Source organism: Anomaloglossus baeobatrachus, chromosome 3 (assembly GCF_048569485.1).
Source record: "Anomaloglossus baeobatrachus isolate aAnoBae1 chromosome 3, aAnoBae1.hap1, whole genome shotgun sequence".
Lineage (NCBI taxonomy): Eukaryota > Metazoa > Chordata > Amphibia > Anura > Aromobatidae > Anomaloglossus > Anomaloglossus baeobatrachus.
Window position 1 is genome coordinate 441879988 of NC_134355.1, and position 252011 is coordinate 442131998.

At 48.1% G+C, this 252011-nt stretch overlaps 2 protein-coding genes across 2 annotated transcripts; one reads left to right on the plus strand and one right to left on the minus strand.

The window, feature by feature from the left end:
* Positions 1 to 46736: 46736 nt before the first annotated feature.
* LOC142295407 (receptor-transporting protein 3-like) lies at positions 46737 to 86577 on the plus strand. The gene is made up of 3 exons (XM_075338512.1): positions 46737 to 46805; positions 71011 to 71196; positions 86209 to 86577. The coding sequence occupies exons 2-3, from the start codon at positions 71015 to 71017 to the stop codon at positions 86558 to 86560; spliced, it is 534 nt and encodes a 177-aa protein (XP_075194627.1). The 5' UTR covers positions 46737 to 46805; positions 71011 to 71014; the 3' UTR covers positions 86561 to 86577.
* Positions 86578 to 97069: 10492 nt separating this feature from the next.
* On the minus strand, positions 97070 to 191247 carry LOC142297266 (mannan-binding lectin serine protease 1-like). The gene is made up of 7 exons (XM_075341521.1): positions 191169 to 191247; positions 148694 to 148807; positions 136065 to 136250; positions 135859 to 135926; positions 119832 to 119931; positions 106698 to 106871; positions 97070 to 97137 (listed from the first exon to the last, which is right to left on the minus strand). The coding sequence occupies exons 1-7, from the start codon at positions 191245 to 191247 to the stop codon at positions 97070 to 97072; spliced, it is 789 nt and encodes a 262-aa protein (XP_075197636.1).
* Positions 191248 to 252011: the final 60764 nt, after the last annotated feature.

Here is a 252011-nt window from a genome sequence, read left to right on the forward strand (position 1 = left end):
GCACCACTGAGTACTGCACCCATGCTGGGGACAGTACAATACAGGTAATCCAGAAGGCTGACCGGGGTGTGGAACACAGGCGCATAGTGATCAGGTCTCACACATGTACCCATGAGAGGACCCCTGGGGATCCCAGGAGGGGGAAAAGCCTTGACCTTCACTGGAATAGTGGAGGGGGCCAAAAGCCTCCATCTCCTCTCAAGGGGTGTGGTGGAGAGTCTGGTTGCTAGGTGGCGTAGGCAAGAACAGGAGAGGAGGAGCAGTGAGTCAGTTAGAGCAGAGAACTCGATAGGGCTCAGTGAGGAGCAGACCTGTGGGGTTGATGCTGTCTAACAGCGCCCGCGCAGTGGCTACTGACGGGGGAGAACGGTCAACTAGGAGTGCTGCCTGAAAGCCAGCTTCAGCTAGAGAGAAAGCACGGAGTGGGAAGTAAGGAGACTGCTAGAGAGCACCAGGCCCAACCGGGCGGCAGATCCCGGAGCGAAGATAGATCCAGCTTTCTTCTGCTAAACCTGCCGGTGTGGGGCTCTCAAAGCCCACACCACAACACCACAAAAGCCGCAGCCACGTAACCGCAGTGAGGGCCCATAGGTCACAGGAGGCAAGCAGCTGGAGTGGCCTGGTCCGGGGAACAAGCAAACGGCAAACAAAAGGGGGAGAGAGGCTGCAGCATCTTCCCTGGGCGACCCCCATAGGGACTCAAAGTCGGGGTCACCCCAAACCACCAAGGGATAAGGAAGGCGAGTCAGTAGTCACCCTCATAAAGTCAGCCTGAAGGATACCCGGTTCCCATCTGGTTCATCCCAGCTACGCCCGGGCTACTCACCCTGCCATCAAATGTGAGTAAAGCCCTTGAAAGACAGTTCTGCCTGTGTGAGTCATTCTGCGACTTGTGGTACTACAAACCTACACAGGGCCCTGGGGCTTGCCTCACTCTCAGGAGGCTACTACATCCGACTGCACCCACCATCAGCCCCAGGCGTCCCCTAACCTGCAGTGGCGGTCCCCACTGACCGCAATACTGAGAGTGGCGTCACGATCAAAACCGAAGATTCCCTACCTGTGACCAGAACCAGCTACGTGGAGTCCCTGAAGGTATGCACCGATACAACACCTGTGGGGCTTCACATCTGGCGTCACGAACAGGATAAGGACTAGACCTGTCCAGACAGGTGACCATGTGCCTGGGCGGTCCGCTTGAAAAATTGGAAGCGCCGCCATATTGCCACCATGAAAAGCGCGCTGAAAAACAACAGCAGCCCGCGCTGGAAGAAGTTACCGCCCACGAAGAGGTGTGGCTACCCAGAGATCCCCTGCAGGGTTCTGACCTTGCCAGCTATGAGAGTGGAAGCGTCCAGAGACGGCGGGAAGGAAAGAGAGCCATAAGCCTGCTGCTGGGAGAGGAGCTGCTGAAAGAGGCAGAGCAGAAACTGAACAGCTTGCTATCAGAGGCAACGGCGAGTCCACAGCTGGAGAGTCGTGCAGAAGAGGGCGCAGAAGAAATGGCGTCTGATCGCAGAAATCCAGAACCGGGCTCCGCTGCCTGGTGGTATCGGGAGCTGGCCCAGTTCTGCGACCGACTGGATAACCGGGTCGTGGAGCAGATTAGAGAAGAACGAATGGAACTGCTGGAGATGGCTGCCGCGGTTCGGGCCTATGAAAGGAGAGCCGCGCGCCGAGTGCCAGACAGGACGGCGATGACGCAGACCCCGATGCTGCCACCGGTGGGTGAGTCGAGTGATGCCCCGGCCAGCGCAAGTGCCCCGACCCCTGCTGCCACGCCCGCGGTCCCCGAAGAGGCGTCCGGTGCGGCGACGCTGAAGCAGGCCGCAGCCACACCAGGTGCGGCCTTCCAAGCCCCAGCGGCCGCAGCGATGCCCTGCTCGGCCCACCAAGACCCGGTCCCTGCAGCAACGCCCAGTCCGGCCCGCAAAGAACCGGCTGCCACCGCGACCCTCATCCGCGTCGCAGGCGTAACGCTGACCCAGGCCGCCGCCCTGCTAGGCCCGGCCCGCCGAGACCCCACCGCCGCAGCAACGCTCGTCCGCGCCGCAAGTGAGGTGCTGAACCAGGCCGCAGCCACGCCAGGCGCGGCCCGCCAAGCCCCGGCCGCCGCAGCGATGCCCTGCTCGGCTCACCAAGACCCGGTCCCTGCAGCGACGCCCAGCCCAGCCTGCACCGATTCCATCGCGACAGCGACGCCGATCCAGGCCGCCGCCAAACAGGGCGCGGCCCGCCAAGACCAGGCCGCTGCCATGCCAGGCGCGGCCCGCCAAGACCAGGCCGCCGCCATCCAGGGCGCGGCCCGCCAAGACCAGGCCGCCGCCATGCCAGGCGCGGCCCGCCAAGAAGAGACTACCTCATTATTTACCCCGGCCTGCAAGGCCAGAGCAGACACCGCTCCCCAGTCCAAAGAGGTCCCTGCTAGGAAGACCCTGATAGGAGAGGACCCCGAATACTGGAAGCTGAAGGCTGACCTAGAGGCCCAGTTCCCACAAGAGATGGTGGATCGGTATCTGCTCCCTCCGCATACCCCCAAGGAGATTCAGGCAACCCCTGCAGCCGCGCCAGAGAGTCCACCGCCCAGACCAGCTGAAGAAAGCCCATCCCCAGCACTGCCACAACCAGAGTGCAGCGAAGAATTAAGGGGGAGAGGAGGCCAGGAAGCTGAGGAGCTGACTCCGGAGCCACCAGCAGTGGAGCTATACTCAGAGCCGGAGATGTTGCCCTATTCCCGTTGGGATGAGGAAGACCTGACACCGTCCGCTGACGAAGATCTGCCTAAAAGTCTCACCTGGGAGTTTGCAAGCTGTACCACGCAGAGTTCAGGCCGCAAGACAAGGCGTCGCAATAGAACAACGCTGTCCCCTGCACCACAGTCTCCAGAGCAGAGAGAAGTCACAGCCAGGGACCTACAGGAGAAAAGGTTACTGAGAAGGTCCAAAGCCCAGGTTAGAGGACCCCTTTGCAGAGGAGTAGTAGAGGACTTTAACTTGAAAAGCGGATATGGCTTTATTGTAGCCCCTGGTATCAAAGAAGGGATATTTGTCAACAGAAGAGATGTGAGCGCTCATCTGCCTAGAGGACACCCTGGCAGAAACCTAAAGATGGGGGATTCAGTACAGTTCACTATGCATGAAGGCGAAAGAGGACTGTACGCGCTTGACGTAGCACTATGTACCAGCAAACCTTACAGCCACCCCATGCTACAGGAAAGAAAAGACAGAGATACAGAAACAGATGCAGCAAAGGAAACAGATGAAGATCAAGAAAGAAAAGACAAGGAACCTACAGATGAGACTACCTCAGACGACGACAAAGAGCAAGAAAGCAACAGGTGCCGCAGCCCAACAGGCCCAAGCCCTGGTATGGAGGAGTAGAGAAAAGTAAAGTAAAGAAAGAAGTTACTGTTTTGACCAGTTTGAAAGTTTGTTTTGCAACGTTCTCAAGTTCAAGTATGTGCCCACAAAAACTATTGTGAGAAATAAACCTTAAGGCTATGAACTGGCTATAGCCACAAACTCTCGCAGTGTAAATAGTTACACCAGAGGGCACCACCGCCACCAGAGTCAGCCTGTTTAGGGGCTTGGCTCGTCTGCAACCAGGAGGAGCCCGTCCGTATATAGGGCCTTGGCTCACCTGCAACCAGAGAGCACGCCTGTTTATGGGGCCTTGGCTCACCACCACAAAGCGGGTACCTGGTCAGCACCAACTGTGGAGGCCGCCTCTGCATCCTGCCAGAAGAGGCTGAAGGCGCGGATCCACCAGGCCAGGTATACCCTGAAGACCACCAGCCCATGAAAGCCGCCTCTACATCCTGCCAGAAGTGGCTGAAGTCGCGGCCAACGTGAAAGGGTTTTGGGTGGGTTAACGGACTTGTGGGTGGAGGGTGGTGATGTATGGTACCTGGTGCTTTTAAAAATGTTTTACATGTTTTAATGTTTTATGCATTTTAAAATGTTGTCTTGCAGCCCGAGGACGTGCTGGTGATAACTAAGGGGGAATGTGGCGCCCCTGACCTGGTCAGGCACCACTGAGTACTGCACCCATGCTGGGGACAGTACAATACAGGTAATCCAGAAGGCTGACCGGGGTGTGGAACACAGGCGCATAGTGATCAGGTCTCACACATGTACCCATGAGAGGACCCCTGGGGATCCCAGGAGGGGGAAAAGCCTTGACCTTCACTGGAATAGTGGAGGGGGCCAAAAGCCTCCATCTCCTCTCAAGGGGTGTGGTGGAGAGTCTGGTTGCTAGGTGGCGTAGGCAAGAACAGGAGAGGAGGAGCAGTGAGTCAGTTAGAGCAGAGAACTCGATAGGGCTCAGTGAGGAGCAGACCTGTGGGGTTGATGCTGTCTAACAGCGCCCGCGCAGTGGCTACTGACGGGGGAGAACGGTCAACTAGGAGTGCTGCCTGAAAGCCAGCTTCAGCTAGAGAGAAAGCACGGAGTGGGAAGTAAGGAGACTGCTAGAGAGCACCAGGCCCAACCGGGCGGCAGATCCCGGAGCGAAGATAGATCCAGCTTTCTTCTGCTAAACCTGCCGGTGTGGGGCTCTCAAAGCCCACACCACAACACCACAAAAGCCGCAGCCACGTAACCGCAGTGAGGGCCCATAGGTCACAGGAGGCAAGCAGCTGGAGTGGCCTGGTCCGGGGAACAAGCAAACGGCAAACAAAAGGGGGAGAGAGGCTGCAGCATCTTCCCTGGGCGACCCCCATAGGGACTCAAAGTCGGGGTCACCCCAAACCACCAAGGGCTAAGGAAGGCGAGTCAGTAGTCACCCTCATAAAGTCAGCCTGAAGGATACCCGGTTCCCATCTGGTTCATCCCAGCTACGCCCGGGCTACTCACCCTGCCATCAAATGTGAGTAAAGCCCTTGAAAGACAGTTCTGCCTGTGTGAGTCATTCTGCGACTTGTGGTACTACAAACCTACACAGGGCCCTGGGGCTTGCCTCACTCTCAGGAGGCTACTACATCCGACTGCACCCACCATCAGCCCCAGGCGTCCCCTAACCTGCAGTGGCGGTCCCCACTGACCGCAATACTGAGAGTGGCGTCACGATCAAAACCGAAGATTCCCTACCTGTGACCAGAACCAGCTACGTGGAGTCCCTGAAGGTATGCACCGATACAACACCTGTGGGGCTTCACACCTGCACTAATGAATATGATTGTTTTGTATATATCTAATAAATAAAATATAAATAAATCTTATTCAGTGTTTGGGACTTTATGATCGCTTTTTTCTCCTTTGTTTTTCACACTCACACACACACACACACACACACACACACACACACACACACACACACACACACACACACACTATATATTTTGTGAGACAGGGAATATAGCTCAGCTGGGATCTTTGCTTTGGTCTAAGCGAGTGGCTATGGATTCACAGATGACAGCGGCAGACTGGCATTTTCCACACAGATACAGCCACTGCCGTGTTTATTGTGTACACTTATCCTTCAGTGTTACACATGCAAAAACAGGAAAATAAATGTCTAAGGCCGTCTGTCCACTAACTAACAACAGAATGCTAACTACAAAATAAACCTATGTAACAAACAAAAAACAGTATTCTCTTAAGCTGGGTTCACACTAAGCGACAGCGACAACGACGTCGCTGTTACGTCACCATTTTCGGTGACGTAACAGCGACCTTGTAAGTCACTGTTATGATCGCTGCTTAGCTGTCAAACACAGCAGAAGCAGCAGCGATCATAACGTCGCTGTGCTACATGTGCAGAGAGCAGGGAGCCACGCTTAGCGCTGGCTCCTTGCTCTCCTAGGTACAGTACACATCGGGTTAATTAACCCGATGTGTGCTGCAGCTACATGTCACAGTGCAGAGTGCAGGGAGCCGCGCGCACTGCTTAGCGCTGGCTCCTTGCTCTCCTTGCTACAGTACACATCGGGTTAATTACCTGATGTGTACTGCAGCCACATGTGCACAGGGCAGGAGCCGGCGCTGGCAGCAAGAGCAGAGGCTGGTAACGAAGGTAAATATCGGGTAACCAGGGAAAGGTCTTCCCTTGGTTACCCGATGTTTACGCTGGTTACAGCTTACCGCAGCTGCCAGACGTCGGCTCCTGCTCGCTTCATTTCGTCGCTCTCTCGCTGTCACACACAGCGATGTGTGTGTCACAGCGGGAGAGTGACGACCAAAAAATGAAGCTGGACATTCAGCAACGACCGGCGACCTCACAGCAGGGGCCAGGTCGTTGCTGGATGTCACACACAGCGACAGCGACGGGACGTCGCTGCAACGTCACAGAAAATGGTGACGTAGCAGCGACGTCGTTGTCGTTGTCGCTGTGTGTGACACCAGCTTTACTGTGTGGGTTCCTCAGCACAACAGGTGAAGGTATTGAGTCGCAGCCATGAGCCTGTCCTGCTATCCTCAGCAGTCTCCTTTCACTCAATGCCTCTTGATTATTTCAGCTGATCCAGTGAGGGATCAAAACCTGGAGTGAATGTGGAGAAGCGAGCAACCAGTCCCACTGCCATTCCTACTGATTGCTCCAGGAAAAACCGAGCCCAAAATTACACTGAAATAAACAGGCTTCAGTAACTACCTTATTGCTCAGCCAGATATAATGTTCCCAGCTTTTCCCAGTCCATTTGCATGGGCTGACTGCTCCACAGTCAGTACATGGAGACATATGAAATGAACCGAGGGGAAATATACCTGCTCTCTAGTACTTCTCCCCTCGGCATCCATCTCACATACCCCCTCCCTCTGTTCGAGCCCGTGGGGTCGGATACAATGACTTACCAAGCAGTGCGTTCTAGACAACGCGTCTGTGTTCCCATGCACCTTGCCTGCTCTGTGCTCCACTGAAAATTTAAAATTTTGTAACGCCAAGAACCAGCGTGTCACCCGCACATTGCCCTCTTTTGCCTGGGACATCTATGTCAGGGGTGAATGGTCCGTCACTAGCCTAAATTGGCATCCTAGTAAATAATAGCGCAGGGTTTCCAGGGCCCACTTTACAGCTAAGGCTTCTCGCTCAACCACACTGTATTTCTTTTCTGCCTCCGTAAGTTTTCTGCTTAGATAGCCCACTGGGTGTTCCTCGCCGTTCACTTCTTCTGAAAACACCGCGCCGAGGCCAACAACAGAGGCATCTGTTTGAACAATAAACTCCCGTTTAAAGTTTGGGGTAACCAACACTGGTTGGTCACAACTTTCAACCGTTGAAAGGCATCCTCTGCTTCTGCGTTCCACTTAATTGAGACAGAGGTTGACCCCTTGGTAAGATCTGTGAGTGGCGCTGCGATGGTAGTGTCGTGGGCGGAGGAGGGGACGCTGCGCTCACCCACTGCTCGGGTCCGGCTGCTGCTGCTTGGTGGTGGCTTGAGCGATGGACCGGATCCCGGGGACTCGAGCGGCGCTCCTCGCCCGTGAGTGAAAGGGGGTTGTTTGGTTTAGGGATATTGTCCGTGACGCCACCCATGGTTGTGGTGAGGTTGGTGACACCACCGCTGCTCTGGACGGGGATCCCGGGAGCGATGACAGGGAGCAGCTTGGATGTTGGTTCTCCCCTCTGAGGTTAGGGGGTTGGTTGTTCCGGGGCCCGGTGATGGAGTAGGGATGGTTGGCAGGCGGATTACGGGGCCTGGCGAGGTTCAGGGTCGCGGGGGCAGCGCTGTGCCGCACGGCACGGTGGTACTCACTCAGCCTGTAACACACACGGAGTCTCTGATGAAACAAACGGCTGGATGGACGGGCACCACAGACAGCTGCAGTTGTTCTCCCGGCAGGTTGATGGTGACTGCCTTTCCCTGCACCTGTGTTTTGTGTACGGTTCCAATGGCTTCCCACCGGTAACCCGCTCCCCAGCTTGGATGGGTGCTGAAGGAGCCCCTTTTGCCCGCAGGCTCTGGCCCTGGGAACTGTAGCCTTGGCGGCGACTGTTTCCCTTTACGGTTTGAGCTGTTGCCTTCAATCGGGTCTTGGCTGCTGGGAAACCCCGGAGGTTCCCTTCGCTAACGGATTTGACCAATTTGCGGCGACTCCAAGCCTGGTCGGGGTCCGTAGGCCCTGCCGAATGGTGCTGGCTTCTCTTTGCTCTCCGATCCGGTACCACCGGGCCACCGCCCGTCCACGGTCCTTACGGTTCGCTCCAATCGGCCTCTCCTGCAGACGGTCACCACCATCTGCCAACCTTGCTGTTTGACCGTGTCCGGGTGTGTGGCCCGGGCACAGTCTCCTCTACTGCGACCTCACATCTCCAACTCCCTAACTGATCTGACTATCTTTTCCCGCCTCCAGGACTGTGAACTCCTCGGTGGGTGGGACCAACCGCCTGGCCCACCCCCTGGTGTGGACATCAGCCCCTGGAGGAAGGCAACAAGGATTTTGTGTTTGGCTTCGGTGTGCCTAACCGGGGTGTGGGGTGTGTTGGTGTAGTACCTGTGACGACCTGGCTTGTCCAGGGCGCCACAGTAGCAAAATTTTTGATGAACCGCCGGTAATAACCAACAATCCCCAAAAGGGCTCTGACCTGTCTTTTGGTGACCGGTTGTGGCCAATTCTGAATGGCGTCCACTTTTTTAGCCTGAGGTTTTAGAACTCCCCTACCAATGATGTAGCCCAGATAGCGAGCTTCTTCCAACCCCAATGTACACTTCTTGGGATTGGCAATCAACCCGGCAGCCCTTAGAGAGTCCAAGACAGTTTGTACCTTTGGCAAATGAGTTTCCCAATTATCACTAAAGATAATGATATCGTCCAAATATGCGGATGCATACTGACCATGGGGCTTTAGGACGATATCCATTAGTCATTGGAAGGTGGCTGGGGCTCCATGCAACCCAAATGGCATATCCCGGTACTGGAATAGTCCCTGTGGCGTAACAAAGGCAGTTTTCTCTTTGGCCGAGTCAGTGAGGGGAATCTGCCAATAACCTTTTGTTAAGTCAATAGTGGATATGTATCTGGCTGAACCTAGTCTCTCTATAAGTTCATCAACTCTTGGCATGGGGTAGGCATCAAATTTCAATACCTCATTTAACTTGCGAAAATCATTACAAAACCGGATAGTCCCATCGGGCTTGGGCACCAGCTCGATAGGACTAGCCCACTCACTCTGGGACTCCTCAATAACCCCGAGCACCAGCATGTTCTTTACTTCCTGGGCAATGGCTTGTCTCCGAGCCTCAGGAATTCGATACGGTTTTAACCGTACTCGTGTTTGAAGGTCGGTGACAATGTCATGTTTAATTAGGTGAGTACGGCCAGGTAGTTCTGAAAAAATATCTGCATTTCTCTGTACGAACTCCTTGGTTTCTTGTATTTGGGACTTGGATAGTGTGTCTGCAATACCCACCTCTGGTGGTACTATCTGGGGGCCACTTACCTCAGATATTGGTGTCACTCGAGGCCCACCATCAAGGGTAGTCTCAGATACCAGACTCTCTGTCCCGCCAGGCCTTAAGCAAGTTTATGTGGTAGATTTGTTGGGGTTTTCTCTTGTCTGGTTGGTGTACCTTATAATTCACTTCACCTACTCTTTCTAGCACCTCATATGGCCCCTGCCATTTTGCAAGAAATTTATTTTCTACAGTAGGTACCAACACTAACACCCGATCCCCAGGTTGAAAAACTCGTGTTTTAGCCGCCCGGTTGTACACCCTGCTTTGGGCGCTTTGTGCGCGCTCCAAACATTCTTTGACTATGGTCATAACTGCAGCAATTCTGTCCTGCATGAGTTTTATATGTTCAACTACACTGCGGTAAGGAGTCACCTCTTGCTCCCAAGTCTCCTTGGCAATATTCAACAGGCCTCTGGGACACCGCCCATACACCAATTCAAAAGGTGAAAAGCCCGTGGAGGATTGGGGTACCTCTCGTATGGCGAACAAGAGATATGGCAGGAGAGCATCCCAATCCCTCCCGTCCTTATCCACCACCCTTTTCAACATCCCCTTTAGGGTTTTATTAAAGCGCTCGACCAGACCGTCAGTCTGAGGGTGATACACTGAGGTACGCAGGTGGGAGATTTTTAGTAATTTACATAGTTCTTTGAGTATATGAGACATAAAGGGGGTCCCCTGATCCGTAAGTATCTCTTTCGGAATGCCTGTGCGAGAAAACATGTTAAAAAGCTCCTTTGAAATTGCTTTTGCATTGGCATTCCGTAAGGGTACAGCCTCCGGATAACGGGTGGCGTAATCCAGTACCACCAAAATGTATTGATGACGCCTGGCAGATTTAACCAATGGACCGACTATATCCATTGCTATCCTCTCAAAGGGCACCTCTATTATTGGCAAAGGTACCAGGGGGCTTCTAAAATGTGTCTTAGGCGCAGCCAACTGGCATGTAGGACAGGACTGATAGTACAGAGTTACATCTCCCACCAGACCCGGCCAAAAAAAAACGTTGGAGAATACGGTCTTTTGTCTTTTCTCCAGCCAGGTGGCCCCCCAAGGGATGTTTATGTGCCAGGTCTAAAACCACCTGACGAAAGGATTTGGGTACCACTAGCTGTTCAACCACCACTCCTCGCATCTTGTCCATGTGGTACAGCATGCCCTGTTGCACTGCCACATGTGGAAACTCATTTTGAGCCCCTGGGTACACTGGGTTTCCCTCAGAGACCTTCACATTTTCCCATGCCCTTGTTAAAGTAGGATCGAGGTGTTGAGCGGTCCCGAAATTATCACGGGCCACCTCAAGACCTGGCATCTCTATAATATCCTCTAGTGTGTCCGCCTCGCCTGCAAACACAGCCAGAGGAGAATCTACAGATTCTGGAGCTACCCCTGTGGTGGGTCCCACATCATCTTGCTCCAAGGGCTCAGGGGCAAGCCCCAGGGTATCGTTCACCAGTTTTTCTTCAACTGGGGTGTTCACGCCATTTTTAATGTTGCACAAGTCCCAGAATAAGGGAAAGTCTCTCCCCAGGATTACACTATGCAACATAGTCTTTAGGATCACCGCCTGATGTCTTTTGGCCCCCAAGGGCGTGGCAAGAGTTACCCAGGCTGTGGGGTAGTTTTTAGTATCGCCATGTATGCAACTAATGCCCACAGTTGAATCTGTTATTGCTCCAGGGTCCACCAAGCTAGCATGTACCAAGGTTACTTGACTGCCAGAGTCTAAGATGGCATTCACACTATAGCCGTTGACCTCAATGCAACACACATGTTGTTCATTTCCCGTGAGGATCTCCGCAGCACAGACTGACTGTACATATAGTGACAGACACCTTGTAGTGTTACATTACCTTGCCTTACCTTACCTTGTAGTCCATCGGCTCTGTAGTTAATGGGCAGTTAGCAGCTACGTGGCCAAGCCCATGACATCGCCAACACTGAATAGGCCCTTGCTTCCCAGTTGGGGACCTCAGTCTGGGCCTGTTGACTTGCTGAGAAATCACACCGCTAACATAGTCCTTTGTGGACCTGCTACCCCTAGTTGCAACATTCTCTTCTTTTGGAAAAGGAGTAGTTTTAGCAGGACTTTCAGGCGATTTCCTAGAACCCCAGCAAGGCGAAAGCATCCCCTGGAGTAGGCTTTCAGAAGCGCTGTAACGCTCGACCATATTCACCAATTGGTCAGCGCTAGTTGGGTCACCCTGTCCGACCCACCTCTGGATCTTAGCCGGTAAGGATCGCAGGTACTTGTCTAGGACAACACGTTCCACCATCTGTGCGGGCGTCAAAGTTTCTGGTTGCAGCCATTTTTTTACCAGATGGATGAGGTCATGCATTTGTGAACGAGCTGGCTGATGTGCCACAAAAGTCCATAGATGTACCCTCTGTGCCTGTACATATGTGTTTACTCCCAGCCTTGCCAGGATTTCGCCTTTTAGTTTAATATAGTCCATAGCATCAGCTCCACTTAAATCATTATATGCCTTTTGCGGATCTCCGATCAGGAATGGAGCGACCACTTCAGCCCATTTGTCCACCGGTAGGCGCTCACGTTCTGCAATACGTTCAAACACTGCCAGATATGCTTCCACATCATCATCAGCAGTCATTTTAAGTAAAGTCTTTTGTACGGCTTTCTGCGCACTGGCAGAGCTTTGTGCACGGTCCTCCGCGTCTTTCAACTGCCGAACCAAGGACTCCTTTATTGCGTTTAACTGCTCTTGTTGTGTGACGCCCTGGGCAAGCCAGGGGTCACAGGTCACAACACACACACACACCCCACATCCCTGCAGGAACACCGAAGTCAGAACACAAACCCTTGTTGCCCTCCTCCAGGGGCTGATGATCACACCAGGGGATGGAGCCAGGCGGTTGGTCTCCACCCACCAAGGAGTTCACAGTCCTGGAGGCAGGGAAACCAGGCAGATAAGAGTTTGGAGGAGGAAGTAGAAGGAGGGAAAGTAGTGAAAGGAGAAAAGTGACAGTTTGAAAGCCTGAAGTTGGTCCGGGTGTGTGCCCCGGACTGAGACAGCAAGGTTGACAGACAGCGGTGACCGTCTGCAGTGGAGGCTGATCGGAGTTGCCGGAAGGACCGTGGACGGGTGGTGGCCCGGCGGTACCGGAGCGGTACACAAAGTGAGGCCAGCACCATTGGCAGGGGCCTTTCGGATCCCGGCAAGGCTTGGAGTTGCCGTAATTTGCCAAATCCGTCAGTGAAGGGGACCTCCGGGTCTCTAAACAGCAAAGTCTCGATTGAAGGCAAAGGTCCAACCGTGAGAGAGAGGGACACCGCCACCGCCAAGGCACCAGTACCTAAGGGCCAGCGCCTGCGGACAAAGTGGGGCTCCTCCGGCCCATATCCAAGCCGGGGAGCGGGTTACCGGTGGTGACCCATCGATACCAACAACCGTATTTAGGTGCAGGGAAGAGACCGTCACCACTAACTGCAGGGAACATCAGCACCGCAGCCGTCCGAGGGACCCGTCCAACCAGCCGCTTGTTTACCGAGAACTGTGTCATCATCCTTGGGCTGAGTGAGTACCTCCGTGCCGTGCGGCACAGCGCTGCCCCTGCACCTCAACAGGCCCCATAACCCGCCTGTCAACTATCCCAACTCCATCACCGGGCCCCGGGACAGCCAGCCCCCTGCCCACGGAGGGGAGAATCACCAACTCAGCTGCTCCCTGTCACCGCTCCCGGGATCCCCGTACAGAGCAGCGGTGGTGTCACCAAAATCACCACAACCGTGGGTGGCGTCACGGACATTAACCAAATTTCCCACCAACAATTAACCCCTTTCACTCACGGGCGAGGAGCGCCGCTCGAGTCCCCGGGATCCGGCCCATCGCTCGAGCCACCGAGCAACAGCAGCAGCAGCCGCAGAGCAGCGGCGGCCGGACCCGAGCAGTGGGAGAGCGCAGCGTTGACACCCTCCTCCCCGCCCGCGACAACTTGGCGTCACGAACAGGATCCTACCGCTCTGCCGTCTGGTAGAGGTGCGCCTTGTTACCGCCGGAGGTGTCCGGCCGGAAAATTTGGAAAGCCGCCATCTTGGGCGCGAAAAAGTCCCGCTCGAGCGTCTTCTCGAGTAGTGGAGGCGCGAAGGCCAAAGCCCCGCCCCGATAGAGGAGGAGCCGGAAAGAGGCTAAGGGGGACGAAATGGCGACTGGCCGCATGTAGCCACGGCTATAAAAGCAGGGACGCCAGGACTCTGCAGCCATCTTGTTCCTGGGAGAGACCGCCAGCAACATGTGGATGCCGTCCAGAAGCACCGTAGCCCCCGCGCCAGGGACCGCGGCGTGGGTGGAGATCCGGGCCGCGCAGCTCTACCAGAGGCTGCAGGTCAAAATGCAGCTCCTCATGGAGGAGTGGGAGACCGACATGGCGGAGGTTATAGCGGCCGTGCGGAGACGCGAGGAGGAAGTTGTGGAAGGGAGGGTGAGTGACCCACGCCCCGATGCCCTTGAAGGGCCAGTCATCGCGGCTGCGGGACCCGATCTAAACCCTCTTACCCTGCTGCCTCCTTCGCCACCCATCCCGGAAGCCGTGACCCCGCCACTAGGCCCGCTGCCACCACAACCGGTAGCGATACCCAGCATGCCCGCCCCGGCGGGCCGACCTGTAGCCGGAGCCCGTCGCCAACCGGAGGTGCTGCCGTGGAAGGCCTCGAAGCCTGAACCGGAGGCATTCCCCGAGATGGAGCCGATAGCCCGCTCCGTGTCGAAGGCCCAGCAGAGGAAAGCCCCTGTGCCCATCCCCCACACCTCAGCCGAGGTTGCGCCGGGTTGTCGCTGCAAGGCGGCGTCCAAGGCCATGTCACCGCGGGACCCTCTGCCCAGACCACTATCAGTAGGCAGTGTTCAACAGGTCTCGCGGGGCCCGACCCGTGCGCCGGAGCTCGCAGCAGCCCCATACTGGGATAGGGAGCCGGTACCGCTGGGCCCGGAAATTGAGGAAAGCGAGAGAAAGAAAGCGGAGTTGGTGGCCCGTGCAATCCGGGAGAAGGAGAGTTTGAGGCAAGCAACTTTCCGTGTCCGGGGCCCCCTGTATGAAAGGCAGGTGAGGTGGTTTGATGTCCGCCGGGGCTATGGATTTATTTACGAACCGGGCCTGGAGGCCGAAGTGTTTATAGCCCGGCGGGATGTTAATGCTCACCTGCCAGAGGAACACCCCTGTCGAAACCTGATGCCGGGCGACTTGGTCCAGTACACCCGGCACTGTGGGGAGAGGGGGTGGTTTGCGCTGGATGCAAAGCTGAGGGGCAGCCAGGAGGCCCGTGTGAGCGCTGCACCCCTTCCCCAAAGTGATGCCGAGGACTCTGAGTAGGGCAGCGGAGCACCGTTGTCACAGTCCCCGTTGGGACCACCTCTGTGTTGAAAAGTTTTAAAAGTTTGAAAATGAATGATAAGTGAAATGGAACCGTGAAAGTAACCTGATTTGCACCTGTGATTTGGAAAACCGGCCGTTGCCGGCACCGTTGTCCCCGTGGGGACCGTTTAAAAGTTGGTTTTGCATAGGAACTCCTATGGACAAGCCCGTGAACTTGCAGGGCAACCACAGACGTTAGTGGCTTGTAAATAAGTTGTGTTACCGTTACCGTTTCCGCAATTGCCGCCTCCGGAGAGGCAGATTGGAGGGAGGGCCCGCAGCAGAGCCGGCTGGGGCCCAGCCACCACGGGAACCGGTGGCTACCCTCTGGGGGTTCCAGGGGCTCCCCATGGACGTGGGTCCCCTGGAAAGGACAGATCCCGCTCGGGTAACTTGGTGCAGGACTGGGGTCAAGGGGTGCTGCCTGTTTCTTAGGGGCAGCATCAGGGCCAGGTTGCTTGGGTGGGTGAGAGCGGAAACCGTAACCGTTAACCGTTTTAAAACAGCAACGTTTAAGCAAAGTGCCTCCCGATGTGGGATGATGTTTTTCTATTTGTATGTGTTACAGTTTTTTATCTTTTTCAGAAAATAAAACCGGTGTTGGACGGGCAGCCCGAGAACGGTCTGCGTTTTGCTAAGGGGGAATGTGACGCCCTGGGCAAGCCAGGGGTCACAGGTCACAACACACACCCCACATCCCTGCAGGAACACCGAAGTCAGAACACAAACCCTTGTTGCCCTCCTCCAGGGGCTGATGATCACACCAGGGGATGGAGCCAGGCGGTTGGTCTCCACCCACCGAGGAGTTCACAGTCCTGGAGGCAGGGAAACCAGGCAGATAGAGTTTGGAGGAGGAAGTAGAAGGAAGGAAAGTAGTGAAAGGAGAAAAGTGACAGTTTGAAAGCCTGAAGTTGGTCCGGGTGTGTGCCCCGGACTGAGACAGCAAGGTTGACAGACAGCGGTGACCGTCTGCAGTGGAGGCTGATCGGAGTTGCCGGAAGGACCGTGGACGGGTGGTGGCCCGGCGGTACCAGAGCGGTACACAAAGTGAGGCCAGCACCATTGGCAGGGGCCTTTCGGATCCCGGCAAGGCTTGGAGTCGCCGTAATTTGCCAAATCCGTCAGTGAAGGGGACCTCCGGGTCTCTAAACAGCAAAGTCCCGATTGAAGGCAAAGGTCCAACCGTGAGAGAGGGACACCGCCACGGCACCAGTACCTCAGGGCCAGCGCCTGCGGACAGAGTGGGGCTCCTCCGGCCCATATCCAAGCCGGGGAGCGGGTTACCGGTGGGGACCCATCGATACCAACAACCGTATTTAGGTGCAGGGAAGAGACCGTCACCGCTAACTGCAGGGAACATCAGCACCGCAGCCGTCCGAGGGACCCGTCCAACCAGCCGCTTGTTTACCGAGAACTGTGTCATCATCCTTGGGCTGAGTGAGTACCTCCGTGCCGTGCGGCACAGCGCTGCCCCTGCACCTCAACAGGCCCCATAACCCGCCTGTCAACCATCCCCATAACCCGCCTGTCAACCATCCCAACCCCATCACCGGGCCCCGGGACAGCCAGCCCCCTGCCCACGGAGGGGAGAATCACCAACTCAGCTGCTCCCTGTCACCGCTCCCGGGATCCCCGTACAGAGCAGCGGTGGTGTCACCAAAATCACCACAACCGTGGGTGGCGTCACGGAAATTAACCAAATTCCCCACCAACAATTAACCCCTTTCACTCACGAGCGAGGAGCGCCGCTCGAGTCCCCGGGATCCGGCCCATCGCTCGAGCCACCGAGCAGCAGCAGCAGCCGCAGAGCAGCAGCTGCCGGACCCGAGCAGTGGGAGAGCGCAGCGTTGACACCCTCCTCCCCGCCCGCGACAGTTGCATTTGGTGCTGCTGCTCCAGCGCCTTCTGGAGGTAAGTATTGGTCTGTTTTTGCTGGACATTGGCCTGTTGTTGGTTAATGTTAGCCTGCACCAACTGTTTCAGCAGCTCCTCCATATTGCTCGTCTCTTGGCTCTTAAGCAGTACAGGAGCTTTCAGCCAGGACATCAAGAAGAGACAATATCCATAGAGCGGTTTATCTGCAGTCACAGTCCAATAGCCGCTAATGCCCGCATTCGAGACACCATTTGTGAGACAGGGAATATAGCTCAGCTGGGATCTTTGCTTTGGTCCAAGCAAGTGGCTATGGATTCACAGATCACAGCGGCAGACTGGCATTTTCCACACAGATATGGCCACTGCCGTGTTTATTGTGTACACTTATCCCTTACACATGCAAAAACAGGAAAATAAATGTCTAAGGCCATCTGGCCACTAACTAACAACAGAATGCTAACTACAAAATAAACCTATGTAACAAACAAAACAGTATTCTCTTAGGGTATGTGCGCACTAGGCGTTTTTTTCACGCTGCGTTTTTATGTGCGTTTTTGTCTAAAAAACGCACCCGCGGCTAAAAAAACGCGGCAAAAACGCATGCGTTTTGCCGCGATTTGGTGCGTTTTTTGCTGCATTTTTGCTCACTGCGTTTTTAATCAGTGCACAATGCCATTAAAGATTGTTGATGAAAAAAAAAAAAAAAAAAGGTCTGATGTCATTTCCTTCTTCAAAATGTTCATTGTATGCAGGAGAGCAGACAGCTGCAGAACTAGTGTATGCAGGAAAGCAGACAGCAGCTGCAGAACTACAAGTCTCAGCATCCTCCATTCACTAGTGTAAGCAGGAGAGCAGACAGCAGCTGCAGAACTACAAGTCTCAGCATCCTCCATTCACTAGTGTAAGCAGGAGAGCAGACAGCAGCTGCAGAACTACAAGTCTCAGCATCCTCCATTCACTAGTGTATGCAGGAGAGCAGACAGCAGCTGCAGAACTACAAGTCTCAGCATCCTCCATTCACTAGTGTATGGAGGAGAGCAGACAGCAGCTGCAGAACTACAAGTCTCAGCATCCTCCATTCACTAGTGTATGCAGGAGAGCAGACAGCAGCTGCAGAACTACAAGGCTCAGCATCCTCCATCCAGGACTGTATGCAGTTTTTTGCCCAAAAAGAAAAAAAAAATGACATGGGCTTCGCCATATTTTTGTATGCTAGCCGGGTACAGCAGGCAGGTACGGGCTGCCCCCAACCCCCAGCTGCCTATTTGTACCCGGCTGGGAACCAAAAATATAGAGAAGCCCTTTTTTTTTAATTATTTCATGAAATAATTAAAAAAAAAAAAATATGACGTGGGCTTCGCCTAATTTTTGAGTCCAGCCGGGTACAACTAGGCAGCTGGGGATTGGAATCCACAGTGCAGGGTGCCCATGCTTTCTGGGCACCCCCACTGCGAATTGCAGTCCGCAGCCACCCCAGAAAATGGCGCTTTCATAGAAGCGCCATCTTCTGGCGCTATATCCAACTCTTCTAGCTGCCCTGGTGACGGGTGGCTAGCTAGGTAATAATGGAGTTAGGGCTAGCTGTATATTATCAGCTAGCCCTAAGCCCGAAATTCATGGTGTCACGCCAATATTAGACATGGCCACCATGAATTTCTAGTAATGATAAAAAAAAAACACAACACAGAGAAAAATATTTTTATTAGAAATAAAACACAACACAATTAGTGACTCCATCTTTATTGAAATAAACCCCCCTCCGCAGTAATCCTGGGTCAGGGTCCCGCGCCGTCCAATCAGGATCCAATATCATCTGATCGGTTTGCTGGAAAGCAAAGCGATCAGATGATGTGTCAGGATCAAGTGCCTGAATCCCATCACACATCAGCTGATTGTATAAAAGCCGATTATACAATCAGCTGATGCATCAGTAGAAAAAAAAAAAAAAAAAAAAATACTCACTTATGTGCTGTGCTGATTACCGGCAGCTCCTGGAGCGATCGATTGGACAGGAGTCTGATCCTATACGATCGCTGCCGGAAATCAGCTGATGAAGTCCCCTGACAGCAGGATCAGCTGACAGCCGGCCGGGCGCGAAAAAGCCGGCGAGACTACGATCAGCTGATGCGTCAGGTGACTGCATCAGGTGATCCACCGCCAGGTCCTGCAAGCAAGGTCCTGCCCCGGGGAGACTGCACACAGCCAGAGCGGCGGGACCGGGAGGAGATGGGAGCGGGCATGGCACCGGGACCCTGCGGACAGGTGAGTATATGACATTTTTTTTTTTTCTACTGTTCACTTTGTTTTTCGCCGCTGCCTCCACCTCCCGCCCAGACATGGCGCCGCACGGAGCTGACATGCACAGGACGGGAGGTGGACGCAGCGGTGACGGTACCGGGAGGATTCCTGCTTCTGTGTTTAACAACAGAAGGAATCCTCTTCCTGTACACGTCACTGTAGTACTCACCCCTTGCGTTTATAGCTGCGTTTTTAGTCATAGAAACGCGGCTATATGCGTTATTCATTGCGTTTTTAACATCTCATTGAATTCAATGAGTGAAAAACGCAGTGGAAAACGCAGAAATAATTGACATGCTGCGTTTTTGTGGTCACCACAAAAACGCAGCTAAAAAAAAACGCTGTGTGAGGACAGCACTTCTGAAAACCCATTGACATTGCTGGGGAAGCAATGTCACTGCGTTTTCAGCACAAAAACGCGGTAAAAAACGCCGCTAAAAACGCGGCAAAAACGCCTAGTGCGCACAAGGCCTTACTGTGTCGGTTCCTCAGCACAGCAGGCGAAGGTATTTAGTCTCAGTCCCAGAAGCCATGAGCCTGTCCTGCTATCCCCACAGGCTCCTTTCACTCAATGCCTCCTGATTATTTCAGCTGATCCAGTGAGGGATCAAAACCTGGATTGAATGTGGAGAAGGGAGCAACCAGTCCTACTGCCATTCCTACTGATTACTCCAGGAAAAACCGAGCCCAAAATTACACTGAAATAAACAGGCTTCAGTGACTACCTTATTGCTGAGCCAGATATAATGTTCCCAGCTTTTCCCAGTCCATTTGCATGGGCTGACTGCTCCACAGTCAGTACATGGAGACATATGAAATGAACCGAGGGGAAACATACCTGTTCTCTAGTACTTCTCCCCTCGCCATCTCACTATATATATATATATATATATATATATATTTATATATATATATACACTAACACACATACACACACATATACACACACACATATACACACACACAAACACAAGGAGTTCTTACTTTCCCCTGGCTTGTCTCCGGTCCGGCCTGCAGGCTCCATTGATCCTCTCCGGCAGGATGCAGGAGTCCAGGGCGCACAGCGTGACATCACAGTCAGCAGACACGGCAGCGTCTGTTAACTGTGACACTCCCAGGGCTGCACAAGAACATCTGAAAGTGCAGTGTACAACCGGGAGACATAGAAAAAACAGGCGGCCCGGAACAGTCGCTTGTGGCGCCGCATGGGGTCCCCTGCCTTAGCCCAGCCAGCCGATAGCAGAGGGCGGTTAACCAGCCCTATATGATGCACGGGGGGCCCCACTGAGACACAGGGCCCTCCGGTGGACACCCCGCTGTCCTGCATACTCACCCCACCTCGGTCCCCCACCGCTGCTCCTAGTACGCCAGATGTCTGTGCTCTGCCTAGTACTTTAACACAGTGGCGGCTGGCACTTACTAGTGACGTCACCGCTGTGTTGAAGAACTGTCAGAGCACAGCTGGGCAATGATGAGAGGGCGCGCTGCGCTGTGTGTTATATTTGAAAGTGCGATCCTGAGTGCGGGGTGGTGCTGGAGCTGATACCGCGGGCAGCCGCCCCGTCGCGTGGCCTGCCTCTATTGACGGTACGCCACTGCAAGCAGTAAAGGGCTATGCCAGGGTGGCTATAATAGTATCTGTATCCATTATATTAATGAGAGCTATTTAGGGCTGGGTCCCTTTAGTTTATGATATTTAATGAGCAGCGAGAAAGAACATACTGTACGAGTCTATGAATAGATATAGGTAGAAATTAGTTCAGCTGTATGACACTGCGTAATTTCGGTCACTAGGTGATATTGGGCAGTGTATTTACTATAGTGTCTAGTGTGTAGTACAACTTAATATTATACTGTAATTGTGCCTTGAGTAGCTATCTCTGAATAAATTGGGACACTATTTTATTTAATTCTATAGCAGAGTAAGGCGGGCTTTACACATTTCATAGTTTTTAAGGTTGAAGGGAGACTCTAAGGCGGGCTTTGCACGTTGCGACATCGCAAGCCGATGCTGCGATGTCGCACGCGATTGTCCCCGCCCCCGTCGCAGGTACGATATCGTGTGATAGCTGGCGTAGCGAAAATTATCGCTACGCCAGCTTCACACGCACTCACCTGCCCTGCGACCATCGCTCTGGCCGGCGACCCGCCTTCTTCCTAAGGGGGCGGGTCATGCGGCGTCATAGCGACGTCACACGGCAGGCAGCCAATAGCGGCGGAGGGGCGGAGATGAGCAGGATGTAAACATCCCGCCCATCTCCTTCCTTCCGCATATCCTACGGAAGCCGCAGTGACGCTGGTAGGAGATGTTCCTCGCTCCTGCGGCTTCACATACAGAGATGTGTGCTGCCGCAGGAACGAGGAACAACATCGGACCGTCGCGTCAGCGTAATTATGGATTACACCGACGCTGCACCGATGATACGATTACGACGATTTTGCGCTCGTTAATCGTATCATCTAGGCAGGCTTTACACAGTACGATGTCGCATGCGATGCCGGATGTGCGTCACTTTCAATTTGACCCCACCGACACCGCACCTGCGATGTCGTAGTGTGCAAAGCCGCCCTAAGTCCATCTAGTTCAACCCGTAGCTTAACATGTTGATCCAGAGGAAGGCAAAAAAACCCCAATGTGTCAAATAAGCTCCAATGGGGAAAAAAATTCCTTCCTGACTCCACATACGGCAATCAGACTAGTTCCCTGGATCAACACCCTGTCATAAAATCTAATATACATGACTGGTAATATTATATTTTTCAAGAAAGGCATCCAGGCTCTGCTTAAATGTTAGTAGTGAATCACTCATTACAACATTCACGTTGCGACATCGCTACCGATATATTGTCGGGGTCACGTCGTTAGTGACGCACATCCGGCGCCGGTAGCGACATCGCAATGTGTAAATCCTAGGTGCGACAATGAACGAGCGCAAAAGCGTAAAAAATCGCTGAGCTGTGTCATGTCGTTCATTTCCATAATGTCGTTACTGCTGCAGATACTCGTACAATGTTGTTTGTCGTTCCTGAAGCACCACACATCGCTGTGTGTGAAACCGCAGGAACGACAAACATCTCCTTACCTGCATCCACTGGCAATGCGGAAGGAAGGAGGTGGGTGGGATGTTATGTCCCGCTCATCTCCGCCCCTCCACTTCTATTGGCCGGCCGCTTAGTGACGTCGCGGTGACGTCGCTGTGACGCTGAACACACCTTCCCCTTGAAGGAGATATTGTTCGGCGGTCACAGCGACGTCGTCGACCAGGTATGTGCGTGTGAAGCTGCCGTAGTGATAATGTTCACTACGGCAGCAAGCACCAGGTATCGCATGTACGACGGGGGCAGGTGCTATCGCGCTCGGCATCGCTAGCAATTACTAGCGATGTCGCAGCGTGTAAAGCCCGCCTAAGACTGAAATATTGGTGAGTCCATCTGCGTATTTTTGTATCTGAACCTGGTTATTTCTTAACCGTGAGTTTCAGATAGGCTTCCATAAAGTGTGAAATAGTAATATATGTTTTTATAGTGGATCAATAAAAGTAAAATTTTAACATTTTGTTCACATAGCCAGTGAATTGGATACAAATGTAAGTGCTTTAGGCCTCTGACACACATCAGTTAAAACCACACACGTGTAATACGGGCCGTTTTTCAGGTCCGTGATCCGTTTTTTTGTCCGTTTTTATGGTCCGTGTGGCCTCTGTATGACCGGCGTATGCTAGCCGTGTGTGCGTGTGTAATGCCCGTGTGTGGGTGTGATTTGTAACTGACGTGTGAATGTTTTTTCCATGTGAAATGTTCTGTGTTTAATGTAAAATGTCGTGTTTGATTACCCGTAGACAGCAGACAGAGTTGCGCGCTGAGAATGAACTCGGGTGAACTTCAGCCGACTTCATTGTCATCCCACGGCTCTGTCTGTGTCGCGTCCTGATTAGCGGTCACCCGTGAAGGACTCACCGGTGACTGCTAATCCCCTGAGTGATTGAAGTGAGCAGCGCAATTAGCGCTGCTGTCACACAGGTTACCCGCGGCCAGCTGGATCCTCCACCCGTGACCGCAACTAACCTGTGACTTCATAGCTGTCACTTGGGCGACTTGCTGTCACTGTTGGAGGATCCAGCGGTGGCCTGAGTAACCTGAGTGACAGCACAGCTGATCGCGCTACTCACCTCAGTTGCTGCATGGAGCTGCCAGGAGTAGCGGTGTTCTTTTGCAGCTCCTGTCACCTTCATGTAGCAGAGCCGGAAGCGACGCTGGGCCTTCGTGGATTACGCCGGACATGGATGGGTATTTGGGGCATAATAAATTAGTGAACGAGGGTATTTGTTATTGTTTTTTATTGAAAATAAAGGATGTTTCGTTGTGTGTGTTTATTTACTGTAATTTACAGATTAATCATGGAAGGTATCTCGGGGAGACGCCTGCAATGATTAATCTAGGACTTATTGGCAGCTATGGGCTGCCATTAACTCCTTATTACCCTGATTGCCAACGCACCAGGGCAATTCGGGAAGAGCCGGGTAGAGTCCCAGAACTGTCGCATCTAATGGATGCAGCATTTCTGGGCGGCTGCTGGCTGATATTGTTAGGCTGGGGGGCTCCCCATAACGTGGAGCTCCCCATCCTGAGAATAACAGCATTCAGCCGTGTGACTATACCCTGGCTGGTATCAAAATGGGGGGGACCGCACGTCGTATTTTTTTATTAATTATTTATTTTTTTTACAGCACATTATAGACACGCCCACCGGCGGCTGTGATTGGTTGCAGGGAGACAGCTGTCACTCAGCGTGTGGGCGTGTCTAACTGCAACCAATCATAGGCGCCGGTGGGCGTGGAAAGCAGGGAACACTAGATTGATTAATGAGCGGCCACCTTTTTCAAAATAGTAAAAGCCGCCAGAGCAGTGTGAACGCCGTGCAGTGCCGCGCCGGTGATCGGGGATCAGTAAGTATGAGAGATGGGGGAGACTGACCGACAGACAGAGAGAGGGACAGACAAGACAGAGAGAGAGAGACAGACAAACAGAGAGAGACCGACCGACGGACTGAGGGAGATTGACCGACATACACAGGAAAAGAAAGAATGACCGGCATCGCTAGAAAAAAAGCACAAAAAGTACACGGAGCATACAGAGATGCATCCGTGTCACATACTTGTGTGCACCAAACCATTGACTTTCATGATGTCCGTGTGTGCGTGTTCCGTGCAGAAAACGGACATGCTGCCGTGAAAAATGGAAACACATATGGATCACGGACACATGGACATAATGAAAAACGCAAGTTTGACCACAAACATAGATTAACATTGGTGCACGTTTGTCCGTGCCTCCGGTATATACGGAAACGGACAAAACACGAACGTTTTTAATGGATGTGTGGCGAAGGCCTTAGTAGTAGGACAAATCTCCCCTATATAGAACCCCATGTGGGATATTACATTTGATTTTGAGATATTGGCTACATATACAGTTAGGTCCAGAAATATTTGGACAGTGACAGAATTTTCGCGAGTTGGGCTCTGCATGCCACCACATTGGATTTGAAATGAAATCTCTACAACAGAATTCAAGTGCAGATTGTAACGTTTAATTTGAAGGTTTGAACAAAAATATCTGATAGAAATTGTAGGAATTGTACACATTTCTTTACAAACACTCCACATTTTACGAGGTCAAAAGTAATTGGACAAATAAACCAAACCCAAACAAAATATTTTTATTTTCAATATTTTGTTGCGAATCCTTTGGAGGCAATCACTGCCTTAAGTCTGGAACCCATGGACATCACCAAACGCTGGGTTTCCTCCTTCTTAATGCTTTGTCAGGCCTTTACAGCCGCAGCCTTCAGGTCTTGCTTGTTTGTGGGTCTTTCCGTCTTAAGTCTGGATTTGAGCAAGTGAAATGCATGCTCAATTGGGTTAAGATCTGGTGATTGACTTGGCCATTGCAGAAGGTTCCACTTTTTTGCACTCATGAACTCCTGGGTAGCTTTGGCTGTATGCTTGGGGTCATTGTCCATCTGTACTATGAAGCGCCGTCCGATCAACTTTGCGGCATTTGGCTGAATCTGGGCTGAAAGTATATCCCGGTACACTTCAGAATTCATCCGGCTACTCTTGTCTGCTGTTATGTCATCAATAAACAAAGTGACCCAGTGCCATTGAAAGCCATGCATGCCCATGCCATCACGTTGCCTCCACCATGTTTTACAGAGGATGTGCTGTGCCTTGGATCATGTGCCGTTCCCTTTCTTCTCCAAACTTTTTTCTTCCCATCATTCTGGTACAGGTTGATCTTTGTCTCATCTGTCCATAGAATACTTTTCCAGAACTGAGCTGGCTTCATGAGGTGTTTTTCAGCAAATTTAACTCTGGCCTGTCTATTTTTGGAATTGATGAATGGTTTGCATCTAGATGTGAACCCTTTGTATTTACTTTCATGGAGTCTTCTCTTTACTGTTGACTTAGAGACAGATACACCAACTTCACTGAGAGTGTTCTGGACTTCAGTTGATGTTGTGAACGGGTTCTTCTTCACCAAAGAAAGTATGCGGCGATCATCCACCACTGTTGTCATTCGTGGACGCCCAGGCCTTTTTGAGTTCCCAAGCTCACCAGTCAATTCCTTTTTTCTCAGAATGTACCCGACTGTTGATTTTGCTACTCCAAGCATGTCTGCTATCTCTCTGATGGATTTTTTCTATTTTTTCAGCCTCAGGATGTTCTGCTTCACCTCAATTGAGAGTTCCTTAGACCGCATGTTGTCTGGTCACAGCAACAGCTTCCAAATGCAAAACCACACACCTGTAATCAACCCCAGACCTTTTAACTACTTCATTGATTACAGGTTAACGAGGGAGACGCCTTCAGAGTTAATTGCAGCCCTTAGAGTCCCTTGTCCAATTACTTTTGGTCCCTTGATAAAGAGGAGGCTATGCATTACAGAGCTATGATTCCTAAACCCTTTCTCCGATTTGGATGTGAAAACTCTCATATTGCAGCTGGGAGTGTGCACTTTCAGCCCATATTATATATATAATTGTATTTCTGAACATGTTTTTGTAAACAGCTAAAATAACAAAACTTGTGTCACTGTCCAAATATTTCTGGACCTAACTGTATTTAATTGTTATCCTTTGTACTAGTTTTGATACATTAATAATATTTAATCCCTCTGGCACATACTCACTTTATAATATTATATACGATATATATATATATATATATATATATATATATATATATATATATATACCGTATATATAGTTCCGTATTTGCATTTGCACTTTATATTAATTGAACAGCTAATATTTATTGGTGCCAATTCGGATTATTAAATTATTAAGATGTACCGTATATACTGTGTCTGTTATTTGCACTTTTGCACTTTGTATAATTATTTCTATTTAGTATTGGATTTTTTTCTAGCAGCATTTGGATACAATTCTTGTGACTGATTAATATTTATGTTTTGAGAGATTCTTATGGCCTCTGTCATTGTCAGGAGACCTCATTAATTGATTGGATATATATATATGTCAGAAAAAGGGAGCCAGCACAAACTCTAAACTGTACTTATTAACAAATGGAGATTTTTGGCAAAATATTGCAATATTTTGAGCTACCCCGCCACTCCACGGCAAATCTCAAGGGGCAGTCCTATACTAATATTTTATTTATCTGAAGGGTGCCATGCGGCCTCACACATTAAAAGCAGGACTATTTAAAACAGCACCTACCTGATGCTTTGCAATCCCGTACCTGTGACTGAGATCACTTATTAATAAGTACAGCTTAGAATTTGTGCTGGCTCCCTTTTTCTGATTTTTTTTCATTGGCAGGTGGTTAGCCTCCACCAAGCCGTGCACCCTTTTTGGTCATTCTAGCTGTCTGATTTTTGGCAAGTGGTGACTGTTCACACACAGCCATGAGCCCTGTCCACAGGCTATTTAATTCAAGCAGCACTTGCCTGGGCCTGTCCCGCCCTCAGCTGTGATCTCAGTCACAGGTACGGGATTGCAAAGCATCAGGTAGGTGCTGTTTTAAATAGTCCTGCTTTTAATGTGTGAGGCCGCATGGCACCCTTCAGATAAATAAAATATTAGTGTAGGACTGCCCCTTGAGATTTGCCGTGGAGTGGCGGGGTAGCTCAAAATATTGCAATATTTTGCCAAAAATCTCCATTTATTAATAAGTACAGTTTAGAATTTGCGCTGGCTCCCTTTTTCTGATATATATATATGTGTGTGTGTGTGTGTGTGTATGTATGTATGTGTGTATGTATGTATGTATGTATATATATATATATATATATATATATATATATATATATATATATATATACAAACTGTACTGAGCACATCACCCTTCATTTTTATTATATGTTGTTTGTGTGACTGGCTTTCTTTGAATCTTGGTTTTATTTTTTCATTAATAAATTTCATTATATTTTGTCGTTTTTTTCTGTGAATAGTGAATAGTGAAAAGTTCAATTTTGTTCTCATCTGACCACAGCAGCTTCCTCCATACAATTGGAGAGTCTCCTAAATTTTTGTTTTGGCAAAGTCAAGTAGTAATGTAACAAAATAGATTAAGAGCCAGTTTACTGTATATACCAGGATGGGGGACATATTTACCAAGTGGGGGACATATTTACCAAGGGGGGGGACATATTTACCAGGGAGGGGGCCAGGATGGGGGACATTACTACATAATGAAGGGGGAGGGAGGGCAACTTAAAGTTGGTTTCTGATACGTCCAGTTTCTTATTCAGGGCTGAAATTGTTTTTTTTTATTCTGGAGTTTCTTATTCAGGAGTTTCTTATTCGACAATTATATATTTTCTGTTGTTTACAGGTTTAATAACAAAAATAAAAATCACAACAATAAAATGCAGTGCAGTGAGGAGCCTTGTTGTGAATACGTTTAAAAGTAGCTACAAAAATTATAAAAGTGGCACAAAAATAGGCATTAAAGTGGGCACCAAAGGATGCTATTAAAAGGGTTAAATGACCTTAAGCCACTGATCTCACACCACCAATACACAGATAGTGATGCCCCACTTCAAATTCAGGTCACTCCAGCCTGGCCCCAATGGCATCAGGCATCAGAACTGGCATCAAAGTGGTAATTGTCTATTTGCCCACTTCGATGCCAGTTCTGATGCCAGAAACTGATTGGGCAAGGCTGTAGTGCCATAAATTAGATGTAGGGCATCATCACTAACTGTGTATGGGTGGTGTGAGATCACTGGCCCAAGGGCATTTAACCCTTTAAAACACTAGTTACAGTACTTATTTAAATCTGTGAAAACTGGCTATTTGTCCAATTTGATGCCAGTTCTAATGCCCCGAGCCCATTTGGCTAGGCTGGAGTGATCTGATTTTGATGCAGTTATCACTATGTATGTAATGATGGTGTGAAATCAGTGGCCCAAGGTTATTTAACCCCTTAAAAACACCATTTACTTATTTAAATCTGTGAAAACTAGCTAATGTGTTTTACCACTTTGATGCCAGCTCTGATGCCCAGAACCCATTTGGGACAGGCTGGAGTCACCTGAATTTGATGTGTGGGATCTATGTATTGTATATAATAGATTATCTCAGGTCCACAAATGAATTAATTGTAGAATTGAAAATTTATGCAAAGGTTCTTTATTGTATTAATAATAACAGAGCAACCAAACTTGAATAAGACCAACGTTTCGGTCTTGCGGCCTTTCTGAAGGTCTCTATATACAAAGAAAAATAGAAATCAACAAATTCATATAATAGCTGAATTCATAAGAAACAGTAAAAACAGTAATATTATTGTATGCAACTAGTAATCATAATAAAGCCAAAACTTGTACAATGTGCATTATACATCTCAGAATTACAACCATAACTGAGACAACAAGTATAACAAAAATAATATCAAACAGCAATTGGAGAAAAAGAAAATCAAATGTCGGCACTTTGTCAACAATATACATAAGTAGAGGTTGCTTGGGGTAAAGTGAGGCCATGTGCACACGTTGCGTTTTTTCTTGTGTTTTGGTTGCGTTTTAAACTGGACTGTGTCACTGACAAAATTCATGTGTTTTGCTTCCCCAGCAAAGTCTATGAGAAATCAGAAATTCCATCTGCACGTTGCTTTTTTTTCGGCAGCGTTTTGTAAGACAAATATTTGTCAAAATTGTTGCCTTAAAAAAGCAGCATGTCACTTCTTCATTGCATTTTGTGAACATTTTCCACCCATTGAAATGAATGAAGTGTTTTAAAATGCAACTAAAATGTTTAGCTGTGCGTTTGCACTGAGTTTTGGTTGCATTTTGGATCGCAGGTCACCAACTTTCCTCTATTCTCTCTTTTTATCTCTCTGTCTCTCTGCTTCATACTAACCGATCATCGATGCGGCATGGCTATCACACTGCTCACGCGGCCTCTCCTAATTCTGAAAGTGCCGACCGCTCATTAGACTCATTTGATATTGACTGTTTCCCCCACCCATCGGCGCCTAGAATTGGTTGCAGTCAGACGCACTCCCCATGCTGAGTGACAGCTGTCTGACTACAACCAGTCATAGACGCCAGTGGGTGGGTCTATGTCATACAATACAATAAATAAGTAAATAATTTAAAGAGAACAGCATGTGGTCCCCCTCAATTTTGATACCTAGCCAAGATAAAGCCCACAGCTGGGGGCTGGTATTCCCAGGCTTGGGAGACCCACATTATTGGGAGCCCCCCAGCTTAAAAATATCAGCCAGCAGCCACCCGGAATTGCTGCATCCATTAGATGTGACAGTCCCAGGACTTTACTCGGCTCACCTTGGTTGCCCTGGTGCGGTGGCAATCGGGGTAATAAGGAGTTAATTGTGCTGTTTCTATTTGTCTTAGTTAAAACTGTTATTTAATGTTTTTCATGCTTGTTTCTGCTGCCATCTACTGGTCAGACCTTTTGGCTCCTCTGTTTCTTTTGTCCAGCCTATGGGGGTGTCTGATGACCCTGTTGTATCACACCCTGGTATGTTCATTCCAAACCAGAGTTTGTGAGAACAACATCCCTTATTGGAGCTGCTAGAAGCAAAGTCTTCTGACCGTAGTAGCTTCAGAGACAAGCATCACAGGAGAACTACAATGCCAAGTACTTGGACCGCTGTACTTCTGCATGTCCTTAACCTTTGGAGAAAATAAACCACCATTGTTTCATCTCAGCATGTGCATGTTTAACTCTGGAGTGCTCTGGTCCTGTCTGCCTCACCTATAGGAAAAACGAAGGTAAGATTCTCACAACCTCTCACAACTACGCGACTTCAATCGCCTTTAAGTGGGGACAGAACAATCAGAAGACTGCTTAACAGCCCAAAGTCAAAACTTCCTTGAGAGCCCAAATCAGTCAGAAGACTGCTTAACAGCCCAAGTCAAAACTTCCTTGCCAGCCCAATCAGTCAGAAGACTGCTTAACAGACCAAGTTAAAACTTCCTTGAGAGCCCAATCAGTCAGAAGACTGCTTAACAGCTCAATACCCCGGCTACAGATCCCTAAGAACCCTGTAACTTCGCTTGTAATCTGCCTAGCAACAAGCCTTGTGCACTAGTCTGCCTGCAACAGTGCATGACTGGACAAGCCTAGGGAGAAGCTCTCCCATCTGCCACCTCCTGTATCACCTCTGCTTGCATTGTAAAGGGAGAGTTTATGCACCCGCTGTTTCCCTCTAGCCTTACCCCTTCTATAGACTTGCAGTACATTATACCTCATTACTGCACATTGCTGGACTGCGAACCCCAAGTTTTGCTAAAGCCATCTTGGGAATCTCATCAGGGAGTCCTTGCAGAGCTGCACAACGATTTTCGGACCCCTATTCAAAAGTCAAGTTTCTTAAAGAGACAGTACACCTTAAATCAAAATGGCCGAAAAAGACCTCGGACAGTTCCCCACTGCTGAAACGGAGCAAATACAATCCGATACTGTCCACTATGAAGCCCAGGAGGCAGATCCCGCGCTTCCAGCAGACCAAGTTGTCCAACCGAAGCGCTCTTCAAATCCACGATAAAGGCCACTGAAAACTATCACACTATGAAAGATGAGCTATGTGAACACCTGGAAGAACAGTGGGAATGAGTCACCTAATACATGTATAGACTTGAATCCTCATCAGGTGATGCCGCATGCTTACAAGCCGCTCTGGAACGGCTGAACACAGCTCATGAAAGATACAAGAGACTGTCAACAAGGTATATTACCTTTCTAAAAGACTCTAAAATTGATGAAGCTCTTTCAGACCTGAGCAAGGCAAAAGAGGTGGACAAGGAAAGAGATGCCAAGGTGCAAGATGCCATAGACAAGGCAGAACATTGTATCTCTCACCAGCAAAAAACTAGATCACACCGATCAACCTCATCTAGACGTTCCTCTCGGTCATCCGGGTCATCATCCTCAAGAAGCTCAGCCATGAGCGACAGGATACTTGAGGCCCGCATAAGAGCAGAGGAATCCAAGGTGAGACTTCCTTCACAGAAAGAGAAGTAGAGGAAGAAGCCAAAAGGGCAGAAGCAGAAGCCCTTGCAAAAGCAGAAGCCGCTAAAGCAGAAGCCCTTGCAAAAGCAGAAGCTGCTAAAGCAGAAGCCCATGCAAAAGCAGAAGCCGCTAAAGCAGAAGCCAAAAGGGCAGAAGCAGAAGCCCTTGCAAAAGCAGAAGCCGCTAAAGCAGAAGCCAAAAGGGCATAAGCGGAGGCTCGGATAAAGATTCTTCGGTCACAGATGGAAGAGGAAGTTGCACTAGCTAAAGTGAGACTACTTGAGCAAGCATTGATCCAAGGTCCTGATCCAGCTCACTCGCCACCACTGGAAGCAGACAATCCAGTTGATCGCACAAGAGACTATGTACTGAATCAGTTACCTGTAGCAACCCCGGTTTGCAGTACCGTCCAAGCCGACAACACCGAAACCTCCAACTTACCTCTATCAGTGCCAGTACCACCTAAAGCACCCGAGCAAATTAATATCAGTCACCAAGAGGTGCCCTCTCAAACACAATCACCATGGCAAGATGGCAACCAAGTGTTTCCTGACCCACTTCCACAGCTCAAGCAGCGGTCATCAGAATCTACAGAGGCTAAACCACAGCTCAACCCTGCAGCAACGTCATTCTACCCGGGAACATCTCATCCATTCACGCCAGGCAGCCCATTCGCCCCAGGAGCATCACGAGTCGTCGTGGCAACAAGTGGTGAGAAATCAGATATGTCGGAGTTTGCCAGGTTCATGGTGAGCAGAGAGCTAATCAACACTAGTCTCACGAAATTCGATGATCGTGCAGAGAGCTACAGGGCCTGGAAAGCAACTTTCAAGGCGGCCATCACCAATCTCAACTTAACTGCAGAACAGGAGCTTGACCTCCTGATCAAGTGGTTGGGCCCAGGCTCTACAAACCGTATCAAGAGCCTCAGAACCGTCTATGTGGGACAAGCAGAAGCAGGTCTCGCTGCTGCATGGCAAAGACTGGAACGCACCTTTTGCAGCGCAGAAGCAATAGAGAAAGCCCTATTCAAGAGACTGCAGGACATCCCAAAGATCAACCTTAAAGAAGTCCACAAGCTTCAAGACCTAAGTGATCTGCTCATGGAGCTGGAGCTCGCCAAAAGAGATCCTCGTCTGTCTGGGCTGTGCTCCCTGGATACAGCCCATGGAGTGAACCCAATCGTGGTGAAGCTGCCATACAGTCTGCAGGAGAAATGGGCAACGTCAGTCTCAAGGTACAAAAGAGTGCAAGACGTCACCTTTCCCCCATTTATTCTCTTCTGCAAGTTCATCGATGAGCAGGCCCAGATGAGGACCGACCCCAGCCTTGACTTCCTAGAGTTCAACTCTTCGGCAGCTGCAACATCATCATCATCAAGGTATGAAGGTGCCATACACAAACGCAGAGACATTAAGAACACTGTGAGCGTCAGGAAGACTGAGCTACCATCACCTGCAGCACCCACAGATAAACAGTACACCATCTCATCATGAGAAGTCTTTCAATCAAGAATGCCCCATCCATAAAAAACTGCACTCACTGAACAAGTGCAGAGGGTTTAGATCCAAAACCCTACAGGAGCGCAAGAAAGTCCTCACAGAGCTTGGAATCTGTTTCAAATGCTGCGCATCACTTGAGCACATGGCCAAGGACTGTAAATCCATCGTCAAGTGTGAGGAGTGTCATAGCGAAAAACACGTTTCAGCCATGCACCCAAACCAGCTTGCTAGAGACACACCGGCTGCAGTCAACACCGCTCCCACTCAAAGTCATGGCGGGGAGTCCAAGAATCAGACTGACACCACCACAGCCGTCTCCTGCTCAGAGGTATGTGGAGAGGGCCAAACGCCGAAATGTTGTGCCCGAATATGCCTCATCAAGGTTTATCCCGAGGGACATGCAGAAAAGGCAATGAAGGTGTATGCCATCATAGACGACCAAAGCAACCGGTCCCTGGCAGGAACCAAATTCTTTGAAGCCTTCGGAATTAATGGACCATCAGAACCCTACACCTTGAACACCTGCTCGGGTCACATAGAGACTAGCGGCAGAAGAGCCCAGAGATTCATTGCTTCTCCTATCAATGGGAAGACTGAAATACCTCTACCAACGCTCGTTGAATGTGACCAAATACCCAGCCACAGTAATGAAATTCCTACCCCAGAAGCTGCATTTCTTCAACCACACCTAAGACACCTCGCTAGTGTTATCCCACCTTTGGACAACAACGAAGAGATTTTACTCCTGCTCGGCAGAGACAATCTAAGGGTACACAAGGTGCGACAACAGTGCAATGGGCCTGACTATGCACCATACGCCCAGAGACTGGACTTGGGATGGGTAGTCATAGGAAATGTGTGCGTTGATGGATCAGGAATTGATTCCTTCAAGACTAAAGGCCCCGTCACACTAAGCAACATCGCTAGCAACATCGCTGCTAACGAACAACTTTTGTGACGTTGCTAGCGATGTTGCTGTGTGTGACATCCAGCAACAACCTGGCCCCTGCTGTGAGGTCGTTGGTTGTTGCTGAATGTCCTGGGCCATTTTTTAGTTGTTGCTGTCCTGCTGTGAAGCACAGATCGCTGTGTGTGACAGCGAGACAGCAACAACTAAATGTGCAGGCAGCAGGAGCCGGCTTCTGCAGAGGCTGGTAACCAATGTAAACATCGGGTAACCAAGAAGCCCTGTCCTTGGTTACCCGATATTTACCTTCGATACCAACCTCCCCCGCTCTCACTGCCTGTGCTGCCGGCTCCTGCTCTGTGCACATGTAGCTAGCTGCAGGACACATCGGGTTAATTAACCTGATGTGTGCTGTAAGTAGGAGAGCAGGGAGCCAGCGCTAAGCACTGTGCGCTGCTCCCTGCTCTGTGCACATTTAGCTGCAGCATACATCGGGTAATTAACCCGATGTGTGCTGTAACTAGGAGAGCAAGGAGCCAGCGCTAAGCATTGTGCGCTGCTCCCTGCTCTGTGCACATGTAGCTGCAGCATACATCGGGTAATTAACCTGATGTGTGCTGTACTAGGAGAGCAGGGAGCCAGCGCTCAGTGTGCGCTGCTCCCTGCTCTCTGCACGTGTAGCTCCGTGCGGTGGTAACCAAGGTAAATATCGGGTTGGTTACCGATATTTACCTTAGTTACCAAGCGCAGCATCTTCCACGCGGCGCTGGGGGCTGGGACACTGGTTGCTGGTGAGCTCACCAGCAACTCGTGTAGCCACGCTCCAGCGATCCCTGCCAGGTCAGGTTGCTGGTGGGATCGCTGGAGCGTCGCAGTGTGACATCTCACCAGCAACCTCCTAGCAACTTACCAGCGATCCCTATCGTTGTTGGGATCGCTGGTAAGTTGCTTAGTGTGACGGTACCTTTACGTGCATGGAGATGGGTGCACAACCTGCTTAAAGCCATGTCCTCATCACTATGGAGTGAAAGAGAAGTCTCCAGACACAATACAGCTACCTGACATCGCTTCTTCTCTGCATATCGACAACTTGGGAAGATCAGTCTTTCTCACAACTAAGGACGATGATAAAGTAGCCTTGTCAGTAGAGGACAGAGAATTCATCGGAATAATGGACTGTGAATTTTCAAAAGACAAAACAAACTACTGGGTCTCTCCATTACCCTTCCGATCTACCAGGGTAAAACTCCCAAACAACCGAGATCAAGCTCAGACTAGGTGTAACTCTCTTCAGCGTTCCATGAACAGCAAGCCTGAAATGAGAGAACACAGCGTCGCCTTTATGGACAAGGAAGTCTGCAACAGCCTAGCAGAACCTGTACCAACTGAACTGAATCCAGCAGATCACGCAACTAGACCTATGTCTATAAGTTCTTTTGCTAACTCTTCTTGGCTTACAGGTCCAGAATTCCTGCTGAGACAGTCAGAAGAAGGTATCCAGGAAGCCTTCAGCATCCTAGATCCAGACAACGATCCAGATGTCCGAACTGAAGTCAATACCCTGGCCACCAGTGCAGAAAAAACTTCCAACCTCGGTTGCCAATGTTTTGAACGTTTCTCCAGCTGGATGAGGCTCATCAGGACTGTCGCTAGGTTGATGCACATCGCCAGATGCTATCATACGGACCTTAAAAACAAAGACTGTCATCGCTGGCATGTCTGCCACAAACCCCTTTCTGCTGTGGACATCTCCCATAGCGAGTCCCTCATAATACGCCACCTCCAACAGAGTGAATTCGCCATAGCATGGAAGTGTTTATACAACAAACAGCAGATTCCATTAAGAAGTCCTCTCGTCAATTTAAACCCAGTCATCGACAGTTTCGGCTTACTGAGAGTTGGCGGTCGTTTAAATAAGGCTCAGCTTGGAGTTGCAGAACAAAATCCTCTCATCATTCCCAACAAACACCATGTTAGTGTTTTGCTGAACATCGACACCAACCCTATCCTAGATCAGCTGGCAGAGAAAAGTTGCACCTGGATCTTCAATCCCCCTCACAGTTCTCACATGCAAGGCTCCTGGGAGAGGATGATCGGGATTTCACGCAACATCTTGAACTCCATGCTAATGGACGTCAATTCCTCAAGACTCACACATGAGACTCTAGTCACTCTTTTTTAGCTGAAGTCTCAGCCATTATCAATTCAAGACCCCTTGTGCCGGTAACCATGGATCCAGAAACACCAACCATATTGACTCCTACTATTCTTATTACTCAAAAAACTGACAACGCGGTAATGCCCAGCGGAGAGTTCACCCCCGCGAACGCTTATCAAGAACACTGGAAACGGGTTCAATACTTGGCTGACTACTTCTGGAACCGATGGAGGAAGGAATACCTCACCATTCTTCAAGGAAGAAAGAAGTGGCGACATCCCAAGCCGAACCTCAAAGAAGGAGACCTAATCCTCATGAAAGACCAGACCACAGAAAGGACTGACTGGCCTATGGGACTGATTACTAGGATACTGCCTAGCCAGGACGGAAATGTTTGGAAGGTACAGCTAAAGGTCATCAGGAAAGGTGAGACGAAGACCTTTGCAAGGCCAATCCACGAACTTGTTCTGCTGTTGCCCATAGAGAGCGTCCCTACAGGATGAACGCTACCGGACCTGAACTTTGAGCCATCCTCCTTGTTTGGACTCAATTGATCTTGTTTTTGCATTTAACATGCCTTTCCTTTCAGGTTGTATTATGGACTCAATAGTGAAATCCCTAAAGTGAATTTCAGACGGGGAGTGTGCTGTTTCTATTTGTCTTAGTTAAAACTGTTATTTAATGTTTTTCATGCTTGTCTCTGCTGCCATCTACTGGTCAGACCTTTCGGCTCCTCTGTTTCTTTTGTCCAGCCCATGGGAGTGTCTGATGACCCTCTTGCATCACATCCTGGTATGTTCATTCCAAACCAGAGTTTGTGAGAACAACATCCCTTATTGGAGCTGCTAGAAGCAAAGTCTTCTGACCGTAGTAGCTTCAGAGACAAGCATTACAGGAGAACTACAATGGCAAGTACTTGGACCGCTGTACTTCTGCATGTCCTTAACCTTTGGAGAAAATAAACCACCATTGTTTCATCTCAGCATGTGCATGTTTAACTCTGGAGCACTCTTGTCCTGTCTGCCTCACCTATAGGAAAAACGAAGGTAAGATTCTCACAACCTCTCACAACTACGCGCCTTCAATCGCCTTTAAGTGGGGACAGAACATTAATAGCAGTCCATAGCTGCCAGTAATTCCTAGATTAGTCATGGCAGGCATCTATGAGACACCCTCCATCATTAATCTGTAGGTGAAAGTAAATAAACACGAGCACCCAAAAATCCTTTATTTGAAATAAAAGACAAAAACATTCTCTTTCACCACTTTATTAACCCCCAAACACCCCTCCAGGTCCAACATAATCCACATGACGTCCCATGACGCTTCCAGCATTGCTACATCTGACACTCCCAGTAAGTGGTCATAGAGCATGACTGCTCGCTGTGAGCTCGACGCAGCAACTGAAGTGAGTCGCGCTATCAGCGGTGACATCACTCAGGTTAGCCGCTGACACAGTTGGAGTCGTCCTCCACCTGTGACAGCAAAACACCCGAGTGACTGAAGTGAGCCGTGTGATCTGCGGTGCCGTCACTCAGGTGATTTCCCGTAACAGCTGGAGTCCTTCACCCGTGACCACAAATCAGGCCGCGACACAGACAGAGCCGCGTAATGAGAATGAACTCGGGTGAACCTCTGACGTCACAACTGCGGGCCCCGCACTACTACTTGTGTTGCGGCACTGACATCAGAGGTTCACCCGAGTTCATTCTCATCGCGCGGCTCTGTCTTTGTCTGCTGTCAGCGAGCGGTCATGCTCTATGGTGCTGCTGTGACAGGACAGGGATGTAGCAGAGCTGAATCGCTGTGTGACCGCACTGTCAAAGACGCATCCAAAACACGTGCGTTTTTTGTCAAACTCAGTGTTTACAGTTGTCAAAGTCTGCCAGAGGGTGCATTTTTTGTCAAATCAAGAACGCAAATTTTTACCCCCAGAGATAACATAAAGATAACAAATATCAAATGTCAGCACTCTTGCTCTCATTTTAATATCTTTTTCTACTTTTTTCTATTTTCCCTTGGTGTCCTTCTCTCTCATTTTCCTCTTTAGTTTATTCTATTTTAGTGCTGACATTTGATTTTCTTTTTCTCCAATTACTGTTTGTTATTATTTTTGTTATACTTGTCTCAGTTTAGGGTTGTAATTCTTTGTAACAGAGCTCCTTATCATAGTTGTGACCTTATGATGTGAATGAGATGTAAAATTGCACATTGTACAAGTTTTAGCTTTATTATGATTACTAGTTGCATACAATAATAGTATTGTTTTTTTCTGTTTCTTATGTATTCAGCTATTATATGAATTCGTTGATTTCTATTTTTCTTTGTACATAGAGACCTTGAGAAAGGATGTAAGACCGAAACGTTGGTCTTATTCAAGTTTGGGTGCTCTGTTATTATTAATACAATAAAGAACATGAATACTAGCATGAATATTCAATCCTACAATTAAAGGGAACATGTCACCAGTTTTTTCAGTATTGATCCAAAAGTACTGTATCACCTTCTGCAGCTCCTGGGCTGCATTCTATGAAGGTGCGCTTGCGCGAGCCCGTGAGCTCTCTGTGCAGATGCGAGATTGTGAGAGAGCTCACGGGCTTGCGCAAGCACACCTATATTATTGGGTCTGCCCGCAATGGGGCAGAGAGAAATTATTTGCATACATGGTGCTCAGATTTTATGAAGTTATTTCTGGGGCCTGCAAGGGGAGTCAGGAACGAGGTGCATCTTCATAGAATGTAGCCCCGGAGCTGCAGAAGGTGATACTTTTGGACAGTGGCATAGCTAAGGGTTCAGCTCACCGCAACAGACCGACCTGCTGAAAAATCCCCACTAATCAACGTCAGAACCCCCAACACTCGACCAGTGTAACCAGGCTCCATGAAGTCCCCACTTTCCAACTCCTCCCATTCCTTCCAAACCGACTAATATCGGCACCAAGTAGCCTCGGCCACCGATCTCCTAATTCCCTCAAACGCTACACCGATGCCAAGTCCCACAGCCATCCCGAGCAGAGTTCTCCATCCGCGTCCGCTCCCGGCACCAGCCTCCTGAACCTGTAAAACTGAAACCGAGAGAGCGCGTCAGCCACCTCGTTTTGCACCCCGGGCACGTGCCGAGCCACCACGCAAATGTTGAACTCCAAGCAACGCAAAACCAGATGCCGTAAATATCCCACTACCAGCGGAGACTTTGCCGATAGAATGCACCACCGCCATGTTGTCACAATGCATGCAAACCCTTTTTCCTGCAAATACGGGACCCCACAACTCCACCGTCACAATAATGGGAAACAATTCAAGCAGCGCCAAGTTCTTTACCAAACCTTTTTCCACCCAAAGCCATGGCCACTTTCCCATGCACCAACGTGTCTGAAAAATTGCTCCAAAACCCGTCGCACCAGCCGCGTCCGTAAACAATTCCAGCTGGCTATTGGACAATGCCTCGCTCATCCAAAGACTCCGCCCGTTATACCGTTCCAAAAACCCCTCCCAGACCCACAAATCCCCTTTCATCACTTTGGTCACTCTGACAAAGTGATTCGGAGCTTTCACCCCCGCTGTTGCGCTCGCCAGTCTCCTGTTAAATATCTACCCCATCGGCATAATGCGACAAGCGAAATTCAATTTCCCGAGCACTGACTGCAAATCCCGCAACCGCACCTTCTTAGCCTGGGACAAAACCCGCACCGACGCCTTCATATCCAAAAGCTTCCCCTCCGGCAACCGGCATTCCATTGCCATCGTATCAATTTTAATGCCTAAAAAACACAGCGCCGTCACCGGCCCTTCCGTTTTTTCTTTTGCCAACGGAATCCCCAGGCTCCGCGCAACCTGCTCTAACGTGAACAACAACAAGGAGCAAACCGCAGAACCCGCCGGACCCACGCAAAAGAAATCATCCAGATAGTGAATCACTGAATGGACTCCTGCCACATCCCTGACTACCCATTCCACAAAAGAACTGAATGCCTCAAAATAAGCACACGAAATGGAACAGCCCATCGGAAGGCAGCGATCCACATAGTAATCGCCATCCCACGTACACCCTAAGAGATGGAGGCTCTCAGGATGCACCGGGAGTAGACGAAAAGCTGCTTCCACATCCGCCTTTGCCATCAGGGCCCCCCGCCCTGCCACCCGGACCAGCTCCAATGCCTTTTCGAATGATACGTAACAGACCGCCGACAATTCGGGTGATATCCCATCATTCACTGACAACCCTGCTGGATAGGATAAATGATGAAGGAGCCGAAATTTGTTCGGCTCCTTCTTAGGTACCACCCCCAGGGGGGAAATCCTTAAGTTGGAGAATGGCGGGTCCTCGAATGGGCCCGCCATCCTCCCCAACTCCACCTCCTTTTGCAGCTTTTCCTTCACCACCTCCGGATGTTCTTTGCGGACCTCAAGTTCCCAGGGCGAAATACCGGCGCCTCAGATTCAAACGGAATCCGAAAACCCTCAGTAAAACCACTCGCCAATAGCTCTGCCGCCTGAACCTCCGGATATCTATTTAAATAGGGAAGCATCGCCTCGACCCTCACTGGCATCCTCCCTTTTTCCAGACCCCTCCCCTGCCTTTCCTTTTCCTTTTTTGAAGCACCTGGCCAAGGAATGGGAACCTCCACATCCGGAACACTCGTGTTTGAACCGACACGAGGCCCCGAACTTACACTGTCCCTCATTATATTGCCAACAAGCCCCTTTTTTTTCGGGCCAGCCGGGGACCCGCCGCTTGCACCCGGGCTCCCGACACCCCCTCGAAAGGGCTGAGCCGGAGCCGTCATTAGCCGCATCCACAAGGAAATATCCTTGTGATCCCACCGGACACCAGGCCGCAGAGCCTTCTGTTGCCAGAACTGCTCGTCATATCTTAACCACCCTAAACCTCCGTACACTCTATACGCCTCCCCTATCGCGTCCATATATCCAAATAGGGCAGAACCATGCTCCGGCTCCTTTTCCCCAATCACGCTGGCTAAGATCGCAAAGGCCCGTAGCCAGTTAGTAAAAGTCCTTGGGATCAACCTATACCTTCGTTTCTCTTCGTCGTCCTTCTCCTTTTTTGAATCACTGGGCTTCACTTTCTCCAAATTAAACTTCTCCAAGGGAAGCAGGGAAAAAATTTCCACATACTCCCCTTTCCATATCTTTTCCCTCACCTCCTTTTTTAAATGCACCCCTAACGGACTTTCAAAACACACATAAATCTCACTCCGCGCCCTATCGTCCAACCGCACAACCTCATCCTCCTTTTCCTTCTCTTTTTCTGCATCCTTACTCGCACCTACTTCAGCCGCCCTGCCGGCTGCCTGTTCCGCACCAACCGCCGAGGTAGTTTCCTGCGCCACAACCTCAAGCACCGGGGCCCCTGTCGGCATCGCCCCCAAGGGGCCCACCCACGCCCCCACCGGTGACCCAGGCCCACTCCGACTTACCCGCTCCAAAGACAACCCCTGCAACACCCCCAAAAGCTGCCCCCAAAACTCCGGACCCGGTAAACCCGACTGACCGACCGTACTCGCCCCCTGCGTAACGCTCCCCGCGGAGTAACCCCCGCCCCCGCCCGCACGACCAACAGCATGAAATCTATCTGTCGTCCTCTCACCAGGCTGCTGTTGCACTGAATACAGGACAGCCATAGCACAATCTTCCTGCTGTCGCTCCGTCCGACCCGCTGCCGCCATCGATCCTCCTTCCTCACCGGAGACCTGAAGTGCTGCCGCAGTCCACAAGGGGGACCAGCGAGGGGACAGCCCGCACCTGGCGGCCATCAACCCCCACGGTCACCGCACCCTGCTCCTCCGGGCGTCTCCTGCTGGACCTCATTCTTTTGGCGCGAAGTGGCGCCTTGCCGCCGTCCATCCCCGCCGTTCTCATATGTGACTGCTGCGCCGCCGCTGCATCCTCTCTTCTCAGTGGGCTCCCTCCCTGCCGACTGCAGGAAGGCCGTCCTGTTCCTGACGCGCGCTGGAAACACCCCCCAGCCCGATCCTCGCTGGGGGGTGACCGTAATCCTGGACCGCATCCGGCCCTGCGAGCCACCGTACCCCTCCCCCGCTCGTCTCTGGCTGCCGCTTGGATCCTCGCTTGCTGCCCGTCCCGTGCTCCTCCCCTGCTGCCTGCAGGGAGTCTCCTCCGCTGTTCCGGAACGCTGGGCTCCACCCCCGGCCCGCACATCACCGGGGGCTGCCGCTGCTCTGGTCCGGGGCCTTGCAGGCCGCGGACCGGAAGTAGGCCTCGCCGAGGCTCCGCCCACCTCCGACCCGCGGGATCTCCGGCGAGGATTCCTCCCGGCGGCCGGCAGCTCCACAGAGTCAGATGCGGGGCTCCCTTGTCCCGGAGGGTCCCCGAAGGTGCTCCTGGATCTTCGACTCCCCCTCCCGCTGGGGGAGTAGCGCTCCGGCGGCCGCGCCTGCCAAGCACATAGTATAGGCCCGGGCGCAGGAGCAGCAGGCATCACTGCTCCAGCACCACAGACTGCCGCCAGCTGCTCCCGCAGCGCGCCACACCAATGACCTCCGATGCCCCGCACACCATCTCCATTAAAGCGGCCAGGTCAGCCATCGCAGTGGAGGCAGCACAGGCGTCCTGGAGGCACAAAATTAACAGCGACAAAAGGGAGGTAACTTTTGCACACCCCCTTTTATACCTCCTCCTACACCCCCACCCCTTCCCTGCTCTCCTCCAATCCCCCCTGCAGTACTTTCTACCAATCCTATGCCCCATATACCTCCCCCATCCTAACCCAACACTTAACCCCTTACTACCCTGCACCCTCCCGATCGTCATGGGCCTGTTCACCCCTATGGGGCTCACTGCCCCTCTTACTCAGGCATACCTTTCAGGGTGAGCTTTTCCTTGTTATTTTTTGTATCTAGAAAGTAATAATGCCCCCTGTGTGCCTGTGACGGTTACAATACCCTGATTGCCCCTATAACAATAATGGTTCTCAAGTGTCCACTTAACAGTTAATAATGTCCCCCCATGTACAGCTCATCTAGAGTATACACAGTATGAAGCCCCTATACATAGTATGATCCTATAGCTCCTCCTATACACAGTATGGTACCTCTACACCTTCCCTATACAAAGTATGATGCCACTACACCTTCCCTATACATAGTATTATGTACCCATAGCTCCCTATAGACTGTATAATGGGCGTACAGCTCTCAAAAAACAATGGTCCACACACTGTATAATGGCCACCATAGTAGCCGACACACTGATTAATTGTCCCCACAGCAGCCCCACATTGTGTAATGGCTTCAATAGTAGCTCCCACACTGTATGAAGTCCCCCAAAGTAGTCCCAACAGTATATGACAGCCCTTACATGAGGTCCCATACTGTAGAAAGGCCCCCTATTAGCTCCCACACTGCATAATGACCCCTACATTAGCTCCCACACTGTATGAAGGCTCTTCACACTGTATAAGTTCACCCCACACCAGTGGCATAACTAGAGTCTGATGGACCCTGATACAACGTTGACAGGTTTATGTCACATGTACGGGCCCTTGCAGCTTTCTAAATCCTATAAAGACATGGGTTGCTGTGACGCCCCTGGACTATCAGGTCATCACAGGGTACTGCACGCTCTTTTCCCTTAGTGTAGTATTCAAATCCCTCATGGTTCTGGGTCCCCATGTGGCACCCTGGACTAGCCAGGTCGTCACAGGTACTGCAACACACACACCCCCACTCCGAGACAGGCACACCAGCCAAGCACAAAACCCTTGTTGCCTCCCTCCAGGGGCTGATGTCCACACCATGTGGGGTGGAGCCAGGTGGTTGGCCCCACCCACTGAGGAGTTCAGAGTCCTGGAGGCAGGGACAGTAGACAGATCAGTTCAGGGAAGTGAAGGAGAGAGGAGTGGAGGAGCAAAACTGACCGTGTCCGGGTGCGTGGCCCGGACACACATACAGCAAGGTTAGCAGACGGTGGTGGCCGTCTGCAGGAGAGGCCGATCAACGTGGAACCGTAGGACCGGGGACGGGCGGTGGCCCGCCGGTACCGAACTGGGGAGCGAAGTGAAGCCAGCACACACAGGCAGGGCCTGCGGACCCCGACCAGGCTTGGAGCCGCCGTTAAAGGTCAAATCCGTCAGTGACCGGAACCCCAGGGGTTTCCTAGCAGCCAAGACCCGATAGAAGGCAACCGTCCGACCAGAGAAAGGAAATGCAGCTACCGCCACAGCTAGAGTTCCGAGGGCCAGAGCCTGCGGGCAAAAGGGGCTCCTCCGGCATCTATACGCTGGGGAGCGGGTTACCGGTGGGAAGCCATCGGAGCCGAACACATAAACAGGTGCAGGGAAAGACAGCCGCCATCAACCGTCCGGGAGAAGCCACAGCAGCCGGCTGCGGGACCCGTCCATCCAGCCGTTTGGTTTACCAGAGACTTTGCGTGTATCTGTTGCTGAGTGAGTACACCAGTGTCATCCGGCACCGCGCCGCGCTGTCCCCGCGACCCTGCACCTCGCCAGCCCTGCTTCCCCGTCACCTCACCGGGCCCCGGGACCACCAACCCCTACCCACGGAGGGGGAAAACATCTCAGCTGCTCCCTAACAACGTTCCCGGGATCCCCGTCACCAGCAGCGGTGGTGCCCACCTTCACCACAAACCGTGGGTGGCGTCACGGACCAAATCCCCAACCCAAACCACCCATTTCACTCACGAGCGAGGAGCGCCGCTCGAGTCCCCGGATCCGGCCCACCGCTCGAGCCACCGAGCAGCCGTCGCAGCAGCGCCGGACCCAAGCGTGCAGTGCGAGCAGCGGCGCACCACCCGCCCGCGACACCCATCTTACAGTGCTGCCTCCAACAGCAAATCAAATCCTAGGAACACCCTGCACCACACCCACCAGACACACCAGTGGGTGGCTTAAGCGGAATAGGGTCGCCCACCTAGGGGTCAGGAAGGGAGGGTCCGGAAAGTGTCAGTGAAGTGAAGGGAAGGAGAGTGAAGGGAAGGAGAGCGGTGGCTCCCCAGAGTAGCTGTCTAGGTTGCAGGTGGTGGTCTGGACCTAGAGGAGTCGGACCCCTGTGGCAGGGGATTGAGGCAAGGTGCCTGGACCTGTTGAGTGAACGGTTGGCAGCCTGGTCCTATCACCGGTCCGGGACCGAAGGAACGGCGGGGTACAGGGACCCTATGTCTGGGAGAAGCTTAAGGCAACCCGGCAATTAACCTGCGGAGAGCGGAGCCTTTATGGACTGTTCACACTAGCTCCAGAATCGGGGCACTAACGCAATGAGGGGGATAGGGCCTTCCACAGCCCAATAAAATCCCAAGCGTGAGCCCTGAGAGCAGGCTCCCACACTTAGCCACAGTGGGGAGCGGGGCCCGGCAAGTTCTAGACTACCGGGCCACTACAGTGAATCTAAACTTTGTGTCAGGAGGCAAGTCACGGATCACCAGGCAGCCCTGCAGGGGACGGGACCCAGACGAGCTCCCCTTGAGAGGCAGTGGTATCTAGAGACTTGATTTACCCGGTTGTCAGCGTCTGCTTACTGGCTGAGTGAGTACATGAGTGATCTCCCCGTCACGGCACCCAGTATTATCATCCATAGCCCCAGGGTATACCCCTACCCGTGGAGGCTAACGACACCTTGCTGCTCCCATTCCATCACCCCGGGTACTCCCAACAACGGCAGCGGTGGTACTCCCAATTACTGCACACCACGTCACGAACTATCATCTCCCTGTAAATATTCCCCTTTTGCTTTAGAGTGTGGCCCCAAGCCCCCGGGTCCGGAGGCCCTCGAGCCACGAACGGACATTTTCATTTTTCTGAGCGGTTCGATCCGTTGCTGGGGCGGCACATTGCACCCCCTTCATCATTATTATTATTATTATTATTTATTATTATAGCGCCATTTATTCCATGGCACTTTACAAGTGAAAGAAGGTATACGTACAACAATCATTTGCGATGACATCACCACGCTGGGACTCTGATCTCCTGTATGTGCGCTGTCATCAGCGGCAGTGCAGGGAGATCGTGTCTCCTCAGCATTGCCGCAGAGGTTAACTATGTCATTGTGCTGTGCATGCCGATATAGTTAAAAGTAGTGCTGCTCTGGGTGGGCCCGGCGGGTCCCCCATATGGGCCCCCATTGGAGCACAGGGCCCAGGGCGGCTGCACCCCCTGCCTCCCGGTAGCTACGCTATTGCTTTTGGGTCAATATTGAAAAAAACTGATGACAAGTTCCCTTTAATTCATTTGTGGACCTGAGATAATCTATTACATACAAGATTTTTTTCACAAGGACACTACATTCCTCTGGCGATATATTCAGGGATGATCTTTAATATTACTATCTGTGTAGTGGTCATGTGAGATCAGTGACCCAAGGTCATTTAAGCCTTTCAATAACATACTACGGTGTCCACATTGATACCCATTTTTGTGCCTGTTTTATAATTTTTGTAGCTGCGTTTAAGTGTATTCGCATCAGGGCACCGCACTGCATTGTATTTTATTGTTGGGATTTTTTATTTTTGTTGATATGTTATTAAACCTGTAAAAAAACAGAAAATAAATAATTGTCCAATAAGAAACTGCATATTGGATTTGTTCACAAGCACTGTACATGGTAGTGAGTCCATAAGCAGGGTTTGCTGATTCACTTTATTGTTCTATTGATTGTGTTGTACAGTGAGTGCATGGATGTCATTATGCATGATCTCTGTTGCAGTTTCGATTCTCTTCTAGAGCTGCTGGATATAAAAGGCAGGCTACACCCAGCAGATCAGCAGTAGGAGCCTTTCCATGATCCAGCTACAATCATAATGGTATGTATAATATAACTTTTCATTATTATATAACTTTATACTGTCATACCTCCCAACCGTCCCGGATTCTGCGGGACTTGCACGATTTATCAGGGCTGTCCCGCACTCCCGCGGCTCACAGCTGATGTCCCGGCTCCTCCCCTCAGTGGAGTGAATAAATTAAATTAAATTATCATCGGCTCTGGATTTTCGGGGCGGCCGGGACTCGAACTCGTGGAGCTGTGAGTTCATTGTTTCAAAGGCAGCAGCTCTAACCACTGAGCTACTGCCTCTATTGAAAGCAATAGGAAGATTTTGTTATCTTGACCTCTATACTGCAGGGGAGACACCAGAAGCAGGTTATTCAGCTGTAAAGATGGAGGGCTGAATGGAGGGATAGAGGGATGAAAGGAGGGATAGAGGGAGGGATGGATGGATGAATGGAGGGATAGAGGGATGAAAGGAGGGATAGAGGGAGGGATGGATGCATGGATGATAGAGGGATGAATGGAGGGATAGAGGGATGGATAGATGGATGATAGAGGGATGAATGGAGGAATAGAGGGAGGGATGGATGATAGAGGGATGAATGGAGGGATAGAGGGATGGATGGATGATAGAGGGATGAATGGAGGGATAGAAGGAGGGATGAATGGAGGGATAGAGGGATGAAAGGAGGGATAGAGGGATGGATGGATGATAGAGGGATGAATGGAGGAATGAATATAGGGATAGAGGGAGGGATGGATGCATGGATGATAGAGGGATGAATGGAGGGATAGAGGGATGGATGGATGGATGGATGATAGAGGGATGAATGGAGGGATAGAGGGAGGGATGAATGGAGGGATAGAGGCAGGGATGGATGGATGATAGAGGGATGAATGGAGGGATGAATGGAGGGATAGAGGGAGGGATGGATGGATGATAGAGGGATGAATGGAGGGATAGAGGGATGAAAGTAGGGATAGAGAGAGGGATGGATGGATGATAGAGGGATGAATGGAGGGATAGAGGGAGGGATGGATGGATGATAGAGGGATGAATGGAGGGATGAATGGAGGGATAGAGGGAGGGATGGATGATAGAGGGATGAATGGAGGGATAGAGGCAGGGATGGATGGATGATAGAGGGATGAATGGAGGGATAGAGGAAGGGATGGATGGATGATAGAGGGATGAATGGAGGGATGAATGGAGGGATAGAGGGAGGGATGGATGCATGGATGATAGAGGGATGTATGGAGGGATAGAGGGATGGATGGATGCTAGAGGGATGAATGGAGGGATAGAGGGATGGATGGATGATAGAGGGATGAAAGGAGGGATAGAGGGATGGATGGATGATAGAGGGATGAATGGAGGGATAGAGGGAGGGATGGATGCATGGATGATAGAGGGATGAATGGAGGGATAGAGGGATGGATGGATGATAGAGGGATGAATGGAGGGATAGAGGGAGGGATGGATGATAGAGGGATCAATGGAGGGATAGAGGGAGGGTTGAATGGAGGGATGATGGGAGGGATAGAAGGAGGGATTAATGGAGGGATAGAGGGATGAAAGGAGGGATAGAGGGATGGATGGATGATGGAGGGATGAATGGAGGGATAGAGGGAGGGATGGATGCATGGATGATAGAGGGATGAATGGAGGGATAGAGGGATGGATGGATGGATGCTAGAGGGATGAATGGAGGGATAGAGGGATGGATGGATGATAGAGGGATGAAAGGAGGGATAGAGGGATGGATGGATGATAGAGGGATGAATGGAGGGATAGAGGGAGCGATGGATGGATGATAGAGGGATGAATGGAGGGATGAATAGAGGGATAGAAGGAGGGATGAATGGAGGGATAGATGGATGAAAGGAGGGATAGAGGGAGGGATGGATGCATGGATGATAGAAGGATGAATGGAGGGATGAATGGAGGGATAGAGGGAGGGATGGATGAGGGATGAATGGAGGGATAGAGGGATGAATGGAGGGATAGAGGGAGGGATGGATGGATGATAGAGGGATGAATGGAGGGATAGAGGGAGGGATGAATGGAGGGATAGAGGGAGGGATGGATGGATGATAGAGGGATGAATGGAGGGATGAATGGAGGGATAGAGGGAGGGATGGGTGGATGAATGGAGGGATGAATGGAGGGATAGAGGGAGGGTTAGAGGGATGAATGGAGGGATGAATGGAGAGATGAATGGAGAGATAGAGGGAGGGATGGATGATAGTGGGATGGATGATAGAGGGATATATAGATACACGACAGATAATAGATAGAGATAGAATCATAGATAGATAGAGAGATAGAATCATAGATAGATAGATAGATAGATAGATAGAGGGATAGAGATAGATAGATAGATAGATAAATACTGTATCTCAATGTTGGTGAAAGAGTCAGATTCATTTGTTCCCATAAAACTACTATATAGAAATGAGGAAAAAATACAAATACAATTTTTTTTTTTTTTTATCTTCACCACCTTGGATTCAAACCAGCAACGTTCAAAACTTGTGTCCAGCAACCTCCTGGCATTCCTAGCTGCTCTAGCTGTTGAGCCACTAGGATTGATGATGTCAGAGGGAGGATTTCACATAAATGAACCTACAATGCAGCCATCTCTATGTCCTGTATTCTAGAGGGAGAGGAAAAGAGGATTTTTTTTCTTCTAATAAAGTTACTAAAAATAATAAAAAAAAATAGAATAATGTAATTTTATTGCTCTTTTTTATAAAATAATAAACATCACAAATCAGCAAATAAAAGGGACATATTTGGTGTCCCTGTAATCGTAATAACCTGAACAACACAGCGATCAGGATTATTTATGGGGATCGGTAAATGGCGGGAAAAAAAAGGCGCAATTTATTATTTTTCTTTATTAAAACCCATAAAAAATGTAATAAAAATGGATCACTGAGGCCGTGTTCACACATAGCGTAAATGCTGCATTTTTTTCTGCAGGTGTCCGCGCCACGAGTGCAATAACAATGTTCTCTGATTATTGCGTGTTTGCGGTATTTTTTATACATTGTCCCCCTTATTTGATACATATTTGTTGCTGATGTGAATCCTGAAGCTTATAAAGAAAGAAACACCAAATCCGCACCGTTCAGCGGCGTCTTTCCACGCACCAGGGGCGGAGATTTCAGGACGTCTCATTCACTTTGCTTGGACAATTAGTCCATATTCACATGTAGTGTAAATGCTGCATATTTTTCTGCTGTTTTTTTGCACATTTATTCTGCTGTGTTTAATTGTCCAAGTAAAGTGTATGTGGTTCCATGAAAAGACGCCGCTGAATTCTGCGGTTTTCGGGGGGGGGGGGGTTTCTCTGGAGGTTTCTATGTGGAGCTTAAAAAATGCAGGAAAAAGCTTCTCTGTACAATAAAAACACTTAAAAACGCAGATTCACATCTGAACCAAAAACGCATTAAATAATGGAGAAAAGGCAGAAAAAATGCAGCAAAAATGGAAAAAACAGAGAAGATTGTTATTGTGTAGTTTGGTGCAGACAGAAACAAAAAGAAACAGAATTTATGCAACGTGTGAACACGGATTGATAGGCACAAATAAGCAACATGTCATATAGTGACACAGAAATATAAAAAAATTCTGACTGACGCATACTTTGTCCCTCTTTCCTTTCTTGAAAAGTTGGGAGGTATGATACTGTTATTTTTTTAGTTCAGTTTTATACTGGTAATATGTTAATTGTTTCCATAGTTCCATGTAAAAAAAATGTTTTCTGATTGAAATATGCACTGTGGATACTTAAAAATTCAGCACAATACCCTGTAGTGCAATCATTATAGGAGTATATTCCTAACTCCAAGATCCTACCCTAATATGTAGTAGATGTAATAATAATATTAGCCAATACCTCTAATTAGAAATGTAGTATAGTTCTCCTGATATAGCTATGTCTTTTACCTCATGTGCAGGGCATTGCAGCTTAGGTATCCATGGTTACATCCACTCATATAGTAACAGCTGCTCCTGGTGTTTGGATATGCTTGTCAAACTGTTGTCAACATTCAATACTTTTTTTCAATTGCAGAGGGCAGTAAATAGGTGTATCATAAATCAAAATTACCCTTAAAATCAATTTTTTTTAGATTAATAATAAAATCCCAACCAAGTGTATAACTCAGTGAACATTTCTAAATTTTTACTCAAAGTGCACAGTAAAGGGGGAAGATGATACTGACCCTGTTCGAGTCACTCCCTCCTGTGCCCTACCTGTCAGCGGAGGTCGGCAACCTATATTACGTAATGGCGCCCCCGCTCAACGTAGGCTTACCCTACCTATTCCTGTATAACCCTGCCGAAAAAAGTGCAGTGCCTAATAAAGTGCCATAGTGATACAATAAAGTGCACAGTGCTCATGTCAATAGATAACAAATTCAGCAGATGCAGGGTAGGTGAAATTAGAGGGTACTTATCACTTTTCAAATGGATGATGTAGATGAAATCTGGATCCATTGCTGGTCACCATGTTGGTAGCTGGCTCCTCTAATTTTGACCATTGAGAATTTCTTGGCGATTATATAATAGGGCATTTTCATTGACCTCCTGATGAACTAAAAAGAAGGGAAAATGCGTTGAGGTGTTTTTGTCCATGAGAGGCTCCAAACTTGAATTTCATCTATATCATCCATTTGGAAAGTGATAAGTACCCTTTATTTTTGTTTTTACTCAAAACCTGAAGTTTTAGTAGGTTTTTGTGATTGTTTTTGCTCATGTTTTTTTTATTTTATTTTACTTTTTTTGTACTTTTTTACTTTGTCACACTGTGGGACATGAATATTTTTAAGTTTGATTGTTTGTCTCATGCACTGTCTTTCACTGACACAGCCTGTTAGACCAGGGGTCGGGAACCTATGGCTCCCAAGCCTGATGTGGCTGTTTTGATGGCTGCATCAGGCTCACAGACAAATCTTTAAGAAAAAAATACCATATTTCCGGTTTGTAAGACGCACTTTTTTATTTTTTTTTCTCCTATACTGGGGGAAAAATGGGGGTGCGTCTTAGAAACCGCATATGGCTTATCGAGGCGGCAATGGTGCTTCAGGGTCGACGATACTGCGGGCTCGTGGGGTGTCGCGGCGGTGGCCGCCATTGATCTGCAGGCTACTTTGAATCTCCTGAAATTGATGAGATCCACTTCAGGAAAATGGCTGCGGAGGTGGTGCATGCACAAATAGGACTCCGTGGCCATTTTCTTGAAGTTCATCACGTCAATCTGCACAGGCGCCGCTGCCATTTTCTTGAAGTCGATCTCATCAACTGTGGGAAATTCAAAGCAGCCCGCCAGTAGATCAATGGAGCGCACCGCCGTGACACACAACGAGCCGGCAGTATCGCTGACCCTCCACACACTGACCCTCTTGAGCCGCGACACCCCATCCTCCGTGCCCACAGCATCACCTACCCTGCCTCCTGGGACCTTCTGAGCTCCACCACCGTCGCTCCTCCCTGTGAGTATGGCTCTCGTGGAATTACATTTTTAAATATGTGGTGTTAATGGCTCTCTCAGGCAAAAAGGTTCCCGACCCCTGTGTTAGACACTACATGCATGGCATGGTTGAATAGGCCACCTTACAAGAAATTACAAGACCTCATGTTGTGATAGCAAGTATCAGCACTGACGATTGTGGGGAGCCAATAGGGTTAAAGAGTGGCACTCTCTCTCTTTCAACCATCTAGATGCCGCTGCCCTGATTAACAATGGCATTTAAGGGTTTAATTGTCTCTGGTTGTTTCCCAAAACAATTGAGACCATTGCCACAGCTGCCATATACAGTCACAGAATGTTCACTTGTCAGGCTGTTTTTAATGCTCAGTGCCATAAATAAGCGATGCTGAGGATTAAGGCCCCTTAATTACAGCTGTTACGAGGTGCATCGGTGGTCGTTAAGGGATCTCCATAACCAAAGTATGTGCGTTGGTTAAAATTATTTTTTCGCCCACTTCATTGTTTTAATATTATAGTATATTAGATGTATACATACACTACCTGAATACTATTACCACTTGCAAGTGCTTGACTTTGGAATGTGACTTTGTTTAGATTTATGGTCCTAACCTACTTAGTAAAGGCACTTTTTTTTCATTTTCACCTTAAAAAGTCTTTTTATTTTTTAAATACCGTTTTAAGTCTACTTTAGATACTGTACTCCCCATGAACATGCTGTTACTGCATTTTAATTTCCATTTGTGAACCTACCTGTAGCAACATTGTAAGGCCTCTGCCACACTCACGTGGAAATCACGCATGTGCCGCGAGACACGTATTTACCTTGCGTGTTGCGTGAGGTAAGTACGTGTCTCTGGTACGTGCGGGCCACGTGTGTTCTCTATGTGCTGTCCGTGACAACACACGAAGAACTGGTAATTTGCATACTCACGTGGTCCATGCTGCTGTCCAGGGTATTGATCTTCGGCTACAGCCACGCCCACTGCCCGCTGATGCTGCTTCCGGCCGAGCGGAGGGGCGGAGATCAGCACCCGTGACATCACGGCCACCTCCTTTACACGCTCGTAATGAGCGCCGGCCGGCAGCAACAGTTTACTGCGGAAGATTCTGCAGGGAAGAAGGAGGTATTTGTTTTTTTTAATTTTATAATAAAGACACATGTTTCTCCGATGCGTGTCACATGCGACCGCATCCACACTACATCCGTGGGGTATGGGTGCGGGCCGTGTGACACCCGTGATGCCGGAGGATACGTGGACATGTCGGCCGTTTTTAAACACGCACAAACGTACAATCCACACGGACACACGTTCCGTGTGGATTTACGTTAATGTGCCATAGGGTAACAATGGTCCACGTGTGTACGTGTGTCCGCTACGGGAAAAAACTGTCAAACACGTACTGGAGGCACGAACGTGTTACAGAGGCCTAACCTAGCATTTTAGGTTTCCTTAAATTACATTTCAGTTTGTCTGAAGAGGGGGAATCGTCAATATTTTTTAAAAAATGAATGAATAAAAAAATTTAAATGATAAAAGCGGAAAAAAAATTACTGAAAAGTAATCAATTAAGGGGTAAGGTTTTGCAACTGTTTGAAAAGTCAGATTTAACAATTGTAGGTGTCCTGACCAAATTTCTTTCTGTGCATGTGCTTACATAATGACATGAGGTTAGGGTTAAACACCTTTCACCAACCTTTTCATGTTGAACTGGAAATACAACATAATACGGTAGTAGCTGAGAGCAGAATCTTTTTTTTTTTGCCTCTGTGTTGTGGAGATACTAGGAATCAAAGTATTTGGTGCCTGATGATTTAAAGTGAACCTGTCACCAGGTTTATCCCTTATGACCTGCAGCCACCACCAGTGAGCTCTTATATACAGCATTCTAGAATACGACATATAAGAGCCCAGGCCACTCTGTAGAAAGTAAAAAACACCTTTATAATACTCACCCAGGGGGCAGTCTGGTCAGATGAGTATCTTTGTTCTCGGTCTGGCACTCCCTCCATCTTGTGCAGTCGCTGTTCTCCTGCCAAGCCCCGTGTGAATGACGCGTCCTACGTTATCCAGACAGAGGCTACTATTGCGCTTCTGACCATGCGCACTTTAACTGCCCGGCTGAGGGCAAAGCGAAGTACTGTAATGCGCAGGCGCAAGGAAAGGTCAAAGACCACTCACGCATGTGCACTACAGTACTTTGATCTGCTCTCATCCGGGCAGATCAAAAAGCGCGCAATGGAGGCCTCTGTGTTGACGCAGGACGTACTATGCACTTGGGGCTGGGAAGGAGGATGGTGATTGCCCAAGATGGAGGAGGCACTGCACCGAGAGCAGCAATGTCCACCGGATTCGATTGGCCCCCTAGGTGAGTATAATAAATATGTTTTTACGTTCTACGTAGTGGCCTAGGCACTTAAAAAGCGTATTCTTGAATACTGTATATAAGAGTTCCCTGGTGGTGGCTGCAGCTTGTAGGGTAAAACCTGGTGACAGGTTCTGTGACGCCCTGGACTAGCCAGGTAGTCACAGACAACATCACACACACACCCTCCCCTGGATAGTCAACATAAGTCAAACAAAATCCTTGTTGCCTCCCTCCAGGATTTGATGTCCACACCAGGTGGGGCGGAGCCAGGCAGTTGGCCCCACCCACCGAGGAGTTCACAGGCCTGGAGGCGGGAAAAGCAGTTAGTTCAGAAGTGGAGTAGTGAGTGGAGGAGTTCAGTTTGGAGTTGAGAGGTGACAGCAGAGAAACTGTGAGTGTCTGGGTCGGAGCCCAGGAACTGTCAGCAAGGTCGGCAGACGGTGGTGGCCGTCTGCAGGAGGTGGTGCAAGTCAGCAAAACCATAGGACCGGGGACGGGCGGTGGCTCGCCTGTACCGAGCCGGGGAGCAGATTTGTACCAAGCACAAAGGCAGGGCCATCAGACCCCGACCAGGCTAGGAGCCGCCGACAACGGTCAAATCCGAGAGTGACCGGAACCCCAGAGGTTCCCTAACACCCAAGACCCGACAAAAGGCAACAGTCCACACAGTGAGGATAAAGAGCCACTGCCATAGGCTAGAGATCCAAGGGCCAGCGCCTGCGGCCAAAACGGGCTCCTTCGGTACATACACGCCGGGGAGCGGACTACCAGTGGGAAACCATCGGAGTCAATACATTCTACAACGTAGAGGGAAAGACAGCCACCATCAACCTGTCCGGGGAGAGCAAAGACATTGCAGCCGGCTGCGGGACCCGTCCATCCAGCCGTTTGGTTTACCAGAGACTCTGTGAATCTGTGCCTGAGTGAGTACAACAGTGCCATCCAGCACCACGCCGCGCTGCCCCTGCAACCCTGCACCCCAGCCTTCCTGCCTCCCCATACCACGAGCGGGCCCCGGGATCACCAACCCCTACCCATGGAGGGGGAACCAACATCCTAGCTGCTCTCTGCCATCACTCCCGGGATCCCCGTCACCAGCAGCGGTGGTGCCCATTATCACCACGACCCGTGGGTGGCGTCACGAACTATCTCCCCAAACAAACCACCCCCTTTTCACTCGTGGGCGAGGAGCGCTGCTCGGGCCCCTGGGTCCGGCCCAACGCTCGAGCCGCCGAGCAGCAGCAGCCCCGGTCCCGAGCGTAGCGAGCGCGGCCCCTCCGCCCGCGACAGTTCCTTTTAAACTTTTTTTTTAAGTCCAAGGGGGTGTTGTAAATGTCATTACTTCTTCAGTCTGAAGTTGAACAATCATAAGCAAGCAGCAACAGTATGCGAGAGAACAATCTCTTAAAGCACGGGGGGAACAGATATTCCTCTCTCCCTGCTCTCCTTATAAAAAATGGAATCTGTCAGGAGGTTTTTGCTCCCTCATCTGAGAGCAACATAATGTTGAGACAGAGACCCTGATTCCAGTGATGTGTCACTTACTGAGATGTTTGATGTCATGTTGATAAAATCAATATTTTCTCTGCTACTGATCTAACAATTATACAGAGCTCATGAATATGCTGGACTACCTGACAGCACACCAAGTAGTCCTCTAATGATAATTTACTGCTGATTAAACTGTGTTTTTGGTTTTTTTTTAAAACTAGGCTAAGCAGCCCAGTAAGTGACACATTGCTGGAATCAGGATCTCTGCCCCTATGTTATGCTGCTCTCAAATTAGGTGGCAAAAACCTGGTGACAGATTCCCTTTAAGGATGCGCTTATGTGGCGCCCTGGACAAGCCAGGTTGTCTCAGGTACTACACCAACACACCCCACACCCCGGTTAGGCACACCAAAGCCAACCACAAAAATCCTTGTTGCCTTCCTCCAGGGGCTGATGTCCACACCAGGGGGTGGGCCAGGCGGTTGGTCCCGCCCACCGAGGAGTTCACAGTCCTGGAGGCGGGAAAAGGAAGGAGTTCAGAGTTTGAAGTGGAAGTGAGAGGAAGTAAAGTGGTAGAGGAGCAGACAGAAAGCGAACGATACAGCAAGGGTGGCAGACGGTGGTGACCGTCTGCAGGAGAGGCCGATTGGAGGGAACTGAAAGGACCGTGGATGGGCGGTGGCCCGGCGGTACTGGACCGGCGAGCAAAGAGAAGCCAGCACCAACCGGCAGGGCTTACGGACCCCGACAAGGCTAGGAGTCGCCGTCCAATTTGTCAAACACGTTAGCGAAGGGAACCTCCGGGGTTTCCCAGCAGCCAAGTCCCGATAGAAGGCGACAGCTCAAACCGTGAACGGAAATACAGTCACCGCCAAGGCTAAAGTTCCAGGGGCCAGAGCCTGCGGGCAAAAGGGGCTCCTTCAGCACCCATTCAAGCTTGGGAGCGGGTTACCGGTGGGAACCCATTGGAACCGTACACACTACACAGGTGCAGGGAAAGGCAGTCACCATCAACCAGCCAGGAGGAGAAACACCGCAGCCGTCTGTGGGACCCGTCCATCCAGCCGTTTGTTTTACTGGAGACTGTGTATTCGTTACTGGCTGAGTGAGTACCACCGTGCCGTGCGGCACCGCGCTGCCCCCCCCCGTGACCCTGCACCTCACCAGGCCCCGTAACCCGCCCGCCATCTACCTCTCACCTACCTCACCGGGCCCCGGGACAACCAACCCCCTACCCACGGAGGGAAGAACCAACATCCAAGCTGCTCCCTGTCATCGCTCCCGGGATCCCCGTCCAGAGCAGCGGTGGTGTCCCCAATCTCACCACAACCGTGGGTGGCGTCACGGACGGACAATAAATCCACAAAACCAAACCCCTTTTCACTCACGGGTGAGGAACGCCACTCGAGTCCCCGGGATCCGGCCCACCGCTCGAGCCACCACCGAGCAGCAGCAGCCGGACCCGAGCAGTGGGTGAGCGCAGCGTCCCCTCCTCCGCCCGCGACAACTTACACTAGTGTATAGCATCTGATGTCATCTGTATCGGCGTATATCAGACTGCACTTGGATATCATCTGTCTTGATGTATATGCAGTCCAATGTTCACACCCATACACTTGTATTGGTGTGCATGTTCAAAGATATTCTGCAAATTGCAGCATGCAGCAATCTTTTTCCATGCTGAATCAGTATGAGAAAAAAATTGGACTGACATTGCCCCATAGAATAACACTAGAGACAATGCTATCCAATAAAACAATGGATTGCACTCTTCCATGTTATACAGTGTTGTGAGCAAGCTCTTAAGGGCATGTTACACGCTATGATATATCAAACAATATGTCGTCGGGGGTCACGTCGTAAGTGACGTACATCCGGCGCCGTTCGATATATCGTAGCGTGTGACAGCTACGAGCGTCTGTTAACGAGCAAAAATACTCACCTTATCGTTGCTCGTTGATATGTCGCTCATTTTCTAAAAATCGCACGTCCTTCTGCGTGCCGGTTGTTCATCGTTCCCGGGGCAGCACACATCGCTCCGTGTAACACCGCGGGAACGCTGAACTGCAGCTTACCTGCGTCCCGCCGGCAATGTGGACGGAAGGAGGTGGGCAGGATGTTTACGTCCCGCTCATATCCGCCCCTCCGCTACTATTGGCCGGCCGCTGTGTGACGTCGCTATGATGCCAAACGTCCCTCCCCCTTCAGGATGAGGATGTTCGCCGCCCACAGAGAGGTCGTTTGGTAGGTAAGTACGTGTGACGGGGGTTTACGACTTTGTGCGACACGGGCAACAAATTGCCCATATTGCACAAACGATGGGGGCGGGTACGATCGCAAATGCGATCGCACGAGAAATCGATACGTGTAAAGCAGGCTTAAATCTTCTCTCGGCTACTTAGTCTACATCAGAGAGAAGGTCGGAGTAGGGGTAGAGGTAAGGGGGCCACCTGAGTGCATAAAGTACAGACTGCACTGATGATATTAAAACTGTATTATCTGTACCTCCTCCATGTGCCCCCCTTTGGTGTAAAATGTGTGATTTATTTCTACCACTCGTAGACAGATGGATTTTTTCAATTGCCAGTCACATCTCCTTTGTGAATATGCAAAAACTGTTGTGAAATTCCAGAGAGGCTAAGTGTAGTTTTATTTTTAGCATCATAAAAATAATATAATTATATGTATATGATATAATTATATCATAAATATATATTTATGATGCTAAAAATAAAACTACACTTAGCGTCTCTGGAGTTTCCCAATAGTTTTTGCATGTTCACAAAGGAGATGTGACTGGCAATAGGAAAAATCCATCTGTCTGAGGCCAAAAACAAACTTCCGCATAAAAAACGTACGTGTGACACGGTCCGTTTTTTGGGTCCGTGTTCCGTTTTTTATGGGCGTTTCTCCGGTACGTATGACATCCGTGTTATGGCGTATGCTATCCGAGTGTGCGTGTGGAATGTCCATGTGTACGTGTGGCATGTCGGTGTATGTGTACGTGAAATGTCCGTGTGAAATGTCCGTGTGTGTGGTAAAATGTCGTTTGATACATGTCGGCTGACAGCAGACAGAGTTGCATGATTATAATGAATTCGGGTGAACTTCACCCGACTTCATCCTCATACCGCGGCTCTGTCTGTGTCGCGTACTGATTAGCGGTCACCCGTGAAGGACTCACCGGTGACTGCTAATCCCCTGAGTGACTGAAGTGAGCAGCGCGCTTAGCACTGCCGTCACACAGGTTACCCGCGGCTAGCTGGATCCTCCACCTGAGACCGCAACTCACCTGTGACTTCATTGCTGTCACTCGGGCGACTTGCTGTCACAGTTGGAGGATCCAGCGGTGGCCGCGAGTAACCTGAGTGACAGCTCAGCTGATCGCGCTACTCACCTCAGTTTCTGCGTGGAGGTGACAGGAGCGGCGGTGTTCTTCTGCAGCTCCTGTCACCTTCATGTAGCAGAGCTGGAAGCGACGCTGGACCTCCATGGATTACACTGGACATGGATGGGTATTTGGGGCATAATAAATTGGTGAACAAGGGAATTTGTTATTGTTTTTTATTTCAAATAAAGGATTTTTCGTTGTGTGTGTTTATTTACTTTAACTTGCAATTTAATCATTGGGGGTGTCTCATAGATGCCTGCAATGATTAATCTTGGACTTATTGGCAGCTGTGGGCTGCCAATAACTCCTTATTACCCCGATTGCCAACGCACCAGGGCAAATCGGGAAGAGCCGGGTAGAGTCCCAGAACTGTCGCATGTATTGTATGCGGCAATTCCGGGTGGCTGCTGACTGATATTGTTAGGCTGGGGGGCTCCCCATAACGTGGGGCTCCCCATCCTGAGAATACCAGCCTTCAGCCGTATGGCTTTATTTTGGCTGGTATCAAAATTGGGGGGGACCGCACGCCATTTTTTAAAATTAATTATTTATTTATTTCACTGCACAGTATAGACCTGCCCACCGGCTACTGTGATTGTGTGCAGTGAGACAGCTGTCACTCAGCGTGGGGGCGTGTTTGACTGCAACCAATCATAGGCGCCTGTGGGCGGGGGAAGCAGGGAACACGAGATTGATTAATGAGCTGCCGGCATTTTCAAATGAATTGAAGCCGCGTATTCTCTGCACAGCTGTTCCTCGCCGCGCTGGTGATCGGGGATTGGTAAGCAAGAGTAGGGGGAAGTAAAAGACCAAGCGCCAATGTAAGTATGACTGAGAACAGCAGTAAAAAAGGTAAGTAGACCGACTTTATTAAAAAAAAAAAAAAAAAAAATAGATCGTTCGTTTAAAAACGCACACGGACGAAACGTGCTGAACACGGACATGCTCCGTGTGCCGTCCATGCAGGCACGGACCCATTGACTTTAGCGGGTCCGTGCCTGCGTGCTGACCGCCAAAAACGGACATGTTGTCCATGCGGGAAAACGCACACACGTACTTATGACACGGACACACGTTCCGTGTGATTTTACGCGTGTGTGCCATCTTCCATAGAATAACATGGGTCTCCGTGTCTCCGGTACGTGCAAAAACGTACCAAACACGTACCGGAGGCACGGATGTGTGTTGCGGGCCTAAGAATGGTGGAAATAAATCACACATTTTACACCAAAGGGAGGCATTCTGGACTGTAAATCTAAATACACACAAACCGCAGGGTCTGAACTTAAAAACAGATTTGTCGCTAATTTTTTAAAAACAATAGGGAGAAAAACATTTTTTTTTGTTGCACATCTTATTGAACTATACATGAACTAACTACATGAACTGTCCACAGGTAAATTTATGATGTTTGTGCGTGTATTAATCCAGACGTTAGTGTGTTTTCTCTTGTGTACTGTTCTCTGTTGGAGCTATGGCTTAATACACCTGTTTGCTTCGCCGACATTTTGTTGTTTAATTGCTGTTCTATTTAACCTGTACACCTGTCTAACTCTGCCATACTATGACTAAGGATGTTCATTTGTGTGAAACGCGTAATGGCTGACCTGAGGAATCTTCCTCTGTACATGGTTTGGATTTTGTTTTAATATGATCTGAAATAATTGGATTTTTAAATTTACTTTGCTTGTCCGAGGATGTTGTTGCTGGAGTTTTATGTATGTTCCATTGTTACATGTGCCTACATTTTTTCCTTGCACCGCACTGGACAAAGCTTCCTATAATATATGTACGGTGAGCTGATATTTTTTTTCTGTTTGCGACTGTGTCACGTTCACCGGGTGTAGCAAGCTTGGCGAAATTCATTCAGACCTCCGTGCGTCTGACGCACGACAGACAATACACTAAAAGGGATGCATCGAGGACACAAAAACAATGAGAGACTTTGGAGTTAGTGAGGTGGGTAGGTGGTCACCTTTTAACCTCACCTGCAGATGTTCCTTTTTTCCTCACCAGTCCCTATACAGTCTCCGCAACTGTCGTGGATCACCTCTACTAGAGCCACACTGAGGCCTACTTTTCCCCTGAGGCGGGATTAGCGTACCTTTACTATTATTTGACACTTTAGATGTCACTACTGGTGGGTAGGGTGGTGGGTGTGTTATAAGTACTGCGGCAATGGCACTTAATCTCACAAACCCAGGCACTTAATCTCACAAAAACTACGCCAACTGACTGACAGTCTATCACAGGGTTATGCCTTTTCAACAGCCCCTGCATGATATGAGTGGGCAAACCCTCCAGGACATAACAGGATAAAGGTTCCTTATGAACCGAACCTACCCGCAGGCTGATATTAGGCACAGTATATGTGAACCCTCTCCGGCTGAGCAGACATGAGTCAATAGCCTGAATGGGAATGGATCTTGACAGTGCACTAAGCGTCAGACTCCGGGTCTGCGTAAAGGCTGAACGGAGCCCACAGCGGAGCCATGGGCAAAGTGACTCATGACTGACTTTGAAGGGCAACGAGGGGTTAACTCTGGTTGCAGGGAAAGAAAGCGCGGGCTGTGGGGGGTCAGAAGTTTAGGGGGCTGGGTTTAAGTGCTAGGGGTGGTCAGTTGGGAATATAGAATCAGTAGAAGGGGTGGGTACTATCAGAACAGCATGTGAAGCCAGCAGAAAAGGTCCCGCCCTCCCGCCCTGTGTTATGCTGGGTGTGTGGGTTTTCATCAGGAGAAAGTTTTGTATATTTTAGTAATGTGTCGGCGTCATTTCGGCCAGGTATTTTATTTATTTTCTGTCATGTTGCGGTAGTGAGGTGGGGTTCTTGGAGTTGGTGGTAAAATGGTGGTGGGGGGTTGTACATCAGGTGGATGGTAACCCCCCTTCTTTTATTTGGAATGGTAATTACCTGGCAGACTTTGGGGCTCTCCAGGGTGGGGTCCCCTGGGAGTCGGTGTTAGGGAAATGGTTTTCCGGTCATGGTGTCCCCGAGCTTGTGGTCGTTTGCGGCTGGGGACAACTCCGGATGGTTTATCAATTTTATGGGAACGTCCGCCAGGTTTTGGAGCTCCAAGAACCCTCCTCGCTTTAGAGAAAGATATTTATTTAATGTCATGTTTGTATAATAAAGGCCGATTTGGCCAAATTATCCAAGCGGGTGTCATGTCATCATTAAAAGGGGAATCTGTGGGATGAAGGGATTAGTGCATAGCGAGAAGGAAGCATCTACAATAGTACAGTCAAGCAAGAATCCACCAAATTGGCACCGACTTTGCTGTCGTCCAGCACAGAGATCGTCTCAGTTTTTCCACCTATAACCACCTCTGCTGTAATGGTGAACTAAGATGTCTAGATGGAGGAGATGTACACAGCCTGGTTGTTTCCATCTACCCGACCAGGAGGACACAGTTTATTGTCTGATGGACTTGGCTTATTGCCTTATGGACTGGGTTTTGGTCTTATAGGACAGGCCCCGATGTAATGATATTTGTCCCCACAGTAAAAGCAAGGCCCATACCCACAACGAACTGCAAGCGACCCCGACTGAGGGCAGGCACCTCCCAACTGCATGAGTTCGTTGGCTTGCACCAGTGGCAAATGTTCTCTGGGAAGGATGACAGTGGACATGGTCTTAGAGAGTCTCTCTCTGAGATAACAATCCACTCATATAGTGAGGGCTATGGCAGCCTCCAACGACTCCGTGGCAAAGTATTGCACCAGAGAGTGCCTCAGCCTACCGGACAACCCCTCAGAGAAATGACTCCTTAACGTTGGGTCATTCCACTGGGTGTAAGTGGCCCATCTCCGGAACGCCGAGCAATAATCCTCTGCTGGCCATGCCCCCTGCTGGAGTTTTCAGAGTTTAGACTGCGCAAGCATGATGCCGTCAGGTTCTCCATGCACCAAGGCCAGAGCCGCAAAAAATTTGTCTACCGACCTCAATGCCTGTGAGTTGGTCGGTAGAGAAAAGGCAAAGGACTGGGGATCTCCCCACAATAGAGAGACTACTATCCCCACCCGCTGCTCCTCACTCCCGAAAGTTTGAGGGTGGAGCCTGAAGTACAATTTACAGGTGAAGGTGAAGGTAAACTCCCACCATTAAACTTATCCGGTAGGGCTATCTTAGGTTTTGGTTGTGCCTTGGCATGCATTAAGACCAGAAACCCAGCAATTTGCTGCAGTTGTTGCACAACCTGGGTGCGTAGATCCATGACCTCCTGAGAGAGGGTCTGGATCAGTTGTGCGAATGCAGCTGCCTGATCCATAGTGTCACAAGAAAAAATGTAAATGGCTGAAGATAATTTCACACTCGCCAGGTGTAGGAATTTTGGCAAAGTGTTTTCAGACCTCTGTGCGTTTGATGCACAACTAAAAAATATATTAAAAGGGGGCACCAGGGACACAAAAACAATGGAAGGCCTGGAACCAGTGATAGGGGTAGGTGGTTACCTCCTAACCCTTACCTGCAACTGTCCCTTCTCTCCTTACCAGTCCCTATACAGTCTCTGCAACTGTTGCCGAACAAGAACCTGGGACCGGCAAAAGATCCTATAGTAACCCTGACTAGTGAGGGGCAGGTGGGGTTCACTAGACCTCCCCGATGCACTAAGAACACACTAGGGAAGTAAAGACAAACCGGGGAAAATAAACAACAAAAGGATATATACCATGAGCACAGGAACTTGACTGTCATATCCTTCATCAACGGCAGCCAGTACACAGATGGCATTGAATTTTCAGCAGGGAACGCTGGGATACACCACTACTTAAAGCTGAAGGGAGAGATTACTTAGTAAGTGCAGTTGATCACTCAGCAAGGAACTACTTTGGAAAAGCTGCAATAGCAAAACTGGCACTTAACCACTTACAGCACAGACCAAAAGTTTGGACACACCTTCTCATTCAAAGAGTTTTCTTTATTTTCATGACTCTGAAAATTGTAGATTCACATTGAAGGCATCAAAACTATGAATTAACACATGTGTAATTAAATACTTAACAAAAAAGTGTGAAACAACTAAAAATATGTCTTATATTCTACGTTATTCAAAGTAGCCACCTTTTGCTTTGATTACTGCTTTGCACACTCTTGGCATTGGATGAGCTTCAAGAGGTAGTCACCGGAAATGGTCTTCCAACAGTCTTGAAGGAGTTCCCAGAGATGCTTAGCACTTGCTGGCCCTTTTGCCTTCACTCTGCAGTCCAGCTCACCCCAAACCATCTCGATTGGGTTCAGGTCTGCTGATTGTGGAGGCCAGGTCATCTGGCGTAACACCCCATCACTCTCCTTCTTAGCCAAATAGCCCTTACACAGCCTGGAGGTTTGTTTGGGGTCATTGTCCTGTTAAAAAAAAAATGATAGTCCAACTAAGTGCAAACCGGATGGAATAGCATGCCGCTGCAAGATGCTGCCATGCTGGTTTAGTATGCCTTCAATTTTGAATAAATCCCCAACAGTGTCACCAGCAAAGCACCCCCACACCATCACACCTCCTCCTCCATGCTTCACGGTGGTAACCAGGCATGTAGAGTCTATCTGTTCACCTTTTCTGCGTTGCACAAAGACACGATGGTTAGATCCAAAGATCTCAAATTTGGACTCATCAGACCAAAGCACAGATTTCCACTGGTCTAATGTCCATTCCTTGTGTTCTTTAGCCCAAACACGTCTCTTCTGCTTGCTGCCTGTCCTTAGCAGTGGTTTCCTAGTAGCTATTTTACCATGAATGCCTGCTGCACAAAGTCTCCTTTTAACAGTTGTTGTAGAGTTGTGCCTGCTGCTTGACCTGGTCTCTAATCTGAGCTGCTGTTAACCTGCGATTTCTGAGGCTGGTGACTCGGATAAACTTATCCTCTGCAGCAGAGGTGACTCTTGGTCTTCCTTTCCTGGGGCGATCCTCATGTGAGCCAGTTTCTTTGTAGCGTTTGATGGTTTTTGCCACTGCACTTGGGGACACTTTTAAAGTTTTCCCAAATTTTCAGACTGCCTGACCTTCATTTCTTAAAGTAATGATGGCCACTCGTTTTTCCTTACTTAGCTGCTTTTTTCTTGCCATAATACAAATTCTAACAGTCTATTCAGTAGGACTATCAGCTGTGTATCCACCAGACTTCTGCACAACACAACTGATGGTCCCAACCCCATATACAAGGCAACAAATTCCACTTATTAAACCTGACAGGGCACACCTGTGAAGTGAAAACCATTTCTGGTGACTACCTCTTCAAGAGAATGCCAAAAGTGTGCAAAGCAGTAATCAAAGCAAAAGGTGGCTACTTTGAAGAACCTAGAATATAAGACATATTTTTAGTTGTTTCACACTTTTTTAAGTACTTCATTCCACATGTTATAATTCAGAGTTTTGATGCCTTCAATGTGAATCTACAATTTTCAGAGTCCTGAAAATAAACAAAACTTTTTGAATGAGGTGTGTCCAAACTTTTGGTCTGTACTGTGTATATATACAGTACAGACCAATCTATATATATAATTGCCTTATTCTGTCTGTCTGTCTGTCTGTCTTGCTCCAAAATTGTGTCGTGGTGACTGTGTCGTTACAGTGACAACTGTCGGATTGGCTGCTAGGCTCGGCCTGGCCCCGCCCCCCCATGGATTGGACGCTCACCTCGGCCCCGCCCCCCGCATGGATTGGCCGCTCGCCACGGCCCTCCGCACGCATCGCCCGCTCCCGCTCGCCTCGGCCTGGCTCCGCCCCCCGCATGGATTGGCCGCTCGCCACGGCCCTCCGCACGCATCGCCCACTCCCGCTCGCCTCGGCCTGGCCCCGCTTCCCGCATGGATTGGCCGCTCGTCACGGCCCACCGCACGCATTGCCCGCTCCAGCGTATACTGGCTCCCGGTACACATGTGCAGGGAGCCGGTATACGTTGACACCTCGCCCGCTCGGCCCCGCCCCCGACGTACATAACTTTGCGATGCTGGGATCATGGATTGGCCGCTCGCCACGGCCCTCCGCACGCATCGCCCACTTCTGCTCGTCTCAGCCTGGCCCCGCCCCCTGCATGGATTGGCCGCTCGCCATGGCCCTCCACACGCATCACCCACTCCAGCGTACACCGGCTCCCGGTACACATGTGCAGGGAGCCGGCATACGCTGACGCCTCGCCCTCTCGGCCCCGCCCCCGGCGTACATAACTTTGCGATGCTGGGATCGTGACTGAGCCGGTGTACGCTGGTAACCATGACACACATCAGGTACCTAGAGGAAGCGCTTCCATTAGTTACCCGATGTGTATCATGGCTACCAGCGTACACCGACTCCCGGTACACATGTGCAGGGAGCCGGCATACGCTGACGCCTCGCCCGCTCGGCCCCAACCCCGGCACACGTTGGCATGCTCGGCCCCGCCCTCGGCGGCCTCAGCATGGAGCACGATGGGGGGTGTGCAGCATGGAGGATGGAGCACGATGGGGGATGTGCAGCATCGGGGATGGAGCACGATGGGGGGTGTGCAGCATGGAGGATGGAGCACGATGGAGAGTGTGCAGCATGGAGCATGATGGGGCGTGTGCAGCATGGAGCACGATGGGGGGTGTGCAGCATGGGCGATGGCGCAGGATGGGGGGTGCGCAGCATGGGGGATGGAGCACGATGGGGGGTGCGCAGCATGGGGGATGGAGCACGATGGGGGATGTGCAGCATCGGGGATGGAGCACGATGGGGGGTGCGCAGCATGGAGGATGGAGCACGATGGGGGGTGTGCAGCATGGAGCATGATGGGCGGTGTGCAGCATGGAGCACGATGGGGGGTGTGCAGCATGGACGATGGCGCAGGATGGGGGGTGCGCTGACGCCTTGCCCGCTCGGCCCCGACCCCGGCACACGTTGGCACGCTCGGCCCCACCCTCGGCGGCCCCAGCATGGAGAATGGAGCATGATGGGGGGTGTGCAGCATGGAGGATGGAGCACGATGGGGGATGTGCAGCATCGGGAATGGAGAACGATGGGGGGTGCGCAGCATGGAGGATGGAGCACGATGGGGGGTGTGCAGCATGGAGCATGATGGGGGTGTGCAGCATGGAGCATGATGGGGGGTGTGCAGCATGGACGATGGCGCAGGATGGGGGGTGCGCAGCATGAGGGATGGAGCACGATGGGGGGTGTGCAGCATGGAGGATGGAGTACGATGGGGGGTGTGCAGCATGGAGGATGGAGCACGATGGGGGATGTGCAGCATCGGGGATGGAGCACGATGGGGGGTGTGCAGCATGGAGGATGGAGCACGATGGAGAGTGTGCAGCATGGAGCATGATGGGGCGTGTGCAGCATGGAGCACGATGGGGGGTGTGCAGCATGGGCGATGGCGCAGGATGGGGGGTGCGCAGCATGGGGGATGGAGCACGATGGGGGGTGCGCAGCATGGGGGATGGAGCACGATGGGGGATGTGCAGCATCGGGGATGGAGCACGATGGGGGGTGCGCAGCATGGAGGATGGAGCACGATGGGGGGTGTGCAGCATGGAGCATGATGGGCGGTGTGCAGCATGGAGCACGATGGGGGGTGTGCAGCATGGACGATGGCGCAGGATGGGGGGTGCGCTGACGCCTTGCCCGCTCGGCCCCGACCCCGGCACACGTTGGCACGCTCGGCCCCACCCTCGGCGGCCCCAGCATGGAGAATGGAGCATGATGGGGGGTGTGCAGCATGGAGGATGGAGCACGATGGGGGATGTGCAGCATCGGGAATGGAGAACGATGGGGGGTGCGCAGCATGGAGGATGGAGCACGATGGGGGGTGTGCAGCATGGAGCATGATGGGGGTGTGCAGCATGGAGCATGATGGGGGGTGTGCAGCATGGACGATGGCGCAGGATGGGGGGTGCGCAGCATGAGGGATGGAGCACGATGGGGCGTGTGCAGCATGGAGGATGGAGTACGATGGGGGGTGTGCAGCATGGAAGTTGGAGCACGATGGGGAGTGTGCAGCATGGAGCACAATGGTGGTGTGCAGCATGTGGGATGGAGCACGATGGGGGGTGCGCAGCATGTGGGATGGAGCACGATGGGGGTTGCGCAGCATCGGGGATGGAGCACGATGGGGGGTGTGCAGCATGGGGGATGGAGCATGATGGGGGTGCGCAGCATGGAGTATGGACCATGATGGGGGGTGTGCAGCATGGAGTATGGAGCATGATGGGGGGTGTGCAGCATGGAGGATGGAGCACGATAGGGGGTGCGCAGCATGGGGAATGGAGCACGATGGGGGATATGCAGTATGGATGATGGCGTACAATGGGGGGTGTGCAGCATGGAGGATGGAGCACGATGTGCAGCATGAAGCACGATGGGGGGGTGCAACATGGAGGATGGAGCATGATGAGGGTTGCGCAGCATGGGGGATGGAGCTCGATGGGGGGTGCGCAACATGGGGGATGGAGCACAATGGGGGGTGTGCAGCATGGAGGATGGAGCACGATGGGGGGTGTGCAGCATGGAAGATGGAGCACGATAGGGGGTGTGCAGCATGAGGGATGGAGCACGATGGGGGGTGTGCAGCATAGAGGATGGATTACGATGGGGGGTGCGCAGCATGTGGGATGGAGCACGATGGGGGTTGCGCAGCATGGGGGATGGAGCATGATGGGGGTGCACAGCATGGAGGATGGAGCACGATGTGGGGTGTGCAGCATGGAGTATGGAGCACGATAGGGGGTGTGCAGCATGGAGGATGGAGTACGATGGGGGGTGCGCAGCATGGGGGATGGAGCATGATGGGGGTGCACAGCATGGAGGATGGAGCACGATGTGGGGTGCGCAGCATGGGGGATGGAGCATGATGGGGGTGCACAGCATGGAGGATGGAGCACGATGTGGGGTGTGCAGCATGGAGTATGGAGCACGATAGGGGGTGTGCAGCATGGAGTATGGAGCACGATAGGGGGTGTGCAGCATGGAGGATGGAGCACGATGGGGGGTGCGCAGCATGGGGGATGGAGCACGATGGGGGGTTTGCAGTATGGATGATGTTGCACGATGGGGGGTGCGCAGCATGAGGGATGGAGCACGATGGGGGGTGTGCAGCATGGAGGATGGAGCACGATGGGGGGGTGTGCAGCATGGAAGATGGAGCACGATGGGGGGTGTGCAGCATGGAGCACGATGGGGGGTGTGCAGCATGGAGGATGGAGTACGATGGGGGGTGCGCAGCATGAGGGATGGAGCACGATGGGGGTTGCGCAGCATGGGGGATGGAGCACGATGGGGGTGCGCAGCATGAGGGATGGAGCACGATGGGGGGTGCGCAGCATGGAAGATGGAGCACGATGGGGGGTGTGCAGCATGGAGTATGGAGCACGATGGGGGGTGTGCAGCATGGAGGATGGAGCACGATGGGGGGTGTGCAGCATGGAGGATGGAGCACGATAGGTGGTGCACAGCATAGAGGATGGAGCACGATGGGCGGTGCACAGCATGGGGGATGGAGCACGATGGGGGTGCGCAGCATGGGGGATGGAGCACGATAGGGGGTGCGCAGCATGGAGGATGGAGCACGATGGGGGGTGCGCAGCATGGGGGATAGAGCACAATGGGGGTGTGCAGCATGGAGGATGGAGCACGATGGGGGGTGTGCAGCATGGAGGATGGAGCACGATGGGGGGTGTGCAGCACGGAGTATGGAGCACGATGGGGGGTGTGCAGCATGGAGGATGGAGCATGATGGGGGGGTGCAGCATGGGGGATGGAGCATGATGGGGGTGCGCAGCATGGGTGATTGAGCACAATGGGGATGCGCAGCATGGGGGAAAGAGCACGATGGGGGGTGTGCAGCATGGGGGATGGAGCACGATGGGGGTGCACACCTCCCCCAAAAACACACACACACCGCCACACGCTCACCGCACAACACACCACACACACACACACACTGGGAACCATAAACACCGCCCTACACAGACACCCACACAGACAACGCAGCACACACACAAACACCGTGGAATACACAAATGTATGCACATACCGCGCAACACACACACATTGCACAAAACATACCTCCCCCCAAAACACACACGCAACCCCCACACACACACACACACACAAACTGCGCAACACACAGCACAACACACACACACAACACTGCAGACACACAGCGCTCCACAAACAACACCGCTCTCACCCCCCCCCACACCCAGACAACACCCAGAACATTTACAGCGCCCTACACAAACACTTGGCAACTACACACAACATCTATTTATATAACAAAAATCATACATTACCTACACAATACGTAAATTCTAGAATTCCCGATGCGTTAGAATCGGGCCACCTTCTAGTTATTATATAATGGCCATAGTCAGCATGGGCCCTCAGTTTGCAAATAACAATGTCACTACATTTATGTACATAGTTTTTTATCTATCAAATGGTGAATGAATTAAGCCGCTATTGATCATTCTTAGTAATAGAGGTACAATATCACACTCCTGGCATTTTCTTCAGCTCTTCAGTTATTTATTTTAGAGCCATGGCTGGAAAATCATCTGGAAATATCTGGATTGATACATTTGATCGACTACAAAAAAAAGACTTACAAGAAAAATATGGAAGAAAGTGGATTCTGCAGTTCAACTACCATTTGGAGAACAGTTTGACTGAAGAGCAGAGACAGAAAAAGTGGAAAATATCACAAACCACAAAGCCTGCCAGGTAAGATTATACTGAGCAATGGCGCCCTCTAGTGGACATAACACAAATTCACGTCACATACAGATGAGAAATTAAGAAACCCCTCAGGTTCACAAGTCTTAATTTGATACTCTTAGTCCAAGTTTACATTGCTGGCATATCACCAAATTCCAGAACTGGTAACAATATAATAGCACTAAGGGTTTACTCCCACTTGCGTATTAATATGCCCAATTCAATGCATTAAATACCAGATTGCATTCGCACCAATGTTATTCTATAACATACAGTATGAAAAAAAAGCTGCCATTGATCAAAAATCAAGTGGCTTTTTAATAAAGAGTTCTGTACCAGGATCCATGCAAACATTGGCTGAGATCACATGTCCTATAATTATTTGTTAGAGTACGATTCCACTTGCGTCTAGCACGGTCGAGTGCAATCTGATAAAACATCGTACTGTATTCACACTGGTGCAAAACTATGGGGCAGTGTCCATCTGCGATTGATTTCTCATTCCATATCGGCCTGAGAAATGAATCGCAGCATGCTGTGTTTATGAAACATTACACTGCACTCGCATGTCATCCGACCGCAGTGCGATATCCGCAGAGACAGGCCCCAGAGGAGATGGGGAGAAATTGCTCCCTCTCTCTTCTCCGCACCTGTGATACGATCTCAAAATTGCATCACAGTCACATGACCCTCGGCTGACACCCGCAGCTCAGTGCTCAATGCTCTTGCATTGGAAGCTATGCGCAAGCGGAACCGTGTCCTTAGAACAGATCCTGCAGTGATCCGTTGGGGAAACAGTTCTGCAAACACAACTTTTTTGTCTATTGTTACTGATGTATGTACTGTATATTTTTTTTATTAACGTTGGAGTCTACGGAGGACAGATCTGTTAATAGATTGCTATTTATCTTCCATTTGAAATGGATGCTGTAATATAAAAAATGGATCCGTTACAAAGTAAAGAAAAACAAATGGCTAAATAGCAATCAGCATCCGTTCTCCATAGACCCCAATGCTAAAAAAATGGATCCGGCAGAAATCAGTTATTTAACAACGGACAAAAATGTTATGTTTGCACAACTTTTTACGATCGGATCTCTGCAGGATCTAATGGATGATTACAGGACATGCGACCTCAGCCTAAAGGCCACGTCTCACTAAGTGACATCGCTGCTGAGTCACGGTTTTTGTGACGCAACAGCGATCTTGCTAGCGATGTCGCTGTGTGTGATATCCAGCAACGACCTGGCCCCTGCTGTGAGGTCGCCGGTCGTTGCTGAATGTCCTGGACCATTTTTTGGTCGTTGCTCTCCCACTGTGAAGCACACATCACTGTGTTTGACAGCGAGAGAGCAACAATCTGAATGTGCAGGGAGCAGGGAGCCGGCTTCTGCGGACGCTGGTAACCAAGGAACACATCAGGTAACCAAGCAAAGGCTTTGCTTGGTTACCCGATATTTACCTTGGTTACCAGCATCTGCAGCTTCTAGAAGCTGGCTCCCTGCTCCCTGCACATGTAGCCAAGGTACACATCGGTTATCTATAAGCAAAGCGCTTTGCTTAGTAACCCAATGTGTACTATGGTTACCAAGCACAGGGTCGTTACAGGGGTCGCTGGTGGCTGATCTCTGATCGCTGTGGAGATCTGCCTGATTGACAGCTCACCAGCAACCATGTAGCGACGCTCCAGCAATCCCTGCCAGGTCAGATCGCTGGTGGGATCGCTGGAGCGTCGTTTAGTGTGACGGTACCTTAAGATTGCTGTGAGGCGCTATCTGAGCCTACCACCTACTGTTAACAGAATCCCTTTAGTCTCGAACCCTTAATCCCCTTACCCACTCCTCCCTCTCCTTTTTTTCCACTGCACTGGCATAAGATATAGAGCAGACTCTTACCATATCTTATAAATGTTATTAGACTTTGAGTTCCAGCTCACTCCCATGTAAACGCAATTACACGTGTCGCTTTGAACGCAGGTACGGAGGGCCCTCTACTTTGTATATGAGACTTTCACGTATTCTAATTTCACAGAGAAATTCTTGCAGCACCTTTTTAATATAGGACTCCAGACTATGAGAACCACTTAAAGCACGAACATACCCAGTGCACAGTAGTGTGATATACAGTTTCTCTACTTTCATTTACAATCACAGGAATTCATCTTCACCCAAACAATTTCATCCAGAGAAACAACTGTTAACCCTAGAATGTGCAACCATAGAAATCTACCATAGAAAACAAGTAACCTAGCAGGCCTGCGAGGCCCCAGGTATGCGTTCTAGGGTTAAAAAAAGACCTGGTTCATTCTTTTGAATCACAAAATACCTTTTGAAACCACAATTCATGTTGACATCCTCACATTGATTTCTTTTTAAACAATGAATTTAATGATGTTATAGACAACCTGTCAGCTGATTCATGATCCCCTATCTGACAGGTGTCTGTGTGTGAATACCAGGGACTTGCCTTGGACTAGTCATCCGAGAAAAAATTATACCCAGCCAATTTTTTCATAAAATGTTTTCTCTGAAATACTGAAGTGTTTCAGAGTAAGGCCGGGGTATAGCATATAGCAATGGATGCGAGAGAATAAATCCGATATGCTGAGCTCAAACTCTGCTGCGAGCATGAGCCAAGAGTCATTCTATTGCTATCTGATTCTCACACATGCGAAAATCAGAGCACAGGTGAGGAGAAGAAAGACATTCATTTCTTCATTGACTGTCTCGGAAAACATCAGACTACAGACTTGGGCATCAAAATGCTGTGTGCTGATTCGTAGGCAGACTAGCAATAGTTAATCTCTGCTAGCCTGCTTGATCCTTTAATAACATGTTGTAGGGAGACCTATCACACCTGCTCCCCTCCTAGTTATGGTGGAATCCTTCTAGCCATGCCATCTATAGTTTGTTCTATGTTGGTCTGTGAGGTGTGGTGTCCCAGACTCTTTGGTGAAAGTTTTGCTTTAGTTGTGCCCATTGCTTGGAGTGGAGTTTTGTACTTCCTTCCTGCTCTTGATTTCTTCCCAAATCTGTTATTGTCTATACCTTTTGTGTGTGTGTGTACTGTGTGAGAAAGTTTTGTTTTTTGCCTTGTCTGTTTTTATCTATGGTTTCAATACGCTCCTGTCCTTTCCCTCCCTAGGAGGAGGGGGAATCAGATCAGGACTTGTCAGGAGCTGGGCCAGGAAGGAAACTCAGGCCTCTCCACCATCAGGAATATCCCTGAGATTAGGGATAACGTAGAGTCCCCTGCTTGAGGGACAGCTTAGGGACCCCGCTATCCCAAAGTCATTGTGACACTTATTTTTTGTAGGATGAGCTGTACTTAACCATCCATTTTTGTATGTGATATACTGAAAAGCTGTGAAAAAATTACAAGTGTACTGAAATGGCTAAAAACTGCAATTCTGCAATAGCTTTTTTTCTTTTAATTTATCTACAGCATTCATTTTATGTGAAAATTGCCCTGGCAGTATGATTCTCTAGGTCAGTACAGTACCTATACTAAACATGCATCATTTTTGTTTTATTTATGAGGTGAAAAATTGAGACTTTTTTGAGAGTCAAAACTTTTCTATTTTTGGAATATGGAGCTGTGTGAGGGCTTTTTTTTGCTCCCAGAGACTGTTTTTATTGATATCACTTTGCGGTAATGTTATGGTTAATATTTTATATTAAGTTTTGATTATCATTTAAGCAATTTATATATGTTTAATAATTTTGTATTTTTGTATTAGCTTTATAAGTGTTATTCATAAAAGCAATAGCACTGGGTGTAGTCTCTTTAAAGAGGCCTTTGTCTAAAGTTTCTTTGTTACTGAAGGTCCAGAAAACTGGACAGAACTAGATTTTTAGGAATGCAGCAGGATCCATAATTTACGATTTTGTTATTTCCAACTTTCATTCCATTTTTGGTCATGTACTAAGCCGTCCCCTTTTCTTTTGTGGTTGTAATAAACTACTGTTTGGGCATCTGAGATTCAGACAAAGCCTGGTACACGGACATTGACTGTGTGTTATTGTGTTTGTCTCCGATGCATCGCTATTAATTGGACCAACATTGGCAGATCTGGAGATCCCTTGCATCTCACCCTAAATTAGCTCTCCCAAGAAAGGGGTTTCCACGACAGAACATACAATGTACTACCTTTTTTTGTACTGTTGCGCTGGACAAAATAAGCAAAATTCTGGAATTTTGATTGATTTTACTTGTTATGCTGTTTATTTTATATTTTGATAGACTGGACTTTTACAAGTGCAGTGATACCAAATATGTGTATTTTCTAGAATGTTTTATGTTTCTTAATTGTTAATGGGAAAAAGGAGAGGTAATTTGAATATTTTTTCTTTTTTTGTATTTTTTTAAAACATTTATTTTTTGCTTTTCACTATATTTTTGAGTCCCCTTATGGGACTTGAATCTGCCATCATCCGATCGCTTATGCTACAGTAATGGCCAAAAGTGTTGGCACCCTTGAAATTGTTTCAGAAAATGGAGTATTCCTCCCAGAACGTTATTACAGTTACACATTTTGTTATACACATATGTATTTCCTTTGTGTATATTTAAACAACACAAAAATACAAAGGAAAAAAAGGCCAATTGGACATAATGTCACAAATGATGGGCGAGTGTGCTTGGCACTGCTCATTACTCGATCAAGCATCGGAGGGCTCGGGTATTCGCGGAGCTCAGCCAAGTATCGCAGGTGCGCAGATATTTCATTCATGAAACGACTACAATGCACAGGCTTAGGCTTGCTTCATTGTATGATGTGTGTAGGCACTCCAGGTGAGAGCCATATGCAGTCTCCTGGGGGTAAAACATCGTTCTCAGACATAGTGTAACCAAAAACAAACAGAAAGAAAACCCTCCCTCCAGAAATGTTCTGTTTATGGCTGGCTGTATGTAGGCGGAGACCCGAATAGGCCAATTGTTGACTTTCATTAATGTTCATTACATTGTTTGTTCAAGCGGTCACTGAGGTTACTCGCGGCCACCGCTGGATCCAGTGACAGCGGGTAACCTCAGTGACAGCTCAGCTGATCACGCGGCTCTCTTCATTTGCTGCGTGGAGGTGACAGGAGCGGCGGTGTCTTTTGCTGCTCCGGTCACCTTCATGCAGCAGAGCTGGAAGCGATGCTGGACCATCCTGGATTACGCCGGACATGGAGGGCTTTGTCGGGCTGATTAAATTGGTGAACCAGGGAATGTGTTTGTGTTTTTTATTTTTAATAAAGGATTTTTCAGGTGTGTGTGTTTATTTACTGTAATTTACAGATCAATCATGGAAGGTATCTCCGGGAGACGCCAGACATGATTAATCTAGGATTTAGTGGCAGCTATGGGCTGCCATTAACTCCTTATTACCCCAATTTGCCCTGGAAGAGCCGGGTACTGTCCCAGAATTGTCGCATCTAATGTATGCGGCAATTCTGGGCGTCTGCTGGCTGATATTGTTAGGCTGGGGGGCTCCCCATAACGTGGAGCTCCCCATCCTGAGAGTACCAGCCTGCAGCCGTATGGCTTTATCTGGCTGGTATTAAAATAGGGGGGGACCGTACGCCATTTTTTTAATTATTTATTTATTTATTTCTATACTCCATGGTGACACGCCCATCGTCTGCTGTGATTGGGTGCAGTGCAACACCTGTCACTCAGCGTGGGGGCGTGTCTCACTGCAACCAATCATAGGCGCCGGTGGGCGGGGAAAGCAGGGAATACGAGATTGTTTAATGAGCGGCCGGCTTTTTCAAATTAGAAAAAGCCGCCGGAGCAGTGTGAACGCCGTGCAGCGCCGCGCCGGTGATCGGAGATCGGTGAGTATGAGAGAGGGGGGGAAACTTCAGTCACTTGGGGGATTAACGGTCACTGGTGAATCCTTCACAGGTGACCGCTAATCAGTACACGGCACACAGACAGAGCCGCGGCATGACAATGAAGTCGGGTGAAGTTCACCCGAGTTCATTCTCATCCCGTTACTCTGTCTTCCGACATGTAGTAACGACATTTTGCATCACACACGTACATTTCACACGGACAACATAACCACACATCCGTGCAAGGAACGTTTTATTTGGACTCCCATAGGCTAACATTATGTCTGTGTGTGCGTGCTCCGTCCCAAAAACGAACATGCTTCCGTGCCAAACGGAGCAAAACACGTGGGATGCACACGAACACACGGAAGATCAAATAACACGCACGTGTGCCTTTAAAAATAAAAAAAATATGTGCAAGTTTGGTTGTATCTCCGGTATGTACGGAAACGGACCAAACACGCACGTTTTAAACGGATGTGTGTTGCAGGCCTCAGAAGGATTTTGACTTATTCATGTACGTTTTGGCAAACTGCAATCTAGCTTTTTATGTCCCTTGTCCGCTGTTGAGTCATCCTGGGTTTCCTGCCAAAGCATTTCAATTCATTCACATGTCTATGGATAGTTTATGCAGACCCTGATGCACCCTGAGCTTGCAAGAGAGGTTGAATCTCTATAGGACTTGATTGGGGTTTATCCACCATCTGGACTATCCTGCATTGCAACCCTTTATCAATTTTTCTCTGCTGTCCGCGTCCAGGTAGATTAGCTAAAGTGCCATGAGTTGTCAACTTTTTGATTATGTTCTGCACCATGGACAAAGGAACATCAAGATCTTTGGATATGGACTTGCAATCTTGAAATTGTTAATATTTTTCAATAATTTTGGTTCCTAAGTCCATAGACCATTCTCTTCTCTTTCTGTTCTCCATGGTTAGTGTGGCATACACAGACACACAATGCAAAGATCAAGTTAACTTTCCCTTTTTTATCTGGTTTCAGGTGTGATTTTCATATTGCCGACACTTGGTAGGCCCGTTTCACACATCCGGCATTTCGCCGGATGATGGATCCGGCACGCATGCAGTACAGTATATTCATTTACAGTGGAAGTGCGACACCATGCGGACAAATGCAGTTGTGCATGAAGCACACAACCGCATGGTGTCGCGCTTCCACTGTAAATGAATGTACTGTACTGCATGCGTGCCGTATCCGGCATCCGGTGAAATGCCGGATGTGTGAAAAGGGCCTTACTTGCCACAGGTGAGTTTGAATGAGCGTCACAAGGTTGACACAAAGTTGTTTGCCTACAATTCTGCAAAGGTGCCAACAATTTTGTTTGGCCATATTTGAGGTTTTGTGTGATATTATGTCCAATTTGCCTTTTTTTTGTCAGTTTTATTTTGTGTTGTTCGAATACACACAAAAGAAATAATCATATGTATAACAAAACGTGGAACTGCAAGAATTTTGTGGGAGAAAAACTTAATTCTCTAGAACAATTTCAAGATTGCCAACAATTTTGGCTATGACAGGATATACGACAATGAGACAATACACCAGCCACAGGCTTGTATGTGGCTGTGCAGGGCCTGCCGCTTGATGGCCATCACTTTAAAAGATATGTCAGTGCACTGTGTGGCCATATCTGCTGTGCCAGCCTGTCAGCATTACTTCTAGCAGACAAGTACAGTGCACACTAAAACTGCTGTATATATATCACATGAGACATGGAGGCTAAAGATATACATCACATGAGGGCCTGAGGGTAAAGACATTACCGGGGAGGCTGGGTACATAGACCTCACTGGGGGCATAAATATCACTGGATGCATAGATGACACTGGGGGTATATATATCACTTAGGATACTGAGACATAGATATCACTGGGGACAAACACATTACGGAGGATACTGGGGGCATAGACATCACTGAGGAGACTGGGGGACACAGATGTCACTGGGGCATAGACATCATTGGGGGCATAGATACCACTGAGGAGAATGGGGAGCATAGACATCACAGAGGCATAGTCATCACTAGGGGCATAAATATAATTGAGGGGCATAGAAATAACTGGCGGGCATACACATTACTGGTGGGCATACACAATACTGGTGGGCATACACATTACTGGTGGGCATACACGTTAATAAGGGGCATTCACATTACTGGAGGATACACATTACTGAGGGTACACATTACTAGGGGGAATACACGTTACTGCAGATGTGAAGCCCCGCGAACGCTGTGTCGGTGCATTACCTTCAGGGACTCCACTCGGCTGGATCTCCGTCACTGGTAGGAAATCTTCTGTTTGATCGTGACGCCACTCTCAGTATTGCGGTCAGTGGGGACCGCCACTGCAGGTTAGGGGTGCCTGGGGCTGATGATATGTGCAGTCAGATGTAGTAGCCTCCTGAGAGTGAGGCATGCCCCAGGGTCCAGTGTAGATGCGTAGTACTACAAGTCGCAGAATGACTCACACAGGCAGAACTGTCTTTCAAGGGCTTTACTCACATTTGATGGCAGGGTGAGTAGCCCGGGCGTAGCTGAGATGAACCAGGTTGGAACCAGGTATCCTTCAGGCTGACTTTATGAGGGTGACTACCAACTCGCCTTCCTTAGCCCTTGGTGGTTTGGGGTGACCCCGACTTTTAGTCCCTATGGGGGTCACCCAGGGAAGATGCTGAAGCCTCTCTCCCCTTCGTTTGCCGTGTGCTTGTCGCCTGGGCCAGGCCACTCCAGCTGCTTGCCTCCTGTGACCTATGGGCCCTAACTGTGGCTACGTGGCTGCGGCTTTTGTGGTGTTGTGGCGTGGGCTTTGAGAGCCCCACACCGGCAGGTTTAGCAAAAGAAAGCTGGATCTATCTCCGCTTCGGGATCTGCCGCCCGTTTGGGCCTGGTACTCTCTAGCAGTCTCCTTACTTCCCACTCCGTTGCTCTCTCTCTAGCTGAAGATGGATTTCGGGTAGCCCTCCTAGTTGACCGTTCTCCCCCGTCAGTAGCCACTGCGCGGGCGCTGTTAGACAGCAACAGCCCCACAGGTCTGCTCCTCACTGAGCCCTATGGAGTTCTGCTCTAACTGACTCACTGCCCCTCCTCTCCTGTTCTTGCCTACGCCACCTAGCAACCAGACTCTCTTACCACACCCCTTGAGAGGAGATGGAGGCTTTTGGCCCCCTCCACTATTCCAGTGAAGGTCAAGGCTTTTCCCCCTCCTGGGATCCCCAGGGGACCTCTCATGGGTACATGTGTGAGAGCTGATTACTATGCGCCTGTGTTCCACACCCCGGTCAGCCTTCTGGATTACCTGTATTGTACTGTCCCCAGCATGGGTGCAGTACTCAGTGGTGCCTGACCAGGTCAGGGGCGCCACATTCCCCCTTAGTTATCACCAGCACGTCCTCGGGCTGCAAGACAACATTTTAAAATGCATAAAACATTAAAACATTATAAAACTTTTAAAAGCACCAGGTACCATACATCACCACCCTCCACCCACAAGTCCGTTAACCCACCCAAAACCCTTTCACGTTGGCCGCGACTTCAGCCACTTCTGGCAGGATGTAGAGGCGGCTTTCATGGGCTGGTGGTCTTCAGGGTATACCTGGCCTGGTGGATCCGCGCCTTCAGCCTCTTCTGGCAGGATGCAGAGGCGGCCTCCACAGTTGGTGCTGACCAGGTACCCTCTTTGTGGTGGAGAGCCAGGCCCCATAAACAGGCATGCTCTCTGGTCGCAGGTGAGCCAAGGCCCTATATACGGACGGGCTCCTCCTGGTTGCAGACGAGCCAAGCCCCTAAACAGGCTGACTCTGGTGGTGGTGGTGCCCTCTGGTGTAACTATTTACACTGCGAGAGTTTGTGGCTATAGCCAGTTCATAGCCTTAAGGTTTATGGTTTTCTCACAATAGTTTTTGTGGGCACATTACTTGAACTTGAGAACGTTGCAAAACAAACTTTTCAAAACTTTAACTGATAACTTCTTTCTTTACTTTACTCCTCCATACCAGGGCTTGGGCCTGTAGGGCTGCGGCACCTGCTGCTTTCTTGCTCTTTGTCGTCGTCTGAGGTAGTTTCATCTGTAGGTTCCTTGTCTTTTCTTTCTTGATCTTCATCTGTTTCCTTTGCTGCATCTGTTTCTTTATCTCTTCTGTTGACAAATATCCCTTCTTTGATACCAGGGGCTACAATGAATCCATATCCACTTCTCAAATTGAAATCCTCTACTACTCCTCTGCAAAGGGGTCCTCTGACCTGGGCTTTGGCTCTTCTCAGGAACCTTTTCTCCTGTAGGTCTCTGGCTGTGACTTCTCTCTGCTCTGGGGATTGTGGTGCAGGGGACAGCGTTGTTCTGTTGCGACGCCTTGTCTTGCAGGCTGGGTTCTGCTGGGCTGTTACCTCAATGCCTGCAGGGCCCCAAGTGAGGTTTCTGGGCTGATCTTCATCTGCAGACGGTGTCAAGTCCTCCTCATCCCAACGGGAATAGGGTAACATCTCCGGCTCTGAGTATTGCTCCACTGCCGGTGGCTCCGGAGTCAGCTCCTCAGCTTTCTGGCCTCCTCTCCCCCTTAGTTCTTCGCTGCACTCTGGTTGTGGTAGCGCTGGAGATGAGTGGTCCTCAGCTGGTCTGGGCGGTGGACTCTCTGGCGCGGCTGCAGGGGTTGCCTGAATCTCCTTGGGGGTATGCGGAGGGAGCAGATACCGATCCACCATCTCTTGTGGGAACTGGGCCTCTAGGTCAGCCTTCAGCTTCCAGTATTCGGGGTCCTCTCCTATCAGGGTCTTCCTAGCAGGGACCTCTTTGGACTGGGGAGCGGTGTCTGCTCTGGCCTTGCAGGCCGGGGTAAATGATGAGGTAATCTCTTCTTGGCGGGCCGCGCCTGGCATGGCGGCGGCCTGGTCTTGGCGGGCCGCGCCCGGCATGGCGGCGGCCTGGTCTTGGCGGGCCGCGCCCTGTTTGGCGGCGGCCTGGTCTTGGCGGGCCGCGCCCGGCATGGCGGCGGCCTGGTCTTGGCGGGCCGCGCCCGGCATGGCGGCGGCCTGGTCTTGGCGGGCCGCGCCCGGCATGGCGGCGGCCTGGATCGGCGTCGCAGCTGTGATGGAATCTGTGCAGGCTGGGCTGGACGTCGCTGCAGCAGTCTGGGCTTGGCGGGCCGCGCCTGGCGTGGCTGCGGCCTGGTTCAGCACCTCACTTGCGGCGCGGACGAGCGTTGCTGCGGCGGTGGGGTCTCGGCGGGCCGGGCCTAGCAGGGCGGCGGCCTGGGTCAGCGTTACGCCTGCGACGCGGATGAGGGTCGCGGTGGCAGCCGGTTCTTTGCGGGCCGGACTGGGCGTTGCTGCAGGGACCGGGTCTTGGTGGGCCGAGCAGGGCATCGCTGCGGCCGCTGGGGCTTGGAAGGCCGCACCTGGCGTGGCTGCGGCCTGCTTCAGCGTCGCCGCACCGGACGCCTCTTCGGGGACCGCGGGCGTGGCAGCAGGGGTCGGGGCACTTGCGCTGGCCGGGGCATCACTCGACTCACCCACCGGTGGCAGCATCGGGGTCTGCGTCATCGCCGTCCTGTCTGGCACTCGGCGCGCGGCTCTCCTTTCATAGGCCCGAACCGCCGCGGTCATCTCCAGCATTTCCATTCGTTCTTCCCGGATCTGCTCCACAACCCGGGTCTCCAGTCGGTCGCAGAACTGGGCCAGCTCCCGATACCACCAGGCAGCGGAGCCCGGTTCTGGATTTCTGCGGTCAGACGCCATTTCTTCTGCGCCCTCTTCTGCACGACTCTCCAGCTGTGGACTCGCCGTTGCCTCTGATAGCAAGCTGTTCAGTTTCTGCTCTGCCTCTTTCAGCAGCTCCTCTCCCAGCAGCAGGCTTGTGGCTTCCTTTCTGTCCCGACGTCTCTGGACGCCTCCGCTCTCTTCACAAGCGAGGTCAGAACTCTGCAGGGGATCTCTGGGTAGCCACACCTCTTCGTGGGCGGTAACTTCTTCCAGCGCGGGCTGCTGTTGTTTTTCAGCGCGCTTTTCATGGTGGCAATATGGCGGCGCTTCCAATTTTCCAAGCGGACCGCCCAGGCACATGGTCACCTGTCTGAACAGGTCTAGTCCTTATCCTGTTCGTGACGCCAGATGTGAAGCCCCGCGAACGCTGTGTCGGTGCATTACCTTCAGGGACTCCACTCGGCTGGATCTCCGTCACTGGTAGGAAATCTTCTGTTTGATCGTGACGCCACTCTCAGTATTGCGGTCAGTGGGGACCGCCACTGCAGGTTAGGGGTGCCTGGGGCTGATGATATGTGCAGTCAGATGTAGTAGCCTCCTGAGAGTGAGGCATGCCCCAGGGTCCAGTGTAGATGCGTAGTACTACAAGTCGCAGAATGACTCACACAGGCAGAACTGTCTTTCAAGGGCTTTACTCACATTTGATGGCAGGGTGAGTAGCCCGGGCGTAGCTGAGATGAACCAGGTTGGAACCAGGTATCCTTCAGGCTGACTTTATGAGGGTGACTACCAACTCGCCTTCCTTAGCCCTTGGTGGTTTGGGGTGACCCCGACTTTTAGTCCCTATGGGGGTCACCCAGGGAAGATGCTGAAGCCTCTCTCCCCTTCGTTTGCCGTGTGCTTGTCGCCTGGGCCAGGCCACTCCAGCTGCTTGCCTCCTGTGACCTATGGGCCCTAACTGTGGCTACGTGGCTGCGGCTTTTGTGGTGTTGTGGCGTGGGCTTTGAGAGCCCCACACCGGCAGGTTTAGCAAAAGAAAGCTGGATCTATCTCCGCTTCGGGATCTGCCGCCCGTTTGGGCCTGGTACTCTCTAGCAGTCTCCTTACTTCCCACTCCGTTGCTCTCTCTCTAGCTGAAGATGGATTTCGGGTAGCCCTCCTAGTTGACCGTTCTCCCCCGTCAGTAGCCACTGCGCGGGCGCTGTTAGACAGCAACAGCCCCACAGGTCTGCTCCTCACTGAGCCCTATGGAGTTCTGCTCTAACTGACTCACTGCCCCTCCTCTCCTGTTCTTGCCTACGCCACCTAGCAACCAGACTCTCTTACCACACCCCTTGAGAGGAGATGGAGGCTTTTGGCCCCCTCCACTATTCCAGTGAAGGTCAAGGCTTTTCCCCCTCCTGGGATCCCCAGGGGACCTCTCATGGGTACATGTGTGAGAGCTGATTACTATGCGCCTGTGTTCCACACCCCGGTCAGCCTTCTGGATTACCTGTATTGTACTGTCCCCAGCATGGGTGCAGTACTCAGTGGTGCCTGACCAGGTCAGGGGCGCCACACAGACAGTGGGGGAATACATGTTAATGGGATCAGTGGGAAGCATACACGTTACTGGAGCCAGTGGGGAGGATACACATACTGGGGATGCTGGTGCAGCCACTCCTGATTATATGTGGAATGGGAGAGCATCACCCGCTAACTGCTCACAGATGAACCCAGTGCTGAATGCATATGCACGCAGAGTTAAGCAGTGAATGCTGCATGCACATGTTTGGCGGGTTAAAAGGCCGCCAGCCAGAAAAGTGTGACTGCTAGCCTGAGCACTGCGGTCCCTGAGAATCTGCCCGAGGACTACAAAAAAGATAGTGACCTCCTGCCGACAGTGAGTGTGCCCCTCATTTGTCCAGGACCCCAGCACTTGCCCATATGTGCCTGGTGGTGATGCCAGCCCTGTTCATATTCAACACCAATGAGGAATTTATTCCTATCCATACAGTATCCCAGTAGTTTATGTGGCACATATATTCAATTTACAGTAGTTTCTTAAGGCCCCGTCACACAAAGAGATAAATCTTTGTCAGATCTGTGGTTGCAGTGAAATCATGGACATATTGTTCCATTTGTACACATCCACAAACCTGGCACTGATTGTCCACAATTTCACTGCAACCACAGATCTGCCACAGATTTATCTCTGTGTGTACTAAATGGGATTTTTAATAAGAGTGAGACAAGAACAATAACTTACCAGAATAGAAATTTGTAATTAACTCCTAGAAATACATGGAATAAATTTATGATTTTAAATATACTGTCGTTGCAAGTGATTGGCTTCAAATAGGCTGGTCTTCTCTTTGATCTGTTGGGTTTAGAGACTGACCCCATGCAGATTTATTTGCCCTATTCATTATAATCATGGCTAGACCATACACAACATGTTTTTGCCTCCCCCAAGTACAATAATGAAACAACGCAGTAAAAGCAACTCAATGGGGACTCACAACAGAAATTTATTTCACACAAATAATGACGTATTGCTGTTAATGTACAATAAGGGAACAGTACGAGTAATTACAAAAATACAGATTAAAACATAAGAGCTACACAAAATCTTAATGCAATATTGGTATATATGATTTCTTATTACACCGGATAACAGAAAATAGTACGGTTAACTCAGTCACAGTCTCTGTCGGGGAAGCGTCATTGTCACTCTGGCTTTAGTCACAATCCCACTTTTCCAACTAATTTAAGTTATTAGCGCAATGCCTCTAAGAGGACTATAGTGTAACTCACTAAGCCGTAAGTCCAATGCTGGCGGATAACTTTCCCCCCACTGAGTACTGAACGAGAAGAAGCTACTCTGTTCACATGGATCATCTTCTGGCAGTGCTGGGTTCCTTCTGAACACAGTATTAGTTCTTCGGGTTCCTTCTGGAGTCAGTATTCGGTGTTCGGGTTTCTTCTGGAGTCAGTATTCGGTGTTCGGGTTTCTTCTGGAGTCAGTATTTGGTCTTTGGGTTCCTTCTGGAGACAGTATCCGGTCTTCAGGTTCTTTCTGAAGTCAGTATTTGGTCTTCCGGTTACTTCTGGATATCTGACCCAGCATCTCTTCAAATCTCTTCCCTCGAGGAAACACCTATGGTATTACTGAGGTCCTAGTTATTCCTTTGACCAGCAGGTGGCATTGTTCATCCACATACTCTGTAAGATATTAGTTATGTGTGTCTTCTGTTGTTCTTACTCCCTTACATCCTCATAGATTGTCAGCTTATATGAGTTGAGCCATCTTCTCTTGGGTATTGTAGAATAATGTGTTAGTCTGTAACAATGTTTGTACATGTCCTACCGATTTATAAATTGCTGAAGAATATGTTGGAGCTATAGAAATAAAATTACATTATCCTTACCAACTCTAATATTGTACTGTAAAGCTTTATTAATATAATCACTGTTATAATTATTATTCATTTTTTACAGTTTCACCTGCTTGAATTGCTCTCATTTTTGGAACTCTGGTCGAGTCACACTGATCTTTCACTATTGTCTCAGAAAAAACAAGACTGGCACTGTTCTCCTACGTCCTTTTAGCCAGATGTGTCGGGAATGTGACAATAACAACTTCATTAATCCCACATTTAACGTGAAAAGTGTAAAAGCAATACTGGAAACTTTAATTTTAAAAATCAGAAAAAATTGTTATCAGGAGAAGACTGACAGTGATAGCCAAGACAAGATGCACCATAAAATAGTAAGAACCAAACCTCATGAGAGCGATCTGTGTGAAGCTTGTATGAATGGTATATGTAATAAAGACCAAGATGAGTTGTAAAGTTACAGAGGACCAACCAGCAGGATTTTGCTATATGAGGTAATGGCAGCGCCATACAGGCAATAAGATGCTGAATGCAGGCATACCTGTTATAGAAAGATCCGATGCTTGGTTGATGAAATATCTTTACTCAAAATTGCAGAAAAGCACTGCACTTTGATTGACTGGTGCAAAATGGGCGAGTCTTTGTGGGTCGAGTCCTCGCATTTATTTCTCCTCCTCCAGCATCCTCTGGCTTTGCCCCTTTTCTTTATTTGGATATCCTGCTGCCATTGCAGTTGTAGGCGGCGCGTGCACTTTGACACAGTACTCAGGTCTTCATTAAAATGGCACCGGAGTCAGCGCATGCGCGTACCATGATTTCCAATGCCATTTTATTGAACACCCTTCAATGAAGACTGAGAAGCATTGATGCGTGCGTAGATGTAAAAAAAAATGGCATATACGCTGATGCTTCTCAAATGCGGGCTTTACATGAGATGATATATTGTTCGATATGTCGCTGGGGTCACGGTTTTCGTGACGCACATCCGGCATAGCGCACAACGTCATCTCATATGACACCTTTTAGCGATGCAGTATCGCTCACAAATCGTGAGTCATGTACTCGTCGTTAACTTTCATAATATCGTTTATTTTCATGGGTGCAGGTTGTTCATCGTTTCCGTGGCATCACACGTTGCTCCGTGTGACACCACGAGAACGATGAACACAGCGTACCTGCGTCCCACGGCACCCGCCGGCTTAATGGAAGGAAGGAGGTGGGCGGGATGTTTACATCCCGCTCATCTCCGCCCCTCCGCTTCTATTGGCCGCCTGCCGTGTGACATCGCTGTGACGCCGAACGTCCCTCCCACTTCAGTAAGTGGACGTTCGTCGTCCACAGCGAGGTCATCCGGTAGATAAGTGCATGTGACGGGGGTTAAACGAGTTTGTGCGCCACGGGCAAATCGCTGCAAAACGTCGGGGGCGGGTATGATTGCTCGTGCTATCGCACGATAGATCGACTCGTGTAAAGCAGGCTATAGTCTTCAGTACAGTGTGTTCAATAAAATGGTGCCGGAGATTGCAGTACGCTCATCTGCAGTCTCCAGGGCCATTTTAATGAAAGCCTGAGTACTGTGGTAATGCACAAAACCGGTGACGTTACAGCGATGTCGTTTGCGATGTTGCAGTGTGTAAAGCCACATTAACTTCATATCGCTAAATCCTGTTGTTTGGTCTTCTTTAAATATATCAAGTGATATCATCTTCAAATCACTGACATTGTTTTAAAGCTGTAAATGATTGAAAGAAAACTTATACTGATTTTACTATTCAAACTAAAGGTATATCTGTGTAGGTGATAGAATAATAATAACAATGATATCTATCCTTTAGTAATCTAATCTGTCATCACTGAAAAAGCAAGTCTCTGAAATCAACTGCTAATTAGTCCGAGTGCTTGGACAACCCCAATACACTTCCAGGTTAATTTGCAAGCTTTATTTGTCTGTGCTGGTATATCGATTATGCCGGGGCCCCACAGGGATCTACTCCGATCCTCGCATGACACTCTGCTCACGCTGGCAGCACAGCAGAAGCCGAGTGTCATGCGAGTGTCACTGCGACTGAGGTCCGATCATGCGATTGGACCTCAGGTGCGGGGGGCGGGGCGGCACTCAGGAGGGGCAGGCCAGCGCTGAGGAGGGGAGGGATTTATCTCCCTCTCTCCTCCATAGCCGGCTATTGCCATTCTTGCCCTGCACTCGCAGACACCGGTGTACTACGACTGCAGTGCGATTTTTCTCTCACCCCATAGACTTGAATGGGTGCGAGAGATTGAGTCTCGCAATACAGTGGCAGCATGCTGCAATTGTTTTCTCGGTCCGATTAGGGCTGAGAAAATAATCGCTCATGGGTGCTGACACATAGGCTAATATTGGTCCGAGTGGAATGCGATGTTTTATCGCATCCCAATCGCTCCGATTTTCACGCCGTGTGTCTTAGGCCTCACTAAAAAAAATATAAACATATCTATTGATTTCCTATGCCCTACACAGCCATACCATTGGTTTGATTGGTAGTATAATCGGCCTGACAGGTTCCCTTTAAAGTAGCTTCCTAATGCAAAAAATATAGGACTAGAATTTTTCTCAATTCTACTCTTGTAAATTGAATATGATGGAAAGATTATGGTACAATAGAAAGTTTATGGTACAAATAAGCAGTGGCCGTACTCTAAAACCGTTTTGATGGTCCTAAATGACTAGATATCCAGGAAAAGATTCAGATACAGATCTAACAACAGGAGTGTGAAGCCCATGGCACTCAAGCATTTATGAAGTTATACTCTCTGCATGCCCTAACAACTGGGTTGCCAATTAGACTTTTTATTTTTTTCTGGACAGCTTGTCAAAAAAATCATACATTTTAGGGACACATTGAAAATCGTAATAAATCATTACATATAAGTGATACACGTCTACCGCTCATAATTCTGATATGAAGACATCAGGTGTATTCACTGTAAACTATAAAATGGTGAAAATTACACTGACAATTATCTGTATAATTTTCTTCAGATTCAAAAAGATCATGGACAGCTTAAATTCTATTTTATAGACAGGGCAAACAAGTGCCCTATTTTTACGAACTGTTCTGGAATTCCTGGACAGTTGACAACCATGCCTGACAGCCACAGGCGGAGATTCAGATTATTATTAGGAAAAAAAAATAGTCAAGTTGCCCAATCAAGCTCCCCTTCTATGAATTATCTTCTCATGTTCAATAAGATTGTGGTTAGCCCAAAATGTGCAATGCTTTCAGCCAATAATTAGAATAACAAATAGAGTGAATGGCCCCATCTATTACACCCAAGAAATTTAATAACGACCTACTTAAAAGGGATTCTCCAGTGAAAACAAGTTATCATCAATGCACAGCATAGATGATAACTTATTGATCAATGGTTGTCCGACTGCTGGAACCTGCAGGTTTATCTCCATTAAAATTGAGTGTCAATGCGGATGCCTGACCACCACTCCATTCTTTCTCTATGGATCTGCCAGATAAAGCTGAGAGCAGTACTCTGCAGGCACATAGAGAATGAATGGAGCATTTGTTGGGTATACACACTGATATTCCATTTTACCAGAGATAACATTTCAGATCATAGCGGTCAGACCCCCTTGTTTTCCCCAGCCAACCACTTAAACTAATAGTGACCTTAAGCCATATCGCCTAAATAAATACTAGTACCCTAAAATAATACTGAACACAGATTAGACAAATAATGTGGCATATGGACATAAGTTGTCATTACAAGAAAATCCCTTTAACAATGAGACTAATTATAGTTTTCTCTTCTTGTAATCTTCTTTTTATTTTATGCTGCTGCTTGAGATCTTAGTTGTACCCATCATTTTCATGTTTATTCCAGTTAGTATTTCATTTATATTTTTTGTAATCATAGAGTGCTTTACAAAGAATCTAGTGTATCACCAGCGTAGCATAAAGCAGGGGCAGAAACTTTGGGTCACTTACTGGGCATCTTGCTATAGTTTTCATAAAACACTTTCATCTGCCTGAGATCTTCTAGTCCTCTCATTGATAAGGTACTATTTTGTCATCCTTGATATTCATGAGTTCTGGCTATGCTTACCAATCCTACTGATTTTAGCTTTCATCAATAATGCTACCAATGGTGTACATGGGTTTAGACATAGCCTATCATTGAGAGAACAAGCGGAGCTGCATCAAATATAAGAGCGATTTTTATCAAAACTACATTAAGCTACATCCTATCATTAACTACATCCTGGAATCAAGGTCTTTGTCTGTACAGGTAAGATGCTTCTGGCATTGTCTATTGGTCATGAGTGGCTTGACACAAGGAATGCAACAGTTGTAGCCCATGACCTGGATACGTCTATGTGTGGTGTCTCTTGACGCACTGACTTCAGCAGCAGTCCACTCCTTGTGAATCTCCCCCAAATTTTTGAATGGCGTTTTCATAACAATCCTATCAAGACTGCGGTTATCCCGGTTGCTTGTGCACCTTTTTCTACCACACTTTTTCCTTCCACTCAACTTTCCATTAATATGCTTGGATACAGCGCTCTGTGAACAGCCAGCTTCTTCAGCAATGACCTTTTGTGACTTATCCTCCTTATGGACTGGACATCTGTCAAGTCAACCGTCTTCCCCATGATTGTTTAGTCTCCTAAACCAGACTAACAAACCATTTTAAATGCTTAGGAAGCCTTTGCAAGTGTTCTAATTTTCTGAGATAATGACTTTTGGGTTTTCATTGGCTGTTAGCCATAATCATCAAGATTAACAGAAAGAATCACTTGAAATAGATCACTCTCTTTATAATGACTCTATATAATATATGCGTTTCCCTTTTAGTATTAAATTACTGAAATAAATTAACTTTTTGATGATATTCTAATTTATTGAGAAGCACTTCTACATTTCTTTTTGTTAAATGGTTAATTCTATTTTTACATGCATAAGCTAATTGTTATCTAGGAGCTGATTTTTTTTGTGTACATATTACTGATATTCATGTTTGTAATCATCTCTAAATAAAAATTAATTTTATGGAGCATCATCTTCTCCCGTCTGGATTTTGACTGCCAGAAACTCGTTTCATAGGTTTTATTTTGAGGTGTAAATGCAGCATCCTCCATTGCAAGTCCCTCCACTGGCTCCCAATCTTCCTCCGTATCCAATTCAGACTACTAATACTGACCTACAAAGCTGTGCATAATCTGTCTCCTCCGTATATCTCTGAACTAATCTCCCATTACACTCTAACACGTCACCTCCGGTCCTCCCAAGATCTCCTTCTCTCCTCCTCTCTCATTCGCTCCTCCCGCAACCGACTCCAAGACTTCTCCCGAGCATCCTCAGTCTTCTGGAACTCGCTGCCTCAACACGTCAGACTATCTGCTACCCTTGCAAGCTTCAAACGGAACCTGAAAACCCATCTGTTCAGAAATGCCTATAATCTACAATGACCTCACTGCTTCACTACCGTGCGGAGCTGCCGCCCGACCACCGTGCGGAGCTACCGCCAAATCTACACCCCACCTACTGTCTCCTCCCCAAAATCCTATAGAATGTAAGCCCGCAAGGGTAGGGCCCTCTTCCCTCTGTACCAGTCTGTCTACTGTAACTTGTGTATGTATTCTGTATGTAACCCTTTCTCATGTACCGCACTATGGAATCAATGGTGCTCTATAAATAAATAATATTAATGAATAAAATAGAAATCCCATGAACAATTGTTAATTTACACTGCGCAAACTGACCTGCAGCGTATTTGAAATCCGCAACATGACAATTTCTCTTCTGGTTACAATGAGCTTTATACGTGGATTTTCCTCATAGGATTACATTAGATATAGAAAACCACACATACCGTAAGTTTTTAGAATATGTGCACACATCAAGTATTTGCAGACTAATTTTTCGGCACAGCTTCTGCATCACTTGGTTGAAAAACCCTGAGTAAAATACGTGCGTTTTTGTTGCTTTTTTACATGAATTTTTGTTGCAGCTTTTACCCCACTCATTAGTATGGGTGAATTCTGCAGCATAAATGCCGAAAGAACTGGCATGTGGCACATTTAAATCTGCTGCAAATCTGTAAGGAAACAAAAGCATCATGTGCATGAGACTTCAGGAGTCTTATTAACTTCACTGGTATTAGGATATGCTTCAAGTTTTGTGACAAAACTAAGCAAACAAAACACCCCAAAAACATAACATAAATGTGGCGTGTGCATATACCCTTGGTGTGTTTCCGCTGTGGAAAAATACTAAAACCTTACTAAAATCACATGTGATTGGCTCATGACACTATTAATAAAGTTGTCAAAGCTACATACTAGGAAGTATAAAAAACAAAGTAGTTTTATTAAAGAATGACATACCAAAAAGAGACAAAAATCACAGCAGCAACAATGAGATAGAAACATATGTAAAAAAACACTCTCGAAAATGCAATGAAATAGTCAAGTTACTTAATTTACAGTTGCAAAAATGCTGTAGAAATATCTGCCAAAAAAAGACAGTTGCCCTCTGAAATGCTAAAGCATGCAAACCATGAATGTAAGGGTATATACATGCATTACTGCTTAAGGAAATATAAGGGAAAATTGAGATATTTAGCATACAAAAATGGCCATTTCTATATCTGCTCAGTAGCCACATCAAGGAAATCTCATATTACTAGGAAACTAAATTGAACTGAAGCCTCTCTCTGGGTTTAAAAACCTTCATGTGTATAGACAAGTAGTAACCTGCTATTAAGAATAACATCACCTGTGGCTAATGGGGAGGGGTGCACAGTCAGAAGGCATGACTGCATAAGCTAGACAAAAAATACTGATGGCACTCTCATATATGCAGTGTGAACAGGTGTGTTACTGAACATGACATATAATGACAAAAAAAGACACCTGCACTCTGAAATGCTAAAGTATGTAAACCATGCATGCATATATATTCTTACATTCATTGTTTGCATGCTTTAGCATTTCAGAGTACAGCTGTCTTTTATTGTCAGTATATGTCATGTTCAGTTATGCACCTGTTCACACTGCATATTTAAGAGTGCCGTCAGTTTTTTTTGGGCAGAAAAATCTGCAACATCAAAAACTCACCAAATACCCATATACCCTATTTATTCCTATCAAATGATCGTGGGCATGTAAATCTGCAGCTCATCGATGTGTGCATAAATATCTTCATCTCAAATGTTATTCAAAATGTGATGAATTGACAATCAATAGAATAAGTATAAACGCAACTTCCATAAATTTACCAGTTTTACAGAAAGGGAGAAAACATGTTGAGAAACTAGGTATAATACAATCTATTCTTTTATAGGGACCAGTTTGGGAGGTGAAAATCTATGATTATTTACAGTGCCTTGAAAAATATTCATTCCACATCAACCTTTCCATATTTTTTCACGTTATACCCATAAAGCTAAAATATTTAGGAAATTTTTTCCTTTACACTTCACAAACTTTGCTACTTTTTGTTGATATAGCACATACAATCCCAATAAAATAGATTTAAGTTTGTGGGTGTAAGGTGAAAAAATGTGTGTATGTTTACGGGGTATGAATACTTTTTCAAGGCACTGTAGATAATCAAATATTTGCTGGTCACAAGCTGGTCATTATAAAAATAGAATTGACTATTTCATTTGCACCACATTTTTTTGTATGTGTAAAACTGTAACGGGTTCATCAGCGGATCTTAAGGGCCAGAAAATTGGTAGCAGTTACTGACGAGAAAACATAATACAAGGCTGCAGTATACCACTGGATGCAGTGGTGTGTGTGGCGCCCCTGAGGCGTCAGGTGCCAAAGGGTACTGCATTCAGTAACAGGTGCGGTGCTAACCCCGGGATTACTGGAAGACCAGTGCCGGTAAATACCATTCAAACACACACATCTATGGCCTTTTCCCCAGACTGGGTAACAGGCTAGAGACGGATCTGAGGGATGGCCATCTATTGGTCGGGTCTTATCCAATCCGCTAGTCAGAAACCTGGGAGAAGGAGGGGCTAGTCACTGCAGTGGACAAGATATGGACATCTTGACAGACAGGCAATGAGTCAGACAGTCTGTGAACGGTCAGTCAGAAGTTGACGCTCAGACAGAGCATGTAAAGTGACTTATTGGGCTAAAGGAGTACGGTCGCCCGGGAGATTACAGTGTGAGTACTCACAGGACCAAGCACCGGCAGGGTGCAGAGCCCTAGTTCAGCCCTGATAAATCTGCCTGGTGAGGGAATCATCAGGGTTCCTTACCAATGTTAGTGTCCGGGGCACAGCAGCAGAGGGAACCCGGGAACAGGGACAGAGGTCCGACCCAAGAGCGTTTCAAGCTGCCTGCCAGATGGACCAGGATTGTGACAATAGGAGGGGACCCGAGAACGATTCAGGCCACAGGGACAAACCAATTGCAGAAGGGTGCGTGGAAGTAAAGCTCAACAGGTCACCACACCAGCACTGGGATCAAGGGAATACTGGATTACCTGAGGCCTAGATTGGTAGAGACCAGCACCAGCCAGGTTGCAGCTTTACAGAACCAGTGAGTAAAGAACAAGCTAAACTGCAGCCCCTGTGTTGTCTGAATTCTTCCTACACCTCTGCGTCACCAACTTTCACCATACTACAACCACCATCATTCTTCACTGGGACTTAGCTCTACTTGAGGAGAGCCATAACTTCCAAGCTGCTTAATACCACAAGTCCCAGCAGCGAGAGACTTTGCAGCGGCGGCTTTCCCCTCATAGCCACATACCGCAAGTGGCGTCACGAAAAACATTTTATTTATTCTTATTTCCCTTTTTATATTTCCCCCCTTTTTTAACCAACCCCGAGGGTCACGGAACCAGGCACCGGACACCCCCAAGACATATCTCTTTGACTCAAGGCCCGGGACCAAGTACCCCAAGGCCCTGGGGAGCGTCATGTGTATTCCACACTATTTGTGTATCTCAATAGGGGGGAGGAGGTAACATTATCTCACAACCCCTCTCTCCTTTTTTATGTCCCTATGTCAAGTGATAGCATGGCAGATGGAGTAACCCTTAAGCTGGGTTCACACATAGCGACAGCGACAACGACATCGCTGTTACGTCACCATTTTCTGTGACATAACAGCGACTTTGTAAGTCGCTGTTATGATCGCTGCTTAGCTGTCAAACACAGCGACGCAGCAGCGATCATAACGTCACTACATGTGCAGAGAGCAGGGAACCGCGCACACTGCTTAACGCTGGCTCCTTGCTCTCCTAGCTACAGTACACATCGGGTTAATTAACCCGATGTGTACTGCAGCTACATGTCACAGTACAGAGAGCAGGGAGCCGCACATACTGCTTAGTGCTGGCTCCTTGCTCTCCTAGCTACAGTACACATAGGTTTAATTACCCGATGCGTACTGCAGCTACATGTGCACAGAGCAGGAGCCGGCACTAGCAGCAAGAGCGGCGGAGGCTGGTAACGAAGGTAAATATCGGGTAACCAGGGAAAGGTCTTCCCTTGGTTACCCGATGTTTACAGTGGTTACAGCTTTCAGCAGCTGCCAGACGCCGGCTCCTGCTCCCTGCTCGCTTCATTTCGTCGCTCTCTCGCTGTCACAGACAGCGATGTGTGCTTCACAGCGGGAGAGTGACGACGAAAAAATGAAGCAGGACATTCAGCAACGAGCAACGACCTCACAGCAGGGGCCAGCTCGTTGCTGGATGTCACACACAGCGACAGCGACGGGACGTCGCTGCAACGTCACAGAAAATGGTGACGTAGCAGCGACGTCGTTGTCGTCGTCGCTGTGTGTGACACCACCCTTATACATCACTGCACGTATAGTTGTCAAAGTAGACGTAGATCTGATCAGGTGACAGATATCCCATGCAGCACTGAAGTGCCTATCTGTATTAAGATTAGAAAGTAAAAGGGGATAAGGGTACCTTCACACTTTAGCGATGCAGCAGCGATCCGACCAGCGATCTGACCTGGTCAGGATCGCTGCTGCATCGCTACATGGTCGTTGGTGAGCTGTCAAACAGGCAGATCTCACCAGTGACCAGTGACCAGCTCCCAGCCAGCAGCGACGTGCAAGCGACGCTGCGCTTGCACGGAGCCGGCGTCTGGAAGCTGCGGACACTGGTAACTAAGGTAAACATCGGGTATGGTTACCCGATGTTTACATTAGTTACCAGCGCACACCGCTTATCCTTGCTCTCCTAGCTACAGTACACATCGGGTTAATTAACCCGATGTGTAATGCAGCTACATGTGCAGAGAGCAGGGAGCCGCGAACACTGCTTAGCGCTGGCTCCTTGCTCTCCTAGCTACAGTACACATCGGGTTAATTAACCCGATGTGTACAGCAGCTACATGTGCAGAGAGCCGGAGCCGGCAGCACAGGCAGCGTGAGAGCTGCGGAGGCTGGTAACTAAGGTAAATATCGGGTAACCACCTTGGTTACCCGATGTTTACCCTGGTTACAGCTTACCGCAGCTGCCAGACGCCGGCTCCTGCTCCCTGCTCGCTTCATTTGTCGCTCTCTCGCTGTCACACACAGTGATCTGTGTGTCACAGTGGGAGAGCGCCTTTGAAGAAAACGAACCAGGGCTGTGTGTAACGAGCAGCGATCTCGCAGCAGGGGCCAGATTGCTGCTCAGTGTCACACACAGCGAGATCGCTAATGAGGTCACTGCTGCGTCACAAAAAGCGTGACTCAGCAGCGATCTCGGCAGCGAGCTCGCTGTGTGTGAAACACCCATAACAGTTCCAAGCTCCCTAAGTTTACCTAAGTGGTAACCTGAGTGCAGTTAAGAGTTGATATTCGATGTTGTGCCCAGGACACATTCGGACACATAGCTTTAAATAACTGGTTCATACTTTGCCCTAATCTCACATGGCAAATATAATTAAAGAGTTCCAGTCTTAGGGCCTCATACAAAATATTAATATAAAAAATGTTCTCCTCTTTATCCAATTAAGTCTGCATCTCCTAATCGAGAGTCATTTTCTGATTCTGATGCCAAGATATTATATTCTAATAGCGGAATTGAAAAAGGAAACAACGGACCTTTTAGGCCCCCGAACTCTGAATTCCTAAAATCACAATTTTATTCAATATTCTTCATAACCATTAAGGGACAAAAACACACAAACATTCCCCTTAGGCTGTGTGCACACGTTGCGTTTTTTACCGTGGAAACGCTGCGTTTAGAACCGCAGCGTTTCAGTGGCAAATTGCATGCATTCAGCTTTCCCAGCAAAGTGTATGAGAAAGCCGAAAAATCAGTGCACACGCTGCGTTTCTAAACGCAGCGTTTTGGATGCCAAAAATCGGTGTGGAAAGAAAAGCAGCATGTCACTTCTTTTGTGCGGTGTAGCTGCGTTCTCTCCCCCATTGAAATCAATGATGCAGGTCAGAACGCAGCTACACCGCAGTGAGCTGCTTTTTTGTTGCGGTCCGCGGGCTTTGTCGGCATGCCAGAATGCAGGCATTTACCTGGAAGTGAGGTCAAGAGGTTTCCTGTTGACCTCACTTCCTGGCAAAGTCCTGGAAAGCCCACGGTGTCGCCAAAGTGCCCGCCCCGACCCCCGACCCCCCTCCCGAAAATCCAACATGGCCGTGCGCACAGTAGCGCACCGGCCGCAACCTACTCCTATGATTTCTGTCGCATGTGCCTTGAGACATGCGACAGAAAAATGCCCCCCCCCTGGCCCTGCCAGGTCACCCCCTATTCCCCCCGGTATTCCCCCTTACCTGTCCGGTCGCAGCGCTGATCCCCCGCGGCCCCCTCCTCCTTCACAGCAGACGCCGGTCAGTGCGGTCACATGTGCCGAGCAGCTGAAAGCCAGCACTGTGTTCAGAGATCTGTGCTGGCTGCTCGCACTCTGCAGCTGTGACCCGGGGAGAGTGGGTGCAGATTTTTGGCACCCACTCTCCTCAAATGGAGGGTCTGGCCTCCTAGAAAATGGGGGATACGTTCCCTGAACGTGCCCCCATATTCTAGAAGGTCCAGAGCCGACATGGGACGTCCAAATAGATTTCTGCGGACCCATTTCTTTCAAATTTTTTGATTAAATTGGTGAACGAGGGAATGATTTGGGGAGTGTTTTTTCTAATAAAAATTTTTTTGTCATTTTTTTTGCTTTTGTTTACTGTCAATTAGTTATGTCTGGTATCTGATAGACGCCGTGACATCACTAATTGCTGGGCTTGATGCCAGGTGACATTACACATCTGGTATCAACCCCATTTATTACCCCGTTTGCCAATGCACCAGGGCGCGGGATGAGTTGGGGCGAAGCGCCAGGATTGGCGCATCTAATGGATGCGCCACTTCTGGGGCGGCTGCGGCCTGCTATTTTTAGGTTTGGAAGAGTCCAATAACCATGGCTCTTCCCACCCTGAGAATACCAGACCCCAGCTGTCAGCTTCACCTTGGCTGGTGATCTAATTTGTGGGGACCCCACGTTATTTTTTTTTTAATTCTTTATTTATAAATAAAAAAAAAAGCCTGGGGAGCCCTCCAAATTGATCACCAGACAAGATGAAGCTGCCAGTTGTGGTTTGCAGGCTACAGCTGTCTGCTTTACCCTGATTGGCTATCAAATATAGGGGGGACCCCACGCCATTTTTTTCATTGTTTTTTTTTTTTTTTTTTTTTGATAAATACTAAGCTAGGCACCCTTTAGTGCCACATGAAAGGTACTAAAGGTGCCAGCTTCGAATATGCAGGCGGGGGTGGGACGTTATATATATTTGACATCCATTCATCCATTGACGCTTTTTTGGCTGTGTGCCCACAATCAGTTTTTGCAGTGGTTTGGGCGCTGAGTGTTTTCCCTGCATCCATAACGCTGCGTTGTGCAGTAGAAGCACAGTGGAAGGATTTTTGGAGATCCCGTGCCCACTGTGCTTCTCCTCTCCGCAGCATAAACTGACTGGTGGTGTGGCTTCCCGAGCCTCAGCATGTCAATTTATGCTGTGGAGACGAGAGTGCTCTCTGCAGGTAGAATAGAGCTAAAGTCCACAGCAGCCTGAACCCAAATCGTGGGCATGGCCAGCTGTGTTCTCCCGTGGACAATATTCACATCTCTGCAGGAAGGCTGACACTGTGTACTAGACGCCGTGTCGCTGGATCACGGCCACATAGCCTAAAAGTGAGAATATTGTTGCTACAGCAACATTTTGGGTGAAGTAGCTGTGGATTCAAAATGCTTAATATACTCCTGAATAAAATCCTTGAGGGGTGCAGATTCCAAAATGGGGTCACTTGTGGGGGTTTTCTGACGTATAGGTGCCCAAGGGGTGACATGGTGCGCGAAGTTTATTTCAACTTTTCCAAAATTCAAATGGTGCTCCTTCCATTCCAAGCCCTCCCATTTATCCAAACAGAATGTGGAGAAGGAAATGACATCACAGGTTTTTTTTTCCAAAGTTCTGTGTTCAACCAACTTTATTAACACTGACAAGTCTTAAAAAACACACCTAAAAAACGCATGAAAAACGCATGCGTTTTCGATGCGTTTTTCTCAAAAAGCATTGTTTACAATTCTCCCCTCTGCCAGAGGGTGCGTTTTTTTCCGCGCTGAAAAAAAAGCAACGTGTGCACATAGCCTTAAAATGGTACTCCGCAGTGGGAGCGGGTCTAATGGGGGTGAATGACAGTACTGCAGGTCCGGATAAATAATAGGCCTCAAATGCCCTGCCACTATCCCTAATAAACCACCCTATCTGGCTGTGGAGGTCGGCACCCTTCTATAAAGTAAATGGTGCCTGTGCTCACTGTCGACTCTCCCTTGGAGTCCCTGAAACTGTTCCTATCTCACCGTATGGGTAATAAACTACCACCATTCCAATAAATAAATACAAAAACCATCATGAACATCTCAATATGGTGCCAAAATATTAGAAACTAGACCCTTCAAGGAATTTATCTAGATGTTTAGTGAGTACCATGAACCTCCAAGTGCTTCACATAATTTGATAACATTGACCCGTGAAAATAAAAAAAAAATACATTTTTACCACAAAATTGTTACTTCAACCAGATAGCTTTATTTCACAAGGGTATCAAGAAAAAATGCACCATAAAATTTATTGTGGAATTTCACCCGAGTACACTGATACCACATACAGTATGTGGTGGAAATCAACTGTTTGTGTGCGCATGGCAGGGTTCAAAAAGGAAGGAGCGCCATTTGACGGTAAAATTGGCTGGAATGATTAGCAGATGCCATGTCGCAATTGAAGAGCCCCTAGGGTACCTATACAGCAGAAACCCCCAACTAGTGACCCCATTTTGGAAACTAGACCACTCATGGATTATATTCGGGGGTATAGTGAACATTTTGAATCCACTGATACTTCACAAAAATGTTGCTGTAGTAACAAATTTCTCAGTTTTAGGCTATATGCCCATGATCCGACAACACTGCGTCTAGTACACAGTGTAAGCCCTCCTGCGGAGATGTGAGTGTTGTCCATGGAAGAACACAGCTGCCCGTGCTCACGATCCAGGTTCAGGCTGCTGTGGACTTTAGCTCTATTCTCCCCATGGAGAACAATTTCATCTCCACAGCATAAATTGACATGCTGAGTCTCAGGAAGCCAGGCCACAGGTCAGTTTATGCTGCGGAGAAAAGAAGCACAGTGGGTATGGGATTTCTAAAAATCCTCTGCACTTGTGTAACGGGGTGCCAGGGGTGCCTCCGGGCTTGTAGTCGTGGCCCCTTCTGTCAGGCTTACCCCTGGCTCCGCCGTCACTATCGGGATGGGAGATGTCTTGGTGGGGCAGAGTGTGGTGGTGCAGGTGTTGTCCGGCGCACAAATACTCTTCAGGCATGGTTCAATGCAAATAACAAACATGTTTTATTCTTCGCAAGTCTCCACACGTGGCAGTAACAAAACACAGTGCTGTGGCACTTCCTTTAGCTGAGGGAAAGCCTGCCCTAGCATCCCCTCAAGTGGGTGACTTGCCTGACTACTCCTCTTCGCCAGGCTCCCACTTCTGGCTACCCACAGCCCGGACCCACACCGGGACTGCTTCGCACTATGAGGTTCCGCCCGCTCCTTTTCTCTCTGGCTTCCCTGTTCTTCCAGCTCCCTTCTTTCTTTCTTTCTTTCTGCCCACTCAGCTCCACACTCTGCCCCTGGCTGCTTCTTCTCTCCCGTCCCGGACACAACTGCCTTCAGCACACACTTCCTTTCCCCCTAAGCTGCCGGCTCCTCCTCCCTCCTCTACAGTTTCTATGGGGACAGCATTAACCACTTCAGAGAAAACCTGTGCTTCCTTGTAAGGGGTCTGCCCACCCCTTACATTCCTCCCCTCTTTAAGCCTAAGCCTCCCGGCAAGGCACAAATCTAAAATCACATTTTAAAACTAAGCAAAGTCATTTTAATGAAACTGCGAACATGTTCACCTGAGGGCACCCGCAAGGGCACACCAGTCCAGCGCCCGGAGTTCTTCCTGGAAGCTCCCGGTCTTAGTCGTGCCCGGAGGCCGTCGGCAGGCACTCCCGGTCTTAGTGGAGTTTCTGCCCGGAGGCTTTTGCAGCACTCTCGGTCTTAGACGTTAGCTGGCAGGAACACAACTCGGCAAAAATCTTCTTAACGACGTGGAGGGAGCCCCTGGCTCAGTCCAGCATCAGGCTCTCTTCCGGGCTCAGCAACTTGAACGGTTACAAACAGCACACCTTCTTCCGGCTCAAAACAATGCCGGTGTTGAACAAAAACAGGCCCGCCATCTTCCGGTCTTGAAAAGTCACTCCGGATGATATGCACGTTGCCATTCGGCTCGTTGGGCCTGCACGTACTCCGACAGGGACTGTCCGGGCAACCGGCGCAGCCTCCGGAAGGGCTCGTAGTTGGCGGGTTGCTCCAATGTCTCGGGTGGGAGAGTTCAGCTAGCACCGGTCTTTGCTGCGACCGCCGCTGGTATTGGCATTCCTCCCACTCGATTTCCTGTTGCCACTGTGCGGCCTCTTGTGTAGTGGGCTGCTCCGGTCCTCCTGGCACAGCCTGTAGGTTAAGGGTGGGTCCTTCCGCAGCCGCAGTCTGCTTCGGGCATCCTCTGCCCAGGCTAGTCGCTACTAGTGCGGCTACCACAGCTTGCTGTCTTCCTGGAGTCTCCATCTTGCTCGGAGTCAGCGTTTCTGGTAATGGCGTCGGGGTCAGTGGAGATGCTGGAGGAAGTGGAGGCGGGCTTACTTTTCCCGCTCTTGGGTATACTCCACCCCCAGTCTCACACATCAGGTCGACCCCTACGCGGCGGTTCTTCTTTTTCTCTGGAACACCGCCCACTTCACATATCTTCCTTCGTGCCCTTGGACCGGCACCTCCCCTCTTTGGGCGGAGTACTCCGAACTTCTTTTTTGGCACCGGCCAGCCCCAGGCTCTTCTTTTGGCGCCAATTCTGTGCGTGCTTTCTGTGTCTTCACAGACAACGGCCATCTTGCCGCCATCTTGTGCCCGGTCCAACGCCTTAGGCACTTCTTCCTCTTCCCACCATGGGATCGTAAATCTTCGCTGAAAGTCCGGATCAGGGGCCCTGGGCACCACTTTGTCTCCATCTTCTTGGAGCGGGTCCCCTTGCATACGATCCGGATCCTGCCGACTACGCCACATGTAACGGGGTGCCAGGGGTGCCTCCGGGCTTGTAGTCGTGGCCCCTTCTGTCAGGCTTACCCCTGGCTCCGCCGTCACTATCGGGACGGGAGATGTCTTGGTGGGGCAGAGTGTGGTGGTGCAGGTGTTGTCCGGCGCACAAATACTCTTCAGGCATGGTTCAATGCAAATAACAAACATGTTTTATTCTTCGCAAGTCTCCACACGTGGCAGTAACAAAACACAGTGCTGTGGCGCTTCCTTTAGCTGAGGGAAAGCCTGCCCTAGCGTCCCCTCAAGTGGGTGACTTGCCTGACTACTCCTCTTCGACCGGCTCCCACTTCTGGCTACCCACAGCCCGGACCCACACCGGGACTGCTTCGCACTATGAGGTTCCGCCCGCTCCTTTTCTCTCTGGCTTCCCTGTTCTTCCAGCTCCCTTCTTTCTTTCTTTCTTTCTGCCCACTCAGCTCCACATTCTGCCCCTGGCTGCTTCTTCTCTCCCGTCCCCGGACACAACTGCCTTCAGCACACACTTCCTTTCCCCCTAAGCTGCCGGCTCCTCCTCCCTCCTCTACAGTTTCTATGGGGACAGCATTAACCACTTCAGAGAAAACCTGTGCTTCCTTGTAAGGGGTCTGCCCACCCCTTACACTTGTACTGCACAATGCAGAGTTTGGGACGCAGTGAAAACACTCTGCATCCAAAATGCTACAAACCCTAATCGTGGTCACACAGCCTAAAAAGCTAGGATGGCTGGATGCATGGATGGATGGATGGATAGATAAATGTCAAACACATTTATAATGTCCAACCCCCTGCATATTCTAAGCTGGCACTCTTTAGTGACTTTTATATGGCACTGAAGGGTGTTTAGCCTTTTATTTAGCCAAAGAAATAAATATTTTAAAAAAATGATGTGGTGTCCCCCCATTTTTGACAGCCAGCTAGGGTAAAGCAGACGGCTGCAGCCTGCAGACCGCAATTGGTTGCTTTACCTTGGTTGGTAATCCAAAACAGAGGGCACGCCACGTTTTTTTTTTTTTTTAAATTATTTCTAAATAAATAAAGCGGACAGCTGTGGTCTGGTATTCTCAGGTGGGAAGAGCCATGGTTATTAGGCCCTTCCTAGCCTAAAAATAGCAGGCAACAGCTGCCACAAAAGTGGTGCATCTATTAGATACGCCAATCCTGGTGTTTTTCCCCGGCTCATCCCGTTGCCCTGATGCGGGGGTAAATTGGGTAATATATGGGGTTGTGTCACAGTGTACTAGTGGGGGCACTGCGATACACTAGAGAAGCTGTTTCTAGATGCAGTTAGCAAACCACCCACTAGGGGGCACAAAAACAATAGAATAATCAGCAGGCCGAGTCAGTACCGGGATGTCAAGTCAAAACCAGGGGAGAAGCAAATCGTGGTCAGGTGCTAGACAGAGGTCGGGAACCAGGAAGTAACGCGAATGACAGAGGGGAAAAGCGGAGCCGAAGTGAAGTAAAACAAGCAAGATCAGAGGCTGGTAGATCAGAGCTATAAACAGGGACGGGACCGGGAAGTCAGGAGGAGCTGAGCAGACAGATGGTATGGGGAGGGCTCAGGTCTGGACAGTAGCTGAGAGGTAGGATGGATCAGGGAACACTCATGGGAGCCAGACTCACGTGCTGCAGAGCGGGAACTATTACTGGTGGTGTTTCAGCAACAGCAGCACAAAGATTTAGCTACCTGACCATCGAGTGAGGCAGTTTGGAATAAGCCCCTCCCATGACCTGTAACCTTTGGGAGAGATGCATGCAACGGCTCAGTGATGCCTGAGCCTGGCATAGAACATGACAGGTTGTTACCAGCTGTAATTAGTTAGTAATGTTGCAGCATCTATCAGATACCCAACATTACTGTCCATAAAATTTTTATTTGAAAAAGCACTCCCCAACACATTCCCTCTTTCATCAATTTATTGAAAGGAAAAAAAAATCCGGTCCTCAGCAATGCATTTTAGAGACCCAAGATGACTCTGGATCTTCCAGAAAATGGGGGCATGCTTAGGGAACGTATCCCCCATTTTCTGGAAGTGCATACACTCCATGTGAAGAATGTGGGTGTAGTGGCTTCAGTGAGAATACTGCAACCACACTCCCCATGTACACATCATGGCAGTGTGAAATGCAGTAACCTCACTGCGTGCAGGGAGCCAGCTGAGAGCCGTGCTCTGTGCATGTGGCCGCCATCTTTTTTCGAGAAGGAGTCAGTGGGATCATGGGGGATCGCCGCTGTAGAGGTTTCGTGGGAACCGGGGGGGTGCCAGTGCAAGACCTGGCTGGACCTAAGGAGGACTTTTTTGTCTCATCTGACATGTCAGATGAAACAGAAATCAGAGGAAGAGAATCAATGTGGCAGGTGCGCCACTCGTGCGGCCACCATTTTAGATGATCAGAAGGGGGAGGTGAACCAGGGAGGCACTTTGGCCACAGCAGGGGACCGGAGAGGAGTGTGTGAGGACATTTATCTCCCATCTGACATGTTTGATCATGACAGGTGCGAGATAAATCACTTTTTACTGGCGCTGCCATTTATTGTAACGTCATCATGGTTATACGGTGTATAATGACAATCACATGACCAGGGACCAGAAAAAAAAACGCTGAAATTGTGATCTCCAGGGTGTCAGCTATCCCAGTAGCTGAAACCTCAGACATTTTCCGACGCTGGGGGACGCTATTCACTCTTTTCTTGCCGCCATTTTAAAACAGCGGATCAGAATAAATACCCTTTCTTGCTGCCGTTTTAATCTGGAAGGCAGCTGTAAAGATGTTAAAATGGTCAAAATCTGTGACAGACCCTTAGCATAGTATATTGTACGTAACTCTGCATTGCTTGCAATTGACAAATATTACTTCAGTCATTAGTAAACCCAGAAGAGGGCCCCTGTGCACGAAAAATATATGGACCCTTTGCAACCCAATAGCTCATCATAATGCCCAATTTCTACAGCTTTTGAGGTGAAGATGTGCCCCCTTATCACTTAGGCCCCTGTGCAGCTGCACAGATTGCACCAATGATATGTCTGCCCCTGAATGCACCAGTGTGCCATCTATCATAGTGGCTCAGTGGTTAGCCCTGCAGTCTTTCTGTGCTGGGATCCTGGATTCAAATCCCACTAAAGACAATATGTCCAAGAGTTTGAATGTTTTTTTCCCATGTTTATGTTCATTTCCTCCTGGTTCAACGGTTTCCTCCCACACTCCAAAGACATACTGATATAGAATTTAGATTATGAGCCCCAATGGGGACAGTGTTGCTGATGTATGTTAAGCTCCAAGTAATTAACAGCACTATAAATATTATCATCTATCGTCTAAGGATGTTCACAGCTTTGAGAGATACATTGATAACCTTATTTTAAAGGTTCTTCAATATAAAATTGATTATAAAATTGATAAAACTTGGTCCAATAGAATGTGTAGCTTAACAAACCTTTGCTCTGAATTTTGATATAATGTATTTTGGTTAGTTAGAAGTCTGTGACTGTTCCAAGTGTTGATGCTACATCCTGTTACTCCTGAATGGTGGCTACAGCTGATTGCACTGGCGGACACAGAGAAAAAAAGGGTCCCTGTGCAAGAACAATATATGGGTTCTTTTTTCGTCCAATAATTCATCAAAATGCGCAATCCCACCTGCTTGGGAGGTATGATTGTGCCCCATTGGGTCAGTTGCACCAATGATATGTCAACCTCTCGCTGATTTATATCCCACTTAACAGTGAGCCATTTTCTTGCGGCTTCCCGATGCTGCAATTGTCCTCAGTGTTTCCCTTGGGAGTTATTGCATGAGATAACATGTTTTTTGAGATATTGCTCTAAGACAATGTGTTTTTTGAGTTATTGCACAAGTCTTATTGTTTTGTTTTGTTTTTCATTTTCCAGCACAGTATACTAAGCAAATTTATGATCAGACAAGAATTCAACATTGCAACTGTGTTATTGCTGCAACCCACTTTTATTTTTAATCCAATCAACATTTTTGTAAACATTTGAATATACTCCGTACTTATCAGTTTCCCCACAGCCCACTCCCCATGAAACTACTCCTGCTAGATACCAGTTCTTTGTTTGATGGTTGAATGTGACCATTGGACCTCCAGAGTCACCAGAGCAGGCGTCTTTCCCTCCTAAAAGGCAAATGAAATGTAAATAGTTTAGCACGAAACCTAAGTACTTTTTGCACACTATAACCTGCACCACAAGGCTAGGGCAATGGCCGGTGAACATTGAAATTGCAATGTTACATTACTACATCTTATCTAATAAATTACCAGTGAGAAGAAAAGGGCAATAGTAGTCAAGGCCATGGTAAATACAATAATAATAATAATAAAAATAATAATAAATACCAATAGAAACCTCATTGTAGAAATTAGAAAATATTTTATTACTACAAATCTTACAGCAAGAGGAAAGAAAGATTTCAGCAAATTTTCATAGACATGTTTGTGACGGGGTATGCGACAGAGCAGTAAGGGACGCCAGGCCAAGGAACAATCCAAGAAGATGTAATGAGGCAGGGAGCATAAAACATGCAATATTAAAATGGTTCTTTATAGTCCACACAAAGGAAATAGGTCCGGGGGCGCCAAGGATAATGCAAAAGTCCTCAAAGTCCAATCGTCCATGTACGGGCGATAAGGAGCTGGCCTTAGCACAGGTCCTCACCCTTCACTCAACAAAGCACAATCCCACGTGGCCGCGGATCTCCAGTCTGTAACAGTCCACACACACAGACCCCAGGATCCAGCCTCAGCTATAGATCCTAGTACGTCTTCAGCCGAGATCCAACTAACTGAACTAACACGTTCTTCTCTCCTGGGATCAGCCCCTTAGGTGGGCACACCTCCCCCTGGCCATTTGATGCATGAATGGACTTTAGACTGCTGGCTCTGTTCTGTTTACCAAGTTGTAGATTGGAGCAGTCCCATGCTGAGAAGAACAATATATATATGCAACCCCCACCAAATCAATGACAATAGCTACTGCTGAAGCCTGATTGCAATATGATACAGGCTGGGGGGAAGGTATGGTCACTTACATCCCAAGACATTTCAAAGTGTTCAGTAAGTACAACCAAAGGAAAGTGACATCACATCCTGACATAGTATTACAGCAAATGCAGTGAGAAGGTAAAATACATCACATGGCATCTTGTACAAAAATATGGGATGGAGAAAACTACATACATCATGACAATTCCTTCCCCTCCCAACTTGTGTACGTACTAGGGACCTCTACAGGTCGCTGGTTAAGTACACGCAGGCATGGCTGACAGGACTCAAGGCTCCAGGTTCTTTAGTGTATGATGAAGATGTAGGGTTGAATGTTCGGGTCCAGTTTATATCCTCCTTCACTTAAACTCTGCTTCCTGCACCCACAAATTGGCATTGTATATCTCCCACATCATTGCCTAGGAGTATGTCTGCAGGAAGGCCGCTCATCACACCGATTATGCATTGTTTTGCCCCAAAGCCATAATCTAGGGTCACACTCGCTCTTGGAATGTATCTTTGATTACCTCCAGCCAATTCAATGGCAATTCCTGGTCCCTTTTGAATTGCTTCTGGTTGAATTACTTGGGGATCTGCGATGGTGAGAAAAGCCCCAGTGTCACGAAAGCCAACAACTTTTTGGCCATCCAGCACGACCTCCTGTAGATGTTTATGCTGAAGATCATAAGAACGCGTGGCTGTGGCTCGCACTCCATAGACTCCTGGTAGGGAAGTCAACATATCAGGGTCACTTGGCAAATCATCAGGGCCTGAATCTAGCTCTTCTCCTGCTGAAGATGTCTGTAGATAATGGACAGGCAAAGGTGGTCTGCAGCTGTTCTGCCTCTGAACACCTGGACAGTGAGCTTGCAGATGACCAGGCTGCCCACATTGATAACATCTGCGCTGCATCTCACTCCTTCCAGTTTGCCTTCTGGAGAAGTAGGTAGGAGACCTTGGTGACTGATAGGGAGGTGCAGGTGCTGGAGGTGGTTGTCGATTTGGAGGATGACTCCACTGGATAGATGGGCATGTGGCCCGCAGATGTCCGGGATGCCCACAGCTATAACATCTCCGCTCTTCTACTTTCTCTCCTCATCGTATTCCAAAAAATGTGGTAGAAACAACTGGAGGCACGTACACACGGGTATCCACATGAGGTGGTGATCTAGGTCCAGGAACATTGGACACTGAAGGACAAGGAACCTCTGGTGTTGGGAAGCTGGTCATTTTTGCTCCCTCTGCTAGCAGCTTCTTCCATTGAGGCTTGATAGTGAGCACCTCATCAGCTAGAGCAGCAGCTTGTTCCATTGTCTCTGGTCTCCTCTCACGCACCCATTCCCGAATCTCAGTAGGGCACTTGGCATAAAACTGTTCTTTTAGGATGACCTGGATGAACGTCTCCCAAGTTAAGGCCCCCTCTCCCTCCAGCCAGTGATGGCATACTTGTTTCAGTCTGTGGGCAAACATCTTGAAAGACACTTCTCCATCACAGGCTAATGTACGGAACTTAGTCCTATAAGTATCTGGGGTCACAGCATAATGTTCCAGAATGGTCTGTTTTATCTCCCCATACTCACAATTCCACTGAGGGTCCATAGCTCTATAGGCGTCGGCAGCTCCACCCTCCAAGAGGCCCACCAGGTGTCTGACTCACTCTCTTTCTGGGACTTCCATTAATCGGCACTGATGCTCAAAGTCCTGAAAGAAGCCCTCAATGTCACCTGCAGCTTCATTAAATGGCTTAAAGTCCTTGCGGGACACTCTGGAGAATTCCCTCATAGTTGGTGCTGTGGTTAAAGTTTGTCTGGAGCCTCTAGCTGCTTCCACAGCAAATCTCCTCTCCAGCAATGCTGCCCTCTCTTGAGCTCTGCGAATGGCCTCCCTCTTATCTTCTATGGTGGCCTCATCTCCAAGCAGTGCCATCTCCTCCTCATACCACACAATCCATTGACTTTTTTGGGTATTTACCTCCAGCTCCCGTCTTTCCTCCCTTTGCTGTGGAAATTGTTCCTCGGTGCCATCTTGCAGGCAAGCGTTTTCCAATGCCTCAATTAGTTGCTCCTTAGAGAGTCCTTTGTAACCGACTCCTAATTCACGGGCCATTGTTTGTAGGCTCACCACAGTCCAGTTCCTGTATCCTGAGGTTCTCAATCCAGATGTTAATGGGCCGTTGTCCTCCATTCTTTCTGCTCTGATCCCGCCGCTGCCACCAGTTTGTGACGGGGTATGCGACAGAGCAGTAAGGGACGCCAGGCCAAGGAACAATCCAAGAAGATGTAATGAGGCAGGGAGCATAAAACATGCAATATTAAAATGGTTCTTTAGAGTCCACACAAAGGAAATAGGTCCGGGGGCGCCAAGGAGAATGCAAAAGTCCTCAAAGTCCAATCATCCATGTACGGGCGATAAGGAGCTGGCCTTAGCACAGGTCCTCACCCTTCACTCAACAAAGCACAATCCCACGTGGCCGCGGATCTCCAGTCTGTAACAGTCCACACACACAGACCCCAGGATCCAGCCTCAGCTATAGATCCTAGTACGTCTTCAGCTGAGATCCAACTAACTGAACTAACATGTTCTTCTCTCCTGGGATCAGCCCCTTAGGTGGGCACACCTCCCCCTGGCCATTTGATGCATGAATGGACTTTAGACTGCTGGCTCTGTTCTGTTTACCAAGTTGTAGATTGGAGCAGTCCCATGCTGAGAAGAACAATATATATATGCAACCACCACCAAATCAATGACAATAGCTACTGCTGAAGCCTGATTGCAATATGATACAGGCTGGGGGGAAGGTATGGTCACTTACATCCCAAGACATTTCAAAGTGTTCAGTAAGTACAACCAAAGGAAAGTGACATCACATCCTGACATAGTATTACAGCAAATGCAGTGAGAAGGTAAAATACATCACATGGCATCTTGTACAAAAATATGGGATGGAGAAAACTACATACATCATGACAATGATGATCAAGTAAACAGGAGAGTCCTTAAGAACAACCCCATACAGAGGACCCCATAAGATGAGCAGCAGCCCTATACCACCATATACCAAACATACACAGGTATTTCATTGAATCAAATGAGGTCTTCAGTACCAATCAGTACCACTGGATGGCAGTGAATGCCCCAAATAGTGTAATGCTCAATGAATAATGATAAAACAATGAAACACTGAGCATAAGTATTAACCAAATACAAAGGATAAATGTATGGAGGGCTGATCACACTCACCCACCCATGACGGGTACACCGTGAAGTATAAGGTGCCCCAATGCGCACATTTCGTTGTCTTTCTCAGGGGGCCATGAACTTGCAATGTGACATTACTACATCTTATCTAATAATTAGCAATGTGGTTGTGATGTAACACAAATGTAACAAAGATTGCAAAACTGGAATTTTTGTTCACAAGTCACAAGTGAAACAAACTTGCAACTCACAAGCAAACTGTAGCCGTAATTGGCTCCGCATGCAGCTCTGTGTGGCCACCAGTGCGGATGGGTGCAGGAATTGCTTGCTATTACATCTTCTGTGTGGAAAATTGTTGTAGTTATTCACACGGACATCAAACAGACCAAAAATGTGGCCACCTGAACAAGACCGTGCTGCATGAGAAGCTTTATAGAAAGCTAAAGCCTCTTTGGAACCACTCAGAAAACGTATATTCACATGGCATTGTTTTAGTCAGTATTTTACATCAGTATTTATGCATTTTGCTACCACATAATGTAAAATTATGATAGAAAGTGTATGGAGCGGGAACTGAACCAGCAGAATAGCCTGCATATGCTGACTGTGCTACACAGCCGGCTTGTGCCGTTAACAGCAGCAGTGACAGCTGGCTCTGCTACTGGCTTGTTAACCATTTAATCATTTAATCACTGCGATCATGCTATGCAAATTGGTTGCCATGGCAGCTGTGGGCATGCTAAATTCCCTCTTGGCTGCTATGTTGATCCTTCTATTAAGCTCAGTCTGCGGCTGGCCTTCATAAGAGAATGGCAATATACAGACGCAGACACAATTGCTGGTAACCTTCTGAAAAAGAAAGAAAAATGCACAATCGTGACTGAAATATCTTGAAATTGACAAAGAAATTTTAATTTTAATGAATATCAACCAACGAGAATCAGATGTTGCTTGTAAATTGTGGTTCAACAGAAAAATGTGAAAAACAAACAAATGAAAATGGCCTGGACAAAATGACGAGACCCTTAAATTAATATTTTGTTGGCAATCACTGCAAACAAATGATTTCTTAACATTCATTGAGATTTCGACTCCTGTCTACATCTATTTTGGCCACAATTTGGGAGCAAACATCTCCAGCTGTCTCAGGTGTAAAGGTGCCTTCTCCAGACTGCATGTTTCTGCTACTTCCATAGATACTCAATAGAATTTAGATTTGGACACTGGGTAGCAAATTTCGCTCCATAATGCCTTGATAGTCTTGAGATTTAACTGTAACTTGCACAAAATCAAGACACCCTACACAGATACAGAAAACAGCTCCAAACCATTACAGAACCTCATCTAGGTTTCACAGTAAGTACAATGTTGATGTGACTTGCCAGAAAGCTCCAGTTTTATTTAATCTGTCCTAAGAACATTTTCCCAAAAGATTTTTGGCTTGTCAATATGCATGTTAGCAAATTCTAGTATTGCTTTTTCATGATCTGCTTTGAACATTGGCTACCTCCTCGGTTGTATTTCATGAAGTCCACTTTGGCCAAGACAGCGATGAATGATGCAAATTAACACTGATGTACCTTGTCCTTGGAATTCACCTCTAATCTCTTTGGAAGTTGTTCTGGGCTCTTTGGTTATTATTCGTATTATTTGTTTCTTCATTTTGTCATCAATTTTCCTCTTGCGGCCATGCCCAGGGACAGGTACTTTCAAAGAGATCTTATAGGGGATATCCAATATTTATTTTTACAATGTGCCTAAGAACTAACAAGCAGGTAGTTGACAACTACCTCCCTAATGTGCCTTCCGTCATTCTCCACCAGCAGAGAGCAGTCATAGGCTGCTCCTGCCAGCAATTCAGAGGCTTCTGCTGACATCAGATCGACAGAGCGGCATCTTCTATTCCGCTCTGCTCTGTTGATGGTACTTGAATGCTGACGTCATGCTGATTAACAATCGGCTCCCCGCTGCCTATGTGGCACCCCAGTGGTCATGGGAGCCACAGTAGCATTGTTCTCCTCACCGGGATCAATGCTATACTTAGAGGCAGCGTGGGGACCTCTCCTTGTCAGGAACATCACACACAACCTCTCCTACTCCAGGCCAGCAGGGGGAGCTCATAACCTGTGGTGAAGGGAGTCTCTCTGTACATGCTGACCTGAGGGAAGGGTTAATGGTTGCACCACTACAACCCCTGCCATCCTCCTGGGGCCCGCTCCACCTGTGGGGAGTGATGACACCCGAGCTGCACTACCACCAGCCCCAGCAAGGAACCCTGCAGCGGCGGCTAATCCCTGGCCACATACCACAGGTGGCGTTACAACAAACTCTCCCAAATCACCCCTCTTCCCTTCATTTACTCCATGCCTTGGGGCAACGGAACCGAGCAAGGCCACCCATGACATCGCCTGACCCAACCCGCAACAGCCAGCAACGAATAGATTAACCACCTGCCCCGTTGGGCACTGCACCTAACTGTAGGAAGCCAGTGGATACTGGTAATCACGCCTCATCGATAGAACTGCCTGGAAGAAGACTCTGTTGACATGGAGCTGCTAAATTGATGGCAGAAGCAGTCAATAGCTGCTCTGTGCCGTCACCCGGTAAATCAGGCAGGAAGTTGGCTCTGTTAACAACAACCTGCCTATTAGTTCTTCGAAACATAGTAAAAAAAATTAGTCCCATGCAACCCCTTTAAAATTCTAAATAATTTGTGCTACTGTAGTAACAGGAATGTCAAGCTGTTAGGAGATGGTCTTACAGTCTCTACCTCTAATACATTTGTCTATAATTTTTTTTGGATCTCCTAAGACAACTCTCTTAACTTTATTTCAGCCATGTTCAATGTGGTAGATGCCATGATGCGAAGCAACCAAGCAGCAGAGTGACTACTTTTCACCATATGAATAGGCAGACTGACTGGAGGACCTCTGTGATGTGAATTACAGGATGCACCACAATTTTGCATATCCCTTTGGTAAAATGTATTAAAATCTTGTTTAGGGGTACCATCATTTATGTCCAAGCAATTTTCATTACTTTGTTTTTCAAAAATTTGCTGTTCAACCACAATTCCGAACCAATGTCTGATTTTCATTATTTGCGATAGAGTAAATTTAATTGAAAATTACTTTTGTCAGACTAGCAGAATTTGTAGTGCAGCAAAGGAGTTATTTTTTTGGTGAAAGGAGGGGCAAGGTTAGGGAAGATGTTGCCATTTACTAAAAGAAGGAGAATCATGAAAAAATACATGTGGTTCGGTGATTAGTAAGAGCGTTTATTTTGCTGTATGGTGGTAGTGAGTAGTTTGGAGTGTTTCAGAAATGTGAGTATAGTATAAGAGCTGTACACAGGAGAAGGAGAATGTGTAAAAAGGCAGTAGATGTGAAAGAAAGCAGCAGCTATCACACAAATGAAGCAAAGATATATGGAAAATAAATTATGCAGGACAATTGAACAAGAAGTTGTCATGGTGACAGGTTGTGCTCAGAGTCTCACTTTATCTTGTGGGATTCTGCTGATTAAAGAAGTTGTCCAGTTACCAAAATTTATTTTTTTTTCTCATACATTTTGCTATTATGTGCCTCTCCACACATCTATTATGTTATTTCAGCAATATTACCTTTTATCGTAATCTAGCAGCACATCCTCATTTCTGACTCCAGCTCTGATGGGGGTTATTCTCTCTCCTGACTTCCTGGGTTCAGTTCCTACAACTTCCATTATTCTGTGTGTGGGCTGTGGGACTGTATCTAACACACCCACTCAGCACTCCACCCAACTCCTCCCTGCCCTCTTCCTTGTGTCTGCATGTTATGGAACCACTGAAAGAAATCACAACAGTGACACAGCAGCAGCACCAAGGTCTGCCCAACCAGTTGAAGAAAGCTCCAAGCTTTCTGGGCCCCCCTAGCTGCGAATTGCAGTCCACAGCCGCCCCAGAAAATGGTGCTTTCATCGAAGCGCCATCTTCTGGCGCTGTATTATTATTATAGCGCCATTTATTCCATGGCACTTTACATGCAAAAGGGGTATACAAAATAGAGACAAGTACAATAATCATAAACAATACAAGACGCAGACAGATACAGGAGGATGGAGGTCCCTGCCCGTGAGGGCTCACAGTCTACGAGGGATGGGTGAGGATACAGTAGGTGAGGGTAGAGCTGGTCGTGCAGCGCTGTAGCAGACTGAGGGTTACGGCAAGTTGTAGGCTTGTCGGAAGAGGTGGGTCTTCTGGTTCCTTTTGAAGCTTGTCAAGGTAGGTGAGAGTCTGATATGTTGTGGCAGAGCATTCCAGAGTATGGGGGAGGCACGCGAAAAATCTTGGATGCTATTGAAACGCCCACGCCAGGGCTTGCAGGGCTCGCACGGTCACCGGGCCGGTGGTATTCGGGGTCAGGCTGTGAGTGGCCCGACCCGGCTTCCATGACCCCCGGCGGGTTTCAATAAAAGGAAAGTCCGACCATCAGTCCGGTGTTACAAGGGGGATGGAAGGAGGGTAACGGGGTTCCTGGAGAGCTTGCCATCACTCTCCCCCCAGGAAACGGTATGGGACGGGGACGGGGGATGCTTGCAGAGCCACCCGTGGTTTGCGGCCAGGTGTTCAGCCGCCGCTGTGCAGTCTCTCTCCGGGGCAGGTGTTACGCGCAGCCGGATGGAATCGCTCCCCACGGGTGGAGCGGGGTGGCCCCGGGAGGTTTATGAGACCCAGGGCAACAGTCCTCAGGGACACCGGGGGCACAGGGCGGCGGCATTACTACACCAGTCACAGAGTGCGGTTCTAGTTATTCTTTATTTAAAGTCCGTTCCACATCGCACCTGGGTGCTGGTCTTCGCCGCCTGTAGACTTTGGTCGGTCCCAGGCAGGTAGGAGGAAGGGGCCGGTGGAGTGATCTGGGGGTCCCTCTCTCTTTCGGTGCGATAATGCTATCCCCGTGGCATGGAGCATCTTGGGAACCCGCCGCCATTCTGTCTGTCTCTCTTCTAGTAGCGGACACACACCAACCGCTACCGGGTACAACTTTCTCCAGGAATCCCCAGTCCTCAGCTCCATTCCCTTCCTCTAGGTGTTATCAGCCCTGGTCTCGTGGCATCTCCTCAGCAGGGAGCTGTCCTGTGTAAGTCTGCACTCTGCTGCAGCCTCTGAAGTTCTGACAAACTTTCTGTGTGTTCTGCACTAAACTCACTCCTATTCAGGCCCCCCTCCCCTTGGTTGTCATGGGGACCTGCCTGTGTCCAGCCACCTGCTCATTAACGAGACAGGATGAGTCATGGACTCAAAACTTCATGCTGTAAAAGCTATTAACTCCTTCCTGCCAGTGTGATGTGAGTGTGTGTTGCGGGGACTCTTCTTCCTCCTGCCCGGGAAAAATGGGGTAACATTTAATACTCTGTAATGACCCATTTACAGGGGCGTTACACTATGGTGGGAAGAGGAGATGAGAGGGGAGTAGAGAAGGAGATCTTGTGAGAATCGAAGATTACGTGCAGATAAGTACCGGGAGACTGGGTCACAGATGTAGGGAGGAGACAGGTTGTGGATGGCTTTGTATGTCATGGTTAGGGTTTTGAACTAGAGTCGTTTAGCAATGGGAAGCCAGTGAAGGGATTGGCAAAGAGGAGACGTCAGGGAAGGGACAGGTGGATTAGCCAGGCAGCATAGTTTAGAATAGATTGTAGGGGTGCAAGACTGTTAGAAGGGAGGCTGCAGAGCAGGAGGTTGCAATAAACCAGGCGGGAGATAATAAGGGCATGCACTAGGGTTTTTGCAGCTTCTTGGGAAAGGAATGTACAGATTCGGGAAATGTTTTTGAGGTGGAGGTGTGCAGGAGGTGGAGAGGGCTTGGATGTGTGGCTTGAAAGAGAGAGCAGAGTCTCGAATTACTCCCAAGCAGTGAGCACGTCGGACTGGTGTAAGTGAGCAGCCATTGACATTGATGAATGTGTCAGGTGGGGGGGGTTAAGTGAGGAGGAGGATAGATAATGAATTCCGTTTTGTCCATGTTCAGTTTTCGGAATTGAGCAGAAAAAAAGGATGAAATAGCAGACAGACATTGTGGGATTCTGGTTAGTAGGGAGGTGATGTCAGGTCCAGAGAAGAAAATTTGCGTATCATCAGCGTAGAGGTGGTATTGAAAGCAATGGGACTCTAAGAGTGTAGATGGAGAACAGCAGGGGTCCTAGAACTGAACCTTGGGGGGCCCCGACAGATAGGGGGTGAGATGAGTAAGTGGTGTGAGAGTGGGAGATGCTGAAAGTTCGGTCGGTTATGTATGAGAAGATCCAGGATAGAGCAAAGTTTGCAATGCCCAGAGATGAGAGAATTTGTAGTAGAAGGGAATAGTCTACTATGTCAAAGGCAGAGGACAGGTCCAGGAGGAGGACAGAGTAGTGTCGCTTGGCTTTGGCGGTTAGTAGGTCATTAGTGACTTTAGTTAGGGCAGTTTCAGTGGAATGATGCGGTCGGAAGCCAGATTTCAGACAGTCAAAGAGGGAGCAGGAAGAGAGGTATGAGGACAATTCAAGATGGACATGCTGTTCCAGTAGTTTTGAGGCATAGGGGAGAAGTGATATGGGGCGATGGTTTGACACAGAGGAAAGATCAAGGAAGGACTTTTTGAGGATGGGTGTAATGGAGGCATGTTTGAAGCATGAAGGGAATACACCAGTTGTTAGTGATAGGTTGAAGAGTTGCATCCAACTCTTCAGCGGCCCTGGTAGGCTGGGTAATAAGGGGTTAATACCAGCTTTGTTTTACCAGCTGGTATAAAGCTGAGATTCTTAATGTCAGGCCAAGTTTGACCTGGCCATTAAGAATCTCCAATAAAGGGTTAAAAAAAAGACATCACACAGAGAAAATATATTTTATTAGAAATAAATACACAGAAACATTAGGGACTCCATCTTTATTACTTCCTCTCACCCCTCCACAATAGATAGAGAGAGAAATGTCTGTACTGACCATGCCAGGAGAGAGAGAGGGGAGAGAGGGAGAGAAGAGAGGAGGCAGAGGGAGAGAAGAGAGAGAGGGAAGAGAGAGAGGGAAAAGAGAGAGAGGGAAGAGAGGTGCTCTGTCACATGTTGTGCTGCATGTTACCAACCTGCTCCACTGTGTCACTTGTTTTTCCCATGCAGCACAACAAGTCACAGTGTGGAGTAAGTTGGTGACATGCAGCATGACAGGTGACAGAGCAAAGCAAGTTGGTGACATGTTCTGTTCTGACACATGGTGTGCTACATGTCACCAACTTGTCAGTCTCTAGCTGCATCTGGTCACCTGTACTGCTCGTGGGAGTCCAGGATCATACTGCCTTGCACCGCATGACAGCTGAGCAGAGCAGGCGGCTGTGCTGGATAGTGTGATCAGATACTTGCGCGACAGGGGGGTTTCAGCTCAAGAAACCCTCCCTGTACTCCACACTGGCGCCCCATACCTCACAAATCTGCCAGATGCTAAGCCCTCTTCACCGCTCCACATTGGCACCCCATACCATCCTCTTGATCCTCCCCTCGATGCTGGGCTGTAACGTGCGGTAATCACTGCCCACAACCTAGTCAATCAGTATGAGTGGCACTGGCATCTTCTGATGTAACGTCAACTCTGAGAGCCCAGAACTTGACGTGACATCAGCGGATACCAGAGGCCGCAGCATCAGGGGGTCATGTGACCGGCACTGAGCGAGGAGGATAGTTCAGTGTCAGAACTGGAAATAGAAGCCAATTAAGAAGACAACTAAAATAGTAAGTTACACTCATAGAGAAAATTAAAAAAATGGATTACCACCCCTTTAAATGAATTCCCTTTCCTTTGGTAAGGAAAGGATTAATGTCAGTTTACCTTCCAGTAGCTCCTGACTCCTGGTCAGGTGTTTCTGGTTGGGACCATGCCCAGATTCATATAAATACCTTCTATTTCCACCAGAGGGTGCCGGGTATTTTCATTCATTTGGAATCTTGGCCAGGAGGAGAAATGAGCTGGATTAACTGTCTCTCTGAGACTCCCTTTGTGGGCTGCAGCATTGGTGCTTGCCGCAGCACTTCTAGGTGTGCTGGTTGTATGGTATGGCTGTTACCCAGTAGTCTATTTTCTTCCTCCTTTTGTGTTGTTTTTCCTTGTGCACGTTCAGTGTCTCCTTTGTGTGTGGTTGTGGGGTGTTGTATTCATTGTTACCCCTGTTTTGTCTTTATTTGTCGGTGGGGTTGTAGACTTCTGTTCTTGTCCCTTCCCTCCAGGTGGTGGGTTGTGTAGGGGGTCTTACTATCAGGGACAAGGAAAGGAGATAGGGCCTAGGTTGGGGGCCCGGACATCCCTACTTTCAAGGGTACCTCAAGGTATTAGGATGGGCGCAGGGGCCCCAGCTTTAGAGCCAGTATAGGTTTCCCTGTGTTTCCTTGTCACCCGTGACAGAAGCCTGTTTATTTGAATATCTTGCGTAAGTTACCTGTCTCCAATCCTTTTTGATTACTATGTTATCTATGCATAAAATTCAAGAATATTGCACATGTGCACCCAGCCACGTCTAAATGTATAGGTAAGTATTTGCTAAGATCTAGGTCCAAATTAACTCACTAAACAATCAATCAACCAACCAGATATGAGAGGAGCCAATACTACTAACTAGAACATTTTAAAATCTTTTCATTGACTGAAATGATATAAATTGGTAAGTTCACACATGGCAGATTTTTTGCAGAGATTTCATTAACTGTTCTATTACTCTGAACTTCATGTCCATGGTACAGAAACTACCTAGATAAAATGTGTGGAATATATTTTTTTTGCCAAAAATTCTGAACCGATTCTGCTATGTGTAAATATATCTCTAGAAGATGAGAATTTTAGATAACTACACATTTGCGAGTGTGATATTTTAGTAACTACACATTTATTACCTTCTTTAAAACCTGCACATAGCATATCTTCAGTTAGTACTCTGCCAAGACTTAGATAGCCAGCATTGCATACATCAAATTCCACCACTGGAATTTCAATCTATAAGAAGAGGACAATATTTTTCATTAATCCAGCTCTCAACTTTCCGGACTCATTCTCTGAGCATTCAGTATGTTTATTAGCATTGCATTCATAGACATTTTGCTACATATATGATATCTGTATTAATATTTGCCAAGATTTCAGTTGGTAAAATACTGTATGGATGCTTAAATGGGACCTCGTGTAGAGGTAAAGGTGAATGGCATGCCTATTTTCCGAATGCACAAATGGTTGTAGCAGAAACTGCATGACTATGATGTGTGAAATCCAGAGCTGTCTCACAAATGTTTTTCGAAAGCATAAGATAGAGATGGGCAAACCCTCAGATGTTCGGGTTCGGCGGGTCCAGGCGGACTTTAGCAAAAATCCAGTTCAGGACTGGAGTTGACCCGTACTTGACTCCTGATGCCAAACCTCATATGTTTAATGGACTCAAACAAGTGTTATAAAATGGTGTTAATAAGAGCTAGGGGGCCACAAAACGAAGTAAAATGGGGATTAAGGCAGGAAAATTATACTTGCCGAGTTTCCGCACTGCTTTCACACTGCTTCCAGGTCCGCTCATTAAATCTCAAGCATATTCACTGCTTCCCCTGCCCACCCTCTGGTACAGCATCTGTGATTAGTTGCCTGCACACTAGCTGTCTGGATCCCCGAAGTTGAGTATAGCTTATTGAACTAATTGAACATAATTTCAGATTACTTGTTGAGGCTATATGCACACTTTGAGTAGTTGGTTTCAGAAATTTCTGCACAAGAATCTGAATCTCCAGGCAGAAAAGCATTTAAAAAATGCATCAAAACCACATAGCGTTTTTGGTGCTTTTTCTGCAACATATTTTAGGATATGTAGATTTGTGTAGATTTCTGCAACATATTTCTGCACTAAATCTGCATCTCCAGGCAGAAAAATGTGGCAAAAACCTCATCACATTTTTCATGCAATTTTCGGCTAGGAGATGCAGATTCTCTGCAACCAAATATTCAATGTGCACACATAGCTCAAGCCGGTAATCTGGCATTGAGTTCACCTAAGGTCAGAGTTCATAGAGTTCACTTGAAGTGAATTCACTGAGTTCATTGAGTTCACTTGAGGTGACAGCTGGGGTATCTTGGGAACCACCAGCTGTGACTTCAGGTGAAGTCCCTGATATCACCACTATCACAGCTGCTGCTCCGTCAATATGTCCCTGATGCTGCTTGCTCGGTCATGTTTTCTAATATGACCACACGATGTGACCTTAGGATGGAGCAGAGTTGGGATCGTTGTTGGATATCATGGTGTGCATTACACTGGACCTGCAGAAAAATAGAGAAATAGGGTCTTTTATTGTTTTTAAATAAAGGATTTTTCTCTGTGTTTTGTGTTATTTCTTTTTACTTAAAGAAGTTGTCCAGTTACCAAAACTGATTTTTTTTTCTGATAAATCTTGCTAATATGTGCCCCTCAACACATCTATTATGTTTTTCAGCAAAATTACCTTTTATTGTGCACTAGCAGCACATGCTCATTGCTGGCTCCAGCTCTGATGGGGTTAATCTCTCCTCTGACTTCCTGTGTTCAGTTCCTACAAGTCCCAGAATTCTTTGTGGCTCTAGGGCGGTGTCTAGCTTATCTAACACACCCACTGTGTGTAACACCCCCCTCAGCTCTCCACCCAAAGCCTCCTCCCTGCCTCTTCCCTGTGTGGATGCACTGAGAGGAATCACAGAGACAGCAGCAGCTCTGCATAGCCAAGGGAAGAAAGTGTGTGCGTGTGTGTGTGCGTGTGTGTGTGCGTGTGTGCGTGTGTGTGTGTGTGTGTAAATTAAGATTATTAGCTGGCGCAACATGTGAAAAAAATAATTGGGGGAAAAAAGTTATTTTACCGGATCCTTCTGCAGCGGGACACAGAATTTATCGGCCGGCACTGGAGTCAGCTGACTCCTGATCTCACAGCCCGCACACGCTGCAATGGCTGCAGGTGGGCTCATTCACATGACCGTTCCGTTTGTCCTGGTCAGTTCCTGTTTTTTTGCGGCCCCACAGACAGGACCATCTTTTCAATGTCTTTTGTGTAGGATCGGATGGTACACGGTAGCACTTCCATGTGCATCCGATCCTACAAAAAAAAACCACATCGGATGCCGTATGTCCGCTCCGTTATTATGGAACATGTCCTATTCTGTTCCGTAATAACGAACCGTGACTCAATACAAGTCAATGGGTCTGCAAAATTCCCAGAAGCAACAAGGAAGCACTTCCATGTGACTTCCGTTGGGTGCCCGTGCAGTCAATGTCCCGCTCCAGCCCCAGCCCCGTGGCTGCCCGCTCAGCAGTGTCAGCAGCGGCCCACACTGCAGTGTCAGCACCCGCGGGGATGACAAGCGCTACCGTCAGGAGGTTAGTAAGTTCATTACCTACGGTGATGAAGTCCTGCCCTCCTGACGTCAGCGGTTGTCACTGCCTTCTATGCCTGCCGCTTGTCACATCACCTCTCGCTGTCGACCCGAGACTGTGACTAATGGTGACGTCACGGGCCGCTCGCGATACTTTGTTTGTGAAGGCAGCGGTCATTGAACTCGGTGACAGCGCTGCTGTCAGGAGTTCAGCGATCATCGCAGGTAATATACCTCGCTAACCTCCTGATAGCAGCACTCGTCATGCCCTGCAGTGACCTGGGCTGACCTATTGATGTTAGCTCAGGTCATTGCACGGCTCTCCCAGCAAATAGGGAACATTCTGTTCTTCATTGACTGGGACATTGACTATGGTATGGATCATCGTGGGACCCCCTTGTATTACACTGGACCTGGATTTGTTTTTCTTTCTAATAAATTGGTGAAAGAGGGAATGTGTTGGGGAGTGTTTTTTCAAATAAAAATGTGTTTGTTGTCTATTTTTTTTTTTTTATTAGTGCCTGGGTTGGTGATGTCGGGTATCTGATACACGCCTGACATCACTAACTCCAGGGCTTGATGCCAGGTTTTCTCTCCCTCTCTCCTCCATAGTCCACCAATGTACCGCAAGTGCAGTGCGATTTTTCTCTCACCACATACACTTGAATGGGTAAAAGAGAGAGTCTTGCATTACAGTTGTAGCATGCTGCGATTGTTTTCTCGGTCCAATTAGGGCTGAGAAAATAATCGCTCATGTGTGCTGACACACAGGCTAATATTGGTCCGAGTGGAATGCGATGTTTTATCGCACTCCACTCGCACTGTTTTTTTCGCCGTGTGGCTTAGACCAGAGGTTCCCAACTCCAGTCCTCAAGGCACACCAACAGTGCAGGTTTTCAGGATTGCCTTAGTATTGCACAGGGGTTGGAATCATCACCATTGCAGGTGATTAAATTACCATCTGTGCAAAACTAAGGAGATCCTGAAAACCTGCACTGTTGGTGTGCCTTGAGGACTGGAGTTGGGAACCTCTGGCTTAGACCTTACTTGTTCTATGTCCCCCTCCATCCATCGCAGCGTGTGCAGGCTGGAGTTCAGCTGAGTTCAGATCAGCTGACTCCAGTGCTGGACTGAACTCCGCTGACCTCACAGCCCGTACACGCTGCAATGGATGCAGGGGGACACAGAACAAGTAATCGGCCGACACTGGAGTCATCTGATTACTTGGGATGAATTGAGCAGTAAAATGCTCTGGTGCTCGATGGGCGAAGCCCATGTAGATTTTTTTTTTAAAAATTCATTAAAAATAAAAAAAACAAAAAATCACTTGTTTGTGGGCTCCCGCTGCATTTTCTATTGCTAAGGGTAACCCAAGCAGCTACTGGCTGCTAACCCCCGCTGCTTGGTGTTACTTTCACTGGCAATAGAAATCCAGGGAAGCATTTTTTTTTTTTTATAAAGGTTTTGGCCTGAACACTTTTTTTTTAAAAAATGACATGGGCTTCACCATATTTTTGTATGCTAACCAGGTACAGCAGGCAGCTACGGGTTGCCCCCAACCCCCAGCTGCCTAATTGTACCCGGCTGGGAACCAAAAATATAGAGAAGCCCTTTTTTTTTATTTCATGAATTTCATGAAATTAAAAAAAAAAAAAAATGACGTGGGCTTCGCCGAATTTTGGAGTCCAGCCAGGTACAACTAGGCAGCTGGGGATTGGAATCCGCAGTGCAGGGTGCACAAACTTTCTGGGCCCCCCACTGCGAATTGAAGAGGGGAGTGGGAGAAGAGTGGGGGGAGAGAAGAGAGTGGGGAAAGAAGAGGGGGGGCAGAGGTGCTCTGTCATTAACTGTCTCCACTCTGTGACTTGTGGTGCAGGTGACAGAGTGCAGACAGTTGGTCCCATGCAGCAGGACAGATGGCAGAGCACAGCTGTGACATGCCTGTCAGTGTCTTGCTGCATCCTGCAGTGCTGCTGGGAGGAGCACATGATCACACTGCCCGACACTGGCCGCTCTCCTGACAACACAGCAGAGCGGGCGGGTGGAGAGTGTGATCAGATACTTACGTGCAGGGGGGGATTTCAGCTGAAGAACCCCCCATGTACTGCACACTGGCGCCCCGTTCCTCACCATCTGCAGGACACTTAGCTGGCTCCACACTGACGTCCTCCTGCTCCTCCCCTCGATACTGGGCTGTGCCGTACGGTAGTCACCGCCCACAGCCCTGTCACTCAATCTGAGTGGTGCCAGCCTCCTCTGATGTACCCGACAAGTTTGAGAGCCCGGAATTGCCGGGACGTCAGAGGATACTGGCGGCCACAGCTCCAGGGGGTCATGTGACAGGCACTGAGCGTGCAGGATAGCGCCGCTCAGTGCCAGAAATGGAAACAGAAGCCAATGGAGAAAACGCCTAGAATGGTAAGTAGAACTCATACAGAAAATTAAAAAAATGGGTGAACCACCCCTTTAAATGGTTAGTAATGGGGGTTCTCATAGACCTAACCTCAGACTTGATGACAGCTGTGAATATTTGTCGAACCACAGCTGTCGTCATTAACCCTTTATATTACCCCGATTGCCACCGCTCTAGGGCAATCGGGATGAGCTGGTTAAAGCACCAGAATTGTTGCATCTAATAGATGCAACAATTCTGGGTTGGCTGCGAGGTGTTATTTTTAGGTTGCGGAGAGCAGACAGGCACACAGATGTCTGCTTTATCTTGGCTGGGTATCAAATTTGGGAAGGACCCTACACCATTTTTTAAAATTACTTATTTACATAAAAAAATCACATGGGTTCGCTTGTATTTTGATACACAACCAAGATAATACACACAGCTGGGGGACCATATGTCATTTTTTCCAGTTATTTATTAGTTTTACACTCAACTTCGTGGACCCAGAAAGCTAGTGTGAGGGCAACCAATCACAGATGTCGGCACACCAGCATTCTGACTGCAACAGTGGCACGCCTGAGGCTTCAGTTGCCACAGGGTATTGCATCTGACTTAAGATTCAATGCTCATCCTGGGTAAGAAGAGGTTAACCACTGGTGTTCATAGCTTACACAACACAGCCAGCCAGCAGTTACACAACACAGGTGGGCACCATAGCAACAAGTTTTCCCCACTACTGGTGAGTCATCAGAAAGGTGGGGGCTGTCTGGGGAAGTGAGCGAGCACACACAGTTTCACTTCAGATCAAGTTTTACCTCAGAACAGTTTGCACGCAGGAGAGAGAACAGCTTGGGGCAGAGAAGAGCAAGGCCTCTGTGGGGATGCTGAATGGCTCCACCAGAGGGGCCGACCGGGTATTGGGCAGACTGAGAGAGAGAGAAGCAGGTGACGACCGGGTGGAGCTGTGAGACAGAAGAGCAACTCAGTAGCTGGAGGATGAGCCCCAACAGCACCTTCGGGACCGGCGCAGTCAGGGTGCAGAATCCTAGGGTGGCATACACTTCTCGTTGCACCACCAGAATCTGCCAGGGAAGGGGGATTTCACGTCCCATTGCACACCACAGAGATCCCGGGGCACAGGAGCATATAGAGACAGGAGCCATGGCCACGGTTGGGTCCATAACAAGTTTCGCGCTGCCTGCGTACTGGAAGGCACTAAAGCCAAGGACACTGGGGTTCCCAAGTAGCTTCACACTACAGGAATCCACACTAAAGAGCGCAATGGAGGAAAGTCTCACATGCTTCACAGCACCGGTGGTGACCTCTGATTCATCCGGAATCTGCTGGGGCCCATCACTTTGATGACCGGTACTCTGTGGGTGCAGCACACGAACTGTGAATAAAACTGCAGCCCATGGAGGCGACCGGGTGGAGCTGTGAGACAGAGGAGCAACTTGGTATCCAGAGGGTGAGCCCCAACAGCCCCTTCGGGACCGGCGCAGTCAGGGTGCAGAATCCTAGGGTGGCATACACTCCATGTTGCGCCAACAGAATCTGCCAGGGAAAGGGGATTTCACATCCCATTGCAAACCACAGAGATCCCAGGGCACAGCAGCATATAGAGACAGGAGCCATGGCCACGGTCGGATCCATAACAAGTTTCGCACTGCCTGCATACGGGATGGCAACTAAAGCCAAGGACACTGGGGTCCCCAAGTAGTTTCACGCCATGGGGATCCACATTACATAGCGCAATGGAGGAAGGTCTCACACGCTTCACAACATCGGAGGTGACCTCTGATTCATCCGGAATCGGCTGGGGCCCATCACTGTGATGACCGGTACTCTACGGGTGCAGCACACGAACTGTAAACAAAACACCAGGAACTGCAGCCCCTGTGCAAGACTCTGATTTGCCGGTGCAGCCACCCCGTGCTTCGGTGCCAATGGTCCTTCCCCTTGTTGCCACCGTCCTCTCTGGGACTCGCTCCACCTGTGAGGAGCTGGACTATCGGAGCTGCGGTAACATCAGCCTCGTAGGAGAGCAACATCTCACAGCGGCAACTAAACTACAGATTGCACTGCAAAGCAAACCCTCATCCCCCCTTGGACTCTCTTTGCATGTAGCCGACGGGGCCACGGAGCCGGGTCAGGCCATTCACAGCAACTCCACAAAACTACTGGTCTGGTGACGAGTAAACTCTGCAGGTCCTGTGGGGTGCTACACAACCAATCACAGATGTTGTCACATATAGTGGGCTGGGGAAGCAGTGAATATTCATGAGATTGAATGAGCGGACCTGGAAGCAGTGTGACAGCTGCGCGCAAACTCAGTAAGTATAATTGTCCTGCTTTAATCCCCATTTTGCTTTCTTCTTCCTTTTCTTTTAATTATTATCCGGCTGGCCAAACAGCAACACCGCCTTCCCTGAGAAGTCCATGTTCAGGATCCGTGCATGGACCCTGAACTTTATAGTTCAGGTTCGTCCATCACTACATAAGATACACAGGATTAAAAAGAGTAAGCAATTTTTTTATGTGCAGGATTTTTGACATATAAACTTTGATATATACTACTCAGAAAATGTCTTCCTACAGACTACACGGTTCTTACCATCTGGGAAGAGAGAATGTGGATAGTGTAAATCTGTGACATAACAGTTGGCTAAAAAGAGAGTAATATAATAATCAGCAATAAAACAAACTTCTTACATGATTGCAGATCAGGAAATAGAGTGAAGAAATGAAGTCTCTGATTTTAGTGCTTGTAATAATGCGAAAAATCACTTATAGTATGGCGCTCATATGCAGTGTTGTGCACAGCTATAGAGCGGTAAGGGGCAATAGAGTTGATGTCACAGTTTGCGTCATGCTTCAGACAAATGACGTGTTCCGGCCAAGGGCGGAAGTGATGTCACATTGCAGTGTATTGGCTGCAAGGCTGACTTGTATGAGACCGTAAGCGTTGCCATTCAAGAGCAATAGGTAGGTAGGAATAGAAATATTCTGGTCTAGAACGGAAATGGCGTACTTTTGTATGAACTGCAGAATTCATTACCAAAGGCTTTGTTCAGCATATATTAAGTGGTTCTGTCATTGCTTACGTCGCAGTACCGCAAAATGGGATTTGGATGTTTACACTTGTCATGCTCCCCGGGTCCCGGCGCCATCAGTCACTCATCGCTCCGGTTCCCGATCCTTCTGCCCGCGGCTGCCCTACTCACTCTCCCTCCTCTGCATCCTCCGTGCCTCCTGCCCGCCGGTCCCGGCATCCCCCTGCGACCCAGGACACCTTGTCTGGTCTCCCTGTATCTCCTGCACCGCTTCCTGCTCTGGTCTCCGGCACACGAGCCTCGTGCATGCGCATTAGGGCGCGCGCTCACTTACCTCTTCTTAAAGGGCCAGCGTCCCGGAAACAGGATATGGTCATTTAGAGGTACAGGGTATATTAGGACTTCCTTTCCATGTGGGCGGTGACTGATCAACGTGTTCCCTGAGCTAGGTTTTCAGGTCCCTTTGTGCCTTGCCTTCATTTAACCCTGTCTCTTCCGCAGAACCCGCCGGCCACCCTAATCCAGTCCTGACGTCTGATTCCCCAGGAAGTTCCCCGGTGACTGTCTGCTGAGGATCCCGCCATCTACCATCAGCCTGAACCCGTCACCGATTCCCGACTTCACCTGGGAAACGTCAGCCTGCACGTCTCGTTGGACCCGGACCCCATCTGCTGTTCCTTCCCGGTACCTGTATCCGGTCCCTGTCATCTGTCCTGCCTACAGTGCCCGTTGGACTCAGAGACATTCCTGTTCGGATCCTTGAAGGACTCTTCTCCCGTAACCCTAGTATTCCGGCTACCGTGCATCTAGGCCCTCTGGTGGGGTGATCGGACAGTCCCTGTATAGGGGTTAGCTCCAGGTTGCCTCACTGGGGGAGTCCGCTGCACGGTCCCGTGAATCCACCCCCAGGACGTTACAACACTGACTGGGCTATTGACTATAATGGTGCAGATGGGGTCACAATGTGCTCTGTCGGACATCAATTTCGGACATATATGCCTAGTTGCGGCTGGAAATAAGACATTTTTGCTGTTGCTGAGATATATCTAATATATAAAGCTGAGTGTATGTGTGTATGTATGTCCGCATTGTCGTATTTACAATCACGAAATTTTGCACAGCTGCCTTATTTGACTCAGAGGACGACATAGACTATGTTTGAGGGGAAAATTTAACCCTGCACTTTATAGTTATTCAACATTAAACCTGCTTACATTAAAGTCAATGAAGCTGGGAACTACATGTCATTAATAGGAGCTGTGATTAGTTGCTATAGGAATGAAGGATATTCTTAGTATAAGAAGCTTATGTGTGAGGTAATATGATATGGGTAGAAACAGAGTCACAGAGACACACAGAGACACACACAGAAACAGAGACACAGACACACAGTCACATGCAGAGACAGACACACACAGAGACACAGAGACACACACAGAGACAGAAACAGAGACACACAGTGACAGAGACACACAGAGACAGACACAGACAGACACACACAGACAGAGACATACAGAGACACAGAGAGACAGAGACAGGGACACACACACAGAGACACAAAGAGACAGAGGCACACAAAGACAAAGAGACACAGAGACACAGAGACAGAGACACATGGAGATAGAAACACACACAGAGACACAGACACAGAGACACACACAGAGAGACAGAGAAACATAGAGATAGAGACACAGATACACACACACACACACACACACACACAGAACTAGACACAGACACACAGAGACAGACATAGAGAGACACACAAAGAGACACAGACACAAAGACACAGAGACAGAGACACACAGAGACAGACATAGATACAGAGACACACACAGAAAGAGAAAGGCAGAGAGAGATAGAGAGGGAGAAAGGCAGAGTGAGAGACAGACAGTCAGAGAGGGAGACAGACACAGAGGGAGATAGACAAAGAGGGGGACAGACAGAAATGGAGGGAGACAGGAGGGAGACAGAGAGAGAGACACCCAGACAGAGAGGGAGACAGACAGAGAGGGAGACAGACAGAAAGAGAGATAGAGAGGAAGACAGACAGTCAGAGAGGTGGAGTGGGAGAGAGGAAGCATGAGAGAGACAGTTACTATTCTGGGCAATGCCGGGTACTACAGCTAGTATACAATATTACTGAAAATAATTTGTGAGACAGCGGTGGGGTTCACACGATAGTCATGCATTTTATGGTAAAATCCTGTACCAATCAGGCATCATATGATTTTTACATGTTTTATATACATTCATATTTCTGTATTATTAGATTTTTAGTTCAATTTTTGTTTTTCTTTACATGCCCTAGTATATGATGAAGGTCCGCCTTTATAGCCCAAAATGTCATATGATTTTCAAAATGTATTGCTTTTGCTAAAGAAATCAAATTTTATATACTTAACCCCTTCAGCCCCCTATGATTTTTAGGTTTGTTTTTTCCTCCCCTTTTTCCAAGAGCCATAACTTTTTTATTTTTCTGTCAATATTGCCATATGAGGACTTGTTTTTTGGTGGAAGAGTTGTACCTTTGAATGACAGCATTCATTCTGTGCCATATTGAACCGGAAAAGGCGAAAAAAATCCAAGTGTGTTGAAATTGTAAAAAAGTGCAGTTTCAGGATTGTTTTGGACTTTTTTTTATTCACATTGTTCACTATTTTGAAAAACTGACCTGGTAATATGATTCCCCAGGACAGTATGCATTTGTAGATAACAAAAATGTATAGTTTTACTATTATCTAAGCGGTAAAAAAAATGCAGAAGTTTGTAAAAAAAAATAATTGCGGCTTTGTCAGTGACTTTATTTCTTTATTCTTTTGCATCTTGAGCTGGTCTTTTTAATTACGGTATATAATTTTTGCACACATGCAGTGTTTTGATTGTCTGTTATTGCATTACATGCAATGTTGCGACGTCCAAAAAACCATAAAATTAGCGTTTGGAAATATTTTCATGTACGCCGTGTCCTGTTCAGATCAATTGTTTTTATATTTTGATAGAGCGGGCATTTCTTAATGTGGTGATGCCAAATATGTGTATTTTTATTATTATTGTTTAATTTTCAATAATGTAAAAAGGGGGTGATTCAAGCTTTTAGGTTTTTTTATTCTTAATATTTTTTAAAACTTGTTTTACTTTTTTTTTTTTTACTGATTTTATTAGTCCCCCTACGGGACTTTATCCCTACACAGTCTGATCGCTTGTGCTGACCAGAGCGATGCTTTAGCATGGCTCTAATCAGCAGAAATGCTGTGTTCCTGTGAGTGCTGGCGCTCTGCTGGGATTCACAGGAAGAGTCATGATAGCGACAGGGTTCATCATCTGAACCCGTTCTGCCACACCAACCCATTGGTGCCCCATGATCTTTCCGATCCCCCACGTCAGTTAACTGCATATATCTGCTGATCAGATCAATAGACATGTGCGGGGATTACCCACCATGTGAGCCCGCTGTAACTGTGGGGACGCGACCTAGGACGTACATATATACATCCTAGGTCGTGAAGGGGCTAAAGGGGTGCTCTGAAGGCTGAAGACATTTCATCTAAATCCTTACCTTTTATTCCCTTTATCTATACTAATTTTTTATATGGCTGCATTAAAAATTCCCTACCATTCCCGAACTACAGTATCTAACTGCTATTGATTTGTTTTCCACCCTCTTCTGGTTTGATAAGGCTTAGCTTCAGAATCCCAGTGCGTGCTGGGATAGTCAAAAGAAGTGTCATTGGAGTCTCTTGTTTCAGGGGTTGCTCTGGTCGCTGGGCGCTATGCACTGTGTGGTTTGTTTCCAGCTCAGATCACTAGTAACGAGCTGGCAACACAAAGCAGAGTGCACTGTCAGTGCGAATTGGCAGATTTCCCAGCTTGGAGAAACCAGCACTGCCCATGCAACTGATGTAACTTACAGGGGCATTGCTGGTTTCTGCACACCAGGGATTCTTCCAATGCAGTAATACTAAATAATAGTGGTTCAAGTCCTAAGATTTCCCAAAATGTGGAGCATAGGCACTCAGCAGCAGATTGCATTCTGTGAAGACTTTGACATTACTAGGAAGGGAGGAGCTAGAGGCAGAAGAAGGAGCTAGAGGCAGAGGGAGGAGCTAAAGGCCGAGCTCCTCCCTCCTCTAGCTACATAGAATCTCATCATTAATAACTGCAATTTCCTATCTCAGTTGCTTATTTTCATGTGTACTATTAATTTATGACATAAAAATTAAAATGGTGGTTACGATTTAAGCATGTAAAGATTAACAACGGATTATACAGCCATTTTGTCAAAGATTTTCAAAGTAACACAAGCTTCACTAAGTCTGTGATAGATCCATTTAATAATATTCAATACTGTGCAGGTTTTAGGCAGGTGGGGAAACATTGTTTCAATGTAAGAATGTTTTCATAAATAGAAGTGTTAATAGTTTAATCTGATCAATTAACAAAATGCTAAGTGAAAAAGCAAAAGAGAAATCTAAATTAATTCAATATTTGTTGTGACCATCCTTGATCTTCAAAGCACCATCAAAGCATCAACTCTCCTTAGTACACTTCCACACAGTTTTTGAAGGAATGCAGCAAGAAGGTTTTTCCAAACATATTTTAGACCTTAACTTAACTTAACCATATCTTTTGTGGATAAAGGCTTGTACAAATCCTTCTGTCCCTTTATGTAATCCCAAAACATATACAGCTGCACACTGAAATGCTAACAATGAATAAGGGAACTCTGGCATTGCTTTACTGCTATAGGAATATTTGAAATAAAGAGATATTTAGCTTATGTATTGGCCAATGTATGTGAGCCCAGTACCATCGACAAGGTAGTCTCTGTGTTCACTCCCCTTTATAGCTGGAATCTAGTTGCCCAGACATGGAGGTTTGAACCCAGATAGTGGCATTTCAAGTTAGATTTTTAGTCTAGCTGCCCAGACATGGAGTTTTTTTTACCCAGAGAGTGGAATTGCATGGTAGGTTCCCAGTATACACAAAATACCTTGCCGCTGGTAACCGGGCTCACATACATTGGCCAAAACATCTGCTAAATATCTCTTTTTTCAAATATTCCTATAGCAGTAATGCAATACCAGAGTTCCCTTATTCATTATTAGCATTTCAGTGTTCAGCTGATTATGTTTTGCAGTTATACTGTGTTTTCAGCTAGCACCAGCACCTTTCATACCTGTTGGATGTGCGGGTCAGTCTTTTTGTACTTTTATGTCATCCCAGACACCATGAGTAATGTTGAGATCAGAGATTTTTGAGGGCCATATCATCACTTCTAAGCTGATGGATTTGCTAGACATCATTCAATTTCAAAGAGAAGTAAGCAGAATGTGTCTTACATCATCTGCATTAAGTATCCTTTGCCAACCACTGATATTATGGTCCTCAACTATATCTTGGTGCTTCTTCAAAAGAGTTTAACCACATTCTACTTTGGAATCTTTGCCTGGGATAGAGCTTACCGATGCAGTATAGCTACTTTGCGTTTTGTTGTTGTCCTCAGTCTTCCCATGGTCCATGACCTGTGGCATGAAACTGTCTTCCACACCCTCACCTCTGTAGTACAGCTTGGCTGTTTCTCTCCCAGTTTTAATCATCTTATACAGCTATTTCAGTTAATGACTGTGTTTCAAACTACATGAGGAAATGATGATCATTATCACCTGTTTGGTATAATTGATTTCTCTTTCATTTATTCATTTTGCATTTTTGTTAACCCCTTCACCACCAAGGATGTACATCCTAAATCATAAAGAGGTGGTCACCGCTTCCTCCTGCGGTGTGCTAGCGGTGATCTCCGCACATGTCTGTTGATTTGAACAGTGGACATGTGTGCCTTGCAGGTGCATGGATGCACGATCTATTCGCACCTGTTCACTCCTTAACCCAGAACGCATACCTGGGGCCTCGCAGGCCTGCTAGGTTATTTGTTTTCTATGGTAGATTTCTATGGTTGCGCATTCTAGGGTTAAATATCGTTGTCAAAATGTGACAGAGCGATTTAAATCAGTGCAGCGAGGAACACGCCTTTCCCCTGCCATCGGAGGCCCTGTGACGCGACAGAGCAGCAGTTGTAACAGGAGAGCAGCATTTCTTCTGATCAGAGCTCTACAGCTCTGATCAATAGAAATGAATCAGCGATCAGATTGCTGTTGCTTATAACTCTCTAGGGGGACTAGAGAGACTAAAAAAATGTAAAAAAAATAAAAAAACCTAAGTGTTCAAATCACCCCTCATTTGCCCCATTGAAAATGAAAGGATTAAAAAATAAAAAATATACACACATTTTTTATCACTGGGTTCAGAAATCCCCAATCTATCAAAATATAAAATCAATTAATCTGATCAGTAAATGACATAGTGGCAAAAAAAATTTAAAGGCCAAAATTACAATTTTTGCTCATTGCAAATTTTGTGCAAAATGCAATAACAGGTGCATCTGCTCAAAAATGGTACCATTAAAAATGTTAGCTTAAGACACAAAAAAATAAGCCATCAATGAGCCCCATATCTCAAAAAATGAGAACACTACAGGTGCACCACTTTTTTGGGACATGTAACGAGACCAGGGTCAGGAGAACAGGGATGACAGATCGGGCAGGAGAGATGGAGGTTAAGGAGGACAAGTACGCATAGAGGAGGGAGTTAAGTTGAAGATATGGAACAGAACTGGAATCAGAAGGGCAGAGAGGTCAGGCCGGGCAGGACTGGAGTCAGGAAGGACAGAAGTCAGGGTGAACGGTACTGGGTAGCAGGACTTGATCAGAGTACACTCACAGGAACCAGTTGCACGCTGCAGAACAGGAAATATTACTGGTGGCATCCCAGAGGTAACAATACCAAGGTATGGTGACGTGACCTCCGGAATGAGTCATGACCAAAACAGACCCCTCCACTTAAACCTAACCTCGGAGACAACATACATGCACTGGTTCTGCAGAGTCAAAGCCATGCTAAAATCATGACACCTGCGGTTTGCTAACTCCTAATGGTGTGTAATATCAAACAATACCGTAAATTGGGAGTCACTATCACTGCTCTCTGCTAGCCGTAATGGCACGTCTAAATACTTGACAAGAACATTTAGAACAAATAGGACTTTGTGTGCCATATATTAGGTAATGCATAATCAATCTAGCCCAACCCATATTTAATGCGTATAAAACATTTTTTATTGCTTACAAAAATATACCTGGGTCATCATAATAAATACAGCTCAAAAATAGAAAAGATTTCATCAAGATAAAATGAGGACATGGAAACAATGGCAAAGAAATTCCCTAAATGGTAGAATGTGAAAGGCGGACCAATATAAATAGAATTCTTACCAAACAAGGAGTAAAATTAAATCCACTAGATGGAATAAAAAAAAAAAATGAGAGGGGGGGGTGTGGAACCACCATATGGACATAAATCGTAAAGGCTGCCTAATAACCAGTCTAAAGCCTGTGGGGCTGGACTACAAAAAACAATTAAGGTGCATTTGGTGCTACACTATTAGGTTTTCCATAAACTCACAGGTACTAAGATAAATCCTAATGGAAAACAGTGGAACTCACCCATGTAAATAGGGTTCGGTCACACCAAGTCTATGTGGAAGAATGCCTCTACACGTCTCGCAAAGCTTCATGAGGGAGAGAAGTATGTAGTTTGGAAACGGTGCCTACAGACTGCATACTTCTCCCCCTCATGAAGCTTTGGCGAGACGCGTAGGGGCATTTTTAGATTGATTATGCATTACCTAATATATGGCACACAAAGTCCTATTTGTTCTAAATGTTCTTCCTAATGGTGTGGTGTAGTGTACAGAAGGTTAGGACCGTCTGCAATTTGCATAGTTGAGTCAGGTGCCGACTAGAGTCTCAGCAGCTTCTCAAAAGAATTAAAGAATTTGTTGATAGAATCGGAGGAGACTTTTGTGAGCAAGTGAATTCTAGTATGCAAATCATGTGTTTCTTTAACAATGGCTGAAACTAGCAATGAGAATTCTAGTGGAGTGTACAATACACAGTTAGGTAATGGCAAGCTCCAAAGTTAACTGAAAATATCCTCAGTGGTGGATATTTCCCACAATTAGAAAGAAAGATGGATTACCTCCATAAGAGCCGCAGGCCGTTTTTTCAAGAACTGCTTGCCCCATCCACTCACCATTACAAAGTTATCTGAAAGTAAAGAAATCTAAATTTGTTACACTGATTAATATAATTTCAATTTGTGGTATTAAATAAATTAAAATGTATCACATAGCATCAAATGATTACATTATCCAATCTTTATACTCTAAGTAGAACCTGCAGTACCTGGCTGAACCTCTACTTCCGGTAAGCAAACAGGTATGACATAATCATGGAGGTAAGCTTTACGGGATAGCTCCACCAAGGCAATATCATTCTGAAATGTACTGGTCTTGTATTTGGGATGCAGAATAAGGTGTTTGGCTTGGAGCACTTGTTCGGTATCATCGGTTATGAAAGTCCTGTGTTTTCCTGGCAAGAGTAAAATTAGATAAACATGAATCATTGTATTGAAATTCTCTTAACCTCTTAGTGATGGACCCATTTTTGGCCTTCCTGACCAGAACAAATTTTAGAAATCTGACCAGTGTCAATTTATGAGGTAATAAATCTAACATATCATGCTTCAACGGATCCCAGTGATTCTAAGGGCGGCTTTGCACGTTGCAACATCGCACGTGCGATGTCGGTGGGGTTAAATCGAAAGTGACGCACATCCGGCGTCACTTTCGACATCGTAGTGTGTAAATCCTAGATGATACGATGAACGAGCGCAAAAGTGTCGTTATCGTATTATCGGTGTATTCTCCGACATTTCCATAATGCCGATGCCGCGACAGGTACGATGTTGTTCCTCGTTCCTGCGGCAGCACACATCGCTGTGTGTGAAGCCGCAGGAGTGAGGAACATCTCCTTACCTGCCGCCGGCGGCTATACGGAAGGAAGGAGGTGGGCGGGATGTTTACATCCTGCTCATCTCCGCCCCTCCGCCGCTATTGGCCACCTGCCGTGTAACGTCGCTATGACTCCGCACGACCCGCCCCCTTAGGAAGGAGGTGGGTCGCCGGCCAGAGCGACGGTCGCAGGGCAGGTGAGTGCATGTGAAGCTGGCGTAGCGATAATTTTCGCTACGCCAGCTATCACAAGAAATCATACCTGCGACGGGGGCGGGGACTATCGCACTCGACATCGCAGCATCGGCTTGCGATGTCGTAATAAGCAAAGCCCGCCTAAGACTGTTTTTTCGTGACACATTGTACTTCATGTTAGTGGCAAATTTAGGATGATATCTTTTGTGTTTATTTGTGAAAAAATTGCAAATTAGTCAAATATTTCAAAGTGATTTAGAGAGGCCTTTGTGACAGAAAATAATCAAAAGTGACACTATGCTAAAAACTGCACCCCTTACATTTTACCTAAAATTGTTGCTTTAGCCCCCATTTATTCACGTTTACAAGAGACAGCACAGCAAAATAGACACTAAAGCACTATTTGAATTTTGGAACACAAATTTGGCTGAAATAGATTGCGGGCACCATGTTGCATTTGCAGGACCCCTAAGGTACTTAAACGACAGAGACTCACCACAAGTTACCCTATTTTTCAAATCAGAGCACTCAAGTATTTCCTCCATATCCAGTGGTATAGTGAGCATTTTGAACCCACAGATACTTCACAGAATTCAATAACATCAGGCCGTCATATTGAAAATTTTCATTTTTTTCCACAAAAATGTTGCTTTAGCTCAAACGTCCTCATTTTATCAAGAAGTAACACCAAAAGTGGACCCCACAGTTTGTTATCCACTTTTTTAGAGAGTGGAAATACCTCACATGTAGTCAAAACATTCTGTTTGGACAAACAGCAGGGCTCGGTACGCAAACAGCAATATTTGCATTTTGGAACACAAATTTGGCTGAAAAAGATTGCGTGCACCACGTCTCATTTGCAGGGCCCCATGTTAGGAATATCTGTTGTGATCGCAATCATCCTCCTCCACTTCCCCACCGGTCTGTTCGATTTGAGGACAGGGCTTTCATGCAGTCTGGTTGCACAACTATACAAGATGGTGCTGGGTGTGTAAAAGTGGCGTGTGATGCAGGGACACAGGGTACCGTGCTTCCCACTTATTTTGTGGCCCCGAGTGCATGTGATGCTGTGTCTCCCAGTTGCTAGGCAAAGCAGGACGCTGCCTTGTCTGTTGTGAGCTAATGTGGGAATGTATACATCCTGCTGTATAGCTGAGCAGGGAGTGGCTCCTTGGTCATAACTGGGAGGCATGCATCATTTCAGTTTAATCTGTAGCATTGGTTAGCTATTGTAACTCTGGTCCTAACCCAGTCCAATGCTGTTTATTAAGTTCCCTTGCACTGTGTGTGTGTGTGTGTGTGTGTGTGTGGTTTCTGGTAAGCTTCTGTTTACTTCTCAGCATTAACTTATGGTTATTTCTGGTTCCTAATCCCTGGCTATGTGATGCCCTGGACTAGCCAGGTAGTCACAGACAGGCCTTTGCACAAACACCCGTCCCCTAACAACGTAACAGCAGACAACCTAAAAACCCTGAGTCAACCCTCTCAGGTTTTGACGTTCACACCAGGGGGCGGAGCCAGGTAGTTGGCCACGCCCACCGAGGAGTTCGGATAGCCTGTGGGGGGGAAAACACAACAGATCTGTTAGGAGGGAGAGGAGAGTGGAGTAGTTGGAAAGGAGAGGCGTTAGGAGGAGTAAACGTCTGTCAGGGATCTGGGTCGTAGCCTAGATACCCTGTGGCCAGGAGGCAGATGGTGGTGTCCGCCTGCAGGAGCCGGGAAGACGGCTGGTGGAACCGTAAGGGACCGGGACAGGGTAGTGGCCCGCTGGTACCGAACCGGGGAACCGACTGGAAACCGGAGCACCAGGAGGGATACTCAGACCCAGAACGAGGCCCATAAGCCACTGGACCGAGTCGAATTGGGGTCTGGACCTTAGTTCCTTTCCCACCCAAGTCCCAACTGAAGACAACAGCCCAACGAGGGGGATAGAAAGCCACCACTCAGGCAGAGAGATCCCAGGGGCCAGCGTCTGCGGGCAAACGGGCTCTCCAGACACACACAAAGCCGGGGAGCGGACTACCGTCACTGAGGCATAGGCAGTCAAAACCTACAAAATGAGGTGCAGGAAAAAGGCGGGAACCACCGAATCGGGTGGGGGACCAGACGCAGCCAGCTGCGGGCACCTACCACCATCTTTTTGGTTTACCAGAGACTCCGGTGTATCTGTCATAGTGAGTACAACAGTGCCCTCGGGCCACGCACCGCACCGCACTAACACGCCCGCACCTCGCAACCACCGGGCTCCAGGACCATCACCCCCTGCCCACGGAGGGGTCAACACCAGGCTGCACAACACCGTCCCTGGGAGCCTAGTTAACTGCAGCGGTGGTGTCCACACTCACCACAACTCGTGGGTGGTGTCACGAACTTAAATCCCTAAACACCACGGCCCCGGTCGTGAACCTCCCCACCAAAGACCATCCCCCCTCACGTAGCGCCAGCTTCCCTTCAGAGCGACGTGACCCCCGGGTCTGGAGGTGCTCGAACCACCCACCGACGAGCCCGGATCCGAGCGGCTCGGCTGCCAGCCGAGCCCCGGGGTGGTACACATCGACTCTTCTGGCATCACAAACAGGATTGAACCCATCCACTTACCGGTGGAAGTGCGCCTTGAAGTAGAAGTCAGCGGTGACCCGTTGAAAAATTGCTGAATCCGCCATCTTTTGGCGCGAAGTTTCCCGCCAAAGTCGTCTTCCCCTCGAAAAGAGTGGGAGAGTGAAGCCCCACCCCCTGGAAACAGAGTGGTGCAGGAAAGCATGCAGCTGAAAAGTAAAACTGAACACAAAGAGCGCCGAGTGCCGCGTAAAGACCAAGGGGGGCGGATGAAGATCCCGTGCCATGTGACCGAGTGGATAAAGGGCAGGGACTCCAGGAGTCTGCTACCGGTTTGGTCCCTGGACCCCGACAGTGCACCATGTCCGCCCCGTCTGGCAAGCCTGAGATCCTGGAGCTCGCGCCTGGAACAGAGGCGTGGGTGGAAGCCCAGACCATGCAGATGTGCTGCCGTCTCCAAGCCCAGGTGCGTTTCCTAGTGGAGCATGGGTGGCCGAGATGGAGGGGATAGCTGCCGCCGTGTGGGCACGTGAAGTGGCGGCAGTTTTGGAGGAAAGGGTATATGACCCACGCCCCTATGTCCCGGAGGGACAGGCCACTGCGGCTGAGGGACCCGGTCTGCTCCTGCCCTCCATGCTGTCTCCCTCACCGCCCGTGACGGTTGCCGCTGCCTCTCCACCCGGTCCACCATCCCCGACATCGGTGGCGGAACCCGTCCCAGACACCAGCGTGGATCCACCGGTGGAGGCAGCACGCAGATGGCTGTACGTTCGGCCTGCACCGATCCCACTCCCGTGAAAGAACAGACCCCGGAAGATGCCCGCTTCCGGTGTCAGCCCGTCAGGCCCTGAAGTGACCGTGCCCGAAGAGACCCCGGCAGTTCGCCCGGCCAAGAAGGAGGTGGGCGCTGCCCGGAAGAAGGCCCAGCAGGTGAGGCTGGTTGTTCCCGGATCTCAGGCCTCGGCTGAGGTCCCGCGGGGTTGCCGCTGCCAAGCAGCAGAGGCGGCCGCGACACAGCAGGGTTCTCCACAGAGGGTGTCGGTCGTTGCCGACACTGGGGAGCTCCGGATGGGCCAGACCCCCGCACAGAGAGAACCCGGGCAAGCAGATGCCGCGTATTGGGAGCAGCGACCGAACCAGCTGGGCCGAGAAATAGAGGCCCGGGAGAAACGGAGAGCAGAGGTCCTAGCTCGTACCATCCAGGAATAGGAGTACTTGAGGAGCGCCACTTATCGGTTACGGGGCCCGACCTACGAGGGCTAGGTCCGTCGGTTTGACCCCCAGCGTGGATGGAGGTTCATCTTTGAACCGGACCTGGAGGCGGAAATCTTTGTTTTCCCGTTGGGATGTCAACTCCCATCTCCCGATGGGCCATCCGGATCGGGATCTGGTTCCCGACTGCCCCATTTGTTGTTGGCCCTCGTTGTGACCCTGTTGAATCTCGTTTGTTCCGTTTCAAAATGAACATGGCCGAGAACTTGCAGGCCACCCAATAACTTTTGGGTTTGTAAATAATCCCAGACTACCCTTTCGGTCCCACAGCCTCCGTAGAGGCAGACTGGAGGAAGGACCTATGGTAGAGGAGGCCGGGGTCCCGTCACCAAAGTAACCGGTGACAACCCTCCGGGTCCAGGGGTCCCCTGGACATGGGGCCTCTGAGAGACTGGCGGGTAAGGAACTTTTTACCCGGCCCGTATGGGCAATACCCGGACCTTCACCCGTTCCTGGACTGGGGAAAAGGGGTGCTGACCTAGTTTTAGAGGCAGCATCAAGGTTTAGGTTTACTTTGGTGGACAAGTGGAAGTACCCGGTCCCGTTTACCATTAATAAAAATGTTTTATATATGTGCAATGTTTAAGAATGTGCCTCCCATAAGGGATGATTTCAAAGCCTCCTTAAACTGTAAAAAGTTTAGTATACTTGTACCTGTTTCTCCTGTTTATCTTTAACAGCAAACAAAAATAAACCGGTGGTGGTCAGGCAGCCCGCGGACGGTCTGCATTAAACCAAGGGGGAATGTGATGCCCTGGACTAGCCAGGTAGTCACAGACAGGCCCTTGCACAAACACCCGTCCCCAAACAAGGTAACAGCAGCCAACCTTAAAACTCGAGTCACCCCTCTCAGGTCTTGACGTTCACACCAGTGGGCGGAGCCAGGCAGTTGGCTACACCCACCGAGGAGTTCGGATAGCCTGAGGCGGGAAAACACAACAGATCTGTTAGGAGGGAGAGGAGAGTGGAGTAGTTGTAAAGGAGAGGAGTTAGGAGGAGTAAACGTCTGTCAGGGATCTGGGTCATAGCCCGGATACCCTGTGGCCAGGAGGCAGACGGTGGTTGCCGCCTGCAGGAGCCGGGAAGACGGCTGGTGGAACCGTAAGGGACCGGGACAGGGTAGTGGCCCGCCAGTACCAAACCGGGGAACCGACTGGAAACACCAGGAGGGGTACACAGACCCAGAACGAAACCCAGAAGCCACTGGACCGAGTCGAATTGGGGTCTGGACCTTAGTTCCTTTCCCACCCAAGTCCCGACTGAAGACAACAGCCCAACGAGGGGGATAGAAAGCCACCGCTCAGGCAGAGAGATCCCAGGGGCCAGCATCTGCGGGCAAACGGGCTCTCCAGACACACACAAAGCCGGGGAGCGGACTACCGTCACTGAGGCATAGGCAGTCAAAACCTACAAAACGAGGTGCAGGAATAAGGCAGGAACCACCGAACCGGGTGGGGGACCAGACGCAGCCGGCTGTGGGCACCTACTGTTATGGATGGGATTAAATACATATTGAATCCATATTGAATATAATCAAGAAAATGCTGGACTAACAAAATAGCCCTTGATTTAGCTTCTTCTATCTAAACACACCCATGTCTGGTAAATTCAGACATGGGACTTTCCACTTTATCATAAGACATACTTTTATTTTAATACATGCTGAGTTAGCTTAATATAAGATTATGAAATGCATACATATATATTATTCAATGTAAGCTGTTTTTGCAAGTTAACCAATAGGATTATGGTAGGCACCCCTGGCCCTTAGCCAGGGGTCTTTGTATATTATACCCTTTACTTCCCCAAATAAAGCAGAATTCTACATCCATCATGACTGGCTGTCTTTGATTTGTGTAAATATAGATATCGCATGCGATAAAGGTCTTTAATATTAGATTTGGAATACAGGTGTCAAAGGGACAGATGCGTATCATATGAATGGCATCAACCTAAATTAAGGCTTTATCATTTGGCGTCCCAGCGCGGGGCTAGGGCGGACAATACGCAATAAGTGTATAATACGGACAATAAGGCTTTATCACTACCACCATCTTTTTGGTTTACCAGAGACTCCGGTGTATCTGTCATAGTGAGTACAACAGTGCCTTTGGGCCGCACACCGCACCGCACTAACACGCCCGCACCTCGCAACCACCGGGCCCTGGGACCATCACCCCCTGCCCACGGAGGGGTCAACACCAGGCTGCACAACACCGGTCCCAGGAGCCTAGTTAACAGCAGCGGTGGTGTCCACACTCACCACAACCCGTGGGTGGTGTCACAAACTTATATCCCTAAACACCACGGCCCCGGCCGTGAACCTCCCCACTGAAGACCACCCCCCCTCATGTAGCGCCAGCTTCCCTTCAGAGTGACGTGACCCCTGGGTCTGGAGGTGCTCGAACCTCCCACCGATGCGCCCGGATCCGAGCGGCTCAGCTGCCAGCCGAGCCCCGGGGCGGTACAGCTATAGTCCCTAGTTTTCCCTTTATTATTCTTATTCAGTACTTCACTGCTAGTTTTAGATTTACTTCTGTTATCTGACTCTGACATCGTCTGTGACACCAGACCCCAGCTGTTCTGCGACAGCAGTCTGGGAAGCGCTCTATCAAAGTTCCTCTTTCTTTTCGGAGAAGGTGAAGAATATACTGGGCCTAAAGGACTTGACTAGCAGTGGTAGCTTGCGTCACATACTTCTGTAACTGCGCTATTGCTGGTCCGGTGCGATTCTCAACATGATTGGGCGTCTTGCAGATAACACCATTGAGGTACCAAAACATCAGAAAACCCCACAAATGATCCCATTCTGAAAACTAGAGCCATCAAGGAATTTATCCAGGGGAATAATGAGCTATTTGGCACCCATAAAGTGCTTTAAAGAACTTTTTAAAATCTGGATGTGAAAATGATAGTTACTTTTTTTAGTTGAACCCCAAATTTCTAATTTTGACAATTGATAATAGGAGAAAATGAACTCCATAGTTTGTTACGCAATTTCTCTCGAACACAGTGATACCCCATAGATGGTCAAATACTAATTTTGGGCACATGGCAAGACTCGAAAAGTGAACAGCGCTATTCAATTTTTAGAATGGAAAATTGGACAACATGTTGCATTTGCAGAGCCCCTGAGGTGCCAAAAATGCAGAAATACCCACATGTAACCCCAGTTGGTAAACTAAACCTTATAATGAATTCATCTGTTGCTGTGGTAAGAATTTTAAACACAAACTACACAGAATTTTATTAGATCGGGCTGTGAAAATGGAAAAACTTAGGGTTTTTTAGCTAAAATTTTACTTTAGCCTGAAAATTTTATTTACACAAAGGGTAACAGGACAAAATGGATAGGACAATTTGTTATGCAGTTTTTACTGAACTTAGCAGTGTATATGTGATTGTACACTACTATTTGAACACTGCAGGGATCAGATGGGAAGGAGCGTGACTTGGTATTTGGAACTCAGATTCTGCCACTGCTTAAGCAAATCACTTAGGGGTGTAGTGAGTATTTTGAACGTCCAGGAGTAGAAAGAAAGCGGCAGCTCACTCGGAGTATTTTGAACCCACAGGTGTCTCACAGAATATTATAACATTGGGATATGGAAATTTAACATTTTAGTGGTAAAAATGTTATTTTTTTTATTAGCTACAAATGGACCCCACAATTTATTGAGCAATTTCTCCAGCACTTGGTGATGCCCTATATATTATCACAAACTACTGTTTGGCCATATGGAAGGGCTGAGAAGGAGGGAGCGCTATTTGGATTTTAGAGAACAGATTTTTCTGGAATAGTTTGCGGCCGACATTTGCAGAGCCTCCTAAGGTGCAAGAACAGTAGTAAAACCCTCAAAAGTGACCCCACTGTAGAATTTGCACCTCTTAATTAATTTATCTATGGCTGTAGTAACTATTTTGTAGCATTCACACCATGCTTTTTTTCTGGAGAATTGCAAATATGCCTGTGATGTCACCACTAGGAGGAGTCAGGACACTGTGTGTAATAAGATCCACCCCACTGTAGAATAAGAGCTGTCTATAACAAGAACAACCACTAGAGGGAGCCCAGGCACACGGTGTCCTAGGCAACTGAATGGTTGTTAAGAGGAGTCGTTCTAACCGGGTGGTTCCAACGTTAGCTTTGTCTGAAATACGGTTTTCGGAATTTACCTGGAAACCCCGATGTAAGTGCTCAGTAGAGAGTGCAAAATAAATGTGAACCGATTCTTATTCTGACTTTTGGGAGGTAGAATGAGGAAATTGACAGCAGTACATGAATAGTTCTTTTTTTTTATTTTTGAGCTGTTCACTCTGTGGTATTTGCGATAAGATGGCTTTCTTCTGCTGGTTGGTATGATTACAGATTTATATAGTTTTTTAATCTTTTCCTTCTATCAGTAAAAATGCATTTTTAGAATAAATAATTTTTCTGTCTGAATATTCTGAGAGCTGTAATATTTTTATTTTTTGGCAAAAAGGAATGTATAAGGGCTTCATTTTTTAGCGATGAGTTGGAGATTTTTTTGGTACCATTTTGATGCACATAACATTTTTTGATCACATTTCATTCAGATTTTTCAGATGAAGAATGAACAAAAACCAGCAATTCACTTATTGTTTTTTATATTTTTTTCTGTGCTGTTCACTGTGCGGTAAAAGTGACAAAACCCATTTATTCTTCGGGTTAGTACAATTTCAGTGATACCAGATTTATATAGTTTTTTTATAATTTGCTACTTTTACACATTAAAAACTATATTTTACAAAAATTAATTAGTTTTTGCATCAGCATATTTTGAGAGTTGTACTTGCCAAAGGTAATCTTACCCTATATAGCAGGTTCCTACTTGCCCATACACAGGAGGTTTTTAACCCATAGAGAGGCTTCAGCATAGTGTAGGTACCGAGTTACGAGATATGCCGTGAAGGGGCAACTGGGCAGATATACAAATGGCCATTTATATATGCTAAATATCTCATTTTTCTTAGATTTTCCTTAGCAGTAATGCTAAGTAATTCACACATTCATGGTTTCCATACTTTAGCATTATCAGAGTGCAAACTGTCTTTTTTTTTGTATTTTATGTCATGTTCAGTTATGCACCTGTTCACACGTCAGTTTGGTGAGTGCAGTCAGTCTTTTTGTCTATATTTTGAGAGTTGTAACTTTTTATTATTTTTTTTCACAGTGAAGGCTTGTATTTGCCGGGTGGTTAAACGTTTTCATTTCTACCATTTTTTTTTTACATATGACTTGTTGATTGCTCTTTATTCACTTTTTTCTGTGCAGTATGATGAAAAAATTGCCATTTGGAAAAATTAACATTACAGATTATACATCGAGTCCTTCCAGATGCGTTGATACCAATTATGTGTTTGTTTCTTTTAGTTTTAAGGATGAGGAACTGAATAAAGGTGGAATTATTTCTGTGCTGCTGTAGGAATGACACAAATCCAAAAATACTGAAGTATAGGTGGTTTTATTCTACGTGTTTTGAAGTGTGTCCTCACTTCTTCATCAGTTTGGTATAGATCAGTTCCTGGACTCTGTAGCAGCTGATTACATGCTTTGATACTTGGTTGTGTGTCGCACAACCACACAACGTGAGCACTATTCCTTATTACCTTTCCCATATTAAGTATGACCCTATTGCACTTTCTATCCATAGCCTTCATCTTTTAGCTTTAACACATAAGCTGCATTTTTAGTAGCAAAACGGGTTTTCGTGATTTTTTTTTGCGCTTTTTTGGTTTGTTTTTGTTTTTTACACATTTTATTTAATGTTTTTTACTTAGACCCACTGTGGGATATGAACATTTTTTAGTTTGATCCCTGGTCTCAGGCATTGCTGTACTCGTGTACAGCAGTGCAGTAGACCTGCCAGTGATATACTGACTGTGCCTGTAAGACCCTGCTTATGGAAGGATCTTATAGGCCACTGTACTTTGGCGTCATCAGATGACGTTATGATACCAAGGCAATGATTGACACCTTTGATTACTATCGAGGGGGGCTTATCCTGGCAAAGGGGGTATTTTAAGCCCTTTTAACTGCTTAGATATTGCAAATAACAGCAGCATTTATGGGGTCACTCAGCCTCAATCTGTTCCAAATGCAGTTGGGACTGCACACTGCAGCAGCTTCTGTAGATGCACAAAGGGTGGAAATTACATGACGTCTCATCCACTGTGCATGGACATTTAGTCGGTGTTCACATGAAGCGTAAATGCCGGGTTTTTCTGCTGCTTTTTTGCACATAAATTCTGCTGTGTTTAAATGTCCAAGAAAAACGGATGTGATTTCATGAAAAGACGCCGTTGGTTTTTTTTTGTTGCTTTTTTTTGTCCCCTGGAGGTTTCTATGTAGAGCTTAAAAAACATATGGAAAAAACTGCAGTTATTCTTTTAAGTGCAGTATCAAATCAAAACACTTAAAAACACAGATTCACATCTGCACCAAAAACGCAAGAAATAATAAAAGTAAAAGGCATAAAAAAATGTAGCACAAATGCAATAACCAGCGAAGGTTGTTATTATGTAATTTAGTGCAGACCCTGCAGAACAAAAAACACTGGACTTCTGCAATGTGTGAACACGGTCCTACATGCACAAAAAAGCAGCATGTCATATAGTGAAGCTACATAAAGATGGGAGAGTTCTGGTTGATACGAATATGAATGAATGAATGAACAGTCCGGGGCGTCTGCTGCATGTCTGCAAAATGGGTGTGGCTTGGGTGTGGCTAGAGGCATGGTCAAAATTTGCCGCTGCACACTACATGCTCCTCATACTTTGTCCCTCTTTATGCTCTTTAAGGCCCGTTTCACACGTCAGTGAAAAACACAGACTTTTTCACTGGCATGTAAAACACGCACATGTCCCTGCGTGTGGCGTGAATCAAGGCACACGTGGGTTGTCTAAGTGCAATCCGGGCTCCGTTCTCCGTGGTCTGTGATTGCACTTAGAAATCAACTCACCTGCGCCCGCTCCCGCTCTCCATGGTGCTGAATCCTCCCGCGGTGCAGCATCCGGCTGGCGGTGACCCCTGCAGCAGCTGCTTCCGGGTCGGCTGTGTCGTGCATCATTAAGATGCGCGACAGTAATGAGCCGGCTTAGAAGCAGCCGGCAGAACGGGCTGCAGAGGACATCGCTGGATGCCGGGTGAGTTAAAATGTTTATTATTTTAAATGCACGTTTTTTTCTGGCACGTGTTTCACGGACCACACCACGGCGTGGTCCGTGGAACATCAGTGATGCCAGAAAAAAACGGACATGTCTCCGTGCGGCAATCACGCACACGCGGGTACGCTGCACGGAGACACGTGCAGTGAAAAATCACTGACGTGTGAGCAGACCCATTCATTATAATGGGTCTGCGTATGTCAGTGATTCTGGTACGCTAAAAAAAAAGCACAAACGTACCAGAATCACTGACGTGTGAAAGGGGCCTTAGGCTGGTTTTACATTTGCGTCGTTTTGACGGAAACGGAATCCAGCGCATATGCAGTACAGTTCATTTATTTACAGTGGACACTGCGATGTCGTGCCCCTTAAATCAGTTAGACAATTGCTTTGGCAAATATGCAAAAAATTAAACTTATAACCAAAGAAAACAAAAAACACAAATGCCCTGATTCATCAAAGCTTTTACAGCAGAAAACTGTTGTAAAAAACTGTGAAAGATCACAAAAGTTTTTGTGCAAACGTTTTGCAATTTTTGGCATTTTCATGCCATTTTCAGCTTAACAAAGGGAGTGGAGCTGGCGAGGGACAGGGAACAATAGACCCGGATAATCAAATTTTTCAGTCTTACTCCAATCACTGAACTGGAGTAGGATTTGTGGCAAGATACATGGAAGTGCACACCACTTCACGCCTCACTTGATTCATAAAGAGGTATCCGCTTCATAATGAATCATGTGTCTACCCTGCCCCTATGCTGGTTTTAATGAAGATAGCAAGGTGTTCCCATTGCTTCTAATATCCACTTACCTAGTATAATGTTGAAAGAAGATGGAGTAAAAAGGTCTTCTTCCGTAAGCACTGCATTTTCTTCCTCCAGTTGGTGGTGTAGGCAGTGAGCAGCTGTTACAATCCATTTATCACCTAGATTTTGTACATGTTGTAAATAATTCACAAGATTAAAATGTACAATATTTTAAAGTCAGTGCAGTGTACAGTCTAAAAGGGTTATCCAGAGGTCAAAAGCTTAGTTCGAAATACTATAATTTAAAATGAATGAAACTTACTCTTATAATTTAAAGGGGTTTTCCCACAAACAAAGTTCATTTTAGTCAATAGATCTTGGAATAATATTCAGTTCCACAATTGGATGTATTTATAAAAATAAAAATGTTCCTGTAGTGAGATTATCTTATATATGTGCTCCTGCTATGTACTGTGTAATGGCTGTGTCTGACCGTACAGGACATGGTCTGATGATGTCACAGCTCCTGGGCAGGGGAGGAAGTAAAAGATTACACAGACATTACAGCATGGGAGTATGGGATCATAGATGATTCGTCTTGTGAGGTAAAACATTTCCCTGCCTGTTTTTTTTTTTAAATGTTTTACCTGAAAGAAAGAATTATTTGTCATGCCATATTGTAATGTTTGTATACTTTTTTACTTCCTCCCTAGCTCATGAGATGTGGTATAATCAGACCATATCCCTGTGCGGTCAGAAACAGCAATTACACAGTACATAGCAGGGACACATATGTAAGATTCTCAACACAGCAACATTTTTTTAAACACATCCAATTGTGGAACTTGTTATTATTCCAAGATCTATGGATTAAATTAAACTTTGTGGAACCACCCCTTTAATTGTAAACACCATTCTGTTGTCAAAGCTGTTCAGTCATCCAGGAAGCTACTTCCGCATTTGATCTGAGAGAGACCACCATCTTTGTATTCGCATGTGATTAGGGAGATTGGCTAGCTTAGTTAAAATTAATATGTCACCAGCTTTTTGAAATATAATCTGAGAGCAGTATGATGTAGGGGCAGAGACTATGATTCCAGTGATGTAACAATTACTGGGCTTCTTAACGTATTTTTTATTGTTTTATCATAAGAAGATTATCCCTGGAGGACTAGTATACCAATTGCCATGTAGTCCAGCCAAAATCCCATCACTGATTGTCCGCTTTCTGCCTATGTACAGAAAACTGCCAATCAGTGGTGTGGATGGGGTTACACAAAGCTCAGCATTCAGAGAACTGGTAGACTGGTCACATATAAAACAGTTTTTCATCAAAACTACAATGAAATATTCATTATTAATATATGTTTGTAAATTATGCAAAAGTGGTTGTTCATGACTTAGGCGGGCTTTGCACGTTGCGACATCGCAAGCCAATTCTGCGATGTCGCACGCGATAGTTCCCGCCCCTGTCACAGGTGCGATATCTTGTGATAGCTGGCGTAGCGATAATTATCGCTACGCCAGCTTCACATGCACTCACCTGCCCTGCGACCGTCACTCTGGCCGGCGACCCGCCTCCTTATTAAGGGGGGCGGGTCGTGCGGCGTCACTGCGACGTCACACGGCAGGCGGCCAACAGGAGTGGAGGGGCGGAGATGAGCAGGATGTAAACATCCCACCCACCTCCTTCCTTCCGCATATCCTACGGAAGCCGCGGTGACGCCGGTAGGAGATGTTCCTCGCTCCTGCGACTTCACACACAGTGATGTGTGCTGCTGCAGGAGCGAGGAACAACATCGGACCGTCGCGTCAGCGTAATTATGGATTACGCCGACGCTGCACCAATGATACGATTACGACGCTTTTGCGCTCGTTAATCATATCATCGAACCTTTACACACTACGATGTCGCATGTGATGCCGGAAGTACGTCATTTTCAATTTGACCCCACCGACATCGCACCTGCGATGTCGTAGTGTGCAAAGCCCGCCTTAGTGTATATATACTGTATATGTAGCACCAGTGGGGCCTTAGGGGTTACTTGTCACCAGGCCAGTGGTTTTGTGGGGTTGCTGTGACTGGCCTGACCCAGCTCCATGGCCCCGTCGGCTACCTGTAAAAGACAAACAAGCCAGTGTAGGTGTTGTCCGATGTAGAGGGGATTGGAATGAGGGTGAAGGGTCCCTGGGGAGCGTGTCACCGGTTGCAGCAGTAAAATATAGAAGCACGGTCTGATAGAGCGCTAAGGAGGCCACAGTATTAGATTAATTTTTTTTAGAATTTATTGTTTTCTATCAGCCACAACGCGTTTCGATATACACAATATCTTCATCAGGTGGATATAAAAAACGGAATGCGGAGAGTACTATTTAAAGGGACAGGTGCGATTCTATTGGTCAGCACCAAATTAATTGAAATGTTAACCCTTAATGTATCACAACCAACCCTTCAACAATAATATAAAAGCTAATAAAAGATATTTAAAAAGGATTTTTCAAAAAGACTCTTTGCCATAAAAACATTATTTAAAAACACATGTGATAATATAATCATATAAATCATATATTAACTCCTAAAACTTAATACATAAAATCATGAGAACTTTTCAAAAAAATGATCTGAGTATGCCTGCACTACTAACATGTAATAATATTGTTATAATGTATGTCAGTGTGGGTAGATCAAGAATTTAATTTTATAAATTAGGGAATGAATATTCTTATTTTTAAAATTGCGTTAAATGTCTATTTAATCTCAACCACTGGGTGCATATGCCAGCACAATAGGTGCTGTGAATCCCTTTTCCAGCGCAATAGGTGCTGTGAACTGCTTTTCCAGCACAATAGGTGCTGTGAACTGCTTTTCCAGCACAATAGGTGCTGTGAACTGCTTTTCCAGCACAATAGGTGCTGTGAACTGCTTTTCCAGCACAATAGGTGCTGTGAACTGCTTTTCCAGAACTGACAGAAATAGCTATTGAATCTCAAACACTGGGTGCATATCCAGCACAATAGGTGCTGTGAGTAATTTTTCCAGAATCCGAGCAGTAGAATCATGCATGTGCCAGCACAATGAAGGTTCCGATTGCATTATTAAATGTCTATTGAATCTCAACCACTGGGTACAAATGCCAGCACAATAGGTGCTGTGAACCGCTTTTCCAGAACTGACAGAAATGTCTACTAAATCTCAACCACTGGGTGCATATGCCAGCACAATAGGTGCTGTGAATAATTTTTCCAGCACAATAGGTGCTGTGAATCACTTTTACAGAATCCGAGCACTCGAATCATGCATATGCCAGCACAATAAAGGTTCCGATTCAATTGTTAAGTGCTTATTGAGTCTCAACCCCTGGGTGCATATGCCAGCACAATGGGTGCTGTGAATCACTTTTCCAGCACAGTAGGTGCTGTGAACCACTTTTCCAGAGCTGACAGAAATATCTATTGAATCTCAACCACTGGGTGCATATGCCAGCACAATAGGTGCTGTGAATCCCTTTTTTTTTTTTTTTTCTTCCTTTTTTCCTTTTTCCAAACCCGAGCAACAGAATTCATTAAATCAATTCAATGTTTGGCTACATTTTCAATAGTCATATTAAGACCCTCAGGGTGTAAGGTACCCAATCTGAATATCCAGTAACTCTCTCTTTTAATAAGTCTCTCGAACCGATCGGATCCGGAGTTATCTATATGATCAATAATTAATAATCTCAATTGTTTGGGATCCTTCTGATGTGCAATTTGAAAATGTCGAGATAGACTGTGTTGTTGGAAGCCGTTTTTGATATTGGACCTATGTTTATTCAACCTGGCGTGCATCGTTTGTACTGTACGGCCCACATACTGTAGACCGCACGTGCACTCAAGCAGGTAAATAACATAGGTGCTCTGACAGTCTAGGTGAAATTGAATGGGGAAAAGAGCATTTGTGGTCCGGGATATAAAGCAAGTGATCTTATCACCAATAACCTCACAGCATTTACACCCAGAGGTGTTGCAGCGATAGTTTCCGTTGTTACTGGAAACAATGGTGGTTTTAGAAGAATCTTTAAGATTAGGATTACTTGGCGCTACTAGATTCTTCAAGTTTATATTCCTCCGGTAGATGATGGAGGGCTTAGGGGGGATCTGATCTCGAAGTAGCGGGTCACTCTGTAATATAAACCAGTATTTCTCTAGAAGTTTGTGAATTTGGATCCTGGATTTGCAAAAAGTGGTTACTAAACTCCATTTTCGTGGATTCAATTTATCTTCACTCTTTGTATTACTATGCTGTTTCTCTTGGATCTTTCGGATACAAAGGTCCTGAGTGAGTTGCTTAGTCTTACTAAAGGCATCCTCCAGAAGTTTAGATGGATAGCCTTTTTGTCTGAACCTTTTTCTCAGGAGATTGGATTCCTGCAGGAAATCACCATCACTGGAGCAGTTTTTTCTGACCCTCCAGTATTGCCCGTATGGAATATTGGTTATCCAACTAGGGAGGTGTCCACTGTCGAACCTCAAGTAGCTGTTGACATCCACTTGTTTGAAATGTGTCGAGGTGGACACCCCCCCATTTTCATCCAACCTCACCATCAGGTCCAAGAACTGGAGGGCACTGGAAGAAACCGCAGCAGTAAAAGTGAGACCCCAGGAATTGTCATTGAGTTGAGAAATGAAGTGATTGGCTTGTAATAGAGATCCCCTCCAAACGAGGAGCAGGTCATCTATGAAGCGCCGGTAATAAACCAAATGACCCGCTGTCAGAGGGGACTGTGCAATGTGGGACGATTCAAACACCCCCATGAACAGATTAGCTTAACTAGGGGCGAATCTCGTCCCCATCGCACAGCCCCTCCTCTGCCTGTAGATATTGGTCTCAAAGGTGAAAATATTATTAGATAAAATGAAGTCAATTGCCGTTAAAAGAAAAGTTTTCTGCTCAACCTGCATCAAGGGATCGTTATCAAGGTGTTGTTTGACAGCGGCAATGCCTAAACTGTGTTCGATATTGCTATAAAGTGATGATACATCCATCGTGATAATTAGACAATTTTTAAAGGGTGCCAGATTTTTTAACTCATTGATGACTTGAGAGGAATCTTTTAAATAGGAGGGTAATTCTAAAACATATTTTTGCAAGAACAGATCAACATAATGGGAAAGGTTGCATGTTATGGATTCTCTTCCAGATATAATGGGGCGACCAGGGGGATTTGTGGGGTGTTTGTGAATTTTTGGGAGAAAATAAAAATAGGGGGTTTTGTACCTTACAATGTCGAGAAATTTCATCTCTCTTTTGTCTACAATGTTCTTCTCTTGAGTGGATTTAATCATCTTTTTGTAATCTAAGAATACCGTGATGGAGGGATCTGATTCTAATTTCTCATAGTAAAGCTGGTCATTTAACCTCTTCCCGACCGCGGACGGTATATAAACGTCGGCGCTTGCTGGGCTTTGTGCAGCGCCAACGTTTATGAATGGTCTGCGGTTTTGCAGCGATCGTGACCGTATGGTACCTGTAAGCGCCGGGATTCCGGTGCAGGACGCTAGCTGCGACCCCTGACCTCACCAGGATCTGATTGGTTCAGGTCCTGGTGACGTCAGCGCCGCGCTAACCAATGAAAACGATCGCTGGGAAAGTTTGTTGTAGTTACAAACTTGCCTGGGCGATCTGCCGGTATAAAACACTGCTTCACCTCAGATCCTCCGTGTGTGACTGATCTGAGGAGAAACAGTGTGACAAGTGCTGCTGACAGGAGCTCTGTCAGTCAGCGATTTTTCACACAGTAAAAAAACCCACATATTACATCTATAGAAATCAATTCCCCCTTTTCCCAGTTAGGCAGCATATAGGGTTAGATAGGGTAGATGTTCAGTATAGTATAGCATAGAATACAGTATAGTGTAGTATAGTATAGAATAGAATACAGTATAGTATAGAATACAGTATAGTGTAGTATAGTATAGAATAGAATACAGTATAGTATAGAATACAGTATAGTGTAGTATAGTATAGAATACAGTATAGTGTAGTATATAATACAGTATATAATACAGTATAGTATAGAATACAGTATAGATTACAGTATAGTATAGAATACAGTATAGTGTAGTATAGAATACAGTATATAATATAGTATAGAATACATTATAGAATACAGCATAGTATAGTAAGAATACAGTATAGTATAGAATATAGTATAGTGTAGTATATAATACAGTATAGAATACAGTATAGTATAGTATAGAATACAGTATAGTGTAGTATAGAATAAAGTATAGTTTAGTATAATATAAGTTGATTAGATAAGTTAGATAAATAATTTAGTAATATATAAAGATTAAAAATTGATCAAAAATAAATTTTTATCAATCAGTAGTGTTAATCTGTCAGTAGCGTCAATCAGTTAGTAGCGTACTGTTGAGTACATTATATATATAAAAATCTAAAAAGTAATAAAATGGCTCGTCGGTTTTATACTGCAGAGCAGGTGTATGCCCTTTTATGCTCTGACAGTGAGGAAAGTGTTCAGTCAGGTAGTGATGAGGATTTTGAGGGCTTTAGTGGCAGCGCCAGTGATGGCTCAGAAATGAGCAGTCAGTCTGGTCCATCCTCAAAAACGACCAGAACCAGTACAAGAGAGGCAAATAGCGCTACTGGAGAAACGGCTCCAAATCAGGGAACGATGGCCAGTACAAGCGAGGTCCCTAGTACGAGTGAATTGGCGGATGCCAATGTACAAAATGCTTTGCCTTTTGATGTAGCATTTCCCAGATGGGAAGCTCCAGATTCAGCTACCCCTTTCATCCCTGATTTTACTGCTAACCCTGGTATAAATGTGGAGGTGGAAGGTTTTGGGCCAGTTAATTTTTTTAATTTGTTTGTGACAGATAGGTTGCTAGAGCATATTGTCCTGCAAACAAACTTATACGCTTCCCAATTTATCACCAAGAATCCTCAATCCTATTATGCCAGATCAAATTCATGGAGGCCAACAAATTGTGCTGAAATGAGAACATTTTTAGGGCTTACATTTGCCATGGGACTTGTTAAAAAACCAAGTATTCGGTCTTACTGGTCCAACAGCCCTGTTTACGCCACCCCAATGTTTCCTGCCGTTATTCCTAGGAGTCGCTATGAAATTCTGATGAGATTTTGGCATTTTAATGACAATAGTCAATGTCTGCCTAGAAATGCCCCAGAACATGACCGACTATATAAACTCAGACCCATCATCGAAGAGTTCACAGAAACCTTCTTACGGATCTACACCCCAACACAAAACATTTCCATCGATGAGTCCCTTGTAAAATTCAAAGGAAGACTGCACCTCAAACAATTTATTCCATCTAAGAGGGCAAGGTTTGGAATAAAGCTATATAAAATGTGCGAGAGCTCAACTGGATACACATCAGCTTTTCGCATTTATGAGGGGAAAGACAGCCAGCTAAACCCACAAGGATGCCCTACTTATTTGGGGACATCTGGAAAAATTGTTTGGGAACTGATTAGTCCATTTTTACAAAAAGGCTATAATCTATATGTGGACAATTACTACTCCAGCATACCACTATTTAAAAGCCTGGTTGAATGCAACATAGGGGCTTGTGGGACCATTCGTAAAAACCGTCAGGGGTTTCCGCAATCTTTGGTGAACGAAAAGTTCCAAAAGGGGCAGTCAGGAGCTGTTCGCAGTGGAAAGCTGCTTGCCCTCAAGTATAGGGATAAAAAAGATATTTATATCCTCAGCTCAATCCACACAGATGCCACAACGGCTGTTGAAGAATTAAGGTCCACTACTCCAAAGCTAAAGCCAGTGTCAATCATTGAATACAGCAAATACATGGGGGGTGTGGACCTTGCAGACCAGGTTCTACAGCCATACCAGGTATCAAGAAAATCCTACACCTGGTACAAAAAGTTAGTCATTCACTTGTTTCAGGTTGCCACATACAATTCTTTTGTGTTATATAAAAAAGCAGGACATTCAGAAACTTTCATTGATTATCAAGAAAAGGTAATCGAAAATTTACTTTTTGCAAATTTTGGCCCCACTTATCCATTAGAATCTGAAAATGTCAAAAGACTGACTGAGCGACATTTTATAGCACTCATTCCACCATCAGCAACCAAAAGGAATCCCCAGAGAAGATGTCGTGTATGTACCAAGAGAGGAGTGAGACATGATACCCGCTATTATTGCCCACAATGCCCTTCATTACCAGCCTTATGCCTCACTGAATGCTTTAAAATCTTCCACACAGAAGCACGTTTTTAAATAGTATAAAAGTATCCCCTTTTATCATTCAAATACATGGAAATAGTAAATTATACACGGTACAATATATTGAGCACTACTATGGCATATTTGCAAATTTTGCACTAAAAACATCCACTGCGTGCTTGTTTCTGGAAATAATTGATGGAGTGAAACTTGTCATTAAACCTAAATATGAATTTCCAGTGGGGTGTAATTTCCACAAAGGGGTCACTTCAGGGGGGATTCTGCTGTTATTGCAATTAGCAGCTCTGCAAATGGAGTCCTCAAACTAGTCTAGGAATACACATGCTCCAAAAGTCAAATGGCGCTCCTTGCCTTCCGAGCCCTGCCATGCATCCATAGAGTAGTTTTCCAGCACATATAGGGTATCAACGCATTCAGGAGAAATTGTACAACAAACTATATGGTTCAATTTTTCCTTTTACCCTTGTAAAAATTAAAGATTTGTGGCTAAAATTACATTTTTATGGGAAAATTTCATTTTTTAATTTTCACGGTTTAGTGTTATTACATTCTGTGAAGCACCTGTAGGTTTAAAGTGCTCATTATACATCAATATACATTCCTTAAGGGGTCTAGTTTACAAAATGGGGTGACATGTGGGGGAGCTCCACTGTTTAGGCACATCAGGGGGACTCCAAATGAGACATGGCATCCGCAATCCATTCCAGACAGTTTTGCATTCCAAAAACCAAATGACGCTCCTTGCCTTCTGAGCCCTGCCATGCATCCATAGAGTAGTTTTCCAGCACATATAGGGTATCAACGAATTCAGGAGAAATTGTACAACAAACTATATGGTTCAATTTTTCCTTTTACCCTTGTAAAAATTAAAGATTTGTGGCTAAAGTTACATTTTTGTGGGAAAAAGTAAAATTTTCATTTTTCCCTTCCATATTGCTTTAGTTCCTGTTAAGAACTGGAAGGGTTAATAAACTTCTTGGATATGATTTTGACCAGTGTGAGGGGTGTAGTTTTCAGAATGGTGTCACTTTTGGGTATTTTCTGTGACTTAGGCCCCTCAAAGTCACTAAAAATAGGGTATGGTCCCTAAAAAAATTATTTGGGAAATTTTGTTGGAAAAATGAGAAATTGCTGATGAACTTTGACCCCTTATAACTTCCTAACAAAAAAAAGTTATGTTTCCAAAATTGCGCGGATGTAAAGTAGGCATGTGGGAAATGTTTTTTATTAACTATTTTGTGGGACATAACCCTCTGGATTAAGGGCATAAAAATAAAAAAATTGAAAATTGCAAAATTTTCTAACTTTTTACCAAATTTTCGATATTGTCACAAAAAAACACAAAATATATCGTCTTAATTTTTCCACTATCTTGAAGTACAATATGTCATAAAAAAACAATCTCAGAATTGACGGGATCCATTGAAGCGTTTTAGAGTTATAACCTGTCAAAGTGACACTGGTCAGAAATAAAAAAATTGGTCCGGTCACGAAGGCAAAAACAGGCTCTGGTGCGAAAAGGTTAATAACCGGTTCCCTTCCTGAATATACCATGTTCTGTCCATGAGGACTACTCCCCCCCCTTTTTCCGCATTTTTTATGATCAGCTCTTTGTTGTTTTGTAAAGATGTTATGGCGTTCCGTTCTTCCCTACTTAAATTATCCTTTTTTATTTTATTTGGTGTCAGGGTCCGAACATCTTTCAGAATTAGTTGTTGGAAGGTTTCTAGATGAGGACCTTTATGGTGTATTGGGTAAAAATTATTAGTTCCAGTCCTGACCGGACCATGTAAAAAAACATCTTTAGTGTGATTGGAAGAATTGATATTGGAATTACCAGGGGTGGGATTGCCCTGGTTATTCCTTTCTTGGATGATGAAGTGCCTCTGTATAGTAAGTTTTCGGAAAAATTCATTTAGATCAAGATAAAGTGGGAAGGGTTTTACATCAGAATTTGGGCAGAAAGAGAGACCGCGGCTGAGTAATGCAATCTCATTGGTGGAGAGATCATACCTTGAGAGATTGAAAATCCCACAATTTTTAGTTGTTTGAGTTAGGGTCTCTTTCCCTATGGTAATCCTTTGGGATCTGATTGATTTTGTCATTTTCCCACTGCCTCTACAGCCTCTTGTTCCCTTTTTCTTTTTGGGTGTCGGCCGGGGGCCACTTGAAAAAAATGAGTGATTTTTATATTTCCATCTTTATTTACAGTGTTAGTAGTATTCACTGGAGTTGGTTCATTTCTTTTGGATAAATTACTAGTTATTTGAGCTGCTGGTGGGGATTCACTGGAAGTACTTGGAGTTGTCTCAGTACAGATTGGGGGATTTATGAAATGATTATTGGTTATGGATATTTGGCCAGTGGGCTCCAGAGTGGACACAGGAGGGGAAGGGCTAATAGGGTCAGTGGGTCCCTGTGGATCCTCTACACTGTGTGTGGTAAGTAGAGACCACCTTACTTGTTTGGGTAGAACTTAGGTTTTTGTTACTGGTGTTTGGGGCATTAGTATCCATAGGTTCTGTGGGTAAGATGTTATCTCTTGAGTCATGCATGTATTTAGCTGCTTTTCTTTTTACTAAATCCTGTTCAAATTTTTCCAGTTTGAGTTTAAGGCTCAAATTATGTTCTTTATATTCAAAGGTTTGTGCGTACGTTTCCAATTTTAGACTGAGGTTATCAGCCTCAGTTATTGCTAGGCCAGCTAAGGATTGTCTTATCTTAATTAAATGTCGCATGAATCCAAATGAACATTCCAGGGAATATTCATCCCACATTTTTGTAAATGCAAGATCTTGCGGATAAGGGGATTTTTGGGATAACTGCAGGCCCTTCGGGACCAATTTATCAAGTAAGTACCTTTCTAGGAACATGGTGTCAAGGTGATTGGTAATTTCTGATTTTATCTTGGTTTCCAGAGTTGAAAATAATTTAAGCATGATCTTCCTATTTGTATCATCTAATAATTGTGGGGTAAGTTGGGAATGAATATTAGAGTTTTTTTGACCCAGTTCATCTGTTATTAGGTGCTCTCTAAGGGTTAACCGGTTAATCCTAATAAAGTACATTCCTAGCAAGGGTTAGGGATGCTTCACACACAGCGAGCTCACTGCTGAGATCGCTGCTGAGTCACGTTTTTTGTGACGCAGCAGTGACCTCATTAGCGATCTCGCTGTGTGTGACACTGAGCAGCGATCTGGCCCTTGCTGCGAGATCGCTGCTCGTTACACACAGCCCTGGTTCATTTTCTTCAAAGGCGCTCTCCCACTGTGACACACAGATCGCTGTGTGTGACAGCGAGAGAGCGACGAAATGAAGCGAGCAGGGAGCAGGAGCCGGCATCTGGCAGCTGAGGTAAGCTGTATCCAAGATAAACATCGGGTAACCAAGGTGGTTACCCGATATTTACCTTAGTTACCAGCCTCTGCAGCTCTCACGCTGCCTGTGCTGCCGGCTCCGGCTCTCTGCACATTTAGCTGCATTACACATTGGGTTAATTAACCCGATGTGTACTGTAGCTAGGAGAGCAAGGAGCCAGCGCTAAGCAGTGTGCGTGGCTCCCTGCTCTCTGCACATGTAGCTGCATTACACATCGGGTTAATTAACCCGATGTGTACTGTAGCTAGGAGAGCAAAGCTAAGCGGTGTGCGCTGGTAACTAATGTAAACATTGGGTAACCATGTCCGCAGCTTCCAGACGCCGGCTCCGTGCAAGCGCAGCGTCGCTTGCATGTCGCTGCTGGCTGGGGGCTGGTCACTGGTCGCTGGTGAGATCTGCCTGTTTGACAGCTCACCAGCGACCATGTAGCGATGCAGCCGCGATCCTGACCAGGTCAGATCGCTGGTCTGATCGCTGCTGCATCGCTAAAGTGAGAAAGCCACGGACCCACTTGGGGGGGAGGGGCGACATGACCAAGGGGGAGGTAGGGAGTGATGGGGTTAATAGGGACAGTTGTGTGTATGCCTAATATGGCATTGGGGGATGGTCTTAGCCTGGGAGGAAGAGGAGGAGCAGGGAAAGGGTTAGTCTGGGAGAGGAAAGAGTTACCTCCTCTTCTGCTTCCGGACACCGAACGATCACCTCCATGGCTGACCTCCAGGACCTGCAGCGTTTGATCCAGGCAGCAGTTGCAGCGCACGGGCCCCTGGCAGTGCAGTCCCACATCAGGGCTGCCGGGGTTAACCTGTCGGCGCTTGCCCCTTGTCCCCCCAGCAGCGGCGGGCGCCAGTCGCGGCCCCCCCGCAGGTATTCCCCGGGCGTGGGGGGGGCGAGGAGGAGATGTAAGAGCCCCTCCAGGGACCCTCCGCAGAGTGCGGCGCAGCGGCAGCATCTGGCTGTTGCAGAGGCCAGCGGGAGGAATCTTCGCTCTAGCCGCGGCGGTCGGGAGGTGGGAGTGGCCAGCACGGGGCCTACTTCCGGTCCCGGCCTCCGGGCTGGATTTACTGTGAGTGCAGTGGCTCCAGGTCGGGAGCGCGCTCAGCGCAGGAGAGAGGCCAGCAGATCCCCCTGCAGTCGGCGGGGGGACCGCGGGGCTGCACGTGGCGGTAGGTCCGGCGCCGGGGGGAGGTCTGCGGTGCCTAATCCTGGTGCGGTTGAGAGAAGGAGTGACGGCGGGAGCCCTGCGGCGACCGCCGGGTCACTCAGTACCACTGTGCAGCCCCCGGATGTGGCAGTCTCCCGTGGGAGCGGGAGGACTCGGCGGACGGAGGCCTGCAATAGCCCAGGAGGGCCAGAGGCGGCGACGGCTGAGACCCGGAGCCGGGCGTCTGTTCGTCCGTGCCCAGAGGCCCCTTGCAGTCGGTAGGGGGGCGGGCGCAAGAGATCGAGGCCCGGGGTGCTGGCGCGGGGGACAGGACGGTCTCCTGGGTTGTCACCCTGGGGCAAGAGATGGAGCGGGGATGACTCTGCCCACGCGGCAGCCCTGTCCGGCGGCCGTGGTGGGGGGGTGCTGCGGCGGCGCCCCCCGGATGTCGGATGGAAGATGAGGCCAGCGGCGAGGAGGAGGAAGAGGCTTTCGTTTCGGAGGAGTCGGATGGACGACAGACGGAGGACAGCGAGGCGGCGGTCTCGGGGGACGCCAAGCTGCGGTCGGGTGAGACGGCCGCGGAGGCGGCAGGGGCTGCGCTGGCGGGGGGCTTCGGAGGGGGGCGGCTGCGGCTACGGCAGCGCCCGCTGGTTTAGCTGTGTGGAGCCAATTGTTGGGGCTGTTGCAGGGGCTGGCGGCGGCTCCGGGGGCGGTGGGGGAGGGGCTCAGGCGCCGGTGGCGGCGTGGGTGGGTGCGTCCGGTTTAGGGGCCTCGTCGGTGACGGGGGGTGACGGAGCGGGTGCGAGTAAAGGGGGGGGCGAAGGGGGGAGTGAGACGGGGGGAGAAAAGGAGAAGGAAAAGGAGAAGGAGAAGGAAAAGGAGAAGGAAAAGGAGAAGGAGGATGAGGTGGTGCGCTTAGATGATAGGGCTAAAAGCGAAGTTTATGTTTGTTTTGAAGGCCCGCTGGGGGCCCATTTAAAGAAGGAGGTGTGGGAAAAAATTTGGAATGGGGAATATGTGGAGATATTTTCTCTGCTTCCCCTGGAGAAATTTAATCTGGATAGGGTTAAGCCGAGTGACTCCAAAAAGGAGAAGGACGAGGAGGAAAAGCGCCATTATAGGCTTATTCCTCGGACTTTTGCCAACTGGCTACAGGCATTTGCGATTTTGGCGAGCGTGGTCGGGGAGAAGGAGCCGGAGCATTGTTCGGCTTTGTTCGGTTACATGGATGCGATAGGGGAGGCTTATAGGGTTTATGGCGGGCTGGCGTGGCTGCGGTATGACGAGCAATTTAGGCAGCGGAAGGCATTGCGGCCAGATATGCGATGGGACCATAAGGATATTTCCTTATGGATGCGACTGATGTCGGCACCGGCTCAGTCCTTTCGGGGGGCGCCGGGGGTTCGGGGGCCGGGTCCCCGGCAAGTTTCAAAAAAGGTTTGTGTTGGCAGTACAATGAAGGGCAGTGCAGGTTTGGAGCGGCGTGCCGTTTTAAGCATGAATGCTCCGGATGTGGGGGGGGACATAGCTTGTCTAAATGTTTTAAAAAAGGAAAAGGAAAGGCTGGTGACGGGGCTGGTAAGAGGGACGACGCCGGTGAAGGTAGAAGTGATGGTTCCGTTTTTAAATAGGTATCCGGACGGGGAGGCTGCGGCATTGTTATGTTCTGGTTTTTCCGATGGTTTTCATATCCCGTCGGTTGTTAATGCGTCGGGCCCGCCGTATCGTAATTTGCATTCCGCTCGGGATCATCCGGAAGTGGTGGATGAGAAGCTTGAAAAGGAGGTGGCTTTGGGCAGGATGGGCGGTCCTTATGTCGCCCCGCCGTGCGGGAATTTGGTGGTTTCGCCGTTGGGGGTGGTGCCAAAGAAAGAGCGGAATAAATTTCGGCTGATTCATCATTTATCTTACCCGGAAGGGTTATCGGTGAATGATGGCATTGCACCGGAGTTGTCAGCGGTATATTATGTGTCGTTCGATAAGGCGTTGGACCTGGTTAGGGCGGCGGGGCGGGGTGCATTGATGGCAAAGGCGGATGTGGAAGCGGCGTTTCGGTTGTTACCGGTTCATCCAGATAGTCAGCATTTGTTGGGTTGCTGGTGGGATGGCAGTTATTATGTTGATCGTTGTTTGCCAATGGGCTGTTCCATTTCGTGTTCGTACTTTGAGGCATTTAGTTCGTTTGTTGAGTGGGTGGTTCGGGACGTGTCCGGGCTTACGTCCATCATTCATTATTTGGACGATTTCCTGTGTGTCGGGCCGGCGGGTTCGATGGTTTGTGCGGGTTTGCTATTTGCGTTGCAAAAAGTTGCGGCCAGCTTCAGGATTCCTTTGGCGCCGGATAAGACGGAAGGCCCGGCGCCGGTGATGTGTTTTTTGGGAATTGAGATTGACTCCATTGCTATGGAATGCAGGTTGCCGGCGGAGAAGGTCCGTGATTTGAGGACCGTAGTGACGGGGGTGAAAGCGGCGAAGAAGGTGCGGCTTAAGGCGGTGCAGTCCTTGCTTGGAAAATTGAATTTTGCCTTGCAGAATTGTGCCCATGGGGAGAGTGTTTGCGAGGCGTTTGGCGACGGCGACGGCCGGGGTAAGGTCTCCGGCGCATTTTGTGCGGATCACAAAGGCGATCAGGGATGATTTGGAAGTATGGGATCAATTTTTGCAGCATTTTAATGGCCGGGCGCTGGTGATGGAAAGGGTGGCGTCTAACGGGGCGTTGCAGCTGTTTACGGATGCGGCGGGGTCGGCCGGGTTTGGGGCTGTCTTCAGAGGTCATTGGTGTGTCAGGCAGTGGCCACAGGCGTGGCGGGAGAGCGGCTTGGTTAGGAATTTGGCTCTGTTAGAGCTATTTCCCATTGTAGTGGCAGTGGAGCTATGGGGGTCGCACTTTGCCGGAAGGAAAGTGTGTTTTCACTGTGATAACCAGGCGGTGGTGCACGCGATTAACAATTTGTCTGCTAAGTCGGAGCCGGTGGTGGTGTATTTGCGGCATTTAGTGTTGAGATGCCTGCAGTTGAATGTGCAGGTAGTGGCAAGGCACGTTCCGGGTGTTGACAACGAGGTGGCTGATGCTTTGTCTCGTTTTCAGTTTAGCAGGTTTCGGGCGCTGTTGCCGTGGGCGGAGGAAGTTGGAGTGGAGTGTCCCGAGGATTTGTGGCATCGGGTGAGGCGGTGATCTCAGACTTGATTCGGAACTCGGTGACCGAGGTGACTTGGTGCCGGTATGCTAAGGTGTGGGCTGAATGGGAGGAGTTGTTGTGTCTGATGTTTGGTGGGGAGAGCGTGGATTACTTGGTGGCTTTGTTGTCGTTGGTGAGTACGGATTTTTCAGCCGGGCGATCGGTATCGGCTGTGGCACATCGGGTGTCGGCAGTGGCGTTTTGGTTAAAAATGAGAGGGGAGCGTGATGTTTCACAGGATTTTCGGGTTCGTCAGGCTTTGCGGGGTTTCCGCCGCGGCGTACGGGAGAGGGACAAGAGGCGTCCTGTATCGTTCGGTTTGTTGAGACGGATGGTGGGTGGCCTGAGCGGCATTTGTGAGTCTGTATATGAGACGGTTTTGTTTACAACGGCTTTCGGTCTCGCTTTTTATGGGGCTTTCCGGATAGGTGAGCTGGTAAGCCCGTCTAGGGTGACGGGTGGTGGTTTGATGCTGGAGGACGTGCGAGTGAGCGGTGGTCAGGTGGAGTGCCGGATTCGCCGGTCAAAAATGGATCAGCTGGGCCGTGGTAGATTGGTGGTGTTATATGCGGTTCCAGGAGAGGAATTGTGCCCTGTGCGTTTAGTCGAGAGATTTCTGGCCGTGAGGGGAGGCTTACCTGGCCCGTTGTTGCGGCATTTGAATGGGTCGTTTTTGTCGAGGTTTCAGTTTGTGGCGGTGCTGCGGCTAAGTTTACGTAACGCGGGGGAGCGCCCGGAGGAATTCGGGTCGCATTCATTCCGAATTGGGGCAGTGACGGAGGCAGCTCGTTGGGGGCTTGGTGATGAGGTGGTGAAGCGTATTGGTAGATGGGAATCTTCTTGTTTTCGGCGGTATGTGAGACCGCAGTTGTTGTAGCATCATGGTATTTTGGTTACGTGCGGAAGGTTGCGAAAAGGGGTGTTTCTAGCTGTCTTGGTGGTTGTGATGTTATTGGTTTTGATATTTTCGTTCTGTTTTATTTGTTATAGGGAAGTGCCTGATCTGGATCTTGGGGCACTCTTTCGTATTTTGGGGTGCCCGTCGGGCTGAGGTCCGCCCGAATGGTCGACAGCTGGGTTTGGATCGTGCGCAGGCGACTGTTCGATGGATTGGAGTTCGGGGCATGGAGTGGGGCAGGGTGGTCCCGGAATTTCGTTTTCATTGTAAAGTTGAGCGGCCCTCGGATGTGCTGGTATTGCATGTGGGGGGTAATGATCTTGGTGCCAGGGCGTCGCGGGATTTGATCTGGGATAAGTGAAGAGTCACCACGAGCTCAAGGAGAACCGGGTTTTGGCCGTTACAGCCGGAAGGAAGACTTCTGAAAGCCAGGGAAGGAGTCTTGCGAGGATAATTTGCATATTCCCAGTGCCTTCTGGGATAAGTGAAGAGTCACCGCGAGCTCAAAGAGAACCGGGTTTTGGCCGTTACAGCCGGAAGGAAGACTTCTGAAAGCCAGGGAAGGAGTCTTGCGAGGATAATTTGCATATTCCCAGTGCCTTCTGGGATAAGTGAAGAGTCACCGCGAGCTCAAGGAGAACCGGGTTTTGGCCGTTACAGCCGGAAGGAAGACTTCTGAAAGCCAGGGAAGGAGTCTTGCGAGGATAATTTGCATATTCCCAGTGCCTTCTGGGATAAGTGAAGAGTCACCGCGAGCTCAAGAAGAACCGGGTTTTGGCCGTTACAGCCGGAAGGAAGACTTCTGAAAGCCAGGGAAGGAGTCTTGCGAGGATAATTTGCATATTCCCAGTGCCTTCTGGGATAAGTGAAGAGTCACCGCGAGCTCAAGGAGAACCGGGTTTTGGCCGTTACAGCCGGAAGGAAGACTTCTGAAAGCCAGGGAAGGAGTCTTGCGAGGATAATTTGCATATTCCCAGTGTCTTCTGGGATAAGTGAAGAGTCACCGCGAGCTCAAGGAGAACCGGGTTTTGGCCGTTACAGCCGGAAGGAAGACTTCTGAAAGCCAGGGAAGGAGTCTTGCGAGGATAATTTGCATATTCCCAGTGCCTTCTGGGATAAGTGAAGAGTCACCGCGAGCTCAAGGAGAACCGGGTTTTGGCCGTTACAGCCGGAAGGAAGACTTCTGAAAGCCAGGGAAGGAGTCTTGCGAGGATAATTTGCATATTCCCAGTGCCTTCTGGGATAAGTGAAGAGTCACCGCGAGCTCAAGGAGAACCGGGTTTTGGCCGTTACAGCCGGAAGGAAGACTTCTGAAAACCGCGCGCGAATTTTAGCCGGTCTTCTTCATTGTGAGCGTGAGTGAGCAAAGTGTGAGCAAAAGTAAGTGTGAGTAGAATTGTTTGTATTTAGTTGTTTAATTACTTAACATTTGTTTAGTGCTATCCCCATTAGAAAATGTGCTCCACTATTGCTAATGCGATCCAGTGTACATCTTGTCTCATGTATGCAGTCCTTGAAAAGCCGTTCGAGGGTGTATACTGTTGTTCGAGATGTGCGCAAGTTGCACATTTGGAAGCCCAGATACTGGATCTAAATGAGCAGCTGGCAACTCTGAGATGCATTAGCAATGTGGAAAGGAGTTTGCTGCTCACTGAGCAGCAGCTTGCTGGGTCAGATGTGGGGGAGGATCGTAGTAGGGAGCGGCAGGACGGTGAGGTAGGTAGCTGGGTGACAGTTAGAAAGGGGGGTAAAGGGAAAAGTGCTAGGAAGGCTAGTCCTGAACTGACACACCCCAATAGGTTTGCAAACTTGGCAGATGAGGGGGATGTCATTACAGGGGTAGCATTGCTGCAGCAAGGCATGACCTCTGAACACCAGAGGAGTGTCTGCTCCAGTAAGGGGGGGAATAGGAGTGCAGGGCAGGCAAGACAGGTACTGGTAGTGGGGGACTCAATTATTAGGGAGACAGATAGGGCAATCTGTCACAAAGACAGGGATCGCCGAACAGTGTGTTGTCTTCCTGGCGCTCGAGTTCGGCACATCGCTGATCGGGTTGACAGATTACTGGGAGGGGCTGGGGAGGACCCAGCGGTCATTGTACACATTGGCACAAATGACAAAGTTAGAGGTAGGTGGAAGGTCCTTAAAGATGATTTCAGGGAATTAGGTTGTAAGCTTAAAGCATGGACCTCAAAGGTGGTATTTTCGGAAATACTACCTGTGCCACGAGCCACACCAGAGAGGCAAAGAGAGATCAGGGAGGTTAACAGGTGGCTCAGGAATTGGTGTAGGAAAGAGGGTTTTGGGTTCCTGGAGAATTGGGCCGACTTTTCAGTTGGCTACAGATTCTATGCTAGGGATGGGCTGCATCTTAATGGGGAAGGTGCAGCTCTGCTGGGGCAGAAAATGGCTAGAAGGTTGGAGGAGTGTTTAAACTAGGAATGGGGGGCGAGGGTATTCACTTTATAGAAGGGGAATGTAGTGCAGATAGTGACCAGGGCACAAGTAATGAAATTGGGGGTGGTACGGGGGGAAGGGTTAGGACAGTTAATACAGTAAGCAGGAATACAGGTACAGAGTCATACGTAACGTGCATGTACACTAATGCCCGAAGCCTCACAAATAAGATGGAGGAATTAGAATTAATATTGTTGGAAGAAAATTATGATATAGTGGGGATATCAGAGACATGGCTGGATGAGAGCTATGACTGGGCTGTTAATTTACAGGGTTATAGCCTATTCAGGAATGACCGTACAAATAAGCGAGGGGGAGGTGTGTGTCTATATGTAAAATCATCCTTAAAACCCATCCTGCGTGACAACATATGTGAGGGTACTGAGAATGTAGAGTCCCTATGGGTGGAGATAAGGGGGGGAGAATGAATAACAAAATACTGATAGGGGTGTGTTATAAGACGCCGAATATTATGGAAGAGGTAGAGAATCTCCTCATAAAGCAAATTGATAAAGCAGCGAGTCTCGGAGAGGTAATTATTATGGGGGACTTTAACTATCCTGATATAAATTGGGGAACAGAAACTTGCAGTTCTAGCAAAGGAAATAGATTTTTGATAACAATGAAAGATAATTACCTTTCACAAATGGTACAGGACCCCACAAGAGGGGGAGCACTACTAGACCTTGTACTAACCAATAGGCCAGACCGCATATCAAATATACAAGTTGGGGGTTACTTGGGGAATAGTGATCACAAAATAATAAGTTTTCATGTATTCTTTAGTAAGATGTCTAGTAGAGGGGCTACAAGGACACTAAACTTCAGGAAAGCAAATTTTAAACGGTTGAGAGATGATCTTAGTGCAATAAACTGGGATGAAGTACTAAGTAATAAAAGTACACAAAGCAAATGGGAGACTTTTATGAGTATCCTGAATAGGGCTTGTGCAGAAAATATACCCTATGGGAACAAACATGCTAGAAATAGGAGGAAACCCCTATGGCTAAATAGAGCTGTAAGGGAAGCAATAAAAGAAAAACAGAAAGCCTTAAAAGAATTAAAGAGGGTAGGTAGTGATGAGGCATTATATAATTATAGAAAATTAAATAAAATATGTAAAAAGCAAATTAAGTTAGCTAAGTTTGAGACAGAGAGACTCATTGCGAGAGAAAGTAAAAATAATCCTAAAATATTCTTTAACTACATAAACAGTAAAAAACTGAAAAGCGATAGTGTTGGCCCCCTTAAAAATAGTCTTGGTGAAATGGTGGAAGGGGATGAGGGTAAAGCCAACCTGCTGAATGACTTTTTTTCTACGGTTTTTATACAAGAAAATGCCATGGCAGATGACATGACCAGGGATACCATAAATTCACCCTTGAATATTACCTGCTTAACCCAGCAGGAAGTACGCCGCCGCCTCGAAATCACTAAGGTTGACAAATCTCCAGGCCCGGATGGCATACACCCCAGAGTACTACAGGAATTGAGTTATGTGATAGATAGACCATTATTTTTAATCTTCTCAGATTCCTTAATAACAGGGTCGGTACCGCAGGACTGGCGCATAGCAAATGTGGTGCCAATATTCAAAAAGGGGACAAAAACTGAGCCGGGAAATTATAGGCCGGTAAGTTTAACCTCTACGGTTGGTAAAATCCTTGAGGGTTTCTTGAGAGATGCTATACTGGAGTATCTCAAGAAAAATAACTTTATGACAGAGTATCAACATGGGTTTATGAGGGATCGATCCTGTCAAACTAATTTGATCAGCTTCTATGAAGAGGTAAGTTCAAGCCTGGACCAGGGAAATGCAGTGGATGTTGTGTATATGGACTTTTCAAAAGCTTTTGATACGGTGCCACACAAAAGGTTGGTACATAAAATGAGAATAATGGGGATAGGGGAAAATAAAATATGTGTAACTGGGTTAAAAACTGGCTCAGTGATAGGAAACAAAGGGTGGTTATTAATGGTACGTACTCGGACTGGGTCTCAGTTCATAGTGGGGTACCACAGGGGTCAGTATTGGGCCCGCTTCTTTTCAACATATTTATAAATGACCTTGTTGGGGGCATGCGGAGTAGAATTTCAATATTTGCAGATGATACTAAACTCTGCAGGATAATCAATACAGAGGAGGATAATTTTATATTACAGGGAGATTTATGTAAATTGGAGGATTGGGCTGAGAAGTGGCAATTGAAGTTTAATGTAGATAAATGTAAGGTCATGCACTTGGGTAGAGGAAATAACATTTATGATTATGTACTTAATTGTAGAACACTGGGTAAAACAGACACAGAAAAAGACTTGGGTGTATGGGTGGATGGTAAACTTCACTTTAGTGGACAGTGTCAGGCAGCTGCTGCCAGGGCTAATAAAATAATGGGATGTATTAAAAGAGGTATAAGTGTTCATGAAAAAAATATAGTTCTACCTCTGTACAAGTCACTAGTGCGACCGCACTTAGAATACTGTGTACAATTCTGGTCACCGATATATAAGAAGGACATAGCTGAACTGGAGAGGGTGCAGAGAAGAGCGACCAAGATTATTAGAGGAATGGGTGGGCTGCAATACCAAGACAGGTTATTAAACTTGGGGTTATTTAGTTTGGAAAAACGAAGGCTTAGGGGGGATCTAATCACAATGTATGAGGGGACAGTACAGAGACCTTTCCAAAGATCTTTTTACACCTAGGCCTGCGACTGGAACACGGGGGCATCCGCTACGTCTTGAGGAAAGAAGATTTAATCATAATCACAGACGAGGATTCTTTACTGTACGAGCAGTGAGACTATGGAACTCTCTGCCGCATGATGTTGTAATGAGTGATTCACTACTAACATTTAAGCAGAGCCTGGATGCCTTTCTTGAAAAATTTAATATTACCAGTTATGTATATTAGATTTTATGACAGGGTATTGATCCAGGGAACTAGTCTGATTGCCGTATTTGGAGTCAGGAAGGAAATTGTTTCCCCATTGGAACTTGTTTGCCACATTGGGTTTTTTTTGCCTTCCTCTGGATCAACATGTTAGGCTACGGGTTGAACTAGATGGACTTAGAGTCTCCCTTCAACCTTAAAAACTATGATACTATGATACTATGATATAAAGATCGACTTACTGCAGTTGTGGAAGCGGTATCCTGGTTTGCTGGTCGTATGGTCCGACATAGTGACCAGGTTGGCATGGAGAGGGGCTCGGTCGGTGGATAAGGTTAATAAGGCCAGGGCCCAGGTGAATAGGGTGGTGGCTAGGTTTGTGACCAGGAATGGTGGGATTGTGGTAAGGCATAGGGATTTGGAGCCGGCAGATTGGCGATTTCGGAGGGGTGATGGTGTGCACCTAAACGAGGTCGGTCTGGATTTATGGGCGTTGGGCCTGCAGGATGGTGTGGAGCGTGCTTTTGGTGTGTGGCGGGTCCAGGCCACGTAAGGTGTCACGTGGTCTGTCCTGTGGCGGGGGGGTAGGTCTGGTCCAGAGGTTTGGAAGTGATTGGTGGCTGGACCGGGAGTCATTGTCTTGGTATGGTGGCTCTCGGTTTCCGGGATGTGGCAGGCACGGGGTTCTGCCAAAGTGTGGGGGTCAATCCGTGGGTGATTGGCACCTCGTCTCTGGGTCGGTGTGTTGCGGCCGGGGACAGGGGGAGTAGTAGTTAGTGGACTGGGCCTACCCCGGGGGGTATTGTAAATGTTATTGTCTATTGTTACCTTTATGTGGTTGTTTTGGGTCGCCCGTTGGACGGCGTCCCTAAGGTGCTAGTTTGTAAACAATAGGCAATAAAAGGCTGCTGTGGCCATTTCAACCAAGTCGCATGCAGTCCGTGTGTTTATTCTTAGAGGATAAGGGGGTTTGGTTACACAGACATCACGACCGGAGAATCCTCCCTCAGCTGGTCAAGAAAGCCACGGACCCACTTGGGGGGAGGGGCGACATGACCAAGGGGGAGGTAGGGAGTGATGGGGTTAATAGGGACAGTTGTGTGTATGCCTAATATGGCATTGGGGGATGGTCTTAGCCTGGGAGGAAGAGGAGGAGCAGGGAAAGGGTTAGTCTGGGAGAGGAAAGAGTTACCTCCTCTTCTGCTTCCGGAAACCGAACGATCCCCGCCCACCCTCCCTTTGTGTTGTTATGTGGGGGATGTTTTTTGGGTAGTTGGGATACTCTTTGTCACAGCAGCGGGGGGGGGGGGGGGGGGGTAGGTCTGGTCCAGAGGTTTGGAAGTGATTGGTGGCTGGACCGGGAGTCATTGTCTTGGTATGGTGGCTCTCGGTTTCCGGGATGTGGCAGGCATGGGGTTCTGCCAAAGTGTGGGGGTCAATCCGTGGGTGATTGGCACCTCGTCTCTGGGTCGGTGTGTTGCGGCCGGGGACAGGGGGAGTAGTAGTTAGTGGACTGGGCCTACCCCGGGGGGTATTGTAAATGTTATTGTCTATTGTTACCTTTATGTGGTTGTTTTGGGTCGCCCGTTGGACGGCGTCCCTAAAGGCCCCGTCACACTAAGCAACATCGCTAGCAACATCGCTGCTAACGAACAACTTTTGTGACGTTGCTAGCGATGTTGCTGTGTGTGACATCCAGCAACAACCTGGCCCCTGCTGTGAGGTCGCTGGTTGTTGCTGAATGTCCTGGGCCATTTTTTAGTTGTTGCTGTCCTGCTGTGAAGCACAGATCGCTGTGTGTGACAGCGAGACAGCAACAACTAAATGTGCAGACAGCAGGAGCCGGCTTCTGCAGAGGCTGGTAACCAATGTAAACATCGGGTAACCAAGAAGCCCTGTCCTTGGTTACCCGATATTTACCTTCGATACCAGCCTCTGCCGCTCTCACTGCCTGTGCTGCCGGCTCCTGCTCTGTGCACATGTAGCTGCAGGACACATCGGGTTAATTAACCTGATGTGTGCTGTAAGTAGGAGAGCAGGGAGCCAGCGCTAAGCATTGTGCGCTGCTCCCTGCTCTGTGCACATTTAGCTGCAGCACACATCGGGTAATTAACCCCATGTGTGCTGTAAGTAGGAGAGCAGGGAGCCAGCGCTCAGTGTGCGCTGCTCCCTGCTCTGTGCACATGTAGCTGCAGGACACATCAGGTTAATTAACCCGATGTGTGCTGTAAGTAGGAGAGCAGGGAGCCAGCGCTAAGCATTGTGCGCTGCTCCCTGCTCTGTGCACATGTAGCTGCAGCACACATCAGGTAATTAACCCGATGTGTGCTGTAACTAGGAGAGCAGGGAGCCAGCGCTCAGTGTGCGCTGCTCCCTGCTCTCTGCACGTGTACCTCCGTGCGGTGGTAACCAAGGTAAATATCGGGTTGGTTACCGATATTTACCTTAGTTACCAAGCGCAGCATCTTCCACGCGGCGCTGGGGGCTGGTCACTGGTTGCTGGTGAGCTCACCAGCAACTCGTGTAGCCACGCTCCAGCGATCCCTGCCAGGTCAGGTTGCTGGTGGGATCGCTGGAGCGTCGCAGTGTGACAGCTCACCAGCAACCTCCTAGCAACTTACCAGCGATCCCTATCGTTGTTGGGATCGCTGGTAAGTTGCTTAAGCTGGTGTCACACTAAACGACAGCGACAACGACGTCGCTGTTACGTCACCATTTTCGGTGACGTAACAGCGACCTTGTAAGTCGCTGTTATGATCGCTGCTTAGCTGTCAAACACAGCAGAAGCAGCGATCATAAGGTCGCTGTGCTACATGTTCAGAGAGCAGGGAGCCGCGCTTAGCGCTGGCTCCTTGCTCTCCTGCAGCACACATCGGGTTAATTAACCCGATGTGTGCTGCAGCTACATGTCACAGTTCAGAGAGCAGGGAGCCGCGCTTAGCGCTGGCTCCTTGCTCTCCTGCAGCACACATCGGGTTAATTAACCCGATGTGTGCTGCAGCTACATGTCACAGTGCAGAGAGCAGGGAGCCGCGCGCACTGCTTAGCGCTGGCTCCTTGCTCTCCTTGCTACAGTATGCATCGGGTTAATTACCCGATGCATACTGCAGCCACATGTCACAGTGCAGGAGCCGGCGCTGGCAGCAAGAGCGGAGGCTGGTAACCAGCGTAAACATCGGGTAACCAGGGAAAGGTCTTCCCTTGGTTACCCGATGTTTACGCTGGTTACAGCTTACCGCAGCTGCCAGTGCCGGCTCCTGATCGCTTCATTTCGTCGCTCTCTCGCTGTCACACACAGCGATGTGTGTGTCACAGCGGGAGAGTGACGACCAAAAAATGAAGCTGGACATTCAGCAACGACCGGCGACCTCACAGCAGGGGCCAGGTCGTTGCTGGATGTCACACACAGCGACAGCGACGGGACGTCGCTGCAACGTCACAGAAAATGGTGACGTAGCAGCGACGTCGTTGTCGTCGTCGTTATGTGTGACACCAGCTTTAGTGTGACGGTACCTTAAGGTGTTAGTTTGTAAACAATAGACAATAAAAGGCTGCTGTGGCCATTTCAACCAAGTCGCATGCAGTCCGTGTGTTTATTCTTAGAGGATAAGGGGGTTTGGTTACACAGACATCACGACCGGAGAATCCTCCCTCAGCTGGTCATGAAGGTACCCTTAACTTCAGTGTGTCAATGATGTAAAGAATTCCTTTAGAAAACAAACCCTGCACTGAGATTAGTTGTCAAATAATCATAAGAGTCCTGTTAACAATATGTTAAACTTAAAGTCCAGTGGAGACTGATATTTTACACTCTGGCTGTCCATGAAAAAACAGCATAAAATAATTAGTTCTTTTGAAGGATTAACAGCTATTTGGGTAATCACAAAGTTCCTTAATGCTCCAGGGTTGTAAAAGGATTGTTCTCCAAAAGAAACCTCCACTGCAGCTCCTGAGGGAATTGTTCCCACACACAAGGTGTGTCAGTGCCTGGATAAAAATTAAACAAGGGAGTGCATGTGAAGGTTCTGGGAGATAGTGGTGAGGAGGAGACCTGAGGTTTGTTTTCTAAAGGAATTCTTTACATCATTGACCCACTGAAGTTAACCCTTGCTAGGAATGGACTTTATTAGGATTAACCGGTTAACCCTTAAGGTCCAGTCACACTAAGCAACTTACCAGCGATCCCAACAACGATAGGAATCGCTGGTAAGTTGCTAGGAGGTTGCTGGTGAGATGTCACACTGCGACGCTCCAGCGATCCAACCAGCAACCTGACCTGGCAGGGATCGCTGGAGCGTCGCTACACGAGTTGCTGGTGAGCTCACCAGCAACCAGTGACCAGCCCCCAGCGCCGCGTGGAAGATGCTGCGCTTGGTAACTAAGGTAAATATCGGGTAACCAACCTGATATTTACCTTGGTTACCAGCGCACGGAGCTACACGTGCAGAGAGCAGGGAGCAGCGCACACTGAGCGCTGGCTCCCTGCTCTCCTAGTTACAGCACACATCGGGTTAATTACCCGATGTGTGCTGCAGCTACATGTGCACAGAGCAGGGAGCAGCGCACACCGCTTAGCGCTGGCTCCTTGCTCTCCTAGTTACAGCACACATCGGGTTAATTACCCGATGTGTACTGCAGCTAAATGTGCACAGAGCAGGGAGCAGTGCACAATGCTTAGCGCTGACTCCCTGCTCTCCTAGCTACAGCACACATCGGGTTAATTAACCCGATGTGTCCTGCAGCTACATGTGCACAGAGCAGGAGCCGGCACTGACAGGGAGAGTGGCGGAGGCTGGTAACAAAGGTAAATATCGGGTAACCAAGGACAGGGCTTCTTGGTTACCCGATGTTTACTGTGGTTACCAGCCTCCGCAGAAGCCGGCTCCTGCTGCCTGCACATTTAGTTGTTGCTGTCTCGCTGTCACACACAGCGATCTGTGCTTCACAGCGGGACAGCAACAACTAAAAAATGGCCCAGGACATTCAGCAACAACCAACGACCTCACAGCAGGGGCCAGGTTGTTGCTGGATGTCACACACAGCAACATCGCTAGCAACGTCACAAAAGTTGTTCGTTAGCAGCGATGTTGCTAGAGATGTTGCTTAGTGTGACGGGGCCTTTACAGAGCACCTAATAACAGATGCACTGGGTCAAAAAAACTCTAATATTCATTCCCAACTTACCCCACAATTATTAGATGATACAAATAGGAAGATCATGCTTAAATTATTTTCAACTCTGGAAACCAAGATAAAATCAGAAATTACCAATCACCTTGACACCATGTTCCTAGAAAGGTACTTACTTGATAAATTGGTCCCGAAGGGCCTGCAGTTATCCCAAAAATCCCCTTATCCGCAAGATCTCGCATTTACAAAAATGTGGGATGAATATTCCCTGGAATGTTCATTTGGATTCATGCGACATTTAATTAAGATAAGACAATCCTTAGCTGGCCTAGCAATAACTGAGGCTGATAACCTCAGTCTAAAATTGGAAACGTACGCACAAACCTTTGAATATAAAGAACATAATTTGAGCCTTAAACTCAAACTGGAAAAATTTGAACAGGATTTAGTAAAAAGAAAAGCAGCTAAATACATGCATGACTCAAGAGATAAAATCTTACCCACTGAACCTATGGATACTAATGCCCCAAATACCAGTAACAAAAACCTAAGTTCTACCCAAACAAGTAAGGGGAATGGGAATTCTTCCCAAATTGTAATAGCATCTGATGTAAACCATTCATTAAACTGCTTGAAGGATGCAAAATCCAAGGAGATTTATATGAAACATAGGAATAAATTAAATATAAAACCAAAACAAAGTATAGATAATACTCAGACAGGAAACATTGTTAAAGATTGTACCGGTATAGAGACCTCTATATTTGATATTCCAAATTCTGGTTTAGAAATACAACACAATTATTTTCCATCTGACAATGGTTTAACTAAATTGAATCCACAATTTTTAACAAGTAAAACAGACATCCCCTCCACCACTGATGATATGCTCAACTGGTCTCTACTTACCACACACAGTGTAGAGGATCCACAGGGACCCACTGACCCTATTAGCCCTGCCCCTCCTGTGTCCACTCTGGAGCCCACTGGCCAAATATCCATAACCAATAATCATTTCATAAATCCCCCAATCTGTACTGAGACAACTCCAAGTACTTCCAGTGAATCCCCACCAGCAGCTCAAATAACTAGTAATTTATCCAAAAGAAATGAACCAACTCCAGTGAATACTACTAACACTGTAAATAAAGATGGAAATATAAAAATCACTCATTTTTTTCAAGTGGCCCCCCGGCCGACACCCAAAAAGAAAAAGGGAACAAGAGGCTGTAGAGGCAGTGGGAAAATGACAAAATCAATCAGATCCCAAAGGATTACCATAGGGAAAGAGACCCTAACTCAAACAACTAAAAATTGTGGGATTTTCAATCTCTCAAGGTATGATCTCTCCACCAATGAGATTGCATTACTCAGCCGCGGTCTCTCTTTCTGCACAAATTCTGATGTAAAACCCTTCCCACTTTATCTTGATCTAAATGAATTTTTCCAAAAACTTACTATACAGAGGCACTTCATCATCCAAGAAAGGAATAACCAGGGCAATCCCACCCCTGGTAATTCCAATATCAATTCTTCCAATCACACTAAAGATGTTTTTTTACATGGTCCGGTCAGGACTGGAACTAATAATTTTTACCCAATACACCATAAAGGTCCTCATCTAGAAACCTTCCAACAACTAATTCTGAAAGATGTTCGGACCCTGACACCAAATAAAATAAAAAAGGATAATTTAAGTAGGGAAGAACGGAACGCCATAACATCTTTACAAAACAACAAAGAGCTGATCATAAAAAATGCGGACAAAGGGGGGGGAGTAGTCCTCATGGACAGAACATGGTATATTCAGGAAGGGAACAGGTTATTAAATGACCAGCTTTACTATGAAAAATTAGAATCAGATCCCTCCATCACGGTATTCTTAGATTACAAAAAGATGATTAAATCCGCTCAAGAGAAGAACATTGTAGACAAAAGAGAGATGAAATTTCTCGACATTGTAAGGTACAAAACCCCCTATTTTTATTTTCTCCCAAAAATTCACAAACACCCCACAAATCTTCCTGGTCGCCCCATTATATCTGGAAGAGAATCCATAACATGCAACCTTTCCCATTATGTTGATCTGTTCTTGCAAAAATATGTTTTAGAATTACCCTCCTATTTAAAAGATTCCTCTCAAGTCATCAATGAGTTAAAAAATCTGGCACCCTTTAAAAATTGTCTAATTATCACGATGGATGTATCATCACTTTATAGCAATATCGAACACAGTTTAGGCATTGCCGCTGTCAAACAACACCTTGATAACGATCCCTTGATGCAGGTTGAGCAGAAAACTTTTCTTTTAACGGCAATTTACTTCATTTTATCTAATAATATTTTCACCTTTGAGACCAATATCTACAGGCAGAGGAGGGGCTGTGCGATGGGGACGAGATTCGCCCCTAGTTACGCTAATCTGTTCATGGGGGTGTTTGAATCGTCCCACATTGCACAGTCCCCTCTGACAGCGGGTCATTTGGTTTATTACCGGCGCTTCATAGATGACCTGCTCCTCGTTTGGAGGGGATCTCTATTACAAGCCAATCACTTCATTTCTCAACTCAATGTCAATTCCTGGGGTCTCACTTTTACTGCTGCGGTTTCTTCCAGTGCCCTCCAGTTCTTGGACCTGATGGTGAGGTTGGATGAAAATGGGGGGGGTGTCCACCTCGACACATTTCAAACAAGTGGATGTCAACAGCTACTTGAGGTTCGACAGTGGACACCTCCCTAGTTGGATAACCAATATTCCATACGGGCAATACTGGAGGGTCAGAAAAAACTGTTCCAGTGATGGTGATTTCCTGCAGGAATCCAATCTCCTGAGAAAAAGGTTCAGACAAAAAGGCTATCCATCTAAACTTCTGGAGGATGCCTTTAGTAAGACTAAGCAACTCACTCAGGACCTTTGTATCCGAAAGATCCAAGAGAAACAGCATAGTATTACAAAGAGTGAAGATAAATTGAATCCACGAAAATGGAGTTTAGTAACCACTTTTTGCAAATCCAGGATCCAAATTCACAAACTTCTAGAGAAATACTGGTTTATATTACAGAGTGACCCGCTACTTCGAGATCAGATCCCCCCTAAGCCCTCCATCATCTACCGGAGGAATATAAACTTGAAGAATCTAGTAGCGCCAAGTAATCCTAATCTTAAAGATTCTTCTAAAACCACCATTGTTTCCAGTAACAACGGAAACTATCGCTGCAACACCTCTGGGTGTAAATGCTGTGAGGTTATTGGTGATAAGATCACTTGCTTTATATCCCGGACCACAAATGCTCTTTTCTCCATTCAATTTCACCTAGACTGTCAGAGCACCTATGTTATTTACCTGCTTGAGTGCACGTGCGGTCTACAGTATGTGGGCCGTACAGTACAAACGATGCACGCCAGGTTGAATAAACATAGGTCCAATATCAAAAACAGCTTCCAACAACACAGTCTATCTCGACATTTTCAAATTGCACATCAGAAGGATCCCAAACAATTGAGATTATTAATTATTGATCACATAGATAACTCCGGATCCGATCGGTTCGAGAGACTTATTAAAAGAGAGAGTTACTGGATATTCAGATTGGGTACCTTACACCCTGAGGGTCTTAATATGACTATTGAGAATGTAGCCAAAAATTGAATTGATTTAATGAATTCTGTTGCTCGGGTTTGGAAAAAGGAAGAAAAAAAAAAAAAGGGATTCACAGCACCTATTGTGCTGGAAAAATGATTCACAGCACCCATTGTGCTGGCATATGCACCCAGTGGTTGAGATTCAATAGATATTTCTGTCAGCTCTGGAAAAGTGGTTCACAGCACCTACTGTGCTGGAAAAGTGATTCACAGCACCCATTGTGCTGGCATATGCACCCAGGGGTTGAGACTCAATAAGCACTTAACAATTGAATCGGAACCTTTATTGTGCTGGCATATGCATGATTCGAGTGCTCGGATTCTGTAAAAGTGATTCACAGCACCTATTGTGCTGGAAAAATTATTCACAGCACCTATTGTGCTGGCATATGCACCCAGCGGTTGAGATTTAATAGACATTTCTGTCAGTTCTGGAAAAGCGGTTCACAGCACCTATTGTGCTGGCATTTTCACCCAGTGGTTGAGATTCAATAGACATTTAATAATGCAATCGGAACCTTCATTGTGCTGGCACATGCATGATTCTACTGCTCGGATTCTGGAAAAATGACTCACAGCACCTATTGTGCTGGATATGCACCCAGTGTTTGAGATTCAATAGCTATTTCTGTCAGTTCTGGAAAAGCAGTTCACAGCACCTATTGTGCTGGAAAAGCAGTTCACAGCACCTATTGTGCTGGAAAAGCAGTTCACAGCACCTATTGTGCTGGAAAAGGGATTCACAGCACCTATTGTGCTGGCATATGCACCCAGTGGTTGAGATTAAATATACATTTAACGCAATTTTAAAAATAAGAATATTCATTCTCTAATTTATAAAATTAAATTCTTGATCTACCCACACTGACATACATTATAACAATATTATTACATGTTAATAGTGCAGGCATACTCAGATCATTTTTTTGAAAAGTTCTCATGAATTTTATGTATTAAGTTTTAGGAGTTAATATATGATTTATATGATTATATTATCACATGTGTTTTTAAATAATGTTTTTATGGCAAAGAGTCTTTTTGAAAAATCCTTTTTAAATATCTTTTATTAGCTTTTATATTATTGTTGAAGGGTTGGTTGTGATACATTAAGGGTTAACATTTCAATTAATTTGGTGCTGACCAATGGAATCACACCTGTCCCTTTAAATAGTACTCTCCGCATTCCGTTTTTTATATCCACCTGATGAAGATATTGTGTATATCGAAACGCGTTGTGGCTGATAGAAAACAATAAATTCTAAAAAAAATTAATCTAATGCTGTGGCCTCCTTAGCGCTCTATCAGACCGTGCTTCTATATTTTACTGCTGATCTTCCCCCCTGTGGGTTCACGGCAAGAGCTGCTTGATACGGAGGTCAGATTACCAGAGATGCCCAGTGATCTGTCACGTGACCAGCTCTTCAGGAATCTGCTTCCCTGGATGGACATCGTGGGCTAACAGGTTAGAAGAGCTCTGACACCACACTCCTGCCTTATACCGTGGTTGTGCGAGGGCTGCACAACCACATCAGGTGAGCAGTTTCTTTTTCTCCTCCTCACCGCTATCTCCCAGAACCTTCACATGCGCTCCCTTGTTTAATTTTTATACCGGTTGCAGCAGTGACTGTCTCGGCCTCTTCCGCTGCAGACCCTTCCTTCAACTTTTCCTCTCCTAGGAGCGATGTTGGATGGGGATCGGGGATGCTTTGCAGCGCCACCCATGGTGTGTGGCCAGGAATTAGCCACCGCTACGAGTTGTTGCTCTCCTCTGGGGCTGATGTTAACGCAGCCCAGATAGTCCAGGTCCCCACAGGTGGAGCGAGCCCCAGGGAGGATGAGGACGATGGGGATGGCTGATGGCGCCGAAGCGAATCACTATTGTCTGTGGAAATGTGTGAGACCTTCCTCCTTGCGCTGACACATGGTTCCCCGTAGCCTGAAGCGTTCTGGGGCCCCCCCTTGTTGTCACAGTCCTGGCCCGTATGGCAGGCAGCTTGAACCTCTCTTAGATTGGACCTCTGTGCCCGTTCCCGGGTTACCTCTTTGATGCTGTGCCCCGGACACTAACGTTAGTGAGGAACCCTGATGACTCCCTCACTGGGCAGATTTATCAGGTGAGCTTGAAGTGTCTTCCTGAACAAGGGCTCTGCACCTCGACTTGTGCTGGCACTGTGGGGACGGTTAGGCTCGACCTCAGCTGCCATCTCCTCTTGTCCCAACATCTTCACTGGCTGCCTCTGTCTCTTGCCCTCTTTCAGTCTCACTCCTGCAGACTCAGTGCGGTGTTGTGGGCCCTGGGACTATCTCCACCTATCCTCCGTGCCAGGGCCAGGGCTGCTTTAGCTCTGCTCAATCTGTCTCTCCCTTCTCTGTCCTGAGCTGTTCTGTGATTAAAAGTGAAACTGCTCTTTGAGAGTGCACCTCCTCTCAAGAATGTCTCAGCATGGCTGGGGAATTTCCAGCCTGGTTTCCTGTATGTGATGACTCATGCTAGATGTTTGTAAGGCTATGTGCGCACGTTGCGTATTTGCATGCAGTTACGCTGCGATCTGCACCGCAGCGTAACTGCATGCGTCCTGCATCCCCTGCATAATCTATGAAGATTATGCAGGTGACGTGCGCACGTGGCGTATTTGAGCGCAGCGCTTCGGCTGCTGCCTGAAGCGCGCGTTCTAAGAAGTGACATGTCACTTCTTTCGTGCGCTCTGCATGTGTCGCGGGCGGGGAGGACGCCGCCGCTGCTGATCGCTCGCCAACGCTCGGGTCCGGCGCTGCTGCGGCTGCTCGGCTCGAGTGGTAGGCCGGATACGGGGACTCGAGCGGCGCTCCTCACCCGTGAGTGAAAGGGGTGGTTGGTTTGGGGGATTTAGTCCGTGACGCCACCCACGGGTTGTGGTGAAGATGGGCACCACCGCTGCTCGTGATGGGGATCCCGGGAGCGATGGCAGGGAGCAGCTGGGATGTTGTTTTCCCCCTCTGTGGGTAGGGGTCGGTGGTCCCGGTTCCCGGTGGTGTGACGGGGAGGCAGGGTTGGTGAGGTGCAGGGTTGCAGGGGCAGCGCGGCGCGGTGCCGGATGGCACGGGTGTACTCACTCAGTGAGAGATGCACAAAGTCCTCGGTAAACCAAACGGCTGGATGGACGGGTCCCGCAGCCGACTGCAGTGTCTCTCCCTGGACAGGTGATGTCGGCTGTCTTTCCCTGCACCTTGATGTACTTGTTTGACTACGATGGATCCCCAACGGTAGTCCGCTCCCCGGTGTATGGATGCCGGAGGAGCCCGTTTGCCCACCGGCGCTGGCCCTTGGGTCTCTAGCCTTAGGCGATAGCTGTATAACCTCGCGGTGTGGGCGGTTGCCTTCTATCGGGTCTTTGGTTGTTAGGAAACCCCTGGGGTTCCGGTCACACTCGGATTTGACTATTGTCGGCGGCTCCAAGCCTGGTTGGGGTCCGATGGCCCTGCCTGTGTGTGCTGGCTTCACTTCACTCTCCGGTCGGTACCGGCGGTCCGCCGCCCGACCCCGGTCCTACGGTTCCGCGTTGCTTCACCACTCCTGCAGATGGCCACCACCATCTGCCAACCTTGCTGTCAGTGCCTGGGCCACAAACCCAGACACCCAAGTGTCTACTTCTCTCTCTTCCACCTCCTGGACTAAACTGTCACTTTTCCCGCCTCCAGGCCTGTGAACTCCTCGGTGGGTGGGGCCAACTGCTTGGCTCCGCCCCACCTGCTGTGGACATCAGACCCTGGAGGGAGGCAACAAGGATTTTGTTTGGCTAATGTTACTGTCTAATCGGGGTGGGGGTGTTTGTGTGTTATCTGTGACGACCTGGCTAGCCCAGGGTGCCACATTGCCCCTTGGTGAAATCCAGACCGTCCGCGGGCTGCCCGTCCATCACCGGTTTTATTTTTTTTCAAAAACTGTAAAAATATAAATAACATGTAAACATTTTAAACATATAAGCATTTTTGTTAGGACACTTGAAACGTTGCACATATAAAAACATTTTTAATAATAACAGACGGACGGACGGATGTCTTCCGCTCTCCCACCCAAGCAACCTAACCCTGATGCTGCCCCTAAGAAGTGGGCAGCACCCCTTGACCCCAGTCCAGGTTCAGGCTGCCCAAGCGGGAACGGGTATGGTTACTCGCACCCAGCTGTCATTTCAGGGGACCCCACGTCTAGGGGGACCCCTGACCCCCCGGAGGATGGCCACCGGTCCTGGTGGTGGCCGGGCCCCAGCCTGCTCTGCTGCGGGCCCTTCCTCCAACCTGCCTCTCCGGAGACGGCAACGGTTTCCATCCCATAAAACTATTTACAAGCCCACCAGTGCGTGGGCGGCCTGCCAGTTCTCGGCCATGTCCATGAGTAGTCTCTCATGCAGGTGGTAAACACATAAAGTCCCTCCGGGGACAACTTGCCGGCAATGGCTGGAATAATCACTGTCGACAATCAGGTGATCTTCGATTGATTTTTGTCATTCACTTAAACTGCTGAGGGTCCCAACGGGGGACAACTTACTTGCAACAGCGGACCTCTGCCACTACTTGAGGTCGTACTCCTCCAGGACCTCTTCCAGCTCCACATCCGGACGGCTTGGTGGAGGAGGAGGGGGCTGGGGCCGCATCTGCTCACCGCGGCTCTTCCTCTGCTTAACGTCCAGGGCGAACCAGCCCCTCTCCCCGTAGTGGCGGGTGTAAGTTACCAGGTCGCCCGGCAATAGATCGCGACCTGGGTGGCCCGTGGGAAGATGTGAGTTGACATCGTGGCGGGCCACAAACACTTCGGCCTCCAGGCCCGGCTCGTATATGAATCCGAACCCCCTCTGCGTGTCAAATTGTCGGACTTGGCCCTCGTACACCGGGCCCTGCACCCGAAAGGTGGCATGGCGGAGTGCGTCTTTTTCTTAAATTACTCGCGCCATTACTTCGGCCCTCTGCTGCTCTCTGACGGCAATCTCCTGGCCCAACTGGTTTGGTTCCCTGTCCCAATAAGGGGTGTTGACAGATCCCTGCGCCCGGGTCGGGCCACCCTGGACCGCGCCTACACCGGCCACTACCGGTACTCTTTCTTGGGGGTCCTGCGGTGACGTGGCCTGTACTGCTGCTTTGCAGTGGCGGCCCAGCGCAGCCTCAGCTGAGGCGGGGGAATCAGGGACAGTTGGCCTCACCAGTTGGGCCTTCGGGCCGGCAGCGGCCGGTTCTTCCACGGCCGGGCGGACTGCCGGAGCCAGGACGGTCTCGGGTGCGGCCACTTCCGGGGCCGACGGCTTCTCGTCGCGGACGGCTACTTCCCGCGGGGCCTTCCATGGCAGCAGGAGGGACACAGGCCATTCCCAAACAACGCCCCCAGGCCGGTCCTCTAGGGCGGACGGGTTGGATTCCGCTACCGGTGTTGGGGGTAGCGGACCGAGCAGAGGGGCAACAGCAACCGGTACGGATGGTGGGGGAGGCAGGAGGGTGAGCGGGCACAGGCCGGGCCCCTCAGCCGCAGCGGCCGGTCCTTCTCGGACACACGGGCGTGGGTCGCTTACCCGCTCCTCCAACTCTGCCTCCACCTCGCATCTCCGCACGGCCGCCGCCACTTCCACCATCTCGGCCACCCAGCGCTCCATCAAGAACCGGACCTGGGCTTGAAGGCGGCAGCACATTTGTGCGGTCCGGGCTTCCAACCACGCCGCTGTTCCTGGCGTGGGCTCGGGGATTTCCGCGGTGCCGGACGGACGGAACATCGTGCGCGGCGGTGTTCCAGGAACCAATTGTTTGCAGAGTCCTGGCGTCCCCGCTTTTATAGCCTCGGCTACATTAGGCAGACACACACCCGCCCCGCCTTGGTTCTCTTCAGCACTTCCGTTTGTTGGGGGCGGGGTTTCGCTTTCGCGCCTTCCCTGCTCGGAGAAGACGCTCGCGCGAGAGATTTTCGCGCCAAGTTGGAGAACACAAGGCGCACTTCTACTGGTAAGTAGAGGGGTTCAATCCTGTTCGTGACGCCGCCACTGCTGGTCGCTCACCAACGCTCGGGTCCGGCGCTGCTGCGGCTGCTCGGTGGCTCGAGTGGTGGGCCGGATCCGGGGACTCGAGCGGCGCTCCTTGCCCGTGAGTGAAAGGGGTGGTTGGTTTGGGGGATTTAGTCCGTGACGCCACCCACGGGTTGTGGTGAAGATAAGCACCACCGCTGCTGGTGACGGGGATCCCGGGAGCGATGACAGGGAGCAGCTGGGATGTTGTTTTCCCCCTCCATGGGTAGGGGTCGGTGGTCCCGGGGCCCGGTGGTGTGACGGGGAGGCAGGGTTGGTGAGGTGCAGGGTTGCAGGGGCAGCGCGGCGCGGTGCCGGATGGCACGGGTGTACTCACTCAGTGAGAGATGCACAAAGTCCTCGGTTATCCAAACGGCTGGATGGATGGGTCCCGCAGCCGGCTGCAGTGTCTCTCCCTGGACAGGTGATGGCGGCTGTCTTTCCCTGCACCTTGATGTACTTGTTTGACTACGATGGATCCCCAACGGTAGGCCGCTCCCCGGTGTATGGATCCTGTTATCTGTGACGACCTGGCTAGTCCAGGGCGCCACACATGCATCCCCCGCTCTGTCTATGGGAGGGGTTGCACTCAGAGCGCATGAAATTGGCTTTTTTTTTTCATTACGGACTCTTTCTGCAGCGATTTGAAGCGCACGTGTGCTGTTCAAATCGCTGCAGAAATTTCTGCAGGGACAGAACGCTACGTGTGCACATAGCCTAAGTGTATGGCAGAAACCAGTGATTAACCTCTTCTCCACAGAGAGAGAATTACAACTTAAAGGGAACCTGTCACCAATTTTTTGGCGTATAAGCTGCGGCCACCACCACCAGGCTCTTATATACAGCATTCTAACATGCTGTATATAAGAGCCCAGGCCGCTGTAAGAACATAGGCCCAGGCTTCAGAAAGAGGACGAAGATGGCCGAAAGAGGAGGTGTTGGCATCGGAGAACGGAGACGCCCATCTGGCCAACCGAGCGACTGTTAGGTAAGTAGCCTGGCTGCATGACCCGGCTACGTCTTACACACTCACCGGTCCTGCGCAGGCGCACTACAATACTTTGATCTGCCCTGAGCAGGGCAGATCAAACTGCGCCTGTTCAGGACCTGAATGCCGGTGAGTGTGGATGACGTCGGACGCGTCATGCACCACGGCTAGAGAAGAGGGAGGATGAAGATGGCCGAAAGAGGTGGCGGCAGCACTGGAGAAGGGAGACGCCCATCTGGCCAACCGAGCGACCGTTAGGTAAGTATTATAAAGTGTTTTTATGTTCTCACAGCGGCCTGGTGTCACGCTCCCCGGGTCCCCTGCCTTGCTTCCCGGCTCCCCTGCCTCGCTCCTCGGCTCACCTGCCTCGCTCCCCGGCTCCTCTGTCAGGCGTCCCCCGCTCCACAGTCTCCAGCCCCCATCACCTGCGGTCCCCAGGCGGCCCGGTCCCCGCTCCCGGCGCCCGTCGGCAGCTCTGCTCCAGGCCGGCTCCCCTGCCTCCTGTTCACCGCTCCCTGCCCTGGCTTCTGGCACCCGGGCCTCGCGCATGCGCATTAGGGCGCGCGCGCGGTCATTGACCCTTTCTTAAAGGGCCAGTGTCCTCCAACAGGATATTGAAGGATCAGGTACTGGGTATATAGGGGGATCATTTCCAAGTGGGCGGGGCCTGTTCTTCGTGTTTTCTAAGCTAGGAGTCAGGTCTCCTTGTGTCTGTGATATACTCAGCTATCTCTCTCGTAGAGCCGCTCCTGCCTCGCCAACCGGTCCTGACGATACCCGAACCCCGAACGGTGACGGCCTGCCATCCCGTCAGTTCCTGCCATCTCCGATCCCTGTGGTGACCCGTCTTCTCGCTCCATTGGTTCCGGACTCTGCCTGACGACATCTCGGCCTCCGAACCTGAGCTCCGTCACCCGGACTACCATCAGAGACCCCGTGGTCCCAGGGACTTCTTTACTCCACTCCTCTAAACGGACTGTCCTGCTAGTGCTCCGGCTACCGGGCACCTTGCCCTCGGTGAGGTGTTCAGCCCAGTGGATCCACCTCCTGGGTCTGCCCGTCCACCTGGCCCTAACACCTGGGCTCTTATATACAGCATGTTAGAATGCTGTATATTAGAGCCCAGTGGTGATGGCCGCAGCTTATATGACAAAAAAGTGGTGACAGATTCCCTTTAAACCAGATGCAATTCCTTGTGGCGACTGAGCCTCTTGGGCACCACATATATATTGCTTACCAATCCTTGGCATTGGTCATCAATACCAACTTAGTGAGTGGGGCTAGCAACACCTGGCTCCTTACCAATCAGTTGTTCTACTGCACCAATGGACAGGTAAACAAAGCATTCAGAGCAAGAACAATATACAGTGTATAGTCACTGTCTTCAAATACTGCAGCTCTGCCATTCACTTTAGTGGAAGCTGTGTTGTAGTATGCAAGAATGGTCACTACCCAGTGTATGGCATCATGCTTTATCAGTTCTGTACACAGTATACCAGTATCTCAGTTGGTGCTGCAAACAAAAATGTGTTTTGGTTATGGATGTTGGTCCCCCTAAAGATCTGTTATCGATGACCTATGCTAAGGATGGGTCAGTGATACATATGTCCTGGATAACACCTTTTACATAGAAAAGATAAAAGCTATCACATGTCGGACAATCAATCAGATCAGTCAATGAACACCGGAAAATTAAAAGTGCATGAATAACTCTGTGTTTCAGCACTATGCGCTACATTTTCCATCTGATTGTGTATGTATAAGTCTGGGGTTATATGGTGACTATGGGCGTGAAACTTATCATGTGACCAAAGTACGCTAGGTGTCACTGCTGCATTGCAGTGCACTGCAATTAGATATGTTCAACTTGCAACCCTGGGAGTAATAAAAGCAAGCAACAAGAATTCCAAAAATATCTGATTTTTTGCAACTTGCTTATCGCTGTACCCTCAATATTGCATTGTGATCCTATTCATTTGTATTGTACAGCGATGTAGCAGCCACACATAACAAACTTTGGTCGAGCAACAGGTGTTACGGCCAAAGTTGCCATGTAGCCCCAGCCTAGGAGAGACATTTCAGTCTGGCTATGCATCTTACATATTATCTTATTTCTTCACTTTGACTCTGTCTCTTAGGCCTAAAACACACATCCGTGAAACCCACGTCCGTGTAAAACGGGCCGTTTTTCGGGTCCGTTTTCCGTTTTTTAGGTCCGTTTTTATGGTATGTGTGGCCTGCGTATGTATCCCGTATGCTAGCCGTATGTGCGTGTGAAATGTCCGTGTGTGCGTGTGAAACTTAACTGACATGTGTTTGTGTTGTCCGTGTGGAATATCCGTGTGTGATGCAAAATGTCGTTTACTACATGTCGGCAGACAGCAGACAGAGTAGCGGGATGAGAATGAACTCGGGTGAACTTCACCCGACTTCATTGTCATGCCGCGGCTCTGTCTGTGCCGTGTACGGATTAGCGGTCACCTGTGAAGGATTCACCGGTGACCGCTAATCCCCCGAGTGACTGAAGTGTCCCCCCCTCTCTCATACTCACCGATCCTCGATCACCGGCGCTGCACGGCGTTCACACTGCTCCGGCGGCTTTTTCTAATTTGAAAAAGCCGGCCGCTCATTAAACAATCTCGTATTCCCTGCTTTCCCCGCCCACCGGCGCCTATGATTGGTTGCAATGAGACACGCCCCCACGCTGAGTGACAGGTGTCTCACTGCACCCAATCACAGCAGCCGGTGGGCGTGTCACTATGGAGTATAGAAATAAATAAATAAATAATTAAAAAAAACGGCGTGCGGTCCCCCCCTATTTTAATACCAGCCAGATAAAGCCATACGGCTGAAGGCTGGTATTGTCAGGATGGGGAGCCCCGCGTTATGGGGAGCCCCCCAGCCTAACAATATCAGCCAGCAGCCGCCCAGAATTACCGCATACATTATATGCGACAGTTCTGGGACAGTACCCGGCTCTTCCCGATTTGCCCTGGTGCGTTGGCAAATCGGGGTAATAAGGAGTTAATGGCAGCCCATAGCTGCCACTAAATCCTAGATTAATCATGGCAGGCGTCTGTCCGAGATACCTTCCATGATTAATAAATTACAGTTAAAAAGTTAAAATGGCTGGTATTAAAATAGGGGGGACCGCACGCCGTTTTTTTAAATTATTTATTTATTTATTTTACTGCACAGTATAGACACGCCCACCGGCTGCTGTGATTGGGTGCAGTGACACAGCTGTCACTCAGCGTGGTGGGCGTGTCTGACTGCAACCAATCACAGACGCCTGTGGGCGGGTAAAGCAGGGAATACGAGAATGATTAATGAGCGGCCGGCTTTTTCAAAAAAGTAAAAGCCGCCGAAGCTTTTATAACAGCCGTGCAGCGCCGCGCCGGAGATCGGGGAATGGTAAGTATGAGAGAGGGGGGGAACTGACCGTCAGACAGCGAGAGGGACAGATAAGACAGAGAGACCGACCGACAGACATAGAGAGAGACTGACCGACCGACGGACTGAGGGAGAGAACGAAACAGAAAAAGAAAAACGACCGACATCACATGAAAAAAGCACAAAACGTACAGGGAACAAACAGAGATGCGTCTGTGTCACTCGGACGTGCGCACAAACCCATTGACTTTCATTGGGTCCGTGCTGCGTGTTGCGTGCTGAAAATGGACATGCTTCCATGCAAAACGGAGACACAAACGTAGCACGCACACGGACCCACGGACCTTAATGAAAAACGCACATGTGTCCTCAAACATTAAATAACATTGGTGCACGTTTGGCCGTGTCTCCGGTATATACGGAAACGGACCAAACACGCACGTGTTTCACGGATGTGTGTTTCAGGCCTTAAATGCAGCAGATTTTCAGAGTTAAAAATATATATTTGTATTATGTGAGCCGGTCTCTGATTCATGCTGCAGGTGGTTCCCTTAGGCCCCTTTCACACATCAGTTTTTTGCCATCAGTCACAATCCGTCGAATTTTGAAAAAAAACGGATCCGGCGACTGATCCCACTTGATCCGTTTTTTTTCTCATCAACTTGTATTAGCGACGGATTGTGACGGATGGCCTCATGTTTCATCCGTCGAAAAATGTTTGTCTGTCGGACGGAGACGACGTCCACAGTAACGGTTTGTGTGTACGTTGAAAAAATGGACAGCGAAGGATCAGCTGGAGTGAGAAAACACTGGCTGAAAAACTCTCTCGAAAAAAAACAAAAAAACAACTGGTACGATTGATCCATTTTGTAGACGGATCCGTCAAATCAGTTTAGCCACAATCTGCGACGGATCCGTCAAGAAAACGAATTGTGACTGACGGTAAAAAACTGATGTGTGAAAGGGGCCTAATATGTACTAAGGTTGGATTCACATGTTGATGACACATAGCAGACCTTTGTGAAACTAAAAATTCTTTTCATTCACATGTTTCTGCAGCAAGTACAGCCAGATATATTTGTGTAAATGGGATATAAGAATGCAACCTTAAGAGAGCCTTCATTTTTTAACTGAAAACTTTGGACTTGTACATTTCAGCTTATGCTGTTGTTCTTACCGATGAGAGATCCACCGCAGAAAGGTGCATTAGTGGAGGTGTGGGACAGCATGGCAATCCAGGGAGAAATTCCTCTCATTGCTGTACTTCCACGTGAAATCCTTGCAAGGATTGTTCTGGAAAATTGTGGTAGCCCACACACTAAAAAGAGGATTAACAACATGCCTCAATATTCCTTGGACTATTACTAGTTCCATCATTTTCTTTTTGTGCATTTTACAAACATAGTCATACTAATATCTACTGACAACAATTGACCCTGTGAATATATGAAAAAACCTGTCATCTGGTAATATGTGGACAGTTTTTTGCTCCTATTTTATTCCTGCTTAGATTAGTCTGTTTTTCTTATCTTTTTATTTACTTATTTTTTAATTCCACCATCCAGTTCCAGTGATATTGGCCCTTGATTCTGTGCTAATTTTTATGGTCTTACCAAGGGGGTGTTGTTGTTCACAGGATTCTCTGCAGGCACGTCTAAAGGCTGCCCTGTAATATTAGTGCTCTTTCACATGTCTGTGCAATTTGGTCCAATGTAGGATCACAATGATTAATTAGCAGATTACAATAGCAAAATATATATAGTAAAGATCTTTATTAGTGATGGGAAATCCAGACTGTAAAAGTCCGTATCTCTCCGGATCTCTGTAAAAGTGTTGACCCCGGGCCCGGAGCTCTCAGGCAACTTTTGGTAACCATCTGTCTCCTGCAATCCACATAATTAAAAAAAAGTAGAAAAAGAAAGAAAATAGAATAAAGCAGGTGACTTATATTTACCAGTTTCCACGTGGCTGTAACACTACTTCCAGGGCCGCTCATTACCCCCATTCATATGCATGGCTTCCCCTGCCCACTGGCAGTCCTGGCATCTGTGATTGGTTGAAGTGAGACCACGGGCCCACCCTGTGTAACAGCGTGTCTGACAACTTGGAATCGCACACGCTGTCTGCATATGTATAGTGGTGTAAAAATAAATACAAAAATTGAAATAGGGTCTCCTCATATTGTGATACCCAGCACAGATAAAGCATATGCCTACAGCTTACAGCCCCGAGACGTGCGAATATCTTGGCCGTATATCAAATTAAGAGGAACCCCATGCGGCTTTTTTTTTAATTATTTAAATAGTTACATAATTTTTTAAAAAATGGCATGCGATCCCTCCCAATTTTGATACCCAGCCATGATAAAGCCGACAGCTGGGGGCTTGTATTCTCGGCCAGGGGAGGCCCATGGATATTTGCCCCCCCAACCTAAAAATAAAGCCTGCAGCCACCCAGAATTGTCCCATCCATTAAATGTGACAATCCCACAACTGTACTTTGCCCATCCCAACTGCCCTGGTGCAGTGGCAATCGGGGTAATATCAGAGGTTAATGACAGCTCACACCTGCCACTAAGCCCTAGATTAGTAAATGGAGGCGTCTATGAGACCCCTCCATTACTAATCTGTAAGTAAAAAGAAAAAATGCAAACACTGAAAAAATCCATTATTTAAAATAAAATACAAAAAAACACACCCTCTTTTATCCTTCTATTAACCCAAAACACCCAGTTCCGACGTAATCCACATGAGGTCCCATGACGGTCCTGGCTCTGCTCCATACATACTGAAGTCACAGTGCATGGGCACAGAACATGTCCACTGTGGGCTTCAGGCAGAGACTGAATGAGTCACAGTGATGAGAGATGATGCATTGAGACTGGAAAGTATGATGAGCCTGCTCTAATCCCCCTAGCCCTTTCAAAAACAATTTTAAAGTGCATGATTTGGGTTCCCATAGACTTAAATGGGGATGGGCATCCTGGCAGATATCCAAAATTAATTCCGGTCCTGAACCGTTTTTTGTTTTTTTTTAAATAAAAATCCAGTTATATTCGCCAATCCTCAATATGTGGGGTTCACCCTTCACCAATCTTGATCCATAATGAGATTTTTACCTTAAATTCTATTCTAAGGGAACCATTAACCAAACCCTAAGCCATCATGAACCCAGGTGATAGATCCTACCGTAGTAATCAAAAAGAAGCACTGATACATGCCGAAATGGAAAAGACCATATCAAGTTTTACTTGCCACACCTATAGCAGTTAAGACCGTAGAAAGAACCTCATGGATATGTGGCGCCCTGGACAAGCCAGGACATCACAAGCACTACACCAACACACCCAACACTCCCGGTCAGGCACCCCAAAGCCAAAACACAAAATCCTCGTTGCCTCCCTCCAGGGGCTGATGTTCACACCAGGGGGTGGGCCAGGCGGTTGGTCCCACCCACCGAGGAGTGCACAGTCCTGGAGGCGGGAAAAGGGAGGAGTTGAGTTTTAGAGTTTGAAGTGGAAGGAGTGAAGTGGTAGAGGAGCAGACAGAAAGTGGTCCGGGTGTGTGGCCCGGACGGAACAGCAAGGTTGGCAGACGGTGGTGACCGTCTGCAGGAGAGGCCTATTGGAGCTAGCCGTAAGGACCGTGGACGGGCGGTGGCCCGGCGGTACCGGACCGGTACGCAAAGAGAAGCCAGCACCATCCGGCAGGGCTTACGGACCCCGACAAGGCTAGGAGTCGCCGTGCAATTTGTCAAATCCGTTAGCGAAGGGAACCTCCTGGGTTTCCCAGCAGCCAAGTCCCGACAGAAGGCAACAGTCCAACCGTTAGAGGGAAACACAGTCACCGCCAAGGCTAAAGTTCCCAGGGCCAGAGCCTGCGGGCAAAAGGGGCTCCTTCAGCGACCTTCAAGCTGGGGAGCGAGTTACCAGTGGGAACCCATTGGAACCGTTTACACTACACAGGTGCAGGGAAAGGCAGTCACCATCAACCTGCCGGGAGGAGAAACACCGCAGCCGTCTGTGGGACCCCTCCATCCAGCCGTTTGTTTTACCGGAGACTTTGTGTACATCATTGGCTGAGTGAGTACCACCGTGCCATGCGGCACAGCGCTGCCCCCGCGACCCTGCACCTCACCAGGCCCCGTAACCCGCCTGCCATCCATCCCTACCCCATCACCGGGCCCCGGGACAACCAACCCCCTACCCACGGAGGGGAGAACCAACATCCAAGCTGCTCCCTGCCATCGCTCCCGGGATCCCCGTCCAGAGCAGCGGTGGTGTCACCAATCTCACCACAACCGTGGGTGGCATCACGGACAATAAATCCCCAAAACCAAACCCCTTTTCACTCACGGGCGAGGAATGCCGCTCGAGTCCCCAGGATCCGGCCCACCGCTCGAGCCACCACCGAGCAGCAGCAGCAGCAGCCGGACCCGAGCAGTGGGAGAGCACAGCGTCCCCTCTTCCGCCCGCGACAGATACATTTATTACATTGTAAATTACTTAAACATCTGAATGAAAAAGAAAGGACAGAATGGGAAGCAACCCAACTGCCTGAAACCTAAGTCTGGTTACAAAGGAAGGTTCTCCAAAAGAGAGAACTCATCTCAACCCAGTGAAATCTCCCACACTTTCCCTTCCTGACGGAAGGAGGTGGAGTAGGAATTTAAAAACTAAAGGAATAGCCTATGAACAGGAACCATAAAAATAAAATTGAAACATTCACCTTCATACTTGGATCAGACAATAAGACAATATCAACATTAGGGATCCAAGGTAAATGTATCCTAAAGCCTGCTTTACACGTTGCAATTTCGCATACGATATCGTATGCGATTTGCAACGCCCCCATCGTATGTGCAGCACGTTCAATTTATTGAACGTGCCGCACAAACGATTAACCCCCGTCACATGTACTTACCTTCCATACGACCTCGATGTGGGCGGCGAACGTCCACTTCCTGGAATGGGAGGGACGTTCGGCGTCACATCGACGTCACACGGCAGCCGGCCAATAGAAGCGAAGGGGCGGAGCTGAGCGGGGTGTAAACATCCCGCCCACCTCCTTCCTTCCGCATTTTGGGCCGGGAGCCGCAGGACGCAGGTAAGATCTGTTCATCGTTCCCGGGGTGTCACACACTGCGATGGGCGCTACCCGGGAATGTTGAACAATCTGACGTTCAATTCTAGAGAAAGGTACGATGTGCATGCGATGAACGTTTTAACATTCAATCGCAATCGCACGTACCTGTCACACACTGCAATGTAACTTACAATGCCAGATGTGCGTCACTTACGACGTGCCCCCTCCGACACATTGTAAGATATATTGCAGCGTGTAAAGCGGGCTTAAGTCTAACATTTTAGATTGATTTTGGATTAGATTACAAGGTTACAAATAAAATCTTTTAGCAGGGAGAAACTTTGACAGTCGAAATGGACTTTTGCTCAATGCTAAAAGACAAATGTGGATCAAGTTTTAGACCATGTACTGGGGGGGGGGGGGCTCTCCTGCATACAGTGAAATCACAAACAAGGAAAATTGCCAAACACCAAGCTTGCCCAAGCATCACAAATGACTCCAAATGACTCTCAAAGATTCCAAATGACTTCACATACACCCATTGTAGGGATACAGCTTACTTGGTTGATCATTGAGATAAAAACAGAAATCGTTTCTATTTAAATGTAAGCTGGTTTATTCAATCTTCATAACCAGCTCCATAGGTTAAGCATCAACAGCCTTTTCCAGGTATTAAGTAATGAACAAGAAAACAAAAAAACAAGTTCACGGGGTACTGTGGGCTCCTCCCGCTTAGGATAGTATAGGATTCTTTAACTAGAGTAACACCCCTAGAGGCCTCCACAACTCCTAACACAGACACAGATTAAGACTACAGGTCTCCATTTTAGGCCGGTGTCACAATTGTGATTGCCTCGCGTGTATCTCGCGCAAGTCTCGCGGTGCATCACCTGTCAAAGCCTAACACTCTCCTCACTGGAGCGTCTCAGCTGCATAAAGATGCATGCAACTGACCCGCTCCTGTGAGGAGAGTGTGAGTCTGTGACAGGCGATGCACTACGAGACTTGCGCGAGATACACACGAGGCAATCGCAAGTGTGACACCGGCCTTAATTGAAGTACCACACCCCAGGGTGGGGATATTTGAGCAGTTATTCCCCTCTTGTTTCCCTGATTTTTTGCAAACAGGGCCCTGTGGCATCCTATTAATTTTCCAAGCCTTCAAGATGCTGGATCCTGATTACAGGCTTAGATTAATGAGGCTATTAAGCTCAATGATACATATCTCCATTCCTGGACTTTCCCAGTGGCGTTCTTACATATCCCCTTCTACCCAAAGCCAGGGCGCCTGGCAACTTCTGTCATTAAGCAGTGGAGCATCAAAAGAATATCAGCATTACCATGCAGTTTCCCTGACCTATATGCTACATGGAAGCTATAGTCTTGGAGCACTAAAAACCATCTGGTCACTCAGGCTTTCTTCCCTTTCTCTCCCTCACCAACCAGAGCCCTGCTCTGGCATGGTCTAACATTAACCTAAACTGCCAGTGTTGCGGGCGGAGGGGACGCGCTCGCCACGCTCGGGTCCGGGGCTTCTGCTGCTGCTTGGTGGCTTGAGCGGTGGGCCGGACCCGGGGACTCGAGCAGCGCTCCTCATCTACGAGTGAAAAGGGGGGTGGTTTGTTTAGGGAGATAGTTCGTGACGCCACCCACGAGTCGTGGTGATTATTAGCACCACTGCTGCTGGTGACGGGGATCCCGGGAGCGATGGTAGGGAGCAGCTAGGATGTTGTCCCCTCCGTGGGTAGGGGTTGGTGATCCCGGGGCCCGGTGGTGTAATGGGGAGGCTGGATTGCTTGGGTTGCAGGGACAGCTCGGCGCGGTGCCGGATGGCACTGGTGTACTCACTCAGACAGTCAATGACAGAGTCTCTGGTAAACCAAACGGCTGGATGGATGGGTCCCGCAGCCGGCTGCAGTGTTGTGCTCTCCCCGGACTGCTGATGGTGGCTGTCTTTCCCTGCACCTGTTAGAATGTTCTGACTCCTGTGGTTGCCCACCGGTAGTCTGCTCCCCGGCGTATAGGTGCCGTAGGAGCCTGTTTTGCCCGCAGGCGCTGGCCCCTGGATCTCTAGCCTATGGCGGTGGCTGTATATCCTCTCGGTGTGGACTGTTGCCTTCTGTCGGGTCTTGGTTGTTGGGAAACCCCTGGGGTTCCTGTCACACTCGGATTTGACTGTTGTCGGCGGCTCCAAGCCTGGTCAGGGTCAGATGGCCCTGTCTGTGTGCTTAGCTTCACTCCGCTCCCTGGTTCGGTACCGGCGGGCCAACGCCCGACCCCGGTCTTACGGCTCTGCAGAGATTCACTAACTCCTGCAGACGGCCACCACCATCTGCCAACCTTGCTGTTTGTGTCTGGGCCCCTACCCAGACACCGACAGTTTGTGTCCTCTCACTTTCACCTCCAAAACTAAACTGACACTTTTCCCGCCTCCAGACCTGTGAACTCCTCGGTGGGTGGGGACAACCACCTGGCTCCGCCCCACCTGGTGTGGACATCAGACCCTGAAGGGAGGCAACAAGGGTTTTTGTTTGACTGGTGTAACTGTCTAGGGTAGGGGGTGTATATGGTGTTATGTCTGTGACTACCTGGCTAGTCCAGGGCGTCACACCAGTCTAAAAGGTTAAACCTTAACGTGTCAACTGACCACTTAATGGCCAAGTACAGCCATGGCCAAAAGTTTTGAGAATGCTACAAATATTAATTTTTACAAAGTCTTCTGCTTAAGTTTTTCGAATGGCAATTTGCATATACTCCAGAATGTCATAAAGAGTGATTAGCTTAACAGCAATTACTTGCAAAGTCAATATTGGCTAACAAAATGAACTTCAACCCCCAAAACACATTTCAACATTATTGCATTCATGCCTTAAAAGGAGAAGCTAACATTGTTTTAGTGATTGTTCCATTAACACAGGTGTGGGTGTTGATGAGGACAGGGCTGGCGATCAATCAGTCATGATTAAGTAAGAATGATACCACTGAACACTTTAAAAGGAGGCTGTTGCTTGGTATCATTGTTTCTCTTCAGTTAACCATGGTTATCTCTAAAGAAACACGTGCAGCCATCATTGCTCTGCACAAAAATGGCCTAACAGGGAAGAGTATCGCAGCTACAAAGATTGCACCTCAGTCAACAATCTATCGCATCATCAAGAACTTCAAGGAGAGAGCTTCCATTGTTGCCAAAAAGGCTCCAGGGCGCCCAAGAAGGACCAGCAAACGCCAGGACCGTATCTTAAAACTGTTTCAGCTGTGGGATCGGACTACCAGCAGTGCCGAGCTAGCTCAGCAATGGCAGCAGGCTGGTGTGAGTGCTTCTGCACGCACTGTGAGGCAGAGACTGCTTGAGCAAGGCCTGGTTTCAAGGAGGGCAGCAAAGAAGCCACTTCTCTCCAGAAAAAACATCAGGGACCGACTGATATTCTGCAAAAGGTACAGGGAGTGGACTGCTGAGGACTGGGGTAAAGTCATTTTCTCAGGTGAATCCCCTTTTCGATTGTTTGGGACATCTGGAAAACAGCTTATTAGGAGAAAAGGTGAGCGCTACCACCAGTCTTGTCTCATGTCAACTGTTAAGCATCCTGAAACGATTCATATCTGGGGTTGCTTCTCAGCCAAGGGAATCGGCTCACTCACAGTCTTGCCTAAAAACACAGCCATGAATAAAGAATGGTACCAGAATGTCCTCCAAGAGCAACTTCTCCCAACTGTCCAAGAGCAGTTTGGCGCCCAACAATGCCTTTTCCAGCATGATGGAGCACCTTGCCATAAAGCAAAGGTGATCACTAAATGGCTCATGGAACAAAACATAGAGATTTTGGGTCCATGGTCTGGAAACTCCCCAGATCTTAACCCCACTGAGAACTTGTGGACAATCATCAAGAGACGGGTGGACAAACAAAAACCAACAAATTCTGGCAAAATGCAAGCATTGCTTATGCAAGAATGGACAGCTATCAGTCAGGAATTGATCCAGAAGTTAATTGAGAGCATGCCAGGGAGAATTGCATAGGTCCTGAAGAAGAAGGGTCAACACTGCAAATATTGACTTGCTGCATTAACTCATTCTAACTGTCAATATAACCTTTTGGTACTCATAATATGATTGCAATTATATTTCTGTATGTGATGTAAACATCAGACAAACACAATTAGAAACCAGAGGGCAATAGATCATGTGAAAATATAATTTTGGTGTCATTCTCAAAACTTTTGGCCATGACTGTACTTATTCCCCATAATTGGATAGCTATTTTTGCCGGACGACAGTTTCCTACTCAGGTAAAGTAATGGGTGTTCTTCTTCATTATTTACTGAGACAAAACAGCCTCTAATTTGACCTATGAGGTGTCCGTATGGTCCATGAATTCTTTCATGAAATCAGGTGCCATCAAGACCTGCTGTTTATAGAGGACTAGCTTTAATTCCTGAAAAGCCGTTTCTGCTATTGAAGTCCACTTGGCCATAACCAACTTTGTACCCTTATCGTGATCGTTCAGGGGTGCAGTAATCATCACAAAGTTTGAAGCACATGTAGTATATGACAATCCCAAGAAATGCCCTAACCTGCTTCTCTGAGAGAGGTTTTTGCAAATTCTGGATTGCATCCACTTTCTTTACTTGGGGCTTGATTTCACCCCTACCTATTACACAACCTTGGTATTTGGCATCCTCCTTCCCCATGACAAACTACTTTGAGTTTATAGAAAACTCCACCTTCCTTGGAGCATCAAACACCGCTTGGACCTTTCTTCTGTGACTTCCCCACTCAGGGCTGAAAATTCACATTTTCATGTAGGTATGCTGTGCTGTACTTCTTGTGGGGAGCTAGGATCCGGTCCACTCAAGGTAGCCAGAACTCCTTGCAACTCAAATGGCATCCTTCTATACAGAAAGCACCTGCTAGGCATAGAGAAGGCCTTCTTCTCCTGAGCTTCTTGGGAGAGGGAAAGTGCCAATACCCTTTCAGTAGGTCAAGGGTGGTAATATAGCATGCTGGGCCTAGCCTCTCAATTAGCTCATCGACATGAGCATCGAGTACATATCAAACTTAGAGACCTCATTCAACATCAGATAGTGATTGCAGAATCTATAAATGCCATTGAGTTTTGCCATTAAGACAATGTGGCTGGATCTGACACTGTTAGACTCCTCAATGACGCCCAGGCTCAACATACCCTTCACTTCTATGAGATTAATTGTTGACAGGTCTCAAGGATCTGGTACGGCTTCAAGTTCACCCTCACATGAGGTTCTATAAGAATCTCATGCTCCACGTTCTGCTTACATCCTGACAATTCTGAAAACAGGTCTTGGTTTCGCTGGAGCAATTCCTGGCACTGCTGTTTCTTGTCCGATTACACTATTTCTGCCACTGTGACATCCTTATTATTAGCTTCAGGTTGGCCACCCACCACGGAAATTAAGGAAAAAAGTCCACCTCACCTGTTCCCTTGAGAGCAACGGATAATAAGTTCCAGCAATACAGAAAATTCCAGAAAAAAAAAATTCCAGAGAAAATCCAGCTCTTCAAAAAGGGATAGGCTTTTAATGTATAAAAACATCACGGATAAAAAAGACAAAGTGATGGGTAGTTAAAATTTACCTCAATGTGGTTTACGTGTTTCAAGGCTACATACCTCTGAATCATAATTAAATCCTAGTTTGCTTCATCCGAAATATAATTAATCTGAAAATTCGTGGCTGATACCTTTGGGATTCCATAAATGTGGTACAAATAAATGTGTTTGTTGAAAATATGTCAAAACCACGAAAGTATTTAGGCAGGAAGATGGAATGGAGAGGAAAATTAAGCAATTTATTAACTGTAACAGCAAATATGTGGTTCACTGTATATCTTGTAATATATATTGGTTGTACTATAAGAAACTTGAAACATCGTATAAATGAACACATTAGGTACTCAGTTAATAGTGAAGCTAATAATCCATCTAATGTACCCCAACATTTTCTGTAGGAGCATCGGGGAGATTTAAAGAACTTTGAATTTTTTGTTTTGGAAAGATTTAATGCATTTCCCAGAGGTGGAGATCATACGAGAACTTTACTAAACAGAGAAGCATACTGGATCCTAATGTTGGAGATTTTTTATAACTGTTGGACTGAATTGTGGCGCCCTGGCCTAGCCAGGTCATCACAAATAACATCCAAACACCAACCACCCCTTTCACTCACGGGCGAGGAGCGCCGCTCGAGTCCCCGGATCCGGCCCACCGCTCGAGCCACTGAGCAGCCATCACAGCAGCGCCGGACCCGAGCGTTAGCGAGAGCACAGCAGCGACGGCGTCCTCCCTGCCTGCGACAACTTGGCATCACGAACAGGATTGAACCCATCTATTTACCAGTAGAAGTGCGCCTTGTGATCTCCGCCGGCGGTGTCCGGCCGAAAATTTTGAAGCGCCACCATCTTGGCGCGAAAATCTCCCGCTCAAGCATCTTCTCCGAGCAGGGAAGGCGCGAAAGCGAAGCTCCACCCCCAACAAACGGAAGTGCTGAAGAGTACCAAGGGGGCGCGAGAGTGTGTCTGCCTGATGTTGCCGAGGCTATAGAAAGCGGGGACGCCAGACCTCTGCAAGATACCCCGTTCCTGGAGGCCGAGCAAGTAGGATGGTGCAGGAATGGGAGGCTGGAATGGTGAAGGTGGTGATGACCGTGCAGGCCCGTGAGGCGAAAACAGAATCGGAGGAGCGAGTGAGTGACCCACGCCCCTGTGTCCCAGAGGGACTGGTCGCTGCGGCCGAGGAGCCTGGCCTGCCGTCGCTCAGCCAGCTGCGTTCCTCGCTGCCCTTATTGGTCGGTGCCACCCCGTCGGCCGGCCAGCTGCTCCTGAACCCGACAATAGATGACATCACCCCCGCCTGCGAAGATCCACCTGCAGGTGCTGCCCGCGAGCGACAACTTGTCCGGCCAGTCCTGACCCCGCTCCCCTGGGAGACACCCGTTCCCAGGGGAGAGTAATCCCGCCCGGAGGCGGCCGCGCCTGAAGAGGCCCCGGCAGTCCGCCCCGCCCAGTACAGAGACGGAGGGTTAGCCCGCCTCAAGCCCTGAAGGTGACGCTGACTGCTCCCAAACTCCAGGCCTCGGCTGACGCTGCGGAGGGTTGCCGCTGCAAGGCAGCAAAACAGGCCGCGACACAGCGGTGCCCCCCTAATCAGAAGGTGCCGGTTGTAGCCCGCATCGGGGGGTACCGGCTGGGACCAACCCCTGCGCTGGAAGAGCCGCCATGTTGGGAGCGGTGGCTAGACCCGATGGGACGACAGGCAGAGGCCCGGGAGAAGGCTGCAGTCCTGGCCCGTACGGTGGAAGCAAATGACGCCCTCCGGAGGGCCTCCCCTGAAGCTCGAGGCCCGGTCTTTGAAGGTCAAGTCCAGCAGTTCCACCCCCGGCGAGGATGGGGGTTTATTTATGAACCCCGCCTGGGAGTCAAGGCATTCTTCTCCCGGCAGGACATGCACAGCCGACTGCCCCTGGGCCATCCGGAGCGTGACCTTTGTGCAGGAGAGTTGGTCACATATACCTGTCACCTGGGAGAGAGGGGCTGGTTCGCCCTGGATGTCCAGAGAAGGGTGAGCCCTGACGACTACGAGCAGCCCCGGTCACCTCCTCCGCCATACAGTCCTAGGGCGGATCCGGAGGAAGCGAGTGGTGATGGTGATCCCCAGTAGTGGCAGCGGTCCGCCGTTGCAAGCAGTTGTCCCCCGTTGGGACCCTCAGCAGTGTGAATGAATGACAGTAAACCAAACCGAAGCTTTACTTGATTGACTGTGTGATTATTCCGGCCGTTGCCGGCAAGTTGTCCCCGGAGGGACCCTGTGTGTTTTACAACCTGCATGAGAGACTACTCATGGACATGGCCAAGAACTGGCAGGCCACCCACGAACTAGTGGGCTTGTAAATAAGTTGAGGGGTGATAGTCCGTTGGAGCCGCCTACGGAGAGGCAGATTGGAAGAAGGGCCTGCAGCAGAGCAGGCTGGGGCCTAGCCACCACGAGGACCGGTGGCCATCCTCCGGGGGTCAGGGGTCCCCCAAGGACGTGGGGTCCCCTGAAGTGACAGCCGGGTGCGAGTAACCGTACCCGTTCCCGCTCGAGCAGCCTGAACCTGGACTGGGGTCAAGGGGTGCTGCCCACTTCTTAGGGGCAGCATCAGGGCTAGGTTGCTTGGGTGGGAGAGTGGAAGACATCCGTCCGTCCGTCAGTATTAAAAATGTTTTTATATGTGCAACGTTTAAGTGTCCTCACAAGAAATGCTTATGTTTGAAATGTTTCCATGTTATTTATATCTTTTTACAGTTTTAAAAGAAAAATAAAACCGGTGATGGACGGGCAGCCCGCGGACGGTCTGCATTTCACCAAGGGGGAATGGAGCGCCCTGGCCTAGCCAGGTCATCACAAATAACATCCAAACACCCCCAACCCCATTAGACAGGGACACCAGCCAAACAAAAATCCTTGTTGCCTCCCTCCAGTGTCTGATGTCCACACCAGGTGGGGAGGAGCCAAGCGGTTGGCCCCACCCACCGAGGAGTTCACAGGCCTGGAGGCTGGAAAAGTGACAGTTTAGTCCAGGAGGTGGAAGAGAGAGGAGAAAACACTTGGGTGTCTGGGTTTGTGGCCCAGGCACTGACAGCAAGGTTGGCAGACGGTGGTGGCCGTCTGCAGGAGTGGTGGAGCAACGCGGAACCGTAGGACCGGGGTTGGGCGGCGGCCCGCCGGTACCGACCGGGAAGGGAAGTGAAGCCAGCACACACAGGCAGGGCCATCGGACCCCGACCAGGCTTGGAGCCGCCGACAATAGTCAGATCCGAATGTGACTGGAACCCCAGGGGTTTCACAACAGCCAAAGTCCCGATTGAAGGCAACAGCCCACACCGTGAGGGTATACAGCTACCGCCTAAGGCTAGAGACCCAAGGGCCAGCGCCTGCGGGCAAACGGGCTCCTCTGGTACCCATACATCGGGGAGCGGACTACTGTTGGGAATCCATAGTAGTCAGAAAGAGAACATCAAGGTGCAGGGAAAGACAGCCGCCATCACCTGTCCGGGGAGAGACACTGCAGCCGGCTGCGGGACCCGTCCATCCAGCCGTTTGGTTTACCGAGGACTTTGTACCTTTCTTGCTGAGTGAGTACACCGCGCCGCGCTGTCCCTGCAACCCTGCACCTCACCGACCCTGCCTCCCCGTCACATCCTCAGGACCACCGACTCCTACCCACGGAGGGGGAAAACAACATCCCAGCTTCTCCCTACCATCGCTCCTGGGATCCCCGTCACCAGCAGCGGTGGTGCCCATCTTCACCACGACCCGTGGGTGACATCACGGACTAAATCCCCCAAACCAACCACCCCTTTCACTCACGGGCGAGGAGCGCTGCTCGAGTCCCCGGATCCGGCCCACCGCTCGAGCCACCGAGCAGCCATCGCAGCAGCGCCGGACCCGAGCGTTAGCGAGAGCGCAGCAGCAACGGCGTCCTCCCCGCCCGCGACAGACTAAATGCACAGATTTAAATTTGCATTACTGAGAAAATATGAGATTGGAATTTTCTGTCCGAAATTTATTGAGTTTCAATCAGCTCCTTGTCACGCCACGGCTTGATCAGGTTGTCGTGATATACTTGAAAGGGCTTTTATATTCCTGGCTGGTGGACCTTATAGTTCACTTCCTCAAGTTTTTCTACCGCCTTGTATGACCCCTGCCATTTTGCCAGAAACTTTCTCTCCACCATAGTACAGTCATGGCCAAAAGTTTTGAGAATGACACCAAAATTATATTTTCACATGATCTGTTGCCCTCTGGTTTTTAATTGTGTTTGTCTGATGTTTACATCACATACAGAAATATAATTGCAATCATATTATGAGTACCAAAAGGTTATATTGACAGAATGAGTTAATGCAGCAATTCAATATTTGCAGTGCTGACCCTTCTTCTTCAGAACCTCTGCATTTCTCCCTGGCATGCTCTCAATCAACTTCTGGATCAAATCCTGACTGATAGCTGTCCATTCTTGAATAAGCAATGCTTGCATTTTGCCAGAATTTGTTGTTTTTTGTTTGTCCACCCGTCTCTTGATGATTGCCCACAAGTTCTCAATGGGATTAAGATCTGGGGAGTTTCCAGACCATGGACCCAAAATCTCTATGTTTTGTTCCATGAGCCATTTAGTGATCATCTTTGCTTTATGGCAAGGTGCTCCATCATGCTGGAAAAGGCATTGTTGGGCGCCAAACTGCTCTTGGACAGTTGGGAGAAGTTGCTCTTGGAGGACATTCTGGGACCATTCTTTATTCATGGCTATGTTTTTAGGCAAGACTGTGAGTGAGCCGATTCCCTTGGCTGAGAAGCAACCCCACACATGAATCGTTTCAGGATGCTTAACAGTTGGCATGAGACAAGACTGGTGGTAGCGCTCACCTTTTCTTCTCCTAATAAGCTGTTTTCCAGATGTCCCAAACAATTGAAAAGGGGATTCATCTGAGAAAATGACTTTACCCCAGTCCTCAGCAGTCCACTCCCTGTACCTTTTGCAGAATATCAGTCGGTCCCTGATGTTTTTTCTGGAGAGAAGTGGCTTCTTTGCTGCCCTCCTTGAAACCAGGCCTTGCTCAAGCAGTCTCTGCCTCACAGTGCGTGCAGAAGCACTCACACCAGCCTGCTGCCATTGCTGAGCTAGCTCAGCACTGCTGGTAGTCCGATCCCGCAGCTGAAACAGTTTTAAGATACGGTCCTGGCGTTTGCTGGTCCTTCTTGGGCGCCCAGGAGCCTTTTTGGCAACAATGGAAGCTCACTCCTTGAAGTTCTTGATGATGTGATAGATTGTTGACTGAGGTGCAATCTTTGTAGCTGCGATACTCTTCCCTGTTAGACCATTTTTGTGCAGAGCAATGATGGCTGCACGTGTTTCTTTAGAGATAACCATGGTTAACTGAAGAGAAACAATGATACCAAGCACCAGCCTCCTTTTAAAGTGTCCAGTGGTGTCATTCTTACTTAATCATGACTGATTGATCGCCAGCCCTGTCCTCATCAACACCCACACCTGTGTTAATGGAACAATCACTAAAACAATGTTAGCTGCTCCTTTTAAGGCAGGAATGCAATGATGTTGAAATGTGTTTTTGGGGTTAAAGTCCATTTTCTTAGCCAATATTGACTTTGCAAGTAATTGCTGTTAAGCTGATCACTCTTTATGACACTCTGGAATATATGCAAATTGCCATTAGAAAAACGTAAGCAGTTGACTTTGTAAAAATTAATATTTGTAGCATTCTCAAAACTTTTGGCCATGACTGTAATCAGCACAAACACCTGGTTTACAGGGCTGAACTGTGTCACCCATGCTGACCTATTGCAGAATCTTTTCTGGTCCTCTTCACCTGGAGAAGGCTTTCCTTCATGATAGGCAGCACTTCGGCAATCCCTTCCTGTATCTCTGCATCTGCGCCCCATGTTCGTTGATACTCCTATACGGTGTAACTTCAGCTTCCCAGGTCTCAATCAATGTGTCTAGGAGTCCTTGAGAATGTCTACCATAAAGGAGTTGAAATAGAGATAACCTCACAGAAGCCTGGGAAACCTCTAATGGAGAATATCAAAAACAGCAGAAGACAATCCCATTCCTGGCCATCTTTCTCCATGACGTTCTTGAGCATGGCCAGCATGGTGTTGTTGATTTTCTCTATGAGACCATCTGTCTGCGAATTGTAAGCGAATATCCTGAGTTGGGTAATTTGGAGGGATTTACATAACTATCTCATCACTTTGGACATAAATGAGATTTTTGGTCTAACAGGATCTCCTTTGGTATTCTCGTTTGGGCAAAGATGTGGACAAATTCTTGCGCTATACTACTTGAAGGGGAGTTTATTTGTGGCATTGACTCCAGATACTGTGTCATATAGTTGAGTATGATCACTAAATCCATCGCAATGTGTTTAAATGGCACTAAGGGACTATGGAAAAACATACGTGTCGGCCATCTCTAACTTACCATGTCCATGGGGCCCAGTGCTAGTAGTTGTTCTATGACCTCACCTCTTAGCTAGGCAGCACGATATAACAATTTCTGATTATGGTAAAATGAAAATATTGGGTGTCTGCCCCGGCTCTTGAGCAATGCAATTTAGAACCATAACATTATCAAATGCCCCTTTAAGCATTAGTCCCAAAGATCCCCCTGGAGATCCCCATCTCAGGTATGATGGCCTCATGGGATGGTTCTTTATTTTCATTTCTAACAAGTAAACACAAGGGAAACTCATCCACATCAGGCTGTGACAGGGTCCCTTTAAGGGTGAACCGGCTCTTATCTGAGTAACTGGAAACCCTCCCATCTTTTACTACAAATCCCGGAAAAAAATAAAGTACCACCCTATTATAACACGAATGTAGCAGGTCCTTGACCACAGTTACCTCATGGTATTTGGAGCCACAGATGGTTTCTATGGTCACTCTGGGCCACTTGTTAGCATTCCTGTGGGCACAGCGGATGCCCACAATCTTTCCTGGAAAATGCCTGGTGGGGCAGTGAGACGCTTTCTTGAGGCATCAAACTCACCAAGTCAAATAGTCCAGGTACACCATTTATGGTCATAGTACATGCCTGCGAGCTCTTGCTCTGGAGCCCACCAGAGAAAATTACCATATTCTTGGTGCCTGCAATGTAGCTACATAGAAATAAATACAAGACCATTAATTGTGTGGTAAAACGTGCTAATATCAGTGTATAATACATGGTAGTACACTTCTTAAAGCACCTCTCCATGTTTTCTTTTTTAATTGTACAGCTGGAGTGGTGCTTCTAATCTAAGGTCTCTTACCTTACCTTATACTCTTCCTCTGGTGTCTTCACCCTGTGTCGCCGATGCTGTCATCGGTCTCTGACAGTTTGTGACCTGCCGGCAGCTCCAGTATTTCACTACTCTCATAGACTTGTATTGAGCATTTGTGATGTAACTTCTGGCTTTTTGCCAGTCAGAAGATTTGGGCACAAGATGGTGCAGCAGGACTGGATCGTTACCAAAGAAAAGTGAAAACACTGGGGGGGTTAGTATAAGACCGGGGGCCATGACAATGGGTTAAAAGCACCACAGAGCTGACAATATAGAATGAGCTGGCACCCATGTTTTGTTGAAAACTCAATTTTAAATGTACCCCCAATTTGTAGGGGTGATACAGAGGAAGAAGGGTCTCAGTCAATTAGAGGTTATAACTGGAATCGGGCTGATTCAGGGGTTATAAAGGGGGAGAAGGCACAATCAGTCTGGGGTGATACAAGGGGAAAGGGGCTCAGTCAGGGGTGATACAAGGAGAAGGGGCTCAGTCAGGGGTGATACAGGGAGAGGGATTCAGTTAGGGGTGATAAAGGGGGAGGGAAGTCAGTCAAGGTGATACAGTGGGACTAGGGGTTCAGTCAGTTAAGGTTGAAACAGGGAGCAGGGGCGCAATCATACTGGAGTGATATGGGGAGAGGTCTCGCAGTCAGTAAGGGTGATATGGGGGGATGAGCACAGCCCATCAGGGCTGATACAGGGAGAAAAGGCACAGACAGGGGTGATACATGGAGAGGGGTACAGTCAGTAAGGGGTGATAAATGGAGAGGGGCTCAGTCAGTCAAGGGTGATATGGGGAGAGGGGTTCAGTCAGCCAGGGGTGTTACAGGGAAAGAGGCTGTCAGGGGTGATACTGGGGTAGGGGGCTCTGTCAGTCAGAGGTGATACAGAGTGAGAGGGAACAGTCAGTCAGGGGTGATATGGGGAGAGGGCTCAGTCAGGGGTGATACAGCAGGTGCCAGTGTCTGGGCCCATCGGAGGATCTTCGAGTCCTCCAGTGGGCCTGTCTGACTCTGCAATCAGACACATCTGAAAGTATATCCTTTCTCATCAAAGTGACTGACAATGTTATATGAACATGAAAACCTAACAGTCATATCCACTGTGACTAGATAAGAACATACAAATCTGACAGTCATATCTACTGTGGCTAGATAAGAACATACAAATCTGACAGTCATATCTACTGTGGCTAGATAAGAACATAAAAATCTGACAGTCATATCCACTGTGGCTAGTAAAGAACATGAAAACCTGACAATCAGGTTCATTGTGACCAGCCAAGAATATGAAAACCTGACAGTCATGTCCACTGTGGCTAGGGAAGAATATGAAAACTTGAAGGTCCTGTCCCCTATGGCTAGGCAAGGATATGAAAACCTATCCGTCTTGTTTACTGTGGCTACGCAAGAACATGAAAACCTAACAGCCAAATCCACTGTGACTATGCAAGAACATGAAAACTTGACAGCCATGTCCAGTGTGGCTACGCATAGCATATTTGACATGTTTGTTGATAGAGGTCATTACTTTGGAAAGAAAAGAAAAACAGTGGCTACATTGGCAGTGCTGTTACCGCTCGGAGTTCTGCAAGGCAGTTCATTTTGTAATTTCTAATGATGCATATATTTGCTGAGGATAGCTGAAGGCTAGAAAACTCATTGAGCTATTGATCTGAGCAATTGCCAAGTTGCTATCTAAGTATATAATTTTGTACAGCAATAATCTGATGACCCTATTAGTCACAGGATTCCCATACCAGCGCCTAGTGGCAATATATTTCTAACCTAAGTGCACTAATAGAAAGTCAATGTTATCCTCCTTTAAAAAGGTGTATTTCTCTGATTACATTAGTGCAATTCAAGTTTGTTCCGAAAGGGCATAACAGTAGTGATGTATTGCCATGTACTATCCTGCAAATAGTATTAATTGACATTGATTTTCTCATTTTGTGTCTTGCATCTTGTAGGCCTGGATTAATGTCAGACTTTGTTGTTCTAAGATACTAAACAGATTTCTGGTGATACCCACAGTACAGACTAAAAGTTTGGACACACCTCCTCATTCAAATAGTTTTCTTTATTTTCATGACTCTGAAAATTGTAGATTCACATTGAAGGTATCAAACCTATGAATTAACACATGTGGAATGAAATACTTAACAAAAAAGTGTGAAACAACTGAACATATGTCTTATATTCTAGGTTCTTCAAAGTAGCCACCTTTTGCTTTGATTACTGCTTTGCACACTCTTGGCATTCTCTTGATGAGCTTCAAGAGGAAGTCACCGGAAATGGTTTTCCAACAGTCTTGAAGGAGTTTCCAGAAATGCTTAGAACTTGTTGGTCCTTTTGCCTTCACTCTGCGGTCCAGCTCACCCCAAACCATCTCGATTGGGTTCAGGTCTGGTGACTGTGGAGGCCAGGTCATCTGGCGTAGCATCCCATCACTCTCCTTTTTAGTCAAATAGCCCTTACACAGCCTGGAGGTGTGTTTGGGGTCATTGTTGAAAAATAAATGATGGTCCAACTAAATGCAAACCGGATGGAATAGCAAGCCGCTGCAAGATGCTGTGGTAGCTGTGACGACATGGACTCTCATGGGTTAAAGTTTCTTAACATTCAGCCAGACAGGATGATAGATTGTTTATAGACGGGGGATAAGTCCCTCATTGTTTTTACAAGACTCTTTTGGACTCATGTAATTGTGTTGGCCACTGAAAGCCAGACGTATTGTTTCTCCAGACTTTTCCAGTAATCATTGTATTGTAGTTGTGTATTGCTAATGTGATTACCTTAGTAGCCATTGTCTAGTCGGTAACTCCCAGACTACATGTATACTCTCAGTCTTTCTGTAGACATCATTTGGATGAACATTGTCCATGCAGCTTGAGATTCATCCAATGGGAGAGGCGCTCTTGTCCAACCAATCGATGAGGACGCAGTGTATCTAAGTGGAAGGCTGTGGCTATAAAAGGGACTTCTTTAAGCCACCAGGTGGTTGATGGATGCTGATGGATCCAGTCTAAGCTCTTTGGAGCTGACTAGAGGATCAGGATATCTTATGGCTTCAATCTAGGGACTCCGGTTCCGGTTGGAGACCATATCCACAACCTAGGGATTTCGACCCCGGCTGCCAGGATTATATCATCATACCAGAACTACCTAAGGAGGACACTCAGGTTGGGACAATCCGGTCACCTGGCTACAGACTTTGCAGACCTCACACAGCTTCCTAAATCTGGCGCTATTCCTATCTCGGTGGGTGCCCGCCGAAAGCGGGGTGCTGCTGGATTGGAATAAGTGGCCCTGGAAGCTCTGAGGCAAGGACATTCTAATCCCTGGTGAGCCAGCGGAAGGGTGAGACTCTGTTGCCTGTTACATTTGTGTGTTTTGCTGGTTATGTGTTATGTGCCGTTAATTGTTTAAGGATCCAATAAAGTCTAATTATTGTGGTTCCCTCACCCTGTGTTGTCTGAGTAGTGTTACGCCCACGGTTAAGGAGGCCGGCGTTCAGTTGGGATGAGCCCTGAGCCACGCTGTCTTTCTAAAGGCGGTGGGTTTTAGTGGACGAGAGCACCCACTGAGCCCAGTGTCTCCACAGTAGCCATGCTGGTTCAGTATGCTTTCAATTTTGAATAAATCCCCAACAGTGTCACCAAAGCACCCCCACACCATCACACCTCCTCCTCCATGCTTCATGGTGGGAACCAGGCATGTAGAGTCCATCCGTTCACCTTCTCTACAAAGACAATGTGGTTGGATCCAAAGATCTCAAATTTGGACTCATCAGACCAAAGCACAGATTTCCACTGGTCTAATGTCCATTGCTTGTGTTCTTTAGCCCAAACAAGTCTCTTCTGCTTGTTGTCTGTCCTTAGCAGTGGTTTCCTAGCAGCTATTTTATTATGAAAGGCTGCTGCACAAAGTCTCCTCTTAACAGTTGTTCTAGAGATGAGAAGGTGTGTCCAAACTTTTGGTCTGCACTGTATATAATCGTATTATTTGTACATTTCTGATGATTCGTACTCCAAAACACATCAACAGAATGAGCTCCTATAGCTTTCAAAAAGTAAATGTGGCCAACCATATAATGTGTATTGTGATTATAACTGGCCTTAGGGGGAATCGTGTCCTGTGCAAAATTGTCCGTTGCGACACCATTTCTTTGTTTACTTTACTGTTTCCCCAGGACACGGGCAGGAGGCTATCTTATATATTGTAGGATCATTGATTTAGTAGTCCTTTACACATACTTTTTATTAATTCTGTGAAATTACCCCATGTATATGTATTGTATTGTGCTGCAAATTTGTTTTTGGGGAATCAGCCCCTTTAAATCCATATAAAATCCTCCCGATCTGAAGTCACCCTAAAGGGATATTCCTATATACATTTATGGTATACCAAAAGGATAATAGATGCAGATCCCACCAATGGGACTGATATCTAAAATGGGGCCTTCTCACGCTCTGTTTTTCATGGAGGGGTGGTTATGTTTTCTTTACTAATTAATGGGAATATTAATCATTTTGTGGCATGCATCAGGGCCCTGCCATGCAAGTGTGGCACTACAGTGGTCCAGTTGCCACAGTAACATTGCTCTCCTCACAGGGGGTGATGCTATGCCTGGAAGCAAAGGGGGAGTCGTCCATGCTAGGTAAACTAGCACTCAACATTTCCTACTCCAGACCGGAAGGGGGAGCTCAAGAACCCGCTTTGAGGGGAGCTTCCCCATGCATTCTGGCCTGGAGGAGGAGTTAGAAACAGACACACAGAAAGAAAGTAAAACTAATCAGAACAAGTCAGGAGTGGAGAGAAGATGGTCACTGAGAAGAGAGCTGTGACATAGCTCCCTCAGGGCTGAGTGTATAGAACCGGACATCAGAGTCTGAGGCTGCATGGGTAGTGAAGTCACCACAGAAGAATACGAAGGGCAGGAGACTGCAGGTCTACTGGCAAACAGAGTGCCCGGGGCACAGCAGCATACTACTGTAGTGCCAGGAGCCATAATAGAAGAAGCGGCACCAGTAAAGAACTCACGCTGGTTGCCATACAGGTGAGAATCAGAACCAACATAAGGAAGCGGGTCTCAGTATAGCTTCAAGCCGCAGGGACCCACACATTACAGTGAAAGCAGGAAGGCCTACAACCCACCTGGCTAGGTGGATCCACTCAATTGCTTCCAGGCTGACTGGACCTCTGTTACCTGCTGGATCAGTCTCCAGGGCCTGTACCATCAACTACCAAGTAAAAGGTAAAGGAAACTACGGCCCTTGTTGTCTAGTTATTACCAGCGTCCCCAGTCCTGCACCCCAACGTTAAGTCCCTCCATCAATCACCTACTACTACTCCCATCCGCCCTGGGGCCCAGCTCTACCTGTGGAGAGCTATATCAGCCAAGGTGCGTCACCATCTGCCCCAGAGGCCACATCCTGCAGCGCTGGAACCTAACTTGCCGCATACCACAGGTGGCATCACAAACTACCATCCCCATCATTTCTACTTTAACTGACAGCGCTGGGGTCACGGAACCGGGCCTTGCCAGCGCAGCATCCCAGAAACAGAACTGCGGCCCGGTAACGAGTAACCTCACAGCACCTGATCGGCCGTGTCACAAGCTGTAAATACTGTATTAATTCAGGCTAAGCTCTCACAATATATTTTATATATTTTTGGTGTGGATGTTCATGTCTAAAAAAATGCAGCTTTCAATATTTCCAGCAAAATGGATGAGATTTATGTAAATCTCATGCCAACTGTACTGCTTTTTAATGCAGCGGAAATTGACCTATGGTGCATTACTTGACATTATTTAACTGCACAGTATGTCAGTTTCTAAGGATATTACCGCCACTCCTCACACTCATCCTAGTTATGACTGCTGAGCTGACAGAACAATGAGCATGAACATAGGTGGACGGCACATTGCACCCCCCCCACAGGCTACCAAACAGCCCTCTTTTTAACACAGACCTGTGAAATATATTATGGATTTTAAATGATGCCAATAATGCCAGATAGAAAGCCACAGGATTAATGACCGCAATAATTTTATTGAAGTTCATTGCAGGTAGGGGTCCTAACTTCAATGAAGGTACTTTGAGTTTAATGTCCTTGGTGGATAACCACATCAGAACACACACAGATCCGGACTGGGCACACGTCTACAGTCAGCCGCACATTTATATTTAGAACCCATGTCTCGCAGATGTTGCAGTTGTTCCAGTTCGGCGATCTCCCAACTCAGGCCAAACAACAGCATGTATGGCGGGTAGAGATGAGCGAAGCCTCATTCATGAGATTCGGGGTTCAGGTTCAGAAAATGACGTGAAAATCCCCTTGCGTTCTAAGATATTTTGTTCACGGACAAAAAGGAAAAAAATCAGAAAAACAAAACAAAAAACGTCCGCCCACCCACCTCCGGAAGTGTTTTGCTGTGGGCCAAAAGCAAAACATTTGCGGAAGTGGGTGGGCGGTGCTTTTTTTTTACATTTCTCAGTGAAAAAAACATCCTAGAACACAGAATGTAAGTCAAATTTGAGCTGATCACACACTTTAAATAGCGCGCACAATGCGGCGCATCACTCAGAAATGAGCACAGTGTGATACTCACCACGGGCATTTTCACGTCATTTTCCAAGCCCGAACCCTGTGCCTGGAGATTAAAAGTTCGCTCATCTCTAATGGCAGTTTCCCGGTGGTGGCATGGATTCAATTCTGGGATGAATTTGGACCACCTCATCTTCTAATTATCTTCCAATGTTCTAAGCATCTGCAACAATATCTTATTGAAGCTTTTGTAGACTCCATACCCCTGAGGATGATGCGGTGTCATTCAAGTTTTTTCAATGCCATAGAATCAAGGTAATTCCTCCATGAAACATGACTTACCACTGAAAGCAAGCTCACTGGTCAGAGTAGATCCTCTTCAGGTACTCATACACACGAATGGAGTCTTGGCAGCTGACGCGGCTATCTGGTCCCTGGTTGTAGTCACAACTACGAACTTAGTGAAGTGATCAGTCATTAACAAGCAGCATTCGTAACCGTTATGAGATAACCCAGTAAGACGGTAGTCAGCCATTAACTCTTCCAGCTGTCCAGATATCCTGATTACTTGAGTGAGAGTCCTCTGTTCTGGAGGCTTGTCAAGCTACACTGTCGGCACCTTTGATAAATGTCTTCCACCACCTGATGTAGTTGAGGCCAATACACAAGCTGCTGCAACCGCTGGAAGGTCCTTAGCCACAACTGTCACATGCCCTGACATCTGTTCTAAAAATCTTTCCTTGAGGAAACACAAACTCTATTCTTCAGTTCCTCCTTAATCTTTTCAGCGAGCAGATGACGATATTCACATTGTATATATTTTAAGATTTTAACAGAGTACGTCTTTCATTCACCACCCTCTTAAATATGCTACTCAGGAAGTGCAGAGGGGTACAACTATCAAGGACACACACTGATGTGCCAACAAGTAAGCATGAACATAGGTGCATAAAAACTGCCTTAGCACCCCTACAGCATTTGACTTCCGTCCCTTTTGCTGTCTCTAATACTGGGATGAACATAGAAAACCAAAGGGTCAGAAGTGTTATGCAGATCAAAATTTTCCCTGTTCTGCTCTAGAGGGTAATGCAAGTGTGGTGCCCCTGAATACATTAGGGTGCCAAAGGGTACTGCATCCTTACCCAGAGTGAAGGGCCCACCCCCGATAGTTCCAGGTAACCAAGCAGTCACTCCCATCTGCACCACAAAACCCAATCACCTCACAACAGTCACTGCCAGACACACCGGAGTGGTGGACAAACTGGAAATGGGCCGGCCACTGGGAGACTGAGCAGACTGTGAGAGGGAGACAGAGAGAAGTGAAGTAGGCTCCAAAGAGAGAGGAGCTGGGAGAGTGAGCTCCTGGGGAGCTAGGGACACTGGTTGGGTCGCAAGCGGCGATCCGGGTCCAGAGGAGTCGGGGACTTAGGGGACAAGGGTGGACGAACATAGTCTTGGAGGACCAGAAGACCCAAAAGAACTGACCGCTACCGAGCACGACGGGGTACAGGACCCTCGGTCAGGAACCGATTCAACGTCCTGGCAATTCACCTGTAAGGGAGAGGACCTCGAAAGACTTCCCTACGAGCTCAATATTGAGGGCATCAGCACAATGAGGGGGATAGGGGTGTATCCAGACACATTAACCCACTAAAATACAGCGTGCCAGCCCTCAAGAGCATAGCTACACTACAAATAGTGAGCAGGGCCCCCAACAGCTTCAAGCCACGGTGACCACTAACGGACCACAAATTGTGCATGGTGGCAGGCTCTGGTTCACCAAGTGACATCGGTGGGGCTGGGTACTTGGACGGACTCCCGGCAGCGGCAGCTGTACACAGAGATTTTGGTTTAGCTCCAGTGTGTGTATACTTTCTAAACCTCATCCAGCACCACAACTACCCACAGTGAGTACCCTGGTCCCCTGCACCCTGTCCTCCCAAAGCACCAAAACCCTGAGTCCGGGGCCTTCCCTACCTGCAGAGGGACTGACACCTTGCTGCCCAACACCATCTGCGGTACTTCCTTTACCGCAACCCGCAGGTGGCGTCACAAACTAATCCCCTGTAAATACCCCCTTTCACAGATCAAAGTGTCCGCCAAGCCAGGTCCGGGCCTCTCGAGCCACCATGATACCAGATCCGAGCAGCCCGACCAACACCGGGGCGGTACATCTTGAATCTTACCTGGCGTCATGAACAGGATAAGGTCTGGACCCATTAATCTGGGTGACGTGCGCCTTACAGAACTGTTCAAAACTGTGCTGTGACTGTCCGTTTGAATTGCCGCCATTTTTGCCGCCATTTCTCCCAGCCATTTTGCGCCTAAAAAGAACAACTGCATCATCATCCCTGCAAAAGGCCGCAAATCCGGCGCTCCGCCCCTTGAGAGTAACAGGATGTAAGGGCGGAGATTGGTGCAGGAACACCAGGACTCTGCACAAAAGTTCCTGGAAGTGAAGAGCAACAGGATTCCGGTGCCGAGAGACTGGTTGCCTGAGCGTTTCGTTCCCGGAACAGCTACCTGGATCGAGGAGGAGATGGAGCGGCCCTGCAAGAGGATGCGGACCAGTTTCTGTTCATATTGGATTGCTATAGGATCGAGATGAGAAGTGTGGCCGCGACGGTGCGGGCCCGTGAAGTGGAAGCCCTGCGTGTGGAGCTGGTAAGCAGAAACCCAGTTCCGGTTAATCCGGCCTACCCAGCCGTGGAACCTGGTCTGCCCCTGGCCAACATGACCGCCAAATCACCTCCTCCACCCTCGGCCGAAGCTTTGGCCAAGCTGCTGCCCCCCGACACCGGCAGTGGAGCATCCTGCCCCCAAAGAAGATGAGCAGGCCACTTCGCCTCCGGCCCTACCACCGGCAAGACTAGACCAGGCCGCAACGCCTCCGGTACCATCCCCTGCCAGACCAGACAAGGCCGCATCACCGGGCACGTACCTCAGTACAGAGCACCCAGCTACTTATACCCCAGCTGCGGAACAGCTGGTTTGTCTTGTTGCTGCTGCAGGAGGGGAGCCCGCCGGCATGCCAGTTCCACTGCAGCGCAGCCTCCAGGTATCTGCCAGGGCCGCGGGGCTCCAACTACATCTGGTTCCCCTGGAGGAGGCGGAACCTGAGGTCCGCGCTCCATATTGGGACAGACACCAGCAGCAGCTGCTCGCAGAGATGTCCACCAGAAAGCAGCATCGTGAAGAGGTCGTCACCCGCACTCACCGTGAAAAGGAACATCTGAGGAAGGCTACCTTCTGGGTCAGAGGGCCGCGGTCCCAGGGCCTTGTTGAGCATTTGACCCCATCAAGGGGTGGTGGTTTATTGCTGAGCCGGGCCTTGCTGCTGGGGTGTTTGTTTCCAGGAGGGATGTCGTGGAACACCTCCCAAAGGGGCAACCTGATCAAAACCTGAAACCAGGAGATATGGTTTCATATTCCCGGCATTGTGGAGAGCGGGGCTGGTATGCCTTGGAAGTCAACAGGTATGCCATGAGGGAAGGAAAGATAGTACCAGCCTCCACAGTATCCTCAGGTTGCCCGCGAGAGTAATGGTAGCGGAACCAGGTTACCCTAGTAGTTGTTGTTGTTTATATTTGTCTTTGTTATTATTCTTGAAAAGTCTGCATAATTGAAAATGTTGATTGAATAAGCTGCTAAAGAATAATCTCTGAATAAGTAACCTGATTTTCTTTTGGAAAGGTTTTACAGTTTTGCACCCGGTGCATGGACCCTGTTTGGGTCGTTTGGTTTAAACATGGACCATGGCTGCAGGACTGGCAACAGGCAGCATGAACTTGTGCTCTTTGTAAATAGTTGCACCTAGTGTGCCTACCAGAGTAGTCCTCTTCAACACCAAAGACTTCAATTCCGTCACCACAGACAATGTAAGGAACTCCGGGGTGGTGTGACACCATGGCTAGCGGTTGCACCAGGGGTTCAGGTGTTTTGGGTGGCGGGTTGAAGGGAAAAGGGACAATGGGAATGGACTGTCGCAGGAAGGAGCTGCAGCGGAGTAGGCTGAGTCCCTGGCTACCGCTATATCCGGTAGCGTTCCCAGTTGTTCCAGCATTGGACTCTCTAAGTTTGCAACGTTATAAGAAATGTGCCTCCCCTGAATGGGAAGATTATTTAATATGTTATCTTTTATTTCCAGTTCAATAAAACTCTGCGCTGTAGCTCACGGACGAGCTACGTTTAACCAAGGGGGAATATGGCGCCTCTGAATACATCAGAGTGCCACAGGGTACTGCATCCTTACCCAGGGTGCAGGGCCCACCTCCCATGTTTCCAGGTATCCAAGCAGCCGATGTCACTCCTTTCTGCACCACAAAACCCAATCACCTCACAGCAGTCACTGCCAGACACACCAGGGGGTGGACAAACTGGAAATAGGCCAGCCATTATGGGACTGAGCAGACAGTGAGACGGAGACAGAGAGAAGGGAAGTGTGATGCCCTGGACTATCCAGGTCGTCCCAGGTAGACACATACACCACACCACACCCCCCTTCCAGTTAGGTAACACCAGCCAACCTAAAACCCTTGTCACCACCCTCCAGGTTTGATGTCCACACCAGGGGGGGGCAGAGCCAGGCGGTTGACTCCGCCCACCGAGGAGTTCACAGGCCTGGAGGTGGGAACCTAAGTAGTCAAGTTCAAGTTGCAGTACAGAGTAGTTTTGACAGTGAAGGAGGGAGGTTGAGTCCAGAAGCAGACCTGTGCTCAGGCCTGCCAAAGACTACTCCGGTGGCTGGGTTGGAGCCCAGTCACCATTGGCAAGGAGGCAGACGGTGGTGACCACCTGCAGGAGACCGGGAATACGACTGGTGAAACCGTAAGGGACCGGGACAGCGTAGTGGCCTGCCGGAACCGAACCGGGGAGCCAACTGGATACCGGAGCACCAGGCAGGGTAGTCAGACCCAGCACAAAGCCCTGAACCGACAGGGCCGAGTTGAATCAACTGATTGCGGGTTGGACTTAAGGACCTACCCCACACAAGTCCCTTTAGAAGACAACAGCCCAACCATACCGGGTAACGCCACCGCCAAGGCATAGAGACCCAAAGGGCCAGCGTCTGCGGGCAAACAGGCTCCTCCGGCAAATACCAGTCGGGGATAGGACTACCGGTGCCTAGGCACAGGAGTCAGAACATTTACACAGAGGTGCAGGAGAAAGGTGGGGACCACCAACCTAATCTGGAAGAAGCTGCAGCCGGCTGCGGGCCCCGTTCATCACTCCGTTTGGTTTACCTTGTGTCAGAGTGAGTACACCAGTGCCATCAGGCAACGCACCGCACCGCACCGCGACACTTCATCCTGCACCCCGGTCCTCTCCTACCGTGCCCCGGGACCAACAACCCCTACCCACGGAGGGGTCAACACCTAGCTGCGCCATTACACCGCTCCCGGGATCCCCGCGCCTTCACCGCAGCGGTCATCCCAAACCAAACACCCAAATCTCCGCGTGTAGCGCCAACTGCCTTGCAGAGCGACGTGACCCCCGGGTCCGTGAGAAGCTCGAGCCACCACCCGCAGTATGAGCATGAATCCGAGCGGCTCGGCGGTCGCAGCCGAGCCCACGGGGCAGTACAAAAGTAGGCTCCAAAGAGAGAGGAGCTGGGAGAGTGAGCTCCTGGGGAGCTAGGGACACTGGTTGGGTTGCAAGCGGCGATCCGGGTCCAGAGGAGTTGGGGATCGGAAGCAGGGACATTCTACAAGGGTGGACGGACATAGTCTTGGAAGACTGTCAGCACCAGAAGACCCAAAAGAACTGACCGGTACTGAGCACGACAGGGTACAGGACCCTAGGTCATGAACCGATTAAGCATCCTGGCAATTTACCTGTAAGGGAGAGGACCTCCAAGGACTTCCCTACGAGCTCAGAGATTGAGGGCATTAGCACAACGAGGGGGATAGGGGTGTATCCAGACACATTAACCCACTAAAATCCCATGTGCCAGTCCTCAAGAGCACAGCTACACTAAAAATAGTGAGCAGGGCCCCCAAGAGCTTCAAGCCACGGGGACCACTAACGAACCACATGTGCATGGAGGCAGGCTCTGGTTCACCAAGTGACATCGGTGGGACTGGGTACTTGGACGGACTCCCGGCAGCTGTACACAGAGACTTTGGTTTACCTGCAGTGTGTGTGTCTACTTTCTAAACCTCATCCAGCACCACGACTACCCACAGTGAGTACCCTGGTCTCCTGCACCCTGTCCTCCCAAAGCACCAAAATCTAGAGTCCGTAGCCTTCCCTACCTGCTGAGGGACTGACACCTGGCTGCCCAACACCATCTGCCCCGGTACTCCTTCCAGCAGCGGCGGTACTCCCATTACCGCAACCCACAGGTGGCGTCATGAACTATTCCCCTGTAAATACTCCCTTTCACAGATCAAAGTGTCCGCTAAGCCAGATCCGGGCCTCTCGAGCCACCACGATCCCAGATCCGAGCAGCCTGACCAACACCGGGGCGGTACACAAGTGTCTATGACTGCAAATTGACAGTGGTACCCTCCTCCTCCCCTTTAGTGTGCCCCTTGCACTGGTGTGTTAAAACTGTTGTCCGGTCTAAATTCCCTCTGTGACTGCATACTGTGCACTGTGAGGATTCACTGATTTCATAGCTGTAAACAGCGGTTACGTGGCTGAGCGTATGCAATATGCATACTCTCGCCATATTCCTATGACATGAGCATGGCATCTCTCAGTATACTTATGTACCGCCCCCATAGCAGCAGCCGAGCTGCTCGGATCCGGAGCCGGGGTGGCTCGAGGGGTCTCCGGACCCGGGGGGTCCGAGCGGACACTCGAATTAAAAAGGAGTGGGGGAGTATATACACGGGATTAGGAAAGTTTGTGACGCCACCCATGGTGCGTGGTAAAATAGGGTACCACTGCTGCTGTTGGAGACGCCCGGTGGCGGTGGTATGACAGCAAGGTGTTTTAACCCCTCCGTGGGTAGGGTTTTTTTGCCCCCCGAGAGCACGGTGATGGTGGTGTAGGGGTGCTGTTGGGAGTAGGAGAAGAGTTTTCTCAGTGTACTTACTCAGTCCAGAAATAATCACACCGACAGCTTGTAAACCAGAGTTCTGAGCACCACTGCAGCTGGGAGGGAGCACGCTTGGGTCCGTGCCCTTGGTGTTGTGGTTAGTCTATGACTCTTTCCTTGGCACCTGTGTTTTCTTCTTTGGACCCTCAAGTCTGAAACTTTTCGGGTCCTGCTCACCCGTATGGCTAACGGAGTGAGCTTGCTCTCAGGGTTCACGCGTAGGATTTCTTTGGACTGTATTGGGAAAGTCCTATCCCATCGGTGCGCTAGTACCCCGATTTTGGAGCGGGTTGGGGATGACACTTGAAGTCTTCACCCCCGTCGGGTAAATTACCAGGACGCATGAAGCTACTTCCCGGCCTAGGGTCCACGTACACCGTCGTGCCCTGGCCCCTGCCCGGTGATAGCTCAAGGCTGCTGGCCACCCTCCTCGGCAGTCTTTGCCCCCTGACACTATCCCCTGCGACTGGGGTTCCAGCTCCTACCAGGCCCAGACCAACGTCTGCCACCTAGGACTCAGGAGCCCTGCTCCTCCTGTGACCTCCCCTCACGAGTCACTTCACCTCCTTCTCCTTCCACTGCTACTTCACTTCTCCTCTCACTTTCTCATTCTCACTCTCCCCTACCAACCCCCCATGTGGGCGGCCCTATTCCCTTCAGGCCCCCCAATGGTGTGTCTGGTGGGTACAGTGTAAAGTGTCCCTAGGGTTTTGATTGGCTCAGCTGTTAGTGTAGCGGGCGGAGAGGCCGCGCTCACTACGCTCGGGTCCAGGGCTGCTGCTGCTCAGTGGCTCGAGTGGTTGGCCGGACCCGGGGACTCGAGCAGCGCTCCTCGCCCACGAGTGAAAAGGGGGTGGTTTGTTTTGGGAGATAGTTCGTGACGCCACCCACGGGTCGTGGTGATAATGTGCACCACCACTGCTGATGACGGGGATCCCGGGAGCGATGGCAGGGAGCAGCTAGGATGTTGGTTCCCCCTCCGTGGGTAGGGGTTGGTGATCCCGGGGCCCGGATGGTGATACGGGGAGGCAGGAAGGCCGGGGTGCAGGGTTGCAGGGGCAGCGCGGCGCGGTACCGGATGGCACTGTTGTACTCACTCAGGCACAGATTCACAGAGTCTCTGGTAAACCAAACGGCTGGATGGACGGGTCCCACAGCAGGCTGCAGTGTCTTTGCTCTCCCTGTACAGGTTGATGGTGGCTGTCTTTCCCTGCACCGTTGTGTATGTATCGACTCCGATGGTTTCCCAACGGTAGTCCGCTCCCCGGCGTGTATGTACCGAAGGAGTCCGTTTTGCCCGCAGGCGCTGGCCCTTGGATCTCCAGCCTATGGGGGGGGCTTTCTATACTCACTGTGTGGACTTTTGCCTTCTGTCGGGTCTTGGGTGTTAGGAAACCCCTGGGCTTCCGGTCACTCTCGGATTTGACTGTTGTCGGCGGCACCTAGCCTAGTCGGGGTCCGATGGCCCTGCCTTTGTGCTTGGTACAAATCTGCTCTCCGGCTCGGTACCGGCAGGCCACCGCCCATCCCCGGTCCTACGGTTCCGCTGACTTGCACCAACTCCTGCAGACGGCCACCACCGTCTGCCGACCTTGCTGACAGTGCCTGGGGTCCTACCCAGACACTAGCAGTTTCTCTACTCCAAACTCAACTCCTCACTCCACTTCCACTGAACTCCAAACTGAACTTAACTAACTGCTTTTCCCGCCTCCAGGCCTGTGAACTCCTCGGTGGGTGGGGCCAACCGCCTGGCTTCGCCCCACCTGGTGTGGACATCAGACCCTGGAGGGAGGCAACAAGGATTTTGTTTGACTATCCAGGAGAGGGTGTGTGTGTGATGTTATGTCTGTGACTACCTGGCTAGTCCAGGGTGTCACATTAGCAACACCAAAGGACCAGGACCCGTAACCAAGGAGGGTGGATACTGTGCTGAAGGGCAGATTGCACAATAACTTGTGAAGACCTGATAGCCAGGGTGTCACACTTACAGTGAGTGAGGTTTTAGTCACAGCTTTAGGCCGGCATCACAATTGTGATTGACCGGAAAATCTCGCATTGCACTCGAACCAATGAGGCAGCTCCGATCTGCTATTTTTTCCTCAGCTCAAATCGGACTGAGGAAAAAAAATCGGCCCATGCTGCAATTTCTAGAGTTTCTCGTGCAAGACTCTCCAATGCAAGTCTATGGGTGCGAGATTAAAAACGGATGTCACACAGACGGCACACTGACAGCACACTGATGAAAAGTGAGAAAAAAATCGTCCTACTCTCCGGGATGAGAATCGGACCGATTTTTCAATCTCAAGTGTGATGCCGGCCTTAGGGGTACTTTGCACGCTGCGACATCGCAAGCCGATGCTGCGATGCCGAGCGCGATAGTCCCCGCCCTCGTCGCAGCTGCAATATCATTGTGATAGCTGCCGTAGCGAACATTATCGCTATGGCAGCTTCACATGGACTCACCTGCCGTCCGACGTCGCTCTGGCCGGCGACCCGCCGCCTTATCAAGGCATCACTGCAACGTCACACGGCAGGCGGCCAATAAGAACAAAGGGGCGGAGATGAGCGGGACATAAACATCCTGCCCACCTCCTTCCTTCCGCATATCCTACGGGAGCCGCGGTGACGCCGGTAGGAGATGTTCCTCTCTCCTGCGACTTCACACACAGCGATGTGATTATGGATTACGCCGACGCTACACCGATGATACGATTACGACGATTTTGCGCTCGTTAATCGTATCATCTAGGCTTTACACACTATGATGTCGCCTGCGATGCCGGATATGCGTCACTTTCAATTTGACCCCACAGACATCGCACCTGCGATGTCGTAGTGTGCAAAGTGCCCCTTAGTCAAACTTTGGCTAAAAATATGCATATCATATACTCGCGGCGACGTGACCGCCATTCCCAACTCTGAAACCGCCAAATCTACACAGAGCACAGTGCATGTAATGTGAGTACATAGAGTGACTGCAGACCTATGGATTTAGACCAGAGTACCCTTTTAAGGATTGACAGGTCTAGTCTAACGTTATATATATACAGATGTATACAGCACCAGATCTACAGTACTGGAGGTTATGGTCATGTGAAAATGATTATAGAGCAATATATGGACAATCCAATAAGTTATAATGAAAGAGAGTCTAATGGAGTGGATTTCATTACATTGATTGACCGGGCATGTGATATGGATGATTTATTTTTAGAATAGATCATCAATATCCAAATCAGGATAGGTCATCAATATTTTATGCTTGGACAACCCCCTTATTAACAATCAATACTAATAAAGCACTTTTACTTGTAATGGTTAAAAAAATGTTCAATCTTTAGATGACATTCTACTAATCTCCCACCAGATGTCAGTAAAGTAACAGTAAAACATAATTTTAGCCCATTGCAATAATCTTTCCGTGCACAGTAGATTTATCTATTATTTTGATTGACAACATTTACCCTAGTGTTTTATTTGCAGCATGTATTTTTTATCCCTGTAAATATATAGGGACCATAATTTTTTTTTAATCAAAAATGTGTTGTGATTAAAGTCTAGATTAAAAAAAAGAGAGAATAATAATTAAAAAAAAATTATAACCCAAACCTTGGAATAAGTAACAAAATACAATATGATAATGACATAGAACAAAACTGAATAGAGGTGCATGTTACACACAGTGATATCACAGTACAGAGATAATAAGCAATGATTTCTCTGAAGAGGGAGAATAAGCAGAGTTATGTCAACAGTGGTGTACCACTAATAGGTCCGCTATGCGACCTTAAGTCGATGGGGCTTGGTGCCAAGCTGCACCATCCCTGTTACCAGTGTCTTAATTTCAACAGCATCTACAACATCTGAAGCTGTAGTTGATTCTAATAAGCCCCCTTTTAACTTGTATGTCTCAATCTCAGTCATGGACATGATCATGTCACCGATTGTGCCTATTATGCAGAGCCTCAGTCTTCACAGAGTAGGGCAGAGCATCATGACAACTTGGAAAAAAAGGAGCCAGCACGATCTGAAATTGGCATGCATCATATAAAAAGTGCAAATTCACAGATTTATTCCAACTGTACTATAATAAAAAAATATGAGATTTTTAGCAAATAATTGATCAATTCTTTGAGCCACCCCTGCCAACGTCACGGCAAATCTCAATAGGGGGTCCTAACCTATATTATGTATTTCATGTGCCATGCGGCCTCCTAGATAAAGTTAAAAGCAGAACCATAATGGAGCAAACATACCTGTAACCTGTATATAGCCGCTTCCATGTTGCAAAAGAGGCAATTATGGATAGAGGCCAGCCCAGGTCCCAGTATGTGGAGCAAGCTCTACACCTATCAGGACTATATCAGAACTGACCCTCCCAGTGCCAGACAGCAACCATTGATAAAGGCGGACCAGATTCAAGTATGTTGCTTAATTAGCATTGCCTGTGGAAAGGGGTGAGGCAACTGAATGTGAACAGCTACCAACAGGAGTAATACATTGCAAACCAAAATCAGGCATGCATGGTATGGTGATGGTTAGTCACCAGAAATTGTAGCATAACTACAGTCATAACAGAGAAAAAGGAGCCAGCACGATCTGAAAATGGCATGCATCATATAAAAAGTGTAAATTCACAGATTTATTCCAACTGTACTATAATAAAAAAAATGAGATTTTTAGCAAATAATTGATCAATTCTTTGAGCCACCCCTGCTAACGTCACGGCAAATCTCAATAGGGGGGTCCTAACCTATATTATGTATTTCATGTGCCATGCGGCCTCCTAAAGTTAAAAGCAGAACCATAATGGAGTACACATACCTGTAACCTGTATATAGCCGCTTCCATGTTGCAAAAGAGGCAATTATGGATAGAGACCAGCCCAGGTCCCAGTATGTGGAGCAAGCTCTACACATACCAGGACTATATCAGAACGGACCCTCCCAGTGCCACACAGCAACCATTGCACTTTTTATATGATGCATGCCATTTTCAGATCATGCTGGCTCCCCTCTCTCTTTGTTTGGTTGTAGTTATGCTACAAATGTTTGGTGGCTGGTCACCACCATGCTATGCACGCCTGATCTTGGTTTGCAGTATATTCCTCCTGTTGGTAGCTGTTCACATTCAGTTGCCTCACCCTTTCCACAGGCATTGCTAATTAAGCACCATACTTGGATCTGGTCCGCCTTTATCAATGGTTGCTGTCTGGCACTGGGAGGGTCAGTTCTGATATAGTCCTGGTATGTGTAGAGCTTGCTCCACATGCTGGGACCTGGGCTGGCCTCTATCCACAATTGCCTCTTTTGCAACATAGAAGCAGTTATATACAGGTTACAGGTATGTGTGCTCCATTATGGTTCTGTTTTTAACTTTATCTAGGAGGCCGCATGGCACATGAAATACATAATATAGTGTAGGACCCCCCTATTGAGATTTGCCGTGACATTGGCAGGAGTGGCTCAAAGAATTGATCAATTATTTGCTAAAAATCTCAATTTTTATTATAGTACAGTTGGAATAAATCTGTGAATTTGCACTTTTTATATGATGCATGCCATTTTCAGATCGTGCTGGCTCCCCTCTCTCATCATGGTACTTGGTAGTCAGGCTTACTAGGTTTGGTCATTTTTTATATTTTTTATTGTGGTAAATAATTGTGTGGAAAATCTGTGAGGGCCATAATGCTTTGTATGTGGGATTGTGGAGGCCATGGTACTGTGTGTGGGGAGCTGTGGGACCATCACACTATGTGTGTGTGGGAGGGGAAATGCGCGGTCCATCATACTGTGTTTGAGGATCATGATACTGTGTGTGGTACTTTAAAAGCTTCATACTGTATTGGGATTTGTGGTGGCCATCACACTCTGTGGAGGGCTGTGGTGGATGCCATACTATGTGAGAGGCTCTGAGGCCCATCATACTATGTGAGGGTCTGTGAGGACATATGTTGTGAAGGCTGTTATCATACTGTGAGAAGGAGGAAAAATCAGATGAAACTATGGGTGGGGATGTAATGCTGTGTGTTGGGGTCTATGGGGCATTATATTTTGTAATGGCTATCATACTTTTGTGAGGGGCTATTGGGGCCATCTTAATGTGTGGTTGTACTGCAGAAGCCATGAAACTCTGGGGAGATGTGGGGGCCACCATCATTCTGTGGGTGGGGGCTATGTTGGCCATCATACTGTGGGTGGAATGACTGTGGGGAAGGCGGTATTTTAGAGGTATCATACTGTGTTGCATGTTGTGGGGTACATTATAGTTTATTGGGGGTCAATTTGGGGACATGCTAGGGCCATGTGGCAGTATTAAAATGTATGTGGGGGCACTATAGGAGCCTCCAACATACTGTAAAGTTCATAAAATAATATGTTGTTTATAATGTTACAAAAATGCATTTTTTTAATGTAACCATAACATCTGTCTTTAAATCTCACATAATCAATAAATGTAAAAGATACCTCTGCTTTTAAATTCATTTCACAGAAACCATCAGCTTTGCTCTGCCCCAGGATGTCTTAGATCAAATGTTAATCCTAACTATCTATCTCCTAGACATAAGCTTGTTCTACAGTTTGTATATGTAAACAGCCAAAAATCATTACAGCTACATTATTCCCTGGGCCATAAAAGTAGTATTGCTGTTCATTCAGGCAGGTGACGGTATTTGCCTAGCCTACATTGTGAAGTACTTGGGCAGCGTTATTCTACTGGGAATTCATTTAGAATTTCCAGTCCTGGAAAAATTGAACTGAAGAATGCAAATCCCAGCGTTTGTCATTATATTGTGGTTCTGTATTTTTAACATGCTTTGTAAATGTCTACCAAACTTTTTCCAATTCTCCCCTGTCTCACTGTCTGGAAATAACCTGCCACACATCCCTGTTTTCCCATAAATATGAAACCTAGCCAAATAATATATCTATGCCGCGGATCTGATTTCTACATTAGAAAACACAATATGTCACCACGGTATTAGGAAACTGATTTAATGTTACTTTTGCAGATGCCAAAATGTGCTATAAATTTATTCCATAAAATTTGGAAATTATTTTTATGGCTTTGAGTGCACATTTGAGAATTCTTTTGTGTGTGCTGACTTTAGGTAGAGAGATATGCTTTTTACAAATGAGCACTAAAATGCTCCAGTGCTCGTTACTTGAATCGAGCAGGTCGGATGCTCAGACGGGCTAGACTTGACTAACAACTATAATGGAAGTCAATGGGGAACTCGAGCATATTTTCGGCAGACCGGGAAGTGACCAATTGTCTCCAGACGTCACCTAATTAGTAAATTGACTCCACCTGTGTGTAATTTACTCTCAGTATAACTACAGCTGTTCTGTGAAGGTGTCAGTTTTGTTTATGAACATTACGGATCAAACACCATCATAAAAACCAAGGAACATGCCAAACTGTAGCACCCAGGGATATGGGGTACTCGGTTCCGGGCAGAGTCTCTATTGGGGATGTCACGGTGGTGGCCGTTACCCGATTCCGTGCCCTGGACCCTTTTTGTAATGGGAATATTTACAGGGGATTGTTGAATAAAGTTTATACGTGACGCTACTTGCGGTATTGCAGCTAAGTGTAGGGAGCCGCCGCTGCAGAATTTCTCTACTGGGGCTGATGGTATTGGCAGCTAGTATGGTAGTCCCTCCGCAAGTAGGGTTTTCCCCCAGTGGGTGTATGGTGCAGTGGGCGTCGGAAGAAAGTAGTCCACACAAGTATTCAGTGCAGCTGGTTTACTCACTGCAGAAGTTGTTAACTGGTTGCCCGAGGCCGGCTTGTTTCGCCTCCAAGTCCCCTTCGTCCCAGTGCCAGTCTGGTTTCTCTGGTACCTTCATCCCCTGCACCTGTCTCTGGTAAGTGGTTCCTTGTGGTATTGAACACTGGGGGTCCCCGTTCTGTGGTTTGTCCACTTCTGTCCGCCTGATGGTAGCGTGAACCCTGTGAGGTTGGAGTCTCTGGTCTTGTCACCGGGTCTCCCTTTTCTACTGATTCTTCGGATTCTTTAGGGTCAGCAAGGCTCTTGATGGTCCCCTTTGCTGTGCAGGTGTTAACAGGTTGGCTTGAAGCTCTTTCCTGTCCTAGGCTCCTGTACCCCGTCAGTGCGTAGTTCCGGGAGAACTCCACCATACTCCACCGGCAACCACTTCTCCTGGGTACCAGGTCACCGTTAACCCGAATCAGGGTGTCACTTCACTTCTACCTTTACACTCCTGCTGTCTGACACGTTCAACAGTCACATACATTCTGACTACTGTCTTCCCGACTACTCTCCACAGTCTGCCCCTCCAACCTGGTCAACTAGTGGACTCGAGTGGCTCCACCTCTAGGCGGCCATCCATTGGTCCCACCCTAGCTAAGTACCATTGTATGGGGGATTGTTGGTGAAAACTGGGATTACCTGGGTTTTTGGTGTTACTGGCAATGGGGTTCTGGGTCCCTAAGGGGGTAGGCCCAGCATCCTGATGGGGATGCAGAACCTTGTAGCACCCTGAAGGGTTCAGTGGCACTACAAAACAGGCAAGCAAAAAAGCAGAGTTAAGTTATAAAATAATAACCCAAGCTCTAAACATATCACAGACCACTGTTCAATCACTGTTCAATCCATCATCCAAAAATGTAAGGAGCAGGACACAACTGCAAATCTACTAAGATATGGCCACCTGTACTGCCCCCGTCACAGCAGTCAGAACTGCTCGGATCCGGATCCGCGGTGGCTCGAGGGGTCTCCGGACCGGGGGGGTTGTGCGACCACTCAAAACAAAAAGGGGAAGTATTTACAGGTGACTGTATGTTTAAAGTTTGTGATGCCACCCATGGTGTGTGGTAAGGTGGAATACCACCGCTGCCGTTGGGAGCACCCGGTGTCGATGGGCTGGCAGCCAGGTGTTTAACCCCTCCGTAGGTAGGAGGGATGCCCCGGGGCTCGGTGATGCTGGTGGAGGGATACCGTTGGGGAGGTAAGGGTCACTGCGAACTCACTCGGTCCAATAACGCTGACACCGACAACCATGGTAAACCAAAGTTCGTAGCACCGCTGCAGCAGGGAGGGAGCACGCCTGAATCCCATGCCCGATGGTGTTGCTTGTTAGCCTGTGACCTTTTCCTTGGCACTTTTCTACTGATTGGTCCCTGTAGTGCAAAACTAGTCGGGTCCCGCTCACCAGTGTGGCTAACTGGGTGAGCTTGCTCTCCGGGTTCACGCTTAGGATTTTCTGGGTTGTGGATTGGGAAATTCCTATCCCCCTTGTTGCGCTAGTACCCCAATTTTGGAGCGCATGGAGAACGAATCTCGAAGGCTCCGTCCTCCACAGGTGAATTACCAGGACACTTGAAACTACTTCCCGGCCTAGGGTCCACGTACCCTGTCGTTCCCTGGCCCCTGCCCGGAGATGGCACAAGGCCGCCAGCTGCCCTCCTCGGCAGTTCCGTGCCCCTTTTCACGATCCCCTGCGACCGGGGTTCCAGCTCCTGACCTCCTCTCACTTTCACCCCCAACACAACACTCTCCTCTACTACTACTGTCTCCTGACACTCCTGACCTCCCCTTACCAACCCCCCAAGTGGGCGGCCCTATTTCCTTCATGCTGTCCACTGGTGTGTCTGGTGGGTGTAGTGCAGAGTGTTTCTAGGATTTTGATTAGCTTGTTCTTAGCAACACCAAAGGTCAGGGACCCGTAACCAAGGAGGATGCGGATACTGTGCAGAAGGGCAGATTGCACAATATCCTGTGATGACCTGATAGGCCATGGCGTCACACACCCACCTAAACTGACTTCCCAAGCAAGTAGAGTGTAGCACCCCTGAGGTATCAGGTGCCACAAAATGTAACCTGTGGAACCCCACACCCCGGAATACCCATGGCAGTCAAAACACCAGCACCCTCAGGCCACATACCTAACCCCAATTCCAGACTGGAAGACTGCCTAGCAACATGTAAAAGGGATGGGGACTTATTGGTTAATTGCCACCCAATCTGTAAGGAGAGACCCAGCAAAGGGAGGAGCCAGTGGTCAGTTGGGAAGTTGGCGGGAGGAAGTGGTCGGTAGAGAGTTGAGAGTTGGAAGTGAGAATAAAGAGTTGGAAGTGAAGAAGTGAGGAGTGAAGTAAAGAAAGAAAGGTGTAAAGACCTAAAGTAAGAACGGGACGCTGTAAAGGAGAGGACTGTGGAGTAAGGAACTGGGACACCAGGAACCGCGAGTGACCTATGGAAGTGTAATACTCCTGGAACCGCGGGTCGCCTGTGGAAGTCTGGAACCAAGGCTCACAGGACTCAGCACAAGGCGGGGTTGTGACGACATGGACTATGTCGGTGCCTAGCAAGTGTTAAAGTTTCTTAACATTCAGCCGGACATGAAGATATTTTGTTTATAAACGGGGGATAAACCCTCATTGTTTTGTTTCATTGAATCTAGTGTTAAAGTTCTTGTTGACTCATGTAATTACCTTGACCAGAGAGGATAAGATACCCAGACTAATCAATTGCGTGAACCTCCATTGTATTGTTGGATGCGATGTGGCTGGGCTTTCTCCCTTGTTACTGTCAGAGATCATTACTAATAGGGATATTTTATATGCGGCTTGAGATCCAGCCAATAAGAGCCCAGTCTTATCCACCAATCGTGAAGACCCCAATGGTCTGAATGGAGAGCTCAGGGGTATAAAGGTACCGTCACACATAACGAAATCGCTAGCGAGATCGCAGCTGAGTCACGGTTTCCGTGCCGCAGTAGCGATCCCATTAGCGATCATGTTAAAGGGTACTTTACACGCTGTGACATCGCTAGCGATCTCATTAGCGATGTGAAATTCTAGATAGCAAGTGCGATCTTTCGAAATCGCACATAGGTCATTTTACGCATGTGCGATCTCAAAAGATCGCACTTGCGATCTAGAATTTCACATCGCTAGCGATGTCGTAGCGTGTAAAGTACCCTTAGGTGTGACTGTCATGATGTATTTTGCCTTCTCACTGTATTTGCTGTAATACTATGTCTTGGGATGTAAGTGACCAAACCCCCCCGCAGACTGTATCATATTGCAATCAGGCTTCAGCAGTAGCTATTGTCATTGATTTGGTGGGGGTTGCATATATATATTGTTCTTCTCAGCATGGGACTTCTCCAATCTACAACTTGGTAAACAGAACAGAGCCAGCAGTCTAAAGTCCATTCATGCATCAAATGGCCAGGGGGAGGTGTGCCCAACTAAGGGGCTGATCCCAGGAGAGAAGAACATGTTAGAGCAGTTAGTTGTGAGCTGAGTTTTTGAAGAGGAAGGGAGCGAGATCTGATTCTGCGGACAGATCTCGCCGTCCAGTAGATTGTGTGGGATTTCTGGGACTCTGAAAAGGACTATTACGTCGTGATCTGGCACTTTGGATTATCGGGAGGTGCCCCCGAATCTGTTTTATTTGGACTTGTCGTGTGCTGTTCCTGTATTCCTGTTAGTAAACCTGTTGGATCATCCTCGGCCTGTTGTCTCTCCTTGCTCTGCTGTACACCCCGTCACAGTGACACCTACCAGCGATCAGGCCCCAGCTGTGAGATCTCTAGTCGTTGCAGAATGGTCCAGGCCATTTTCTTCAAAGGCGATGGATGTCCTGCTGGGCAGGACACATCGCTATGTTTGACACTGTGTGACAGGGTCACAGTGACTGCTGAGATCGTTATACAGGTCGCTACTGCGACCTGTATTGTTCCTGCATCGCTGGTAAGATCTGACTGTGTGACATCTCACTTGCGACCTCCCAGCGACTTACCTGCGATCCATATCAGGTCGCATCATTTTCGGGATCGCTGGCAAGTCGTTGTGTGTGACTGGGCCTTAAGAAGGAGCACTGTCCATTGCCCAGGTAGACTCTTGCTACATGATACCAATCTAGGACCTGCGGATCTGATTGGCAAGCCATGGCTGAACCTGGATTATAAGACTATGTGGAAGTTGCATGCAAAGATTCGGCTGTGATATCAAGGAAGGAATCCAGCTTGGGACAATACTGTCACCGGACTACAGACTTTGTGGACCTCAGCCAGCTTCCTAAATATGGCGTTATTCCATTCTTGGTGGGTGCCTGCCGAAAGCGGGGTGCTGCTGGTTTGGAGTAAGTAGCCCTGGAAGCTCTGAGTCATGGACATTCTAAATCCCTAGTGAGCCAGCGGAAGGGTGAGAAACTGTTGCTGGTTATGTGCCATATGCCATTAATTGTTTGGGGATCCAGTAAAGTCTTAATATTGTGATTCCCTCACCCTGTGTTGTCTGAGTAGTGTTCCGCCCACAGTTAATGAGGTCAGGCGTTCAGTTGGGATGAGCCCTGGGTCATGCTGTCTTTCTAAAGGCGGCCGGGCCAGCAGACGAGAGCATCCACTTACCCCCGTGTCTCCACAATTAGTGGCAGCAGTGGGATACTACTCTGCCTGGTTTATCCAGGGGAGCTGCAGAGGACTGGTGTTTGCGGACACCGTCCAGGGCTCAACAACCAGGGAGGCACATAAGCATACCCAGCAGGCCATTGGGGAGGCATTCAGGTTTCAGACTCTGCCAAGTCCAACCCCACCAGCTCAGCCATGGGACAAGGACCGGAGAGGAGTTACGACCGCAGCAGTAAATGGATGCTACAGGATCTGTGCCAGATGCGAAAGATTGAATACAGGAACACCTGACACTCGGTCAGACTTGATCCGGAAATTGGTCCATTGGGAGACACAGAATGATGCAGAGGATGACGAGGACACTGCCGATGTGGAACCAGAGGATGCAAACTGTGTGTCTCATCCTAGATCCAGTGACAGTCTGGAAACAAACAAAACTCAAGCAGACCGAGTCAAGGAATTGTTGACTGCATTGGGGCCTGAAGCTTCAAGGGAAGAGAGGGCTGGTGACCTGCAATTAGTGTTGGGAGTTCCAATTTCATTACCACCAGCACCTACCTCCAGGATAGACCACCAAGGAAGTCGTCTTCGCTTCAGGGATGTGCCAGTGTTTAATGATTCCAGCACTGACATAGATGAACACTTGCAAAACGTTTAGGTGCCAATGTGTATGCACCAGGTGCCCACAGCTGAGTGGTCCAAATACCTGTGAACAAGCTTGCCTGCCCGGGCCCAGGATGCTCTCCGGTCACTTGAGCCTCAGGACTGCCTGGACTACGGAATTATTAAAGACACTTTGTTGGCCTTTTTTACCTTAACCCCTGAGAGACTTCGCTTTAAGTTCAGGACTATGTCTCGCCAGGGTGTATCGTATGTAGAATTTGGCAGTCAACCTCATATCCTTACCCAGGGTGCAGGGCCTACCCCTCATGGTTCCAGGTACCCAGGAAATTGGTGTCACTCCCATCTGCACCACAAATCCCAACCTACACCTGACATCATGACCTGTCAGACACACCAGTGGGTTGGTCTAGCTGGAACAGGGCCACCCACGTAGGGGTCAGGCAGACTGGTGGGAGGGAAGAGGAGAGAAAAGTGAGAGCTCCCAAAGTGAGAGGAGCTGGAGTGTTAGCTCCTGGGGAGCTAGTGGGGAGAAGTTGGGTCGCAAGCAGTGATCAGACCAGACCAGAACCAGAGAAGTCGGTGACTGGGTTCAGGGACTGTCAGAACTGACTGGTACCAAACACGACGGGGTACAGGACCCTAGGTCAGGAATCGATTAAATGTCCTGGCAATTAACCTGCAGAGGAAGGGGGCCTTTAGGGACCTTCCTAGGAGCTCAGAGATTGAGGGCATCAGCACAATGAGGGGGACAGGTCCCAAGTGCCAGCCCTTAAGAGCATGGCTACACTACACATAGTGAGCAGGGCCCCCAACAGCTTCAAGCCACAGGGACCACCAACAGACAACAAACTGTGCACAGAGGCAGGCTCCGAATCACTAACTGACACCGGTCGGACCGGGTAATAGGACGAGCTCCCGTCAGCGGCAGCTGTACACAGAGACTTGGTTAAGAACAGTGTGTGTCTCAGTTTATATCCGTCGTACAGTGCATCAACCACCGCAGTGAGTACACCTGTCCCTGTACCCTGCCTCCCATCTCCCCTCATCATCCGAGCACCGGCGGAGGGACTGACTTGCTGCTTCACACCATCTGCCCTGGTCCTCCCTCCAGCAGCGGTGGTACTCCCATTACCGCAACCCGCAGGTGGCATCACGAACATTACTCCCTTGTAAATACCTCCTTCATTGAGTGCCCATTAATTCCCGGGTCCGGGGACCCTTGAGCCACAGCAATCCCAGATCCGAGCAGTCCGCCTGCTTAGGGGCGGCACATTGAGACTTGAAAGTAAAAGAGACAAACACATTTCTATGTAATATTTTTTTCTGATCTTTACTAGGGACATTGTTCACATGTCCAGTAGTCATTCGTTACATCGGATCTGTTGGCAAAAACGTTTTGCAAACACAACTTTTTTGTTTGTTTTGAAAATATTGAATTTTGCAGAATCCGTTTTTTTAACATGGGAATCTAAGGAAAACGATTCTCTTAGTAGATTGCTATTTAGACATTCTTTTTTGTTCAATTTGTAAAGTATACATTTTTTCCTTCCTGGATCTGTTTCAAATGGAAGATAAATAGCAATCCGTTAATGGATGCATTGTTACGCCGGTTTCACATTTGCGTCGTTTTGACAGAAATGGAATCCAGCACAGATGCAGTACAGTTCATTTATTTACAGTGGAAGCGCGACACCATGTGGACACATGCGGTTGTGTATGAAGCATGGTGTCGCGCTTCCACTGTAAATAAATGAACTGTACTGCATCTGTGCTGGATTCCGTTTCTGTCAAAACGACACAAATGTGAAACCGGACTAACAGATGACTACTGGATGAACTTAGTTTAAGTCAGACATTAATCTGCAAAAAGCTTGTTCATGGTACTAATCAGTGCAGAGCAGGGTTTTGCTGGCTAAGGCCAAAGTCACACTTGCGAGTGACTTGTGCGTGACTCGCGTGAGTCTCGTATCACATCTACCAGTACAGCCGTACACTTTCCTGACAGGTGCGCGTTGGCTGTATGTATTTCTATGCAGCTGAGACTCTCCTGTCCAGAGAGCATGTGGCCTTGGCGGGTGATGTGATGCAAGACTCGTGAGAGTCACGTACGAGTCACTCGCAAGTGGGACTCTGGCCTAACTGAGATGCCTTTGACACAATGTTTTCTGGCTTGATTAATATTCCTAGCCTTGTTGCAAAGCTTGTTAACCCTTTCTCACTGCAGACAGTTTTTTTAAATTTTTTTGTTTTATGGTGTCTGATTGCTTGTTCTATACAGTGCAATATAGCTTTGTTTCAGAATATAGCTAAAATGGCTATCGCTTATCAAGCACAGCCCCTGCTTTCTCTTCACAGGAGTACCAAAATGGCAGTCAAAGTAGGTCCTCAGCTGCCATGGCATGGTAACATGACTAAAGCCTGCTTTACACGTTGCAATTTCACATACGATATTGTATGCGATTTGCAACGCCCCCATCTTATGTGTGGCACGTTCAATTTGTTGAACGTGCCGCACAAACGATTAACCCCTGTCACACGTACTTACCCGTCCATACAACCTCGATGTGGGCAGAGAACGTCCACTTCCTGGAGTGGGAGGGACGTTCGGTGTCACATCGACGTCACGTGGCAGCCGGCCAATAAAAGCGGAGGGGCGGAGATGAGCGGGACGTAAACATCCCGCCCACCTCTTTCCTTCCACATTGCCGGCTGGAGCCGCAGGACGCAGGTAATATCTGTTCATCGTTCCCGGGGTGTCACACACTGCGATGTGTGCTGCCTCGGGAAAATTGAACAACCCGACGTGCAATTAGTCAGGATTCAACGACGTGTATGAGATGAACGTTTTAACGTTCAATCGCAATCGCACGTACCTGTCACACACTGCAATGTACCTTACGATGCCGGATGTGCGTCACTTACGACGTGACCCCGCCGACACATCGTAAGATATATTGTAGCGTGTAAAGCGGGCTTAAGGATGCCTGACATGTGAAACGCAGTTTTGAGCTACAAGGGGACATAGCGTTTGCTGTCTGTATTGTAAAGAATAAAGTAATCAGAAGTTTGTTGAGACGGATTGTATTCTTCAAATTTATGGCAAATTATTGCCACTCTACAATTGCTTCAGAAGTGGTGGTGGATAGACATATGCAATACACGCTTTTAAATGCCTGTAACAGAGGTTGGCAGTGGAATTTAATGGGTTAACCACAATGATTGGAGCATAGCTCCGATCACTACTGTTAGAGGAAGATGCCGGCTTTATAATACAGGAGTCCACTCATACAATGGCACACGACTTGTGCTATATATGTAAGGCTTCTTTCACATGTCTGTGCAAAACACACACGTTTTGCACGGTCCGTGGTGTAGCAGACGGACAGCATGAATTTCTATACTTACCTGTCCATGATGCTGCTGTCTTTGGCGCTGCTGCTTCTGGTGCTCGGTGCAGTGCATATGTGTGATGCCCCTGACTCTGTCAGTGTGTCACAGGGAACTGCACCCCTGTATTTTATGGTGCAGATCTGCCGCCCCAGCAGCGGATCGAACCGCTCGGATCCGGGGGTAATGTCCGTTCGTGGCTTGAGGGTCTCCGGACCCGGGGGCTAGGGGCCACACTCGAATGAAGAAGGGGGGTATTTACAGGGGAAGTATTGTTCGTGATGCCACCTGTGGTGTGCGGCAATTGGGAGTACCGCCGCTGCCGTTGGGAGTACCCAGGGTGATGGAGCGGGGCAGCTAAGGTGTCGTCGCCCTCCACGGGTAGGGAAAGGCCCCGGGACTCGGTGGGATGCCGTGGGATGCAGGGGTCACTCAGGTACTCAGTCAATAGGCAGATGCTGACAACCGGGTAAACCAAATCTCAGGGAATCGCTGCAGCTTGAGGGGAGCACGTCCGGGTCCCATCCCCTGTTGTGTCACCTGGTGATCCGTGACCTGCCTCCTGGCACTTAGATTAATTCAACGTGGTGGCCCAGTAGTCTGAAACTTGCTGGGCACTGCTCCCCACTATGGCTAAGTGTGGGAGCCTGCTCTCAGGGCTCACGCTTGGGATTTTCTGTACCGTTTTGTGGGAAAGTCCTATTCCCCTCATTGTGCTAGTGCCCCAATTCTGGAGCGGGTGGGAACAGATCATAAAGGCTCTGTTCTCCTCAGGTAAATTGTTGGGTTGTTTGAAGCTTCTCCCCAACGTAGGGTCCGTGTACCCTATCATGCCTTTGGTCCCGGACCGGTGACAGTGCCAGGCTGCTGACCATCCTCCTTGACAGATCCAAGCACCGAGTCGCAGTCCACTGCGACCAGGGGTCCAACTCTTCTAGGTCCAGACCACCATCTGCAACCTAGACAGCTTCCCTTGGGAGCCTCCATTCCCAAGCACTTCTCACTTCCTCTCCCTACTTTACACTCCTCACCTTCCCTTTCTGACCCCCCAGGGGGGCGATTCTATTCCACTCAAGCCGTCCACTGGTGTGCCTGGTGGGTGTAGTGCAGTGTATATCTAGGATTTGATTCACTGTTGGAGTTAACACTACAAGATAGGGACCCAGAACCATGGGGGTTTGGAATACCACACGGAAAGGCAGTTCGTCCAGTACCCTGTGACCTGATAGGCAAGCGGCATCACACAGAACTCACCCTCCATGGTTCTGGGTTCCTACACACTGGTATTGCTTGCATCAGCACTCAAATCCTAACCACACCTCACACCACACCCTGTGAGGCACACCAGTATGTGGTCTAGCTGGAAAAGGGCCACCTGCCTAGGGGTCAGGCAGACTGGTGGGAGGGATTCAGGAGTCTTGAGTAGCCCTTGGAGAGTGAGGAGCTGAGGGAGTTGGAGGTCCATGTGTAACCTTGGTTAGGTCGCAGACGGTGGTCTGGGACCAGAGGAGTCGGAGACCAGGTCGCAGGGTATTGGAGAAGGGTGCATTGACTTAGTTTTGGAGAATGGTCGGCAGCGGAAATTCCAATAACTGGACCGGTACCGAGCAGCACCGTAGACAGCAGGGCTGGAGACAGGTGAGAATGGAAAAGCATTTTATTTCACAAACACGTGGATTTCTCCAGTACGTGTCATACTGATGTCCCATGGATCACATCAGTGTTTGCTGTGTGCAGTCCGTGTGACACCCATGCTGCTGAAAAAAAACAGGACATGTCTACATGTGGAGCACACGGACACATGTATGCTCCACATGGGCACATGATCCACGTGAAAATACGCATGTGTGCTCAGAGCTATTGATTTTAATGGGTCTACGTGTGTCCGTGTCTCCAATACGTGTGAAAATGGACCTAAAGCCTGTTTTACATGTTACGATTCTGCATACTATATCGTATGCGATCGTAACCGCCCCCATCGTATGTGTGGCACATTCCATTTTGTTGAATGTGCCGCACAAACGATTAACCCCTGTCACACGTACTTACCTGTCCATACGACCTCGATGTGGGCGGCGAACGTCCACTTCCTGGAGTGGGAGGGACGTTTGGCGTCACAGTGACGTCACGCGGCAGCCGGCCAATAGAAGTGGAGGGGCGGAGATGAGCGGGACGTAAATATCCCGCCCACCTCTTTCCTTCCGCATTGCCGGCTGGAGCCGCGGGATGCAGGTAAGATCTGTTCAATGTTCCCGGGGTGTCACACACTGCCATGCGTGCTGCCTCGGTGTGACGCCCTGGGCAAGCCAGGGGTCACAGGTCATCGCACCACCACACCCTACACCCCAGTTAGGAACACCCAAGCTACCAAAATCCTTGTTGCCTTCCTCCAGGGGCTGATGTTCCCACCAGGGGGTGGGCCAGGCGGTTGGCTCCGCCCACCGAGGAGTACACAGCCCTGGAGGCGGGAGGAACCAGGCAGTCAAGTGAGGGAAGTGAAAGAGTGAGGAACAAGTTAGAGTTTGGAGGGAGAAGTGGAAAGAACAGAGTTAGCTCAGGGAGAGCTTGAGTGTGGAGCAAAGATAGAGTTTGGACAGGAAGAAGAACAGAGTCTAGCTGAGTGCTAGAGTGGAGTGAGGAAAGTGAAGTGAAGTGGAAGAAAGTGGTAGCAAAGCTAAAGAGAAGAGCTGAAGTGACAGTAGTAAAGCCTGAAGTTGGTCCGGCTGTGTGCCCCGGACAGTGACAGCAAGGTCAGCAGACGGCGGTGATAGTCCGCAGGGGTGACTGCTCGGAGGTTGCTGGAAGGACCGCGGACGGGTAGTGGCCCGGCGGTCTGGAGCAGTATACGAAGAACAGTCAGCACCAGGGCAGGGGCCTCTCGGATCCCGGCAAGGCTAGGAGTCGCCATAATTTGCCGAATCCGTCAGTGAAGGGGACGTCTGTCTCCAAACAACCAAGTCCCGATTGAAGGCAACAGTCCAACCGTAACAGAGAGACACCGCCACCGTCAGGGCACCAGTTTCTCAGGGCCAGCGCCTGCGGGCAAAGTAGGGCTCCTCCGGCCAATATCCAAGCCGGGGAGCGGGTTACCGGTGGGAACCCATCGCTACCAACACAGAAACATTAGGTGCAGGAAAAGGGACATCACCGTCACCTACTGGGGAAAGCAAGTGCAGCCGTCCGTGGGAACCGTCTTTCCAGCCGTGTGTTTTACCGAAAAACTGTGTCAACGTCTCAGGCTGAGTGAGTACCACAGTGCCGCAAGGCACAGCGCTGCCCCCGCGTCCCTGTGCCCACCAAGCCCTGCATCACCCACCTAATCACTGGGCCCCGGGATCACCAACCCCTACCCAAGGAGGGGCAACACAACAACTGGCTGCTCCATACCATCCTTCCCGGGATCCCCATACAGAGCAGCGGTGGTGTCAACAAATCACCACAACCGTGGGTGGCGTCACGGACAATAACCAATCCCCACACCCAAAATCCCCTTTCACTCACGGGCGAGGAGCGCCGCTAGAGTCCCCGGGATCCGGCCCATCGCTCGAGCCACCGAGCAGCAGCAGGCCGCAGCAGCCGCGGCAGCCGGACCCGAGCAGCAGTGGGAGAGCGCGGCGTCCCCTCCTCCGCCTGCGACATCGGGAACATTGAACAACCTGACGTGCAATTTGTCAGGATTCAACGACGTGTATGCGATGAACGGTTTAACGTTCAATCGCAATCGCACGTACCTGTCACACACTACAATGTACCTTACGATGCCGGATGTGCGTCACTTACGATGTGATCCTGCCGACACATCGTAAGATATATTGTAGCGTGTAAAGCGGGCTTTACACGTACCGGAGACACGGACATGTGAAGGAGGCCTAAGGTGGATGTTGGGAAGAGGTTTAAGGGTCAGACCTTTACGCACAGGGTAGCTACTTTATCTAGGTAAAACTGGTGAGTGTGATCATTTTCCTCCCATGAGAGAATTAATTAGCATTTTCTTCCCATTGAGCAATGCCTGTATGAATCCATACTCAGCTAGTCTCCAAGAGGAAGCCCATTACTCAAAAAGCTGCATCTAATTAGTCAGTTCTGAAACAGATTTTTGTTGTTGGGTGTCCGAATAGTTATGTTTCAAGGTTTATTGAAAGATTGATGAGGTGGGTTTCCATGGTCAGCCATGATCTGATACCATATGTTGCTGTAAACTGACATATATAGCTAATAACACACTGTAATGAGCTTAGGTTTTGATTGCATTTATAACTCACAAAACTATGTACGGTACATTAAACTCATTGTTTTTTTATCTCTTTTATTTACATTTGTTTGTCACCAAAACAATTTTTGCCCATGTATTGTAACATACAAAAAATACAAATGAATAAATAGAAATATAGAACATATGTAAGTATAAAAACATACAAAAATGTAATACTGGTATATTGTAATAACACAAAATGCAAATCCAAATTGTGTGTGTGTATATATATATATATATATATATATATATTTTTGTTATATGGAAAAATATAAACTGGATGGTTTTCATACAAGGGAAAACAAAATATGCTATAAAACTTAAAAACATTGGCCAAAAAAAATCTGTGCCGGTTATGTGCAGGAGAACATGTTTTACCAAAATGTACCTGAACTCCTCTTCCCATGTTAAAGGGAACCTGCGAGACATAAATTGCAGTCTAATTTGTAGGCAATGTAGGAGATGCTGAGTATATTAGGGCCATGTTCACACGTTTAGTATTCGGTGAGTGTTTTACCTCAGTATTTGTAATATAAAACCAAGAGGGGGTGATAAATACAGAAGTGGTGCCGTTTTTCTATTATACTTTTCCTCTGATTGTACCACTCCTGGTTCTGGCTACAAATACTGAGGTAAAAAACTCACCAAATATTTACATGTGCCCGTGGCCTTATATACAGCTTTGTGGAAAAGGATTCTCTATTATTGATATTTCATTGAAATCCCTGATCATTCTGGGCTTTTTAGTCAAGTGGGAAGTCTTAATCAGTGATTTGACAGCCTTCCCTGTATAAGTATGCATACACATATAGCTGTCAGTCACTGATTAATACCGCCCAATTGACTGAAAAGCTAGAAATGAGCCGAGGTTTTGATAAATACAGATTATTTTTCCCCACAAAACTATATATCATTATTTTCAGCTCCTACTGCTATATATCACACTGCATGCATTTCAGTGTCACAGGACCCCTTTAATTTTAAGACAAAAATAGGTAGTATTGTCTCTAACATTTAATGTGCTGATCTATAAATCAATCAAAAGCTATAAAAAAAGTGAGACACATAATTGAACTGTACCACAATAAACTTCCAAGACAAAGTTATACCTGTATGTAAAGTCAATTTAATCACTGTTCAATGCCCAAACTTCATCCACCCTAAACTTTTCTTCTGAGTAAAAGATACATAGGATAATAAACATAATACAGTATTCTTTATTTTATAATAATAATAGTAATAATATTGTATAATAACATTTAGGTACCCTGAGATGTGCACAGTAGTTCAGCAAGCATTGTGGTGAAGTCAAACATCTCTAAGCCAAAAGGGTAACGTTGACAATTTACAATTTTCACTTGTCCTCCACACTATATCCCTATTCCTTTATTATACAGTAGCCTCCAATTTGGCAGTTGCATGCACAGCAGCCACATCTTCAGCTTTTTCCTTTCCCCATTGGGTCATTTATTTATTTTTATTTTTATTTTTATTTCTACAAATTTGAAATAGTGCCTAATGTAACTGTATGTTTTTATTTTACTTTATGTGATTGCCTTCTTTGACATATTGTTTTTGTCTCACAGTCCTTGAAACAGACCATAAGTTTTGGTCGAAACGTTGGACTTGTACACATACGATTTTTTTGATATCCTCACAAGAACAATAAAATATATTCAAACGAAATATCATCTTTGGAAATCACTTTATTTAGTGTGCCGGATTCTTTACATCTACACCTTCAGCTCAAGTGACACAAAGAATAAGACAAATAATTCAAAATATAACATATAATATATAAAGCTGTGTGTGTGTGTACGATGTGTGTGTGTACTGTGTGTGTGTGTACGGTGTGTGTGTGTGTATGTACGGTATGTGTGTGTATGTACAGTATGTATGTATGTCCGCTAAATGAATCCGCACCATCACATTTAAAACCACAAAATTGCGATTTGGGTGCTACATTTTTGACCCAAATCCGTGCATTCATAAAATGAGCATGTCAATTATTTGTGCGTTCTGGATGCAGCTCCCACTCTGTCTATGGTGGGGGCAGCATCCCGAGCGCATGAAATCGGCTTTTTTTAACAAATAAACTGCATTCATTATGCAGTGTTTCTGCAGCGATTTGACGTGCACATGTGCTGTCAAATCGCTGCAGAATATTCTGCAGTTACGTACGCATGAGCCCATAGACTATGTTTTGAGGGGAAATTTTACCCTGCACTTTACAGTTATCGCACCCCAAAAAATGCTTACTTACTGTTTTAAAGTGTGAGGTAATATATTGGGTGTTTTGACAGTTAGATGCATGTTTATCAGGTGTCCTATAGCAACAAATCACAGCTCTGCTTCTATTATGCTACAGGTCATTAATAGGAGCTCTGATTTGTTGCTATAGGCAAAGAAGAACATTCTTAGTATAAGGGCAGAGTCACACTGGCGTATGGCATCCGATGTGAGAGCATCAGATGCAATATGCTAATGACCCTCGGATCAGGCTCTGCTGCGAGCGTGAGCTAAGGGTACTTTCACACATCCGGATTTTTGCTCTGCGGCACAATACGGCGTTCTGCAGAAAAACCGCAACCGGCTTTTGTAACGCCGGTTGCGGTTTTTTTTGCATAGACTTACATTAGTGCCGTATTGTGCCGCAGGGGCTTGCGTTCGGTCCGGTTTTTGCCGCATGCGGCAGATTTAGCCGATGCGGCGGCCGGATCGAACGTTCCCTGCAACGTTTTTTGCTCCGGCAAAAAACACCGCATCGCGCCGCATCCGGCCGCTGCGGCGCATTTTTCAATGCATGCCTATGGCGGCCGGATGCGGCGCGATGCGGCAATAACCGCATCCAGCCGCCGCATGCGGTTTTTGCCACTGCGCATGCTCAGTAGCATGCCGCAAGCGGCAAAAACCGGACGGGCCGCATGTAAAAACTTATGCAAAGGATGCGGTGTTTTCACCGCATCCGTTGCATAGTTTTCACAGCCGGATTGAGCCGCAGGGCTCAAACCGGATGTGTGAAAGTAGCCTAAGTGACATGCTACTGTGATCCAATCTTGTGATTGGATCACAGCTGCGGAGGAGAGGGAGAGATTAATCTGAGTCCAGTCCGATGTTTCTCTCACACCCATAGACTTGTATGGGAGCAAGTGATCCGAGCTTCACAGACAATTGCAGCATGCTGCCAATTTTTTCCACAGTTCGATTACGGCTGAGAAAAAACACGCAGATCTGAGCTGCAGCATTGTCTTACATGGGGCCGAGTGCAATGCAAGATTTTCTCACTGCACTCGTGTGAGTCATATGCCAGTGTGACTCTACCCTAAGAGCTTATGTGTCAGTTGGTTTGACTTCAGTGGTGAGAGGGTGAGTGAGAGAGGAGAGTGAGAGAGAGGGGAAGTAAGGGAGAGAGAGCAAGAGAGACTTACGGTAGTTACTATCCTGGGCAATGCCGGGTACTACAGCTAGTCAGTTATAAAATCTAAAGCAAGCAAAAAAATGGATAAATTTGATCAGATCACTTAGGCTATGTATGATAGCTAATAACTGCAATCTAGTTTTTGAATGGACAACACCTTTAGATTTATTTGTAAGTTTAATTTTTTTTACTCAATAACAAATTTATTTAAAGACAGACATCTGTTAATCACACATGGCTGCAAGTATGTGATATGTATACTTCCAACTAGAACCTGACTACAAGGTATACGGCTCTGCGCAATACAGTTACATTTAGCACACTGAAAGCAGTCTAGTTACATTCTGGCAAGGAGTCTGCGTATTGGGGAGGATGATAAAGAAATAACTCATGAGAACAAAATGACAAATAATTGTATAATTCTCCCCCTTTTTCTTTTGTCTTACTTTTTCTTCTATTTCTGATTTTCCTTAAAGGGAACCTGTCAGGTGCAATATGCACCCAGAACCACGAGCAGTTCTGGGTGCATATTGCTAATCCCTCTCCCTGTATCTAGTAGCATAGATAAATGTATTTTTAGAAAAAGTTTTTCTAATGATCCTTTATAATATGCTAAAGAGGCCAGGGACTAGTCGAAAGGGCATTAGTTCCCTTGGCTAGTCAGGCCCCTTAGCATGTTAGCACGCCTCTGTGGGCGGGATAACATGCTAATGAATGTGTAGTGTCAGAAGTAAGGTCGCTCTCACCTCTGCTGCCACTGCTTGTTTTCGGCTCAGTGCGCATGATCAGAATGTCTCCAGATTTCCGGTCATGTGCATGCGTACACCTGGTCTCATAGTACGCATGACTGGAAGTCCGGTACTTTAGATCATGCGTACTGAGCCGAAATCCAGCGTCTGGTGCAGTGGCAGCAGAGAGCACTGAGAGTGACCATACCTTGGACGCTGCACATTCCTTAGCATGTTAGCACACCCACAGGGGCCCACAGGGGCGTGCTTACATGCTAATGAGGCCAACTAGCCACGGAAGTAATGCCCTTGCAACTAGTCCCCTCACTCATTAACATAAGATAAAAGATCTTTAGAATTACATTTTCTAAAGATCTCTTTATCTATACTACTAGATACAGGGATAGTAAGGCAAGAATTAGCAATATGTACCCAGAACTGCTTGTGGCTCTGGGTGCATATTGCACCCCACAGGCCCCTTTAAGGTATGTTCACACATAGGTTTTTTTATGAGGATTTCAAAGTGGATATGCTTCAAAATGCAGATGAAAAAAGCTTCAAATACTATTAAAAATGCCAGCTAATAATTTTAATAGGAAAATATGCATACACAGTAATGTACATGGAACTATCTTTTCCACATGTTTTTCCAATGTGGAAAAAAGAAGCAATACAGTATGTCATACTTCTTACTCAAAAGTAATTCAAATTTGACAATTAAATGAATTGTTGGAAAAAAAAGTTTTACACAACAATAACATAGAAACAAACAACCCTCTAAAATTTGTCCCAAAAGTTCTTTTTTTTTAAAGGGTTTCTTTTAAAAAAAATCCACATAAAAACCTAAATAGGCATAAATGCATTTGTCTTTGTCAACCTAAGCCAGATTTCTGTGTATCTTTTGCTCCTGGTTTAGTCTAACAAATACTTATCCCAAATACTGATCAAAATGTGTCTGTGCAAAAAGTGGCCATAGGGCTCACACAGGACATGTTCTTTGTTTTAAAACGCATGTAAAATAGCCAACACTTTAATGCATTTACAGTGTTATGTTATTTTGATATAGTATTTCTCTTTTATGGCATTTTTAACTTTCTATAGAGGAGTCTGCGGAACAAAATGCCATTAATCCTAAAATTCTAGTTATAAAACACTCTATACCTCTAAAATGTAACCTTTCACTGCAGACTTTCAGTCATCTAATCACAGAGTTCTTAGCCCTAATAAATGCAGCAGTTAAACGTTAAAAGGTTAAAAAGTTAAGGTTAAACATATTCTATAAAATCAGACTGAGTGTGTGCACACAATGTCTTTTAGATGCCGGAGTACCCACTCAGTATTGGAAGCAGAACAAGACTCAGGAAAACGCTGGAGATCTGTTTCCTGAAGTGTCTTATGGGGGTTCTTTTCGGCAGTTTCTGCAGTGGATTGGCTGATGGCGTCTTTTACTTTCAACTATAAAAATAAACTGGTTATCAGCTGCTAGAAAAATGGTCTGATCACTTCTATTAGCCACGTCACAGTTTCAAATCTTGAAATGGTTAAATAAGCTGAGAAAGACGTGCACAGCAAGTCATTTTGACATTGCAATGTACAATTTTTGCACATATTTTTTAAACACTTTTTTTCAGGCTAAATCGGCCTTTAAAAGATAGAGTGGACACATACCATTAAGTTTCCTTTAGATACAGTTTTTTGCAGTGTTTTTATCTGGCTAGTAAATGATTTTATGGCTAATACACCGAGGTGTTATCAGGGCATTACTGGCCTTACTGGTGTATGGGGCCCGGTGAAGATGGGGGACCAGCCTGGGCCATATGTAATTAGTTAGCTTTATTAAAGGGAATCTGTCACCAGGTTTTCACCACCTAATCTGACCTTTTGAGTTGTTCCTGCCATACTTTGCTCAGGGAATTCAGCTAAGCTCAGCTCATTACAGTATGGAACTGTGCACCAACACAGCCTCTGCAGAATAGGATGATCAGAAACAGTTTATGAAGGACAATAATTCCACAAATTAACTCTTGATGAAGCATATCTGGTACAGTGGAACCTCGCTTAATGAGTAACCCAGTTAGCGAGTATTTCGCCTAACGAACAAGGCTTTCTGTAAATTTGTAACTCGGTTTATGAGAAAACCTTGCTGTACGAGCAAACTACTCACAGCACACACTTCCGGTTCCGTACATCCACCGTGCTCTAACTCGCTCTTGCAGTCCACACAAACACACACAAGCACGCACAAACACACACTAACAAACACGAACGCACGCACACACACATATTATGCTCACCTTACCTTCTGTTCCCTCGCCGGCTTCCTGGAACTTGCATGTATCGGGTAACCAAGGCGACCGATGCCAGACCTTCAGCTCTCAGCATGCTGACATCAAAGGCAGGAGCCACTTCTCTCTGATTGGCCAGCGCGCTGCCTTTACGTAGCGGCTGACAGGGGAAGGTCCTCCCTCCACAGGATGTGAATCCGGTAACCATCGCGACGAGTGAGGAACTTACCCTGTCAGGCACTACTCACATGCAGTGCGCTGGCCAATCAGAGGCAAGCGGCTCCTGCCTTTTACGTCAACTCACTGAGTGCGGAAGGTCCGGCATCGGTCTCCTTGGTTACCCGATACACGTCTTGTACAGGCGAACTGCAAGTTCCAGGAGACCGGTGAGGGAACGGAAGGTAAGGTGAGCATAATCTGTGTTTGTGCGTGTGTGTTTGTGCGTGTTTGTGCATGTTTGTACGTGTTTGGAATGGCACAATAGTGCACCAGGATGGGATATTTAACAAGTTGTGGAATGAATTGTCTGCATTGCAATGATTTCCTATGGGAAATCTTGCTTTGCTGAACGAGTAACTTGGTTAACAAGCACACTCTCAGAATGGATTGTTCTCGTTAACCAAGGTTCCACTGTAATTGCAAGCCATTCCTGGTGACTACCTGTTGAAGCTGCATGAAAGAATGCCAAAGGGTTGTAAAGCTGTCATCAGAGTAAAAGATGGGGTACTTAGAGGAATCTAAGGTTTAACACTAGAACTACTGAGGTAGTCATTTTGACTACTTTGCACCATGTATTTCTATATAGGTGTCACGAGTCCAGTAGTTCTAGTGTTAACACATAATCTGTCGTACACATATTTCTTTCCTCCTTGTTTCCATACCTTTGTAATTTTGCTACCTCCAGTCTGAATCTATAATATGCACATTCCAATAAGAAAAAGTAAAACCATTGCATGAACAGGTCTTTTGACTGCTACTGTATATACACTTATAATTTCTGCTTCAATCTGATCTCAATGGATTCTTTTGTGGAAAAATATCTAGGATAGCTTCAGAAAAAAAACATAACCCTTGCCTTATCCTAATTGGTAAATACATTTGAGAAAATGTTTAATGCATGTTTGAGGTCTTTCTAACCATAGCAATAAATTTAAAACTCTCAAAACCAGTCATTTTTATTTGCCAATGAAAAAATTTTTTGGGTATGAAATATTATGATTTTTTTGAATTGTCATGTTTGGCTGATATTAATCGTAGTAAAAATGAACAAAAGCAAAGCAAAAACTGCTAAAACTATGAAAGGTAATTCATAAAATGCCTAAGGCTACTTTCACACATCAGTTTTCTGCATTCAGGCACAATCCTTTTTTTTCCTGATGCAAAGGATCCGGCAAAAACGGATGCAAACTGTATCCACCGGATCCGGTTTTTAACGGATCCGTTATGCCGGATGCGTACAAAACCGGATCCGGTGGATACGGTTTGCATCCGTTTTTGCATCCGGTTTGTCCTTTTTTTTGAAGGATCAGCTTTTTTAATTAATTTGGTGCATGCGCAGTTTACAAAAACGGATCCGGTAGCCGCATCCATTTTTTACCGCATTGCGCCGGATCCGGCGTCCATAGGCTTTCATTGTAAAACACGCCGTATCGCGCCGGATCCGGCGCGATGCGGTTTTTTTTGCCGGACAAAAAAACGTTGCAAGATACGTTGCCTCCGGCCGCCGCTTTGATAAATTTTGCCGCATCCGGAAAAAAACGGATGCACCGCAAAGCCATCCGGTACAATCCGGTACCAATGCAAGTCTATGGGGAAAAAACGGATGCGGTACCGGATCCGTTTTACCCGTTTTTTTCCGGATTGAACCTGATGGCAAAAAACTGATGTGTGAAAGTAGCCTTAAGCAGCATAAAGAAAGGAAAATACTGTTTGGAATGTTTTGCAGGTCTCTTAGGCTCTCCATGCTGCCCTACTTGTTCCAGGGACCATTTATGGAAACAATATTGTGACAGCGCAATATAGCAACTAGAGGATTTTATACCTGGCATGTCAGGCATAAAAAACTTACATTATTTTTGTCGTTCTGTTCTAATGACAGACCAAACAATGTAAAACACACACACACACACACACACACACACACATATATATATATATATATATATATATATATATATATATATATATTAGAGCTTAAAGTGTAACTATAAGACACTTCTTACCATAAGACGCACCATAGATTTAGACAGCAGAAAATAAGAAAAATATTTTTTCATAGTTTTTAAAACTTCCCTGGTGGTGTAAGTTAAGGGATCATTAGCCCTAATTTAATGGGGTAGAGTAAGAAAGTAATAAATCTATTATTAGTGTTTATCTGCAGTGTGTGTGTATTATACACACACAGCACTGCTAGATGCCCATTTACATACACAGCTCTGCTACCTGTACATTTGCACTCACACACACAGCTCTGATACATGCACATTTGCACTTACCCACACAGGTTTGCTATGGACACAGTTATATTTACACATACATCTCTGCTACATACACAACTCTGCTACATGCACAGTTACACTTACACACACAGCTCTACTGTGTAGACCATAGGGTGACCGCACTCACTACCTTATGGTGACTAATGGAACTGTAGTGTTTATACTGGTGAATTGTATTGAAATGTATTAATGTACAATATCTCTTCTGTGTAATACGGCCGGCTGCCACCAGGTGTTATGGGTCCCAGGTCCCTTAGAGAGAAGGGATGGATAGGGAGTGACAGCGCAGCAGGGGTTAAGTGAGAGGGTGGCTCATCAGCACAGGAAGAGATATAGGAAAAGGCAGCTTCCTGTTTCAGTCAGATAGGGAGATGCTGTGATAGAAGAACAAGAGACAAGGACCTGCAGGGTTAGAAGCAGTGGAGTGGATAATGTGGAGGTGAGAGACAAAAGACAGTGAAGAAGAGGAGAAAGAGAGCATTATACAGTGAATGGGGAGCTCGTCTGCAGTGAAGTGTAATACCAGTAAAGAGGAGAAGCAGAGGAGAAAGGCGCCCCTTCCTAGACTGGCACTTGCTAATACTTGAGGGAACGCAGTCACAGTGGGAGGGAATCAATGGAATCCATCCATTTGTGAGCCGAGCTGAACAATCCACCATCATGCTGAGGGATTGGGTCACAAATTGGAGTATAAGTCACCCCATGGTTGCCAGAACTGTAGAGCCCAGCTCAGTATGGAATAGAATGCAAGTAACTGTTGATTCTGTAAAATCTGCCTTGAAAAGCTTGGAACTGTCTGCAAACAAAGCTTTAAGTAAAGTGTTAAAGTTAATCTGGTGGGGACTCATTACTAACAATGCTGGGTGAGCATCTGATCGCAGTGAACGAGGTCCTGAGAAGACGGACGAA

Coding starts and splice junctions, on each gene's coding strand:
- LOC142295407 (XM_075338512.1), top strand. CDS start 71,015: ATGGCTGGAAAATCATCTGGAAATATCTGGATTGATACATTTGATCGA. Junction 71,197..86,208: donor CAAACCACAAAGCCTGCCAG/GTAAGATTATAC, acceptor CATTTTTTACAG/TTTCACCTGCTTGAATTGCT.
- LOC142297266 (XM_075341521.1), bottom strand. CDS start 191,247: ATGAGAGGAATTTCTCCCTGGATTGCCATGCTGTCCCACACCTCCACT. Junction 136,251..148,693: donor TTCTTTCAACATTATACTAG/GTAAGTGGATAT, acceptor TACTCTTGCCAG/GAAAACACAGGACTTTCATA. Junction 106,872..119,831: donor ATGTGCAGGTTTTAAAGAAG/GTAATAAATGTG, acceptor TTTGCCTTTTAG/GAGGGAAAGACGCCTGCTCT.